Source organism: Bos grunniens, chromosome 15 (genome assembly GCF_055505025.1).
Source record: "Bos grunniens cultivar Pamir isolate PY7600 chromosome 15, Bosgru_T2T1.0, whole genome shotgun sequence".
Taxonomy (NCBI): domain Eukaryota; kingdom Metazoa; phylum Chordata; class Mammalia; order Artiodactyla; family Bovidae; genus Bos; species Bos grunniens.
The window spans coordinates 46,168,891-46,422,559 of record NC_141179.1 but is presented as its reverse complement, the minus strand read 5'-3'; the positions used below and the strand labels follow the sequence as shown (position 1 = coordinate 46,422,559).

Below are 253,669 nucleotides of genomic sequence, written 5' to 3'. Positions count from 1 at the left end.
CCTTTGCTATCTCCCTACATGTCTAAGTGGAGATTCTTTGTGCTATTTACCAAGTTCATTTAAACTGTACTTGTCCTGGGAGTTCAGTAGTTGGTCCTCTTCTATTTTTCTTGTGTACTATCTCTTAGAGATTCCACCATTGTCAAGGTTTCAACAAATCACTCCTGTGGCAATGAAACCTGAGTGTTGGCTTATATCTCCCATGAGAATTATTACTAGTAATAATTGGCCTCCTAACTGGCTTCCCAGCCTTTGGTCATACTAAGTGTGTGTGTTAAGTTGCTTCAGTCATGTCTGACTCTGTGCGACCCTATAGACTGTATCCCACCAGGCTCCTCTGTCCACGGGATTTTTCAGGCAAGAATATTGGAATGGGTTGCCATTTTCTCCTCCAGGGAATCTTTCTAACCCAGGATCAAACCTACGTCTCTTGCGTCTCCTGCACTGGGAGGTGGGTTCTTTACCACTAGTGCCACCTGGGAAGCCAGTCATAATATAAAGACTTCTATATAGGCTCCACCCTCGTTCATCCTTCTCACCATCTCCAGAGTTCTTTCTAAATATGCATGTAATGATCCATCAAAATGATGTCCTAAATCCTTACAATTCACCCTCATCTACAGAATGAAAGTATGTTCTTAGCATGTCATGCAAGCCTATGTGTAATCCAGCTCAAGCTTATCTTTCCAGGCTCCATCTTTCCATACTCCAACAGTTGAATGCATATCCAACAGTTGTCACACTGGTCTATTTTCTTTCTCCTTATATCATGCATTTCTAGTTTTTCTAAGCATAGTCTTTTTTCATTCTCTTCAACAATTTCGAATCTGAAAAACATGTATTCAAATCCTGTGCCTGCTACTGAACAGCTTTAAATATCTATCCTTATATTTAATAATCTGTAAATGGGATATAATATAATAATATAACATATGCATAACCATTTAATGTATTTTGATATACAATAGAATTAAAATTACATGAGCCAGTTATTCCCATTCCTGGAACTGTTTGATCTTTCTATAGTATCTTTTTCAATTCAAAGTGGAGGATGGGTTGTATAGACTTCTCAAGGATGTTTGCTATAATTGTAACATGAGAAATCTAATGAATGCTATCTCCTCCCAAGAAGCAGGGTGAATTAAGTAACTAACATTTATTGATAGGCAAATATGAGTTACACATTTTAAAATACAGTATCAGTTATTCCTCTCTGGTTTCATCACAATTTTTAAAATAGGATACTTGTTTCAAAAAAAAGCAAGTAACTTGTTCCATTGTCACAACAATTAAGTATCAGACTAAAAGTTTTAATCTCGATATGAATCCAAAATATCAAGAAGTTTAAAAATATTGCATATGACTTCTCTAAAATATAAAGGTAGAATTTGAAAAGAGTTATATAAAATAAGTAAGTTTAAAAAAATAATGTTTAACACAGAGATTAAAATAGTTCTTAGGAGAGGGATAATGAGCAAAGAAAATAAAACACAACAAAAAACAATGTTGACATCAACTTAAATGGAAATTATCTGATTTATTTGGTGATGAACGACTTCTCTGGGAGAATTAAAAGCACTTATAAAATTACTTTCACTTTCTGAGTGAAAAAGATAACTGGCACAGAATAAATGTTCAATAAATGGCAGAATTTATGATTAAGCCTTGTGCCTTTATGCAATTTTTCTGCCTAAAATTCCTCCATCTCATAGCTTCCTCCCTATACTAAGTTAATTTCAACTTATCTTTCAAGATTCAGCTCTAGTTTTATTCTCTAGAATACAATGCCAATGTTTTCCTTCTAGAAACCCTCTCTGATTCCCATAGACAAAGAGCTTAGTTCACTAGCCTTTGTCACGCATATCTTGGGCGTATATTGCTGCTAAAGCATTTAAGAAAACATAGTTAATTGTATTTTACATGCACATCTAATAGATGAGTATAAGGACAATCTCTCACTTTTATATTCCTTTGCCTGACACTCAGTAATACTCATAAATGTTGAGTGATTAAGTTCCAAATCATTACCTCTAGCAGTGACCTCTCAGCCAAATGTTTTTCATGTTTTCCAGGTGTCTCCAAGACATTTCTGCTTATATAGCAAAGTATATATCTAGCACAATGCTCTCAAACTATAATCTGTGAAATAAATTTTATGAAGATGCTTCCTTCTCCCTGATAATAGTACCAATAAACACAGCAGAGAAGTTTCCACTAATTTCCTCCCCAAAATGTTCTTTAAATATGCTTTCCTCAAAAGGTGCCCTCCAGTTTTAACCACCTGAACCCACCGGAATTGTTATCCAAAATGCCCAGTAAAGAATGTGAACATGGAAATGCCTTTACTGGTAAGCAGTTTTAATAGCTTGTGAGGATTTGTTTGCATACACTGATAAAAACAACTCACCCAAAAGTAATAACCGTCTGCTGTACTCCAATGTACAGCAAGGTTGTTTAAAACAATTTACATTACCCATAATGAAACCCATAACAAAACATATGAATACCAACAATCAAACATGAATGATGCAACTATGATCCATATAAAGAGGTGCATTTGAGCACCCAACCACCCTGCTCAACATAAATGTCCAAACCATACAGAACATGGAGCAAAGATCAGAGCTTGTTAAAGGCGTGCTGAACTGGTTAGCTAAGGGTTATGCACAGCTCATAAGACAACTCCAACCCCTGTGTGATATGCCTTCATGATGAAATTCTGAATTCATGGTTACTTAGAATAAACACAATCTCATTTCCAGTCATTATATCTAGACAATTCTTTCTTATTATTTACCCTTCTTTTTGATTTAAATTTTCATTGATTTACGTTTACATTCCATCAGGAAACACGTGTACCAAATTCTCAGAGTACAATGGTGAACAAATGCACTGCTGTTCAGTTGGTGCTTATCCAGTAAATGGATCAGAGAAGTAAAATTAAACATCATTCAATGTACTTTACTCTACCATTAATGTAATGCCACAACTTGATAATTGCTATTCTAGGAGTATACAACAAGTCTTCAACTCCTGAAAATTCTTCCTTGGAGACACTTTTTATTCATTTCTGTTAGTTCACATTCCCATTGCCAAAGCTGGTTATTTATTCCTCTTTTTGATTCCCCTTTTTGTTGCCATATCCTTTCACTTAATCAGTGAATATTTACAGACTGAGTCCTGAAGGTACAACAAAAAAATGAACAAGATACTGCCCTCTAAGAGCTCCTATGCATAGTGCCTTACTGTGCAATAATTCTACACATTGGTAAGTGCGACAATGGGACTATTCAACCAGTCTCTAAATCCTGCTAATTCTTTCTTGGCAAAACTCTGCCACATCTTTTGTTTGAATTCTCATTGACATTGCCTCTGTCAATGGCCTCAGTTCAGTTCAGTCCCTCAGTCATGTCCGACTCTTTGCAACTCCATGAATCGCAGCACGCCAGACCACCCTGTCCATCACCAACTCCTGGAGTTCACTCAAACTCACGTTCATCGAGTCGGTGATGCCATCCAGCCATCTCATCCTCTGTCATCCCCTTCTCCTCCTGCCCCCAATCCCTCCCAGCATCAGAGTCTTTTTCAGTGAGTCAACTCTTCGCATGAGGTGGCCAAAGTACTGGAGTTTCAGCTTCAGCATCAGTCCTTCCAATGAACACCCAAGACTGATCTCCTTTAAGATGGACTGGTTGCATCTCCTTGCAGTCCAAGGGACTCTCAAGAGTCTTCTCCAACACCACTGTTCAAAAGCATCAATTCTTCGGCGCTCAGCTTTCTTCACAGTCCAGCTCTCACATCCATACATGACCACAGGAAAAACCATGGCCTTGACTAGACGGAACTTTGTTGGCAAAGTAATGTCTCTGCTTTTGAATATGCTATCTAGGTTGGTCATAACTTTCCTTCCAAGAAGTAAGTGTCTTCTAATTTCATGGCTGCAATCACCATCTGCAGTGATTTTGGAGCCCAAAAAAATAAAGTCTGACACTGTTTCCACTGTTTCCCCATCTATTTCCTATGAAGTGATGAGACCAGATGCCATGATCTTCGTTTTCTGAATGTTGAGCTTTATGCCAACTTTTTCACTCTCCTCCTTCACTTTCATCAAGAGGCTTTTTAGTTCCTCTTCACTTTCTGCCATAAGGGTGGTGTCATCTGTATATCTGAGGTTATTGATATTTTTCCTAGCAATCTTGATTCCAGCTTGTGCTTCTTCCAGCCCAGCGTTTCTCATGATGTATTCTGCATATAAGTTAAATAAGCAGGGTGACAATATTCAGCCTTGACATACTCCTTTTCCTATTTGGAACCAGTCTGTTGTTCCATGTCCAGTTCTAACTGTTGCTTCCTGACCTGTCTAGCCAGGCCTTTGTTGCTGAAATATTACTGTACAGGCCTCCTCACTGTGCTCATGGCTTCATTCTTTCTTTCCAATCATCCTTTACACTCATGACTAAGAACTGATTTACAGAATTTATAAATAAATATATAATTATACAATGCTACCATAGGTATTAAGTAAAATCATAAAGTTCTCTGAAGAAGGTTAAGTGAGACTTTTAACATAAGGGAGGCAGGAAACTCTTTTCTTAGAAAGTAACAACCAAAAATCAGAAAGTCATTTCAGAAAATCAAGTGGGAGTTAACCAGGCAACAATTAGTAGGAAAAACATTAGAAACAAATGAATTAACCTATGCAAAGATCCTAAGGAAGGAAAGTTTAATGAATTAGTTGAAAATAAAGAAGTCAATCTGACAAATACTAAGTGTAGTTGCAGAAACAGCGACGGTAGAAGTAATCAAAGTGATGCTGTCATCATACATTCAACTGGAAAGCCCCTTCCTCTCCCTTATGGAAAACTCCAAGTCTCCACTCAAATAGTGTCTTGATAAAACCAGCTTTATATGACTCGGCGTATTTTCTGTACTTAATCCCTTTTCCTTTACACAACAGGTATTGGGACATGGAGTAATTTTAAGATCTTTCTCTAGGTTATAAGGTTAGAAATTAATAGGGGAGGAACTAGAATGAAAGTATTATTTTGTTTCAAGTATCTTATTTTATTAAAAAATTAATAAATTTGCATGATAAAATTAATTAAGAACAAAAGAATATACTATCAAAATATCTCCCTCTCAGGGTTGACCCCTGTTCTTCCCCACTTTCCTTGTGCAAAGACAATGACTATTATCAGTTCTTCATGTATCTTTCAAAAAATTTACTGTTTACACATTTTATATGTCTGCGTATAATATGTAGCTCTATAAAATATATTTAATTTGTATACTGTGTATACAGTTTCTTTCATCTTGCTTTTTTTCAAATAAAATTTTATCTTGAAGTTTATTCCACATTAATATATTCACAGTTACATAGTATTGTAAGGGACACAGGACCCCATTGGGCTTTCCCAGGGACAGGCCTTCCCCCATATCTCCTGCTTTAGCTCCTCCCTGAAGTACCTAGATAATAGTATTTGATCAACATTTCCTGAGTTGTTTTGCAGATGTGAAAAAACTTCCCTCTCTTCAACAGATGGAAGATGTTACTATTTGACTCCTCCTGGAGCCTAAGGACCAATTATGCTAACCCCTGTGACACTACTCTGTTGCCTTACCATCAGCCATTCAGAGAATTGTGCACAAGTTGATCACAGACACTGCAACACCCCTCCCTTACCTGGCTTTTAAAAGTACTTTGCCACAACCTTTCGGGGAATTCAGGGCTTTTTAGGGTATAAACCTCCCACCTCCTCGCATGGCCTTGCAATAAACCATTCTCTGCCCCGAACTCCAAAGTTTCAGTTTGTTTGGCCTCATTGTGCATCAGGCACATGAACTGGCATTAACAGTATTCAATGGAGATCTACAATTTTTAATCAATTGTCTATTGATAGAATTAAGATAATTTTTATATTCAGTTCAGTTCAATCACTCAGTCGTGTCCGACTCTCTGCGACCCCATGAATCACAGCACGCCAGGCCTCCCTGTCCATCACCAGCTTCCGGAGTTCACCCAGACTCACGTCCATCGAGTCAGTGATGCCATCCAGCCATCTCATCCTCTGTCATCCCCTTTTCCTCTTGCCCCGAATCCCTCCCAGCATCAGAGTCTTTTCCAATGAGTCAACTCTTCGCATAAGCTGACCAAAGTACCGGAGTTTCAGCTTTAGCATCATTCCTTCAAAGAAATCCCAGGGCTGATCTCCTTCAGAATGGACTGGTAGGATCTCCTTGCAGTCCAAGGGAGTCTCAAGAGTCTTCTCCAACACCACAGTTCAAAAGCATCAATTCTTCAGCGCTCAGCTTTCTTGACAGTCCAACTCTCACATCCATACATGACCACTGGAAAAACAATAGCCTTGACTAGACGGACCTTTTTTGGCAAAGTAATGTCTCTGCTTTTCAATATGCTGTCTAGTTTGGTCATAACTTGCCTTCCAAGGAGTAAGTGTCTTTTAATTTCATGGCTGCAGTCAACATCTGTAGTGATTTTGGAGCCCCCAAAAATAAAGTCTGACACTGTTTCCCCATCTATTTCCCATTATTTTACTATTAAAAAAGATGCTATAATAAGAAAGAGTTTAACTTTTCCTGTGTTTAAGATTCTGTGACTCTTAAAGCCTGAATCCTAGCTCTATCTTGTACTGCTCTCTGCTGCTGCTGCTGCTCAGTCGCTTCAGTCGTGTCCAACTCTGTGCAATGCTATGGATAGCAGCCCACCAGGCTCCTCTGTCCACAGGATTCTCTAGGCAAGAATACTGGAATGGGCTGCCATTTCCTTCTCCAGTACTTCTCTCTAGGCTTTTCAAAAGCCAGTAGCCTCAATTCACTTGATCAGCCTCTGGGTTGGTCATTATAACAATGACCAGCCTACTATTAGCAAAAAAATAAAAAGATCCTATAAGAGAGGAAGCCTGTTTGAGTCTTTTCAGCAGTTTTCTTTTTCTTCCATCCTGGATTTTGTGTATGTTGTTTGGTCACTAAGTGGTGTCTAATTCTTTGCCACCCCATGGACTGTAGCCCTCCAGGCTCCTCTGTTCGTGGAATTTCCCAGGGAAGAATACTGAAGTGGATTTCCTTTTCCATGGGACATTCCTGGATCAGAGGTCAAACCTTTGTCTCCTGTTTGACAGGTGGATTCTTTACCACTGAGCCTCCTTGGAAGCCACAATAATTATATAAATGCAGTTTAAAAAGAATACAGAGCAATATGAATTTCATTATACAGGTAATCTTCTCTATGATTGTAGAAAAAGTGTGACAATAGTTGAAAGAAATCACTGCAGTCTACCTTCTTCCTGCAGTAAGACTAGTTGAGGTCCCATGACACATAGCTTAGCCTCAAAGATAATTTAGCTTTCCTCTGCCCCCTTTTTCTCTTTCCAGATTTGCTTCTAAAGGCTCCATCTGGCCTCCATTTCCTTTCTTCTTCAATTTTTTTTTTTTTTGGTCCTAGGCTATTGTTCAATCCCTTTGCTAGGAGTTCAGAGTCATTCTTTCCAAGCATTCTTAAGCTCTTTTTACAAGCCCCAGTGTTCAACACAAACATGGACAGGATGGATGAATATTATAGGTTACAGATCTCTGTGGCCAAATTTTAAAAGTCACATAGGACCCACTATCTTTTCCAGTGAGGTTTTATTGCCTGATTAATCTACAAAAAATAGATATTAAGAGGCTTCTGAGCCAAAGCCAGGAACCAGTGAAGTTTGTCCATAGCAACTACTTAGTCTTAAATGCTTAATTGTTTATTTGTTCAGTGCCTAGCTTCCCTCAATCAAATGTAAGCTTTAAGAGCACAGGGACTTTGTTTTGCTTATTTCTCTCTTTGAGCGTCTATAACAATGCCTGGTATATAGTAATTACTCAGTATTTGTTAATGAAAAATTACTGATTATTGGGAAGGTTATTATGATATTCATGATACAGTAATATATATGCTGTGTGTGTATGTTAATCTCTCAGTTGTGTCTGACTCCTTGTGAACCCATGGAATGTAACTCGCCAGGCTCCTCTGTCTTTGGAAATCTCCAAGCAAGGATACTGGAGTGGGTAGCCATTCCCTTCTCTGCGGGATCTTCCCAAGCTAGGGGTCGAACCCAGGTCCCCTGCATTGCAGGCAGATTCTTTACCATCTGAGCCACCAGGGAAGCCCCATATATGCTATAATAGAATATATTAACATCCTTGTTAATATATCCCATCCTGTTCATACCAATCCTGTAAAATAAGCGTATTTGTCTAAGCAATATGGAAATGGAAACTCAAAGAATTTAATAAAATTGCAAGGCATCAGCAACCAGAGAGTTCCAGTGCTGGGATTAAACTTAGGTCACTCAGAATCCAAAACACTTGTGCTTTTCTCTACACAATATCACACTCCTCGAGTATGGTTTTCCTTTCTTGAACTTCATCCTATTGGCATCTGACATTCCTTAGGGACTCAAAGAGTAGTGGAATCAAGAAAGGTCAGGTACCCTTGAGGAAGGGCAGGAAGGGGAGCAAAGTTGAGCCCAGAACCCTAGGGGAAAATACAGGTGCCAGCCCTTTATGTGGCCCTGAGGACCAGAGAGGCACAGCTGGGAACAGATCTCCTGTCACGACTGAGCGCAGGGCCAACCCATCTGGTCTGCTCACTCACACCAGACACAGGCTGCAGTGACCTGGTTTCAGGGACAATCATTAATGACTCATCCAGAAAAGGGAGTAAGACTCCCTGGTACTTTTTCTGGTTCTTCTGACAGCAGAGCCAGAGTTTGTCAAACACTCAGGGGCCTGCATGAAGCATAGGTATCAGGTAGAGCTGAACAAGGCAGATCTCCCTACTGGGCACAGGTAAGGATCTCATCAAGGGCCAAATCAACCCAGGCCTCTCTCAAGGTTCAGGTGCTCGGCTAGGCAAGTTTTGGTGGAACACCTAATTCCATTCCTCTGTCCACACTGGGACAATCTTATCAGTTTTCCCCCTTCCTGAGCCACAGTTTCCCCTTTCTTTGTCATAAGTTACATCTAAGACAACAAGCAGATTGAGATTACCCAGGGTTTTGTTTTTCTTTTCTCCAATTCTGTCCTGTAAATCTTTCTGGGTCAGAAAACTTCCAGTCACTGTAGCTTTGACAGAACATATGTCTCCTGAAGTCTTGACTGTCCTCTAATTAACTCAGGGAAGACTTGCTTCAGTGGAACAAGACAGTTCACATCAAGTACACTTTTTGCTTAGGTCGATTCTGTGGGTGCAGAAAGGCTAGAAGAGTGGGTTCCTCTTCCTAGGACAAGTCAGTTAATGATTAGAAGAATGTTTTTCTGGAAGTTCTGAAGGGACCGCAGGAGCCTGAAAGGTCTTTTGAGTGTGATATGTGGTCTTGCCTTTTTGTTTTTATTTATTACCTGTCTGACTGCTTAAAAGATAATTTCCCTATTCTAAGATTTTTCTTAAAAATAAATGACAAAGATCAAGGCATATTGGTATATTTCCATTTGTGTGTCTTAATACACACCTGTGAATCTGTGTATTAAGGAATGCTTTCAGTTAAAAAAGTTCGCTCCGTGATTTTTACTTTTTCCTAATTCTTTATTTTTATAATATTGTCACAATAAAGTGCACCCTAGGTGTTCTGCACACCTTCAGCCAACTTCATTTTCATCCTCATTTCTTAGAAAGCCATCAAAGGCTTTACTAGGTATCCCTTCTCCTTATACATTACCCCTACCAAGATGCTGTATATTTACTGTGTCAAGACCTTCTCTGTGATTTTAATATAAGTGATTATTTAAATATATCCTCCATTAGATTCTAAACTTCATGGAGGAAGAAAGCTTCACATCACCAGTACCTCAATAGAAGTGGAATAAATATTGAATTTTTTCATATGATTTAAGAGTCTCTTATTTAATATAGTCCAGGTTAATTTTTTATGAATATTATCTTTTGAACATTCCCTCTAATCTTCCTCATATTTTTCACAGAATTTTTCTGAGGATCTGCTCCTTTTTTCCAATTTGTCCATGCTTGAAAGAGACGTAGTTGGACTTTCCTGGGACACAGTGTTTATCTACTTAGGTGTACTACAATTCTCCTCTCATATCTTAATGTTGAAAGCCAGTGCATATTCTGAATTCTGACAATCAATTATAGCTTTGTTGGAATGAGGAGAAAGATCCTAAGGTCATTACCTCATAATCTGGTTAGGCAAGAAGGAATAAGCATTACATGACTAGAAGTATTCTACAGTTCTTATACTGAAAGGGGAGAGAAAGTGCATTAAAACTACTACAGTCTGTAGATATCCTTCCTTTGCATCTCACTGCCACATTTTCTACTACTTTGAGTCACGTCAAAACAAAACATGATAAAACAGTTGACTTTTTCTACTCTATATCCTCTCAAATACCCTTAATGTTTGCAGTCCTTAAATGCGTGCTGCTGCTGCTGCTAAGCCGCTTCAGTCGTGTCTGACTCTGAGCGACCCCATAGACAGCAGCCACCCGGCTCCCCGTCCCTGGGATTCTCCAGGCAAGAACACTGGAGAGGGTTGCCATTTCCTTCTCCAATGCAGGAAAGTGAAAAGTGAAAGTGAAGTCATTCAGTCATGTCCGACTCAGCGACCCCATGGACTGCAGCCTACCAGGCTCCTCCATTCATGGTATTTTCTAGGCAAGAGTACTAGAGTGGGGTGCCATTGTCTTCTCCACCTTAAATGCGTACATAAAGGTAAATCCTACTTTGGCAGTAGATGGAGAATATAAACACCATGAATCTTTACAGAAGGGGGGATATATAATAGGTACAAATGGAAAATTTCTACTGTTTTTCGATCTGACTCCACTCCATTGCTTCAGGACCCATCTCACTTAACCCCACTACAAAGGGATTAAATGTGCAGCAGAAAATGAATGTGTATAGATTTGATCCAAGTTGTTTTAGTAAATATGGTAACAAAGTAGAAAATGGATCATAAAGAATAAGAGTGGGGAAGGATGAGACATTGCCCATTTCAGAACTCAGACTCCATTCTTTCTTCCTTGTGTTGATTCTTAGATAGCACAAGGCACTTGCTGTTACAACTGAGATCCTGATTGTGCTTCTTTCCTGACACTAAGAAAGAGTCTGAAAACAAATCCAGAATCTGACTCTTCCAATCAAGAGTCTCTCTCCATGACCACACCTCCATTCATTTATCAATGGCTGAAGGAAACTGGACAAGAGTAAGTGAGTTTATCCTCATCAGTTTCTCTTCCTTACCTACTGAAATACAATCACTGCTCTTCCTGACATTTCTATTCATCTACCTGGTCACTCTGCTGGGAAACAGCCTCATCATTCTGGTTACCTTGGCTGACCCCATGCTGCACAGCCCCATGTACTTCTTCCTCAGGAACTTGTCCTTCTTAGAGATTGGCTTCAACCTAGTCATTGTGCCCAAGATGCTGGGGACCCTGATTGCCCAGGACACAACCATCTCCTTTCTTGGCTGTGCCACTCAGATGTATTTCTTCTTCTTCTTTGGGGTTTCTGAATGCTTCCTCCTGGCCACCATGGCCTATGACCGCTATGTAGCCATCTGCAGTCCCTTGCACTACCCAGTCATCATGAACCCAAGGACATGTGCCAAACTGGCAGCTGTCTCCTGGTTTCCAGGCATTCCCATGGCTACTGTGCAGACCACGTGGCTCTTCAGCTTTCCATTCTGTGGCATCAACAAGGTGAACCACTTCTTCTGTGACAGCCCACCTGTGCTGAGTCTGGTCTGTGCAGACACAGCACTGTTTGAGATCTATGCCATCATTGGAACCATTCTGGTTGTCATGATACCCTGCTTGCTGATCCTGTGTTCCTACACTCGCATCACTGCTGCCATCCTGAAGATTCCATCGGCTAAGGGGAAGCATAAAGCCTTCTCTACCTGCTCATCCCACCTACTTGTTGTCTCCCTCTTCTATGTATCTTCAAGCCTCACCTACTTCCGACCAAAGTCCAATAATTCTCCTGAGAGCAAGAAAGTGCTATCACTGTCCTACACTGTTATAACTCCCATGTTGAACCCCATCATCTACAGCTTAAGGAATAATGAGGTGAAGAATGCCCTTGGTCGGACCTTCCACAAGGCTATGGGTGTCAGAAACTGCTTTCTGTAGACATTTTGAGGTGGAACTATAGTTGTTGTTTTTTTTTTAATTTTATTTTATTTAACTTTACAATATTGCATTGGTTTTGCCATATATCAAAATGAATCTGCCACAGGTATACATGTGTTCCCCATCCTAATCCCTCCTCTCTCCTCCCTCACCATTAGAAAGATGGAACTAAAGTTTATTAAGTGAGGAACAATCAATTCCATGTTTGGGATTCCTCTCTACCTCTGTTTTCATCTTTTTGGAGACAAAAGCCAGCTGGTGAAATGGTTGCTGAAAAGACCAGTGTGGGGAAGGAGCACAGAGGTATATTCCACCTATCAGTATTATGTGCCATTTTCCTCTGTTTGCCCAATATGGACTTAACCTTCCTTATCTTACTGGTACAAATGCTATTTTGAAACTTCTACAACCAATGTATTCTAAGTATTTGCTTTGCTAATGTGCACCAATGTGGCATACACTGGGGACAGTGTGAAATTTCTTCTGATGCGAACTTGGGGACCAAGAGTCTTCTTGATACTTTACTTTGTGTTCTGCAAGACTGACTCCATCAGGAGAAATAAAGGCATAAATCCCCCATGCATTATTTGTCCCGTTTATTCATTTCATTTCACATACGTGAGGCAGTTTTGGCTTTAAATTTGTTTGTATTTAGCATGGTAGAGAAAAGTGGATCACTAATCCCCACAACTATCCTTTCATAACTCCAATATCCTTAATCACCTCCTTTCAAAATATTTTTCTGAGATAGAATTGTCAGAGCTTCGAATTTTCACTCTTGTTCTATATTGAGGTTTTTAAGCTTTGTCGAAGTAATTCCAAATTTTCACAAACTTAATTTCAGGCATGGTGCTACTTTCAAGCTTGCAATGGATCCTAGCTGTTCCTCTATGTCTTGTTAACAACTCTGTTATGCTTTGCTTCCTTTAGTGCCTTTCGGTTTTCAACCTTTGTGTATGTTGCTGTGAAAGTACAAAAGACCATAAAACACAATTACTGCGTTCAGAAGTTTATCATTTCATCAACATTGGAAATTATGAAAGAAAAACTATGAACTCCTGAAATAATGAAATATTATACAATATAAAGGAGCCTTGCCTGTGTTCATACTCCACTCTGCCATTTATTTTTTGGGTGAATAGGGGAAAGTCAATAACTCTTCACACCTTTTTCATCTGTAAAATTATGCAAATAATAATCATATCTATCCTATAGGTTTCTTAAGACTTGCTATTAATAATGTATTTATGACAGCCCAAGCATATTGCAGATTCATATATGGGTTTTGATTCTTGGCAATTACTTCATCTGAATACCTTTATGAACTTCTAATAATCTCTGACAATTATAGACATACTGAATGCACATTTTTATAATTATTTTTATCACTTAATGTCATAACCAAGGTTAACAGATTAGGCACCCAACAAGTTATTAGGGTAGATAAAGCAGTTTTCTTATCTAAAAACAGGTAATCGTGGTTAATTTCCACATAGAGTTGGTATAAGGATTAAACTGGGTAAGGAATATAAAGCTCCTGATACCAATCATAAACATTTATTTTCATGCTGTGACAATTATTTGTAAGAATAATACTTGAAGGCTATAAAACATGTCACCATGTATAAGTTCCATTACTTTATATGATTTATATTCTCCATAATTCATTGTTTCTTGTATTCCAGTATAAGCAGTCATGTAGTGAGCATTTTAAAGTTTTAAGGTTTTTTTTTAAAGTCTTCTTCAGCTACCATATTGAGATAAAATTCCAACAGTATAATAGTGGGTCAAAGTCCCTGAAATTTTGTTTGTTTATTTTTCCTGTAATTATTGATCTATTCCTGTGATTCAAGCATTATGTTCATTAGTATTTCCAGTGATAAATAGGCATAAGTTTTAATGGCAAAGAGGACAATTCATCAAGTAACCATAATCAGCCTAAATGTGTAATCACCTGATAAGTGCTTCAAAATATGGAGGAAAAAATGGTAAAGGTGAAATGAAAAATAGATAAATCCATATACAGTGGGAGATTTCTATATTCATTTCTCATTAATGAGTAGGACAAGTAGAAAGAAAATCAGTAAGAACATAAAACAATTGAGCAACACTAAAATAAACTAGTCTAAAATGATATTAAAAGACACCATACTATACATCTCATACCAAATTAGTGTCTGCTGCTGCTGCTGCTGCTGCTGCTGCGTCGCTTCAGTCGTGTCCGACTCTGTGCGACCCCATAGACAGCAGCCCACCAGGCTCCCCCGTCCCTGGGGTTCTCCAGGCAAGAACACTGGAGTGGGTTGCCATTTCCTTCTCCAATGCATGAAAGTGAAAAGTGAAAGTGGAGTCACTCAGTCGTGACTGACTCTTCACGACCACATGGACTGCAGCCTACCAGGCTCCTCTGTCCATGGGATTTTCCAGGCAAGAGTACTGGAGTGGGTTGCCATTACCTTCTCCAAGTTAGTGTCTACGTATCATTTAAGAGTAAACTCCAGTGTTTTCTATCAATCTCTCTTAGATTCCTTCAAACAAATCCAAATTCACTCTCCTTTGAACACATGTGGCATCTAGCATGTGTTAAGCTCGGTTAGCACTAAGTTAATAAGTTAGTACTGTTAAGCATTAAAGATATCACAATTGTATTTTTCATATGCATAGAGGACACAGTAAGGACAGTTCATCATTCATGCTTGTATTACTGAGGCCTAGTCCAATGCCTGGAATACAATAGGTACTTGGTTAATAAATCAATGATTAAATGTATAAATCCTAAATTGATTCCCTAGCTCTGATCTCTCACTGAAATGTGAATTCCAGGTTTCCAGCTAAATCCAAGACATTTCTGCTTGGGTGTTAAAGCATATATCTAGCACCATCCTCCCAGAGAATTTCCAAATCTTAAAAAATGTTTTCTTTTTAATTATCCCTCTTTTTGACCTCATCATTTGCTGACATTTTCTTTCATTTAATCAGTGGATATTCACAGACTGAATCTTGGTGTAACAGTAAACCAGGTGCTGCCCTCTCAGAGCTCCTGGTTGTGAGACAGACAAACTCACAAACAGCTACAGAAATAAAAAGTGCCATGCAGAGTGCAGTACCATGTTGTAATTCTGCACTTCAATAAAGGCTATCACAGAAGCATTCAACCAGTCTCCTAATCCTGCTCATTCTTCCTTAGCAAAAGTCTTCTTGCTCTAACATTGACTCGATTCACATTTTCATTGCCAATGCCATTGTACACTATTATATGACATTAGCCGGGCCCTCGTTTCTAAATTATTATCATGAGTCTCCTCAGTGTTCTCATTGCTTCTGAGCACTTCCCATTCCTGCTTTACGCTCACTAATAAGTACTGAATTTACAAGGATGAGCAAAACAGAGTCCTTGCCTCAGGGACATTACAGTCCAGTGGAGAGGAAAGACTGCACAAATAATTATAATTACAAATTGATATCATTGTTATCAAGGAAAAGGTATATTACTCTGGAGAAAGAATAAAAGCAGAAAGTCATAATTTATAAGCATGATTCAGAGAAGACTTCACTGAGGAAGTAATATTTAGAGTGATATAAGAAAATCATGCAGGAGTTAACCAAGTAAAAATAAAAAGGAAAAATACTCAAAGCAAAAGAATTAGTATAAAGATTCTAAATCAATGATTGCAGAAATAGTATTGTGGAATCATAACGATGTTGGCTCATCATATAGTCCAGAGAAGACAATGGCAACCCACTCCAGTACTCTTGCCTGGCAAATCCCATGGACGGAGGAGCCTGGTAGGCTGCAGTCCATGGGGTCGCTAGGAGTCGGACACGACTGAGCAACTTCACTTTCACTTTTCACTTTCATGCATGCATTGGAGAAGGAAATGGCAACCCACTCCAGTGTTCTTGCCTAGAGAATCCCAGGGACCTCGGAGCCTGGTGGGCTGCCGTCTTTGGGGTCGCACACAGTCGGTCATGACTGAAGCGACTTAGCGGCAGCAGCAGCAGCATATAGTCAACTGAAATGCTTCTTCCTCACCCTAATGGAAACTTTCAAGTCTCAGATCAGGTAGTATCTTGATGAAACTTGCCTAACATGACATTCACCTAGGTTTATCAAGTTTTCTGTACTTAGACTTATTTACTCTTCACAACAGGTATTGGAACATTGAGTGATTTTAATATCTTTCTCTAGATCATCAGACTAGCAATTAATAGTGGAAGGATGAGATAAAACTAGAGTATTATTTCAAGTATTTTTATTAAAATTTTAATAAATGTACATGATAAAATTAAGTACAAAATAATATATAATCAAAAGATTTCCTTCTCAGGGTTCACCTCTGTGCTTTCCCACTTTTCTGCACCAAGGAAACAATTATAATTAATTCCTTGTGTATCTTTCTAGCAATTTACTATTTACATATTTTATATGTATATATGTGTAATGTTAGTTCTATGAAATATATGTAATTATATTTTATAATTTTTGTAATGTTTATATCATGTCCTTTATTTGAAATGGCTTTATTTCAAATAAAATTTTATCTTGGAGTTTATTCCACATTAACATAATATATTCACAGAAAAATAGTATTACAATGGGAAAACTATAACTTTTAATCCATCACCTATTGATGGAGTTAAAAGTATGTACATTATTTAATTGTTAATAATTATACTATAATAAGAAATAATTTAATCTTTCCTGTGACCTAAAACTATGATTCTTAAAGCCTGAATCACCAGCTCTATCCTGTACTGCTCTCTAGACTTTTCAAAACCAGTAGCCTCAATTAACTTGATCAACCTTTGGACAAGGGCTTATATAGTCTGCTTATATGACTTCCTTAACAATGACTAGCCTACTATTAGCAAAACGACAAGAAGATTCTATGATAGAGAAGTCCTTTCTTTCAGCAGTTTTCTATTTCTTCCATCCTGAATTTGTGTATAGCAACTACTTAATCTTCAGTGCTTAATTGTTTATTTGTTCAATGCCTGAATTTCTTGTTCATTTCTCTTTCTAAGGGTCTAGAACAATGCCTGGCATGTAGTAATTAGTCAATATTTGTTGATGAACAAGTACTGGCTATTGGGAAGGTTGGAAGGTTATTATAACATGATATTCATGATATAGTAATACATATGTTATAATAAGACTTCCCAGGTGGCTCAGTAGTAAAGAATCCACCTAGAATGCAGGAGACCCAGGTTTGATCCCTGGGTTGGGCAGATTTATGGAGGAGCAAATGTAAACCCACTCCAGTATTCTTGCCTGGAAAATCCCATGGACAGAGGAACCTGGTAGACTACAGTCCATGGAGTGCAGAGTCAGATATGACTTAGTGATTACCACACACACACACACACGCAATGCTGTAATAGAAAACATTAAAATCCTTTTTAATATATCCCATCCTGTCATATCAACCCTGTAAAATAAGCATGTTATCTTTGTCTCAGCAATATGGAAATGAAAACTCAGAGAGTTTAATAACATTGCTAGGCATCACAAACCAGAGATTTCTAGTGCTGGGATTACATTTAGGTCACTTAGAATCCAAAAAGTTTATGCTTTTCTCTATACAATATCACACTCCTGGAGAATGGTTTTCCTTTCTTGAACTTCATCCTATTGGCCTCTGACATTCCTTAGGGTCCCAAAGGACAGTGAAATCAAGAAAGGTCAGGTACTCTTGAGGAAGGGCAGGAAGAGGAGCTAAGCTGATACCAGAAACACCTGGGGGGAAATGCAGGTGCCAGCCCTTCATCTGGCTCTGAGGACAAAAGAGGCACATCTGGGAACAGATCTCCTAAGTCAGGACTGGGAACAGGGCCAACCCATCTAGTCTGCTCACTCACATCTGACACAGAGAAGGCTGCAGTGATCTGGCTTCAGGTCTAGTCGCTAATGGCTCATCCAGGAAAGGGAGTAGGACCTCCCTGGTACTTTTTCTGGTTCTTCTGACAGCAGAGCCAGAGTTCATCAAACTCTCAGGAGCCTGCACGAAGCATAGGTATCAGGTGGAGCTGAACAAGGCAGATCTCCCTACTGGGCACAGGTAAGGATCTCATCAAGGGCCAAATCAACCCAGGCCCATCTCAAGGTTCAGCTGCTCAACTAGACAAGGTTTGGTGGAATGCCAGGATTCTATTCCTGTGTCCACAGCGGAAAAATCATATCTGTGTTTTGCCTCCCTGAGCCTTGATTTCCCATTTTTGGTCAGAAAGTAAGATCTGAGACCACAAGAAGATTCAGATTACCCAAGTTTTTGTCCAACTGTGACTTCAAATCTTTCTGGTTCAGAAAAATTTCAGTCTCTGAAGCTTTGACAGGACATACACTTCCTCCAACTCTGGACTTTCCTGTAATTAACTCAAGGAAGACTTGCCTCAGTGGAACATTCATGAGGCAGAGCGCACTATTCTTTAGCACAATTCTGTGACTGCAGAAAGTCCAGAAAAGTGAGTTCCTCCTCCCGGGACAGTCAGTCAGTGATTAACAGAAGGCCTAGAGACTGTCATACAGAGTGAAGTAAGCAAGAAAGAGAAAAGCAAATATTGTATATTAACGCATATATGTGGAATCTAGAATATGGTATAGATGAACTTATCTGCAAAGCAAAAATAGAGACACAGATGTAAAGAATAAACATATGGATACCAAGGGGGAAGGAGTGGGATGGATTGGGAGATTGGGATTAGCATGTATACACTACTATTTATAAAACACATAGCTAATAAGAACTAACTGTATAGCACAGGGAACTCAATGCTCTGAGGTGACCTAAATGGGAAGGAAATGCAAGGAAGAGGGGATGTATGTGACTGATTCACTTTGTTAGTTAGTTTCACAGAAACTAACACAACATTGTAAAGCAACTATACGCCAATAAAAAATAAAATAAGGAAAAAAAGAATGTTCCTATGGAAATTGTGGACGGTCTGGCAAGGAGTCTGTGCATTGACCATGGACCAGAAGGTTCTGCAATGTCTTCCATCAAGACAGTCTGCCATCTCTCCTGCCCAGCAGTTTCCAGAAATTCTTTGGAAAGCCAATAGCCCATTTCATCTCTACTCCCTCCTCCTTCCCGGTCCTTCTCCACCAGAACCACTCACCATGTTTTGTCATGAAATGAAACTTTTAGTGAAAGTTGCTTTCAGTAGAAGAATGTGAGTGGACATGAAATCTAATGAAAACTCAAGGAATGATGAACTTTCTGAAATTCTTGTAGTTATTTATCATAAATAGCTCAATCTGGATTTGCATGTGTCTTGTTCCAAATAGTAAACAGTTCCTTGTCTGAAAGAGTTTGCAAATTAAAGTAGGAAATTCCGATTCAATAGATAATTAACATAGAAAATTAAAGATAATTATTTTTAAAGCCAGGAATAACCCCATCTGGAAGCAGCACAGGGAAAACATACCTGAGTTTTAAAAAAGAGAAGGAAGAGGTCAGCAGGATAAAGGCGGCAGGTGCACCAACAAGTGAAGTTGTGTGAAAAGATACAGAGCAGGACTGGCAAACTTCCAGCTAGCCTCCTGTTCCATATGGCCCATGGGCTAAAAATGGCTTTTAAATTTTTTAAATGATTAAAAAAATCAAAAGAAGAATAATAGTTCATGGCATCTGAAAATTATATGAAATTCAAATTTTGATAAATAAAATCAGTATTCGGACATGCTCATTTGTTTAGGTTTTGTGTATATTTGTGTACCTGCCGTTTGTATGGGCTTCCCAGGTGGGGCTAGTGGTAGAGACCTGGATTTGATCCCTGGGTGGGGAAGGTCCTCTGGAGAAGGGCGTGGCAACCCACTCCAGTATTCTTGCCTGGTGAATCCCATGGACAGAGGAGCCTAGCAGGCTACAGGCCCTAGGGTCGCAAAGAGTCAGACACAGCTGAGTGACTAAGCACAGCACATTATAATATAGATTCAGTATTTTGTATGTGTGCATTAGTTTAGATGTTGTATAGTTGCAACAGAGATCGTATGGTCCATATAGCCTAAAATATTTTATGTCTGTCCTTTTATGGAAAAAAAAACATCACCAACCTCTGTACAGAATCATGAAGGGAAGTAATTCATCCAATAAGTGCAGAAAAGCTGATAATGAAAGACAAAAGGTGAGACCTAAAATGTATTCTGTGTTCAAAACGTAGGCCTTGTTCAAAACTTGTGTTGCTTTTACTATTTTTTTTCATTATGATTCTAATTGCAGGACCTGAGTTTTCCTGCTGTGCAAACAATTTACCAAACTCCTTAACTAGGAAAGTACTTAACCTCTCCAAACTTCAGTTCATCCATTAGCAACATAGGGAGGATAATAATAGCATCAAAATCAGACAGTTGTTGTGGAGCAGACTATTAAAAAAGTAAAAATACTAGCATAATTCTATTATATATTCAGCAAATAGTAACAACATACAGTCATCATTTTTACCATTATTGCTTTGTTGCTGTTATATAACAAAACGTAGCTCATTGTTGAGTGCTTGAATAATCAGAAAATAAAATTAGGAAGTAACTCATTCCTTTCCCCACCACTTAAAGGTGATTTTTGCTAAAACTGGCATATTCTTTCAGTTGTTTTCCTATTTTTTCTTATTTACAAAGTTGGAATTTACATGTACACATTTATTCTTGTTTTTTAATTTTAATATTATGTCATGGATGTTATTCAATAGCATTTCTTCAAAAAAGGCTTAGATGATCACATGATATTTTCTGAAGTCTTAGGTCATAATTGACCTAGGAAGTTATTCATTAGTGATTGTTTCCAGTTCTGACACTAGAGAGATACAACACTGAATATGTTTATACGTGAAGTCGTTGTATGAGGCTCTGATTATTGGTTTAAGTTAGAAACACTGAGTTCTTGAGACAAAGTGTATGACCACTTTAAGAGATTTCATTTAAATTATCTAAATTACTCTTCAGAAAAATTATACTATTTTTTTACACCAAAATCAAAGATTTTTTCTACTATACCACCTCCCTTATTAGCACTGAGCATTATGATTATTTTCACTTTTCCAAGTTTGATGAGCAAAATTGAATTCTAGTGGTATTTATTGATTTATCTAATTTGTATTTATTTTTAGTACTGGGAAAACAGAGTAATTTTACATGTTCATTTCTTATTGATATTTTTGGTGAATTGAATCTTCATTCCCTGTGTTGTTTTTTTTTTTTTTTTTTTTTAACGGCCCCTGCAGCTCGCGGCCCGCGCCGCCCGCCTGCCGCGCCTGCCGACCGAGCGCCGACGGCCCGGCCCGCGCAGCGCGGCCCAGCCCACCCCGCACCACCCGCCCGTCCGCCAGCCCCATTCCCTGTGTTTTTGAGGGAGAGAGATCATTTTCAATTGAAGTATAGTTGATTTAAAAGGTTTTATTAGTTTCAGATGTAGAGCATAGTGATTTATTTAGTACTTTTATAGATTATATTCCATTCAAAGTCATTACAAGCTAATGGCTATAACTCTCAGTACTATATATCTTTGCTTCTTATCTATTTTATACATAGTAACTTTTTTATTTTAAAAAAAAGTTTATCATTTATTTTAATTGGAGGCGAATTACTTTACAATATCATGGTGGTTTTTGCCACACATCGACATGAATCAGCCATGGGTGTACATTGGTCCCACCATCCTGACCCTCCCCCCACCACCTCCCTCCCTAACCATCTCTTCGAGTTGTCCCAGAGCACCAGCTTTGAGTGCCCTGCTTCATGCATGGAAACTGCACTGGTCATTCTGTTTTATATATGGTAATATACATGTTTCAATGCCATTCTCCCACATCATCCCACCCTTGCCTTCTCCCACATAGTCCAGAAGTCTGTTCTTTACATCTGTGTCTCTTTTCCTGTCTTCCATATAGGGTCATCCTTAAAGTCTTTCTAAATTCCGTATATATAATCTATATTTTTATAGATTATATTCCATTCAAAATCATTACAAGCTAATGACTGTAATTCTTAGACTATGTAATACATCCTTGTTTCTTACCCATTTTATACATAGTAATTTTGTGTCTCTTAGTCTCATACACTTAGTTTGCCTCTCCCTATTCCCCCTCTCCTTTAGTAACCACTAGTTTGTTTTCTATTTCTGTGAGGTTGTTTCTTTTTTGTTATATTCATTAGTTTGTTTTATTTTTTTAGATTCCTTATATAGTGATATCATACAATATTTGTCCTTGTCTGACGTATCACTAATCATTATGTTTTCTAGGTCCATGCACATGGTTTCAAATAGCTGAATTTCATTCTTCTTATGGCTGAGCAATATAGTCTATTACATATATGTGTGTGTGTGTGTGTGTATGTGCACAAATACTTTTGAATCAATGTTTTTATATTCTTAGGATATATACTCAGCAGTGGGATTGCTGGGTCATACGGTAGTTCTCTTTTTAGTTTTTGAGTAACCTCATCCTCTTTTCCATGGTGGCTGCACGAATTTACATTCCCACCAACAGGGTACAAGAGTTCCCTTTTCTCCACATTCTTGCCAGCAAATTATTGTTATTTGTAGACTCTTTGATGATAGCTATTCTGACAGGAGTGAGGTGATATCACACTATGGTTTTGATTTGCATTTATCTGATTATTAGCCCTAGAATACTGGAGTGAGTAGCCTATCCCTTCTCCAGCAGATCTGCCCAACCCAGGAATTGAACCAGGGTCTCCTGCATTGCAGGCAGATTCTTTACCAACTGAACTATCAGGGAATCCCCCCAATTATTAGCCATATTGAACATCTTTTCATATGCTCATTAGCCATCTGTACATTTTTGGGAAAAAGTATCTATTCAGGCCTTCTGCTCAGTTTTTGATTGGGTTGTTTGGTTTTTTGATATTGAGTTGTACAAGCTGTTTATGTATTTTGGATGTTAACCCCTTGTTGGTCCTAATAACATTTGCAGGTATTTTCTTCCATTCTATGTGTTGTCTTTTTTGTTTTGTTGGTGGTTTTTTTTTGTTTTACAAGGGATTTAATGTTTATTAGGTCCCATTTATTTTTGCTTTTATTGATAACAGTTTTCATTAATGCTCTTGTGACCCCTCCACAGACCAATAGACAGTTTTTATTATTTGTTAAATAACAATAATTTGTTGAATAATAATAATTTGTTTAATCTGTTACTACAGATAAAATTTCAAATTTATCATTGTATTTTAAAATGTTAAGTGTTGTTTTGGGTAGCATGAATATTTCATTATAATATTTGTGTTTATTCAAATACAAAGATTACAACATCAAGATAAATAATATAGATACATGAAACAAAAAGAAAAAAGTTAACAGTTATAACCACTGCATTAATATTTTAACATTTAAATGAGTGCAATTGAGTTTTTCTATTTATGGATATCGACTTCCCTGATGGCGCTAAAGAACCTGCCTGCAATCCAGGAGACACAGATGTGGGTTCAATTCCTGGTTGGAAAGATCCCCTGGAGAAGGAATTGATAATCCACTCCAGTATTCTTGCCTTGAAAAACACATGGACAGAGGAGCCTAGCAGGTTATAGTCCAAAGGGTTGCAAAGAGTCAGACACAACTGAGCACATATACACAGAGCACACTTTTATAGATGTAATTTATATTTTAAAATAAGTATCTTCACACTAAACATATTATTTTGTAACTACTCCATTCACTTATATGCTTTCATGTTATTAAATATTATTTTATAACATAATTCTAAATTTCAGCTTAGAAATTCATATCAGGGATATAACAATTTATTTAACCAACTTGCTGTTTTTGTTCTTTTGGTTCATTTGTTTGCAACTACACTATCATAAATAAGGTTGAGTAAAACATTCAGGTAAACACAATTTTCACCCAAACTTAGTCTAAAATTGCAGATAAGATATTGTTAGTTCAAAGTTTCTTTAATTTATATTGAGAGATTTATTTGTCATTTCTTACCTATCATTTCCCTTAACTTTTAACATAACTGAGTACTGCAATTGTTTAGTCTTATTTTTAATTTGTACTTAGTTTTTAGTAACTTTGAACATCTTCCCATGTTTTATAGCCATTTTGATTTCAAATGTATGATTATATTCTTTGCATGATTTTTTTCTTTTCCCAATGTCTTTGTTTTTAAGAAATTTTTTTGTTGTGGCAAGAACACTTAACATGAGAACTTTTTAAAACATTTTAGTTATACAATACAATTTGTTAATTATAGGCACATTAGATTTCTAAAAGTAATTCATCTGACAAAACTGAAACTTTATACCCTTTAAATAGAAACTCCCCTTCTTTTCTTCCTTCAGTTCCCTGGATGTCAATATTTTACTCTTACAGTTTCAGGCCTTACATTTAAATTTTAATCCATTTAGATTTAGCTTTTTGATTTGTGTAAGATAGTTTTGTGTTTTTGTGTGTAGCGGAAAAGGTCTTTTTGTTGTGGCTTTTGTGATTTTACTTTTTCATTTTTATTTGTTTTCTATCTGAATGGTTAAAGAAAAATTTCCCTATCCTCAAATTTAACAGAAAAATAGCACAAAGATAAGGACATACTGGTATGAATATATTTCCGTTTATTTTGTTGTATACTGAGAATACTTTCAGTTCAAGTGTTAGCTTAGCTATTTTGATATTTTCCCTAGTCATTTACTCTTGATTAAACTTCATAATTTCCTACAGCACCCTAGATGTTTTGCCTGTCTTTTAGCAAACTTCATATTCACCCCTGTTGCCTGTTGCCTAGAAAACCCTTCATAGACTGCAGTAGGTACTCCTATTTCTCATACATCCCACCCAAGGTACCATGTATTTCCTGTATCATGCCCTTCATTGTGATTTAATAATTGATTATTTGAATATCTCCTTCATTAGATTCTAAAGTTAAAAGAGGCAATCAATCATCATATCACCAGTGCCTCAAAAGAAGTAGAATATACATTGAATTTTTTCATATCATTTAAGGCTCTATCTCTTATTCATATAAACCAGGTTGTTTACTTAAAACAGTTTTTCTTTGCACATTGACTCTAATGTTCCTCATAATTTTTGCAGAATTTTTGTGAGAATCTTTCTTTTTCTTTTTTTGATTTGTCCAGTCTAGAAAGAGAAGTAGTTGGAACTCTTGGACACACTCACTATCTGCTTAGGTATACTAAAATACTCCTCTCAGATTTTAATTTTGAAAGCCAGTGGATATTCTGGGTCCTGACAATCAATTGTCAATTATGACTTTTCTAGACTGAGGAGAAATATCCTAAAGGGGTCACTCATAATCTGATTAGACAAGAAAGAATAAGCATTATATGACATCAGGTACTCTACTGTTTGTACATTGAAAAGGGGGAAAACTTGCATTAAAACTGCTACATCCTTTCTTTACATCTCCTTGCCACTTTTTCTACTACTTTGGGTCACCTCAAAACAAAACATGATAAAACAGTTGAGTTTTTCTATTTATATACCCTCTCAAGTTGTTTTAGGATTACAGTCCTTAAATATGTACAAAAAAGTAATTACTGTATTGGTGTTTTTCCTTCTGGTTTACTTCACTCTGTATAATAGGCTCCAGAGTGAAGTAAACCAGAAGGAAAAACACCAATACAGTATACTAACGCATATATATGGAATTTAGAAAGATGGTAACAATAACCCAGTGCACGAGACAGCAAAAGAGACACTGATGTATAGAACAGTCTTATGGACTCTGTGGGAGAGGGAGAGGGTGGGAAGATTTGGGAGAATGGCATTGAAACATGTAAAATATCATGTATGAAACGAGATGTCGGTCCAGGTTCGATGCACGATACTGGATACTTGGGACTAGTGCACTGGGACGACCCAGAGGGATGGTATGGGGAGGGAGGAGGGAGGAGGGTTCAGGATGGGGAACACATGTATACCTGTGGTGCATTCATTTTGATATTTGGCAAAACTAATACAATTATGTAAAGTTTAAAAATAAAATAAAATTAAGTATACAAAAAAAAAAAAAGTAATTACTGGGACTTCCCTGGTGGTCCAGTGGCTAAGAATCTGCCCTCCCAATGCAGGCAGCCAAGTTAGATCCCTGATCAGGGAACTACATCCCTCATGCTGAAAACAAGACCCAGCACAACCAAATAAATGAAGAAACAAATAAATAAATGTTTTTTTAAAGTTAGCATTATTTCTAGTAATAGGTGGAGAAGTCAAACACCATGAATCTTTAAAGAAGGGGGAGACATAATAGGTATAAATAGAAATTTTCTACTGTTTCTCCATCTGACTCCACCTAATTGCCTCAGGACCCCTCTCACTTAACCACACTGTGAGGGTATTAAGTGTGCATCAGAAAATGAGTGTGTGTGGATATGATCCAAATTGTTTTAGCAAACACAGTAACAAAGTGGGAAATGAATCATAAAGAGTAAGACGGGAAAGATGAGACATCACCCATTTCAGAACCCAGGCTCTGGTCTTTCTTCCTTGTGTCTTTATTCTCAGATAACACAAGACCTTTTCTCTTACAACTGAGATCCTGATTGTGCTTCTTTCCCTGACACTAAAAGGAATCCCAACAACAAATCTAGAATCTGACTCTTCCAATCAAGAGTCTCTCTCCGTGACCACAGCTGGGGGTTCATTCCTGTATCAATGGTTGAAGGAAACTGGACAAAAGTTAATGAGTTTAGCCTCATGAGTTTCTCTTCCTTACCTACTGAAATACAGTCATTACTTTTCCTGACATTTCTATTCATCTACCTGGTCACTCTGCTGGGAAACAGCCTCATCATTCTGGTTACCTTGGCTGACCCCATGCTGCACAGCCCCATGTACTTCTTCCTCAGGAACTTGTCCTTCTTAGAGATTGGCTTCAACCTAGTCATTGTGCCCAAGATGCTGGGGACCCTGATTGCCCAGGACACAACCATCTCCTTTCTTGGCTGTGCCACTCAGATGTATTTCTTCTTCTTCTTTGGGGTTTCTGAATGCTTCCTCCTGGCCACCATGGCCTATGACCGCTATGTAGCCATCTGCAGTCCCTTGCACTACCCAGTCATCATGAACCCAAGGACACGTGCCAAACTGGCAGCTGTCTCCTGGTTTCCAGGCATTCCCATGGCTACTGTGCAGACCACGTGGCTCTTCAGCTTTCCATTCTGTGGCATCAACAAGGTGAACCACTTCTTCTGTGACAGCCCTCCTGTGCTGAGGCTGATCTGTGCAGACACAGCGCTGTTTGAGATCTATGCCATCATTGGAACCATTCTGGTTGTCATGATTCCCTGCTTGCTGATCCTATGTTCCTACACTCGCATTGCTGCTGCCATCCTGAAGATTCTATCGGCTAAGGGGAAGCATAAAGCCTTCTCTACCTGCTCATCCCACCTACTTGTTGTCTCCCTCTTCTATGTATCTTTAAGCCTCACCTACTTTCGGCCTAAGTCCAATAATTCTCCTGAGAGCAAAAAAGTGCTATCACTGTGCTACACGGTTGTAACTCCCATGTTGAACCCCATCATCTACAGCTTGAGAAATAGTGAGGTGAAGAATGCCCTTGGTCGGACCTTCCACAAGGCTATGGGTGTCAGAACTGCATTCTGTAGGCATTTTGAGGTATAACTAAATTTATTAAGCGAGGAACAATCAGTTCCATGTTTGGATTCCTCTCTGCATCTATTCACATCTCCTCTAGGCCAAAAACTAGCTATTGAAAGGGCTGTTGAAAAGCACAGTGAAGACAAAGCAATATAGAAATAGATTAGTCCTATCTCACACCTGCCTCTTGAGAAACCTATATGCAGGTCAGGAAGCAACAGTTAGAACTGGACATGGAACAACAGACTGGATCCAAATAGGAAAAGGAGTACGTCAAGGCTGTATATTGTCACCCTGCTTATTTAACTTATATGCAGAGTACATCATGGGAAACGCTGGGCTGGAAGAAACAAAAGCCGGAATCAAGACTGCTGGGAGAAATATCAATAACCTCAGATATGCAGATGATACCACCCTTATGGCAGAAAGTGAAGAGGAACTAAAAAGCTTCTTGATGAAAGTGAAAGAGGAGAGTGAAAAAGTTGGCTTAAAACTCAACATTCAGAAAACTAAGATCATGGGATCTGGTCCCATCACTTCATGGGAAATATTTGGGGAAACAGTGGAAACAGTGCCAGAGTTTATTTTGGGGGGGTCCAAAATCACTGCAGGTGGTGATTGCAGCCATGAAATTAAAAGACGCTCACTCCTTGGATGGAAAGTTATGACCAACCTAGATAGCATATTCAAAAGCAGAGACATTACTTTGCCAACAAAGGTCCATCTAGTCAAGGCTAAACCATAGCCTGTGGTCATGTATGGATGTGAGAGTTGGACTGTGAAGAAACCTGAGCACTGAAGAATTGATGCTTTTGAACTGTGGTGTTAGAGAAGACTCTTGAGAGTCCCTTGGACTGCAAGGAGATCTAACCAGTCCATTCTGAAGGAGATCAACCCTGGGATTTCTTTGGAAGGAATGATGCTAAAACTGAAATTCCAGTACTTTGGCCACCTCATGTGAAGAGTTGACTCATTGGAAAAGACTGATGCTGGGAGGGATTTGGGGCAGGAGGAGAAGGGGACGCCAGAGGATGAGATGGCTGGATGGCATCACTGATTCGATGGACGTGAGTTTGGGTCAACTCTGGGAGTTGGTGATGGACAGGGAGGCCTGGCGTGCTGCGTTCATGGGGTTGCAAAGAATCGGACATGACTGAGCAACTGAACTGAACTGATCATCACACCTATCAAATTCCTCTGCTTACTTGTTATGCACTTATTTTTTTTCTCATTTGACATCTCTGTGGCGAATACATTCCAGAGCAAAACACATGGCATATTTACTCTGTAAATTTGCACCAAAGTGACTTACTTTGGGAGCAGTACAAAACTCTTTGAAATGTTAACTTGCAGACAGGAAGTTCTCTTGGCATTTATTATGTTTAAGACAAATCAAACTCCATTTAATAGGAAAAAAAAGTCTATAATCCCTTTAGGTCAAAATACTTCTCATTCATTCACTTCATTTTGCATGGCCCAAAGGCAGTATTGGCTCCTAAATTTGTTGGTATTTAGCATGGACAGAGAAAAGTGTATCACTAATCCCTGCAACTATGCCTTTCAGTTCAGTTCAGTCACTCAGTTGTGTCCAACTCTTTGCGACCCCATGGACTGCAGCACACCAGGCTTCCCTGTCCATCACCAACTCCTGGACCTCACTCAAACTCATGTCCACCAAATCAGTGATGCCATCCAACCATCTTAGCCTCTGTTGGCCCCTTCTCCTCCAGCCTTCAATCTTTCCTAGCATCAGGGTCTTTTCCTGAGTCAGTTCTTTGCATCAGGTGGCTAAAGTATTGGAGTTTCAGCTTCAGTATCAGTCCTTCCAATGACTATTCCTTTATAACCCAATATCCTCAGCCAACTCTTCTCAGGTTATTTTTCCCAGGTAGAATGATTGGAATTTCCAATTTTCTCTCTGAGTTTTTTTCCAAGTCTGTAAGCATTGTTGAAGTAATTTCAAATTTTCACAAACATAATTTCAGTCATGAGGCTTTTTTCTTCAAGGCTTATAATGGATCCTATCTACTCCAGTATAGGCCTTATTGACAACTGTTATGTTTTGCCTGAAAAGTAAAAGTGTTATTTGTTCAGTCTTGTCCAACTCTTTGCAACCCAATGGACTGTAGCTTGGCAGGCTCCTCTGCCCATGGGATTCTCCACGCAAGAATACTGGAGTGGATAGCCATTTCCTTGTCCATGGGACCTTCACAACCCAGGGATCAAACCCAGGTCTCCTGAATTGCAGGCAGATACTTTACTGTCTGAATCCCCAGGGAATCAATCCCCTATGTTTTGGCTAGTGCTTTTCAATTTTAAAAATTTGTGTTTGTTGATGTGAAAATACAAAAGACCATAAAACACAATTACTGCCTTCAGAACTTTATAATTTACTCAACAATAAAAATTATAAAAGAAAAGCCACAAATTGCTAAAATAAGGGAATATTACTTTACATAAAGGGGCTTTTATCATATTCTGTCATTTACTAGGAGGGTGACCATGGGAAAGTAAATCAAATTCTCTATGCCTCTTTCCTCATCTGTAAAATGATGCATGTAAGAATAGTGTCTATATTGTAGGTGTGTTTTTAAGAGTAAATATTACATATAAACCATTTATGATAGCACTAAGCATATTGTAGATCCAAATATAGGTATTTACTCTTCAGATCAGATCAGATCAGATCAGTCGCTCAGTCGTGTCTGACTCTTTGCCACCCCATGAACTGCAGCACGCCAGGCCTCCCTGTCCATCGCCAACTCCCGGAGTTCACCCAGACTCACATCCATTGAGTCAGTGATGCCATCCAGCCATCTCATCCTCTGTCGTCCCCTACTCCTCCTGCCCCCAATGCCTCCCAGCATCAGAGTCTTTTCCAATGAGTCAACTCTTCACATGAGGTGGCCAAAGTACTGGAATTTCAGCTTTAGCATCATTCCTTCCAAAGAAATCCCAGGGCTGATCTCCTTTAGAATGGCCTGGTTGGATCTCCTTGCAGTCCAAGGGACTCTCAAGAGTCTTCTCCAACACCACTGTTCAAAAGCATCAATTCTTCAGTGCTGAGTCTTCTTCACAGTCCAACGCTCACATCCATACATGACCACGGGAAAAACCATAGCCTTGACTAGACGAACCTTTGTTGGCAAAGTAATGTCTCTGCTTTTGAATATGCTATCTAGGTTGGTCATAACTTTCCTTCCAAGGAGGAAGCGTCTTTTAATTTCAATGCTGCAGTCACCATCTGCAGTGATTTTGGAGCCCAGAAAAATAAAGTCTGACACTGTTTCCACTGTTTCCCCATCTATTTCCCATGAAGTGGTGGCACCGGATGCCATGATCTTTGTTTTCTGAATGTTGAGCTTTAAACCAACTTTTTCACTCTCCTCTCTCACTTTCATCAAGAGGCTTTTGAGTTCCTCTTCACTTTCTGCCATAAGGGTGGTGTCATCTGCATATCTGAGGTTATTGAGATTTCTCCCAGCAATCTTGATTCCAGCTTATGTTTCTTCCAGTCCAGCGTTTCTCATGATGTACTCTGCATATAAGTTAAATAAGCAGGGTGACAATATACAGCCTTGACGAACTCCTTTTCCTATTTGGAACCAGTCTGTTGTTCCATGTCCAGTTCTAACTGTTGCTTCCTGACCTGCATACAAATTTCTCAAGAGGCAGATCAGGTGGTCTGGTATTCCGATCTCTTTCAGAATTTTCCACAGTTTATTGTGATCCACACAGTCAAAGGCTTTGGCATAGTCAATAAACAGAAATAGATGTTTTTCTGGAACTCTCTTGCTTTTTCCATGATCCAGCGGATGTTGGCAATTTGATCTCTGGTTCCTCTGTCTTTTCTAAAGCTTGAACATCAGAAAGTTCACAGTTCACATATTGCTGAAGCTTGGCTTGGACAGTTTTGAGCATTACTTACTAGCGTGTGAGATGAGTGCAATTGTGCGGTAGTTTGAGCATTCTTTGGCATTGCCTTTCTTTGAGATGGGAATGAAAACTGACCTTTCCCAGTCCTGTGGCCACTGCTGAGTTTTCCAAATTTGCTGGCATATTGAGTGCAGCACTTTCACAGCATCATCTTTCAGGATTTGAAAGAGCTCAACTGGAATTCCATCACCTCCACTAGCTTTGTTTGTAGTGATGCTTTCTAAGGCCCACTTGACTTCACATTCCAGGATGTCTGGCTCTAGGTCATGATCACACCATCATGATTATCTGGGTCATGAAGATCTTTTTTGTACAGTTCTTTTGTGTATTCTTGCCATCTCTTCTTAATATCTTCTGCTTCTGTTAGGTCCATACCATTTCTGTACTTTATCGAGCTCATCTTTGCATGAAATGTTCCTTTGGTATCTCTGATTTTCTTGAAGAGATCCCTAGTCTTTCCCATTCTGTTGTTTTCCTCTATTTCTTTGCATTGATTGCTGAAGAAGGCTTTCTTATCTCTTCTGGCTATTCTTTGGAACTCTGCATTCAGATGTTTATATCTTTCCTTTTCTCCTTTGCTTTTCGCTTCTCTTCTTTCCATAGCTATTTGTAAGGCCTCCCCAGACAGCCATTTTGCTTTTTTGCATTTCTTTTCTATGGGAATGGTCTTGATCCCTGTCTCCTGTACAATGTCACGAACCTCATTTACTCTTAGCAAGTACCTTATCTGACTGAGTCCCTCATTTTATAGCTAAGGAAAGCAAGGTTCAAAGATATTTTATTACATATGTTTAAACAAAATTCAGATGCCTTGAATCTCAATTCTCTATTTTTTTTTAGTATCATGCCCTGTGGGCTACAGTCCATGGGGTCACAAGAGTCAGACATGACTAAGAGACTAAACCACTGCCACCACTGAATAGCTAATTAAGCAAGTAATTAACTCAAATTCAAAGTAAAAGAAAACTTTAAAAAATAAGAATGGGTGCTCACTTCGGCAGCGCATATAATAATATTGGAATGATACAGAGATTAGCATGGCCACTGCACAAGGATGACATGAAAATTCATGAAGCATTCCATATTTTTAAAACCAGACAAAGACAATACAAAAAAAGAAAACTACAGACCAATATCACTGATGAACATAGATGCAAAAATCCTCAACAAAATTTTAGCAAACAGAATTCAGCAGCACATCAAAAAGCTCATACACCATGATCAAGTTGGGTTTATTCCAAGAATGCAAAGATTCTTATTGAAGAATGCAAATCAATCAATGTGATATACCATATTAACAAACTGAAAAATAAAAACCATATGATTATCTCAATAGAAGCAGAAAAAGTCTTTAACAAAATTTAGCACCCATTTATGATTAAAACTCTTCAGAAAATCAGCATAGAAAGAACCTACCTCAATATAGTAAAGGCCATATATGATAAGCCTACAGCAAACATTATTCTCAATGGTGAAAAACTGAAAGCATTCCCCCTACGATCAGGAAGAAGACAAGGGGTCCAGTTTCACCACTATTATTCAACATAGTTCTGGAAGTTCTAGCTACAGCAATCAAAGAAAAAGAAGTAAAAGGAATCCAGATCAGGAAAGAAGAAGTAAAGCTCTCACTGTTTGCAGATGACATGATACTGTACATAGAAAACCCTAAAGACAGTATCAGAAAATTACTAAAGCTAATCAGTGAATTTAGCAAAGTTGCAGGATACAAAATCAATACACAGAAATCACTTGCATTTCTATATAGTAATGATGAAAACTCAGAAAGAGAAATTATGGCATCAATCCCATGCACCAGTGCAACAAAAAGAATTAAATATCTAGGAATAAACTTACCTAAGGAGACAAAAGAACTGTACACAGAAAATTTTAAGACACTAATGAAAGAAATCAAAGATGACATAAACACGTGGAGAGATATTCCATGTTCCTGAGTAGGAAGAATCAATATTGTGAAAAAGACTATACTCCCAAATGCAATCTACAGATTCAGTGTGATCTCTATCAAATTACCAATGGCATTTTCCACAGAACTAGAACAAAAAATTTCACTATTAATATGGAAACACAAAAGACCCTGAATAGCCAAAGCAGTCTTGAGAAAAAAGAATGGAGCTGGAGGAATCACCCTTCCTGACTTCAGATTATACTACAAAGCTACAGTCATCAAGAGAGTATGGTACTGGCACAAAAACAGAAATATAGACCAATGGAACAACATATAAAGCCCAAAAATAAACCCATGTGCCTATGGGTACCTTATTTTTGACAAAGGAGGCAAGAATATACAATGGGGCAAAGAAAGCCTCTTTAATAAATGGTGCTGGGAAAACTGGACAGCTACATGTAAAAGAATGAAATTAGAACACTTCCTAGCACAATACACAAAGATAAACTCAAAATGGATTAAAGACCTAAATGTAAGACCAGAAACTATAAAACTCTTAGAGGAAAGCATAGGCAGAACACTCGATAACATAAATCAAAGCAAGATCCTCTAGGACCCACCTCCTAGAGTAATGGAAATAAAAACAAAAGTATACAAGTGGGATCTGATTAAACTTAAAAGCTTTTGCACAGCAAAGGAAACGATAAGCAAGGTGAAAAGACAATCCTCAGAATGGCATAAAATAATAGCAAATGAAACAAGTGACAAATTATTGATTTCCAAAATATACAAGCACCTCATACAATTCAATACCAGAAAAACAAACAATCCAATCAAAAAGTGGGAAAAAGACCTAAACAGACATTTCTCCAAAGAAGACATACAGATGGCTAAGAAACACATGAAAAGATGCTCAACATTGCTCATTATTAGAGAAATGCAAATCAAAACTACAATGAGATATGACCTCACACCAGTCAGAATGGCCATCATCAAAAAGTCTACAAACAATAAATGCTGGAGAGGATGTGGAGAAAAGGGAATGCTCTTGCACTGTTGGTAGAAATGTAAGCTGACACAGCCACTTTGGAAGGCAGTATGGAGATTCCTTAAAAAAACTAGGAATAAAACCACCATATGACCCAGCACTCCCACTCCTAGGCATATACCCTGAAGAAACCAAAATTCAAAAAGACACATGTATCCCATTGTTCATTGCAGCACTATTTACAATAGCTATAACATGGAAGCAACCTAGATGTCCATCGACAGATGAATGGATAAAAAAGTTGTGGTACATATACACAATGGAATAGTATTTAGCCATAAAAAGGAATGCCTTTGAGTCAGTTCTAATGAAGTGGATGAATCTAGAGCCTATTATACAGAGTGAAGTAAGTCAGAAAGAGAAGGATAAATTTCATATTCTAATATATATATACGGAATCTAGAAAAATGGTACTGAAGAATTTATTTACAGGGCAGCAATGGAGAAACAGACATAGAGAATAGACATGGACATGGGGAGAGGGGAAGAGAGGGTGAGATGTATGGAAAGAGTAACATGTAAACTTACATTACCATATGTAAAATAGATAGCCAATGGGAATTTGCTGTATGGCTCAGGAAACTCAAAGAGGGGCTCTATATCAACCTAGAGGGGTGGGATGGGGAGGGAGATGGGGGGAGGTTCAAAAGGGATGGGATATATATATACCTATGGCTGATTCATATTGAGGTTTGGAAGAAAACAACAAAATTCTGTAAAGCAATTATCCTTCAATTAAAAAACAAATAATTTTTAAAAATAAAATAAAAGAAGAAGAATGGGGGAGAATGTTAATTCTTCAATCAGTTTAAATTCATTATTAACTCTGAATAAATAACAACAAATGAGCAGTCCCAGTAACATCAGTAAATTCATCAAAAGCCACAGAAAACCACTCATAATCACTCGCTTTACTTTTTTTTTTTTATTTTAACTTCTTTATTAAGGTGGATACACATTCTCATATTAACAATTCTTGTGAACAAAAGCAACCAAAATAAGGCAATAGTAAGATGTGCTTCACATAAAAACAATCAAGTGGCTAAGAGGAGATCTGGCCCTGTACAACAGAAAGATTAAGAAGCAAAACGTGAATAAGTCCTATATTCCAGAAGCTACCCAAATGTGTGAGCAAAGACAGCACACCCATAATATAGCTCACTTAGGTTCCTTCTTTATGACGCATAATTCCTTAATTATCCATTTGTGAAATAAGAACAAACATTAAGAAATGTGAAATCCAAATTGCATTCATTTTCACAATATCAATACTAAACTCAAGACAGCAACTTCGTTGAATATAAATGTTTCAAAAGTAAAAGGCAATCTTAATTTTTTTTATCCTATGAATAGGGTCTGTAAAAATAGGTAAATTATTTTACTGTACTTGCAGGAGATTAGGTCTCAGCCTGCACGGAAGGAGCATAAGCAACAAAAGACAACAAACAAATATTACTAGGAGTAATGCCCATACATATCAAACTATCTAGGTGAACCATGTTTTACTTATGTAGCAAATCTATTAAATAACTAGCATATGGAAGCTTACACCTCATGCGAGAGAATTACCAAATTAACTATACATCTATTAGAAGTCTCTAAACCCCACTCCCCAATCAATTTTAGTACACCTACCAAGTACTGTAGGTCATTTAGAAAAACAGAAATAAAACATACATCAGCATTTGTAATTAAGCATTTTTCATAACATATAAACAGTGTTCAGATATGAACTGTTAACTAAATGTTTTTTCTAAATATGATTTATGTAATCAAGACTTTCTTAAACAAAAACACATCTTAGGAATATGATCTGTACAAACTTACAGTAGTGTAATATTCCAAAAGAGATTTTCTTCCTATTATGATATGACAATAAAACTCTTTTCTGAGTGAAGATATACGTTAAGGCTTAAGGTGTAAACACTTTGGAAGGAAAACAACTTAGTGAAGAAATTACCGTTCATTTAAAAATGTGTATCATCTCATAATAGGCCCCTGAATTTTCAAATTCACATGTGAGAATACATTTACATCTTAAATTCCTAGAAAAGGCACAAGCTTTATGTAAAAAAGCAGCAAAATTTTAAACCCACCAATTTACTGAAAAAGCCATTACTTTTATTAGAAACAAAAAATGCTTCTCAAGGTGTTGGCAACAGGTCATAGTACAGACATTTATTTCATACAGTGTACTTCTCCCTTCAATTATATTCCAGTTGGAGGAGGAATACCTCCTTGAGAAGTAGAAGTGTTTGATGGACTGTGAAAGCTGGTTTCCTTATACACAAACCATGCATTTCCTCCCCAAAGTATCATATTCAGAAAGCCAAAGATCACAGACACGTTTAGGGATCCCATACTAGTCACAGAGACAAACTGGCACATCACTCCTTGAACATTACAAGTCTTAAGTTCCTGGACAATACTGGAACCAGTAGCTGCTTTAATGTCTGTAAGAGCTTTAGCCCAGGCTGAAGTGCTCACCAACCACAAAAAAAGTCACAACAATAGTAATTACAAAGTCAGTCGTGGTAAGCTTTCGACTATCACGATACAGGTTCGTGTAACCAACATACAGCAGAAGAGCAGCAATGCAGTACAGGAAGACAAAGACTGCAAAAGTGACATAGAACTGCGCAGAAGAGGAGTAATCTCCAATAAGGACACAATTTTTCCAATCTACACCACAGACATTTCCACCTTGAGGTGCCTGAAATGATGCTTCATTCAACCTGAATGGATAACCAAAAGCAGCTGTAATCGTTTTATTCTCAGGACCTGTAGTACAAGACACTTGAATTTCTGTTTTGCCCTTAAAACCTCCACAGGTAGCAAAAGCAAAGATAGAAGCAATCCACTCGAGGACTTTGATGAAGCCAAGAGGCTCCTTGAGCGGGTTGAGGTTGAGCTGGAAGGAGGACATCCTCTGAGGGAAGGAGGGAAAGAGTGTTAGGCGGAGGAGGAGGGGGACCGACCAGACAGAGCTACATGGCCACGAGGAAGGGGTCGCTTTACTTTTTAATTGACTGGTACTGATACTGCTCCCGAGGTCTTCAATTCCTCAAGGACCAGTTCTCACCAAAATGATAATTGTTTTAAGCAAGTTTATTTTCTCTAGACACATTTGTTTTGGTTGTTCCAGTCAAACATAATTTTATCAACTCATCATTGGTAAAAGGCTTTCCTTGTTTGGCTAACAAATGAGCCACTTGGAAGCTTTGCTTGCAGCCCCACTTTAATTTTTTCTTTTTTGTAAAGACTTTCTGCCATAATAAGATATTCCATTGAGTTTTCAAATTTCTCTGGCTGTTGCTTTCTGTAAGTTGGAAATATTCCAGTGAGTACTTGGTGTAGTAATGTCTACATGTATTGTCTATGCTTGGCAAAGCCTGAATATCATTACATTATAAATACAATGATTTACCATCTAATTTGATGTCAGAATATTCTACACTCCTCTGCTCTTTAAAATGTGACATTTGATATAACTTTTTTCTTTTTTTTTTTTCAAAAGTTTTAAATTTTATTTTATTTTTAAACTTTACAATATTGTATTAGTTTTGCCAAATATCGAAATGAATCTGCCACAAGTATACCTGTGTTCCCCATCCTGAACCCTCCTCCATCCTCCCTCCCCATACCCTCCCTCTGGGTCGTCCCAGTGCACCAGCCCCAAGCATCCAGTATCGTGCATCGAACCTGGACTGGCGACTCCTTTCATACATGATATTATATATGTTTCAATGCCATTCTCCCAAATCTCCCCACCCTCCCCCTCTCCCACAGAGTCCATAAGACTGTTCTATACAACAGTGTCTCTTTTGCTGTCTCGTACACAGGGTTATTGTTACCATCTTTCTAAATTCCATGTATATGCGTTAGTATACTGTATTGGTGTTTTTCTTTCTGGCTTACTTCACTCTGTATAATAGGTTCCAGTTTCATCCATCTCATTAGAACTGATTCAAATGTATTCTTTTTAATGGCTGAGTAATACTCCATTGTGTATATGTACCACAGCTTTCTTATCCATTCATCTGCTGATGGGCATCTAGGTTGCTTCCATGTCCTGGCTATTATAAACAGTGCTGCGATGAACACTGGGGTACACATGTCTCTTTCCCTTCTGGTTTCCTCAGTGTGTATGCCCAGCAGTGGGATTGCTGGATCATAAGGCAGTTCTATTTCCAGTTTTTTAAGGAATCTCCACACTGTTCTCCATAGTGGCTGTACTAGTTTGCATTCCCACCAACAGTGTAAGAGAGTTCCCTTTTCTCCACACCCTCTCCAGCATTTATTGCTTGTAGACTTTTGGATCGCAGCCATTCTGACTGGCCTGAAATGGTACCTCATAGTGGTTTTGATTTGCATTTCTCTGATAATGAGTGATGTTGAGCATCTTTTCATGTGTTTGTTAGCCATCTGTATGTCTTCTTTGGAGAAATGTCTATTTAGTTCTTTGGCCCATTTTTTGATTGGGTCATTTATTTTTCTGGAGTTGAGCTGTAGGAGTTGCTTGTATATTTTTGAGATGTCTGCACTGGTAACAAAATAAATGTTACAGTACAGAAGTACACATGGCACTCAAAATGTCAAGCAGTAACCTCATCACTGTGCTTTTCTCTTAAACTTGTAATGTTTATTTTTTGCAAGAGTAATTCACTCTTAGCAGCAAACAGGGCTGTGAACATACTCTTATAACTTGAAAACAGCTACAAAAAGAACTGACCAATTAAGCTGTGACCATTTCCCTCCTATGTTTACCTCCCAGCTCCTGGAAATTTTTTTCCAGTTTTATTTAGATATAATTGACATATAACATTTTATAAGTTTAAGGTACAGCATAATAATTTAATACATGTACACATTTCAAAATGATCACCGCAATACGTTTAGTTAATATGTCGCTTCATATACTTACAACTTTGTTCTTGTGCATCCCCATGATTATTAATGCCCAAGCAGAAGATGAAAGTACCACTAATGTATGAACTTCAAACAACCATTCAGTTTTGATGTTATAGCATGAAGTAACTATGATATGTAAATGAATGAGCATGGCTGAATTTCAATAAAACTTTACTTCTAGGTACTAGAATTTGGATTTTATATACCTTTTTTTTTTGCAGGATACATGATGAATACACATAATTGTATTTTTATACACTTGCAGTGAACAAGCTGAAAAATAAAATTTAGAATTTCTGTTTGCAATTACATAAAAAAGAATAAAACATATAGGAATAAATGTAACAGAAGTACAAACCTTATACTCTGAAAGTTGTAAAACGTTGAAGGAAATTAAAGAAGATCTAAATGAATGTAAAAGTATCCAAGGTTCATGAATCAAAAAAACTTAATATCATTGAGATAGCAATGTGCTTCAGATTCATCTACAGAGTCAACACAATCCCTATCAGAATCTCAGGTGACAGAGATTCTTACTTCACATCATAAACAAAAATTAACTCAAAATGGATCAATGACTTAACTGTAAGAATTCAAACTACAGAGTTCTTAAAATACAGCACAAGCGTACATCTTCATGATCTTAGATTTGGAAATGGATTCTTAGATATGACACCAAAAGCCCAAGCAAACAAAGAAAAAACAGTAAATACATTCAGTTCAGTCGCTCAGTCGTGTCTGACCCTTTGCGACCCCGTGGACTTCAGCACACCCAGCTTCCCTGTTCTTCACCAACTCGCAGAGCTTGCTCAGACTCATGTCCGTCGAGTCAGTGATGCCGTCCAACCATCTCATCCTCTGTTGTCCCCTTTTCCTCCCGTCTTCAATCTTTCCCAGCATCAGTGTCTTTTCAATTGAGTCAGTTCTTCGCATCAGATGGCCTGGATTTTATATACTTTTTATGTGTCAAGGAATATTATTTTTTTAATTTATTAACCATTTAAAAGCCAAGTAAAAACCATTCTTAACTCATGAATTATATAACACCCATGGAAGGTTGAATTTGGCCTGTATAGTTTTCCAATACCTGGGAAAGAGCATGAACCAGAAGCTAAAATGCTTGGGTTTTATCCTGCTTCTGTAACTTGACAACTCTGTGATATTGGGCAAGTTATTTAGCACCTCTGCAACTGTATTTCGTCTTCTGTAAAGTGAAGATAATCATAAAACCTATTCCACATTTTTGTTGAGAGAATTAAATGAGTGAGTATATGTAAATCACTAAAAACCAAGGCTGAGCACATAGTAATTTCTATATAGAAAAGTTAAGCATTATGAAGATGCTGATGACAGTGGTGGTGATGTCGATGATGATGATGAGAATAACAAAAGCCAGGGTGTTTGAACACTGTTTCGTGAACTGGATGGATTAATTAAGAGGGTTTTTAGTATGAAGAAACTGTCAAGTGTGTATTTTGGAAAAATTACTTTGGTAGTTGTATGGAGAATGGGTGGCAAAGGGACACAGTCTATAACATAGACATCAGTCAAAAGCCCTTTGTAACTGGTCAGAGGAGAGATCATGAAACCAAAATTCAGTGCAAAGGAAAACCACCTCTTAATCTCAGAATTTTTTTTTTTTTTTTTTAAATCTCAGAATTTGAAGTCCTCCATCATAGTGGGTGAGCGGAGCAGGCAGCAAGCAGAGCTGAGAGCTCAGAGAAAATCACTGCTGCTCTGGATCCCACCCACTCTGCAGGTCAGCAGGGACTTGAGCTTTAAAATTGGCCTGCTTTCTAGCAGGATTTCATTAGGTGTGACTCTTCAGCCTGAGTTCATTAGGTGTGACTAATGCAGCCTGAGTTCATTACCCTCTCCCCAGATCTGATCCTGTCTGTTCACCTAAACTCTCGCTCCAGGCCCCAGGAGAAGCCACTGGGAGCCTCCCTCAGCTGTGCTCCCTGAACAGCAGCATGTCTTATTAACAACTTTTTAATGAGGTCACAGCCTGTGACTGCTCATTAATAGGCTGGTTAGTCTGCAGCCCCAGGGGTGGAAGAGACTGAAGATAGAAGCCAGTGAGAACAAAGCTCAGCCTAAGTAGAGCTGAGGATAGGAAGAGAGAACTAACTCCCTTTAGCAGAGATTCCATGCCTTTACTCTTGGGTCTCCAGGATTCATCCCTTCCAGCTCTCAGTGACTGTGATTCTGCAGATTGAAGTCTGGAGGGACCAGGGACAGATGTGGGAGGAATTATAACAGAGCCCAGGGGTCCCAGGCTCAGACCAGCTCTCAGTCTGGAGAGACTGTTGAGGAAATCAAATCCTCTTCAGGTTTTCTTCAATGTTTGTGTAAAAGGAATTTTGCTTTTGAAGTTTTATCATCTTCCCTTCCATAATCATGGACTCCTTTGCTATTCCTCCGTCATGTCCAACTTACTATGAAAGCATTAAAGCTGGGTATCCTGTGGCAACAACTGAGGCCCCATATAGGCAAACATTTCCACTTGTAGAACTTTGCAGTTCATTATACTCTATACTATTCTTGCAATTTAAAGTAGGATATGAGTTTTCAATTAGTTTCCTTTTAATTATCACTTAGGTAAATTATTAGGTTCCCTCCTTTTGCCAGAGAGCAGAGTAAAGAAAGGAATTAACATGTGGTTACTGTTACCTATTTGTGTACAAAGCATCATTTACACCTCAGAGATAGCATCAGGATGTATAGAATAGGACAAAGGAATAACCAATAAGTGTCAGAGCTTAGGTATGAATCCAGGTCCCTATGATCTAAAATACCATGTTCTTTTCAATATAGTATAAATTCTCTAAAATATAAAGGTATAAATTATAAATAAGTTAGAAGGAAAAGGAAAGAATGATCTGTAACATAGAAGGCCAAGAGGCTTCAAAAGGATCATAGGAGGAAAATATTTTAAGATATATATAATCTATGCTGAGCTATTAATATTTCTTTGGGATCATTGAAAGGACTAATAAAGTTTTTTTCTCTAAAAAAAGCTACATGTGATACATTGTCTTCAACAAGAGGTAGACATCATTATTATTACTAAATTTTTACATCTTTACTCATCTCTCTATAATCCTACCTCTCATTCCATGGTCTGCATACCAAGTTAATATCTCCATATCACTTAAGAATAAACTATAGTGTTTCTTCTCTCTCTAAGCAAATCTAAGTTCACTTTCCTTTGAACACATGTGGCACCTTGCGTACATCACTATTAAGCATTAAAGACATTGCAACTGTATTTTCCACATGCATGGAGGGCACAGTAAGAACAGTTAATAGTTTATGTTTGTATTTCTGAGGCCTAGTTCAGTGTCTGGACTATAATAGGTAGGGACCGACTGAATAAATGAATGTATAATTCCAAAATTGTTTCCCTAGCCCTGATCTCTCACTGAAATTTGACTTCTGTATTTACAGCTGCCTCCAGGACACGTCTGCATAGTTATCAAAGCATATGTCTAGCACCACGCTCCCACACAATCTCCAAATTTTGAGACGAATTTTCTTGTTACTTATCCATTTTTTGTGACCTCATCATTTGTTGACACTTTTTTTCATTTAGTCAGTAAATATTCACAGACTGGATCTTGGTGTACCAGTGAACTAGGTGCTGCCCTCTCGGAGCTGTGAGACAGACATATACACAAATCGCTGCAGACTAAAAAGACTGTGCCGTGTAGAGTGCTATGTGCATGTGTACACGTGCATGCTCAGTTGTGTCCGACTCTGCGACACTATGGACTATAGCCCACCAGACTCCTCTGTGCATAGGATTTCCCAGGCAAGAATACCTGAGTGGGTTGCCATTTCCTCCTCCAGGGGATCTTCCTGACTCAGAGATCAAACCCGAGTCTCCTGTGTCTTCTACATTAATAGGCAGATTCTTTACCACTGAGCCACCTGGGAAGCCCAGAGTTCTGTACCGTGTTTTAATTCTCCATTTTAATAAAGGCTAACATAGAAGTGTTCAACCAGTCTCCTAATATTGCTCATTCTCCCTTGGCAAAATTCTCCTTGTTCAAACCATGGCTTAATTCTCATTTTCATTGCCATTGTCTTTCAGTTCAGTTGAGTTCAGTTCAGTCGCTCATTCGTGTCCGACTCTTTGTGACCCCGTGAATCGCAGCACACCAGGCCTCCCTGTCCATCACCAACTCCCGGAGTTCACCCAGACTCAAGTCCATGGAGTCAGTGATGCCATCCAGCCATCTCATCCTCTGTCGTCCCCTTCTCCTCCTGCCCCCAATCCCTCCCAACATCAGAGTCTTTTCCAATGAATCAACTTTTCGCATGAGGTGGCCAAAGTATTGGGGTTTCAGATTTAGCATCATTCCATCCAAAGAAATCCCAGGGCTGATTCCTTCAGAATGGACTGGTTGGAACTCCTTGCAGTCCAAGGGACTCTCAAGAGTCTTCTCCAACACCACAGTTCAAAAGCATCAATTCTTCAGTGCTCAGCCTTCTTCACAGTCCAACTCTCACATCCATACATGACCACGGGAAAAACCATAGCCTTGACTAGAAGAACCTTTGTTGGCAAAGTAATGTCTCTGCTTTTGAAAATGCTATCTAGGTTGGTCTTAATTTTCCTTCCAAGGAGTAAGCGTCTTTTAATTTCATGGCTGCAGTCACCATCTGCAGTGACTTTGGAGCCCAGAAAAATAAAGTCTGACACTGTTTCCACTGTTTCCCCATCTATTTCCCATGAAGTGATGGGACCAGATGCCATGATCTTCGTTTTCTGAATGTTGAGCTTTAAGCCAATTTTTTCACTCTCCACTTTCACTTTTATCAAGAGATTTTTTAGCTCCTCTTCACTTTCTGCCACAAGGGTGGTGTCATCTGCATATCTGAGGTTATTGATATTTCTCCCGGCAATCTTGATTCCAGCTTATGTTTCTTCCAGTCCAGCGTTTCTCATGATGTACTCTGCATATAAGTTAAATAAGCAGGGTGACAACATACAGCCTTGATGTACTCCTTTTTTTATTTGGAACCAGTCTGTTGTTCCATGTCCAGTTCTAACTGTTGCTTCTTGACCTGCATACAGACTTCTCAAGAGGCAGATCAGGTGGTCTGGTATTCCGATCTCTTTCAGAATTTTCCACAGTTTATTGTGGCCCACACAGTCAAAGGCTTTGGCATAGTCAATAAACAGAAATAGATGTTTTTCTGGAACTCTCTTGCTTTTTCCATGATCCAGTGGATGTTGGCTATTTGATCTCTGGTTCCTCTGCCTTTTCTAAAACCAGCTTGAACATCAGGAAGTTCACGGTTCACATATTGCTGAAGCCTGGCTTGGAGAATTTTGAGCATTACTTTACTAGCATGTGAGATGAGTGCAATTGTGCAGTAGTTTGAGCATTCTTTGGCATAGTCTTTCTTTGGGATTGGAATGAAAACTGACCTTTTCCAGTCCTGTGGCCACTGCTGAGTTTTCCAAATTTGCTGGCATATTGAGTGCAGCACTTTCACAGCATCATCTTTCAGGATTTGAAAGAGCTCAACTGGAATTCCATCACCTCCACTAGCTTTGTTCGTAGTGATGCTTTCTAAGGCCCACTTGACTTCACATCCCAGGATGTCTGGCTCTATGTCAGTGACCACACTATTGTGATTATCTGGGCCATTGTCTTTACACACCATTATATAACACTTGGCGGGACTTCATTTCTAAAGTAATATCATGAGAATCTCCTCAGTGTTCTCATTGCTTCCAGTTCTGCAATCTTTATACTCATTGGTAAGTACTCAATTTACAGGGATGTGCAAAACAGAGCCCCTGCCTCAGGGACATTACAGTCTGAAGGAAAGGAGAGATAATAAGGAAAGAACTACACTAATAAATATATAATTACAGTTTGGTATCATTACTATGAAGGAAAAGAACATACTAATCTGGAGAAAGAATACAAGGAGGGAGTCCTAATTTGCTTTTGGGATCAGAGAAGACGTCACTCAGGAAGTGATAAAGTGCTATCAAAAGATTGTGTAGCAATTAACCAGCTAAAAACAAAAAGGAAAAATATACAAAGCAAAAGAATTAGTATATACAAAGATTCTAAGTCAGTAATTACAGAAATAGTGTTGGTAGAAATAGTAGTAGTTGAAGTTGGTCATCATATAGTCAACTGAACTGTCCCTTCCTCTCCTTAATGACAACCTTCAAGACCCAGGGCAAACAGTATATTAATGGAGCCTTATCATTTATGCCTATTGCCAGCACATAGCGTATTTCCTGTACTTTGCTTCATTTCCTTCTCATAACAGGTACTGGGCATTTTATAGAAGAGAAACTAAGACATGGAATAATTTCCCGGGTCTTGATATTAGGAATCAATGGAATAAACTAAAATGGTAGTTTCCTTTTTTTAAATTGAAGTAATTGATTTACAATGTTGTGTTAATTTCAGATGTACTGCAAAGTGAATTAGATATTGATAGATAAATAATGTGTGTATATGTATACATATATGTGTATATATTTATGGGCTTTCCTGGTGACTCAGTGGTAAAGAATCTGCCTGCCAATGCACAAGATGCACGTTTGATCCCTGGGTCGGGAAGATCCCCTGGAGGAGGAAATGGCAACCCACTCCAGTATTCTTGCCTGGGAAATCCCATGGACAGGGGAGCCTGGCAAGCTGCAGTCCATGGGGTCACAAAGGTGTTGGACATGACTTAGTGACTAAACAACAACATACCTATATCTATTCTTTTTCATTACATAGGTTATTACAAGGTATTGAATATAGCTCCCTGTGCTATACAGTAAGTCCTTGTTTATTTTATATAATGCTGCTGCTAAGTCGCTTCAGTCATGTCCGACCCTGTGCAACCCCATAGACGGCAGCCCATCAGGCTCCCCCATCCCTGGGATTCTCCAGGCAAGAACACTAGAGTGGGTTGCCATTTCCTTCTCCAATACATGAAAGTGAAAAGTGAAAGTGAAGTTGCTCAGTCATGTCCGACTCTTAGCAATGCCACGGACTGCAGCCTACCAGGCTCCTCTGTCCATGGGATTTTCCAGGCAAGAGTATTGGAGTGGGGTGCCATTGCCATCTCCGTATTTTATATACAGTAGCATGTATTTGTTAATCTCATACTCCTAATTTATCCCTTCCCCCATATTACTTTTGGTAACTATGAATTGATTTTCTAGATCAGTGAGTCTGTTCCTGTTTTGTAAATGAGTTCATTTGTATCACTTTTTTAGATTCCACATATAGGTGATATCATATGATAACTGTCTTTCTCTGTCTGACTTAACTTCACTTAGTGTGATCATCTCTAGACACATTCATGTTGCTGCAAGTGGCAGTATTTCATTCTTTTATGGCTGAGTAATATTCCATTTTGTATATATACCACATCTTCTTTACCCATTCATCTATCAGTGAACACTTAGATTACTTCTATTTCTTGGCTATTATAATTAGTGCTGCTACAAATATTTGGATGTACGTATTTTTTTTAAATAGTTCTTGTGTTTTTCAGATATATGCCCAAGAGTGAGACTGCTGGACCATATGGTATCTCTATCTTTAGTTCTTTAAGGAACCTCAGTACAGTTCTCCCTAGTGACGGCACTAGCTTACATTCCCAACAGTGTAGGAGGGTTCCCTTCAGAACGGTAGCTTTCTTTTGTTTTAGGTATCTTTCCATTTCACTAAAACCACAAAATTTGCTATGACAAAAATTCACCAGACTTCTTCCTCCTAGAGGTGGAAATTAATTCCCCTTCCTTGCATGTGGGTTAGACTTAGTGACTTACTTCTGTGCAACAGACCATGAAAAGGAAATTGTAATAAGTCATGTTCATATATCATACACACCCTGGTGTGATGTTATGAGAAGAATGCTTTACTCCTGTGATATGGTCCCCACCTCTTTCCCCCAAAAAGCCTAATCATGAAAAAAACAGCATATAAACCATAATTGAGGGTGACTCTGCAAAATACCTTACCAGTTGCTATTCAAAAATGAAGAATAAGGGAATACTGAGAAAAAACATCACAGATTGGAAAAAATGAGAATATATGATGACTAAATACAACATAGGATTTTAGAATGAATCTTGGTACAGAAGCCAGACATTTGTGAGTAGAGTGAATTCAGCTAAGGCCTGCAGTTTAGTTAATAGTATTGTACCAATGTTAATTTTTTAGTTCTGACAAATGAACCATGTTCATGTAAGGTGTTTTACAATTGGATGGGAGAAAATGGATGGGGTATAGAAATAATTATTATTTCTGACTCTAAGTCTAAAATTATTTTAAAACTTAAAGTGGTTTACATAAAAATTCAATCAACATAAAATTATATACAACCAAAACTAGAATTCCTTCTATTACCCAAATTCATTGCCTAGTGGCAACTATTATCAATTTTTTATATCCTTACAGTAAATTTTCTAATAAATAACTTCATTTATGTATTTTATATATTTCATTATATATAATTTCATTTTATATATTGAAATTTTCTTTATATAAAATAAATGCAGTTTACATGGTATAATGTATCATGTTCTCTACCTTGGTTTTTTAAATTCAAAAGCATAGCTTCTACTTTGTCCATTGGTCTTACACATATGAAGAAGTTAGGATATTAGAACCAACTCCAAACACTGTCCACAAAAGAGAATCTGTTATTTTAAGTGGTCATTTCAAGAAGTTGACAAGCAAAGTCCTGAAGATTCTGTAATGGATATTATTGATCTTGTTCACCTTGATTTTTTAAGTAAACTTTTTAAATTGCTAAGCATCACAAAACAGCAAGGTCTAGTGCTGGGATTAAATTTAGGTCTCTCAGAATCCAAAACATTTGTGCTTTTCTCTACACAATTCCACAGTCCTAGAGAATGGTTTTCCTTTCTTGAACTTCATCCTATTGGCATCTGACATTCCTTAGGGTCCCAAAGGACAGTGGAATCAAAAAGGTCAGGTACCCTTGAGGAAGGGCAGGAAGAGAAGCTAAGTTGAGCCCAGAAACACCTGGGGGAAAATACATGTGCCAGCCCTTCATGTGGCCCTGAGGACCAGAGAGGCACAGCTGGGAACAGATCGCCTAAATCAGGGCTGGGAGCAGGGCCAACCCATCTAGACTGCTCACTCACACCTGACGCAGAAGGCTGCAGTGGCCTGGCTTCAGGTCCAGTCAGTAATGGGGGAGTAGGACCTCCCTAATTCTTTTTCTGGTTCTTCTGACAGCAGAGCCAGAGTTTGTCAAACTCTCAGGAGCCTGCACAAAGCATAGGTATCAGGTAGAGCTGAACAAGGCAGACCTTCCTATTGGGCACAGGTAAGGTTCCTATCAAGTGTCGAGTCAACCCAGGCCCTTCTCGAGGTTCAGGTGCTCAACTAGACAAGGTTTGGCAGGGTTTGGTGTGGCATCTAATTCTATTCCTATTCCACACTGAGAAGACATCATCAATCTTCTCTCTGGGCCTTAGTTTCTCCTTTGTATGGCATGAGTGAGATCTGAAACTGCAAGAAGATTGTGATTACCCAGAGATGTGTGTGTGTGTAACTTCCAATTCTGTCCTCTAAAGCTTTCTGGGTCAGAAAAATCTCACTCTCTGCGGATTTTGACAAAACATATACCTCCTCCAAGTCTTAAGTGTCCTCTCTTGCTGTGGAAGTTCTGGAGGGACTGACAAGGAAACTGTGGTCCGGCCATGGGCCGAGTTCTGCTGTGTGCCCCACCTCAAGTCAGGCTGTGTCTCTTCTTCCCAGTAGTTTACACAAGTTCTGGTGTCAAAGGTTGACACTGAAATGTTTAGGATGGGTTTATTTTATACACTTTGTCAAAAACCCAAGTGTTGTTTTTATTACAAAGTTTTCTGATTATGGTTTTAAGTGCAGGTTCAGTCATTTCCATGTAATTTCCATGTAATTACAAAGTTTCTCAACCTCAAAATTATGTATCTGCATTAAAATTCTGCATTCATCTCCAGTATGGGGAGGATAATGATGGCATTTAAATAACAGTTGTGAGAAGAAAATGAGAGAATGAATGTAAAGCATAAAGCATAAATCTATTACATTTTTAGTAAATATTGCAGTTTCATCATCATTATGATCATCATTTTCATTTTTAATGTTATTACTATCATATAATAAATGTAGCTCATTGTAGAAAATTTAGTAATCCATAAAAATAGAAATAAGAAAGCACCTTTTTACAAAACTTGGAAATAGATCACTTTAAAATTTTGATTATAACCTTTCAGCCTTTTTATACAAAAAATGTATTTACAAAATTAGAAATTTAGCATATATGTGCAATTTTGGCATCTTATTTTTTCATTAATATTATACTGTGATTAGGAGAAGGCAATGGCACCCCACTCCAGTACTCTTGCCTGGAAAATCCCATGGATGGAAGAGCCTGGAAGGCTGCAGTCCATGGGGTCGCTGAGGGTCGGACACGACTGAGCGACTTCACTTTCACTTTTCACTTTTCATGCATTGGAGAAGGAAATGGCAACCCACTCCAGTGTTCTTGCCTGGAGAATCCCAGGGACGGGGAAGCCTGGTGGGCTGCCGTCTATGGGGTCACACAGAGTCGGACACGACTTAAGTGACTTAGCAATAGCAATACTGTGATTATTGCATTACACTATTAAGTGAAGTTGTGAAGTTGCTCAGTCGTGTCTGACGCTTTGTGAGCCCACGGACTGTAGCCTACCAGGCTCCTCCATCCATGGAATTTTCCAGGCAAGAGTACTGGAGTAGGTTGCCATTTCCTTCTCCAGGGGATCTTCCCGACCCAGGGATCAAACTCAGGTCTCCCGCATTGCAGGCAGACGCTTTACCGTCTGAGCAATTATTTAAATGATTGCCTGATTTTCCTTAAATTCATGCTGTATAAGTGAACCTTTCATTCACCTATCTATTAATGATCATTTTCAAAGTATCACTATAATGATCAGCATTGAACATACATGTAAGATCATTGCCTCCAATTCTTCTACCAGAGGAGTTCTTGAACCAAAATGTATGAACATTATAGGATACTCACACAATTTGTGACAAACTGAGGCTAATTTGCATAGCCTCAAACAGAATAAGATATTGCTTACTAACCAACCCTTACTAGCACTATTGTATTTTTCAATATTTCAAATTGAAAAGAAATTTAATTTCTATCTTAATTTTTAACTTTATTATTAGCAAAATAGAGTAATTTTCATATGCTTACTGGCCATTGGAACTTTTTGGTGAAATAAATCTTTGTGTCTTGTAATCTTCTTTTAAGGAGATTGTGTCATTTTAAAAGGGATTTCTATAGCTTATTATATATTAGGTAGCCAAACACTTTTTATTATTTGTTGCCATTATTACAAATATTTTCCCAGCTTGTCATTAAGTTTTCCCTTTTGTGTATGGGTTGTTTTGTGTTATAAGTATCTTGTTCTTAATAATATTCAAGTATTCGTTCTTCAAATTTAAAAAAATACATTTTCACTGTGGATAATGTAAAAAATATAAAATGTGAAGAAGAAATTTAAAACTCTTGGAATTATACCACTAAGATGTTAATGAAGAAACAGAACTGAAGGCATTCTATATGTATTATGGAATATATATATATAAATTTTCTATTTAAAATAAATATTTTATATTAAATATACTATCTTGCAGCACACTTTATCAACTTAGCAAAAACTTATTGAATATTTTCTCATGTCATTTGTTATTCTTATAGCATACATTTTAATTACTTCATAGTATTCATAATATAGATGTGTAGATGTAACAGTTTATTTCACAATCTATTTTTATATAGTTAGATTGTTCTTTATCATTTATTTGTTTTAATTACACTGTTATAAACAAAGCTGAGAGGAGCATCCTGGTATATAAAATTTGCAGATAGTCTAAAATTGTAGATATGAAATTGCTAGTTCAAAGAATCTCTCATACATAGTGTAAAATTCACTTATTGTTTGGACCTATAGTGTTTGAATATTTATATTTCACATTTATCCAAAATAAATACCATGTTTAAAATTTTTTAAGAAAAAATGATCTCCTTTAAAAAATTGTACTTAATTTTTTTTAACTTTGAACTGTTTTTCTCTTCTGGCATTTGATTTCTGATGATGTGAACTGAATGATTATAGATTTACCTAGTTTTCCCTTGGGTTATTTGTAACAATGTGTTGACATTTATCTTGTACACATTGTCTCCATTAAAATGTATCTTTTAATTTCTATGTTAAACTATTAGTGTTTAAAATTATTTGATTTTTATATGTTAAAATCAATGAATATTTTCTTTTCTGGATTCTGCTTTAGCATACATGCTGAGAAAGAACTTCAGAAAGCTAAAGTAAATAGTTACCTATATCTTCTTCAATTCAGTTAAAGCTTCATATTTACATTTAAGTCATTTTTCATGTTGGGTATATTTTATTGTGTTATTTAATGTAAGAATATAACATTTATTTTCCCCTCGAGTTGCCCCAGAGCTGTTTATATATGCATTGGTCCAGGGATTCATTCTGTTTCAGTTATGTGCCTAGAGTGATAGTCTTCAAAGCATGCACAAATAAACATAATAAAATATTGTAATACTATGAGGAAATATCATATCATATGGTAACATTATAACATGTTTAAACACCTGCCGATGTATATGATCCCCACCTTTCAGAATTTTATGTTTCTTTGATGAGTACTATCTAGGGTTTTTAGTTATTTAGTTAATTAGTGGGAAGAAAAGGAAAAGCCTGCCTACTCCATCTTATAGACACAGAACTTCCCGATTTATTTTTTTCCTTTGCAGTTGGGCCAGAGTTTTTGTTTGGTTGCAGTTTACAGAATTTGTTTTAATTTGTTGTTTTGTTTTAACCTTTTTCTAGGTTGGTTAGTGAATAGAATTATTCCCCATCCTCAAAATTTTTTAAAAATTCATATAAAGACATATATCTGTGTGAATCTTTTATTTTTTTTAATTTTTATTATTATTATTATTATTTTTTAACTTTACAATACTGTATTGGTTTTGCCATACATCAACATGCATCTGCCACGGGTGTACACATGTTCCCCCTCCTGAATCCCCCTCCCACCTCCCTCCCCATACCATCCCTCTGGGTCATCCCAGTGCACAAGTCCCAAGCTTCCTGTATCCTGCATCAAACCTGGACTGGCGATTCATTTCTTATATGATATTATACATGTTTCAATGCCATTCTCCCAAATCACCTCCCCGCCCCCATCCCAGAGTCCAAAAGACTGTTCTATACACCTGTGTCTCTTCTGCTGTCTCACATACAGGGTTGTCGTTACCATCTTTCTAAATTCCATATATATGCGTTAATATACTGTATTGGTGTTTTTCTTTCTGGCTTACTTCACTCTGTATAATAAGCTCCAGTTTTATCCACCTCACTAGAACTGATTCAAATGTATTCTTTTTAATGGCTGAGTAATACTCCATTGTGTATATGTACCACTGCTTTCTTATCCATTTGTCTGCTGATGGGCATCTAGGTTGCTTCCATGTCCTGGCTATTATAAAAAGTGCTGCGATGAACATTGGGGTACATGTATCTCTTTCACTTCTGGTTTCCTCAGTGTGTATGCCCAGCAGTGGGATTGCTGGATCATAAGGTAGTTCTATTACCAGTTTTTTAAGGAATCTCCACAGTGTTCTCCATAGTGGCTGTACTAGTTTGCATTCTCACCAACAGTGTAAGAGGGTTCCTTTTTCTCCACATCCTCTCCAGCATTTATTGCTTGTAGACTTTTGGGTCACAGCCATTCTGACTGGCGTGAAATGATACCTCATTGTGGTTTTGATTTGCATTTCTCTGATAATGAGTGATGTTGAGCATCTTTTCATGTGTTTGTTAGCCATCTGTATGTCTTCTTTGGAGAAATGTCTATTTAGTTCTTTGGCCTATTTTTTGATTGGGTCGTTTATTTTTCTGGAGTTGAGCTGCAGGAGTTGCTTGTATATTCTTGAGATTAGTTGTTTGTCAGTTGCTTCATTTGCTATTATTTTCTCCCATTCTGAAGGCTGTCTTTTCACCTTGCTTATAGTTTCTTTTGTTGTGTAGAAGCTTTTAATTTTAATTAGATCCCATTTGTTTATTTTTGCTTTTATTTCCAATATTCTGGGAGGTGGGTCATAGAGGATCGTGCTGTGATGTATGTTGGAGAGTATTTTGCCTATGTTCTCCTCTAAGAGTTTTATAGTTTCTGGTCTTATGTTTAGATCTTTAATCCATTTTGAGTTTACTTTTGTGTATGGTGTTAGAAAGTGTTCTAGTTTCATTCTTTTACAAGTGTTTGACCAGTTTTCCCAGCACCACTTGTTAAAGAGATTGTCTTTTCTCCATTGTATATTCTTGCCTCCTTTGTCAAAGATAAGGTGTCCATAGGTGCGTGGGTTTATCTCTGGGCTTTCTATTTTGTTCCATTGGTCTATATTTCTGTCTTTGTGCCAGTACCATACTGTCTTGATGACTGTGGCTTTGTAGTAGAGCCTGAAGTCAGGCAGGTTGATTCCTCCAGTTCCATTCTTCTTTCTCAAGATTGCTTTGGCTATTCAAGGTTTTTTTGTATTTCCATACAAATTGTGAAATTATTTGTTCTAGCTCTATGAAAAATACCGTTGGTAGCTTGATAGGGATTGCACTGAATCTATAGATTGCTTTGGGTAGTATACTCATTTTCACTATATTGATTCTTCCAATCCATGAACATGGTATATTTCTCCTTCTATTAGTGTCTTCTTTGATTTCTTTCATTGGTGTTTTATAGTTTTCTATATATAGGTCTTTAGTTTCTTTAGGTAGAATTTGTTTGCCTTTAGGGATTCTTTCAGTTCAAAAAGTCATGTCTTCTCTTAGCTCAGAGATGTTTATTTTTCCTCTGATACTTCTTTGAATATTCTTTGTCTTTTCTTCTTTGTTACATATTCTCGAATGCCTATTAAATTGATTTTATTTACCATATTTTACTTCATTATTCTTAATATTATTTTTGTCTCTTTATTATTCCTTCTCAATAATTTAGATATAAATTCTCTTGTGTTCTAACTTATTAATTCAGTTTTCTTAAGTTTCTAACACGGACTCTATAATCTTTCAATTTTATTATCATGATTTCCCCCCAGGTAGTCTTTTCTAACTATATCCTTGTTTCTGTTTTACTTTGTGTCAACTTTGGTTTTTACTGCTCCTGGTAATATTTTATTTCTGTTAGTAAGTGTGTTTTTCTTACTGTAGTTCTCCATCTCCATCTACTTCCCTTTCATTTATCCCAGTCTCTTGGCCCACATCATTCTCCAACTTTATCTCATAATGTCTTCATTAAAATTTAGTACTTTAGATTACCAAGATGACAAGAGAAGAAGAACCTCTTGATAACCAGTTGCAAATTAGAAACAAATAATGTAAAATAAGGATCCAATTGAGTTTGGACACCTTGATGTTAGTGGTGTTGATTCTGCTCTATCTTGGCAAAAATTCCAATTGTAATTCTTGTAACCATTAATGACATAATCCCCAGATCAAGTCAAAACTGTTCAATGAAGCATAGTTTAATAGAAATCAGAGTACTTCAGAATCCAACAAATGTAGTTTAGACTCCAGATTTGCCACTTTAATTGTTATTTATTAACTTCTCTGGGGTCAGTTTCCTCACCTGTAAAATGCACATGTACAAGGATAAAGCAGATGCATGTGTTAATACATACTAGCTCCTCGTTCACCTCCCAAATTCTAACCAGGCAAAAAAAGATTTATGAAGAGGAGAAAATTAATTAGATGCATTGATCTGCATCATAATCATAAAGATACTTCTAAAATTATGATAAATTCACGTGTATGTGTTCTTTAATGAAATCATGAACATTGTGCTTGTTTCTCAAAAGTCTATGTGTTTTTAGGAATATCACTGCCTCCCAAAATAGACACTTTGGTGGCTCCTTCAGGAACGCATGGTTCTGATTAGGTATAAACTTTCCCTATATGTCAACGTACAAATAGAAATGTATCAACTCTTCTGAAACCTGACCTAGAGCCATTTCAGAGCTCATGCTGTGGCCATTCTTCCTTGTGCATTTATTCTCAGCGAACACAAGATAATTTCCCTTGCAACTGAGATCCTGATCTTGCCTCTTTCCCTGACACTAAGAAGAATTCTGAAAAACAAATCCAGAATCTGACTCTTCCAATTGAGAATCTCTATGACCACAGCTGGGGGTTCATTCCTATATTTATGGCTGAAGGAAACTGGACAAGAGTTAATGAGTTTATCCTCATGAGTTTCTCTTCCTTACCTACTGAAATACAGTCATTACTCTTCCTGACATTTCTGTTCATCTACCTGGTCACTCTGCTGGGAAACAGCCTCATCATTCTGGTTACCTTGGCTGACCCCACGCTGCACAGCCCCATGTACTTCTTCCTCAGGAACTTGTCCTTCTTAGAGATTGGCTTCAATTTAGCTATTGTGCCCAAGATGCTGGGGACCCTGATTGCCCAGGACACAACCATCTCCTTTCTTGGCTGTGCCACTCAGATGTATTTCTTCTTCTTCTTTGGGGTTTCTGAATGCTCCCTCCTGGCCACCATGGCCTATGACCGCTATGTAGCCATCTGCAGTCCCTTGCACTACCCAGTCATCATGAGCCCAAGGGCACGTGCCAAACTGGCAGTTATCTCTTGGTTTCCAGGCATTCCTGTAGCTACTGTGCAGACCACATGGCTCTTCAGCTTTCCATTCTGTGGTAGCAACAAGGTGAACCACTTCTTCTGTGACAGCCCACCTGTGCTGAGGCTGGTCTGTGCAGACACAGCACTGTTTGAGATCTATGCCATTATTGGAACCATTCTATTTGTCATGATTCCCTGCTTGCTGATCCTATGTTCCTACACTTGCATTGCTGCTGCCATCCTGAAGATTCCATCGGCAAAGGGGAAGCATAAAGCCTTCTCTACCTGCTCCTCTCACCTGCTCGTCGTCTCCCTTTTCTATGTATCTTTAAGCCTCGTCTACTTCCGTCCAAAGTCCAATAATTCTCCTGAAAGCAAGAAAGTGCTATCACTGTCCTACACTGTTGTGACTCCCATGTTGAATCCCATCATCTACAGCCTGAGAAATAATGAGGTGAAGAATGCCCTTAGCCGGACCTTCCACAAGGCCCTAGGCCTTAGAAACTGCATCCCATAAACATTAACAAATAATACTGCTGCTGCTAAGTCACTTCAGTAGTGTCCAACTCTGTGCAACCCCATAGATGGCAGCCCACCAGGCTCCCCCATCCCTGGGATTCTCCAGGCAAGAACACTGGAGTGGGTTGCCATTTCCTTCTCCAATGCATGAAAGTGAAAAGTAAAAGTGAAGTCGTTCAGTCTGTCCGACTCTTCGCGACCCCATGGACTGCAGCCCACCAGGCTCCTCCATCCATGGGATTTTCCAGGCAAGAGTACTAGAGTAGGGTGCCATCGCCTTCTCCAAACAAATAATACTAAAGTTTATCAAATAAGGAACAATCAGTTTGATATTTAGAATCCCTCTGCCTATTTCCATTGTGATGAAATCCACTGCTGAAATGAATATTGGAAAGCTCAGTGAAGAGAAAACATCACAGAGGTGGTTTAGATCTATCACTACCACCTGGAAAATTCCTCTGCTTGTCAAGTGTAGACTACATTCTTTTCTTATTGTCAATTTAACACTTCTGTGGCCAAATAATTCAAGATATTCATATTCCTCTTTCCATACTGTTAACAGTATGAAACTGCTTATAATCCTAGCATAGGAACACACATAATAAAAAAAGGGCAAAACCCATAGAAAATCACCATGTCAGTTTGTCTTCCTTTGGGCAAATCTGACTCCGCTCATCAGATAGGAAACTCTACTAGTCCTCGTCCCTCCCTCTCTCTGTGCTGAGAGAGACCAGAATAACTCTCCTTTCTTTAGTTTTCATGTACCTGAGGGAGTGTTAGTTCTTTTAGGCTCACTGGTTGTAGTATGGATATTGGAAAGTGGATCAATTATTTCCATACCTACACCTTTATAATGCTAGCAACCTCTTTATTCCTCATTCTATTTATCCTAGGAAGAATGACCTGAGCTTCCATTGGCTCTCTAGATTTGGGGTGTCAGTGATTATTTGTTTAAAAGTCACTTTTAATCATTAATTTTGTTTAGGTTCTTAACCTTGTTGAAGTAATATCATAAATTTCAATCATGATGCTGGTTTCATCAAAGGTTAAAATAGATCCAGCTAACTCCACCATAGCTCTTCTGTGACAAAAAAGATTCCCCACTCTTTTAATAACTTCATAGTATTCTACTTTGTAGATATGCCATAGTTTATTTGATGAGTCTTCTACAATTACAAAGAATAGTTTTATGCGTAAACCTTTTTATATTTTTGCCAGTGTACCTGACATGTGGAAATCTGGAAGTTGGATTTATTGGCCAAAGTGTAAGTATATAGTGTTTCTATCTTGGCAAATTTCTCTCCAAACTTATTGTACTATTTTACACTCCCAACAGAAATTTATGATGGTTCTTTTCTCCCCAGAGCCACAACAATAATACTTGTCACCAATCATTTAGAATTTAGCTTATGTAATAGGTGAAAAAAATCATAATTTAATCTTAATTTGAGTGAATAAATTTTGAAGAATACAGAGGGAATAGGTGAGTAAGTCAGAGGAAAGATGCACTTCATTTAGACTTCTGAATTCATGGTTTAGATGATTTGCAGTTGGTGATGTATTGGTACTCTATTTTCTCCACTTGAAAGCTTCTTTTGACCTTCATTTTAACCAAATCCATTTTATATTTCAAGGTCTACTACAACTCCCCAAGCAGCCAAACTATTCCTTGCTCAGTCAGTTCAGTTGCTCAGTCGTGTCCAACTCCTTGCGACCCCATGGACAGCAGCACATCAGTCCTCCCTATCCATCACTAACTCCTGGAGTTGCTCAAACTCATGCCCATCGAGTTGGTGATGCCATCCAACCATCTCATCCTCTGTCATCCCCTTCCCCTCCTGCCTTCAATCTTTCCCATCATCAGGGTCTTTTCCAATGAGTCAGTTCTTTGCATTAGGTGAGCCAAGTATTGGGGCTTCGGCTTCAGCATCAGTCCTTCCAATGAACATTCAGGACTGATTTCCTTTACAATTGACTGGCTTGATCTCCTTGCAGTCCAAAGGACTCTCAAGAGTCTTCTCCAACACCACAGTTCAAAAGCATCAATTCTTCAATGCTCAGCTTTCTTTATGGTCCAACTCTCACAGCCATACATGACTACTGGAAAAACCATAGCTTTGACTATGTTTGACCTTTGTTTACAAAGTATTGTGTTTGCTTTTTAATATGCTGTCTAGGTTGGTCATAACTTTTCTTCCAAGGAGCATCTTATAATTTCATGGCTGCAGTCACCATCTGCAATGATTTTGGAGCCCGAGAAAATAAAGTCTGTCACTGTTTCCATTGTTTTCCCACATATTTGCCATGAAGGGATGGGACCAGATGACATGATCTTCATTTTTTGAATGTTGAGTGTTAAGCCAGCTTTTTCACTCTCCTCTTTCACTTTCATCAAGAGGCTTTTTAGTTTCTCTTCACTTTCTGCCATAAGGGTGGTGTCATCTGCATATCTGAGGTTATTGATATTTCTCCCAGCAATCTCGATTCCAGCTTGTGCTTGCATCTACTTTAAGTTTGTCAATGGACAAATTAAATTCTGTGTATACTATCCTATACTTATTTTTATATGTTTGCCTTCCCTCAATGTACCTGTAACTCTTTGAAAATGAATTCTGCACAAGTGTTTCTGTTTTAGTATAACATAGGCATTCCTGAAAACGTTTTGTTCTGCAAAACTCACGTGGAGAAATAGGGTTAAGGCAGGCTCCTCAACTCAATGGACATGAGTTTGAGTAAGCTCCAGGAGCTGGTGACATACAGGAAAGCCTGGCATACTGCAGTCCATTGTGTCACAAAGAGTCAGACATGACTGAGCAACTGAACTGAACTGAACTGAGGCTCCTCAAAACATATGCAACTTTGAAGCTAGAGGTGGAAAATGAGGGAGAAGGTTGGTATTTTAAATATGCCTTGTGGAAAAAAACTAGCATGTATGTGCAGGCATTGTGCCAGATGCTAAGCAAACAATAATAAACAAGTCAGATGTGGCTACCTCTTTCGGTAAGAAACATGAAGTCAAAAGTCTATTCCAGAAGCACTGTAAGGAATGTCTAGATATGCATTAGGCTGTTTGGGTTAAGCCATAATCAGTTGGAGGAACCTTTATCTCAAACACGGACATCATCTTACTCCTTCAATTTCAATTCCTATTCCAGAAGGGTTAAAGATTTTGAGATGTTAGCCTTTTCATCTTAACCAGTAGTTAATAGCCTCCCCTACTGCTGCTAAGTCACTTCAGTCGTGTCGGACTCTGTGCGACCCCATAGACAGCAGCCCACCAGGCTCCACTGTCCCTGGGATTCTCCAGGCAAGAACACTGGAGTGGGTTGCCATTTCCTTCTCCAGTGCATGAAAGTGAAAGTGAAAGGGAAGTCGCTCAGTCGTGTTCGACTCTTCGTGACCCCATGGTCTGCAGCCTACCAGGCTCCTCCATCCATGGGATTTTCCAGGCAAGAGTGCTGGAGTGGGGTGCCATTGCCTTCTCCAGCCTCCCCTACTGAGAGCATCCTAAACAAACTGCTTATGGTTTTCATTAATATTCTCCAGTTTGCTTAGACAATGATTATTGAATTACCCTCTTCATGCCTCTTCTGACCTCTCCTGAGTCCAGGTCAGAAACAGTCCTAAGAACCAAGCCCAATAAGAATCAAAGTGAAGGGAAATGTAAAAGAATACTAGTATGGAAGAAATTAAATCACTACCTTGAAGATACCTGCACTCCCATATTCACTGCAACAATTTTCACAATAGCCAATTCATGGAAACCATCTAAGTGTCCATCAACACATGAATGGATAAAAAAAAAATTGGCATATGTATACATATATGCAATGCAATATTAATCAGCTGTGAAGAAAAAAAAGGAAATCTTGCTACTTGCAACATCATGAATGGAACTTGACAGCATTATGCTAAGTGAGATAATTCAGACTGAGAAAGACAAATATTGTGTGATTGCATTTATATGTGGAATCTGAAAATACCGAACTCAAAGAAACAGAGATTAGAATGATGGTTGCCAGGACCTGGGTATGTTGAGTTTGGTCAAACGGTACAAACTCAGTTATAAATAGTTAAGTTCTGGGGATCAAATGTACTGCATAGTTACTCTAGTTAACAATACTGTGTTATATACTTGAAAGTTGCTAAGAGACTATATCTTAAATGTTTCACCATACACACATAAACATACAGCTACTTATGTGAAGTAATGGGCCTGTTAACTAACTCTATTGTACTCATTTCACAATATACACATGTATCAAATCATCACATTATACACCTTAAACTTACACAATGTTCTATGTTAATTATATCTCAATGAATCTGGAAAAAAAAAAAAATACTGGTGTGCTCCTCTAGTCTCTCTCTGGTGGAAACCTTGGAGAAGAGACAGACCACTGAGTTTTGTTCCTTTTCTCTAGTAGCCTCACAAGTGCAGGAGAAGTTGAAGCTGCAATAAAAATCTTCCTCCAAGATTCTGTCATGCAGAATCTTCATGAGATTTTGTACTCTTGGGAACCTCTCAAAACTCATACCTGTCAGAAAGTGAACCTATGACTTCTCCTGAAGAAGAGGAAGTATTGGAGGAAGTCACTTCCTTAGAGTAAACAGCAGGGACCAGGGAGTCCTGAGACCCAGCCTGGAATCCTCTAGAGGGAATGGCACAGGCCCAGCCCAGAGCTTCTCTGGAGTGACTAACGCTGCACAGCTCAGACTGCTTTACAGCTGCTGGCCCCTCGTAGCTACCCGCAGTGTCTGAGACACTGGGACAAAGCTTCTTTGAGAATGTGACGAGGCAAACCGAGTTCACCAGCAACGTGGACCAGGACAAGCACAAGCCAGAGTGTCTTTGGAATGATGGGTACAGATGCAGTATAGGACTTTTCTGGGGTGGCTTGAACAGACATCACCACAATTTAAAACTCCCCTGGAGTTACCCATTCAAGACATAATCCAAAGCTGTTCTAGAGTGACTGACACAAACCAGGGCTTCTCTTCAATGTGAAACAGATAAACCTCACTCACAGGAGGTAAGTGAAGGATGAGAAGGCAGGGCTCAAACTTGAAATCTCCTGTGTAGAGGATGATGTCTCACCACCAACAAAGGTGTCCTCTTTGACACATTTCTGAGAGATAAGAAAGGTGATCAGAAGTCTCAAGTAAAACACATGGGGTTTTATAGAATTTGACAAAAGAAATAGGACAAAGGGAATCTGCTAAAGAACAGAAAACAGTGATAAAACGTGTATTGTGCTTTAGACTTTTCAAAGTGTTTGCACATGAATTCTCTCATTTCATACCCACAACCACCTGTCAGTTGGGTAGGGCATTTATAGTAACTGCCATTTTATAGTTGGAAAGAAACATAACTCAAAAAATGTCATGTCAGCAGCTCTGTGTCTCACATCTAAAACACACAATAACCAGAACTTGAGCTCCCTCCAGATCCTTGTCATGATAACTATGTGGTCTCAAAGTATCACTTATGTGGTAGTTTCATAAAGTTCTCTTAGGTGCATTAACTAGTTCTTCCTTGTTGAAACAAAACACAGAATCTCCAAGATGTCATCCTTGAAAGGAGACAATCTGGATAGAGACATAGCTAGTCACACAACCTCAACTGAGAGGAACAGGCTTTCAAGTTTCCCCATGATGTCCCCTTCCCCTAGGAAAGGGACTCTCTTCCCCACTATTACCCTTTCCTTATTTACCAGGAGAAAACAATTACAAACAGAAGAAAAAGGTGAAAGGCATGGAAGAGAAAGAGAAGGAAGTCTAGGTCAAAAGAAAGGAATATAGAGGAAGATGAAGGCAAATGAAGGATAACATGACACGAAAACTGTGGGAAGAAGGCAGACACAGAGCCAAGGGTCCTGCTCTCATACTGCGCTTCGTGCAGCCCCAGGGTCCTAAGGAGAGGCATGAGGGGGACTTTTCAGGGGCCAGGAGAAAAGTGAAAGCCAAGCAAATCGGTCTCTTAGCCTGGTCCCTGCCCTAGTTCATCCTCATTCGACTTCGAGTCTTGAGAGTTCCCCAAAGACTTGGTTTGAAAGAAAAGGGAAGGAGATCCTCTGCTTTAAAAGTCAGAAAAACTACTGTTACGCATATGCAAGTTCCCTCAGCTTCATTAAGTAAGTGTTCAGAAAGTCTTTCTGATAACTTCTGAATTTGGAGCCCGAGAACCTTTTCTTTTCTGGACTCTTGCCACATACTATCTAGTGTCTAAGTAGTATCACCAGGAAATTCTCAAACTCTGCTGCAGTATTCCTCTGGTTTCAACTGCCACATGACTCGACCACACCTCATTGGATTGCTTTCTATCTGCCTAACACTGCTTTACCGAAAGGTTGGATTTAGAGGCTTCTTGTAACTATAGAAACTGTAGTATATATTTTTATATATATAAATTATATATATTTTTGTATATGTGTATATAAATTATATATATTTTATACATGTATATATAAATTATATAATGGGCTTCTCTGGTAGCTCAGCTGGTAAAGAATCTGCCTGCAATGTGGGAGACAAGGGTTCCATCCCTGGGTTGAGAAGATCCCTGGAGAAAGAAATGGTTACCCACTCCAGAATTCTTGCCTGGAGAATTCCATGGAGAGAGGAGGCTGGAAGACTACAGTCCATGGGGTCACAAAGAGTCAGACACAACTGACTAACACTCATGTTATTCATAATAGCAATAATAATAATGACCAATAATTCAAATGTTTTATAATTTTACATTTATTTCCATACCTCTTCAGTTCAGTTCAGTTCAGTTCAGTTGCTCAATTGTGTCAGACTCTTTGCGACCCCATGGACTACAGCATGCCAAGTTTCCTTGTCCATCACCAACTCCTGGAGCTTGCTCAAACTCATGTCCATTGAGTTGGTAATGCCATCCAACCATCTCATCCACTGTCATCCCTTTTCCTTCCTGCCTTCAATCCTTCCCAGCATTAGAGTCTTTTCCAATGAGTCAGTTCTTCTCATCAGGTGACTGAGTATGGAGCTTCAGCTTCAGCATCAGTCCTTCCAATGAACACCCAGGACTGATTTCCTTTACAATTGACTGGCTTGATCTCCTTGCAGTCCAAGGGACTCTCAAGAGTCTTCTCCAACTCCACAGTTTAAAAGCATCAATTCTTCGTCACTCAGCTTTCTTTATGGTCCAACTCTCACATCCTTACATTACTACTGGAAAAACCATAGCTTTGACTAGATAGACCTTTCTTGGCAAAGTAATGTCTCTGCTTTTTAATATGCTGACTAGGTTAGTCATAGCTTTTCTTCCAAGGAGAAAGCATATTATAATTTCATGGCTGCAGTCACCATCTGCAGTGATTTTGGAGTCCAAGAAAATAAAGTCTGTCATTGTTTCCCCATCTACTTGCCAGGAAGTGATGGGGCTGGATGCCATGATCTTCATTGTTTGAATGTTAAGTTTTAAGCCAGTTTTTTCACTCTCTTCTTTCATTTTCATCAAGAGGCTCTTTAGTTTCTCTTTGCTTTCTGTTATAAGGGTGGTTTCATCCGTATATCTGAGGTTATTGATATTTCTCCTGGCAGTGTTGATTCCAGCTTATGCTTCATCCAGCCTGGCATTTCGCATGATGTACTCTGCATGTAAGTTAAATAAGCAGGGTGACAATATACAGCCTTGACATACTCCTTTCCCAATTTGGAACCAATCCATTATTCCATGTCTGGTTCTAACTGTAGCTTCTTGATCTGTATATAGATTTCTCAGGAGGCAGGTAAGGTGGCCTGGTATTCCCATCTCTTTAAGAATTTCCCACCATTTGCTGTGATCCACACAGTCAAACACTTTGGCTTAGTCAATATGTAGATGTTTCTCTGGAGCTCTCTTGCTTTTTCTCTCCAATGGATGTTGGAAATTTGATCTCTGGTTCCTCTGACTTTTCTAAACCCAGCTTGAACACTTGGAAGTTCTTGGTTCACGTACTGTTGAAGCCTGACTTAGAGAATTTTTAGCATTACTTTACTAGTGTGTGAGATGAGTGCAATTGTTCAGTGGTTTGAACATTCTTTGGCATTGCCTTTCTTTGGGATTGGAATGATAAGTGACCATTTCCAGTCCGATGGCCACTGCTGAGATTTCCAAATTTGCTGGCATATTGAGTGCAGCACTTTAATAGTATCATCTTTTAAGATTTGAAACAGCTCAACTCGGATTCCATCACCTCCACTAGCTTTGTTTGTAGTGATGCTTCCTAAGGTCCATTTGACTTTGCATTCCAGAATGTCTGGCTCTAGGTGAGTGATCACACCACCACACCATATCTCTTACCAGCTAATAATTTAAAACACTGTTAAAAGGATTTTTACAAATACCAAAAAAGATAGTGATGAGTTTAATCCATGATGGAATCTCTAAGAATTTCATGACAAAAAACTCCATTAACTTTTTAAGATATTAGTGCACATGGACATGTTCAGTTGCTCAGTCTTCAGACTCTTTGCAAACTTATGGACTATAGCTTGCCAGGCTCCTCTGTCCATGGGATTCTCCAGGCAAGAACACTGGGAAGGGAAGAAGGGAAGGGAAGGGAAGATTCCCTTCTCCAGGGGATCTTGCCAACCCAGGAATTAAACTTGGGTCTCCCCATTGCAGGCAGATTCTTTACCATCTATTTACTGTTATTTTGTGGGTACTAGATAATGTAATGTGAATATAGCAATGAATACCTTTTGGTTTGTGGCTTAAAGAAGTGTACAGTTTGCAGGCAAGGGCACATATAAAGATAACTGTGACACAAAACCATTATTATAATAAGAGTATTTTAAAATCCTGGTGAAATACAGGGAAAGAGTAATTAGTTATATCCAGTTAGGGGTTGGGAATGATCAGAAAAAGTTTTATTAGGAACTTGACATTAGACTTTGGGTTAAAAAGTAAGTATTTATATGGTTTACATGTGTTTCACCTAAGGCATTTGATGAACTTTTTATGAGACCTTTGTTACTATTTTAAAGAGATGTATTCCAGATGAGAGTACATATAACTCTGTTTATTTATACCCAATAATGTCCAAAATGATTTAAGTTCGCTGATAAAAATATAAGGTAGCTTTGCTATTTGTCTAAAGAGTAAAGAACAAAAATTAGTTTCAAACCATTTGGGAATAAGCCTTAAGTTACATGCCTTAGAGTCTTGGCTCTGTCCTAAGAAATATTTTGATTAAATATGTGAGGGAACCAGACTTTAATGGCACACTGAGTAATGCAATGCTGTTAAAATGGAGTAAAGCCTTAAAAATGTCTTCTCAGTACACAGCAAAAATAAAAATAAACAAAACAAATATAACTTGGAAGATAAAATCTAATGTATCAGTTAGGATACACACACACACACACACACACACACAGGCCTTATATGACTATTGGTTCAACTAGAGATCCAATAGTATCATCAAACTGCTTTGAAAATAGTTAAACCTTAGGCTACATTAATTGTTAAGCACTTAGAGTTAAGCAATGGCAAACCACTCCAGTACTCTTGCCTGGAAAATCCCATGGACAGAGGAGCCTGGTAGGCTGCAGTCCATGGGTTGCTAAGAGTCGGATATGACTGAGCGACTTCACTTTCACTTTTCACTTTCATGCATTGGAGAAGGAAATGGCAACCCACTCTAGTGTTCTTGCCTGGAGAATCCCAGGGACACAGGAGCCTGGTGGGCTTCCGTCTATGGGGTCGCACAGAGTCAGACACGACTGCAGTAACTTAGCATAGGTTAAGCATTCTGCTAGTTGCAAAAGATACAGTGATGAATGAATACATTTGTCCTCATGATGTTAATAATTATATAACAAAACAGATGCACACATACACAATTATAAAGATGCTCTAATAGCAGTTTACATCAAGTGTTGAAAGAATAAAAGAATAATCCCTTGATCTGGCCAAGGGAGGACAGGGAAACTTCACAAAGAAAATTATGTGTCCACTGAGACTTGCAAAATTAGCAGAAAGTTATACATGGTTGTGAGAAGAGGTTCCCAGAGTAGAGAGCCACAGGCACAAAGGCAAGGAGGGGTGAGAGAGCACCATGTGTGCACAGAACAGAAAGTATTTTGGTGTGATTAGAGCATCAGCTCTGTAGGGGATTTCAAACTGGAAAAATAAGCAGAAATCAAAGAAAAAGACCTTTTAAGAATTTTACTTATTCCAAGAACAGTATGGAGTGACTGAAAGACAGTTAGCAAGTAAAGAACCTTGTTTGAGCCACTGTCAGATCACATCCAAGTCAAGAATGGATCGAAGAGAATGAGATAGAGTCGGATTCCTAGAAGATTCTAGGCCAAAGGAAATAAGAGCCAAAACCTAAAGCCATGGTGATAGAGATGGAGAAGGTGATGTTGAATCAGTGTTTAAGAAGAAAAATAATCAAGTTTGGGGGATGAATTAAGAATTTTTAAGCCAGTTCCTGGGGACACAGCCAGGTGGCATCATTTCCTGAAATGAGGTAGATGAAAGTGGGGAGGAGAGGATGACGGAGGTTGGGCAGGAGGGAGATATGACTCATCAATGATGTATGCAGTCTTTTGTGTCTAAATTCCTTATAAATGTGGCTCACTGTGCCTACACACTGCCTGTATAGGTATTTCCCTAATTATTTTCATATCTTCTTCATTCTTCAATTAATAATAAATTACTGCGTATCTGCCTTGCAAAGTGTTGGGATAAAAAGTTAAATAACACAATTTCTGCTCTCAAGGAATATACCCCCTAGAATATGAGATGGAGACATATATTCATGATTATTCTAAGAAAAGGATTGTGAAAGTGGTATTTCAGGTCTCCAGAGGTGCTAACACCTTGAAATATTCTGCCCTTCTAGAAGTAATCTTGCTTCTTTTCTCCTTTGCTACCATCCTATGCTGAGCACTCGAGCTTAGTCTCACCTGTGAGTTCAGATTCATTTCCGTTCTCAGAGAGGGGCTGAAAGTTCCACCTAACAGGCAAACCCATGGTTTGCAGTCAGATGCCAAAGCTTGCTGGCTGCCTAACTTTAGGAAAATGACGCCCTTCTCTGGGCCTCAGATTCCTTGGATGTAAAGTGAAGCTAGTAATAGTCCCTACATCTTCTGGTAGTTTTGAAACAACCACAACACTTGCAAACACTCGGAGTGCTGTCTAGTACTGACTTGGTGCTTGATAAATGTTCATTTTTACTATGAAAATAAATAAGATTCAAAAAGTTTCTACAAAGTAAGTAAGTGATGCCCAGCTTGAGATTTTTAAAATGAATAGGAATCAGGAAAAAAAAAAAAAAACTTTAAAAGACTCTTTCTCACTATTTTTGCTCTTTACCTCCCTCTTTCTTTCACCACCTTGACTTCATGCCTTGCACCTGCTCAGGACTTTACTCAAAAATCATCTTCTCAGTGAGACCTTCTGTGACACACCCCACACCCTAAATCCTGTCTTCTCCACTGCTTTATTCTTCTCATCATCTAACATAATAGACATTCTGTTCATATAACTTAATATAACTCACATTTCCTGTTAAAAAGTGAGTTATATGAGGGTGGAGATTTTGTTTGCTTTATTTACTAGTATATTATCTTCAATATCTAGAGCAGTGTCTGGCACACTAAAGATAATATTTATTGAATAAATTATTTTTTTCTCTTAGGGATTGAAAATAAAAGGCTACAGTGATTTGGGGCAATAGATTATATAAGAAGTAGGTTTTAGAAGGTAGATCTAGCTTTAAATCATCATAATTGTAATGATTAGCATTCACTGAGTGTGTATTGTAGGCCAGTCACCATGCTACATGCTTTAGATTTATTCCTTCATTTAAGTTTATAGTCATTGAAAAAACTTTCAGGGTTCCAATTTTGAAGCTTAGTTATTGATACAATGGTGAAACCTTCTGATTCTTTTTCACAGGATTTAACATTATTAGTCACACTTGCATATTTGATTTGGTCTTTATTAATGTGTAAAATTTGTTTCATATTTCCTGAGAGTCAAGACCCAAGATAACCAGTAGAAGCTGATGAAAGGGTTCATTCATAACATACCTGGCTGCTCTCTATGGTCTGACAGTATTTTGAGTCTATCTTCTCTTTGTCTGATCACATATAGCCACATGCAGGGTATTTAGTCCTGTGATCAAGAGAAGCCACAGTTCCTATATTATTCATCTTCTTGTTTAAACTACAATTGTCCAAGTTTAGAAATGTCTGAGTTTAGAATTGATTGAGTTTAGAAATGATTCTTCCAGTATACTGAACTCTTCCCATGTATGAGCTGCTCCAAACTGGGACACATTCAGGTTTCCTCCTCAGGGATCATTGGTAATGGCTGACTCACTTTCCTTGACTTTCTCCTTCCCTCTTTCATTTTGCAGAAAACACACCCTCGCCATCTTTCTGTGCATTAAGACCCTTCTCTTCAGAAATGGTTGGCCTGGCTTCTTTTTCAGCACTACTGACTGTTGAAGACAGATAGGATAGAAGCACAAAAATGAAGCTGTGTCTTTGACCATCCTCTATTGAGCAAAGAAAAATTAGGACATCTATAGATATATATGGTATGCCTCAGTTCAGTCTGAAAAAAAAGTTGGCATTCTTCAAAAAAACAAGTGACTCCCATAATCAGACTTGTTTTTACCATTGGAAAGTATAGCTGTTTGAGCTTCAACAATAATAACAAGAGGATGAAGAATGAGGCCATGGGAATTTCCCTTTCTAAGGGTGTAATAAAGTCTAAATAACATATGGAGACTGCCACCTTCCTGGGGTGTGAATCTCCAGTGAAATCCTGAGCAGAGGAATGATGCAGGGAAACTGGACAGTTGTCAATGAGTTTGTTCTTGTGAGCTTCTCATCCCTGTCCTCTCAGCTACAAGCTCTGTTGTTTCTCCTTTTTTTGACCATTTACCTTGTTACCCTGATGGGAAATGTCCTCATAATCCTGGTTACTACAGCTGACTCTGCCCTCCAAAGTCCTATGTACTTCTTCCTCAGGAACTTGTCTTTCCTGGAGATAGGTTTCAACTTGGTTATTGTGCCCAAGATGCTGGGGACCCTGATCATCCAGGACACAACCATCTCCTTCCTTGGCTGTGCTACCCAGATGTACTTCTTCTTCTTCTTCGGAGCTGCTGAGTGCTGCCTTCTGGCCACCATGGCGTATGACCGCTATGTGGCCATCTGTGACCCTTTGCGCTACCCAATCATCATGGGTCGCAGGGCCTGTGGCCAGCTGGCAGCTGCCTCCTGGTTCTCAGGATTCCCAGTGGCTACTGTGCAAACCACATGGATTTTCAGCTTCCCTTTTTGTGGCCCCAACAGGGTGAACCACTTCTTCTGTGACAGCCCCCCTGTCATCGCACTGGTCTGTGCTGATACCTCTCTGTTTGAACTGGAAGCTCTAACAGCTACTGTCCTATTCATCCTCTTCCCTTTCTTGTTGATCCTGGGATCCTATGTCCGCATCCTCTCCACTATCTTCGGGATGCCCTCAGCCGAGGGGAAGCGCAAGGCCTTCTCCACCTGCTCCTCCCACCTTCTGGTTGTCTCCCTCTTCTACAGCACTGCCATCCTCACATACTTCCGACCCCGGTCCAGCAACTCTCCTGAGAGCAAGAAGCTGTTGTCGCTCTCCTACACGGTGGTGACTCCCATGTTGAACCCCATCATCTACAGCTTGAGGAATAGTGAAGTAAAGGCTGCACTAAGGCGGGCCATCCGCAGGACCTTGGGCTTTCGGAAACTATGACTTAGATGGAAACTGAGGGGTTAGAACACATAGACAAAGGAAAGAAAAGCAAGGTCCCCAAATATGCCTTTGGTCTCTATTCTTTCCAAGAGCCACGGTATACACACTGGGACTTTGGACTTTTCCATTGGGATCCATTAATGAATGAAAGAACATGCGTGATGCAATAAAGAACTTCCGTAGGTCCAGTATTCTCTGGGACTAGGGTACCGATGTCTCTGAGGATGCTATATTGGTTTACACAGATTAGCAGTCTGGTGGTTGACAACTTCATTACTTTTTGTCATTTCTTATTTGCTTTAACTTTTCTTGAACTTCTTCATGTCATTTTATAATTTTCTGCTATATTTTCTTTTGTACATCCAAGAATTCCACCAGTAACTTTCAAAGATCTTTCTGTTTAGGGGATAAATTAATGATAATTGTGATAATAAACAGTAGAGTTTGCTTCATTCTTTCACTTTTTTTTTCAAAATCTTTGGGTTTAAAATCAAACTTTCAAAAATTTAAGAACTCAAAATGTCAACAGATTTTTATTCAGCATATGTCAGACCTTATTTAGACCCTGAAGACACATGGGTGAATAAAACAAATTTCTTCCCTCATGGAATTTATATTCTAGTGAGAACGAGAGAAAATAAAATGATACTTTAAATCCTCCATTTGCTTGTAAAGTACCCATGTTTAGAAGGGTATGATTTCAGGACTTCCTCTGCTACCATAATTGGTCTGTGCCTCATATGGGGAAAACTAATTCACTACATGGAAAACTGCCTTAATCTCAAACTATCCACCTTGGATATGGGAGTTGCTTGACAGAAAGGGTGTAAAAGAATCCCAAGTTAAGTAGATGTGGACAGATTATGGGAAACTACTGTGGATAACCCAAAGATTTTTTGTTTCTAGATTTTTGGGGGGTAATGTCATTATGATTGGATGGAATCAACTGTCCTTCTTAAGCTTGCATATCCCTCAGCAAATTTTGCTGCCCCTTTATGACTTTGTCAGTGAACATAGTTCACTTCTAGACTCTTGGCAAAGAGCAGACTTGGGACATGGGCATGGTAGCTTTGTGTAAAGTATTCATAAGAATTTATTGATAATTCATTGATATATTTATTGATATAAAATGGGAATGTTTCTCAGGTGATTTTTTTAAAAGACTGACCAGAAGGAAGCAGAGCATCCTTCCTGATACTCCATGAATTATTGTCTTTCTTCCTCTACAAAGGGAGTGCTGGATAAAGGATGGAGCGCGGGTCCACAGACAAGTACCAAGGATGAAAGTTACCATATTCCAGTCTTGCAGAGGCACCTACTCAGCCAGTCTTAGAAGTAAACAACCAGGAGGTTCTCGGTGTCAGTGGAAAACTCCAAACCTGCATGGGAAATTCCTTATGACTACTTTCCTCAGAGCTCCCTTCACATCCTTGTTCCTCAGGCTGTAGATGAGGGGATTAAGCATGGGGGTCACCATTGCATAGAACACAGATACCAGCTTTTTCTGTTCTTTGTAAGACTTTGGTGTCATGTAGGTGATAATTCCTGACCCATAAAAAAGGATGACCACCATGAGATGGGAGCCACAGGTTGAGAATGCCTTGAGCTTGCCCTCAGCTGACCTCATCCTGACCACAGTCACTATGATATGGCCATAAGACACCAGGATTAGAGAAACCGGTATGAGGAGAATCACAACCCCCATGAGGAAAATGGCCATCTCTGAAGTGTGGGTGTCTGTGGATGCCAGGATCAATATTGAAGGGGCCTCACAAAAGAAATGAGCAACATTATTGCTGCCTTGGTAGGGCAGCCTTAGTGTGAAGGTGGTGTCCACCGCAGACACCAGAATGCCACTGGTCCATGATCCTACAGCCAGCTGGATGCACACCCTCCAAGTCATGGTGCTAGGGTAATGCAGAGGGTTGCAGATAGCCACATATCGATCACAGGACATCACCGCCAAAAGGGCACACTGGGTACACCCAAAAATGAGGAAGAGTAGAAGCTGAGCTGCACAACGTGTGAATGAAATCACTTTCTTTCTGGATAGCAGGTGGACTAGGGCTTGAGGAACAATGTTGGTAGAGAAACAGAGGTCAGCCAGAGATAAATTGCAGAGAAAAAAATACATGGGTGTGTGAAGCTGAGAGTCAACCTGAATAAGGAACATGAGAAGCAGATTTCCAAGCACAGTGACCAGGTAGACACCTAGGAATAAGGTGAAAAGCAGTTTCTGGGTGTGTTGGTCATCAGAGAGTCCCAGAAGGAGGAATTCTGTCACCTGCGTTTGATTGGTCTGTCTCATGGTTTTATCAGTGTGAAGTCACTATACAGTATATATAGGTGGGTATAGCCTATACGATTATACAATTCAGAACTGGAAGGCTTAGAAATTGCCCCAAGTCATACCAACTATTTTAAGAATTCCCTTTATTAGGCTGTTAGAAGATGACTATACTGCTTTTTTGGAATGTTTTCAATGTTGCAAAATTTAATACTTCATAAGAAGGTACATTCATTTCTAGTGTCATCTGACAAGCATATGATAGATCAAAAGAATCATCTTCATCATCTTCTCTATCTGAACATCATACTTGTAATGATAAAAACAATAGGTTGAATTCACCTGTAAAGTCGTGAAATTTAATTTCTCTTTATTATCAGCAAAAATATGTGAGTCTTATTTTGCTCTTGTGACACCTCCCCCATCTCATGATGGTGTAGATATTTTTTTTAGTTTTTCAAACACTCAAATCTTCCTATTGTTTCTTCCCTGAAAAACAAAACAAAACAGTCACCCACCAAGGTATAAGTAAAAGAACCAAAGTACCTTGTAGAATTGATTTTTTTTTCTTGGACAAAATAGCCTATTTTGAAAGAGCTAGGAAACCAAGGGATAACTCTGCACGGTGTGCTATAATCTTTCTGACAGTCCTGTCCCCCACTTCAACTGGAGCTCCTGAATATAAATCTTAGCCATCAATGAACTTTCAAAACACCATTATAACATAATTTCCATTTTAAGCCAGCACCCTGTCTGGTTTTGTTCAGACTAAACAGCACTAATCTACCACTTCCAGCCCATCATCTCTTGCTTATTATTGCATTATCGTCTGTCTTGCATTATCTGTCTACTCTTCTCAGAGACTAAAAACTCCTTTGATAACTGTGTCTATGTTTTTTCATTTTTGTGTTCTTTAAAAGACATAGCATAGGACTGTATTCAATAAATTATGTTTCATGAAGTAAATAAAAATAATTTGACCGCATAGTTTTTAGTCGAGTTGTTTAGAAAGCCTAGAGAGACTTACAATAATGTGGGAACAATAATAAAATTTTTTGTGGAGCTGTTGCAAAAAAGAAAGGAAAGAAATTTACTGAAGACTAAACTTTAGAAGCCTATGCAAGTTTCGGTCTACAAGTCCTTTATGTGTTTGGTAAAGGTGATTCAAAGTATTTTTAAAAATATATCACATTAAAAATAAATTTAAAAATACATGCATCAAATAGAATGCATAAGATTACCAAGGAAACAGTTACCAAAATAGTTTTGGGGGAAAAAAACTATGTGATATAATAATACTTGTGGCTCTTTAACACATTAAAACTTAGGCAGATCTAATAATCACCTTAGTTTCAAAATGATGAGCTTAAATAAGATTTTGAGGTAACTTCAACAACTGCAATATTATTTTAAAATAGTTCCAATTTCTGTTGGTGATAAAGTCATGGATACTGCTACATCCAAACAAGAAAGAAATTTCAGTTAAAGTAAAACAAAGAAGTAGCATTTATATCTAAATTGAAGAACCCTCATGGAATTGAATTTCAAGTTAGGAAGTTATGGGCTAAAGGAATTCCCAGGAGTTTTCTCAAAAAGTCATAATTACATTCTATGTTATCAGATAATGTCTTAGGTTTCTGGATGGTTCTAGATGGGTCAATATGATGAAAGATTTCAATTCAACATTGAAATAATAAGTGAACAAATAAACATTAATAAGAACAATCTCATCTCTGCTTGATTTATGGCTTCCTTATCCGACCCCAAGTCACTTTTCTAGCTATTTTTCCTGCCACATACCCAGGACACACTGCATTTTTAAACCTCGTTGGTTTTTGCTCAGCGTAGTCTATTAACAGGTAAGCCTGCTACACAGAGATAGCATTGTTTTCCTTGAGCATTCAACACTCTTGCAATATTCAATTACCTGATTTCTGAGCATTGTTGGCCAAGCACATGCTTAGTAAAGGGGATACAGATAGAAGACCCAAAGCAGAGGCCCTCAGATAGGAGGGACCAAACTATAGCCGTGTTTCATCTCTAGTGCCATAGTCATCCCTAGAACATAGATTCACAGCATATCGTGGTTTAATGAATGAATGCACTGGGCCAAGTGAGTCTGTATCACCTAACAATTCCTTACATCAAACTGATATATATAATTGCTTCTAAAGGGAAATATAGTCTGTTGTCAAAACAGCTGATATAAAAATAAATTTTGAGAACACAAGCTATGTTAAGATAGATACTTTTAGAATTATCACCCATTTAGTGGAAGTTACTACTTCATAGGTTCTTAGTCTCCAGGATATAGTTCAGTTTGGGTCCTTTCAGTTCAGTTCAGTTCAGTCGCTCAGTCGTGTCCGACTCTTTGCGACCCCATGAATCACAGCACGCCAGGCCTCCCTGTCCATCACCTACTCCCAAAGTTCACTCAGACTCACGTCCATCGAGTCAGTGAAGCCATCCAGCCATCTCATCCTCTGGCGTCCCCTTCTCCTCCTGCCCCCAATCCCTCCCAGCATCAGAGTCTTTTCCAATGAGTCAACTCTTCACATTGTTGGCCAAAGTAATGAGTTTCAGCTTTAGCATCATTCCTTCCAAAGAAATCCCAGGGCTGATCTCCTTCAGAATGGACTGGTTGGGTGTCCTTGCAGTCCAAGGGAGTCTCAAGAGTCTTCTCCAACACCACAGTTCAAAAGCATCAATTCTTCAGCACTCAGCCTTCCTCACAGTCCAACTCTCACATCCATACATGACCACAAGAAAAACCATAGCCTTGACTAGAAGAACCTTTGTTGGCAAAGTAATGTCTCTGCTTTTGAATATGCTATCTAGGTTGGTCATAACTTTCCTTCCAAGGAGTAAGCGTCTTTTAATTTCATGGCTGCAGTCACCATCTGTAGTGATTTTGGAGCCCAGAAAAATAAAGTCTGACACTGTTTCCACTGTTTCCCCATCTATTTCCCATGAAGTGGTGGGACCGGATGCCATGATCTTCGTTTTCTGAATGTTGAGCTTTAAGCCAACTTTTTCACTCTCCACTTTCACTTTCATCAAGAGGCTTTTTAGTTCCTCTTAGACTTAACTTATTTCTCTGCCACACATCCTTCCCAGAATAGAAATTAGTGCAACTGTATCAATCATGTGACTAGATCTCAGGGAAAATTAAATGGTAAGCAAATATCTTTGTGTTTTGATGCAAAGAAGTAGAGAGCATAGAACTAAACACTTGTTGCAAAGTTCAAAGTGATGCCTACAATCAGTGGTTAACTTATTGAATGGGCAGTTACAGGATATTGGTAATTTCTATGCCTTCTTCATCTGCTACAGATTTTTCAAGATCCCGTTTGGGAAAAAATATTATTTTGGAACATTTTCTTTTCTGACCCACACATTTTCCCCACTCCTCATTCCCAGCCACTCCCAACAAAACAGATATAGACACACACACAAATACACACATTCTCAAACATCTAGTCTATCCTAGATACATAAGTGTACCTATAGCATCATAACTCTTAATGAATTATATTGAAATTATTTTCTTTCTCTGAGACTGTAAAATGTTTGGGGGCAGGGAGCTCAACTAAGTCATCCTTATTTAGAGTAAATAAGATAAATCCTGGTACAGTAATAATTAACTCAGCTTTTTCAAATTGATATGACCTGAGCCAGAGTAGCAGGAGACAGAGAGGGCAATGTGAGTCAGAGCTGAGTGTGAACTGTCAGTGGGCAGCAGCTCCCATGGACCCAGGGAGGCAGCATTAGAGGGCTACACTCTGACCTTGCTTGATTTATTTTTAAAAGCGTGTTATTCTCCCATGCAAGCATGGAGAAGAAAATGTTCCCCCAGGTGACTGCAAATGCGCCCCTAGGGTCAGGAAGCCTTTGTAAGAAAATGATGTTTATTGTCAATCTTTCTCTTGTGTTATTGTGCCTTTTCCTCAGATTCAACATAAGATTGTAAGTTCATTTCTCTAAAAATGACATGTGTTACTGGATATGGAACAGGACAATAGGGTCACAGAGCCAGCCATTGTCTAATCTGACATTTCTTTTAGGAAGAGGATACTGAGGAAATCCATAGGAACCAACAAAAGAATATACTAAATTTATTTTCTGAGGCCAAGATCTTTTGGGCTCAAAATCACCTAGTCCCTGTTTCCCATAGCTATTTACCGTCTTCCATGCCCAGCTCAACAGAAGCATGAGAAGTGTAACAATCCCCATGGAAGTCCTGCTTATGTTTCCGTCAGGTAAGAACCACAATTCCTCGTCACAAAGAATTTGACATTGTAATTGTGGTTTGATAAGGTAAATTCACTGAGGAAAAAACCTTGCCTAGATCTATGCCAGAAGATTTAGCAGTAAGAATCAGACTGTTGGGACAAAATTATTAATAGTTGAATTTTAAAAATCGAATCTATGAAGAGATTTAAACCAGTACACTCCCAATATATGGCAAGTTATCCCCTTTGTTCAACTCATACCTTCTCTTTTCCTTCCTCTAACAATCATATCAGCATTTTCTCATCCAGTGGAGAAAAAAAAAAAAATCACGTTAGCATGTTAAAGCCAGTAAAAACATCTCACTGTTGAGGGGGAAATTGCTGCAGGTGTATCGGTTGCAGAATTAGAAGAGTGGAGACTGGGGTATTGTGTTATCAAGTTAAATTGCTCAGTAAAATCTCTGAAGTCAAGATCAAGGACAAAGCAGGAAAGGGAATCCCCACATCTCCTGTGTCCTCCTGCTCTATCCAAAGCTCTTATTGATCTGGGGGCATATTGGCAACAATAGTTCCTTTTAAATGAGCTAAACACCAGGATACCAGGAGCAGCCTCTGGAGCAGCTGAAGTGCTCAGGAGAATTTGAACCATTAGGGTGGATCCTGAGCTGCATTCCTCTCAGAAGGTTCCCAAATGGTTATAAGGAGAACAGAAAATAACATTTAGTAGTAAGTACCCACATCTCCATTTACAAGCCACATTACCAGTTCTTCTAACATGTCTTTTCTTTGGAGAAGTGTTGTATTTTGTAATTAAGTATTTTCTGGGGATTCCCTGGTGGCTCAGATGGTAAAGCATCTGCCTGCAATTCGGGAGACCGGGGTTCAATCCCTGAGTCAGGAAGATCCCCTGGAGAAGGAAATGGCAACCCACTCCAGTACTCTTGCCTAGAAAATTCCATGGATGGAGGAGCCTGGTGGGCTACAGTCCATGGGGTCGCAACGAGTTGGACATGACTGAGCAACTTCACTCACTCACTCACTCATTGTTTTCTGGAGGAAAAATTATCAGGTTGCAACCCCAGGTCTATCACATAGTCTGTGTATGATTTTGAGGAATTTTATAATTTACTCCTTGGAAGGAAAGTTATGACCAACCTAGATAGCATATTCAAAAGCAGAGACATTACTTTGCCAACAAAGGTTCATCTAGTCAAGGCTATGGTTTTTCCTGTGGTCATGTATGGATGTGAGAGTTGGACTGTGAAGAAGGCTGAGTGCCGAAGAATTGATTCTTTTGAACTGTGATGTTGGAGAAGACTCTTGAGACTCCCTTGGACTGCAAGGACACCCAACCAGTCCATTCTGAAGGAGATCAGCCCTGGGATTTCTTTGGAAGGAATGATGCTAAAGCTGAAACTCCAGTACTTTGGCCACCTCATGCGAAGAGTTGACTCATTGGAAAAGACTCTGATGCTGGGAGGGATTGGGGGCAAGAGGAGAAGGGGCCGACAGAGGATGAGATGGCTGGATGGCATCACTGACTCGATGGACGTGAGTCTGAGTGAACTCCGGGAGTTGGTGATGGACAGGGAGGCCTGGCGTGCTGCGATTCATGGGGTCGCAAAGAGTCGGACACGACTGAGCGACTGATCTGATCTGATCTGATAATTTACAGAATGCAAATGTAGTATGTCTCAGAAAATAACTAGATCCTAATTAATAACATTTAATAACACTTTATTTTCACATACAGTATTTTAATAATTTAATAGTAAGCTATAGACATGATGCCCAGAATATATAAAGAACGTCTACAAATTGATTAGAAAAGTCAGACAATTCCAGTTTTTAAAATGGGTAAAAGACCTGAATATGTGCTTGCAATATAGAAAATTGTTCATAAGCACATGAACAGCATAATTAGACACCAGAGTGTATAAATTTAAACCATAGTGAAATCCCACTAACCCCTAATAAAAGTCCATAAAATGACTGAGGATGTGGAAAAATTTTTATTGCTGACTGGAGCATAAATTGGTACAATGAATTTTAAAAGTCCATTTGGAAGTATCTTTGAAAACTAACCTAAGCATATGTCTTCGCTCCAACAACCTAGTAAATTTTTTCCTGGATATATACCATATAGAGATGCATGTTTATATTTATTGCAAGATATGTACAAGGATGTCATAACTCTATTCATAATAGCTACAGGTGGAAACAATATAAATTTCCATAGACAACAGAAAAGATACACTATGGTACAATCAAGCACTGCAATACTATTAAATAATTTTAAAAGGAAGAACTACTGCTATATACAACCACACAGATGAAACTCACAGCATGATGTTCTGTAAAAGAAACCAGACATTCAAAGAAGTATGCACTGCATGGTTCCATTTATTTGAAGCACAAGAACAGAAAAACCTAATCTTTGCTTTTATTTTTTTATTTTTTTTAACTTTACAATATTGTATTGGTTTTGCCATATATCAACATGAATCTGCCACAGGTATACACATGTTCCCCATCCTGAACCCTCCTCCCTCCTCCCTCCCCGTACCATCCCTCTGGGTCATCCCAGTGCACCAGCCCCAAGCATCCAGTATCATGCATCGAACCTGGACTGGTGACTCGTTTCATACATGATATTATACATGTTTCAATGCCATTCTCCCAAATCATCCCACCCTCTCCCTCTCCCACAGAGTCCAAAAGACTGTTCTATACATCAGTGTCTCTTTTGCTGTCTCGTACACAGGGTTATTGTTACCATCTTTCTAAATTCCATATATATATGTTAGTATACTGTATTGGTGTTTTTCTTTCTGGCTTACTTCACTCTGTATAATAGGCTCCAGTTTCATCCACCTCATTAGAACTGATTCAAATGTATTCTTTTTAATGGCTGAGTAATACTCCATTGTGTATATGTACCACTGCTTTCTTATCCATTTGTCTGTTGATGGACATCTAGGTTGCTTCCATGTCCTGGCTATTATAAACAGTGCTGCGATGAACATTGGGGTACATGTGTCTCTTTCCCTTCTGGTTTCCTCGGTGTGTATGCCCAGCAGTGGGACTGCTGGGTCATAAGGCAGTTCTATTTCCAGTTTTTTTAAGGAATCTCCACACTGTTCTGCATAGTGGCTGTACTAGTTTGCATTCCCACCAACAGTGTAAGAGGATTCCCTTTTCTCCACACCCTCTCCAGCATTTATTGCTTGTAGACTTTTGGATCGCAGCCATTCTGACTGGCGTGAAATGGTACCTCATAGTGGTTTTGATTTGCATTTCTCTGATAATGAGTGATGTTGATCATCTTTTCATGTGTTTGTTAGCCATCTGTATGTCTTCTTTGGAGAAATGTCTATTTAGTTCCTTGGCCCATTTTTTGATTGGGTCATTTATTTTTCTGGAATTGACCTGTAGGAGTTGCTTGTATATTTTTGAGATTAGTTGTTTGTCCATTGCTTCATTTGCTATTATTTTCTCCCATTCTGAAGGCTGTCTTTTCACCTTGTTTATAAAGTTTACTTTGTTGTGCAGAAGCTTTTAAGGTTAATTAGGTCCCATTTGTTTATTTTTGCTTTTATTTCCAATATTCTGGGAGGTGGGTCATAGAGGATCCTGCTGTGATGTATGTCAGAGAGTGTTTTGCCTATGTTCTCCTCTAGGAGTTTTATAGTTTCTGGTCTTACGTTTAGATCTTTAATCCATTTTGAGTTTATTTTTGTGTATGGTGTTAGAAAGTGTTCTAGTTTCATTCTTAGAATTCCAAATAATGGTTACTGTTGAAGGAGTGTTGACTAGGTGCATTTTGATATGCTGTGAATCTTCTACGTTCCGACCTACACAATGGTTATGTAGGTATACATATATGTAAAAACTTCTTGAGCTATACTTAAGATTGGTTCACATTACTGTGTGTAAGTAACACCTCATTAAAAGAAAGAGAGATGAGAGAGAGAGAGGAGACAGAGAGGAGAGAAATAATAAAATGATGCATTTAATTAAAGCTGCTGGGGGCAGAAGTGTGAAGTGGCAGAGCAAATTCAAATTCAAAAGAGGAGATCAATTAAATAGACAACAAAATATAAACATGATAAGATTATCAAAATACCAAACTGGTTCTCTGTAAAGATTACTAAGATAGTCAAAGTTCTGTCCAAAATTATTTTTAAGAGTGAAACAGTAAATAGAGGATCCCAAAGGGCCATCCCGCCAAAGAAATATAAAAGAAAAAATGACAAATACTGTCAGAAAAAAAAATCTTTATCTGGACTCTAGAAAACACCAGAAGCTTACAATAAACAGTTGCACGTTTAATCAAGAAAAAGACAACTGGAATCCAATTAGGAGAGCTTTGTGCTGTTTTAACCAAGAAACTGAAAAGGACAACCTATAGAATAGGAGAAAATATTTGCAAACCATATAGCTGATGACGGTTTAGTATCCAGAATGTATAAAGAACCCAGTCAACTTAAGACAAAAACAACCAACCTAATTTTAAAGTGGACTAAATCAATAAAGTAAAAATGCACAAAGCACTTAAAAGGCATGTCTCCAAAGAAAATGGCTAAGCAGAATATGAAAAATGCTCAACACCATTAGGCATTTGGGAAATGGAATTTAAAACCACAATGAGATATCACTTGACACCCACTAAGATAACTATAATAATAATAAAGACACGAAGGAAGGAAGACAAGAACCAGGATTGGTGAAGATGTGGAAAAATTGGAACCCTCATGCATTGCTGTTGGGAATGTAAATTTGTGCAGCTGTTGTGAAAAGTTTGGCAGGTCTTCAATAAGTTAAGTATAGAACTACCACACATCTCGGCAATTCCACTCCTTGGTAAACACCGAAGAGAACTGAAAACAAGAACTCAAACAAATACTTGTGCATAAATATTCATAGCAGCACTGGTCAAAATACCCTGAAGTTAGAGACAACCCAAATGTCCACCAACTGAAGACTGAAGAAGCAAAATATGTTATACTCATAGAAGGGAATTAAGTACTGATATTTGCGACAATATGGAAGGACTCTGAAAACATGTACAAGGCTCTCAATACCTTTATCAGCCTATGGTTTGCAAATATTCTTTCCCATTCTGTGACAAATTCATTTGAGGGAAAGAACTAAGAAGCCCCTATCCCACTCCTTACATCCAAATACATTCTGGATGGAGCAAGATATAAATGCAAGCAAAAATATGAAAATCTTAGAAGAAAGAAATTAATATTTTTAAAAAGCATAATGATTTTAAATATCAATAGAGACCTTTTAAATATTAAAAACTGATTTGGTTAAATTATAAAAACACGTGTGATATAAAAATCCATAAAGTAGGTCAACCAACAAAATGGAAAAATACTTATTTCTGAGGGAAAATCAAAGAGTCAATTTTTCAAAATATTCAAGGGTCTTACAAAGCAGTTAAAGAAAGTTGGGGTTTCCCTGGTGGCTTAGCAGTAAAGAATCCTGCCTATGCAGGAGATGCAGTTTTGATCCCTGCGTCAGGAAGATCCCCTGGAGAAGAAAATGGCAATCCTCTCCAGTATTCTTGCCTGAGAAACCCCATGGACAGAGGAGCCTGGCAGGCTACAGTCCCTGGGGTTGCAAAAGAGTCAGACAGTACTTACTGACTTGACAACAGAAAGAAAATTGAACAACCTAATAAGAGAAAATGAGTAAATAGTCCCTTTACAGAAAAGGAAATGAAAAGGATGAATAAACATATAAAATTATGCTCATCCTCATATATAATTGAAGATTATATAATAAAATAACAGTGAGGGTTTTTTCCCTAATGGATTAGCAAAATTGAAGAGCATGACATACCAACTGTAAGGAAAGATGTAATTAAATAGGAACTTGAATGCAATTAGGATGGAAGTATAAATTAATGAAACTGACAATATTTGTTAATATTTTAAAGAAATATACTTTTAGACCCTCAGGAAACTTACTCATCAAATATATTTGAAAAGGACACAAAGATGTGTATTCAAAAGTATTCATCATAGCACTGTGTTGATATCTAAAGATTGGAAATAACCCAAAAGTCCATTAACGTGAATATAGTTAAATAGATCACAGCATATTTATTCCACAAAACAAAATCCATTTATTTTTAATGAGTTACATTTATATGTTCTGTGAAACCTCAACTAAACTACCAATAATGCCTAAGCCACACCACAAAGCCAATAAAACTATAGAATTCAAATTAATAGCATTTCCTTAATGTGACAGATGATGTCTTGCTGAAACTAAATTGCCACTTGAACTATGATTGGAGAACTAACAGCTTCAGGACATTTTCTAGAATCTTATATGCCTACACTATCCTTTGATAACTCGATTCTTACATCATTTTTATCTTGCATTGCTTGGCCTTTAGATAATATGTATGCTTCATTTAGATACATTTACTTTTTTTTTTCTTTAGCTTGAGAGAACTGTAGCAGTAGTTCCATTTTCACATAGTCAAAACAGTCTTAATAGTTTAAGAAACAAAGCTAAAGTTTCATTCTACAAAACTGTCTTTTGATTGTAAATTTTCTTCACAAAAGAAAAGCTTTGACTTTGTGTTCAGTAAAAGTATACAATTTTAATACAACAGCATACCCTGTTCTCATGTGATATCAGACAGCTCTAACCAAATTAAACTCTACCACTTAAGGTGATCACACAGCACCTAAACCACCATAAATTGAAATGAAAATACAAGCCCTTCACCCAAGTTGCATAACTCAATTAGAAAGCTAGCATCTGCATAGTCCAGTATCTGCTCATTTTCATTTCTATTTAATTATCATATGAACGAAGACATAATTTTTGATGACTTATGAACCTCTAAGACTATATGTGCTGACATTATTTGAATAATATTATAAGGTTTAAAAGAGAGATGATTATGATTTGAAGGCTTTAGTCTGTGATTTCAAATATAACATGAAATGCACTAGGGTGCCTCAAAGGATGGAAAGTATTAAGATAATAAGGTAAAAAGGCTGAGGGTTCTTGGACTCCAGGGATTGCCCTGTTTACATCACTTTCAGGACCTCACCTTTAAATATTCCCTGGAAGGAAAATCATCTGTTCGGAACTGGGACATAGAGAATGGGAATTCGTACCTTGAATTAAGTGAGGCAGAGAAGCTTGGGTTGGAGTGACACTCACAGGATGACTCCAGTACGGACCTCGAGAGGCACTGCGTAAAAGCCTACCTACAGTTCTTCAAGAAGGGCTTTGCAGGCTACAGGAATCGCTCCTTCTGGCTCTTGATCCTCATTTCCTTTACCAATGACTCCTCAGCCTTTTTCTATTTTCTCTCTGCTCTCAGGTAAGAGTAGGAAAGTCTCTGATGGACCTCAGTCTACAGTTCTGCGATACAGGTTGGGGACTGGGTTGTGGGCATGGTGTTGGCAAAGATGAGCTTTGTCACTTCTCTTACCCATTAATTTTTTCCTTGCTAGGCTCCCAGAGACAATTCTATCTCCAGTCTTCTCCTCCAGAATCCCAGTCCCAAATCCTCTTCCAGAATTTCTCCTTCTGGGATGAGGTTGTTTCCAAAGATGTCACATGACTTCCCTTTTGCTGTTGACAAACAACTCTGTTTGATTCTCCCCTGCCCTCTGCTGTCAGCCCTTTGGTCTTCACTTTTCCCCCACCGTCTCCTCTTGAATAGGCAGGGAGCTGGAAGGATACTGGGAATCTTGCTTTGAGGAATTCCTTCAAGAGTTTCTTGTCTGTGAACATGCTCTGGGTGTAGGAGACGTGAAGGAACCTGGACTAGGAATACACTGTTCTAGGAATGCTAGCACTGCCGCCTCCAATCCCCTTGATGAGTCGGAGCAGATGGAGGAAAGCTACAGTCAGCACTGTCCTTCCAGGCTGGAGGAGGACACTAGCCCCCACTGCTGGGCCATCACACGTATACCACATATTCCAATACTCTTCTCATACGGTCAGGCACAGTGACTTCCCATATGACCCAGCCTTGGTCAGGATCCAGTTGGCCCAATACTTACTCTGCAACTCCTTTTGTTATGGTAAAGACTTGGGGGCTATGAGAGTAAGTATATAAGGATACAAAATACTCATGTGAGTCTATCTGTGATGTGGAGCTGTCTGTGTGTTTGTGTGAAGTTGACTGAGTAGGTATGCATAGCATCACTATCTGTGTATGACAAGGAGTCATTCCCAAGTTTGCAGTTGTGTGTACATAAGATTAAATCACTAAGAGAAGATATCTGGAAAGACCATACTGGTTATGATGTTATTAGGGCCTCAGAGATATAAAAGATTCACTGCCTGTCTTTTTTGTTTGGGAAAACAGCCAGACTTACAGATGTCCTCCCTTTGCTTTTCTCCACATCTCTGGCTTCCTGTCCTCTATGTTCAGCCTCCCCTCCCTACTTTCTTCTGACTTAAATTCCCATTAATATTTTTCCCATCCATTTTTGCTTCCTCATTTTCTATCTGTATTTAAGAGAATTATTTAGTCAAGTTGACAAAGTTATATGAAAATTTAGAGAGTAAAGGAATAATTTTCCCTGACCTTCCTTGGGATATAAAGGTACTACATTTCATCTTATTTGGCTCTTTTCTTCACTCATTTATTACTCTCTCTTTCTGCTTGGAGATTAAACCAAATTCTTCCCCAACCCACATATATACACGTATGTTAAATGTACAAATCCTAGCTTAGATAGAGAGATAACCATTCTTCATATATACAGTACAGTTTCTACCTGAATTCCTAGTTTTGTTGTGTGTTAAGTTTATCAATGTGATAAGGATGTTATTTAAAGGATTCATAGAGATACACACACACACACACATGTTATTTTGCAACCTACTTTTTGATGCAACAGTGTCACACATCTTCCTATGGAAAATATAAATCTACTTACCTTTTAATGGTTTATCGCATCATCATCACCCTAACGGTAGGCAGGTATTTCTTTAATGTAGTTGCCAGACATGAGCAAACCATTTTCCATTAAGTTCTTAATTTAATCTTGATAATCATACAGTGAATTTGTGTTATGTCCATTCTATGTTAGGAAACTGTCACATGCAAGCAAGAGATAAATTGTCCAGGGATACAGAGTTAAGAAATAAGGGGGAAAGGACCCATTACATCTGCGAGACTCAGACATCTTTACTCTTACCTGTTTCTCTTGCTATATTGATTACATTAAATAGTAAATCTAGAATTTACTTAACATATCACCTATTGTTAGACTTTAAGTGGTTTTTTTCTGGAAATAATTATATATGTGAATATCATTTGAGACAAAGATGTTGAATATCTATAATGATTTCCAAAATATAAAGATCTAAAATTAGCATTGTTCAGAAAAAAAGATAAGCTTATTTTAGAATTTTGTGATATTTTGAGATTACTTACCAGGGATATTTTGGTAAATGTACATGCTACATACTTCAAATCTGTTTGCCCCACTCTCCAATACACAGTGGGTGGCTTCAATCTATTTTCACTTTTGCTAATCTTCTTATACGGGATTATATTCTGAGTTGGCTATTGTCCAATGTCTGAAAAATGATTGTTCTATATTTTGTTTTATATTTGCTTCCAGCAAGATGACCAGTTCTATACCACTTATTTTATCAAGACTAAAAGTAGAAGCAATAAAATGACCTTAGTTTAAACATCCTCAGTTAAATACTGAGATTTTCCTATTTTCATATTTTTTCCTATACTGTAACTATGTGGCCTTTAAAGAACAACTTTAAAGCATCACAGTATTAGAAAAGAAGAAAAATAAGCCACCTACAATTCCAGTACCTGGAGTAAACTGCTCTCAACATTTTGGAAAATTTTGTTCAATATTTTCTATACATTTTGAATGTGCGTGTGTGTGTGTGTGTGTGTGCTCAGTTGCTCAGTTGTGTCTGACTCTTTGGCAACCCCATGTTCTGTAACACACCAGGCTCCTCTGCCCATGGAATTTTCCAGCCAAGAATACTGGAGTGGGTTGCATTTCCTACTCCAGGGGATCTTCCCCACCCAGGGATCGAACTTGCATCTCCTTCACTGACAGGCAGATTCTTTCCCATTAGCACCACCTGGGAGACATTATTTTTCTCTCTCACACCAACGGAAGATTATTGTCCTCATTACCATTATTGACACTCACTGTTTGTAGGGTGTAGAAGAAATGGTGCTCAGATAACACCTAGACGAGAGAACGGAGAAAAGAAAATGACAGGCTTGACTTTGAAGCTGAGCTGCTGAGAACAGGTGAGTTATTCCCTGTGGAATTTCAAAAATAACTGGAAAAGGAAATATTTCTTTGAATAACTACAAGAACTATGCTATACAGTACATCTCTAGGACTTATCTTGTCTAACTGAAACTTCGTATCATTTGACTAATACTTCCCCATTTCCTCCTCCCCACAGCCCCTGGCAACTCTCTGCTTCTATGAATTTGACTACTTTATATCCCTCATATAAGTGATATTACCTATTTGTACTCCTGTGTCTGGCTTATTTCACTTAGCATAATGTCTTCTCAGCTTATCCATGTCATCACAAATAGCAGGATTTCCTTCTTTTTAAGGGTGAATAATGTTCCACTGTGTGTATATCCAACACTTTCTTTATCCATTTTTTATTGAGGTATACTTGCTTTATGATATTATATTAGCTTCAGGTGTACAACACAGTGATTCAGTGTTTTTATATACAGATTATACTCTAAATTTACTATAAAATGTTGACTATATTCTCTGTGCTGTAAAATATACGCATGTAGCTTATTTACTTTATACACAGTATTTGGTTCCTTTTAATCTCCTACTTCTGTCCTGCCCCTCCCTCTGTCTTTATCCCCTTCAGCGACCACGAGTTTGTTCTCTGGATCCGTGAGTCTATTTCCGTTTTGTTATATTCCTTCATTTGTTTTATTTCTTGGATTCCACATGTAAGTGAAGTCATACAGTATTTGTCTTTCTCTGATATATTTCACATGATACCTTCTAGGTCCATCCATCTTGCTGCAAATGGCAGAATTTCATTATTTTTCTGGCTGAGTAATATTCCTTTGTGTGTATATACTACATCTTCTTTATCCATTCATTTGATGGATATTAAGATTGCTTCTCTATACTGATAAGTAATGCTGCTATGAACATCAGGGTGCACTTATCTTTTCAAATTAGTGTTTTTATTTTCCTTGGATATATACCCAGGAGTAAAATTGCTGGATTATAGGATAGTTCTATTTTCAGTTTTTTGAGAAACTTCCATGATGTTTCCTATAATGCCTACACCAATTTACATTCTCACAGTGTTGAAGTGTTCCCTTTTCTCTACATTTTTAAAAACAGTTACCATATCTGTTTTGTTTTTTTTAATAATAGCCATCCTAACAAGGATGAGGTAATCATTGTGGTTTTGATTTACATTTCGATGTTGATTAGTGATGTTGAGCACTTTTTCATATACCTGTTGGCCATTTGTATGTTTCTCGGAAAAACATCCATTCGGTTCCTTAGTCCATATTTTAATTGTGTTATTTGCTCTTTTGACATTGTGTGTATGATTTCCTTATATACTTTAAACATTAACCTTTTTTCTAATAGATGGTTTGCAAATATTTTCTCCCATTCCATAGGTTACCTTCTCATTTTGTTAACTGTTTCTTTTGGATGTAGAGGCTTCTTAAATGTAGTTTCACCTGTCTACTTTTGCTTTTGTTGCTTGCGCTTTTACTGTCATATTCAAGGAATCATTCAGTTCAGTCCAGTCGCTCAGTCGTATCCGAATCTTTGCAACCCCATGGACCACAGCACGTCAGGCCTCCCTGTCCATCACCAACTCCCAGAGTTTACCCAAACTCATGTCCAATGAGTCGGTGATGCCATCCAACCATCTCATCCTCTGTCATTCCCTTCTCCTCCTGCCTTAAATCTTTCCTAGCATCAGGGTCTTTTCAAATGAGTCAGCTCTTCACATCAGGTGGCCAAAGTACTGGAGTTTCAGCTTCAACCTCAGTCCTTCCAATAAACACTCAGGACTGATCTCCTTTAGGATGGACTGGTTGTATCTCCTTGCAGTCCAAGGGACACTCAAGAGTCTTCTCCAACACCACAGTTCAAAAGCATCAATTCTTCGGTGCTCAGCTTTCTTTATAGTCCAACTCTCACATTCATACATGACTACTGGAAAAACCATAGCCTTGACTAGATGGATCTTTGTTGGCAAAGTAATGTCTCTGCTTTTGAATATGCTATCTAAGTTGGTCATAACTTTCCTTCCAAGGAGTAAGCAACTTTTAATTACATGGCTGCAGTCACCACCTGCAGTGATTTTGGAGCCCAGAAAAATAAAGTCTGTCATTGTTTCCATTGCTTCCCCATCTATTTGCCATAAAGTGATGGGACCAGATGCCATGATCTTAGTTTTCTGAATGTTGAGTTTTAAGGCAACTTTTTCACTCTCCTCTTTCACTTTCATCAAGAGGTTCTTTAGTTCTTCTTCACTTTCTGCCATAAGGGTGGTGTCATCTGCATATCTGAGGTTATTGATATTTCTCCTGGCAATCTTGATTCTAGCTTGTGCTTCTTCCAGCCCAGTGTTTCTCATGATGTACTCTCCATATAAGTTAAATAAGCAGGGTGACAATATACAATCTTGATGTACTGCTTTTCCTATTTGGAACCAGTCTGTTGTTCCATGTCCAGTTCTAACTGTTGCTTCCTGACCTGCATACAGATTTCTCAAGAGGCAGGTCAGGTGGCCTGGTATTCCCATCTCTTTCAGAATTTTCCACAGTTTGTTGTGATCCCCACAGTCAAAGGCTTTGGCATAGTCAATAAGGCCGAAATAGATGTTTTTCTGGAACTCTCTTGTTTTTTCGATGATCCAGCGGATGTTGGCAGAGGTTTTCCCCCATATTTTCTTCTAGGAGTTAAGTCTTTATTTTGAGTTAATTTTTATATGATGTGATATAAAGGTCCAATTTCATTCCTTGGTGTGTAAGTATCCAGTTTTCCCAACAACATTTATTGAAGAGACTATCCTTTCCCCATTATATATTCTTGACACCTTATTAACCATATATGTGGGGGTTTATTTGGGGCTCTCATTATTACATTGCATTGGTCTGAATGTCTGTTTCTAACCATTATTTCACTATATGATATGAGAATGTACTTTCTTGTGAATATTTTCTGAAATTTAGAGTATTTATTTAGAATGGACTCTTAGAGTCGGATTTAGAAATTGGGATAATGTTTGGGGGAGTTAGAAGATATTAGGCTTAGGAGGCCTTAATACTACTCTATTCCTAATAAATCCTCCCCTTGCTGCTGCTGCTCAGTCACTTCAGTCATGTCCGACTCTGTGCGACCCCATAGACGGCAGCCCACCAGGCTCCCCCGTCCCTGGGATTCTCCAGGCAAGAACACTGGAGTGGGTTGCCATTTCCTTCTCCAATGCATGAAAGTGAAAAGGGAAAGTGAAGTAGCTCAGTCATGTCTGACTCTTAGCGACCCCATGGACTGCAGCCTTCCAGGCTCCTCCATCCATGGGATTTTCCAGGCAAGAGTACTGGAGTGGGGTGCCATTGCCTTCTCCGAATCCTCCCCTTAGAATTCTATAAAAGAAATACGAATTAATGAAAACTAAGATGCCACTTTTTATTAATCAGGCTAGTCCCTAATGCCACTGAAGTTCAGAGCTCTGAAGAGCATGGATTGGGCTACATGGTCTAGTCTAAAGTTCTTTAAAGTTCCCTTATGGCTTAAATCCATATTGTATCATAGTTTTGCTTTCTGGCTGGCAAAGTGATGATGAGTACACCAAGGAACTAGTCAAAAACGAGCAAATAGAGCAAGTAAACTTCTAAAGCACAACCTTGTTCAAGGTCCATTAAGGGACCTTAACAGTCCTCTCTTTGGAAGAAGAGAAAAAATAGAAATGAGCATGGCGTTTTAAAGCACAATAACTCTACTTAGTAGTAAACATGAACCAATCAACATCCTCAAGTTACAAATCAGATTTTACTCCTCCTGGGGAGAAAGGACTAGTAAAAAACTGTTTCTTCCTTACCCATACTACTGAAAACTGGGTCAAAGCATATGAGTATTTGAGTCATTTAATGTACTTAACAAAATTGCTTCTCAGAAATACAATATTAACTTTACTACTTACATTGTACAAAAATGCCTTTTTCTCTGCATTTTTGTTACACAGCTAATTAAATCTGACATTTATTAATTGGGTGATTTAACCTCTTTGTGCCTCAGTTTTCTCATTTGCAAAATAAGACAGTGTCTACTTCAAGATGCTATCAGGACAATTTTATCAAATAAAACACTTAAAGGAATGCCTGATATGTGTTAAATGCTCAATAAAATACTAGTTATTATTTTTTGTTGTGACTTTTTCTGTTAAAACCTTAGCTAATTTCCCAGGTAAAAGCTGTATCTCTCATTGTTGTAATTGTACTTAGTCATAATAATATTGAATTTTTTTCTTGTAGTTAGTATTCGCATTTTTTTCTTTGTAAAGAGTCTGTTCATGTCCTTGGCCCATTGTTTCCTAGACTCAACAATTTTCATAGTGTTTTATATAGAATCATAATGTAATAAAGTATTTTAAGTTTTTTTCTGATATCTCCCTCAAATATTTTTCTCAGTTTGTAGTTTAATTTTATTCATGATTTTATTCACTGAAGTCTTTCAATTTATGTTGTAAATTCTACACTTTTCCTTCAAGGTTTCTTAGAAGGCTTTTGTGATTTTCAAGTCTAATCCTAATCATATTTCACAGCTTTAGCCTATTTTTCCTTTTTTGTGTTGTTTACTTTTACTATTTTGTTCTTTAATCCAAACAGAACTGTCCTTAGTGCTGACATTCTAAGGCTTTATTTTTAAACCCAAGAAAGGTTTGCTGTTTTTTAAGAGGTCAAATTAAATTTGGTGCCTGAAACTGTTTCATGCTTTTCAAGCATATGTTATAATTTAACACATAGTGTTTTGAACAGTTAGGGTACAGTTGTTACACACAGTGATAATCCTAAGAGTACACACAGTCATTTCCTAATAATCTGTGTATAGCCATTTAGTAAAGTTCATATGAACTTTAATATCCTCATATCAGAACATACAAAACCCAAGAAGGTTTTAACAACATCATATTTTATCTGTAAATAAGTGGTACTGGGAAGGGAGATTTGGGGGAAAATAAAGTGAATTTAAATCATAGCCAACTAATAAGAATAAAATATTCTACTTAGTATCAATTAGAACAAGTTGGATAGCAGAAAGCTAGAAATATCCAATTAGGTCTTTAAACTGAGCTTTAAATGAGCCTTTTCTACAGGTTGTTGTTTTAAGTGAGTCCACCTCTTTGCAACCTCATGGATAATAGCCTGGCAGGCTCTTTCTGTCCATGGGATTTCCCAGGCAAGGATACTGGCGTGGGTTACCATTTCCTTCTCCAGGGCATCTTCCCCACTCAGGGATTGAAACTGTGTCTCCTGCATGGCAGGCAGATTCTTTACCACTGAGCTACCCAGGAAGCCTAATATCATAAAGCCAAAGTTTATTATTTCTGTTTGTGCCAAACAGGGAAACAAACATAAACTTCAATGGGAGAAGAAAACCACACTTCTGTGGCAGAATTTATCTTCCTTGGCCTTTCACAGGACTCACAGATCCAGATCCTGCTGTTTGTTCTTTTTCTCATCATTTATCTGTTAACTGTGCTTGGAAACCTGCTTATCATCATTCTCATCTTCATGGATTCTCGACTTCACACCCCCATGTACTTTTTTCTTAGAAACCTCTCTTTTGCAGATCTTTGTTTCTCTACTAGCATTGTCCCTCAAGTGTTGGTACACCTCCTGGTGAAGAATAAAACTATTTCTTTCATGGGGTGTATGACACAGGTCATTGTCTTCCTCCTGGTTGGGTGCACAGAATGTGCACTTCTGGCAGTGATGTCCTATGACCGGTATGTGGCGGTCTGCAAACCCCTGCACTACTCCACCATCATGACCCAACAAGTGTGTCTCCAGTTGGCCACAGGGTCCTGGGCCAGTGGTGCAGTAGTGTCTCTGGTAGATACCACCTTTACTTTTCAACTTCCTTATCAAGGACAAAACATTATCAATCACTACTTTTGTGAACCCCCTGCCCTCCTGAAGCTGGCTTCAGCAGATACTTACAGGACAGAAATGGCCATCTTTGCAATGGGTGTGGTCATCCTCCTAGCTCCTGTCTCCCTGATCCTGGCCTCCTACTGGAATATCATCTCCACTGTGATCCAGATGCAGGCTGGGGAGGGGCGGCTCAAGGCTTTTTCTACCTGTGGCTCCCACCTCATTGTTGTTGTCCTCTTCTATGGATCAGGAATATTCACCTACATGCGGCCAAATTCCAAGACCGTAAAAGAGCGGGATAAAATGATATCTGTGTTCTATACAGTGGTGACTCCAATGTTGAATCCCATAATTTATAGCCTGAGAAACAAGGATGTCAAAGGAGCTCTCAGGAAACTGGCTGGAAGAAAGTCCTTTTCTCAGAGACGGTGACCTTTAGGTTTGACTTTTGGAGGCATAGTAACATCCTTAAAAGAACAGTCAATAGTTATGAATTAGGTAATTTCAGGAAGAAGGATAAAATTAAGGGACACATTTCAGAAACTGTGACTATCAACAAAGGGAAGAAATAGAAGGATGAAAAGTTAGGTTACTTCTTGATTATGAAAAGGATTAAGTGCTATTTTGAAGGTGCTTTTGGTTAATTCAGTTAACATGGATGTGTTCGAAGCATAGTCACTGTTGAATCTACAAGGTTTAAACTGGATTATCCTGAGATAATATCTAATATGAGTTGAATACATTATTTTAACATCAAAGACATTTCAAATTTGGATGTCCCTGTCATACAAACCTACGAATAGTCTGATCAAAACAATCAACGTGTTTGGAAGAGTCTTTAATACTGGGATCATTCACGGCCCAGAGCATTCCAGTTGCAAAAACATTCCAGAGGCAACACTACTTCCTAGCTCATGATGTTCTTTTCTGAAAGCTCTAGAAAATTTACTTCATTACCCCAAAGTGCATCTAGCACAGATTATCAGAGTAAAAAGGGAATTCAGTCATCTAATCCAAACATATGTCTGAGGCTTAAACTACTCTATAATATTTCTATTAATTGTCCATCATCTGTCTAAACAAGAATGATACAGCTAGCTCCCTATGCTCTAGGATCATTCCCTTTCATATATAGACAGTTTTTTCCTATTAGAAAGATCTTCCTTCAGTTTTCCTATGTTTTCAACCAACTCTCACTAGTTTTACTCCTAGAATAATTTTTCATTATCCTTCTATACTAAAACTCACTGAAGTCAATTTCTATATCTACCCAAATTCATTTCTCACAGCCGATCACCCACTTGTTCTTTTAAAATTCCTTTATCTAACATTCTTTGGTACCTTATATTCATTCGGATCATCTTCCTTTGAATGATCCCAATTTACCCAATGAATATCTCTTCTGAAAGTAAAATAGAATTAGAATTTTAGAAATTGGAGTTTACCAACTCTAGGTTGGTACCTCCATAAGCTTAGCTGTCTCTAACTACATCTCACCGTGGCTCATCTTCTCTAGAATGGTCAATTCTGGAGTTCACTTCAGGTTCTCGTGAAATCTTAACCCAAATAAACTGGCTGACAACTGCTTGGCTCTCTTACCCAAACTTTAATCAGTTACACATTTAGAGGAGATTCCATGGTAACCATTCCACAGTTACCATAAACATGGGTCAGGAACAATATGCCTCAGATTGATTTTGCAGAAGAATATCTCCCCAGTGAAGAGATATCTAGCAGCTAAAGTTCTTATTTCTTTCATTCATGTATCCATGCAATCATTTTAAAACCATTTATTGAGCTCTTAGTTCATTTTATCTTATCCAACTCTGAGTGTATGCAATACACCCAAAGAAATGACTGACATGTAATATGTTTTCATACACATTTTTTGCATTTGTCACTATCCTTTTAAAATTACTAGAACTGCACTACAATAGACAAACTCTAACTGGAGAATAAGGATCAGAGAAAACCCCTATTCAAGCTTGTGATAATTGAGGTGATACAGAAAAGGACAAAAAATTAATAGTTGAAGTTTGTGACTTGGCTTTGTGATGATCCAGATGAAATCTAATTCAGTAACTGGAGAAAAAAGAAAAAAACAGAAAGTGTACGCAGAAAATGCAGACACTAATTTGGACAAGTTTCGCCATGAAGGCGAAGGAAGAAATAAGATATGACTGAGAAAGTGGGATTGTAGACTTTTAATTTTCCTTTTTTTTCTTTTATTTATTTTTTTAAATAATAAATAAATAAATAAATAAAGACTTTAACCCCTTACTCACTGCCACTTTCCCTAACACACTGCTCTTTTATTTTTTTTTTTATTTTTTTAATTTTATTTTATTTTTAAACTTTACATAATTGTATTAGTTTTGCCAAATATCAAAATGAATCCATCACAGGTATACATGTGCTCCCCATCCTGAACCCTCCTCCTTCCTCCCTCCCCATACCATCCCTCTGGGTCGTCCCAGTGCACCAGCCCCAAGCATCCAGTATCGTGCATCGAACCTGGACTGGCATCTCGTTTCATACATGATATTTTACATGTTTCAATGCCATTCTCCCAAATCTTCCCACCCTCTCCCTCTCCCACAGAGTCCATAAGACTGTTCCATACATCAGTGTCTCTTTTGCTGTCTCGTACACAGGGTTATTGTTATCATCTTTCTAAATTCCATATATATGCGTTAGTATACTGTATTGGTGTTTTTCCTTCTGGCTTACTTCACTCTGTATAATAGGCTCCAGTTTCATCCACCTCATTAGAACTGATTCAAATGAATTCTTTTTAATGGCTGAGTAATTCTCCATTGTGTATATGTACCATAGCTTTTAAAAGCTCTTGGTTACTTTAATTTTCACAGAGAATTAAATATTCAGATACTTTGCATTCTCATAATTCTTTGATCTTCATTCCTTCAATGATTTCAACTGTGGTCATATCTTAAATATTGTCGTTGCCAACAGTTGTCATCTCCACTTTCCAAATTGTGAAGCCGCAGAATCCTGAGCAAATAAAATGCTGCTTTAAGGCACAAAGTTTTGAGATGGCTTGTTATGCAGCAATGGATAACTAAAGCTCGAGAGAATCATGCTCCATCCCATTCAAATAGATGTCTGCGGGGCTTTTTCACATTACCAATGAAAACTACTACCTCTCCTGCTATGGAGGGAGATGGGGATAAAGGACCAAGAAGCTTCCAAAGAATTATAACAAAGATGATGTATCAGTCAGGGTTTTTAGTTGCAAGTAACAGAAACTGACTATGTATGAGTTAAGCTAAAATGAAAAATTACTGAATAATATTAATTCCTATCTTCAGCCAGAACCACAGGTCTAATTCATTTATCACAGAATGGGTCAGAATCCCATGCACAGAGGAGCCTGGTGGGCTACAGTCCACAGGGTCACAGAAAGTCAGACACGACTGATAACTGCACGCACGCATGCACACACTGGTCAGCTGAGGACATTACTGCCATTCAGCACTAGGTGGCGCAGTTTACACAGTTCAGGCTGGCGCAGCAATTCGCTGAACCTGGAAATCGGAATATTGCAGCTTCCTCTACCGCTGATAGAAAAAAAGAAATTGCTGACGACACAACCTCAACCAAGTGATCAAGGTTAACATCAGATCAGGTTAACATAAATAGTGTTAAATCCTGTTAACAGTATGTTCCCTTGAGATGATGTGATGGAAAAAGCACTTTATGATCGGAAGCTCTTCAAATCCATAACCTCAGTCTCATCAGGAGAAAATTATCAAATTCTCATACATGGGCTTCCTGTAAAATGTATAACCTTTACTCTTCAAAACTTTAAAGGCCCTCAAAAACAAATCCAAGAAACTGTAACACCCAGGAGGAGCCCAAGGAGACATGACAACTTAATGTAATATGGTATCCTGAGTAGAATCCTGGATCAGAAAATAAGGATAAAAAACAAAACTTAAGGAAATCCAAGCAAAGTGTAAAGTTTAGTTAATAATAAGGTATCATTCTTATATTCTTAATTGTAGTAGATGTGCCATAATAATGTAAATAATAACAATGGACTGTGGATTGTGACTGAAGCCATGAAATTAAAAGACTCTTGATCCTTGGAAGAAAAGCTATGGCAAACCTAGACAGCATATAAAAAAAGCAGAGACATCACTTTGCCGACAAAGATCCATATAGTTAAAGCTATATTTTTTCCAGTAGTCATGTACGAATGTGAGAGTTGGACCATAAAGAAGGCTGAGCACCAAAGAATTGATGCTTCCATACTGTGGTGCTGGAGAAGACTCTTGAGAGTCCCTTGGACAGCAAGGAGATCCAACCAGTCAATCTGCAAGGAAATCTGTCCTGAATATTCATTAGAAGGACTAATGCTGAGGTTGAAGCTCCAACACCACAGTTCAAAAGCATCAATTCTTCAGCACTCAGCTTTCTTTATACTCCAACTCTCATATCCATACATGACTACTGGAAAAACTATAGCCTTGACTAGACGGATCTTTGTTGGCAAAGTAATGTCTCTGCTTTTTAATATGCTGTCTAGGCTGGTCATAACTTTCTTTCCAAGGAGTAAGCGTCTTTTAATTTCATGGCTGCAGTCATTGCTGCTGCTGCTAAGTCACTTCAGTTGTGTCCGACTCTGTGCGACCCCATAGACGGCAGCCAACCAGGTTCCCCATCCCTGGGGTTCTCCAGGCAAGAGTACGAGAGTGGGGTGCCATTGCATTCTCTGGCTGCAATCACTATCTGCAGTGATTCTGGAGCCCAAAAATATAAAGTCTGACACTGTTTCCATTGTTTCCCCATCTATTTGCCATGAAATGATGGAATGATCTTAGTTTTCTTACTGTTGAGCTTTAAACCAGCTTTTTCACTCTCCTCTTTCACTTTCTTCAAGAGGCTTTTTAGTTCCTCTTCACTTTCTGCCATAAGGGTGGTGTCATCTGCATATCTGAGGTTATTGATATTTCACCCAGAAATCTGGATTCCAGCTTCCTCCAGCCCAGCGTTTCTCATGATGTACTCTGCATATAAGTTAAATAAGCAGGGTGACAATATACAGCCTTGACGTACTCCTTTTCCTATTTGGAACCAAATATAAATTAAATAAGCAGGGTGACAACATACAGCCTTGACGTATTACTTTCCTGATTTGGAACCAGTCTGTTGTTCCATGTCTAGTTCTAAGTGTTGCTTCTTGACCTGCATACAGATTTCTCAGGAGGCAGGTCAGATGGTCTGGTATTCCCATCTCTTTCAGAATTTTCCACAGTTTATTGTGATCTCCACAGTCAAAGGCTTTGGCATAGTCAATAAAACAGAAGTAGATATTTTCTGGAACTCTCTTGCTTTTTTGGTGATCCAGCGGATGTTGGCAATTTGATCTCTGGTTCCTCTGCCTTTCTAAATCCAGCTTGAACATCTGGAAGTTCACGGTTCATGTACGCTGTACTATAGCTTCTCATTTTTTCATTAACTCTAAATCTGACCTAAAAAATAAAGTCTGTTTTTTAAAAAGCAAAGGAACTGATGCTCTTCCTTTTTAATGTCACTAGCTCTTAATTTACAGTCTAGAATGGGTATATCTAATTGATTAAGTCCTAACTCCAATGCAGACCAAGGCATTTAATATCAGATGTATTCAATTTCTATGGACAGAGACAGACTCTAACTTTCCACAACACTCAACAGAAGACTATAATTATAGAAAGGTTATTCAAATGATCAGACGCCTAAAACTAACAAATATCCATGACACATACATAGCCCATGAAACTACCCCTTCTCGTATCTTGACAATCTACAAATTCCTGACTGCTTTTTGATTCCAGAAGAAAGGGGAGATGAGTAGGTGGGGCAGTGAAAACGTGTAAGAAAGATATCCGCCAGTTTTAGATGTAGATGGAGGAAGCCACATAAGTTTGATAAGCCGTTTTCCCACCTACCCTAAGGGCGGCCCTCGGTTCTAGGCCCTAGAGTTGGACTCAAGTCTACAAAGTGGGAGGGGCCTGGGAAAGGGGCGGGTCTGGGAGAGGCCCCACCCCCTGATCAACGTTACAAATAGGTCGCGGGTGCTGCGGGGGGCTTCAGCTAAGCCCGGTGAGCATGTGCAGGTGTGCCGGCCTGCTCCTGGAATTTAAGAGGTACGGAACCGGCGCCGGCGAGTAACGGTCAAGTGTGACCCACGGTACTTCAGTTCTGGAGTGTTTACCAACGCAAGCTCCCTTCCCCGACCGGGCGGGCGACTTGTGCGGCTCCTCTGAAGTGGCTCCTGGGTGTGACTGAACCCAGCCCTGGCTGGGAGCGGTACTTGGAGGTATCACGCGGCTCAGCGGGCAGTGAGGAGGCGGGTGAGTGGAATTGGGAATCTCGCTAGAGGGCATCCAGGAGGAACGCACGGGCCTCCGGTTTGTTTGCAGTTGCTCGGATTCCAGCTCTGCAGTTTCTGCTAGAGACGCTGGAGGAGGGCGCGACCAGACAGGGGTGGAGGCCTGGGCTGTGGAAGGAAGTCAGCGCGTGGGAGAGAAGTAAGCAAGGTATGGGTGGGCAAGGCTAGGTTCCACGTCCAGATCCCCTGTCTCCCCTTCAGTTCTGCGATGCGGGCGGTCTCCAGGCGCTTACCCTGGTAAATATATCTTGCGCACGCGCACCTTGATTTTGGAGTGAGTCTTGGATTCCAGATCAATGGAGGAAAATTCATTCCAACTTGCCTTGCTTTCTCAGTCATTCCTGGCCACGCGCTGAAAGTAACTTAGTAATTTTATATTTAGTAGTAAATATAATGAGTAATTTATTAAATTTTAATCTATAAATCCCTATTTTTTGTTTTTTTTCTCACTTTAGAGTTGAATGTGTAATTCATCTCATTCTTGTTTGTTTATATACGTAAGGCTTCGCCATTGCCTAACAGTAGAACTGGAGCTGTGCTATATAGATTTTGAAGTGCAATGTTTGAAGTGTTTTTAATTTGAGTTGTGTTTTAGAAGCAAAAGTTAAATTTCAAAGTAGTTGAGATTGTTTTTTCTATTTCTACTTGGTGTTAAGATCTAGTCTTCATTCTGGTAATAAACGTGGTTTGTACAACTTTTATTTACTTTTTGTTTATTGAAGAATTTTTTTGTACCTTAATAAAATAGCGGCTTTTGTAAGCATTCTCTTTATTCAAATGCTTATTGACACACTGCTTTATGCTCCTTTTTACAAGCTAATCTCGGAAGATAAGATTCTCCTTACCTCGGGGTATTGCTCTGCCTATGACGTATTGGATTAAAAACAACCCTTCTTACAGATACTACCTATTCCTCATAATTAGCGTCTGTTCCAGTTCCTTGACGCTGTAAAATCATTTGAACTTGTGTCAGCTGGCTATTTAATCTAACTCCCAGATTCCTGTCACCTGCGCCTTACTGCGCCCTTCCTTTAGAGTTACTGGCTTAGCGCCTTAACTCTTCATCCTGAGTTAACCATCGTCCCTAAAGGTGTCTGTTTAGTACTTTAGAGTTTAAACTTAAACAGTTCATGACTATTCCATTGCTCGTCCCTTAAACAGACCACTTAAGCTATTTGCAGTCATGGCGGTACCTTGGTCCGTTTATCATCCAGACTGTTCCCTCCTTTGAAATCTTTAAGAGCCAGCATGTCATCCTGAGCATCTCTAACCTGCCCTCTTAGCTCTATAATTATTTATACTGAGTAATTTATTAATTTTTAATCTATAAATCCCTAGCGTATTTTGATGCTTTTTCTTTGAGTTGAATGTGTAGTTCATCTCATTCTTGTTTAATTATATATGTAAAGCTTCACTATTTCCTAACAGTAGAACTTGACCTGTGCTATATAGATTTTGAAGTGCGGTGTTTGAAGTGTTTTTTAATTAATTTGAGTTGTGTTTTAGAAGCAAACGTTAAATTTCAAAGTAGTTGAAATTGTTTTTTCTATTTCTACATGGTGTTAAGAGCTAGTTTTCATTCTGATAATAAATTTGGTTTGTACAACTTTTGTTTACCTTTTGTTTATTGAAGAGTTTTGGTACCTTAATAAGTAGCGGCTTTTTTAAGCATTCTCATAAGAGCTTGAATAGAAATTACATTCTATCTGGTTTTATATATCAAAGTAAGCGTATTCATGTCCACTGTGCTGTTAATTTTAGTTTATTTGCTAAGGACTGAAAAAGTTGTCTTAGTCTCCTATTTATATTGTGCTATTATTGATCGCCTCTCTTATCTGAAAGTTTTGCTATAAATATATTTCAGTTATGTGATTTGATACAGATAGTAGTAGTCATAATGTCATGAGTTGTGCCTTCAATCATTTAAAAGTTTCCTCCTTGTCTAATTTCATTCATTTGAGCTTTCAGTTCAATATATATCTTAATTCAGTTTATCCCTGCATATTTTATTGTTTACATTTGCTTGTTATTTTTGTAATCATCCCTTTAAGCTTTGGAGTTCTATTGGATGTCTCTTGAGTTTTTATGTAATTGAGTTAAATTTTTACTCAGTGCATTTATCATTACAATGGATATTTTTGTTTGTTAAATTTACTTTTTTTTTTTTAATGCTCCCTTGGTTTTTGTTTTTAACATGTGATCTGTGAACTGTTTCTTCTTTTTTCTCCTTGTATATTATTAATTCTTAAAGTGTCTGGGCCCATAGTTCATTCTTCTGCTGAAACTCAGTGAGTGGTACCTCTTCAGCACTTGGAACTTTTTTTTTTTAATAAACCCGTACATTCCTAAAGTTTTGGAGAAGGTTTGTGTTGGATCAAAGAATCTTTCCTTAGTTGATCCACTTTGCCCTGTGTCCCCATTTAATGGGGATCTTAATGAGTATATAAATGGTTTCAAATATTTCTACAAGACAGTGAAAATATGGTTTAAAGAAACAGTTTAGCAAAGGCTACCACCACAGTGAAGGTGGAAACTCATCTGCCTGTGTGAATCCTAAACTTTCAACAGAGCAGGCAGGCCGAGTCAAAAAGAAGATAGGGATTGAGTGAAGGGTTACATGTGAAACATCTATTCCAGTTATCTCCCCAACTCCCAGCCCTCTTTTCACATGCATAGAGAAGCAGTTTAGCTCCAGCACCTTCTTCCCACAAAAGGTTCTTTGCTAAATAAATTGAATAAACCATCTGAGGATAACAAAAACTTTTAGCTTTGGTGTTGACATTTTTTATAGTAAAATCTTTTCACTCTGTTGTGTAGGGAGCCCATAGCTTGACAGCCAGCTCCTCCTCTCACCCTAAATCAAAGCCTGCCAATGTGTATGTCTCACTGATATTCATATCAGTTCAGTTCAGTCGCGTCCAACTCTTTGCAACCCCATGGACTGCAGCACACCAGGCCTCCCTCAAACTCATGTCCATTGAGTCAGTGATGCCATACAACCATCTCATCCTCTGTCGTCCCATTCTCCTCCTGCCTTCAGTCTTTCCCAGCATCAGGGTCTTTTCAAAGGAGTTAGTTCTTTGCATCAGGTGGCCAAAGTATTGGAGTGTCAGCTTCAGCATCAGTCCAATTCAGCAACCAGTCTAATTCAGGACTGGTTTCCTTGCAGATTGACTGGTTGGATCTCCTTGCTGTCCAAGGGACTCTCAAGAGTCTTCTCCAGCACCACAGTACGGAAGCATCAATTCTTTGGTGCTCAGCCTTCTTTATGGTCCAACTCACATCCGTACATGACTACTGGAAAAAACATAGCTTTGTCTATATGGATCTTTGTTGGCAAAGTGATGTCTCTGCTTTTTTATATGCCGCCTGGATTGGTCATAGATTTTTTTCCAAAGACCAAGCGTCTTTTAATTTCAAGGCTGCAGTCACCATCTGCAGTGATTTTGGAGCCCCCCAAAAATAAAGTCTGTCATTGTTTCCATTGCTTCCCCATCTATTTGCCATGAAGTGATGGGAACAGATGTCATGATCTTCGTTTTCTGAATGTTGAGTTTTAAGCCAGCTTTTTCAGTCTCCTCTTTCACTTTCATCAAGAGGCTCTTTAGTTCTTCTTCACTTTCTGTCGTAAGGGCGATGTCATCTGCATATCTGAGGTTATTGATATTTCTGCTGTCAATCTTGATTCCAGCTTGTACTTCATCCAGCCCAGCATTTCTCATGATATACTCTGCATTTAGGTTAAATAAGCAGGGTGACAAGATATTCACATAGCTCTTGGTAAGTCTCCCATTCAGGGCAAATACCCATTAGGAAACCAGTCTATTGATACAGAAGAAGTAGAAATTCATATGACAATCTAGAATAATCAACCTAAAGCTTTATTCTTAAATATGAGCAGAAAACTGGGGAACACTAGATGTCTAAAAACCATGATGATTAAAAACCTTGATCACAGAATCAAAGGGAATTTAGGAAACAGGAAAATCTTCAGAGAAATTTGAAATGATATTGTAACTGTACAAGCACAATGCTATGGGAAGAGAACCATCAGTAAGGAATAATTTATAAATTTAAAGTGACTAGCAGAAACATTTTTTGTTTCTTCATAAAAATAAATTCTTCAAAGTGAAAGAAATCCCCCGTAACTCAAAGAAAAAAACATAAAAGCTTTCATCAGTTAAAAAAAAAAAAAAAACAAAAACCACTTCTGTGGAGTAAATCTGGACATAGAAATTAAGGTAAGATGGAAATGGTTGATTTTTATCATAAAAGTTCTCATGCGCCATTTGATTGTTTTCCTTTTGCCATGTGCATGGATCACTTTGATTTGAAATTTTTTTCTCCTGTTTTACTTTTTACCGTAAATTTTTTTTCTCCCTTTTCCTCCATATTTTGGGAGACATTTTTAGGCTTTTCTGTCGTATCATTGGTTCGATGAAGTGTCACTTCTGCTTTCTACTGCTTCCAGTCAAGATTTTGAGTCTGCTAAGCTACTTTGATACTTACTTTCATCTCATTCCTGTTTTACCAACAGGATTTTTAATTCTCTTTTGTTACAATACATCCTTTTGAATCTGTAGACATCAGGCAAGTGTCTTCTTATTTTTTTAAGTAAAGATTGTGTTTTAGAACAATTTTACATTTACAGGAAAGTACAGTTTCATATACCCAAACCATTTCCTCTATTAGTGACAAATTAGTATGGTACACCTGTTTCAATTAATGAGATAATGAAATACTATTTATTATATTTCAATTAATGAAATAATATTGATACATTAACTGAAGCCCATACTCTATTCATATTTCTTTAGTTTTTACCTAATATCTTTTTTCTCATCCGTGGTCCCAGCCAGGATGCCATATTTTGTTTATTTGTTTTATATCGTTAAGCTCCTTGGCTATAACAGTTTCTCAAACTTGCCTTTAATGACCTTTACAATTTTGAGGAGTATAAGTCAGGTATTTTAAAGGAAGCCCATCTATTAGAATTTGTCTGATTATTTTTCTCATGATTAGATTGGAGTTATTGGTTTAGAGAAGGGAGATCACAGAGAGAAAAGTGCTATTTCCACCACATTGTCTCAAGGAAACATACTGTTAATGTGACTTACCACTATTGATGTTACCCTTCGTCACCTGGTTGAAATAGCGTTTGTGAGGTTTCTCCTGTGTGTGTGTGTTAGTTGCTCGGTCATGTCTGATTGTTTGCAACCCCAGAGACTATAGCCCACCAGGCTCCTCTGTCCATGGAATTCTCCAGGCAAGAATGGAGTGGGTAGCTATTCCCTTCTCCAGGGGATTTTTCTAACCTAGGGATTGAACACAGGTTGCCTGCATTGCAGGCAGATTCTTTGCTGTCTGAGCCACCAGGGAAGCCCTTTCTCCACTATAAATGCACTTTTCTCCCTCTCCATAGTGTACTCTTTTGGAAGGAAATCACTACAAAGAGCCCACACTCAATGGAGAGTTATGCGCTACCTCCTGGAGGGCTGAGTACGTAAATATTTGGAATTCTTCTCGTGGGAGATTTGTGTATTCTTCCACACTTATTGGTTGATTCAGTCATGTATATTAGTGTGGCTTAAGGGTATTTATTTTATAGTTTGCGTTATAATCCAGTATTACTTCATTCACTTGTTCATGCTGCTCCAGCTTTGGCCATTGGGAGCTCTTTCACTTAGCTTCTGTGTGCCTTTGACATGCCCCAGTAAATGTGTTTTGTTTTGTTTCTGAGCATTTCTTTTCTTTCTGGCACTTTAAGATGTGCCAGACTCATCTTATATATTTCCTACTGAGAGGGTAACAGGCAGGAAGGCCAGGGGTCTCCAAATGGAGGAAATAGGCTGCAAGTGTAAGACGTTTTTATCTCTCTTAAGCGGCAGGAGGAAACAAACTAGTGTATTTTTTCCTTCTCTATACAAATTTAAAAGGAGGTTTCTCTTAAAATAATGTGTTGCCATAATGACATCTGGTTTCACCTGAAGTTAACTATTCTCACACCGTGAGTTAACCAATGCGTTTTTCTTATGGAAATGTTTCTCTTAAGCTATGCTAATATACTATGCATTTACCCCAGACGCTGTCCTCAAGTCCTTTCCGCCTAAAGGCTCAGAACCTACTTGACAAACCAGTATGTTATACTCAGATATTGTTCCCCTAATCTATGTAAACGAAACTATTTGTATGGTAATCTGCCCATCCACAAGGTTCAAGTCAATCGTTTTATGGCCTGGGATGAATCATCTGGTGCCAAGATTATCCCAAAATGCATTTTATGGATGAGGGGCCTGGTGCCATTCTGAGTTTTAAGACATTCCTTTCTTTCGTTAACAGACTGCTAGTGACTATATAACATCCAGCTGAAGACTAGCAGGGGGGGTACTCTTTCTACCCCCTTCTGATGTCTGTGTCAGAAGCTTTCTCTATCTCCTTTAGACTTTAGTAAAACTTACACAAAAGCTCTGAGAGATCAAGCCTTGTCTCTGGCCCTGGATTGAATTCTCCTCCAGAGGCCAAGAACCCCCAGGTCTTTCAGCAACAACCTTTCACTACCCCAGTCCTCAAAGCATCCATTTGTCCATGGAACTCTGGTTCCTCTTATTGAAGAATGGTTTTAGAAACCAAGATCTGGGAGTTAAGGGTTCTTCTATGCCTACTCTGCTGACAGAGCAAGGAAATATATGTGTGTATACTAACCCCTATATAGTCATATATCTGTAAATATTTCTATATGTAACCTTCTTTAACTGTATTAAGCTAAACATAAGTTCATACTGATATCTCCAGCTCTAATTCATTACCACATGGATCATTTGGCCTCCTTCCCTTGGTTGTCTGAAAACTCCCACTCAAACATTGAGAAACCTGGCTCTCAGAAACTGCACTCCATTTACTTATTATTCAGTTCCAGCACAGTGTATATCAGTATCAGAATTGTTCATTTCTGCCTTTGTGGAAAATAACTATCAACTGGAGCATGTTTTCTTATGCCTTAAGTCTTATGGATTCTGCTTATTTCCAAACTCCTTTTCTTTTCCCCCCTGGAATGTCGTATTCTAAAATGTTTTCTTGTCCTCTTTCGCATTGTGTATTTTTCCTTCTATTGCACCATCATTTCAAAGGCCTTCATATATCCTTCTCCTACTTTGTTTATTAATCCTTACTTGAATGTTGATTGATCTATTCAGGTGGACATTGCCAGTAGATGAGGTCAGGAAATACTTTTATACATAAACTTTTGGCCAGATTGTAAGGTATACTTATAGGCAGACATATCTGTGTTGTATATGATAGTATATGATAATCTATTGAATGCTTACTATCTGCTGAGAAGTGAGGTGAGTGTTCTTTTAATCCCTATAATTCAATCAGACAGATTTTGTTACATTCATTTACAGTTGAGAAAACTCAGACTTTGGCGAAACAATTTGCTCAGGTTCATACATGTAGTAACTAGTACAGTCTGGATTTAACCTCATGTCTACGACTCCAAAGTGTGTACTCTTAACTACTATATATTGACTATATCAGGGTTTCTTAACTTCAGAAGTATTGACATTGGGGGCTGGATAATTATTTTTTATAAGGGGATGTATGTGCACTGCAGGGTGTTTAGCAGCTTCCCTGCTATACCCACTAGATGCCAGTAACAGCCCCCACTTGTGACAATCAGAACTGTCTCCAGGCATTGCCAGATTTTCTGTGTTGGCAGAATTGCACCTGAGAACCACTAGCCTAGTGGCTTACAATAAACATGACTCCTGAATGGTAAATTGCATCTGGACTGGGAGAACTGTAAACCAGATGGAAAGTTGGATCTGAACTTCTCTGACTGTAGTGACTCTTATAATCAGGCATGCTCTTTTGGGGAGCTCTGAGAGCTTCACTTGTAGAGTTGTTAGATATTGGTCCTGTGGAAGGAACCTTTCAGTCAAGGTGCTTTCTGCCCAACCTGCATGGGCCACATTGCCTTGCACTTGAGCTATACTCTGTGAGAACTCCCACTGAAGAAAAATTCTAGTTCCTCAGTCCTCTGCTAGCAAGCTTTGTTTTCTGTCTAGTAGCCTTCTTAGTAGCTGGCGCCAAATATGATGTGTGGTAGACTTATAAGTCTTGAATGCTGGGTTGAGCCTAAGATCTCCCTGTTGCACATTGCAGACTGGTTCATAGCAAATCCTAACAAATGAAAACTTTTAATTATTATAGTCTGGGAATATACTTTTTGGCCTAGATCTCATTTATGTCTTTTTTTTTTTTCCCCCCAGTTTCTCAGTTACCTGAATATTGGCTGTGTGTCTGAAGCTCCTGGAACTTTTCTCACTGCATATATACATTGTACACAAGTGCTTAGCCCCAGCCTGAGAATTATTAGAATCTTCTGGTAAGACAAATTTGAACTGCAGTGGGAGTTCTGTGGAGGAGGATGCAGCCTTTGAGCAAGCTGATGACTATCTCAAAGCCTCATAACCTGACTCCTCATGAACAAAGTGAGGTCCTGAGAGCAGATACGTCTTGGCAGCAGGAAACCATCGCAGTCATGGAGACAGATGACTGTGAGGCCTCTCGTCAGAAATTCAGGCATTTCCAGTATTTGGAAGTGTCTGGGCCACGTGAAGCCCTGAGCCAACTTTGGGAGCTCAGTCTTCAGTGGCTGAGACCAGAAATTCATACAAAGAAGCAGATTCTAGAGCTATTGGTGCTGGAGCAGTTCCTGACAATTCTCCCTGAAGAAGTCAGGACTTGGGTGAATTTACAACATCCGAAGAATAGCAAAGAAGTGGTGAGCCTCATACAGGATGTGATTGATATGCTTGAAGATGAAGGTGAGAATATAGAAAATTGGAGGTAGAATAGTTGACCCTCTCCCATATGAGGAAAAATTATCTTAAAAATTTTTTTATTTGTATATAGTTGATGTACAATATTATATAAGTGGGAGATTTATGATATGTTATTGTTTAGTCCCTAAGTTGTGTCTGACTCTTTGCAACCCTGTGGACTGCAGCATGCCAGGCTCCCCTGACCTTTAACAGTCTCCCAGAGTTTGCTATACTATCCAGCCATCTCATTCTCTCTCACTCCCTTCTCTTCCTGCCCTCAATCTTTGCCAGCATCAGGGTCTTTTCCAGTGAATTCACTTTTTGCATCAGGTGGCCAGAGTACTGGATCTTCAACTTCAGTATCAGTCCTTCCAATATAGTGATTCACAATTTTATAAGATTATACTCCATTTATAGTCATTATAAAATATTGGCTATATTCCTTCTGTTGTATAATATATCATTGTAGCTTATTTTATACATAATAATTTTTACCTATTAATTCTCTACCCCTTTACTCCCCTATTCCCTCTTCCCACTGGTAACCACTAGTTTGTGAGTCTGTTTCTCTTTTGTTATATTCAGTAGTTTGTTGTATTTTTTAGATTCCACATGTAAGTGATATCATAGAGTATTTGTGTTCCTCAGTCTGACTTATTTCACTTAGCATAGTAACTTTTTCTGAAGCTGAATGGTGTCAAGGGCCAGATCATAAAGAACTTTACTATACTAGGAAGGCTGAACTGAGAACTCAGAGATTGAGTAGGGGAGTAAAACAATTTGATTTGCCTTTCAAAAACACTCTGTTGGTTTCATTGTAGAGCAGGGGTCAGCAGACCATGACCACAGGCCAGCTGTTTTTGGAAATAAATTTTTATTGGAACACGGGTACATCCCATTTGTTTACATTTTGTCTATAGCTGCTTTCCTGCTATGACTAGAGTTGATTGTTATAGCAGAGACTGTATGGCCTGCAAAGCCAAAATAAAATATTTATAATCTGGATCTTTATAGGAATAGTTTATTAACATCTGCAATAAAGGACAGCACTGAGAGCTCTGAAAATAGGAAAACCAGTTAGGAGCTATTGTAGTAGATCAAGTGTTAGAGAATAAGGAAGCATTGGGAAAACAGGAGACTGAACCTGAAGGATTTACATATTATCTGTGAATGGGATAAATGTTCTGGCTTGCATGAATGGGGTGTTAAATAACAGATTTTGTTGGAAGAGAGATTGATATATTAATTATGTGACACATTGAATTTGAGGTCTTTGTGCGACAGCCACAATGAACCATCTAATATGTAATTAACAATTTGGCTTTAATGTTGAAGCCATTTTAGTAGAAGTTTAGTAGTTTTTGTTGCTGCTATAACATGTTACCATTAATTTTATTACTTAAAACAATATGAATTATAGTCCTAAATGTCTGTAAATTAGTGGGTCTTTTTGCACTAAAATCAAGAAGGAAAAATATGTAAACTTATAGGTATGAACAGGAGTAGAAGAAATACAGATTCTTAGGAAGACCCAGTATTTAAGAGTTGGTATAGATATAACTCCCTGGAGGAAGAAATGGCAACCCACTCCAGTATTCTTGCCTGTAAAATCTCCTGGACAGAGGAGCCTGGTGGGCTACATCCCATGGGATTACAGAGTCAGACATGACTGAGCGACTGAGCACACACATAGCTTCAACTACCATTAGAGAAAACATAGATCGAGGATAGAGGAACGTGTTAAACTATACCATGGGAGTGCCATTAGTAAAATCTAATTTGTCACAAACTGCAAGACAATCCAGTTTCTAGAACAAAATTCTAAGGAAGTAGGGAGGGGCCTGGAAGAGGGATTTAGAGATTAAAAGAAACATGAAAGATATGTAACTGATCATGTGAATGTGTGGACCTTATAACAAACATGTGAGGCAATTGACTGGATATTTGACTAAGAATTATTAATTAGAAACAGTGATGATATAGGTGTTGGAGTTATATTTAGTCTTTATCTAAAAAGTAAATAAAATGAAGGACTGAGAAAAATAAGAAAACTCAAAATAAGGTAAGCAGGCTAGAAAGGTAATCCAGAAAGTCAAAGAACCAGGCAAGATTGGTGTCTTGAGCTAAGAAAGAAGAAATCTGAAAGAAGGGATTGTTGAACACTGTTGCAACCAAAAAAAGTCTTATAAAAATGAGTACTGAAAATAATTGACTGAAATTGTTGGTTAGATCAGTGGTCCAGCGTGGGTCTGTCTGGGCTAAAATCAAGGCTTCAGCAGTTCTTAGTTTCTTTTTGGGTCTCCTGCTCCCTTTCCCCCATCTTCAAACTGGCCATGGTGAACTGGGTTCTTTACACACTGCCATCTCTCTGACACTCCATTCTGTTGTCACGGTGTGTGCTGGCACACATGCAGTTGCTCACACTCATTCTTTCACTTTCTCTGTTTCACTGACCACAGCTGGGAAAGGTTCTCTGCTTTTCAAGAACTATGTGATTTGATTGAGACCACCCAGATAATCCAGAATCATTTCTTCATCTCAAAGATCTTTAATGTTACAGAATCCCTTTTCCCATACTATCCAAGGGTTTGGGCATGAATATTTCAAGGGGCCTATTATTCTGCCTATCACATGGGTAAAAAAAAAATGAAATATGAGGTGAGAGTGTGATAATGATTATAGACTATTCCTGAGAAGTTTAGTTGGGAAGGAAATAAGAGGTTGCAGGGTAATACAGGACTGGGAAAGGCTTTTGGTTTCTTATAACGTGCTGTGGATCCCTGAAGAATCCACTTAAAGGGTTTGCCTTTATTTTTACTTAACTTAGATCTCTCAGGAGGGCTTCCATAGTGGTTCAGACAGTAAAGAATCTGTCTGCAATGCAGGAGACCTGGGTTCAATCCCTGTGTTGGGAAGATCCTCTGGAGGAGGAAATGGCAACCCACTCCAGGATTCTTGCCTGGAGAATCCCATGGACTGAGCCTGGCAGCTACAGTCCATGGGGTTGCAAAGAGTTGGACAGGACTGAGTGACTAAGCATACACAGACCTCTCAGGGCTGAGAGGCTACTGGCTAGCATTTGTTGAAAACATTTAATGAAAACTGTATTAACTACTGCCACCTAGAACAGCAAATAAACAGTTGGGACAAACAAAAAGATTGGGAGGAAAGGTGCTTTAGGGAGTAAAGGATTTGAAAGCTCCTACAAATTCTTAGAGATCTAGGAGGCTGGGTATGTGTTCTAAAAGACCTGAGGATTCCCTGATTCTCACCTCTGTCCAGTCTTCAGGCTCCGCTCAAGCAGAGGTGATAACTATCTGGCTAAATGTTGAAGGCGTTCCCTGTGCAGACAGCCCATCTACAAAGGCTAGGGAATGGTTTTGAGGTTTTCCCCCCTCCACAGTTCAGTTCAGTCGCTCAGTCATGTCTAATTCTTTGCAACCTCATGGACTGCAGCACGCCAGGCTTCCTCTCCCTGTTTCAAGCATTTAAGGGAATCTCTGTGGAATCGCTAGCTAACCACTAAGCTGATGAAAGACACTTAAGTGGACACAGAAAACAAAGAATATAGGCTTTATAAAATTTTTTAAAAGTTGAAGATTAGCAATATTGATAAAAGTTTAGCTACAATGATCAAGAAAAAAAAAAGACTAAAATCACTGAGATCAGGAATAAAGGTAGGGGGATTATTATTAAACTTGCATAAATCAAAGAGGACACTGTGAAAACTTAGATGAAATAGAAAATTTTCCAAAACGACCCAAACTGATTCTGAACCCATAGCTGAAGAGATTGAATCAGTAATTTTAAAAATGTCAAGCAAGTAAAAAATCTTTTTGAGGAAGTGGGGATGGAGAAAGTATGACTATATCTAAGCAACTACCAAGACCATAGTAGTGGAGAATGAGAAGAGGTGTGTTTGGTGGGCAAGATCCATTTTAAATTAAAAGGGAGAAAGAATATAAAAAGAGCTTGGGAATGTATTCATTTGTGAATTTTTCTTTGAATGGCATAAGAGTTTCAGAGAACACAGTTGTAAAGGTTTAGAAAGGCGGTCAGGAGGGAAAAGAGTTATGGAAAGGAAACAGTACTCAGTGAGAGTGATAAAATGGAGGATGGTTGATTTAAGGCTTTTGCATCTTTTCAAGATATATCTTGCATATTTCTAAGAATGACAAGACTAAAAAATGCAGTAGTCACTGTCTGAAGAATTATGGGACCGGGGTTTCACAAAGTGTTATAGGCCTGAATAAAGTTAACAGAGTATAATCTCACTGGCAACATTCAAATGGCATGTTGCTGAAATTTTGGGGTTTTTTCCCCTCAATTTTGCCTTTATTTACAAAACGGTCTCATAAATATTTCTTGCATTGTTTTTGTTTTTTCTTATTTCACCCTGAATCAATAAGGGTGAAATAGTTACAGACCAGTATTGGTCCATAGACTGACATTTGAGGATTAGTGGTGTAAGTAATGAATCTTGGAGTAACATTAGAAACTAGCCCTTGGGTGTATGTATGTATATGTATGTATGTATATATATATGTATATATGTCTCACCAAAGGGCTGGAGAACAGAATTGGTTGCCGCAAAGATTTTTATGTCTTTAAGAGTCATTAAGTCTGTGTGTAGTATACACAAAGCAACTTAGAGGAAAAGAATCCTTGCGCAAAGTAATCCCCAATGTCTTTGAGGAAGTGATTGGTTAGGTAAAATATCATTAGCTCCCAGTAGAATTACAGCCTGTGGTGGCTCAGCCTTAATTAGGATTTAGTTTTGACAAGATTATAGTTATTATTTTTTTGATCTGCTATAACCACAGATGAGGCATTAAAGTACTATTTTCCCTCTTCTCTCTGATCTAGTAGTTCTCCACCCCTAATAGAATATCAGAATCACTTTTAGACCTTTTTAAAACTATAAGATCAGGGACTTCCCTAGTGGTCCAGTGGTTTAGACTCCTCGCTTCTACTGCAGGGGTTGTGGTTTCCATCCCTGGTTCAGTGAACTAAGATCCTGCATGCTGCATGGTGCAGTCAAAAAGTAAATCATAATAAAGAATTAAATAAAAATCTGGGCCCCACCCCTGGAGATTCTGGTTGCTGGTAGAACTTGACATTTTTTTCAAGCTTCTGAAGTAGCATGGTGAAACTGCTGTAATTATTAGAAGTTTCTCTGGGGAAAAATATTTCTCCCTAATGTTTTCTTCATCTTCAGGTATAACCTGCAAGGATTCTGTCCTACATCAGAAAGGGAGCTTCAAGAAAGAGAAAATGGAAGCTGACTTAATAACAGGCAAATCCCAGGTAAATTAGGATTCCAGTCTTTATTGAAACATCCTGCCTTTTCTCTCTTGGTCTTTGAACTTTTGCCAAACATAAGGGCATGACTGTTACTCTGCCACAGGACACTGGACCCATTTTAGTTGATGATACACTTTTTGGAAAATATTTAATTTTGTATATTCTCTGTGCATCTATGCCCTCAAGATTGTAGATGATAACTGAAACTGTAGGCATAGGGCCTCCCCAGGGAATGCTTAGAATTCAAAGTGAAGAAAGCCAAGGGCAGAATCCTGAGCAATGTCAGTTAATAGGCAAGAGCAGAAGAAACCTCAAAGGATACTGAAATGAAGGGACCAAAGTTGTAGAGGAAAACCAGGTCAATATGATGTCACCTTGAAAGCAAAGGATGAGCATTTTCAAGTACATTTCATATTTCAGTTCTTCAAAAGTTCAGGAAAGTACAGCTGAGTAGTGTCTGTTCTCTTAGCGTCAAGGAGATATACGCATGCATGGGAACAGAGGCCAGATTGTTGAGGGTTGAGGAGAGGAAAAGTGAGGAAGTAGGCAGAACACATGTAGACAGCTTATTCACAAAGACTGGCTCTGAGGTAGAGGACGGTTTGTGTGATTTGTATTTCAGTGTGATTGGTGGTGCCTAGAAGGACAAGGTTAAGAGTGCTGAACAGAGAAGTGCAACAACTAATGGGATGAGGACCTTTATAATAAGTATTTTTGCAGTACCTAACATTTCTAAGGGCTGGGAATATGACAGAAAACAAAACACCTGCCTTCATGGAGATTATATTCTAGTAGAAGTAGACAGACAAATACAAGCAAATAAGATAATTGCAGATAGTAATAATTATTACAGAGAAAAATAAACATAACCCAGTAGACTGATTAGGAAGAAGGCCACTTTGTTGGGTAATCAGAGGAAAAAAAAAAACGTATTTAACAGAGTGACACTGGGCTCTGAGACCTGAAGGATGAGGCATCAAAAGGTTGCATTTCCTAATTAGAGATGCTCCCTCTTCTAGCAGAGCCTACATCTTCATTACAAATTTCCTACAATTCTACCTTAAACTCTTCCTGTTCTGAACTCTTTGTGTAAGTTATTTGTACTCTATAGTAATTTTTTGTTCCACAGTTATTCCAACTGTTTTTTCTCTTCAATTAAAATATAAGCTCATCTAGAGTTAGGACGGCCCTTCATTTTCCTTTTGCAGCCCTCACAGAGTACCAAGTTGATAGGCCCTCATGTAACTTGATTTTTACCACTTAGAACTCCCAACACTGTCCTATCAATTATTTTTGTATATTTGTATATATTGTGACCACCTACCCTATTCTTTCCAAATTCATTTCTTCTCTAGTAATACTGATATTTTGGAGACCTTTATTTAAATAGGAACTTAATGTTTTAGGAACCAGTGAAATTAGAAGATGTGGTTGTGGAATTCAGCAAAGAAGAGTGGGGGCAACTGGACCCTGCTGTAAAGAACCTGTACAGGCATGTGATGCTGGAGAACTATAGGAACCTGAATTCACTGCATAAAGGTAGTATCTGTGTATTTACCTAATCTGCCCTTTAGTAGTCTCTTCATGCATGCGTGCTCAGTTGCTTCAGTCGTGTCCAACTCTTTGCAACCCTACGGACTGTATGTAGCCTGCCAGGCTCTTCTGTTTATGGGGATTCTCCAGGCAAGAATATTGGAGTGAGTTGCCATGCCTTCCTCCAGGGGATCTTCCTGACCCAGGGATCCAAGCCTCATCTCTTATGTCTCCTGCATTTTTGGGTGGGTTCTTTACCACTAGCGCCACCTGGGAAGCCCAGTAGTCTCTTCAACTTCTGTTAAAAACTAGGACTGCTGAAGTGGTTGAGGATATTTGAGTTTGGGTTTAGATTTTCTAATAACTTTTGGGAACAAGAGCAGATGCTCTTGCTGAATGTGATTCAGAGTCCTTTCTGACGCAGAGCTAGAAATGCACAGGTTCACTGGCCTTACCTTTTAGCAGCTCAGAGACTACTACTTTGGGATTGAATTCTCTTCCCTGTAAAAATGTCTGAAATGTCTTTGTTTCCTTTTCCCCATGAAAAGAGCATCTACTTTCCAAACCAGTTGAGACCTCCAAGTTGGAGAGTAAGAAAGAAAGTTGGATAATGGAGCAAGAAATCCCAAGAACAGCTGTTTTTGGTAAGAATCAGGCAGATCTGAGGCATTTGTAAGAAGCTTCTGTTCATTAAATACACAGATAATGTATGACCCAGTTTGAGTTGGGTTTGAGTTGATAGTTAGGAGGTGACAACAAACCAGCTAAACTTTGAAGAAAAAAAGTCATTGCTTTTCATTCACAGACTTTTTTTTTTCTTATGTGAACAGGCAAAACAGTGGTGTGGGTTAGAAACACAGACTCCTTATTTTTTTTTTAATTGGTGTGTAGTTGATTTACAATGTTGTGTTAGTTTCTGGTGTACTGAAAAGTAATGCAGCTAGGCATCACTTATATTTATCAAAATATATCCTCAGTATCAAAATTATTATATCTGTTAAGGATTTTGTACGATGGCCAGATATAAAAATATATTAGTAGGTTTTCTACATCTTAGAACTAAGTGCACTGAAAATAACAAAATACATTAAAGTGATTTTTTAAATAGGAGTAAAAAATGTGAGAAATTTATGTGAAAAATGAGTTGTACAAATGTAAGGAGAACATATTTATTAGGGAAATACAACCAGGAAATTTGCTGTTCAGTAAATACTGCTAGAACAATTATGGTTTTGATCATCTATTACTTCTTACAGATCATCCTAAAACTTAGTGACTTAAAACAGTTATCTTAGTAATTCTCACAATTTTGTGAGTTGACTTAGGAATTCTTACATTCCATATGATGTTGGCTGAGGATGCGGTGTTCTGGCCACTTGACTGGGATGGAATGGCCAAGATGACTCATCACGTAGCCGGAGGTTGATGCAGGCTGTCATGGGAATTTTGCTGGTCCTGTGGACCAGAATACCTGTACCTGGCCTCCTGAGGCAAGGGCTCCTCACAGCACAGCAGCCATGCTCTGAGAGGAAACTTCCTGAGAGGAGTTGGAAGCTGTCAGTCTTCTGAAGGCCAGGCCTAGAAGTAGCCTAGTATCACTTCTGCTACATTCTGTCGGCTAAGCAGGGACAGGACCAGCCCAAATTCCCCGGGAAGGAAAAAAAAACACTAAAAAACCCTGCACTTCTCTCTGAAGAGCATATCAGAGAACGTGCCATAATTTTGATCTGCTGTAGTTTGTCCTCTGACCACAAATTGACTTCATTTTCCTCGTTAATTACATTTACTCTCTCCCCAGATGTCATCTCATTATGGCATCAAGTTTGAAGTCCAGAAACTCATTCTGTGAATTAAGTCCAGGTTTGGAAGAGATTCCTCTTGCTCTGAAAACCTGTGACTTCAAGGAACAGGTTATCTGCTCCCACAGATCCAACATACACTGGTGAGGTGGAGACAGGAAGACTGCAGTCAGGATTCCCAGTATATGCCTGGGCTCCACCCTGGGACACTCTGATTTAATAGTCTATGTTCTAGCATGGGCATTGTATAGACAAATGATGATTGCGCCTAGAAATTAGACTAAAGGAGGCTGAATTGATATATACTTGACAAAGTTGGATGTATCAGTGGGAGCTGCTTTGAGGTAAAAGTCATTTCATCAAGTAAAACAGTATTACCTAAGGACAGATTAGATGTGAGAGATGAAGAGCCGTGGTTATTCAAGTTTTCTTTATAAACTCCAGTGTAAATGTTAAAAGACCAGTGACTCATTGAACAAAAATGAGGATGTCAAGGGAAGCTGTTTCCACATGGAGGGAGATAGTCTCTCATTTGTTGAGTTTTGGAAGAGAGTAGGAATGGTCAAGCGGAGATGTCCTAGAAACTGTGTGAAACTGCAAAGCTGAAGATCTTACTTAGCTACTGATAAATCATGGAAGACAGCAGTGTTAGACATATCTGAAATTATGTGGAAAAAGAGAAAGAAAGTTCATTTAAATTTAAAGAAATGCTAGAATGCACAGTTTACTGGGTGTGTGTATGTGTGTGTGTGTATATATACACACACAGAAACTAAGTGAAAGGGAATTTGGAGAAGGGAAGTGAAACTTTATCAAAAGAAATACAGAAACTTAAAGAGAGGTGAAAAGAGAAAAACCCAACCTGAATCAGGTAAAGTTTTGAGTCCTAAGAAACACATAGAAAAATGTTTGAGCACTTTTAGAATCAGGAGTGATTTTTGCACCCAGAATAAGAATAGTTTCCTGCTATCATATATTTCAGTTCTTTCTGCCTCTGTTAAATACAGGGAATAACTGCTGCCATAAAGATAATAGGGGCACTATGATTGCAGGTTTGCTTTCAGATGGTTAAGGTACAGGGCCTATAAATTTAGACATGTTCCTAAAGAAATGATTAAATTGGTATTTTAGAAGGGCTTATTTTTTCAAACAGCTTGGGTTAAAAGAGACAAGTTATTGGAGAAAGCAAGATTAGGTATAACTCTTACAGACTAGTTATGAACCAGTGATGGCTTGAAATGTGATATGCCATGCCATCTCTGTATATACTGATATTCTGCCAAGTTCTGTGTATTCTCCTTAGTATTCCTAAATAGCTCTCCTCATATTTTATGATCTCATCCTCTTTTTAATATTTTTATCTCATTTATTTCTTCTATAGTCCTTGTTTTCTAACCCCACCTCACATTTCAATTCTGTATTTAAAGATCCATAAGATATGTGTATACCATTATGTGGCTTAGCATTCCTTTCCTAATTAAGCAATTTTCCTTCCAGTTCATGGCATTTTTTTTATTTATTTCTAGACAGAGAGAGAATTTCAGAAAATCAGGAATTAGTCCCAAAACAGAGAATTTCTGGAGAAGAATCATCCCATGCAGTGATTAGGACAAGATTGACCGAAGGTGAACATTTTCCTGTAGATGCCTGGAACAGTGATGACTGGTTATATAGGAATCAGGAACCCTGGGACACAAATTTGCCACAAGAAGTTTTCATTCCTAATATAATGTACACTGAGGAGGGAGACTTTGAATATAGTGAAAATAAGGTAAGCGCTGATGTTAAGTCAGTTAAGTCAATTTTTGATACACAACAGGAAATTCCTATGAGAAAGGATTCCCCAAAGTGTGATCAGCTTAAAACTAACTTTGAATTTAATTTAGACTCAATAGGTAAGCAGCATTCAGAATATAAGTGTGGGAGTGCCTTGAGCCTGAGTACAGATATTCAGCACCCCAAAAGTCATACCACCGTGAATTTCTATAAATGTTATCAGTGTGGAAAGGCCTTCAGCCGCAGTTCATCACTCATTCGACATCAGATCATTCACACAGGAGAGAGACCCTATCAATGCAGTGAATGTGGAAGATGCTTCAACCGACGTTCAAACCTTACAAAGCATCAAAAAATTCACGCTGCAACAAAAGCCTGGGAAGGCAATCAATGTGGAAAAGCCCTCAGTGAGCATGAAGACAGTAATAAAAATCCAGGACTCCATTCTGCAAATAATCTCTATGAATGTGTTAAGTGTGGAAAATCCTTCACCCGTGGCTCCTCACTTACTCGACATCAAACAATTCATACAGGAGAGAAACCATTCAAATGTAAGCAATGTAAGAAAACCTTTAACAGAAGTTCAAACCTGCTTAAACACCAAAAAATTCATACTTGAGAGAAGTCCTGTGATAGCAACAATGTGGGATTCCTTCAGTCAGAGTGCAAAACTCATTCAAAGTCTGTGAATTTCTTCTGGAAGGAATCCTGTGCATATAGTAAATGGAAGAAAATATTTGTCAGAGAGTATTCTTTAATTGATATGAATGAATTAATACTGGAGATAAATTGGATAGAAATCTGAGGGAGCTTTTCCAGGTTTCATATGAAGCCATAAGGGTTCGGAATTAAACACAGCAACGTGGTAGTGTTTGTCGTCATTCTGATGTCCATTTACCAATGAGAGAGTCATTTCCTAGGCAGGTTGATAAGGAGTCTAGGAGTCCCCAAGGAGAGAGGGGTCTGGAATTCTCAAGGAGGAAGGAAGGACAAACTTTTTTTCTTTCTCCACATTCCTTAGGATTATATAACAATAATGTATCCTGCCTAAGGACAGTCTCTGGATTAAACCTTCTGGCTAATTCTGTTATCTTAAAATGTAAATTATGGGAGTAGGTCAGGTGAGGTCTTTACAAGCTCCAGACATTCTTTGGATTCATTGGAGAGTATATAACTTCATTGCTAACACTAGCAAGCGGGTACTCTTTCTGCCCCCTTCTGATGCCTATGTCAGAAGCTTTCTCTATCTCCTTTATACTTTAAAAAAACTTTATTACACAAAAGCTCTGAGCGATAAAGCCTCGTCTCTGGCCCCAGATTGAATTCTTCTCCTCCGGGGGCCAAGAATCCCAGTGTATTCCCGTGATTCAACAACAACCTTTCATCTTGGGGGCTCGTCCGGGATCCTTCAGGACAGGGTAAGGATGCTTGGAGCTTTAGTTCTTTGTTCTCTTAGTGAACACGTTTTCTGCCATGCTTTACTAACTCTACCGTGTGCTTGTGTGAATGAATGGCATGCCCTGCATGAAGCAAGTAAGGAGCCATGCTCTGCGGTTCCACGGTGATCTCATACAGCTTATGGCAGAAACCTGTCGGGGTGTTATACCGACCTGCCAATGCCAAGAGGCGCCCAATGTCTCCTTCAGGAACCGACCAGAAATGGGCAAAGCGTGTGGACCGAACTCTCCTTTCTCGGTCAAACTTTTCGGTCTCTGACCATTTCATAACTCTTTGGGAATTAGAAGTATGAACCTAATCTATTGGATCATAGACTTTCAAGGGACTTGTGATCTATACTGTTATTGTGTACGGTGGCTTAGGTCCCAAACTTGGATTGGTGGCCAATAACGCGCCTAGCCTCGCTAGGAATTGAAAGTTCGGAAGCTAGATGGAGCTCTAGCTCCCAGAACATCTCTGAGGTTAAAGGTTACTCAGATTGGGACTGCACTGGGTTTTTTTTCTTTGGTAATGCCGGCTCTTAGTGGATCAGAGGAGGCTGTTATAATGGTGTGGTGATGCTAGAAAAGAACATCTCAGTTTTATGTTCGTGTCAGTCTTATTGTGGTCAGGAAATACTCAGGGTCGTGCACAGGCACTCAGGTGACGAATGTTTCCCACAGCGGTCTTAGCTTGGGAGGCATTCCGGAAGGTTACTCTGATTCACCCCGGGTGACATCAGAGGCAAACAAGGTTAAAGGGGAAGAGCTGGACGTCAAGTAGGGATGCTATCAAGTCTACCCCTGGTACATCCCCACCCCATCTCGGTGGTAGAACCGGGAGGGACGAGTACAGCGCCTGCATTGGTAAGGGACAGACTAAGTCCGACCAGGAAGGAAAAGCTTTTGGTGTAACGTCTGTCTACACCCCCCATCTACAGCAGGGAGGGACGCCTCCGGTAGAAAAAATGGCGCTGGTCGCTTTTTTTTCTCTCTTACAGATGGGAGCTAACAATACCAGCCTCACTCCTTTGAACTGTATCCTGAAAAACTGGGATAGATTTGATCCCCAAGCTCCCTCCTGTCCTCTTACTTTGCCCCCGTACCGGGGACTCCAAACTGGGATTCAAACTGCCCACATGGAGGTCCAAACAACTCCTGTCTCAGTACGACCTCAGACTACTCTGGTTTCAGTAGAAACTTAGACCATCGAAGTAAGAGATGAGATGGAGGACAGGAGGCAGAGAGAAAAAGAAAAACAGGTTTCTCCAATCTATCCCTGGGATCATATGCGCAGAGCAGCCAGAGAGACTGAGGAATAGCCACACAAGCTGTTGCCTCTTTATGAAACACCCACTGGGAAGAATAATCAGTCTGTGAGAGTTAATAAGCCTTTCTCTTATCAAAAAATACAAAGAATCAAGGAGGATCTGAGAGACTATTTAGATGACCCAGAAAAATATATTAGAGCTTTTAAAGGTGTTACTCTGCTTTATGACCTCACTTGGAAGGATGTGATGTATATCTTGGGACAAACGCTGACTCCCAAGTCAAAGATTCGAGTTTTGGGAAAAGCGGTTGCTTATGGAGATGAATGGCTTGGTAATAAATCAGTAGGGAAGAGGGAGAACGAGATAGTGGCCCTCCTCACTGGGAGTCAGGCGGTCCCAACTATAGAACCAGACTGGGACTACAACACAGCTAAAGAAAGATGGGATCAGAGTCATTTTGTTAGATGTATTCTTGAAGGACTTAGGCAGGCGCGTTCTAAGCCTTTAAACTATGGCAAATTGGCAGACATAGAATAGGAGGAGAAGGAAGCTCCTGGTAAATTCCTAGATAGACTGAGAGAAGCCTTTCGCAGATTCACTGAGATTGATCCCGAAAGTGAAGAGGAAAAAGTGATCTTAAAGAATAGATTTCTCACTCAGTCGGCTCCAGATATCCGCAGTAAGCTATTAAAACAGGCCTATGGACCAAATCAGTCTTTAGATTCTCTGTTACAACTGGCTCAGACAGTCTTATTATGGTAGGGAATATGAGGAAAAGAAAAAAAGGCAAAAAAAAAAGACAAAGGAAAAGGCGGAAGCCTTCGCCATGGCTATGAAAAACGTTCTTAAACAGCCTGAGAAAAATGCCCAGAGGGGCCCAGGTGAAAAGGGATGGGCTTACTATTACTGTGCAAAGGAGGGGCACCAGAAGTGGGATTGTTCTGTGCTGTTTTCACACGAGTTTCTGATCCTGCCAAAATCTCCCTCACCCCTTTTGGGAAGGGATATACTGAGCAAGGTCCATGCCTCTGTTTTCATGAATATGGAGCCCTTCCTTTCTCTCCCTTTAGTTGAACAAAATGTAAATCCTAGAGTATGGGCTGATGGAAAATCTGTGGGTCAAGCACAAAATGCTATTCCTGTAGTTGTTAAGCTCAAAGACCCACACGTATTTCCGCATAACAAGCAGTATCCACTGAAACCTGAAGTTAAGAAAGGGTTAAAACCCATCATCAAAAATTTAAAGGAGCAGGGACTATTAATTCCCTGTAACAGTCCTTGCAACACTCCTATTTTGGGTATAAAAAAATCAAATGGTCAATGGAGACTAGTTCAAGATTTACAAATAATAAATGAGGCTGTAGTTCCTTTACACCCCGTGGTGGCTAATCCTTATACTCTATTGTCTGAAATTGCTGAACGGGCCAAATATATCTCAGTAAGTCTTTGAAGACCCTACGCAGCCAGCTTCTCAGTTAACCTGGACAGTTTTGCCCCCAGAGATTTCGTGACAGTCCTCACTTATTCGGACAAAGTTTGTCACGGGATCTACAAAACTTTAATAGCTCTGAAGCGGTGGTGTTACAATATGTAGATGATATTTTGCTCTGTGCTGAGACAGAGGAAGCTTGTTCGCAAGCCTCAGAAGATTTCTTAAACTTTCTGGCAGGCTGTGGTTACAAGACATCAATAAAAAAGGCTCAGTTTTGTCAACAATCTGTTAGATATCTGGACCTAATCATATCAGAAGGGACTAGGGCCATAGGCCCTGAGAGAATTAAACCTATACTGAATCACCTCCTACCTATGACTTTAAGACAGTTGAGAAGATTTTTGGGAATCACAGGTTACTGTCACATTTGGATCCCGGGTTATGGGGAACTTGCCCGGCCTTTATATAAACTTATAGCTGAAACTCAGCAGGCCCAAACCAACAAACTGGTTTGGTCTCCAGAAACTCAAAAGACTTTTAAGGTTCTTCAGACTGCTGTCCTGCAAGCTCCAGCTCTGAGCTTGCCCACAGGGTCAAAATTTAATTTGTTTGTCACTGAAAGAAAAGGTGTGGCATTGGGAGTTTTGACACAACCCCGAGGGCCTCACCAGCAACCTATTGCTTATCTAAACAGAGAATTAGATGTAGTTTCACATGGGTGGCCCCACTGCCTAAGAGTAATTGGGGCAGCGGCTTTATTAGCACCTGAAGCTTTAAAAACAGTTAATGGACAAAACCTTACTGTACTGACTTCTCATGATGTGAGTGGAATCTTAAATTCTAAGGTTAATATTTGGATGACAGACAGTAGGCTTCTTAAATATCAGTTATTGTTGTTAGAAGGACCAGTAACTAAGCTTAAAGTTTGTGGAAATCTAAATCCTGCCACTTTCCTTCCTGAAAAGGAAAATGAAACACCTGATCACGATTGTTCTCAATTCCTAACTTTATGCAGCTCGGGAAGATCTAAAGGATACCCCATTAGACAATCCTGACATGGAAATATTTACAGATGGCAGTTCTTTTGTTCAGGATGAAAAGCGTAAAGCAGGTTACGCCGTGGTGACTGCTGAACAGGTTTTGGAAGCAAAATCTCTCCCCTAGGAAACCAGTGCTCAGTTAGTGGAGCTTGTGGCCCTGACCTGAGCCCTAGAGTTAAGCAAAGGGCAGCGGGTAAATATCTACACAGATTCTAAGTATACTTATTTGACTTTACATGCTCATGCTGCAATATGGGAAGAGAGACACTTTAAAACAGCAACAGGAGAACCTATTAAGCATTTCAGAGAGATTGAGAGACTTTTAACTGCTATATATTGTCCTAAAGAAGTAGCTGTTATGCACTGCAAAGGGCACAGCAGGGATGGGAGTAAAATAGCCGAAGGTAATCATCTGGCTGACTGTCAAGCCAGAAAAGTGGCCTTTGATCTGGACAGGTCCTGTGGAACAGGAAAAACCCCAATATACTGAGAAAAAATTAAAAGGATATGAGAAACGAGGAACAAAGATTACTGATAAAGGATGGTTACAGTCCGAGGATGGACGATTAATAATTCCTAAAAATGCTCAGTGGAAAATTCTTAAGGGTTTACATCAGAGTTTTCATTTGGGTGCCGAGAGTACTTACCAGATGGTTTCTCGTTTGTTTAAAGATAAAAATGTAAATGAAAACTTTAAAGAATATTATCAAAAGGTGTGAGATTTGTCAAAAAAATAACCTAAAGACTGAAAAGCTAACAAAATCTGGATTACAACGAAGTGAGAAGTATCCTAGAGAGGATTGGGAAATCGATTTTACTCATGTGCCAAAAGCTAATGGATATTCTTGCTTACAAGTTTGGGTAAATACCTTTACTGGATGGATTGAGGCTTTTCCCTGTCGTAGGCTAAAGAAGTTATAAAGATTTTAATCCATAAAATTATCCCCAGGTTTGGGCTGCCACGGAGCCTTTAGAGTGACAATGGCTCCGCCTTTAAAGCTGCTGTAACTCAGGGGGTATCTAAAGCTCTAGAAATAAAATATCACTTACACTGTTCCTGGAGACCCCAATCCTCCGAAAAAGTTGAAAAAGCTAATGACATTATCAAAAGACATCTGCGCAAATTAACTCAAGAGACGCAGGACAAATGGATTAAAGTCCTACCATAGCTTTAATGAGGGCTCGAACTACCCCCAAAAAGGAGGGACTGTCCCCCTTTGAATGTATTTATGGAAGGCCTTACTCACAGACATTGTTATAGACCCTGAAGCCTTGGAATTAACTAATTATGTAGCTCAGCTCTCAGCTCTTCAACAGGCGTTAACAGAACTCTGGGAGACGACTCCTGCCTGACCCAGCCTCCGAGACAAGCAAGCCTCTATTTGAGCCAAGAACCGAGGTCCTTATAAGAACATTGGGATCTGGGGGCCCATCCCTCGAGCCTCTCTGGGAAGGTCCTTACCAGGTTATTCTTTCTTCTCTCACAGCTGTCAAAGTGCCAGAAATTGATTCATGGGTACATCATCCTCGAGTTAAGAGGTGGCACCCTGACCAAAATTAAGTGACTTCATTTTATGTCTTTACTTTCTGTGCTCTGACTTTGTACCTCTTAGATGGACCTGATATGATAACCTATGTGAGCTTACTTCTGCTGACTCCAAATATCCTGAGTCTGCCGTTGGCTCCTCAAGACAATGTCTTCCTGTCCTGGGCTCACTCCTATGCTGCATTCCACAGTCGGTCTAACTGCTGGGTCTGCAGAGCGCTCCCCTCTTCGTCAGTAGAAGGCGTCCCGTGGTAGACATCCCCACTTCAAGGAAAAGACTTTCTCCAAGTCTGTGAATACCTTCAACAACAATCACATGCGATGCCTCTTCTTCATCTGATGACATCTACCAACCCTAAAATGGACTGGTGCAACACTTTACACTTTAACTATGGACATAATGTGACTTTTAATTTCTATTTTAACTTGTTTTAATGACTATGTTGCTTGCATCTATAATTGTATAACTGGATTTGTTTCTAGCCACATGAAAGCTTTTAAGTTACAAATGGTTGCTCAAACTCCTGCCACTGCTGTAGCTTCCTCCAACTACTATTTGGGGCCCCTGGATAAGATATCCTCAATATGAGGATTAGGAGAATATGTTGCCTCACCAATTTAGGGACAACACCCCTTGTCAGCTCAAAAGTAGTTATGGAACGAGAACGACGCCCCTTTTCCCTAGACAACATAATTCTCCTAAAAGAAAAGGGGGGAATGAGAGAGTCATTTCCTAGGCAGGTTGATAAGGAGTCTAGGGGTCCCCAAGGAGAGAGGGGTCTGGAATTCTCAAAGAGAAAAAAAGGACAAACTTTTTCTTTCTCCACATTCCTTAGGATTATATAACAATAATGTATCCTGCTTAAAGACAATCTCTAGATTAAACCTTCTGGCTAATTCTGTTATCTTAAAATGTAAATTATGGGAATAGGTCTGGTGAGGTCTTTACAACCTCCAGACATTCTTTAGATTGATTAGAGAGTATATAATTTCATTGCTAACACTAGCAAGTGGGTACTCTTTCTGCCCCCTTCTAATGCCTATGTCAGAAGCTTTCTCTATCTCCTTTATACTTTAATAAAACTTTATTACACAAAAGCTCTGAGTAATCAAGCCTCGTCTCTGGCCCCAGATTGAATTCTTCTCCTCCGGGGGCCAAGAATCCCAGTGTATTCGCGTGATTCAACAACCTTTCACCATCATTTCTCCCTAGTTCATAAATGAAACCTATGGAATACTTACATTCACCTGATCTATTGATGAAGTAGATATTAGGGCGGAGCCAAGCAATACCCTTGGAGTTGACATCTAATAAAACTCAAACTTTCAGTCCTTATAAGAAGATCACAAGCAACCAGGAGCTCATGAGAATATAGAAGGACACTTCTAAGGACTGACTCTGAATTAATGCAAAGACCACAGAGACCGCCAGTTACCCCACCCGTGGTGATGTCTTTGGGTGTCCTGGTGCTGAGTGGGGCCTGGAACTGAAAGAGTATTATCAGCTGCAATGGTGGGTAGATATGTTATTAATCTACATGTATTCTCAATATCTGCATTTGTTTAAGTACTCTGGGATCTAGGCTTGAGAGACATCCATAACCCTAAGGCTGTCATTTATCCCAAACATTAAAAGGTCAACAGAGTCCTAATCCTCTGTGTACCAGAACTGCCTTTCTTCTGTAAGCTGCCTCGGGATCCCAGAGGATTCTTGAACCAATATGCTTATGTTAGTTTGCCCCCAAAGAAACACACTGGAGACATGCCCAATGAATGTTGATGGTGGCTTTTGTCAGGGTTCATACCTTATCCAAAGGTGGAAAATGTATTCTGAAGGGAACCACTCCCTGCTGCTGCTGCTGCTACTAAGTCGCTTCAGTCATGTCCAACTCTGCGACCCCATAGATGGCAGCCTAGCAGGCTCCTGCATCCCTGGGATTCTCCAGGCAAGAATACTGGAGTGGGTTGCCATTTCCTTTTCCAATGCATGAAAGCAAAAAGTGAAAATGAAGTCACTCAGTCATGTCTGACTCTTCGTGACCCCATGGACTGCAGCCCACCAGGTTCCTCCATCCCTGGGATTTTCCAGGCAAGAGTACTGGAGTGGGGTGCCATCGCCTTCTCCGGAACCCCTCCCTACAATGAGTTAATAAATGTGAAAAATTATTGTGTGCTCATTTGTTCATCCTTTATACCACAAAACTTAAGACAAATCCCTACAGAAGTAATTGATAGGATTCTCCACAAGTTGTCCTTTATTTATATGAATTTCCCGAACAAAAGCAAAACACTCCAAATATAAATTCTTGAGGTACATAGTTCAGTCATTCATCAAAGCAATGATATGTTTAATATAATGGATTACAACATTCTCATTTTAGGCATTCTGAGTCTAATAGTTTACCTTTTTTATAAGCTATTTTATTTTGGGTAATTGAAAGATAAAAGTACTATTTTCATTTTTTATCTTTTTTTCTCAGGAAAATGCTTATTTTACCTCCTAGATCTCTAAGCTTTCCAAAAAATAAAAGATATGTATACTAAGTTAAACATACTTAGCTTCAAAGAAAACCATAGATTTAATAAGTGAATTTAGATACACTATATACATCCCACTTCCCTCAAAAAAATACCTTGAACAAGTGGGAATATGTTTCTAGATGAGAAGATTATTGTAGAGATGTTGAATCTCCCCACATTAAACTATTAAATTTTAACTAAACATTTCATTGGGAAGATTTCTTTCACAAAGTGATGTAAGGTTCATTTTGTAGAAGTAACACGTTAAAATAACTATGAACTTTTTATTAAAGAGAAGTGATAATAGGAACCTTAGTATATCATAAATTATCACTTCACATTGGTGTGGGGAAAAAAAACTAGTTAATATTACATAGTATGGTACTAACCTAGGAATTGAAATCTCTGGAACAGAACTGTAACTAGACCTAGATGTTTGTAAGAATTTAGTATATCATAAATTATCACTTCACATTGGTGTGGGGAAAAAAACTAATATTACATTTATATCATGCAGGTACATTCATTAGATGAATTTATAATGTAGGTTGATATTTATTAAAAGCAAAAATTAAAAGTTGAACATCAGTGAAAGCTGGTCTAAAAAGTGAACTGTCAATTCATGAAAAAAGGATAACCAGTAAACAGGGGATATACTGTTTTTACTAATAATAAAAACAGCATTTGGTGCTCATAACATATGAAAGGAATAGTAAAGCTTAATTTTAACAGAATTGTCAAGAAATGGCAACTATAACCATTGGCATAATGGTTAACCAAATGGCAACTAATAACCACTGACTTACTAGCTTTTCTGGATAGCCAATTTGACAACATGTATGAAGAACCTTTACAAAGAATACATTGAAGGGAACAGGTCAGGAGTTAAGGATTCAGGAACCTCAAGAATTCATGACTTTCCCTAGAGGGCAGGCAGCACAGGATCACAATCTACAACAGGAAAGCACAGAAGAGTTGCAGAAAGGACCAGGCATCCATCCTATAAAGTAAGGGAGTAAGCAGAGCTCAACCTGAAATAGCAAAAAAACAAGCATGATTCAAGAACCACCTGACTCAGCAACAATCAGTGAGGGACTAGGTCAGAGATGAGCTGGGGGTGAGCACATCACACGGGTTCTCTGGTATCTAATTAAATGTAACAGTAATCACTTAAATATTTGTCCATCTGCTTCATATTTAGGGAGCTGTGGTCAAGTTTTCATTGGCACAGATTCCTCTGGATCAGAACACTGATAACTCCTACCTTCCCATAACTTATTTCAGTAATTATGATCTTTTGTCTCTAACACATGCCCACTATCTGTCATCTGCCTCTCTTGAATTATATGATTACCATTAAGATCAAGAAACCCATTTCCTTTGCAGCAGTTTTCACCATGATCTCTAGCTTAGACTGCAAAACTCTTCAAGAATGTCTTTACACCTTTTTCAAAACATCTCTTATCTTTGGAGAAGAGAGTAATAATCCATTACAACATTCCATCACCCTGTACCTCTGAACACTGTTCCCTATGGTGTTTGAGAAGTTATTAGAAGTAGGCCCAGTTTGATTCCAGGTTTTAATTAACCAGTTTAACAGAATAGGTTGTTTTCTTGTGTTTAAAGTAACACATTAAACTCCAGGCCCCAGATGTTTGCACCCATGACAGTGAATTCATTCCAAATGTAATTTACATTTGGTCCATCTTAGAATCTATTCCCACCATTTCTCTCATGGCTTTTGCTAAAACAGAGATCTTGCAGTTTTTACAGTGCTAACAACAGGTATCTCTAGGATCTGGGAATGCTCGCATTTTTTTCTATCAGGGCTAAGTTGAGATCTAAGTCTCATTATGGGCCTGGAGCCTGTGACAGTGGTGGGGGTGAGTAGTGGAGAGGTGTGGTATCAGCTTGTGAGGCAAATGCTCCAGGTGTAGTCAGGAGTAAGCTTGAATCGTCTGGAGGTGTGACATGCTCAAATAAGTAGATAAAGGATACTGTTTCATCCGAAGAGAGGTTCTGAGGAATGGGGTGGCCGTGTTAGCCTCATTGGTGTCTACCCAAGTGCTTTCCATTGTTCTTCACCAGTTTTCTTAACCGTATCTCATACCAAGTTCTGAATTTAATTGGTACTGCAATTCTGCAACCATTTCAATCAGAGTGGGGTTCAATCCTTAGTCATATTTGCCTTGCAATTGTTGAAAATCAGAACTACTTCAAAATTTCCATAGGGTCCTTCTGGTGATCCTCTTCTGGGTCTGAATTGTATGCTCACAGCTCTTGGTTGTTCCTGTTCTCTGTGTTTATTCTCTAAGGTGACTGAAAATCCAGACGGCTCCACATCTTTAAAATCATTATTTTCACCATAGCAACTAAATGCTATGGCCACTTGATCTCTTAACATCTTGCCCTCACCTGCACTTTTATTCACTTCTACCACTAGTATAATTGGAGAAATCTCTATGCCCTAAAATTATTTTCCTCCCAGCAAGGAGGTTATCTCTGTGCTGCTCCTAGCAGCCCAATGAACCCCATTTAAAGGATCTGTTTTGTATGTCCACATTGGTCCCAGTAAATATTTCAGTCTGGGTCCTAGCCAGAAACAGATTCTAATTTTAGAATAATTTGATGACAGTTTGACAATATAGGACTATTTAGGAGGTATGGACAGAGTTTAGGGAAACCCCAAGAAATAGGGGAATATTCCAGGGGTAGTAACAAGGGGATATCTTATCGCTAGGCCTGCCTGAAGAGGCAATAGCAAGGAGAAGCTAGAAGGAGGTCATGTAAAGAAGGCACTTTGGTAAGAAATGTGACTTCAGATCTAGAAAAGTAGCCTGTCAAAATCAACCCTCCAGTCTGTCAGGGCTCCCCACTGGCCAAGCCTAGTCAAAGCTGGAGTCCTAGGGGAACCATTTAGGTCAGTCTTCTCATGTTAGAGAAGGATAAAGAGTGGATTTAGAAAGATTAAGCTAGAGATGATGGTGAAAAGTGCTGCAAAGGAAATGGGTTTCTTGATCTTAATGGTAATCATATAATTCAAGAGAGGCAGATGACAGATAGTGGGCGTGTGTTAGAGACAAATGAAGACATCCTGGCAATGGACAGGATCCAAAATGACCTGATGAGAGACTTTTAGTGGACCTCAGTCTTTTCTTGATATATCTGTGATATCCATAGGGTGACCAGATCTCCTTGGAGTGGCTTCTGTACCCAATTAGATTATCTGTAGCATAAATAGAAGTGTTTTTGTTTTTGAGATACAGTTGACGTATAACAGCTTCAGGTGTACAACATGATGGTTCATTATTTGTATATATTGTGATGACCACAAGCAGACTAGTTAACGTTTGTCACTGCACGTAACACATTTTTTTTTTCTTATAATAAGGATTTTTAAAATTTACTCCTAGAAACCTTGAAATACACAATACAGTATTATTAACTATAGTCTGTTCATACTGTACATTATATCCCCAAGACTTATTTATAACTGGAAGTTTGTGCCTTTTAACCACATTCATTCATTGCATCCGTTCCCTGCTCCCTGACTCCTAATAACCACCAATCTGTTCTCTGTATCTGTGAGTTTGTGGAGTTTTGTTGTTGTTTAGGGGTGGTTAAATTTTTTTTTTTTTTTTTAGGATTCCATATATATGAGTGACATCATACAGTATTTGTCTTTCTGTGTCTAACTTACTTTACTTACCTTATCATAATGCCATCAAGACTTCCCAGGTGGTGCTGGTGGTAAAGAACCCCTCTGCCAGTGCAGATGATATAAGAGACATGGGTTCAGTCTCTGGGTTGGGAAGATCCCCTGGAGAAGGAAATGGCAACCTGCTCCAATATTCTTGCCTGGAAAATTCCACGGCTAGGGAAGCCTGGTGGGCTATAGTCAGTGGGGTTGCAAAGAGTTGGACACGACTGAGCGCTCACACACAATGCCATCAAGATCCATCTGTGTGGTTGCAAATGGGAAGATTTTCTTCTTTATGGCCGAATAATATTCCATTATGTATAAATATACATACCACATTGGACACTTAGGTTGCTTCCATGTCTTGAGTATTGTAAGTAAAGCTGCTGTGAATATGGGAGTGCAGGTATCTTTCTGATTTAGTGTTTTGTTTTTTGGCTAAATACCCAGAAGTGGAATTGCTGAATCATACAGTAGTTCTATTTGTAATTTTTTGAGGAACCTCCATATTGTTGTCCAACAGTAATGGCTGTACCTATTTACATTCCCACCAGCAGTGCACAAGGGCTCCCTTTTGTCCACATCCTTGCTAATTCTTGTTATTTCTTGTCTTTTAGATAGCCATTCTAATAGATGTGAGGTGGTATCTCATTGTGGTTTTGAGGACATTTCCTTGATGATTAGTGATGTTAAGCACCTTTTCATGTACCTTTTAGCCATCCATTTGTCATCTTTGGAAAAACATCTGTTCCAATCCTGTTTTTTCATTAGATTGTTTTTTGCTACTGAGTTGTGTTTATGTATTTTTGATATTAACCCCTTATCAGATATACATTTTTGTTTTTTTTTTTTTTACAATTATTGTCTCCCATTTGGTAGGTTGCCTTTTCATTTTGTTGATGGTTTCCTTGGCTGGGCAGAAGCTTTTTTAGTTTGATGTAGTCTCACTTGTTTATTTCTGCTTTTGCTGCCTCTGTTTCTAGTGTCAAATCCAAAAAATCATCTTTCAATAAGTCAGATAAAACTGTGAGATGCTTAAAGTATACATCCTGGTGATTTGCTACCTGTACATTGTGAAAGGATTCCTCCCATCTAGTTAGTTAACACATCATCTTCAGGCCAGCCAAACTGCTTGAAGGTGTTGTCCATACTGGCTCTGGACTGATGATTCCACTAACATACACCAGTATTTTTTTCAAGTTTATATGTTTCTTTGAATTTAAAAAAAAGTATTTCTATTGTTCACACTAAATTATGACTGGATTATGAACAGTGGTCCTGGTATCTTCATGAGTGAGTGTGAAAGTTGCTCAGTTGTGTCTGACTCTTTGCGACCCCATGGACTATACAGTTGATGGAATTCTCCAGGCCAGAATACTGGAGTGGGTAGCCTTCCCCTTCTCCAGGGGATCTTCCCAACCCAGGGATTGAACCCAGGTCTCCCACATTGCAGGCAGATTCTTTACCAGCTGAGCCACAAGGGAAGCCCAATTATCTTCATAGATGTGATCTTTAAAGTTAGTGATTTACCAATACCAGTTGTGCTCTGTCAATTTTCTCTTAGAACTCTTTGATATCCAAGTTGATTTCTCTTGCTCTTATTACTTCATTTTGATGCAGTAATGGCTGAAATTGGTTATTTCTTACAAGAAAGATTTACTTTTGTTTGTCAGAGATAACTAGGTTACCGTTCTAGCAAGTGAAGAAAATCATAAGCGATACCACTTAGTAAATATATCTGACAATGAGTTTAGTGACTAAAAAAAAGTTTCTGAGGAAAATATGTAGGATTTGTATTTTGATACTCACTTTTCAATGAAAATTTTTATAAAACACCTACATCTCCTAATATAGTCTTAAGAGATGGAAAGTCAAACTTCTAGGTTTTAACTCTCAATTTGCCACTTCGTTGTTGACTGAGCCACTTCAGTTGCTCAGTCATGTCTGACTCTCCGTGACCTCATGGACTGCAGCACACCAGGCATCCCTGTCCTTCACCATATCCCGGAGTTTGCGCAAACTGACGTCCTTTGAGTCGGTGATGCCGTCCAACCATCTTGTCCTCTGTTGTCTTCCTTTCCTTCTGCCTTCAGTCTTTGCCAGCATCAAAGTCTTTTCCAATGAGTTGGCTCTTCACATCAAGTGGCCAAAGTATTAGAACTTTTTGTCCCATAACCAGTTATTTAACTTGGGATTCTAATTTTTATTTGAAAAGGGATAGTGGGCCCACATTTTGATTGTTAAATAGCTCAAATGGAATAATATTATTATGTATTATGTAAGTACAGGAATTACAAATAAAATGCAGATATATGATTTTTAGCAGTGTTTGACTCATTGTAAATGCTAAAAAGTCACAGCCATTATAGATGTTAATCATTGACCAAAGAAGCAACAGCCTGGCTCAGAAATTGTTTAACAGTCAACCCTCTAAAATATCAAATGCAATAAACAATAAATTCTAGCTCCAGGGATGAAGGATTCCTCAACTTATGTGTTCAGATTTTCTAAGAGTGAAATTTATTCTTCTCTGGGAGAACCTTTAGCCCTAGAATTCATCACTGATACAGCAATTCACTTTTGACAGGGATAGATCCCACTCTGCCCCCACTATTTACTTTAGTATATTTTCAGCTGTGAAATGGTTTTTTTTTTTTTTTTTTCAGAAGGACAGAGGCTTACCTTTACTTTTCCTATCTATCACTGAACTAGAAAAGGAAGGTAACAACTCTTGGAGACCTATTCAGAGATGAATATCAACTATGGAAAAATCCATTCAAAAATCCTATGCCTGTGGCAGTACTCTCAATAAAGTGTGTCTGTGTTTACACATTCAGACTTTATTTTTGGGGCTCCAAAATCACTGCATATGGTGACTACAGCCATGAAATTAAAAGATGCTTACTCCTTGGAAGGAAAGTTATGACCAACCTAAATAGCATATTAAAAAGCAGAGATACTACTTTGCCAACAAAGGTCCGTCTAGTCAAGGCTATGGTTTTTCCAGTGGTCATATATGGATGTGAGAGAAAGCTGAGTGCCGAAGAATTGATGCTTTTGAACTGTGGTGTTGGAGAAGACTCTTGAGAGTCCCTTGGACTGCAAGGAGATCCAACCAATCCATTCTAAAGGAGACCAGTCCTGGGTGTTCATTGGAAGGACTGATGCTGAGGCTGAAACTCCAATACTTTGGCCACCTCATGCGAAGAGTTGACTCATTGGAAAAGACTCTGATGCTGAGAGGGATTGGGGGCAGGAGGAGAAGGGGATGACAGAGGATGAGATGACTGGATGGCATCACCGACTAGATGCACATGAGTTTGGGTGGACTCCGGGAGTTGGTGATGGACAGGGAGGCCTGGCGTGCTGCGATTCATGGGGTCGCAGAGTCGGATACGACTGAGCAACTAAACTGAACTGAATGTTTACACATGTGAATCCAGGCTTACCAAGGATAGCAGATACTGACTAGATCAAAGAAATTGTTTTAAAAATAAGAAAAACCAGCAGAAACTAACACATGGGAGCATACTCATCTGTTGTCTGACAATCGGAAAGTTGGCGTTGATAAGGATCTGCCCAGGTGGAAGACAACAGGAAAGCAAAGAGGCCTTTTGCCCACTGGAAGATAAAACCAGCTATCTGGTCTAATACTAAAATACAGGCATACCTTGGAGATACTGTGGGTTCGGTTTCAGATCACCTCAATAAAGCAAAAACTGTGGTAAAGCAAGTCATTTTTTATTTTTTGGTTTCTCAGTTCATACAGAAGTCATGTTTACACTGTACTATAGTCTATTAAGCGTACAACAGCATTATTTCTTAAAAAAATGTATATAACCTTAATTTAAAAATAGTTTATTGCTGAAAAATGCTAACCATCATCTTACAATGCAGGGTTGCCACAAACCTTCAATTTGTAAACAATTAAAAAAAACCCAAACCTCAACGTATGTGAAGAACAGTTAAGGGAGGTATGCCTGTATGCACGTCATAGAGGAAATCGTAACTAAAAAGCACAAGAGATAAAAGGGTTGAGGGAAGAAAAGGAAGAGGCTATTAGATTAAACTTCCCAGAATAACAGGATTTTCCTTTGTGTTTTCATGGATACAAAATGGTAATATCTCAGTGGTTTTGATTTCTGAATGAAAATGTGTAATCCCTTGGAATTAAAAAAATCTAAATCAATATTCTGCATCAGCTACTATGTGATTCTTTGATCCTAAAATAATTCCTTCATGTTCACTATTTAGTGGATAATACAAAAGTGGAGAGAGAAAGCGGACATGAGGACAACCTGCACAGTGATTTGCTTGATGCTGTTTTAAAGTTTTATTTCTTCTCAATTGCATTATGAATATAAAAAATGCTGTAATTTAAAGAAGAGGGGAGTTTTTAAGTCAGGTTTTTCTTCCTATGACTCAGTTTTCATACAAAAGGAACTGGAAATACAGGCTTCCTTGGTGGTTTAGACAATAAAGAATCTACCTGCAATGCAGGAAACCTGGGTTTGATCTCTGGGTGGGAAAGATCCCCTGGAGAAAGGAATGGCTATCCACTCCAGTATTCTTGCCTGGAGAATTCCACGGACAGAGCAGCCTGGTGGCCTGTGGGGTCACAAAGAGTCAGATGTGACTGTGCAACCAACATTTTAACTTTTTGTGGGGCACCTGTAAAGACTTTAATGGATTCTTGGCTCCTAAACCCCCAAAATTCTTTTCCTCTCAATAGACTTGAAATCATTCAAAGATGTGAAGTTAATTAAGATAATGTCTCTTTAACAGTATCCACCCCTAAAACATTTATAGTATGTCAACACTGTGCTAGAAGTTGGAGACCCTCCAGGAACTCATGATACCTATATAGAAGGTACTGTACAAATGATGTGACAGCACAGGATTCCAGAGACCAGATTTGGCTAAGTTTAAGCCTCCACCTTGGGGACAAGATCTTTGAGATGACTCTGAAACTGCATTTCAGCATGAAGAAAAGCTAAACTCATTTTTTAGTGACTGTGTTTTCCAGTTTTACTCTGGTAGGCATACTAATGAAGTGAAAAATAAATTCAACTTTTATAAAAGGAAACTGCTTCCTATTATAAAAACTCATTGACACCTCCTGGTTGTCATGTCTACTATATGGCCTCATGACCTCCATGCTTGCTCCTTCTTTGATAGCAGCTGGCTGTATACATCATGTAATTTCATTATTCCATTTCTTTACCAAATTATATTTCTGCTTCCTATCTTTTAACCCAATAACTGAATATATAAAATCATTATAGAAATTACCTAAATAGAAAACTTGATACATGAGCACATTTATGGTAGTTCAATTCATGATATAAAAATTAAAAATGTAAATCCCTGATAATATAATTACGTATTATGACACAGTCACACAATGGGATATGTAGCCATTATTTACATTTTAAATTTTATGTAAAAAAGTTTATATGAATCTAAGACACCAATAAAAATATAAAAGATACAGAAAAACATGAAGAACATTAAGAACCACAATTCAGCCTATCAAACTAATAACATTTTTATATATTTCCAATATTCTCTCCATGAAAATATAAATATATATTTATATATAAATAGAATCTTATCCTATATAGAGTTCTATATGTATCTTGTACTTTTTCTCTTAATACCATAAGTATATCCTTATCCTTACAACATTCTTGGAAAATATAAGTTTTAATGACTGCATAATATTACATCATGTAGATGCATCATAATTTGACCTTTCATCTATTTTGGGGGGGGAGGACAGCATAAAAATATTTTTGTGAATATCTTGAACACTTATCTGTGTGTGTGTTCTAATGTAGTTCAGAATGCTTGGCCCAGACTCACCACTTTCTGGAGAAACCTAATTGAACATCAGTGCTAATCACAATTATATACCTTATCAGTTCTTCCCTGGGCATGTTTGAAAACACCAGAGTTAACATCTGAACAAAGCTAGCCAAACCAAAGGCTTACCTACTAGCCTATGGTTTGGCCCAGACTAAAAGACTTGCAGAAGGTAGTAATTATAAGTTGAGCCAATCATCTCCCTGCCACTCAGAAATCTGGAGACCAGAAAGAAGTTATAAGTTAGTGGTGGGCAAAAAAATTGAAAAAATATATGTATATTCAAGGGTGTGGTGCGATTATAAGCATGCACAGGGTGAGTAAACAGGAAGTCAGTCTGTAGAGGAGTGGATAACCAAAGAGAAACAAAAAGAAGTTCTTGAAAGAGTAGCCTCATTGTCTAATGGCTTTCTAGAGCAAGTTCTCACATTTAAGCTTCTGTCCCTGTGGGTTTTGTTGTTTTGGTGAGATTCAGAAACATAATGTTATATAACACTTTTTGTATGAAATAAGTAGAGCTTTGCTCTTTGCAAATAGGATTTCCCTAATAGTAGGTAACTATTTCCATAGAATATATGCCTAGATATGAAATCACTGTAGGAGAATGAGTAATAATGATTTTAAGGCTTATGATTCACCAAATAGCTTTTCCAAAGTCTATCAATTTACTCTCAACATAAGCAGTATATAAGTATCAATCATTCTGTACTCACTGAAAATAGCTTTTATAATTTTTTTTAATTTAAAAAATGGTATTTCATTGCTTTAAGGGGCTTCCCAGATGGCGCTAATGGTAAAGAATCCACCTGCCAATGCAGGAGACAAAAAGAGACATGGGTTTGATCTCTGGGTTGGGAAGATCTCCTGGAAAAGGAAATGGCAACCTGCTCCAGTAATCTTGCCTGGAAAATTCCATGGACAGAAGAGCCTGGTGGGCTACAGTCCATGGGGTTGCAAAACGCTGGAGATGACTGACTGCACATATACACATTGCTTTAATCTGTTAATGTCCTGTGCCATTTTTTAAGCTAGCTGTCCATCTCTTATATTAATTTTATAAATTAAGCTTATAACTACCATAATCATAGCAAATATTTTCCCTGTTGTTTTAACTCCTGTATGTTCTTAACCTACAGTTTAAAATTTGTTAATGTGGTCAGATTTCTGAGTTCCATTTCATCAAAGTTTAAAAAAGTGTGTGTTTTCAACTATATAAAACACACTTCAGTGAATTATAAATAGTTTATGTTTAAAGTGATAGGAAAGTGAAAGTGAAGTCACTCAGTCGTGTCCGACTCTTTGCAGCCCCATGAACTGTAGGCTTCTCCGTCCATGGGATTTTCCAGGCAAGAAGACTGGAGTGGGTTGCCATTTCCTTCTCCAGGGGATCTTCCCAACCCAGGGATCAAACCCGGGTCTCCTGCATTGTAGACAGACGCTTTACCGTCTGAGCCACCAGGGAAGTCTCAAAAGTGGTAGAACCTCCTCTAAAAAAAAGAGAAAGTGAAATCTTGGTCTAATATTGAATACAAATCAGAAGAAACGGATGGGGTTAACTTGTGATTCGTTTTTGATGAAGCAGACTTCATGAAACCATATACAGTTTCATGGAACACAGTTTGAAAACTTGTGCTTTAATCAATACATATTAGATCAACATCTATATGATGTTGGCCATGAGACGAAAGCCTAATTTTATTCTTCTCCAAAGAGTTAAATAATTTTCTCAGCACCACTTACCAAATAATCCTATTCATAAATCTTTTATCATATGTAAAGCATCTAAGCATTGTTATATACACATATGTAATCCACACAGATTTGTTTTTTAGTTAATAATAACTGAGCATTCTAAACATTTTTTTCAAATGTATCATCAAGTTCTCAATATTTTAACTTCAATATATCATTTATTATGCATTTTCGTCTCTAGTGGCTCAGATGGTAAAGAATCTGCCTGCAATGTGGGAGACCCAGGTTCGATCTCTGGGTTGGGAAGATCCCCTGGAGAAGGAAATGGCAATCCACTCCAGTATTCTTGCCTGGAGAATCCCATGGACAGAGGAGCCTGGCGGGCTACAGTCCATGGGGTTGCAGAGAGTCAGACATGACTGAGCGACCAACACACACACATATCATTTACTATATGTTAGGGCAATCTCATTAATCTTTCTTATAATTGTCTTTGCTCTTCTCAATACCTATTTTTCTTAAACTTTTTTTCAGGAAAAAGAATACCTTTTTCAATTTCAAATCTCATTAGGATTTTGATAAGATCTGAAATAAATCTGTACATTAACATTCCAAGAAAATTATGACTTCTCTATTCAAGTCCCCTTTTATTTTCAATTAAATGTTTTTTCATTATTTTCATTCTACATTTTTGCTATTTGTTCCTTTTAAAGAAAACTTAGTATTACAAGGGCTTTCCTTGTGGCTCAGCTGGTAAAGAATCTGCCTTCAATGTAGAAAAAGAAAGGGAGAAGGAAATGGCAACCCACTCCAGTATTCTTGCCTAGAGAATCCCGTGGACAGAGGAGCCTGGTGGGCTGCTGTCCATGGGGTCACACACAGTCGGACAAGACTGAAGCGACTTAGCATGCATGCATGCACTGGAGAAGGAAATGGCAACCCACTCCAGTGTTCTTGCCTGGGGAATCCCAGGGACAGGGGAGCCTGATGGGCTGCCATCTATGGGGTCACACAGAGTCGGACACGACTGAAGTGACTTAGCAGCAGCAGCTTAGCAGCAGCAGCAAAAAAAGAAAATACTTTAAAATACTGTCCTAAGCATCTCTTCTTAAAGCAAATGATTCTTAGTAGGAATTAGAGGAAATTTTAAATGATGCTTGGGATTATTTGGGTTATTTATAGCACTTTTTTCCAGCAGCATTTACTAGGCTTAAAGAGAAGCTTTGATTAAAGCTGTTACAACAAAATGAACAGAATTACAAGGTTTCTCTTCTGCAGTTATTGTAAAGATGTGAATTCTGATTGAACCCCTTGTAATACTCACGGCATTTATAAGTTTTCTCTCCTGTGTGGACTCTCTGATGAATTCGAAGAGCTGAGCTGTGGCTGAAACCCTTACCACACTTAGCACATTGATAAGGCTTCTCTCCTGTGTGGATCCTCTGGTGAATATGAAGATTTGAGCTGTGACTAAAGCCCTTTCCACAGTCATCACATCTATAGGGTTTTTCTCCAGTATGGACTCTCTGATGAATGAGAAGATGTGAACGCTGACTGAACCCTTTACCACACTGTTCACATTTATAGGGTTTCTCTCCAGTATGCACTCTTTGATGAGTGTGAAGTTTTGAACTCTTGCTGAAGCCCTTCCCACATTCATGACAAATATAGGGTTTCTCCCCCGTATGGACCCTCTGATGAATGCGAAGATCTGAGCTGTGACTAAAGTCCTTCCCGCAGTTGTCACATTTGTAAGGCTTCTCTCCTGTATGCACTCTCTGATGGATTTGAAGATTTGACCGCTGGGTAAAGCCCTTACCACAGTCACCACATTTATAGGACTTTTCTCCTGTGTGGACTAACTGATGAATTCGAAGATTTGAGCTCTGACTGAAGCCTTTACCACACTCATCACACTTATATGGTTTCTCTCCGGTGTGGACTCTCTGATGAACATGAAGTACTGAACTCCGACTAAAACTCTTACCACACTGATCACACTTAAAAGGCTTCTCTCCTATGTGAAGTCTCTGGTGAATGTGAAGCAATGAATTTCTACCAAGGTCCTTATCACACTGCAACTTATAGAGTTTCTCTTCCAGGTGGATTCTTTGATCATGGTGAAGCCTGGGGATCTGACTGAAGCTATTACTACACAGGTTACATATATAAGGTGCCTCCCCTGGGTGGGCTCTCTGATGAAAGTGAACACCAAAGCTCTGACTAAGGTTACTGGCAACTTCGTCACATCTGTACAGCTGCTTACCTGTGTGGATTCTTGGATGTCTGTATAGGTCTGATCTCTGAGGGAACCATGTGGGGCTGATGGAGCATGGATAGAACTTTTCTCCAAGTTGATTTCTCTTGTGGAGAACACACTGTGAGTTCCAGTAATAAATTTCTTTACATTTTTTACATCCACAGTATTTCTCTTCCATAGAGCCTTTCAGTAGGTCATTTTGGCATATCTCCCCAATGTACTCTGGAAAGGCTTCCTGTCCTGGGATAGAATGCTGACGTATGAGCTTCTGTTCTTTTTCCAGAGAGAGATTTTTCCTGGATATGCCAACAGGGTATCTGAGTCCTTGAAAACCACATGAATCACTCACATAGGTTTTTCTACCATCATCTTCAGAGTGTTTCCTTTCTAAGGACTGACAAGGTATACACTTGGTATATTTTAAGTTCCTGGGACTTTTGCTTTCAAAAGTCAGTTCATAGTTCCCATACCCTGCTACTTGTGTGGGGAGTGTCGACCATTCTTGGTAGTGAGAAAGGTGTTGCTGCTTTAGGGCTTTGGAATCTATACCTTGAACCATTTCCACATAGTTTTTATTTTCATATATCGGAGTGCGGGCAGTCGTCCAGCCTTGCCAGCAGGAAAGATTTTCATGGTCTAAATATCTGAATCTTTCTTCCTGGAGTTTGCAGCTCTCTTTCCAATTTCCTAAAATATAAGCAGATAATCCAGTGGTAAGATGAGAGCTATGTTTAAAAATTTCCAAGTATCTCAGTCAACAAGCCCCAGAATTATAGGAATATATAATTTCTCACAAGTGAGAAAGAAGGGTTATGACTTAGACTGCTCCATATTTGGATGTGAAATTCATTTGTTTATTCATTCATAGATGTATTAATTTCACTCATTCATTCAATAAACGTATCTTGAGCATCTACTACTTACCAAGTACTGTTAGAAATAAAAAAGAAAGTGATTGGCTGCATGGAAATCATCTTAAAGACTGAGATTCAATTCGATTACTCTATTTGGGAAATTATTATAAGAAATAAAATACCTGTTTCTCTTTTTTGCTCTAAAATAGTGTAGTAGATTGTGTTTAAAAAAAAAACTCTCTGCTCATTTACATTTTTGGGTGTTCCTCTTACACACTGACTCTATAATTTGCTTTGGCCACTGGGACAAAAGTGAGACAAACAGAAATCTGTAAAGTACTTGTACGTTGGGGTTGGTCTCTTTTGCTGGTTTTAATAGTCCTGTGATCACAAAATGAGCCTGGGCTGACCTCCTTGAAGAGAGACATATGGTCAACACATGGCCATTATAACACTGATACTGACCAACTGCCAGACATGTGAGTCAGGCTATTCAGCTTTATTTTAGACCATTTAGCCCCAATGAAGTCACTCCTGATAGAAGATCCATGTAACCAATTGGAATCATGAAACATAACAAAGTTTTAAGTTACTAAATTTAGGGTAGTTTGTTATATAGCAAAAGCTAACTCCTACAAATAGAACATGAAGCGAGAACAAATTTAGGATTGCACAAAATTATAGGTGGAAATCTGTGCTTTATGTGTAATCCAGAAAATATTCACAAATAATCATAGACACCTATTAATTACATAGCTAAAATGTTTTGGAAGATACCTTGTTTTCTTTATCTGTTATTTTTCATGTGATTTAAGACTCATTTTTGAGAATCTCTTTTACCTCAATACAGCAATCAGAAAGAACCAAAATACTCAACAAAACAGGTCCCAGAAAAAAACTAACCTTATTCCCTAAGAGTTGGGAAAACTTTACCTACTAACATGACATTTGTGTAATTCTCCCACATGACCTCTCTGTAGAGCTTTTTCTGAGAAGAATCCAAGAATTTCCACTCCTCCCAAGTAAAAATAACAGTCACATCTTCAAATGTTACTGCCATCTGGTTGAAGATTAGCTTTCCAGGAAGAAGCAATCTAAATAAGAAGATGGACAAGGAAAAAACATTCAGCATGTAACATAGTGGTAAACCAAAAAGAAGTAACTCTAATAATGAAGAAAAGCAAGAAGAGACATAGGTCAAGTGGTTAAATAATGTATACAATCACTGAATACCATCACCATCATAAGAAACATTTATATATATATACCATTCGTCTGCTAACCACTGGGCCAGGTAAGTGCTTCACATATATCTCAAGTAATCCTCACAGTGATCCTTTCTTGCAGATACTATTATTACCCCCATTTACACATTAGTAAATAATGGTTGAAAAAGATTAATTCCCAAGATCATGAACCTGGAGGTATTGCAGCTAGGATCCAGGTCTACACACTTTGAAAAAGAACTGTGTGCCAACTGTAACAATATCGCTTCATGATTGGTCATTTTAGACATTATCTATTTACTTCCTACCTCTACTTTTCATCCTCCTATAGCATTATTGCTAATTTTCTGGTTAAATCAGTAAGCAGCACTTGTATAATTTTGAATATGATTATACACTTTTGGGGGGATTACCTGTTTAATTTTCACTTGATAAGTTTACTGTCCTCAGATTCTTGATTTATTTAAAAGGCTTTATATACTCTGTTTTTTCAGGTGTCTCATTCCCTTACCCACCCCTTTTATTTTGGAAAGTCTATCTTCCTGCCCCAGTCAGGGCCTGCTACTCTTTAGTGCTCCATTATCAAAATCACACGACTCTTCCTCTTTTGTGACTTACTCCATTAATTGGGAGGCACATAACAACGTGAGTTCAATCAAGCCTGTGAACATTACACTTTTTAGCCACAGAAAAAAGCAAAGGTGAGAAACAGGTGAGGTTTTCTTTAAAGGAGAATCTCCAAACATAGTTACTAGGAAAGATACTCAAGAATCATTTGAATCACTGTATACCTGAAGTCTTTCTGTCCCTCACAAGTGGCTGAGTATAGAATTCTAGAGTGAAAATATTTTTCCTTAAAACTGTTTCACTGTTTTATAAGCTTTTACTGTTGCCAAGACTGATTTAAAAAAAAATAATAATAAACTGTAATTCCTTTGTAGGCAACTTTTTCTTTCCTCTCTGGAAATATTTTAGGGTGGTCTTTAATGGCTGGCCTTCTGCCCCAAATGATGTATGGATTTGAGCTTCTCCAAAGTTCACAGGGCTCATCAGTTCCTTTCTTGTCTGTATTACTCTGCTGTACTCTGGGATGTAACATCTTTAGCCCTAAATGGCTCTTATCACTATTCCTGTTGCCATCCAGGTTTTTGTTGAAATTTCTCATTTGCTGATGGCTCTTCAGTTTCATCATTGTAAGTTCATAAATTTTTTGGTTTATTATTATTATACAGTTTTAGAAAGTTGAAGGATAAATGCATGTTTTCTGTCTAAAAATAATTACTTTAGTAGAACAGATCATAAGTTGGTTATGTAACAAATTCATTTTATTTCTTTGATGACATATTCTTAATTGTAAAGTTAAATTTAAAATGTTCAATAAATATTAAGAATAAAAGAAATAGATACTTTTAAGGAGATTACAATAAAATGAAGAAAATTAAACTGTCATCATCATAAAATTATAATCATAGCAGCAGCTAAATATTATCTAGCAGTTAGAGGCAGTTATGTGAAATAGGCTACGTTATCTCATTTATCATCACAACAATCCGGTAAGGTATTATTATCAACACTAAAGGAAAGAGGAATCTAAAATTCAGCAAGATTAAGTAACTATTACAAGGTCCTGTAGTTACAAAGTAGTGGTTTTTTAACACAGGCCTACTGCTGCTTTACCTCCTAAGCAAAAGTGAGAGAAGTTAAAAACAACTTGTGAAGGGTGGTAAATCAAGATTTCCACAAATAACCATATGATGTTAATATAGAAGGACAAAAGGAAGATATACTGAAATATTGAAGGATTCAAAATATACCACCCAGATACCATTTTCCAAATAAACTAAATAAAAACCCATGCCTCAAAAGTGAAACATTAATCACAAATATGAATTCAAGAATGAAAAAATACAGTGCTTTTTATTTTTTAAATGTTTATAAATGCTAAAAATTTTAAAGACAGCAAGTCTACTTAACACATACAAATTGGGATTCTCAGAAACTGACAAACTGGTGTCAGTATGAAAAATAAATGAACTCATTGGTCCTTCACTTCTTAAAAAGTACAGCATATAAAAACCAGTCTGCTGTTACTGGTTTTGATTGTCATTTTAAGAAAGATTTAAGAATTTATTTTTAACATAAAGTAATGTAAGTAAAAATTAAGTCTACCCTCCATAAATAACTTATGAAATAACCAGTATTATTTTCATTGTGTCCCTTCTGACCTTATTTTCATACATACCCCACTAATGTTTTTTTCATAACAAAGAAATCATAATTCTGCAGTTGGCTTTTTCAGGTAATGTGTAGTGTACAACTTCCCATTTCAGAACATATAGGCCTGTGTTATTTGTGGTGATTTTTAAGTATGTCCAAAATTATTTGATTTTGTCCAAAAATTATTTGCTATGCTTCCCTTGAAAAGGTGGAGCCTAAATCCCCACCTCCTTGAATGTGTCCTGGTCTTAGGGACTTAGTTCTGATGAATAGAAAAAAACGCAGAAGGGGAAGCCATGGTGTACAACTTTTAAGACTAGCCCATAAAAGGCACTACATCTTCCTCCTTGTGCATCCCTGATAGCTCAGGTGGTAAAGAATCCGCCTGCAGTGCAGGAGACCCCGGCTCAGTTCCTGGATTGGGAAGATTCCCTGGAGAAGAGAAAGGCTATCCACTCCAGGATTCTGGCCTAGAGAATTCCATGGACTGTATAGTCCATGGGGTCGCAGAGTTGGACATGACTGAGTGACTTTCACTTTTCTTCCTCCTTGTTTTTTTCTTGGATCAATTACTCCGGGAGAAGCTACCTAAAATACCGTGAGAATACTTAGGCAGTCCTGTGGAGAGGCCCATGTGGTGAGGAATTGAGGCCTTCTGTCCTCAGTGAGAAATGAGGTATCTGCCAATAGCTATGTGAGAACCATCTTAGAATTGGATCCTCCAGCCCCAGTGAAGGCTTCCAATGAACTGTAGTCCTGCTGCCGGCTTGACTGCAAGCTCATGAGAAACCCTGAGCCAGAACCACATTGCTATGCTCCCAGATTCCTGACTCAGAAACTGAGTAAGATAATAAATGTTTGTCATTTTAAAAAGCTTCTACATATAATTTGTTATGCACAAATACATGGTTAATGCATTGTTGTAAAAGTTGCATAGCATTTCATGTTATAATGTTCTTTTTTTTAAAATATAAGTTTATTTATTTTAATTGGAGGTTAATTACTTTACAATATTGTATTGGTTTTGCCATACATCAACATGAATCCACCACGGGTATACACGTGTTCCCCATCCTGAACCTAAAATTTAACTGTTCCCATACTAATGGACATTGAGATAATTTCCACTTTTCTGGCTATCATAATATGGTAGTAAACAACTCTCTTAAATACATCATGGAACACTCACTTGAACCACAAGGCATGTGTATTTCAGTTTACCAAAAACAGTATAAGACTCCTCTTGAAAATACTTTAAAAAATATGTTGAAACACTTTCCTCCACTAGAAAAGTTAAAAGCTGAATACCTACATTCAAAATTAGTAGGTAGAAGTCTATAGAGGAAAAAAATGAATTATATAAAGGATAAATTAAGATGGCAAGTAAAATTCTTAATAGACAAAAGGATACTAAAATAGTTTTAAAATATAGAGGCATACGGCGTAGAAGAGACACACTCCAAATTACTGAATCCTAAAAGATTAAACATGAAAAGACAGGATAATCTAACAGAAAATTGTAGACCAAAATAAAGTAGGCTTTGCAATATTAATATTACATGAAGTAAAATCAAAGGGAAAAGATTACATTAAAGTCATTTAATGAGAAATGAAATGACTGCCCTTCGAGTACCATCAACCAGAATTAAAATTTTGTCAGAATTTCTCCAACTTTATATTGGTAACAACTGAGTATAGAAAATTTCAAACAGTCATGAGTAATAAAGAGGACAATAAAATGACGTCCCATATAACCACTCAATAATTACCAACATTTTATGAATCTTGTTTTAATCCTCTGCTTCCCCTATTACTATTATTGTTGTTATTATTATTGGCTGGAGTATTTTAAAGAAAATCCCAAATATAAGGTCATTTCACATGTAATTATTTCAGGAATAGTCCAATATGTATCTTTCATTAACTGATAGGGACTTTAAAAAATGTAATTGCCTAACAAGATTACTATTCTATTACATAATATCATCTAACACTCACTTCATATTTAATTTTTCTAATGTAAAAGTATTTGTTAGTTGAATTGTCTAAGTCAGGATCCAAAAATGGTCAATCTGTATTTGGTTACTGTGTTTCTTAAATCTTTCTTGTTCTGTAAGTCACCTCCTACCTTTTAAAAAAAATTTATCACACCATTGATTTGTTAAAGAAACCCAGACATTTATCCTGTAAAACAATGGTTTTCAAACTTTATTAAGCATCGGAATCACCTGGAGAACTTGCTAAAACACAGTTTCCTGGGTATCATCCTCAGAGATTCTGATTTATTAGGTCCTAGATAGGAGTCAAGATTCATTTGTAATAAATTCCCATGTGATGACAATGCTGCTGTTCCAGGGACCACAGTTTATAAATAGCACTTCTACAGAACATCCACATGTTTGGCTAATTTGGCTAATTGTTTCCTTGTGGTGTTTGAACTTGTTCTTTATTCCATTCCTGGTACTTGGTCCTTTTCTTCCAGAAGCCTGTGAAGACTAAAGTTCTTTTTTTTTTCTTTCTAGAAAGAATACACTTTCCAGAAGTATATTCTGGAAAGTGTATTCTGTAGTGTATTTCTGTTATACACTTCCTGTTACAATACTTGAGGGCTGCTAAATTTACTAAGCAGTGGGTTCAGGTGCTTTCAAGTTCCGACCTTCATTCTAATGTTTCCCATCAATCTTTCACTTAAAGTTTTGCAAGTAAATGATGATCATTTCTTAGATATGTCATTAAACATTGTAAATTGATTTCCTAATTCTATCACTTGTACACATATAAGCTATAATTCTTCTAAAGAAGTCCCCATCACAAATTTTCTGGTTACCCTGAAATGTAGTCCAATCAAAAAAGTCAGGATAAATATTTATTTCCCAAACTATCCCCTTAAGAAAATTAATTTGCAGAGTAGTTAGATGGTAGATTGGGGCAAAGTAACCACCAAACATGACTAGTATGATTTGAATTGTTTTGCTTTTAAGCATTTTTATGAATTCATTAATTTTTACATATTTGATGTGTTTCGGTCAAATTGCAGTCATTTTACTTTTAGATATTCAAACCTCTCTTATCTTAGGCTAGTGGGAATTCTTTCAGGTTGGCCTCAAGTTCTTGTGACAGGACCATTTCTAGTGTTTGAAAACATCCTTACTTTCTTGCACAAGTGTCCTAGATTGAGTTTTGTTGCTTTTCCGGTACCAACCAAGATTCACCATTTCTCCAAAGTGTTTGAAAATTTCAGTTTTTTCTTTTCTATATAAATGAACCTCCCCAACAATATGTAAACTTGACAGCCCTCTTGTCTTCCCATCCATAATCATAGTTATCTCTCCAATAATTAAATTTTTCTTTAAAGGTCCTTTTCAAGATGTTAAAATTATTCTCTAAGTATTTGAAATTTTGATTCCTTATAATTTTGTCAGGTTTTGCTATATATAATTTGAAACACATTCTTAGCTACATGTTTTGTTCATGATTAATACATCTAACCTTTTTCATGGCATTACTTTAGCTAGGTCTCCAGTAAATAGCACAGAGCAAGATCATGTTTTTCATCAACTCTCTATGACTCAGTTTTTTTATAGGTAAGTTTTATCCATGTTCATTTATTGTGATTACTAATATATTTGGACTTATTTCTAAAATCTTATTATTTAAAAAAATTCTTCCATCCATTCCTGTCTTTAGTTTTTATTTTTTCATTTCCTCCCATTTTGTCCTCTATGATTTTGATTCCATACATATATTAGTAATTTATATTCTTTAAGAGTCAACCTAAATATGCTTTAAACATATACACTTACCTATTTTTCTAGTAAGTCATTTAAGAAAAGAAACAAATCCAGGAAAGGCTGCATGAGATATAATAAGGAAAGATGATCAAATGCCTTGGTAAAGTTTATTGTTATCATAAAACAAGTAAAAACCATAAAACAAAATCTAAGAACAAAAAAGGAAAAAGAGAGGACATCTACACCTACCCTACAGTTCTTGACAATACGAGCACTGATGAGTGGGAGATAAGAGAAAAGGGACGTGGTGGTGGGGGTTTAATCACTCAGTTGTGTCCAACTCTTTGCGACCCATGGACTGCAGCCCGCCAGGCTCCTCTGTCCATGGGATTCTCCAGGCAAAAACACTGGAGTGGGCTGCCGTTTCCTTCTCCAAAAGGGACATGAGAGTGTGCCAAAGTACTTGTCTGTTTAGAAAAATGACTTAGATATAAGTTTAAGAAGTCAATAGGAGTAAATAAAAGTCAACATGGGTTTTAAGAGCAATTACCAGAAGAACCATAGTAGAATCTATAAAAAATAAAGCAAGAACAGAAGACAACCTGTTTCAAAGGAAAACAGAAAAGAGGAAAGGCATACGATAGTAAAAATAATAGTATAGCTCAATCTCACAGATTAAAAGACACAGATTTGTAGGTTAAAAAAAATAAAATTCAATATGTGGTTTAGAAGAGATACACTAAAAAGAAAAACATGGGAATAAAAGGATGGAAAAACATATTCCACACAAATATGAACCAAAAGAAAGTTGTAATAACTAATTTCAGCTGAGATAAAATTTATAGCAAAAAATTTGTAACTGTGTATGGCAATAGATGTTAACTAGACATTGTGATCATTTTACAACATATACAAATGTAGAATCATTATGTTGTATACCTGAAACTAATATAAAGTTATATGTAAACTATATCACAATAAAAAAATGTATGGCAAAAATACCATAAGGAACAGAAATATAGGTTTTTATATATTAGTAACCCTGGAGAAGGGAACAGCTACCCACTCCAGTATTCTGGCCTTGAGAATTCCAGGGACTGTATAGTTCATGGGGTCACAAAGAGTCAGACACGACTGAGCGATTTTCACTTTCACTTTCACTTTCAAATAAATAGTAAGAAAATATCCAAAATAGTTAAATTGCATCCACAAATAAAATTTCAAAATGTATGAAGTAACAATTATCGTAAGTTCAAGGAGATATATACATCATTGATGGTAATTATGGATATTAATACACTCCTCAGAAAATGATAGATCAAGCAAAACCAAAGAACTCAATATAAAGACTAGACAGTACACTACGCTAGTTATTTTATCTGTGTTGAACTCTACTTCTGAAACACTAAAAACACATTTTCATGCACCTACAATACTGTTACAAGATTGGCCATGTAGTGGTCCATTAAAGAAATCTAAATAAACTCCAAAGGATTAATATAATGCAAAATACATTCTTTACATAGAATGTAATAAAATTAGGAACTATTAACAATAAAAAACCAAGTAACATATTAAATAGCCCTTAAAAGGAAAACATAATGATAAGAAAAATTTGAATTGAATAATAATAATTACATATCAACTTTTCAAGATTCAAATAAAAAAGTACTTAAAGGAAATAAGAATGGCTACATATAATCAACCTAAGCATTCAACTCAAAAACTTAGAAAACAGAAACCCTCCCACTTTAAAAAAATAAGCAAACTTTAGAAATGGAGAATAAAGCTGAGAGTCAAAGGTGCAATAAACAGATGATGAGAAAATGCATAAAGTCAAAAGATACTCTTAAAAATTTAAGCAGTCAATTCTTTATGTCTGTTTCTCCACTGCTGCTTTGCTTTGTTATGGACATGGGGAGAGGGCAGCAGAGGGTGAGATGTATGGAGACAGTAACACTGAAACTTACATTACCATATGTAAAATAGATAACCAAAGGGAATTTGCTGTGTGGCTTAGGAAACTCAAACAGGGGCTCTGTGTCAACCTAGAGGGGTGGGATGGGGAGGGAGATGGGGGGAGGCTCGAAAGGGAGCCTGTGGCTCCCTTGTGGCTGTGGCTGATTCATGCTGAGGTTTGACAGAAAACAACAAAATTCTGTAAAGCAATTATCCTTCAATTAAAAAAATAAATTTTTAAAAATTTAAGAAGTCAGATCTCTGCAAGTTTGATTTTCTTAAAAAGATGATTACAAACAAAATAAAAGACAAAATGAGGAAATAACCACAGGTATAAGCTTTTAAATAAGACAAGGGCATTATGAACTGTCTGCAAATACACTTGAACATCTATATAAAAGGACAAATTCCTAGTAAAGTACACAATGCCAATATAAAATGCCAAAATAGATTTTAAGAGTAATATATAATTATAGACCAGTAAGTATTAAGGAAACTGAAATGGCAGCCAGGGTTCTTTCTCTCTTCCCAAAAATCACAGGCCCAAAGAGTTTTATAGTTGAGTTCTAGCAAATGTTTAAATAAACATTTGATTAAATGTTTAATTACTATTACAATCAAATTATTTTAGAAAATAGAAAGTGAAAATTATTGACTCATTATATGGTCAGTGTAATCTTGATTACAAGACCTGATAAGAACAATACAAAAGAATAAAACTATAGGCCCATTTTTAAGTTTGATAAATATGTAGAAAGTCCTAAATAGATATTAGCTAACTTAATTCAGAAATATATGAAAACTGTGCATCATGATAAAGCATAATTTATAACAGGAATGGAGAACAGTTCAACATGAAAAATTAATCAACATAATTCACTCTAGTAATAGACTACATAAGAAAACCATGATTATCTCAACTGATGCAGAAAAATTGTGTACTAAAGATAATAATTTTTACCACCTATATGTCCTAAAAAAACTTTTAGCTAACTAGAAATAAAAAGAAACTACCTAAATCCGTAAAGATTATATACTAAGAATCCACATCAAACAATAAGCTTAATGGAGAAATTGTATATGTATTCCTTTTATGATGGTACAAGATAAGGATATACACCATCACCACTGCTTTCAAAATAGTAAGGGTTCTGACAAATACTAGAAGAAAAGGAAAAGAGATAAGCATAAGGATTAGAAGAAAAAACATAAAATGTCATTATCTGCATATATTATGGTCATTTACCTAGGAAAACAAAAGTATATGGATAAACCATAAATTAATGAGCAAGCTCAGCAAAATTACCAGACAAGATAAAGCAAAAGCATCATGATAGCAGCAATCAATTACCAGGAAATAAGATATCATTCACAACAGCCAAAAAAAAAGCTATCTTATAAAAGTTTTATCTTTGACGACAACTTTCAGATTCCAATGAAGTAGTAAAAAGATTATCTGAATAAAAGAAGAAGCATGCCTGCATATTCTTGGATGTGATGACTCAAATTCATATACCTCCAGTCAAATTTCTAGCTGGATTTTTTGAGGAATATACTTTTCCCCCTAAAATTTATAGGGAGGGAAAATAAGTCTATAAAGACTTAAGTAAACCAAGGAACACTTGTCCTCCTTGATATGATATCCACATATCAACAAACAGCAGCAGTAAAATCAGAATAGGCCAGTAGAATGGAATTGAGGATTCAGAGAGTAAGGAATGTACTTGTTTATATATGAAAACTTATTAACAATAAAGATGGTATTAAAAAGCAAATAAGGAAGAATAGATTACTTATATTAGATAGTGGTAAAACTGATTATATGAGAATAAAGTTGGATTCCAACTTGATAGCATATACAATGAGAACACTAGATGGGTTAAACATTTAAATTTTAACGTTACAAAGTCAGTAAAATAAAGTGTTGGAATTGAGAAACATTTACCACTGTTAAATGAATCCAAGGGCCAGTTCTTTGTGAGAAAAATATTAACAAGAAAATATATCAATCTCTGACTAGCAACAAAAAAAAAAGCAAAAGGGGTGGGCATAAACAAAAAAGTTAGAAATGAGATTAGTGAAAAAACAATAGATAAAAGTTTAACTGAATATTAGGTGGGCACTTTCCATAATTCTATAGAAAATAAATCTGAAAATCTGGATGGGAATTTATCTTCTCCTGGAAACCTTTTGATATGGCCCCAAGAAAAGGGAAAAGCCATGAACAGATCAGATATTTTGAAATAAATTGGTTAAGTTATTGAAGACATGTGACTTTCACAATAACAACCCAAAAGTTTCCTTAAATAAATTCTTTCAAATTTTCAAAGAGCAGATTATATGATTCTATTAAATTATTCCAAGGCATACAAAAAATTAGCAAAATTTTAATAAACTCAAGAAAAGAGATGGCAAAAGTCACAAGACTATAGATTTATATTACTAATGAATACGGACAAGCTTCAGAAGTAAATAAAGTAAAATATAAGGTCAATAAAATTCAGCAACACCTGTATTTATAATCTACTGCCACATAACTAGTTACTTCAAAATTGAGTGGCTTAAAACAGTGATTATTATCTTTCATGGTTTCTCTAGGTCAGACATTCAAGGGAGGCTTGGCTGGGTAGTTCTGATTTGGACCTCTCAGGAGATTCTGTGGAGTTGTCAGCTAGCTCTGCAGTCATCTATAGGCTTGAAGGATTCATTCTCAGAGTGGCTGTCTCAGTTTCTTTCTACTTGGTCCTTTCTTGTGGCCTGAGCTACCTCTCAACATGGTGGCAAGTTTCTTGAGTGAGACGGGCAAGCAAAAGTTGCATCCTTTTAATGACTTAGCATGGGAAGTCACATAGCATCACTTCTGCTGTTGTGGTTTTCTCCATTGTTCTGCAGTGTTCTCCAATTGTTCTCCAATGTTGTTCTCCATTGGCTGAGGCACACACTCACCCCAGCCAGATTTGAGAGGAGGGGTCATAGATCCCATCTTTTGGTCAGAAGCGTGAAAGTCATATTGTAGAAAGAGCATGAAGGATAGGATAAATTATAGGTATGGCCATCTTTGGAAAATGTAATCTGGTACAGTACCAAAGTATATTATAGCATGATGAAATGGTGGCTCATTCAAAAAAAGCAAAGGAAGGTTCGTAAGAGAAAATCTATTAGTTATAAGCCATAATCATAATGTCAAATAAGAAAAGCCATATAATTATTTTAATCAATGCCCAAAGGGTATCTCTTAAAGTTCAACATTGGTCCTTCATTTAAAGCTACAAACAAAGCAAGTTACCAAAACAAAGACGTGCAAAAACAGTTCAAATCCAAAGGTAAAACAATAAAGGCATTCCCATTAAAATTGGAAACAAGGATACTACAAATTCACTATTTTACAGCCATTAATATGAAAGCATTTGCTAGTGCAAGCAGACAAAATTATCTGTAGAGGGTGTGATTGTTTTTTTCTGGGAAGTCCAAGAAAATCAACTGAAAATTATGAGCAATTGTAAGCGAGTTCAACATCCCAGGAATTCCACTACAAGGTTTGTATCCTAAAGAAACTTACATATGAATACCAGAGGATATGTGTAAGAGCATTTAGAGTATGACTGCTGTAGTAGCAAAAACACTGGAAATAATCCAGAAGGCACAATTTATGTTGGATAAATAAGCTGTTTTTTATACTGTGAAATAGTACACAGCAGTGAAAATAAACTACAGTTACATGAATCAACATGGTTGCACTGTAAAAATCTAACGTTATGCTAAAGTAGCCATTCACAAAATATATACAGTGATTCCATTTATCTAATGTTAAAAATAGGCAAAACTAAACAGTTTTGTTTAGCGATACAGACATAGGTAGTTAAAACTACACACACACACACAAAAGCTGGGGAATGCCAAACACAACATTTAAGATATCAGTTGCCTCTAGGAGAAGGAAGAGTGAAGTTGCGGGCTTATCAGGGGGCTTTTAAAAGTATTTGCTGATCTATATGGTGGGTACCCATGCTATCATTGTATTTTAAATTGCACATATATGTTTCCATATATTCTTTGTATTTTTTTCTCACACCAAAATAAATACCTGATAGGTTTAAGAGTTAAACTGTAAAAATACTTGAAACCATAAGAAATAATTGAGGAAAAGTAATTATGTACTATTAGACTTGGAATGAAGAACTTTCAAAGTATAAAACTATATATATAAATAAAAAGAAATAAGATTCACTTTATGCAAATTTAAGTTATATAAACAAAGTCCTTAAAAGTAAAAGACAGATAACTTAGAGTAATGCTTATAGCATACAACAAATGGTTGCTGCATTTTACATACAAAGTACACCTTTTATTATATGGAAAAAAAAATCAGTAGGAAAAAAGGTAATGTATGTCCAGTCGTTTTATCAAAGAAGGAATCCAAATGATCAAGAAGTATATGTTTAAAATGATCAATCTTAATAAAGACTGAAAAGATGCAATTCAAGGCTAAATTTTAAAAATAATATTCAATGCTGGTAAAGGTTCAACAACACAAGATCTTTCATTATATGGTTGTACCAGTTAGTTTATGCAATATTTCTAAAAAAGAACTTAGGTTTTTTAAAAGCCTAAAACATGTTTGTATTCTTTGACTCTATTATCTTATTTCCTAGAACATATCCTGAAGAAATAGAAATACACTTGATAAATTATAAGAATATTTATTGGAAGTTGCTTATAATAGCAAAATATTGGGAAATACTTAAGTTTTTCCCAATAAAAGAAAATTTAAATAAAGCATGGTATACACTTGGAATGAAAGATTATATAGCCATTAAAACTCATGCTACCAAAACATACTTGGAAAAATGTCCACTTCATATGTTAAATGAAAAAATGAAACATATAACAGCCATTCACATATTCAACAGCTATTCATTGAGTGCTTACTATATGCCAGGCATTGTTCTAGATACTGGGAACATTCTCTGCCCTCATGGAGCCTATCTATCATGATTCGAACTTTTTTATATATACTTATCTTTCCATGTGCATGTGTGCTAAGTCACTTCAGTCGTGTCTATTCGTGACGCTATGGACTGATCCTGCCAAACTCCTCTGTCCATGGGATTCTCCTGGCAAGAATACTGGAATAGTTTGCCATTTACCCCTCCAGGGGATCATCCTGACGCAGGGATCAAAACTGCAGTTCCTGCAGCTCCTGTATTTCAGGTGAATTCTTTACCGCTGAGCCACCAGGGAAGCCCCTCATATTCTGCCAGAGACTAAATGATGGTCTTCCTGCTGGAATGATATCTTCCAATTCATAATAATAATTCAAATTTGAGTACCTGCTCCTGTCTTTTACTTAAAATTGCCACTCATTCCAGCACGGTTTAACATATGGTAACTTTAGAAATTCTTGTTAACCTCATGTGGTTTATTTGCCCAAAGTTAAGGAAATACCCGAGAAGGCGATGGCACCCCACTCCAGTACTTTTGCCTGGAAAATCCCATGGACGAGGAGCCTGGTGGGCTGCAGTCCATGGGGTCGCTAAGAGTTGGACACACTGAGCGACTTCACTTTCACTTTTCACTTTCATGCATTGGAGAAGGAAATGGCAACCCACTCCAGTGTTCTTGCCTGGAGAATCCCAGGGACGGGGGAGCCTGGTGGGCTGCCGTCTATGGGGTCGCACAGAGTCGGACAGGACTGAAGCGACTTAGCAGTAGCAAGGAAATACATTCTGACATTTATTTATCTCAGAGTATCAAAGGCAGTATGAATTATATAGTAGACCTGAATGGTTGGCTGGCTCAATGAGTAAATGTTAAGAAAAGACCCTGGGCGGGAGGCAGGGGCTTGCCGTGTAGGAGGCTTGAAAGCTTCCCAGGCGAACGAGGAACATGTTCTACTCAGTCTGCTCCGTCCGTCCCTGCTGCCACTTCTACTCCTGCTATCCACGGAAAAGTCAGGGGCATTTTATAAATAAGAGAAGACAGTCCTACTCACCCAGGATCAGACTGTGAGGGAAAGAGTGACCATTCTTTCCTCCTTTGTGCTCCTTTTCTAGGGAAGGGTGGAGTGTTGAGAAGGCTGAGCTGAGAGAGGAGAGAGGAGGAATGAAAGACTGGCATGACTTGAAATTCCCAAACTCACTACAATCCCCACGCACTAAGATTTGAGTGTGACCCCCAAAACTCCCAGAAAGATGTCAGAAAGAGCCCAAGAACAGAAAGGAGACTTATATTAACTTACACTCAGGACCTCATTTATGAATATCTAGAAGAGTACAGTTCTAGCCTGGGCATGAAAACATAGAATTTGATCTCAAAGTTTAGTCTCTCCAGGAATACAGATGCTTTCCATGTAATTTAACCTGAGCATCAAAATTTGCCGAGTTTATGATTAACAAGAAAAATAAAAACAATTGGAATAACAGCACACTTAAAAAGCTTCTTTCTAAAAGTATTTTTAAAATTTTGTTCAGTCAGTTAAGTAGAAAGGTTAATTCCATCACCCTCTCCCGCCCCACTTCTTACACCATAAATATTGGATTTACTATTAGATCAGAGTAGAGAGTCTCAGCAGAAGATCCCAGATCTAGGGCTTCCACGATGTGATGATAATCCCACCAACCACTTGTAGAACTCTGAAAAAGACCAAACTTCTAAACCTTCTAGGACCTCACTTTCCTCACCTGTAAAATGGGGGCATTAGTCTTTGACACTCTGGTCCTCCCTTGCTGATCACAGGTCCCTGGAGAAAATGATAAACAGTTAAGAGCCCTCCTTCTCTAGAGAGAAAACTGATTCATGGTGTTCCAGGAGCAGGACAGGTTTGCACTCCCCTCTAGGCACCAAAGGCCGCCAGAGTTTGTAAATCTGAAGCTCCGGGTTCAGACATACAAACTGTTCTTGCAGAGCAGGATCCACAGGGCCTCTGCTCCTGCCGCGGAGACACGGGCGGCCTCCGTTCCGCATCCAGACCTCCGTCTCAGCACTCGCAGCCCCGAACACCCCGGCCCGAGGATCCAAGTTGCCTCTGCCTCCTCTCTCCTTCCCCTTCAGTTTTAACGTGGGGAGGGCGGTTGTGAAGGACCCACCTTCACTGGAGTCCGAGATTTCTAAGCCTGAACGACTTCTCGACACCTGGCCCTCTCTCTTCCGCCACAGCTCTTCTCGTCCTTGTCTGCTTCTGGTTCGGTGCTCCTGAGAGTCCGCGTCACCTACGGAGCCTCTGGAGAGGAACAGGAACCAACTCAAATACTCCGTCCAAACAACGTCTGCCACCCTGTTCGATCAAAACCGAAGCCTCAGGCCTGGGACTGGACACTCAGAACGTTCCCATGGAGACGGGAGGGGGCGGGGCAGGAAAGGAGCGCGCCGGAGGACGTGTCTCCTGATTGGCCAGAAAGATCGGAGCGGCGGCATAGTCTTAAACCACCAGTGTTCTAGGGCGGGAGGACAGTGCACTACTGAATGCACTTTGAACCGAGGATGGGCTTGAGCCATCTAAGATATTACTAACGTTAATGGACAATTCTAGGTTTTTTTTTTTAGGACCCCTGGGAAGCGGGGCAGGGCTGAGGATTCTGGGAAATAGTCACCCTGGGGGGCGAGGGGTGGTAGCGCCTGCTGTCCGCGCATTCAGCGAAATGGGCACCCCACTAGCCTTGGTTGTAGCATCCTCCCCAAATTCTAGTTACAGAGCCGCGAAGAGGGCTTTTCAATTTTCTGTTTATGGTTGCCGGAACCCGCTTCTCTCCTGCTAACTCGTTGGTCGGGTTGGGCTTTTCTCCCTCTTCTCTTCCTGCTAAGTCTTAGGCTTCTCTGGTATCATCGTGTTCTCTCACCTGGATTCAGTCATTTTACTGCCTCAGTCGTGTCCGATTCTTTGCGACCCCGTGGACTGCAGCACGCCAGGCTCCCCTGTCCATCACCAACCCCTGGAACCTGCTTAAACACATGTCTATCGAGTCTGTGATGCCATCCATCCAACCATCTCATCCCCTGTCCTCCCTTTTCCCTCCTGCCTTCAATCTTTCTCAGCATCAGGGTCTTTTCCAGTCAGTCAGATTTTTTGCATCAGGTGGCCAAAGTACTGGAATTCCAGCTTCAGCATCAGTCCTTCGAATGAATATTCAGGACTAATTTCCTTTAGGATTGACTGGTTTGATCTCCTTGCATCCAAGGGACTCTCAAGAGTCTTCTCCATCAGTGTGGAGATTCCTTAAAAAACTGAACATAGAACTGCCATACGACCCAGCAATCCCACAGCTGGGCATACACACCGAGGAAACCAGAATTGAAAGAGACATGTGTACCCCAAAGTTCATTGCAGCACTGTTTACAATAGCTAGGACGTGGAAGCAACCTAGATGTCCATCGGCAGACAAATGGATAAGAAAGCTGTGGTACATATACACGATGGAATATTACTCAGCTATTAAAAAGAATGCATTTGAATCAGTTCTAATGAGGTGGATGAAACTGGAGCCTATTATACAGAGTGAAGTAAGCCAAAAAGAAAAACACCAATACAGTATATTAACGCATATATATGGAATTTAGAAAGATGGTAATGATGACCCTATATGCAAGATAGCAAAAGAGACACAGATATAAAGAACAGACTGTTGCACTCTGGAAGAAGGCGAGGATGGGATGATTTGAGAGAATAGCATTGAAACATGTTTATTACCATATGTGAAATAAATTGCCAATCCAGTGTTGATGCATGAGTCAGGGCACTTAGGGCCACTGTACTGAGATGACCCTGAGGGATGGGATAGGGAGGAAGGTGGGAGGGGGTTTCAGGATGGGGAACACATATACACCTGTGGCTGATTCGTGTAAATGTATGGCTAAAGCCACTACAATATTGTAAAGTAATTGGCCTCCAACTAAAATAAATAAATTAATTAATTTTTAAAAAAGAGCCTTTTCCAATACCACAGGTCAAAAGCATCAATTCCTTGGTGCTAAGCTTTCGTTTAGTCCAACTCTCACATCCATACATGACTACTGGAAAAACCATAGCTTTGACTAGATGGACTTTTGTTGGCAAAGTAATGTCTCTGCTTTTTAGTATGCTGTCTAGGTTGACCATAGCTTTTCTTCCAAGGAGCAAGTGTCTTTTAATTTCATGGCTGCAGTCACCATCTGCAGTGATTTTGGAGCCCCCCAAAATAAAGTCTGTCATTGTTTCCATTGTTTCCCCATCTATTTGCCATGAAGTGATGGGACCGGAAGCCATGATCTTAGTTTTCTGAATGTTGAGTTTTAAGGCAACTTTTTCACTCTTCTCTTTCACTTTCATCAAGAGGCTCTTTAGTTCCTCTTTGCTTTCTGCCATAAGGGTGGTGTCATCTGCATATCTGAGGTTACTGATATTTTTCCCGGCAATCTTGATTCCAGCTTGTGCTTCTTCCAGCCCAGCATTTCTCATGATGTACTCTGCATATAAGTTAAATAAGCAGAGTGACAATAAACAGCCTTGACATACTCCTTTCCCGATTTGGAACCAGTCTGTTATTCCATGTCCAGTTCGAACTGTTGCTACTTGACCTGCATACAGATTTCTCAGGAGGCCCGTCAGGCAGTCTGGTATTCCCGTCTCTTGACAAATTTTCCGCAGTTTGTTGTGATCCACACAGTCAATGGCTTTGGCATAGTCAATAAAGCAGAAGTAGATGTTTTTCTGGAACTCTCTTGCTTTTTTGAGGATCCAACGGATATTGGCAATTTGATCTCTGGTTCCTCTGCCTTTTCTAAATCCAGCTTGAACATCTGGAAGTTCACAGTTCACATACTGTTGAAGCCTGGCTTGGAGAATTTTGAGCATTACTTTGCTAGTGTGTGAGATGAGTTCAATTGTGCATTCTTTGGTATTGCCTTTCTTTGGGATTGGAATGAAAAGTGACCTTTTCCAGTCCTGTGGCCACTGCTGAGTTTTCCAAATTACTGTGGGCAAGAATACCTTAGAAGAAATGGACTAGCCATCATAGTCAAAAAAAAGAGTCTGAAATGCAGTACTTGGATGCAATCTCAAAAATGGCAGAACGATCTCTGTTCATTTCCAAGGCAAACCATTCAATATCACAGTAATCTAAGTCTATGCCCTGGCCAGTAATGCTGAAGAAGCTGAAGTTGAACAGTTCTATGAAGACCTACAAGGCCTTCTAGAACTAACACCCCAAAAAGATGTCCTTTTCATTATAGGGGACTGGAATGCAAAAGTAGGAAGTCAAGAAATACCTGGAATAACAGGCAAATTTGGCTTTGGAGTACAGAATGAAGCAGGGCAAAGGCTAACAGAGTTTTGCCAAGAGAATGCACTGGTCATAGCAAACACCCTCTTCCAACAACGCAAGAAAAGGCTTTACACATGGACATCACCAGATGGTCAATACCGAAATCCGATTGATTGTACTCTTTGCAGTCAAAGATGGAGAAGCTCTATACAGTCAGCAAAAACAAAACTGGGAGCTGACTATGGCTCAGATCATGAACTCCTTATTGCCAGATTCAGACTTAAATTGAAACAAGTAGGGAAAACCAGTAGACCATTCAGGTATGACCTAAATCAAATCCCTTACAATTATACAGTGGAAGTGAGAAATTGATTCAAGGGATTAGATCTGATAGAGTGCCCGAAGAACTATGGATGGAGGTTCGTGACATTATACAGGAGGCTGTGATCAAAACCACGCCCAAGAAAAAGAAATGGAAAAAGGCAAAATGTTTGTCTGAGAAGGTCTTACAAATAGCTGAGGAAAGGAGAGAAGCGAAAGGTAAAGGATAAAATGAAAGATATACCTGTTTGAATGCAGAGTTCCAAAGAATAGCAAGGAAAAATAAGAAAGCCTTCCTCAGTGATCAATGCAAAGGAATAGAGGAAAACAATAGAATAGGAAAGACTAGAGATCTCTTCAAGAAAATTAGAGATACCAAGGGAACATTTCATGCAATGATGGGCACAATAAAGGACAGAAATGGTATGGACCTAACAGAAGCAAAAGATATTAAGAAGAGGTGGCAAGAATACACAGAAGAACTGTACACATAAGATCTTTACAACCCAGATAATCACAATGATGTGATCACTCACCCGGAGCCAGACATAAAGGTTGTGCATTTATGTAAACTCAAATATGGCCAGATATTTGTAAATTAAATAAAAATGCAGATGTCTAATTCATTTTTACTAATGTACAGTTCTGGGATCCTCAGTTTCTAAAACTTTGTTTCTTTAACAGTTTCCTTTTTAAATTTTTCATGAAATAAATGTTCTATTTCATGATTTTATGAGCATGTTAGAAATGGTTTCAGAACCAAAACTTCTAACATACATAGCTTCTCTTAAGATGTATGGACTTGTGAATATAATATTTAGCACATTACTTGGATAGCTGTTATATAGCCAATACATATAGTAAGCTGGAGTCAAACCAAGAGAAGGTACTTTGTTTTCTCTCACCCTCACACTATTGGTTATCCTTTTGAATTAATTTTTATATGAATCTTTACAATCTAGGACTCTCGTCTCTCAGTGCGATTGAGGTTGTTGGATCCATCTTGCTAACCAGCATGGCTGAACCCTTAGTATCAGTTGTCTAGAGTTGTATATTTACTTAATGACAATGAATGCTGGCTCCTACTTTGCCAATAAGGTTTAAAACTCTCCATGAAGATTCCAGCTGGAGAAATACTACCTTAAATGAGATTATGGACAATTCTAGAATCTCCCAAATCTTTCTGCTGTGTCAACCAGAAAAGGTCTTTAGAATGGTTAATCCTGAGAAAAAGGAAGCCATCCTAAAGGGACACATGTTTGCCTTTTTGATTTAAGGTCTCCCATCCAAGAATTTGATGATTCTAATTCCATTTATTAGGGTGGAAGTCAACTTTGAAGGACCAAGGCCATATTCATACAAGAGCAGTTCTAGTCATGTGGGATTTGGATGAAATTGCACTATCTATATATCAACATGGAGTCATGGCGACCATGATGTTTGATTTAACTCAAATGTTCCTCATATCTATCAGTCAGGCTCTTGCTGGAGGGGTTCCCTGGCTGCTCCATCATCAGGATATCTTATCTGCATGGCCCATGCCCTTTCTGCAAATGTTACCTTAGCAGAGTGTCTTCCCTTTACACCATAAGAGAATAGGACCCTCACTATCCCCCACCTACCAGGACTAGGTCCCTTACTCCACTGTTTTTCTCCTTAGCAAAGATAACATATGATATACTACAGTTCTGATAGATCTCTGCTGCTGCTAAGTCACCTCAGTCGTGTCGGACTCTGTGTGACCCCATAGACGGCAGCCCACCAGGCTCGCCTGTCCCTGGGATTCTCCAGGCAAGAACACTGGAGTGGGTTGCCATTTCCTTCTCCAATGCATGAAAGTGAAAAGTGAAAGGGAAGTCGCTCAGTCGTGTCCTACTCTTAGCTACCCCATGGACTGCAGCCTACCAGGCTCCTCTGTCCATGGGATTTTACAGGCAAGAGTACTGGAGTGGGGTGCCATTGCCTTCTCCGATAGATCTCTACTTCTTCAATAGACTGTAAACTCCATGGGAGGGGTGGGAGTAAGGGGGATGGGAGAAAAATTTGGATATTTTATTCCCTTCAAGAGAAGACCAAGAAAACGGTCAGACAGGAAACAGATGCTCAAAAATTACAGGAATTATTGGATGGATGAATAAAGGTACGCGGTTTATTAGGAATCCGCCAGTCTAGGAAAGGTCAGATGAGCTAGGGCCCAACTCCCAGACTCTCTCTTCCCCACGTTATTTATAATCTGGAAAGAAAGGAGGCCGTGTGCCTCCAAGGTGTGCTGCACACAGAGGATCCTATAATGAACAATGTATCTTTTCCTAGCAGCAATGTGTCATAAAGCTGTTCGGAGACTCAGGCAGGGAGCGGAAGGGTGAGAGCAGCCCCTTGTCCCGCTAACTAATGGGAAGACTCTCTGGGCCCGGCCTTGCGTGTCCAACCGCCCCAGGCGGTCCACGCTGCCCTCGGCGCGCTTTTGCAGCACTAGCAGCTCCGGAGGGAGTTTTAGTGTAACGATCTAAGAATGAGTTTCCCCTTCGCATTAGAGGGTACCCCTTCTCTTTTTCCTTTCTCTCTTTGGTTCGGGTTTTCAGAGCTGGAATTGAATCTTCGCCACCAATGTCCACCGTGTGACACAAGGTATGGAATTCTCGGCGTGTGTTTTGCCCGCTCTAAAATACAAAGTTAACATCCCGTGAGAGTCTTGCCAGAACCCGCATTCTGTGTGGAAGACAAGGAAGGGCAGGCCGACCCCAGCCCGAGGCCCAGGAGGGGAGCTGCTAGGACCCCCAGAGTGGAGAACGCAGCCGGCTGGAGGGCGCGGGAGACGACCCGGCGGGAGAGGCCACTTCCCAGGTTCCAGTCCGCCAGACCTGGGGAGGCGGGGAGCCCAGGACGAGGTGCGCACGTGGGTAAGGAGTCCAGATTGGTCGAAGACCTAGTGGCCTTTAACTCGAGTGCAGCGCCCGCTTCGTAACGGTCAGGTGGTATGATTTTTCCCCCTTGCGTGAATCCTAATAGATTCAGGCACTCCTCGGGCTCTCTGCCCCCGCAGGTGTTTGCCCTTCAATCCCAGAGTCTTCCCTCCACCTGTGCTTCGCCTTTATTCCTCCACCCCGTGCAGCCTCCGCCCCGTTCTCGCCGCACTGAAAACAAAACTGTCAGCTCTGCAGTCTCTGGGCTCCTCGCTGAAGTTCTGTTTCCCCCAGTAAGTAGCAAAGTTCTGAAAAGAATAGCGCGTATTTGCTCACTGCATCAGTCAACCTCTACCCCCATAGTATTGAGAGTTTATCACTCACACTCCTTCTCCCCCAGCAGAGACCTAAAGTTGCTCTCTTCACAGAAGTTTCCCTTGAACTCCCACTGGCCAAATTCAAGTACAGGTATTCATTTCTGTCTTTTTTAACATTTGACAAATATATTGCCTTTCACCTTTTTATTTTTTTCACTTAAGTAATGTAATCTGATTAAAGAAAGTTGTCACAAATTGTCCGAAGCCCAAAACACAACTGTGGTTGACACTTTGCTGTATTTGGTTTTTTTTGTTTAATGCAGGGGTTTCAGTTCTTTGGCTGTAATCTTTACACTCTTGCCATTTGCTTTTAACCATGCATGTGTTGCATATTGCTGAATGAAGAGATCATTTTAATAGCTGAAAAAGTGTTTCATTTTTTATGCATTCATTAATCATCTTTAAATTTTAATCAGTTGACAATTATTTATGTTATGCACAAAAAATTATTCTGTTTTGCCCAATACTTTCTTTTCTGTATTTGTAATTCTTCCCATTGGTTAATTTCCCAGAGAGAGGTTACTGATTGAAAAGTCATGCATGTTTTTGAAGTGCTGCATAGTTGTGTTAAACATGCAGCTTTCCAAGAGTGTAGCAAATAACATTTACACTAACAATGTTCCATCCCATTCTCATTGTCAATGTGGTGTTGTTTTTAAAGTTTATTTTTGCAATTTTAATAAGTGTGGAGTGGTATCACCTGGTTTGTGTTAGTTTGGTATCTGCTTAAGTTTGACCATTTTCTGAAATATTTATTATCCATTTTCCCCTCTATCTGGAGCGGTTATTTGCAATAATTTTATTTCAGTGCTTTTCTAATATATTTGTCTTATTTCTTTCTGGTCATATGAACTAAAATCGTTGTTTTAGAGGACACTATAACTCATATAGAAGACAGTATTCAAAATAAATGTGCATTTAGTGAGTGAAAACTGAATGATTACCCATGTAAACCATCACCAGATCAAGGAATAGAACATTACTGTTACTATACTACACTATATTAACTTATTACCATTACTATAGAGTGCCCAAGAGCCCAGGGGATCTTTCCTGATTACAAATTCCTCCCTCCCTGCAGAGGTAACAATAAACCAGTTTTTATGGTAGCTACTTCCTTACCACTAGCCCATTTTTTAAATATGGCTTTAACACTTATACATATATCTGTAAACAGTATACCAGTTTCATTTTTTTTTACTTTTTTAGTTTTGATATTTTTTATAAATTGAATTATATGGTATATAATCTTTGGGGGGTTGACTTCTTTCATGGGTTATGTTTGTGTGGTTCATCCTAATGGCATGTAGCTACAGGTCATATATTTTCTTTGCTGTCTAGGATTTTGATGTATGAATTTATTGCAGTTTGTTTATTGGTTCTACTTATAGGTTTACTCTGGATCTTTTCCAGTGCTTACGAATTGGCAAACAATGCTGATGTGGCTATTTTTGTATGTCTCTTGGCATATACTTGCACACACACATTTCTGCGAGGTATATTCTGAGGACTGTAATTGCTAAGCCATAGGGTATACATAAATTCAACTAAAAATAACCATTTTGTTTTAGAATAGTTTTAGATTTACGGAAAGAGTTCTCATGCACCCATCACCCTATTTTCCTTATTTTTAACATCTTGTATTACTGTAGTATGTTTGTAACAGCAAAGATATGAACTAAAACAATTAATTCCCACTTAGTTCAGCTTTCACAATATTTTTCCTGGTATTCTTTCTGCTCTTGAATCCTTTCCAAGACACCATATTGCCTTTAGGCATCTTGTCTCCTTAGTCTTCTCTGGTCTGTAACAGTTTCTCAGTCTTTCCTTGTTTTTTTTTCAGTTTTGTGGTTTTTATGGGGAGGGGCAGGGTGGGGGCTCCAGGATGTACAAGTTACTTAATTAGGTTCTTTGTAAGAAGTTCAGAACACTACTTAGCAAGGATAAATTCCATTTGTGAAAGCAAAGACAGAGTGGGGGTAGCCCTGGAGCTGAGGAACAGCTTTGATTTCTTTGCAGAATTTGTGAGTCCACACCCTTTCTGATGAGCCTTGTGCTGCTCTGTAGTCTTCTATTTCTCCCTCTGTGGGTCAGAGATCTCACCTTCCTGTTGCCTGGACTTACACAGCTGCTTCTTGAAGTAAGTATCAGTGAGATGTTCTGGGATTTTCACTCCACTGATATCAATTTTAGAGGAGGTGGTAATGACAGATTTCTGGTGTGTTCTGTGCAGAGAAACTTGATTGAGGGACAGAGGCCCAGTCACAAGTAGCAAGCTGCTACTCGGCTTGCTTCAGGAAACTGCCCCTCTTGCCTCTGTGGCGCCCAGTGAGGGTGATCTGTATGGCCCCTGGAGTGATGCTGGTGCCCTGCTTTCTCACAGGCTTACTGAAGGGTTTTCTGCCATGACTCAGCAGCTTTCCAGGCACATCTTCAGTACAATAATACCTAAGCATTTTGCGCAGTTTGACCACTCAGGTACCACCATTCTTGTCACCACCAACTGGTTTTGTGACAGTAGCAAGAACCTGCATCTTCTTTTTCTTTTCAACCTTGGATTTTGCCACTGAGTACTTCCTCTTGTACAAGGCCTTTCTGCAACACATAGCCGATTGGGAATATCTACCAATTCCTCTGATCTGGACAGGGTTTCAGCTGCAGTGGGGTTTCCCCTTCTTAACCTTCTTCACTTTTCAAATTTTCTCACCAGCATCAGCCTTCTTGGCTTTAGATTTTCTTACCCTTAGTATCTGGCTTCTCAGCCTTTTCACCCGCCATCTTGCAAGATAGAAAAGAGCTCAGTCTTTCCTTATTTCCTTATTTTTGATCTTGATAGTTTTGAGAAGTACTGGCCAGGTATTTTGTAGCATTTTATTTAAGTCTGTCTAATATTTTCCTCATGGTTAGACTGGATTACAGATTTAGGAGAAGAATATCACAGTGGTTATAAGCCTTTCTCATCAGTCACATCAGTGGTATATACTGTCAGTGGTGACTTATGGTTGATGATATTAACCTTCATCACCAGTGTTTGCCAGGTTTCTTCACGGTTCACACTCCTAGGTGGTAGTGGGTTGGGGTTAGATCTACCTCCTGGAGGAGGAAACTGCTACGTAAAGTATTTGAAATTCTTTTGTAAGATTTGTCTCTCCCCACCCCACCCTCATTAATTTATTTTTTCAGTCCTTTATCTATCAGTTTGGACTTATAGACACTTAGCCTTTAGGTTATAATCCAATACAATGTTATTTACTTTTGCCACTGGGAGCTCTTTTGGGTTTGTTCTTGTGTATTTCTGATGTTCCTAATCCTTTTCCTTTCCTTACTTTCTGTCATAACAAGAAGCTCTAGACTCAGCTCATATACTCCCAGCCTCAGCTCTAGAATCAACAGTTTCTCCAAGGAGCCCTCATTAATAGTTAATGCCAACAGCTCTAAAGTGGTTTTACTAATTTAAACTTCAGCCCTTTACTTGTCAAATTTCCTATAAATATTAGCTGTTTTCAGTTTACTTTTTGCATTTGAATTCCTATGGACAAGAAGTTTTATTTTCAACATATTTAACAATGTATCTCCTGATAGTTATCCTGATTCTTGATCATTTCCCTTAATTTTCCCAAGCTGCCAAGTTCCTGATCTCCTAAGGTGTAATGAATATGCTCTGCTTTATCCCAGTCTGCTTTGAAGTATTAACAATGTACTGATTTATGTATCTGAGATTTATTATGTGAGGATAAGAATTTTTGTCTGAATGGTTTACAAGTTGTCCTAATAATCTTCACTGAATGTTTCCCTTCACAGTTATATTTCTTGTCTTACATGCTGCCTTTTCCTGAGCTGTCTACTCTGTTTCTTTGATTTGTTACAGTAATGACATAGAGAAGGGCTGATGAGTTGTATATACAGCAGTGGAGGTTAAAGCTTTGAAATTGGTTTCAACTGGGGCAATATGCTCCCCTGGGGACATAGGGCAATGTCCAAAGACATATCGTCACAGCTGTGGGAGATTGAGGTTCTAATGGCATGTGGTGGGCAGAGTCCAGGAAGGCCACTGAACATCATACAGTGCACTTACAGTGTCCCCCAAATAAAGAATCATCTGGCAAAAGATGTTAATGGTGGTGAGGTTGAGAAACTGTTACAGGAGATTCAAGTGGCCCTATAAAGGAAGTCAGGCAGAAACACATGAAAAGGGTAGGAATATCCTGTTTCTTACATAGAATGCAACTTTTCCAAGACCTTGTCATCTCTACCCTCTTTGGAAAAGAATCCCTCCTTCCTTTATGTTCTGCCATTATATATTTAGAAGTCTTCCCTTTCCCCTAGCCCAGTGTTGAGCAAAAGTCAGGTATCAGAGCATAGTCATGCAGATTTCATTAAATCAGAATTTCCAGTCCCTGAAAAATAAAGTAAAATTAAAAGGCAAGTGGTTGATAGTAGAAAGAAAATGAGCTTTGTAGCCTGATAAGTTCCTTGTCAACTCTGTAACCTGGGCAAACTTATTAAGTTCTAAGTCCATGTATCTGTAAAATGTAGATAAAACCAAGCTTTGGGGACTAGAGAACATTTTCATAAACTATCTCAGTAGGTTCTCAAGAAATATGATAATTATTAATACATGCTGAGAGAATAACTTATTTTGAGCAAATATTCTTTAATTATCATAGGTGGTAAAAATTTCCATCAATAAATTTGCAAATTGAAATAGATCCTCTTAGGCCATGGGTTTCTATTCTAGTTCAGAACATTTTGGAATTTATGAATGCCTTTCCAGAAACAAGAGTCACACCAGATAACATCTGCTTTCTTCTTCCCAAAAATACAAGCAAAGGATGATCACAAAACAGGAAAAAAAGAAAAATCCTTAAAGAACAACATAAAATCTTTGGAAAAGAGGCCAAGGCATATTGTACTCTATCAGAGTTGTAGATATCATTCTGTAGAAACCCAAAGGATTCAGAAGTTACAAATCTTGGCTCAAAGGAACACCTAGAAAGACAGGAGGAAGATGAAGTATGAGGTATTATAAGAGCCAAAGAGGACATCAAGAATTAAGACACTGTTAAAATTGTAATATTATATATATGGGACCCTATAAATTAGGGGCATGTATTATCTTCTAATCCTTGCAGAGGTAGGTACTGTTATTTTTATTACTTAAAAATATAAAAATTGAATCCCCCAAATGCCTACCTATTGGGTTTTATAACAGTGATCATTGGTATGAGTTTTCCAGGTGAAAATGGGGTAGCAAAAGTTAGATTGCAAGGGACTGAGGAGGTATAGTAGGTAAAGTATAGAAGACGGAGGATGTTTGAAGATGAAGGAGATGTGGAGTAAAGGAAATATTTGTAAAATACTAAGGTGGACTTGGGCATGTTTAAATGCTGGTGAGAAGGACCTAGAGGACAGGGAGAAATTGAGGCTCGAGAAGGGAAGAGAATTTTTGATGGACTAAGTCCCTTAATTCCTGATGCTGATAAGATTCAGATCACAGGTGAAGGAATGAGCTGTAGAAAAGGAGCTAGCGCTCACATCTTTTGTTACAGGAAAAGAAGGAACAGATAAGCCCCCCTGCAGTGATAACTGTACATTTCTGGGCAGGAAGTTGAGGGTGTGGTATTCTATATCGCATTTTCCCTCACCTACCATATTTTGTATGTTCTGGAGAAATTGTAGTGTTCCTTTGAAATTTCCTCAAATTGCCTCCTTTTTGCTTCTTTTAAAAAATTATTGTAGAACCTGTTTTGGTTGGATTCTATCGATAATGTAGAGTATTTCTACAGTGCCATTAAAACAAACAAAAATAATCCTGAAACAGCTGATAACTCACCAATTACTATATGAGAAAGTCCTAATTTACCTTGTAATTTTGAGATAATTCACCTTCTGTTTAAGAAGTAAAATTTCCCTCTGTACATTTTTTTCTTCCCCTATTCATCTTTTCCAGTTCCACTGGCAAGAGTAGCAGGTGGCCTATGAAAGGCTGGAAAGGAGAGGAGGGCTTGAAGAAAGATCTAGGATGAGTTCCAGGTGTATCACTTACTAGCTCTGTCTCTTTAGGCAAATCACTGAAGAGGTAATGGGGAACTTGAACTTAAGATTTAAATGATTAACTGGAGTTCCTGTGCTAAATGAGAAATTGAATAAGGCTCTTAAGATGGCTGATAAATAAGGAAAACACAGGGCTCAGAAGACTAAGATTTAATAGCATCTGAAGAACTGTCATGGGAGTGAGGGGATGAAACCGTTCAGTTAACTAGAAAGTATTAGTTTAAGAGTTTAAAAGATTCTACAGAGTTTGAGTAGTTGTTGATGATAAAGTCTGAGTGAGAACATTGGAGTGAAGTGCTGGAGTGGAATGAGGTCATGAGAGTCGAGGTCAGGGATGGGTGAGAATGCTCTTTTGGAAGGGCTTTACATTTGAATTCACCTATAATAATTTTGGTATTGAATAGATGTGAAAGGAGCTTGTGAGCTCGGGAACACAGATTATCAGGAGCTGGTATGGATTTATGACTAGAGTTGACATGACCAGACTAGGAAAAAGATGACATATGCCAATTGCATGTCATGCTTTAAGAGTAATGGTGGAGGTACAATAATAACATTTTATAGTTTGAGATGTATGCTGGGTGTTGGTAGGGGAAAGAGTGAATGAAGAAATTTGCCAGTACTTAGTAGGAGCCTATTCTGAGCCAGGTGATACATGAACTCTACCTCATTTAATCCAGACCATAGTCCTCTGAAATTGGTTCTGATGTCCTTGCTTTGCAGAAGAGTAATGAGAGATGGATTGCCTTCCTTGATTTCTTACAGCTCATAAGCATGGGGCTGGGAGAAACTCTGGGGAAGGTGAAAGAAACATAATTAGAGAAATGCTTTTATGATAGAAAATATATTACAGTAGACAGGAGGTTAGTACTGAGCCTGAAACAGTGGGCTTCAATAAGTTTGTTGAATTAGTCTGTGTTTTTAGAGGTATTTCATTCTCTAATCTTACTTTTCCACAGGTCCCAGTTATCCCATGTTCTTTGGATTATCTTCCCCACTGAAGCTTGAATATTAATCCATAGACAAGATGACGCATTTGTCGTCTTCCTCCTTCTTTTCTGATTTTGGGCTGCTATTGTATTTGGAGGAGCTAAACAAAGAGGAATTAATTAGATTCAAGTCATTTCTAAAGAATGAGACCCTGGAACCCAGGTCCTGCAGGATACCCTGGTCTGAAGTGAAGAAAGCCAAGCGGAAGGATTTGGCTGACTTGATGAGCAAGTATTATCCAGGAGAGCAAGCCTGGGAGGTGGCTCTCAGTATCTTTGGCAAGATGAACCTGAAGGATCTGTGTCAGAGAGCAAAAGCAGAGATCAACTGTGAGTGATGTTGGAGACATACCTAGGGGTGGGGAGAAGGGGGTGCTTCCTGGAGCCCATTGATTCTGTGAAAGGGATTTGGGAATGAAGTCCAGGCCATTCTCTGGTACACAAGTTCCATGGTGGTCAGGTATATAATGGGAGTTTGTTAGATCATTTGAGGAGCACTAAAAGGCTGAAGAGTTTTGAGTACTGTTGTTCAGTATGGCTCCTTAGGATATGCTATGCTAAGTCGCTTCAGTCGTGTCCGACTCTGTGCAACCCCATGGACTGTAGCCTGCCAGGCTCCTCTGTCCATGGGGTTCTCCAGGCAAGAATTCTGGAGTGGGTTGCCATGCCCTTCTCCAGAGTATGGCTCCTTAATTGGCAGTAATTCATCCATCTGGTACCGATTAAAATGATTAAAAGAATAGAATGATTAGAAAGAATTACCCCACCTAGTGTTCTTTTGCCTAAACTACAGATAAAGTAATTGCTGCTGCTGCGAAGTCGCTTCAGTCGTGTCCGACTCTGTGCGACCCCATAGATGGCAGCCCACCAGGATCCCCTGTCCCTGGGATTCTCCAGGCAAGAACACTGGAGTGGGTTGCCATTTCCTTCTCCAGTGTATGAAAATGAGAAGTCAAAGTGAAGTCGCTCAGTCGTGGCTGACTCTTAGCGACCCCATGGACTGCAGCCTACCAGGCTCCTCCATCCATGGGATTTTCCAGGCAACAGTACTGGAGTGGGTTGCCATTACCTTCTCCAAATAAAGTAATTAGGCTGGCCTAAATTTTAAGAATACTCAAATATGACCTTAAATTTTTGCTGAAATATGAGGAATGGGCAAAAAAAAATATTAAGGGACATAAAAACTATTTTTTGTCATTCCTAGGTGTGAAATACTGTAGACATCTAAAATTCCTTACTCACATTTAAGGCTTTACAGCTCCAAAATGTATATCCATTGTTTCTTTTGAGCCTCACCACATCCCTATGAGGTCAGTACAGACCCTTACTTAGGCTTAGACTAGACCACTTGCCTTAGAGTTACAGGGTGGGAGGCATGGCGAGAAGTGTCCTGCTTCAGTGTTCTCACCATATCACTTTTCCGTCAGCTAAGCTGGTGGAGTCTGGGGCTCTGTTGGCTGTAGTTTCTTAAATCCAGGTGATCATAGAATTGGACCACTGAGGAAAATTCTGGCCCCTGTGTGGCTGTCAGCAAATTCTTGTGTTTGGTAAATCTCATGTTCCTTTTGGAATCTGTTGCAGGGACTGCCCAGACCATGAGAACAGAGGACACCGAGGCCAGAGAGGTACAGGGTGATCAGGAAGCAGTGCTGGGTAAGTAGGTGGGCTTTTTGTCAGATTTGGGAGGTTTGAGCTTTTGAAGCATAATGGGGGAAGATTATCTCTCAGGAGACTTTTGTTCAACTCCTGCTAATTTCTTACGATATACAACCTGCTCAGTGATTATCATGGAGAAGGCAATGGCACCCCAATTCAGTACTCTTGCCTGGAAAATCCCATGGTCGGAGGAGCCTGGAAGGCTGCAGTCCATGGGGTCGATGAGGGTCGGACACGACTGAGTGACTTCCCTTTCACTTTTCACTTTCATGCATTGGAGAAGGAAATGGCAACCTACTCCAGTGTTCTTGCCTGGAGAATCCCAGGGATGGGGGAGCCTGGTGGGCTGCCGTCTATGGGGTTGCACAGAGTCGGACACGACTGATGCGACTTAGCAGCAGCAGCAGTGATTATCATTCAGAAAGAATTGACAAAACCAGCTCTCTGGACAAAATCAGACACAGGACCGTGTTAATTCAGAGTCTTTAGAAATGACCCTGTCACTTGATAGTCTGATGAACAAAGGTATCTTAATATCTTGTTTTATGGACTGAAGAGTTCATAAGAGTTCGTAAGAGTTGGCAGGGAAAATCTGGCTTGTTGCATCTCTTCTGTTCAAAATGATACTGTAATTGAGTTCCAGGATGGTGACCAACTAATCTACATAAAATGTAATTTCTAGGACCAGGTTTTCTTAGTCCTAATTCAATACCATTTCCAGTCGCCCTGCTTTGTTTTGAATTCTATATTAGCTGAATCCCAGTTTCTATAAATTGAAATATAATACACAGAAAATGGGACCATATGAGAAGCCTTTGTTCTTAACTCAGCTATGCTGCTTTTTAATGGGCTACATTATTTCATTCAAGAAATAATTGAGAGTCTACTTTGTTCCAAGAACTAATAAATAAAAATTTCCTATTGTATCAAATGATTCTGAAGATAAGTTCCTGCTTGGGCCGTGATTTCTGATACAATATAAGGAGCTGTAAATTTAGGAAACCAAGATTCTACCTCCATAGAAATTTACTTTGTAAAATTTGGAAGATAGATAAAGTATTACAAAGAAAGTAGATTATCCTTATAACCCTGATTTTTATAAAGTGCAGCAACGTGTGAGATGTTATACCATAAAAAGGAGTATCTGACTTCTAATACCATACCTTCTCCTGAGGGAGAAATAAGGATAATTTAGTGGGATCTGAACTTTGTTAGATGTTTGTACTGAAGGCCTTAGTAGAACAAAGAAAAGAATGATATACTTTAAAAAAATTAAAGTAATTCCAGCTTGAGATGTGTGCTGTGAATGAAAAATATACTATGTTCTGAGAGAATGTATGGAGGAAGGAATCCCATTAGTATTCAGATGGGGATTGCATTGAATCTGTAGGTTGCCTTGGGTGATATGGTCATCTTCACTTTCTGGAGAGTTTTTATCCTAAATGGATATGAATTTTGTCAGAAGCTTTTTTGGCATCTATTTAAATAATTGTATGATTTTTGTTATTTGTTAATGCAGTCTCACACTTATTGATTTGCAGATACTGAACTCTCCTTGGGGATAAATCCCACTTGATCATGGTGTATGATCCTTTTAATGTGTTGTTGAATTTGGATTGCTGTGTTTTGTTGTGGGTTTTTACGTCTACGTTCAATGGTGATATTGGCCTGTAATTTTCTCTGGGATCTTTGTCTGATTTTGGTATCAAGGTTATGGTGGCCTCATAGAATGGATTTGGAAGTATTACTTCCCCTGAAATTTTTTGGAATTGTTTCAGAAGGTTAGATTTTAAGTCTTCTCTAAATGTTTGATGGAAGTCACCTGTGAAGCCATGGTCCTAGACCTTTGTTATGGTCCACAGTTTCAACTTCAGTACTTGCGATTCATCTGTTCATGTATTTTATTTATTCATGGTTCAATCTTGGGAGATTGTATCTTTCTAAGAATTTGTCCATTTCTTCCAAGTTGTCCATTTTATTGGTATATAGTTTCTTGTGGTAGTCTCTGCTTATCCTTTCTATTTCCGTGGTGTCCCATGTAATTTCTTCTTTTTCATTTCTAATTTTATTGATTTGAGCCTGCTCCCTTTTTTTCTTGGTGAGTCTGTCTAAATGTTTATCAATTTTGTGTATCTTTTCAAAGAACCAGCTTTTAGTTTCATTGATCTTTGCTATAGTTTTCTTTATCTCTGTTTCATTTATTTCTGCTCTAATCTTTGTAATTTATTTCCTTCTCCTATTTTTAGGTTTGTTTGTTCTTCTTTCTCTAGTTTTAGATGTTAGGTTGTTTGTTTGTGATTTTTCTTGTTTCCTGAGGTAAGATTTTATTGCTATCAACTTCCCTCTTAGAACTGCTTTTGCTGGATCCTGTAGGATTTGGATCATTGTGGTTTCATTTTCATTTATCTCTGGGTATTTTTTGATTTCCTCTTTGATTTCTTCAGTGATCCATTGGCTGTTTAGTAGCATATTGTCTAGCCTCCTCGTGTTTGTGTCTGTGTCTATGTATTAGGTAGGTCTGTCCTACGAGGCCCAGCAGCACACTTCCCCCTGATCAGCAGAGCCCTATGGTCTGGGGGTGGCCCGTGTGCAGGCCCCATGGGCCCTTCTGTTGTGGCAGGGCTGGCTACTGTGGACGCACTGGTAGGCATGGCTGGCCCCTGGTCCAGTTGGTTGTTAGGCCCTGCCTCATGCAGAGGCTACTGGCTGCTGGTGGAACTGATCTCAGAGGAGCTGGCGGCATGGCCTGGGGGGTCCTTGTCCTGGTGCTGTCCCACTGGTGAGGGGGGCTGGGTTGTGGCTGGCTTGAAGCCCAGGTTTGCTAGAGCTGATGTTGACCTGCCACTGGGTGGGGTTGGGGCATGTTGTGACTGGTTAGAGTCTGGGATGACCTGGTAGTGGGTAGGGCCAGATCACAAGTGCCTGGCTTTGGGAGTACAGGGGTGCCAGGACTAGCTGGTCTGTTGTTGGGTGGAGCCAGATCCCGATGTGACCAGCTGTGGAGCTCTGCGGGGTTCCAGGGCTGGTGCTGACCCACTGATGGGCGGATCTAGGTTTGGCTATGGCCTGGGGGTCCTACAGGTGGTAGATGAGACCAGATTCCAGGGCCGTTGCTGGCCCACTGGTGGTTGGGGCTGGATTCCGGGGAAGCTGACTGAGGAGCCTAAGATATCTTAGAGCTGGTGTTTCCCTGCTGGTAGGTAGGGCCCCAGGGACTAGTGCTGACTAGCTGGTGGACATGGCTGGGTCCTGGTGCTAGTGAACTAGGGGAAGGATTCCAAAATGACTCTTGCCAGCACCCGTGTTTTCCTGGTAAAATCAACTCCCAAAGTGGCTGCTGTCAGTGTTGTGAGGGTAAGTCTCCGGTGTCTTCTGCCTCCCTGGGAGGCTCTCCAAGATCAGCTACTTACTCAAGTTCCTTTCATATCACTGCTTCTACTCTGGGTCTCAACATGTGAGATTTTGTGTGTGCCCTTTAAGAGCAGAGTCTGTGTTTCTCACAGCCTTCCAGGCTCTCCTGAAAGTAAGCCCTGCTGTCTTCAAAGCTAAATGTTCCATGGGCTCATCTTCCTAGGGCAGGACCCCAGGGCTGAGAAGCTCAGTGTGGGGCTCAACTCTTGCTCCTTGAGAAACATGTTTGCAACTGTTCATGCCCATTAATGTTTTATCTGTATAAAGCAGATTACTTTGATCTATAGTTCAGATCTGTCTTCAGATCCTGTCTGGCTGTTAGTGTTAATTGTTGCCTTTGTTCTCTTTTTATCTGGAGAATGGCTCTGTTCTCCATACATACCATTTTTTTTTTTTTTCTCTATAGAAGTACAAAGAAGAAACAATACTTCTGGAATGAATCTAATTTTTATTTTCCATCATAAATTTCTGCATTGTCAATTATTTTTTCCACAATTTATAATGTGAGTTTTAAACCCACAGGAATATTTTTGTTTTATTTACATTCTTTTCTCATCTAAACCAGCTGTGCTTTGATTTCAGCCTGTATCACTCCTACTCTATGTCCAATATTCTTAACATTGCAAATCATAGAATTAATTTTGATCATGTGTATCTTTTTTTTTTTTCAATCTCCCTTCTAACTGACTTAGGTGATGGAGCAGAATACAGAATTCAAATAAGGGAAAAATTTCGCATCATGTTAGATAAGAACCATTTGCTTGGGAAATCTGGAGATTTCTGTCATGAAATTGCTCAGGAAGGCCGAGAACTGTTGGAACGTTTGTTTGGTGAAGAAGTTGGAACCGAAGAGCAGCCACAGACGGTGGTCCTTCAAGGGGCTGCTGGAATAGGCAAAACAACGTTGGTGAGAATGATGATGTTAGATTGGGCACAGGGCAACCTCTACCAGCAGAAATTTACCTATGTTTTTTATCTCAATGCAAGAGAAATCAACCAGTTGAGAGAGAGAAGCTTTGTTCAGTTGCTGTCAAAGGACTGGCCCAGCACAGAAGGTCCCATTGAAAGGATTATGTCCCAGCCAAGTCGTCTCCTTTTTATTATTGATAGTTTTGATGAACTGAACTTTGCCTTTGAGGAGCCTGAGTTTGTGCTGTGTGCAGACTGGACCCAAGTACATCCTGTGTCCTTCCTCATGAGTAGTTTGCTGAGAAAAGTGATGCTCCCTGAGTCATCCTTGTTGGTGACGACAAAACTCACAGCTTGGAGGAAACTAAAGCCTTTGTTGAAGAATCGGCATTCTATACAGTTACTAGGTATGTCTGAGGATGCAAGACAGGAATATATTTACCAGTTTTTTGAAGACCAGAGTTGGGCCCTGCAAGTATTCAGTTGCCTAAGAAACAGTGTGATGCTTTTTAACATGTGCAAAGTCCCCGCAGTGTGCTGGGTCGTTTGTAATTGTCTGGAGCAGCAAATGGAAAAGGGTGCTGATATCACGCTGACTTGCAAGACAACCACTTCTCTGTTTGCCTGCTGTATCTCTAGCTTGTTGACACAAGTAGATAGAAGCTTTCCTGGTCTACCCAGCCAAACCCAACTGAGGAGCCTGTGCCACTTGGCTGCCAAAGGAGTATGGACTATGACATACGTATTTTACAAGGAAAATCTCAGAAGACATGGGTTAGTGAAATCTGATGTTTCAATTTTCCTAGACACAAATATTCTTCAAAAGGACACAGAATATGAAAACTGCTACGTGTTCACCCACCTACACATTCAGGAGTTTTTTGCAGCAATGTTCTATGTGTTGGAAGGCAATTGGGACGCCAGGGACGATTCCCTTCAGTCTTTTGAAAATTTGGAGCTGGTGCTTGAAAGCAGCAGTTATAAAGACCCCCATTTGTCACAGATGAAATGCTTTTTGTTTGGCCTTTTGAATGAAGATCGAATGAAACAACTGGAGGAAACTTTTAACTGTACAATGTCACTGGAGGTGAAATGGACAATACTTCAGTGGATGGAAACACTGGGTAGCAGTGAACAGCTTCCATCACACCTGGTTTTTCTGGAGTTGTTTTTCCACTTGTATGAGACTCAAGATGAAGTATTTGTAAGCCAGGCAATGAGATATTTCCAAAAGGTTGTCATTAATATTTGTGAGGAAATCCATTTGCTTTTGTCTTCATTCTGCCTGAAGCACTGCCAGTGTTTACGGACCATGAAGCTGATGGTAACTGGGGTATTTGAGAAGAAGATGTTAAACTCAAGCTTCCCACCTGAAACTTGGTAAGTGGGTTAGGTCAGTTCCCTGGAAGTGCCCTGAAAGGGAATGAAGGACGTAGATGTTGTCAGAGGGAGGGGAGGAGTTGTTTAACTGAGGTCCCAGAGCCAGGATAACCTTTCAGAATTGTCCCACCTTGAGACAAGGAGGCCAGGCACTGAAACCCCCTATTGACCAGTCACAGCTACTGGTGAGGAATGGGCAAAATGTGCCTGCAGTTGCTGTCTTGGCCTGAGGGCAATCCCCAGAGAAGCACTTGGCTGAGAGCTTCCAGCAACTAGGGAATGAGTGTTTCAGTTCTCAAGGAGGGAGGCAGCACAGTGCTAACTTCCGTCCACTATAATATATTCTTTTTAAAAAAATAGAGACCAGGAATTTCTTGCTGAACCCAGAGTACATAGCTCATTTGTCTGGGCTGTTTCACTTTACTGACCTCACTCACCTTCCCTATTACCTTGATATAGTTTGGCCTTTGCATGAAAGATTTAGCCCTTTAACACCATAAATAGTGAGATAAGAAATAGTAGGTGCTGAAGGAGTGTTTTGAAAGACTAAATGCACCTTCAGCATTTTATGCATATTATTTTACCCTCTCTCCTTTCTCAAGTTACTTTTTCTAACTCTCTTGAACTATGGTATCAGTTCCAGATTTAATTGATTAAGGGCTTGGGGCTTCCCTGGTGGCTCAGAGGGTAAAGCGTCTGCTTGCATTGCAGGAGACCTGGGTTTGATCCCTGGGTCGGGAAGATCCCCTGGAGAAGGGAATGGCAACCCATTCCAGTATTCTTGCCTGGGAAATCCCATGGACGGAGAATCCTGGTAGGCTACAGTCCATGGGGTCACAAAGAGTCGGACACGACTGAGCAACTTCACTTCACTTCATGTGGCACACAGCTATATAATCACAGAATATTTAACATGTTATCCAAGCTAATGCTGGTCAAAACCATATCTCAATTTATTTTTAAGATTATAAAACTGAAACTCAGAGAAGTTCACCCAGAAAGTTACAGTTATCAGTTATTGATTCAAGCACAGATCAAATAATAGCTAACATTTGCTTAACACATACCCAGTATCCCTCTAAGTACCAGCTCGTTTAGTCTCCAATAATCCTACGTAGGTGCTGTTATTTCCATTTTACTTATAAAAAACTGAGGTACCAAGAAAGAACATAACTTGATTGAGGTTACACATCTGATTATAGGTATTTGGTTTTCCAACTTTACCCAAGTTTTCTCATTGCCATTACATACAAATGTATTCCTCTTATAAGAACATACATTTCATTTCTCTTGGAACTGTGGAAGTAGGAATTGTAGGCTGGGATGCTATGACCTTTCCTGTCCTTAGGGAGTTGTGAGTAATCACCTGCAGTCAATTTTCTTAATTCTGACTTCATAGTTCTACTTATAGAAGACATGATTGAACCCAGAACATTAGAATGTATTTTATGCCTAATAATAAGTATTAGGAAGGAATTCTAGCAACTGTATTGCTAGTCTTTGTGCTACTTTTCCCTCATCTATGTTATAGTGTTATCTGATACTAGAGTTGCCATTGTTGTGAAAATAAGAGACCGAGAATCCTGTGTTTTTTTAAGAGACATTATAGGTGACCTTAGCCTATTTTATGACATAACTACATTGTAAACCTCACAAGAGCGGGATCTCTTGTTCACCATTTTATACATCGTATGCAGTAAGTACTTGAATGTCTGAATGAATGACTTACCACCTCAATCTCAAATTTAAGACCCTGAGTGATGTAGAGACCACCCCTCTGCAATGTCATTCATCCCAATTTAAGCAAGGCATGGGGGAACCAATATTTATTGAGTAGTGAAGTGGATCACTATATTGCCATTTCAAACTATGCAGTTTTTACATACGAATTATTTTGAATTAAAGGCATCTGAGTTCTCAAAATTCCTTATTTGCCTAAAAGCAGAGCCTTCCAAAAGATCTCAGCTTTTTAAATTAGCTGTCATAAATCCCCTCCCCAGAGTAACTCTAATCTTGTCTTTGTGAAGGCAGCAGTTGGCACCACACTCAGACATTATTATCACCATGATATCTTCAGGCTCTCCTCTAAGGGGCCCATTTACCTTACCAAAAAGCCATTTGTTTTCCTGTAAGTGCCCTTTCTCCCTCTGCCTTTCCTCTAGTAATTGAGGTATGTAGACTCCAAATTCCAACCACTCCTTTGAGTTACTCCTAACTGAGTAGCAAAGGACACTTGTTTTCACTCAGCACCATCTTCTGAGAGTTGCCTGAGCGGAAACAGATTTGTTGGTCTTTTCTTTTTCTAATCATTTAGGCAAAGGGCTGGCAGTCACATTTTTCATTGGTGGCAAGACCTCTGTTCTGTGCTTCATACAAACAAACACTTGAGAGAAGTGATCTTGTGTCACAGCAACCTTGATGAATTAGCAATGAAGATTTTTAATCTAGAGCTAAGGCACCCAAACTGTAAACTACAAAAACTACGGTAAGTCTGGCATGAGAACATGGAGTTCTTCTTCTTTCTTTCTTTATCCCACCTCCCACTCCTACTCATTAGGGGGAACTAGTAGTAAACAGAAATTAAAATCTACTGCATAAAATACTCTTAAGAACACCACCTATGGAAACGTCTGGAGTTGTGGGAACATAAGTAACTTTTTCTGGGGAAAACTGCACAGAGCATAGAAGTGGTTGACCTGGTTTTTGAGGCTTGATTAGGAATTTTCTAGATAAAAAGGAACATAGAACTAAGGCATTCTACTCAGGTCAACAAAGCATTTTCAAAGATAAGTTCTGTTTTTTCCCCATTCAATACAATGCACAGATGTTAAGTGTTTAGTTCATTAGGTTTTGACAGTTGTATACACCTTTGTAACAAATACCCAAAACAAGATAGAGAGTAATTCCCTCCCCTCGTAAAGTTTCCATGTAATCTTTTCTCTATTTACTTCTCTCACTCTGTCCTGTCGTAAAGGCAACCACTTTCTGACCTCTATGACTGTACATTAGCTTTGTCTATTCTTGGAACTCATTTAGATTGATTCATGTGTTCATCTTATTTTGCTCAACAAAAGGTTTTTTGAAATTCATGTTATTGCATGTTTCAGTCATTCGTTTAATTACTGATTAGCATTCCCTTGTAATGATATACTACAACTTGCTTACTTATTTTCTTATTAATGGATCTTTGGGTTATTTCCAGTTTATGGCTGTTATGAATAAGGCTTCTATGAATATTTTGTACCAACCTTTTTTTATGACATGTTCTTATCTCTTGGGCTAATACCTAAGGATGGAATTATTAGCTCATAGATATATATTTAACTTTTTAAAAAATTCCCAACCAGTTCTTCAAAGTGGTTTTACCATTTTATAATCTTGCCTGCATCGTGTATACGTTCCAGCTGCTCCTCATCCTTGCCAACATTTGCTATTTCCTTTTCAAAATTTTTATATCTTCATTTTATTTTAGATACCCTACCACTTTTTTACATTTGCTTGTTCACATCTCTCTCTCTTGTCTGTTGGCTCCACCAGGAGCTGGAACCTATCCTATTTGTCTCTGTATTCGATGCCCATCAGTGTGCCCAATGCCTGATTGGTGCTCAGTAATATGTAGTGAATGCTGAACAAATAATTGAGACTTGTTGTTTCCATTAGCACTGGAGATGAATGTTCTTTTTTCAGGAAACAGGCTTCTCTTTAAATATTTCCCTTAGAATCTCAAGTAAGTAGATGAAGTCTGGTCTTGCATATATTTATAAATGTTGTTGACATATGCCCATATGTGATGATGACGTAGTCAAGTCCTTTTCACTTACCCGCCTTCATCTCCCCCACAGTGACCCTTCACTGGATGCCACCAACTCAAATTTCAACAACAGCTGATACTGGGGCTTCCCAGGTGGCGCCAGTGGTAAAGAACCTGCCTACCAATGCAGGAGATATAAGAGACGTGGGTTTGATTCCTGGGTCGGGAAGATCCCCTGGAGGAGGGCATGGCAACCCATTCCAGTATTCTTGCCTGGAGAATCCCATGGACAGAGGAGCCTGCTGGGCTACAGTCCAAGGGGTAGCAAAGAGTTAGACACAACTGAGGCAACGCAGCATGCAGTGTCTTCTCTGGGCTTAAATGGCTCCCTCTTTTAGAATGCGAGAGTCTCTTATGGGGGATAACACCATGAAGACGGCTCTCAGTCTTTCTCACCTTAGTATCACCTTACTCAAATCCCTTTTCCCTGACAAGGGATTTCAACTTACGTTTAGTGAGTGCATTAGGCACCTTTACTATATGATGATACCTAGCACTCTAAATGGATATAAAGCTTTATTCTTTTGGTGTGCTTGGCTGGATGAGGGGTGAGGGTGAAAGGTGCTGCTGAGTCACTTCGGTCGTGTCCGACTCTGTGCGACCCCATAGACGGCAGCCCACCAGGCTCCCCCGTCCCTGGGATTCTCCAGGCAAGAACACTGGAGTGGGTTGCCATTTCCTTCTCCAATGCATGAAAGTGAAAAGGGAAAGTGAAGTCGCTCAGTCGTGGCTGACTCTTGGCGACCCCATGGACTGCAGCCTACCAGGCTCCTCTGTCCATGGGATTTTCCAGGCAAGAGTACTGGAGTGGGGTGCCATTGCCTTCTGCTAAAGTGAAGGGAGATGATATCACAGGTTTCTGAACGGTTAGAAATATGACTATACTGGGCATTTGGGGCCAGCAGTGGCACTGGAGGACCCAGGCTTAAGTCTCTGACAAAGTTAGATGGAAACTTAAAAATTGGCCGATTTAACTTACTTCATATTTTGCTTTCCGTTGTCTCTCTCTCTACACCTAACAAAGCCCATGAGGTGACAGGAAATATTTTGAAAAAATGTGTTTTGCTAATTATGCATATCAAATAGTTGATATTAACTGTGAACTCACGTTGGCTTATTTAAAGGATTAATGTTGTGAATTAATGTTGTCATGCAGTATTTGGAATAGCCCCAATAATATTTGGTCATTGTTCCTAAAACTAAAGAGTTTAAAAAAAAACAAACAAAAAAGAACCCTCTTCTGCTTTCCTTATGTTACACCTTCTTTTCCTTCAAGGTTGAAAAACAAATTGAGAGTATTGGTTGTCAGGATATAATGGACATCTAAGTCATAACTCAGTCTTTTTCCTAGGCAGCATGCTGAATCCTGAGTATATGATCTTGACCTGGAATATGAGAAACCTAGTGTCAAATAAGAGATGGCAGAAATAGTTAGACAGTGTCTAAGAGCTGGGCTTGAAAAGAAAAGGATGTTGTAATCAGGGACAGAGATGATGATGTAATCTCTCCTGTGTATTTTTCTTCTGAAGGTTGAGATTTACTTCTTTCCCTGACCTTTGTCAGGGTATCTCTGGTTCTTTGACTCACAATCAGAATCTGATACATCTTGACCTGAAAGGGAGTGATATAGGGGATGATGGAGTGAAGTCATTATGTGAAGCCTTGAAACACCCAGACTGTAAACTACAGAGTCTAAGGTAAGTCATGAGTTTTGTGCGTGTGTGTGTGTGTGTGTTTATAATTGAGACTTTTGTCTGTCCAAATAGACTCTTACAGCCTGGACTTGCTATTCTTTGGGCTAACTTAAATTTACTTTCCTGATACAAAATAGCAGGGATTAATAGATTCAGGCTTCTTTCCTCCCAATAGGACCTACAACTCCTCCCACCTCCCCCACTGAAGAACTCCATTGTATAGTTCTCTGTGTCTCTATCTTCTAAGTCTGGGGGAAAAAATGGGAGCAGACCCAGAATTTGTAAGTTTTTCATATTTAAATGCAGGCATACTCACTGTATCTTTGAACTCTCACAGAAAAGAATGCACCACAGGTGGGTGGGGTGTGCAATGCTGTGGTGGACTAAACTTTTTTAACTTAATTTTGGATAATGAATCCCCCTTACCTTGTAATTGCAACACAGTGACCAGGTCAGAAAGTTGAGGAATATCAGTGCAGCAGCTGTCAAGACACTTGCTAGCTCTCACACACTACTGACAGGCCTGACCTTCTTTACAAAAGTGAGAAGGTTAGCAATCATACTTGCTCTCCACATTGTGTAACAGGTTTCAAGAAAGATCTTATTTTCCAAGGAAAGGCACTTAAATCAACTTCTCACAAAATAAAAACAAGCAAAAAAGAAAAACAAAAAATCATTACAGTAAGTTTTACCTTAGAAGTTTTTGAAATCCTTAGGTTCAGTTCAGGGGAGCAAGACTGAACCTTGATACATGAAGGGCCAAGGTAAGGCTGTATTTGTGGGGAGCAAATTATAATCTCTATGTGGACAAAAACCAGTGAAATCTGAAACAAGACCTTCTTTTTAACAATAGGCAAAAGTATCATTGGGATTTTTTAAAGTCTCACCAGTTTTTACGGGATGAAATTCACAGGATATCTGCAAAAGTTTTTGGTTAATTCTTAATCATGTGTAGAGTTCAATTGTCAGCAGGCCAGCCTAGGGTATTGGTTTTACCAACTACAAGGACATTTTAGGTCACTTTGAGGAAATTTCTCCTCTGTCCAAGCATAAAACATATTAGCAGCAAAGGGTTGTTAAATGGAGGGAAAGATGTTTTCTTGTAGTAGGAGCCATGGAGCCAAGAAAAATGCCTTGGCACTTGACAGATCAGCAGGCTGTGATAAGATTGCTTTCATCAGTTGAGATTTGAATAAGGCATTCCACTGATGAACCTTGATGTAGGCCCAAGTATTAGACTTTCAAATAGGAAACCATTTCTCCAAGTCAACTATTACAGGGCTGTTGCACCAGTGCGTAGAATGTTTGGAGGCAGAAGTCATCAGAGTTTTGTATATTGTCTAACACTCTATTCTGTAGGACTGGATGTTTTCTCAGTGTGGGTGGCCACTGGGGAGTAATCAGTCTCATAAACATTTCATATCATGAAATATTCCTAGGAAAAACTCCAGTTCTGTGTTTGCTTTAGGCCTCCTGTTATGAGAGTTAGAAACAGCCTGAGTGGCCACGATTGCCTTGTTCAGGCATAGATCATGCTGAGCTTAACATTTTAGAATTGCATTTTGATATTTCACTCCCCCTGCTGAATGTAGATGATGCGGGCAGCGAAAGTGTTGATAAATTAGTGGGTCTTTGCCAGTTTGTTTCACCAAATATGATCCCCAATTGCTACAGGGACTTAGCAAATTTAGAAATAGTGTTTTAAAACGATTTAAATTGTAAAGAGACTCATATCAGCCCTTGCAAATGAACATATTGGAAAGGTACACACAATCACTAATTTTCGTGTGAATATTTCACGATGATATTTACCAAAGGTTTTCCCCCACAAGAGGAGAAAGATCTTGTCTCCCTGTCTTAATAACTTCTTCCACATTGTGATAACAGGGTAGCTCTTAAAATATGTTGAACACATGGGAGGGGGGATGTTGGACATGCATTTACTGCCTAATTGTGCCCGGAATCCTGTCTTAGTTTGCCTGTACTCTGCTGTTGTGGTTACAAGCAAGGTGAGGGAGCAATCATTGGTTCCACCAAACAGCCACCTGAAGAATGCCAAAATGGTATAAATGCAAAACACCCCTTAGATCCTCAAAGGTTTTGAGTTAGGACTAACATTCTAGAAAGAGAGCATCTAAAATGGTTGCTAGAAGAAACTGACTAGTTGCCAAATATAAACAGAAGGTACTTGAGAATGTCAGATATCCACTCTAATATCACATAGAGTCACAATCTTGGCTCTATTATTAAGTAGAATAGAATACTTTATAATATTAATAGGTAGAGTGCATATGGTCCAGTAGAAATGTTTGCTTTTCCAGGCTTGAAGAACTTGCAGTTTATTACACTTGTTTACAGTCCTTAAGAGCCCGAAGCATAATGAGCCATGATAAACATGCACAGACTTTGGCAAAGTGAGAGTATACACTTTGAAACTGAAAGTTCTGCCATCTGCATAGGTGATACAGCAGGCAGAGACTTGAAAACTGAACTGCCAATCCTCTCTTCTCTCTCACAGAAATCTTTCATTCATCAGATTTAATAAACCTTCATATGTATATTTATACAGCTTCATAATCACCCCAAATAAGGTTTAAATGAAGTATCATTTAAACATTTAAGCCCTAACTTTTAAAATGCATATAATATGGGACATAAGACAATTCATTGATTTGGGGGAATTATTTGATCTATAAGGGAACTGTAAGATTTTGCTACTATAATTTGAGTAATATGAACAAGAAATGGTAACAGAGTATTGTTAAGAAAGTAATTTATTTTCTGTCTTTGAAGTTTAATTTCTGTATATGCATTTAGATAAGCACACATAACTAATTCTTAAAATGTTACATTACTCTGAGCCTCCAAAATCAATGAGTAGGTTTAGCAAATATATTTGACATTCAGTTCAGTTCAGTCGCTCAGTCGTGTCCGACTCTTTGCGACCCCATGAATCGCAGCACGCCAGGCCTCCCTGTCCATCACCAACTCCCGGAGTTCACTCAAAATCACGTCCATCGAGTCAGTGATGCCATCCAGCCATCTCATCCTCTGTCGTCCCCTTCTCCTCCTGCCCCCAGTCCCTCCCAGCATCAGAGTCTTTTCCAATGAGTCAACTCTTCGCATGAGGTGGCCAAAGTACTGGAGTTTCAGCTTTAGCATCATTCCTTCCAAAGAAATCCCAGGGCTGATCTCTTTCAGAATGGACTGGTTGGATCTTCTTGCAGTCCAAGGGACTCTCAAAAGTCTTCTCCAGCACCACAGTTCAAAAGCATCAATTCTTCGGTGCTCAGCCTTCTTCACAGTCCAACTCTCACATCCATACATGACCACAGGAAAAACCATAGCCTTGACTAGACGAACCTTTGTTGGCAAAGTAATATCTCTGCTTTTGAATATGCTATCTAGGTTGGTCATAACTTTCCTTCCAAGGAGTAAGCATCTTTTAATTTCATGGCTGCAGTCACCATCTGTAGTGATTTTGGAGCACAAAAAAATAAAGTCTGACACTGTTTCCATTGTTTCCCCATCTATTTCCCATGAAGTGATGGGACCAGATGCCATGATCTTCGTTTTCTGAATGTTGAGCTTTAAGGCAACTTTTTCACTCTCCACTTTGAATTTCATCAAGAGGCTTTTTAGTTCCTCTTCACTTTCTGCCATAAGGGTGGTGTCATCTGCATATCTGAGGTGATTGATATTTCTCCTGACAATCTTGATTCCAGCTTGTGCTTCTTCCAGCCCAGAGTTTCTCATGATGTATTCTGCATATAAGTTAAATAAGCAGGGTGACAATATACAGCCTTGATGTACTCCTTTTCCTATTCGGAACCAGTCTGTTGTTCCATGTCCAGTTCTAACTGTTGCTTCCTGACCTGCATACAGATTTCTCAAGAGGCAGGTCAGATGGTCTGGTATTCCCATCTCTTTCAGAATTTTCCACAGTTTATTGTGATTAACACAGTCAAAGGCTTTGGCATAGTCAATAAAGCAGAAATAGATGTTTTTCTGGAACTCTTGCTTTTTTGATGATCCAGCGGATGTTGGCAATTTGGTCTCTGGTTCCTCTGCCTTTTCTAAAACCAGCTTGAACATCTGGAAGTTCACGGTTCGTGTATTGCTGAAGCCTGGCTTGGAGAATTTTGAGCATTACTTTACTAGCATGTGAGATGAGTGCAATTGTGCGGTAGTTTGAGCATTCTTTGACATTGTCTTTCTTTGGGATTGGAATGAAAACTGACCTTTTCCAGTCCTGTGGCCACTGCTGAGTTTTCCAAATTTGCTGGCATATTGAGTGCAGCACTTTCACAGCATCATCTTTCAGGATTTGAAAGAGCTCAACTGGAATTCCATCACCTCCACTAGCTTTGTTTGTAGTGATGCTTTCTAAGGCCCACTTGACTTCACATTCCAGGATGTCTGGCTCTAGGTGAGTGATCACACCATCGTGATTATCTGGGTCATGAAGATCTTTTTTGTACAGTTCTTCTGTGTATTCTTGCCACCTCTTCTTAGTATCTTCTGCTTCTGTTAGGTCCATACCATGTCTGTCCTTTATTGAGTGCATGAAATATTCTGTGCATGAAATCTGTGCATGAAATATTCCTTTGGTATGTCTAATTTTCTTGAAGAGATCTCTAGTCTTTCCCATTCTGTTGTTTTCCTCTATTTTTTGCATTGATTGCTGAGGAAGGCTTTCTTATCTCTCCTTGCTATTCTTTGGAACTCTGCATTCAGATGTTTATATCTTTCCTTTTCTCCTTTGCTTTTCGCTTCTCTTCTTTTCACAGCTATTTGTAAGGCCTCCCCAGACAGCCATTTTGCTTTTTTGCATTTCTTTTCCATGGGGATGGTCTTGCTCCCTGTCTCCTGTACAATGTCACGAACCTCCGTCCATAGTTCATCAGGTACTCTATCAAATCTAGTCCCTTAAATCTATTTCTTACTTCCACTGTATAATCATAAGGGATTTGATTTAGGTCATACCTGATGATAGTATAATCACTGTTGGTAACTACGAATTTAGCAAAACAGTTTTATATCTCAAAGCTTGACCCAGATATCATGATGTTTATAATATTATCTGATTCCAAGATTTATAAAATTATAATTTATAAAGATGTCATTTATTTAACTCATTTAAATTATACACACAGATTTACATTTATATTCTTTTAAATATTAGCATAATAATTTGATCTATAAGAGAACTGTAAGAGATTTAAGTTCTTTAATTTAGATTTATTGTTAAAGAGATGGAAAACCTTGTGTGATCTAAAAAACCATGTGTGCATTTTTATTTCTCACTTTCATAAAATCAGGGAGAAGTCCCATAGACATTTTAAGTCTCAAATTTTGGACCAAATTAACTTATCCCATGATTTATCTTGTTTGTGGTGCAGACGGTAAAGCGTCTGTCTACAATGTGGGAGACCTGGGTTCAATCCCTGGGTCGGGAAGATTCCCTGGAGAAGGAAATGGCAACCCAGTCCAGTATTCTTGCTAGAAAATCCCATGCTCGGAGGAGCCTGGTGCAGGCTACTGTCCACGGGGTCGCAAAGAGTCGGACATGACTGAGCGACTTCACTTTCTTTCACTTTAGAACAGGCCCATGAAGCCTATCCCACTAATGGAAAGGCCCTTTCTCTCGTGAGCATCATTTCCCTGGCACCTGTGGTGCATTCAGCCCCTACGTGGATAACAGACAACTTCTGCAACCATTCTGCTTTGGCAACAACTCCATTCTGCTGTATCTCAATTTCTAGTTCATATCAGAAAACTCATCTCGTACTCAGCAACAAAAAGAAATAACCTGCAAATAAAACACGCATTTTTAGAAAAGATAAATACACTCATACAGCTGTTCTGAGCTCCCCAAGAGTTCATGCTCTAGGACAGCAGGTCCTCCTCACCGAGGAATGGTGGCTTTCTTGGGTGATGCCTTTTGAGTGGCAGTTTTCTTACTGTAATCCTGTAGCACAGGAGAGCTTAACTCCACTGGGTCTCAACTCATGAATGAAGCTGTAGCAGCTTCCATCAGATAAAATTCGACCCTGACCACCTCTTGAACTGAGATAACTTATTCTAGGAGTGTAGATTCCTTCCTGTCAGTCCCATTGCCTAAGGACCATTTTATGGACCAGTGTCCCATGACAACTCATAAGAGCCACAGACAGCAATCAATAAGAACAACAAAAAAATAAAAATTCTAATGTGTCTACTTTAAAGAGGCTTTGGAAGTTTTCAGCCAAGGGCCTCATTTTAGTGGCAGCATTAAGAGACTGGTTCTCCAGCAAGACCTAAAAGTAAGTTAGTGCATCTTCTCTGTTTTGCTAGTTCATTATTTAGGGGTTAAGTATGGAGTCAGAAACCTCAGCTCTCACCTTCCCTTTGAGTCACTGGTGATTGAGTCACTGGTGATTGATATTACATATTAATAATAAGACAGGGCCTTCAAACTCTAGAAAAAGATTATACATTTTTATTATCGTAATGTGAGATGAGAATACTGATAAATCTTTTTTCTGATTTAACAAAATTCTTTCAATATTTGTAACATTTAGGAATTCCAAAATATCAATTTGAGTATTGAAAGAAAGACGTTATTATACAGGGCAATCAAAATTACAGACTTAAAAGCACTTAAAGGTTGATCTCACAAGACATAGCAACAATTGGTAAGGTTCAGGTACCCTATAAGATTCCCTTGTTATGATAAAACAATAAAACACAGCAAAAATGTTCTTACAAAATATTTTCTGATTTATGATACCATCTACTTTTCTTTGCAGATGCAAGGGAATGAGGGATCATTTTCTTTTTATGAGGCTGATATTTCATTCATCAAGCATTAGGAGGTCCATAGCTTAAATTCTATTAATTGGCACAAAGAAAAGAGATTGAGAAACTCAAACTTATAATATGGAAAAGATAAGAGCGAAATAGATTATGAACAAAGGGACTCTGGGTCATGTACTGTTTATATCTCCAGTCAGAAGCATTTTTTAACGTTTCAGTGCCGCTTCTATTTCTTGATTCATAAATGAGCTGCATTTTGTCTCATGTCCAGCAAGTTATAGTGCCTGCTTTTAATTGGTAATTATTAGTTATTACTCTTCAGGGTTCCCGCTCATATGTATGCTTGATCAAATTCAACAGGATTACAGCATTTAAAATACCCTATGTAAAGCAATACATTTAGTATACCTCTGTCATATAATTTCCAGTATGTTCATTTAATCTAGGATTACAAGGGCTAGATATTCTACCTTTTGAACTCTTCTAAAACTTTCTATCATGGCAACACACATGATTCCAGAAATTATTTATACTTAATTCTTTAAATTTAATTTTTAATCAGTGTGTACTGCTAGTTTTTTGGTTTTGTTTTCTTAAACTCACCTTTCTCACTGTATAAGATCTTAATTTTGATTCATTGCACCATTGGCTAGTACAATTTTAAACTAATGTTTTCATGCAGTGTGTGTGAATGATACATTTGCCAACTTCCTTTATATACTTGGATTGCCTTCATAGATGAATTACAGCATATCTGGGTCTCAGGCCTCCACTCTCTTCTGCACACTTTGACTTAGCTATATTACTTTCTAACATCTAGGTTTCTAAAGAGAAGTCTGAGAATAATCTGCCACTTCAGCTGTACCTTCCCAGACTTTCTCACTCGTGTTCTCAGAATTTTTTAAAATTAGCTTTACATTTTGTTACTTTTGACCCTGATGCTAGGAAAGATTGAAGGCAGGAGGCGAAGGGGATCACAGAGGACCAGATGGTTGGATGGCATCACTGACTCAATGGACATGAGTTTGAGCAAGCTCCAGGAGTTGGTGATGGACAGGCAAGGCTGGCATGCTTTAGTCCATGGGGTTTGCAAAGAGTTGGTCACAACAGAGCAACTGAGCAACTGAACTGAACTTTTGAACTGCTGGAAACCTTTGTTTTTTCCCTGTCAGAAATGATTTCTTTAAATTTTTTAAAATGACTTCAGGGCTCACTCTCTTGCACGTGCTGTCTCTGTGTCTCTTTTTTAAGAGCATCTGATAGTCTTGAGAGTCCCTTGGACTGCAAGGAGATCCAACCATTCTAAAGGAGATCAGTCCTGGGTGTTCATTGGAAGGACTGATGCTAAAGCTGAAACTCCAGTACTTTGGCCACCTCATGTGAAGAGCTGACTCATTGGAAAAGACCCTGATGCTGGGAGGGATTGAGGGCAGGAGGAGGAGGGGACGACAGAGGATGAGATGGCTGGATGGCATCACCAACTCGATGGACATGAGTCTGAGTGAACTCCGGGAGTTGGTGATGGACAGGGAGGCCTGGCGTGCTGTGATTCATAGGGTCGCAAAGAGTCAGACATGACTGAGCAACTGAACTGAACTGATAGTCAATGGCTGTAGCTTTCTTCCTATATAATTCTTACTTTTGTCCTCTTAATCTTTTATCCTCTCCTACTAGGGGAGTTTCTTAGATTTATTTATGTTGATTTTTCTCTATTGTGTCAAATACAGATTTCAGTTCTCTGTTTTTGTTTTTCCTTCATTTTTGTTTTTTTGGTTGATTGAACCCATGTGAAGCATTCTCACTTCTGATGTGCTATTCTTGTTTCACAGAGTCTGCATTGTCCTATACATTTAAAATGTAAAAGAAGCCTTTCTAAACATTTTCTTCTGTTTACTAGTTTTGTTTTTTATATGTGTCCTTATTTTCTGTCCCTTGGTATAATGTATCTTTTTCTGTTAAGCTTTAATATTTTATCCACAGATCCCATAATATTGGAATATCTTTTCTGTCTGGAACAGCTCTATCTATACCTAGTTTATAAGATTTCCCTTGTTTCCCTAACTGCCTGGTTGGCTGCTGATATAATATCTTTTTGCATTAATCTACTCAGGATCCCATAATAAAATACCCAAAATAGCACAGACTGGCAAGCTTAGAAAACACAAATTTATTTATTACAGTTCTGGAAGCTGGAAGGTCGAGATCAAATGCTGGCAGTGTTGGTTTCTGGTGAGGCCTCTCTCCCTTGCTTATAGGTGGCTGCCTTCTTGTTTTGTCTTCACATGGCCTTTTTGGGCATGTACTCACTCCTGGTGTCTCTTCCTCCTCTTATGAGGACACCAGTTCTATTGAATTAGGGAGTCTACTCCTATGACCTCATTAACCTTAATTACCTCCTTAGAGGTCCCATCTCCAAATACTGTCATCCTGGATAGGGAACATACAAATTTGGGGAGTGCAATTCAGTCCATAACAACTTTTCAGAACAAACTAAGGTTTTTCAGCTTTAGGTCATGTTCTAGGTCATCCACTAAGGACTAATTCTGGACTGAGGAGGGAGCTGCTCCTGTTCCTACCGCTCTGTACCCTGATTTTGATGTAGAGATCCAATTCTCAAGGGACTCAAGTTGATAAGTCCTTGATTAAAGGGAATAAGTAGAACAAGTACAAGTTCCAGGAATGTTACTGCCTGACTCTGCTTACAAATAGCTGATATTACTCTCAGCCATGTTTAAAGCCCAAGTTGTATGTAAATACGAGTCTCTAAAAATAAGTGCTCTACATGCACTTCTTACTTTCTTGTTGTTTCCCTTCCTCTTTTAAGAAATACTTAATTTTATTTCTAATTTACTTCTTATTTTCACTGTTAAGGACAGGGTTACTCAGAAAACACAGGTTGGCTGCCATGAATAAATGAAATCTTGACAGTAGTTTATGGTTGCTTCAGCTTTCGCCCCTGGTTTCCTGCCCATCTCAGTTCTGTTTCAGAAGTCAAAGTGTGCAAGGAGGATAAGGAGGATACAGCCATCCTTCCGTCTACCTTCTTCATGTTGTTGTTAAAAGAAATTCCTCCCAGATAAAAAAACAGATTATTATTTAAAAATACTCTTTTGAATGCTTTCATACATATTTTGTAAGGAATTGGGGAGGTAGGGATGGGAGAGACAAGCTTCCTCCCCTCCCCTTCCTAACTGTCTGTCAGAGCCCTGTGCTTCAGATGAATCACTCTCATTCTGTGTAGGGAAGCTGGGTTTTCAGAACAGGTCCCAAAGACTGGGAAACCACACCCTGTGGCTGAGTGAGTTGGGGTTATAATTCTTCTCTGAGGAATGGTCATTTCTATTTTTCTGTATCGTTTTCCAGCTTGGAATCCTGCGACCTAACTACGGTTTGTTGTCTGAATATCTCTAAGGCTCTCGTGAGAAGCCAGAGCCTGTTATCTCTGAATCTGTCAACTAATAATCTATTGGATGATGGAGTGAAGCTGTTGTGCGAGGGCTTAATGCATCCAAAGTGTAACCTGGAGAAACTGTCGTGAGTCTTTCTGTACTGTTTTCTACAGAGACATTTTGTTCAGTTTTTTTTGTAACTTATAATTATGAACTGAGTGGGGAAACTGGGTCTTGACATTAATCGGCTCATTTGTCAATCCTGGATGACTTCCTCCTTCTACCTCCTTCCCCCTTTCACTTGACTTTTAGACGTTTCTTTTGTTTATGATAGAGGTCTTATTTTCATTCTTTTCCAGGCTCTTCTCTGTCCTCTTATATTTTGTTTCACCATACCTTGTCCATGGCTGCAATGAAATTCATGATTTAAGTAGGTTTGATGAGGTTGCTTCTATAGTAGAGATTTAGGGGTTGTTGGTACCAGCTAACTTCCCTCTAAAAGGGGAGAGAAGCATGCACTTTGGGACTTGACTGACCCCTCTTCATCTGTGTTTCTGCTTCAGCTTAGAAAGCTGTGGCCTCACAGTAGCTTGTTGTGAGGATCTGTCTTTGGTTCTCATCAGCAACAAAAGGCTGACACATTTATGCTTGGCGGACAACATGTTGGGAGATGGTGGAGTAAAGTTTATGAGCGAGGCCTTGAAACATCCACAGTGCATTCTACAGAGCCTAGTGTAAGTGTCTACTAGTTTTTAAAATATATATATATTTATTGTTATTTACTTGGCCATGCTGGGTCTTAGTTGTGGCATTCGGGATCTTCGATCCTCATTGCAGTGTGTGAACTCTCAGTTGCAGCTTGTGGGATCTAGTTCCCTGACCAGGGATCAAACCCAGGCTCCCTGCGTTGGCAGTGCAGAGTCGTAGCCCGTGGACCACTAGGGAAGTCCTAGTGTCTACTAGTTTTCATCATTCCCATGTAATAACATTTTGAAATATATTTAAACTAGGAAAATATTATGGACATGTTATGTCCCTTGCTTTTTCCCTGTTGTCTACAATGATGAGGATGATGAAGATGATGATATTAATAATTGCCATTTATGGTGACCCTACTCTGTGCTGGGCCCTGTGCAAAATTTGTTTAACCTGCACAGAAGTACCCGTTGGTGTCAAATTGGTCACCTGAGTTCTAAGTGCCTCACTGAATAGGTGAGGATTGTGAGGCTTAGAAAGGTTATGCAACTTGCATAATGCTTACAAGAAAATGATGTATTTAATTAAAGTCCACCCATCCAACTCCATATTCTGGATTCCAAACAGTTAAATATGTATCACTACCATTAAACAAAGACAGTATTCCATGGTGTGGCTGGGTTATGATGTGACTATACTGTTCATTGCTGTTAGGTAATGTGAGAAGTATGTGAGTTCTTGTTGCTGCATAGGATGAGAGAAGACAACACCAAAACAATGATTTTATTTGGTTTTTGGTCAGCTCACAAGGCACCCACTTATTGAGCTTTTTCACCTTTCCAATTTGCTTCAAATGCTGAATGACCATAGAATGGTCGACATTGAGTTCTTGGGCAAATTCTCACATAGTTGTAAGAGGATCAGCTTCGATGATTGCCAGCCACTGTGTTCCTCATCTTCAAGGCTCTTGTCGCCTTTGCACAAACTTCTTGAACCACCACTGCACTGTACATTCATTAGCAATTCCTGGGCCAAACATGTTGTTGATGTTGTGAGTTGTCTCTACTGCTTTATGATCCATTTTGAACTTAAATAAGAAAATTGCTTGAATTTGCTTTTTGTCTAACATCAATTCCATAGTCTAAAATAAGTATAAAATAACCAGCAATTAATAAGTCATTAGCAAAAAAACATAAAGTGAGAAATGTGCATTAAAATGATGTATAACATAATCACATTTATTTAAGAATCTATTCTGATATCAAATGGCAAATTTCAACACTGCAAAACCCACAATTACTTTTGCATCAACCTATACAAGATTCTTTATCAATATTAATTAGTTGAAAATAACTTTAAAAATGATTTGTGTTGAACATCTTTTCAAATTTTTTGGTTTCTACTATTCTGGAAATTTCCTCTTCCTAGGCTTAGCTTTCCCCTGATTTTTTTTTGTTATATCTATTATGGTTATTAATGTCACATATACATTATCACTATTATTTTTATATATTATAAATAACTTACCTGTTGTATTTCTTTCTTTATGGTTATTTTTAGAATATAGAAGTTTAAAGCTTTCGTGATGTTGAATTATCTTCCCCTTCATGACTTAAGAATTGTTTAATACATTAAAAAAAACCCCACTTCTGTCATCTTTCTCATACTCATTATGTCTTGTGAAAGTCAGCCTGCCAGGCTCCTCTGTCCATGGAATTCTCCAGGCCAGAATGCTGGAGTGGGTAGCCATTCTCTTCTCCGGGGGATCTTCCCAACCCAAGGATCGAACATAGGTCTCCCACATTGCAGGCGGATTCTTTACCATTTGAGCCACCATGGCTTAATTTTTAACATTTATTCCAAATTAATTTTGTCATAAGATTTAAATTTACTTTGCCTTACATATTAGGGGACATTAAATGTCCCCTACATAAAGTAAAGGACATTAAATGTCCCTAAATCATTTATGGCATAATGTATCTTTTCCCTTCTGATTGAAAATGCCACATTTAATATGTACAGAAAGTCCTCATTTAATTATGATTCCTCCCTTTCTACTCCATTTGCCTGCTCCTCTGCTCCACAGAGCTACTTCTGTAATAGGATACTATATTTATGTACAAGATAGGGAAGTTAGCATGGTCTTTTTAGTAAGAAAAATTCTGAAGAACAAGAATCCAGTTTGAAGCCAAATTTGGCACAAACTTCAGGATCCCAAGTGAGACAGCCAAAGAGGCAATGAGGAAGGGGAGGGTATTTGATCTGAGATAGATGGAGGGTTGGCGAGAAAGATAGGGGATTAGAAACCTCTTCAAAGATGTATAAATCTAAGTAGTAGAGCGGTGATTCCATCTTTCCTCACATTGTCCTTCCCGCAGGCTGAGGCGCTGCCATTTCACTTCACTCAGCAGTGAATCTCTCTCTGCCTCTCTCCTGCACAACAAGAGCCTGATGCACCTGGATCTGGGGTCAAACTGCCTGCAAGATGATGGAGTAAAGCTTCTGTGTGATGCCTTTCGGCATCCAAGTTGCAGTCTTCAAGACCTGGAGTAGGTGTTCTGTGACCTTATTTTTGTGTAGCTTTAAGTACAGTGAGGGCAGGGAAGATGGAAAAAGAAAGTCTGAGAGCAGAGTACCTGTCAGACAAGAATACACAGCCAATTCTCTCTCATTCTGCATGAGAAAAGCTGGAGGAGTCTATTCATCAGATTTTTGTTAAACAATTATTACAGTAGTTACAGTCAGCTTCTCTCATTCCCTCGGTTAAGGAAGGTCAGAGACATCAGGTTGATCTGCGTGTAGCCATTTCATTTTTGCCTTGGTTGTGCTTCAGGGAGTCTGTTGTGTGTCTTCTACCCAAATCCAGGAAGCTGAATTGTGCTTTACTAGTTTTTCTTTCTTAAACTCGGGTTTATACTTAGGTCAACTTTGAAAGAAACTGGGAATGAAGTTTTCAAGAATATCCAAGAATCCAATCATTCTTGAGCAGCAACCATTTTTAATTCCATTATAGCCTGTCTTACTCTGGGAGTGGGTACACAAACATTTGCGTTATATGTGTATGTATAATTGGGATTACATGACTTTGAGGTTTCCTTTTTACATGATCGTATTTCAGATAAATGTATTTCATTTAAATACTTACATATAATTATTTATTTTAATGGCTACATAATACTTAGTATTTCATTAGGTAAATATTGTGGCTCAAGTGAAGCAAGATAAGAGATGTCACTTAGAAATCTCACTTTCCTACTAGGGCCTCCCATGGGACTAGTAGCCTGGGTGAGTCATTAAGGGTCTAAGCCCAACACTGTTTTCCTAGAACTATAAACTGAAGATCAATGGTATACCTAGAAGTGTTTGGCCAGATTGGATTGACTTACGATAACCAAATTTTCAAATGAGTTTAATAGTTGATTGTCATTTCTATAAACCCTGAGGTGACTGAACTCTTGGATTCAATAAGTACCTGTACTTCCTGTGAGAAAATGTATATGATATGGGTTACGATGTGATTTTCTGGTTTCTTTGATTATTATTCACCTGGAAGGCAGAAATTTACTTCATGGAGTTTATCATTAAATCCAGTGCCTTCATTTCAGCTACAGAGATATAATTTCTATGTGGCCTATGCACACAAGATGTTTGCTTAGCCTGCTTTTTTCTCCTAAGCATTGCTGTAAACACATAGACAAATTTGTGCTTCCTTAGCCACTTTCAAAGCCTCTGCAGGCATGCCTATTCTCTCAACCAATCTTAACAACAGATATGAGCTAGATGCTCAGGGGACTAAAGGCTTTCTCTAAGGTTATGCTCTTGTCCTAAGGAATTTACAAAGTGCTGACAGCAGGGAAATAAATATAAAGCCAATTATAATAGATTCCATATGTTGTTATAAGGATGTGGCCAAAGTCCCAAGGAGCAAGGAATGGGACAAAGGAAATTTATTTAATTTAGGCTTGAAAGATAAAGAGGATTTTGTTATGTGCAGATATTCTAGGCAGAGAGAAAAGATGGAGAATGCAGATAGATGTGATATATTTAGGGTAGGTTAAATGGATGTGTATGGTTGGAAAATAGGGTGGGGACAAAATATGGAAAGAGAAAGAAAGGCCAGATTGTGAATGCTCTTGAATGTCCAAAGGACTTGAAGGAAGTACCTTTTTGTATGTAGCTTGCTTCTTTCTTCTTTGGAAACAGTACTTTTAGATTCCTTAACCACATTTTAATTTGAAAAATATATTGGAAACCGAAGACATAGAGATCTGTGGATTCCTCAGGGAAGTTATATCCGATCCTTTTTTTTTTTTTTTGGCAGAGGTAGAAATAAGTGTTTATACCCTTGACTTGGGAAGCTTACTAGAAAACAGCCTATTTGTGGGAGAAAGCAGTTTTACCTTTTGGTTTTTTCTTGCTTACTAAGCAATCCCATCTGTTTTTAGTGGTTTAACATTAGACCTTCCCGTGTGCATCCTAGGTTATAGATAGAAAAGGCTTAGGGAAAAAAAGGCTCCCCTGGGCGTGCCTTCCAGGAATAAACTAATAAAGCCTCACAACTGAAAATCTCACTTCTCTTTTTTATTTCTCACAGATTGATGGGCTGTGTTCTCACTAGTGCATGCTGCCTGGATCTGGCTTCTGCTATTTTGAACAACCCAAACTTGCAGAGCCTGGACCTCGGGAACAATGACTTGCAGGATGATGGAGTGAAATTTCTGTTTGAGGCTTTGAGACATCCAAACTGCAATATTCAGAGGCTTGGGTGAGTTTGGTTTTCCTTAGGAAAATGATACGTATTTGGTGGCTTGTATACCTAGAAGAAATTTAGATATGCAGAGAGGATGAAAAATTAATGGGGCTAGAAGGTAAATTATTCTCAAAAATGAAAATCTGAATTTCATATATATAAATCGGTGTATTACATGTTATTACTATAGAAGCCACACTTCACATTTCTTTGTGTCCCCCTTAGTGCTTTGGACACGGTATGCTGCTAAGTCGCTTCAGTCGTGTGTGACCCCAAAGACAGCAGCCCACAAGGCTCCCCCGTCCCTGGGATTCTCCAGGCATATATTAAGTAAATAGTGCTTAATTTAAGTCTTCTATGTTCTATTATCCTTCAGATATTCCATCTGTCCTTGAATTAATTTTTCTTAGTAACTCAAAGGTTTTACTAATCATTTTCTACCTGGAAAAAGGCTGTCTGTGGTCTCAAGGAGCTTGTAATCTAACAAAATCTCATCCTATGTTCTGAGTACTTTTTATGTTGAATAATGTTTAAATTTTTATTTTCTTTAAATCTTGAACGGATTGCTATTGGCTAGTATATTTTTACTTACACAGCATGAATTATTGACCTCTGGGTCAAGAAATTTGCTCTACGTGTGGAAACTAGACACTATGATATATCTTCCTGGCTCTTCTAAGAAAGTGTTGCTTTTTCTATGTTTCCATTGACAATTTACAAATACACACACACATACAAATACATATAAATTATATATATATATTTCACAATAATTATGATATTACTTCTGGGTCTGACTTTTGATTTTATTCTGCCTGTTTTAGCCAGTCACTGTTTACTGCATCCTGCCGGGAGAGTGGGGTCCTATCAGAGACAGAGGACTTGATTACTCAGAGGATAGCCACATAAGCATCGGGCATGTTTGTTGGCAGTCTCCCTTGCGTCCCAGATCCCACAGGGTCGATGTGGAGGACTCGATGGATGCCTGCGCAGGCAGGTGTTGCATTCCAGGAGAGGAGCGTTGAGTTTGGGGGACCCATCATTTCATAGTAAGCAAGGAGCAAGCCTGCCCTTTGTCCTGGAGGGAGACATTTCTTCATCCCTCCAGGTTGCTCACTGCACACACATCCCAGGAAACGATCAGGTAAAGTGTTGTCAGGACCTTGCATTTTTGTCAGTAAAACATGTAGGAGGGTGACATAGCCATAGAAGAATGTCTCCCAACAATTTCCAACAATTTTTCTACACAACAGAAAAAGTTTTCTACAGAAGTCTTGGCTTCTGGTGAATTTTCGCACAGATATGCCACTCCTGTGGCCACTCTGATTAGTCAGACCAACAAAGGCTGGGCCCAAATTTGTTCAGTTTGCCTCTATGCCATTTAAGGTCACTATCAACTGGACTCCCAAGCACAGGATGAGGCCAATTTGCAGTATTGATTTAAAACATGCCCCAGGGCCCTGGGCTTTGCCAGCTGAGTAACAATAAAAGGAACAATGTGTCCAATTTTTGATTATAATTCAAGAAAGGGAATTTAGAATGACTGCTGCTCCTGGTCTCATTGGCAATAAATAAAGGAGGCAAAAGATGGGCCAGAAGCAATGCTTTCACCATTAAAGAGCCATTCAGTGGTCTGCACTCCCCGCATGCAAACGTGTAGCCTGAAGGTGCACAGGTGGCTCCAGTGTGGGGTCTGTTGTTATATTTGATTTGGGTCACCATTGCCTTGCTTTGGTTGTATCGGGCAGGCACTGCCACTGAGGAGTTACAACTGCTTTGTTTGCCATATGTGGCATAATCCAGGCTGTTCCAGCATTAAGAGAATCTTAGTGAATTTGCATCAGACAGATTGAAACAAGTTTATACCAGTCGCCCTGTGAAAGGGATCTTAAATTTGGGATCTGCCTTTGACGGCCACAGGCATAACAGAATAGTTGAGGATCTGCCGTGTCCATATGAGATTTTCTGTTTTCATAGCACGTAGACAGGCATGACAACTGGGCAGTGGGTCCAGGTGCCAGCTGCTGCTTGACTCAAGCAAACCACGTAATTATTTGTCAGGTGGCGGTGTTGCATCCAGGGTGACAGAGAACCGTGGTGGTTCTTCCCACTTCCTGAACCTCTCAGGTTCTAAGGTGTTCCTTCCCCAGGTATTAGTGTTAGTCTTCCTCCCAGTCATGAACTCAGTGTGCCCCATCCCAGTGTCTATAACTTCACTTTTTCTCTAATCATCCCCCACCAGCACCAGGCCTTCAGTCCAGAGGGATCAGGCAGGAGAGGAACAAAAGAAATCTTACAGTATTTATAGAAACCCGTATATCTCACATCTTGGCTTGTTGGGGAGTTGTCCAGCATTGTACTCAACCAAACGACTGTTATTTTCACGAGCTATGGCCTTGTCAGTCCAAAAGAGAATCCAGGTATCTGATCTAAATTAAGTTTGAATCCCAAAGTCCTTTTTTGACTGACCTGCCACCTGGAGGGTGTACCAGTCAGGGTCGCCTGGAGTTGCTTTAAGGGCGAGAAAAGCATCATGACCAAGAATGACCAGAATACAATCCTGAAACTTCAAAATAGTTTTTTATAGAAGCTGCCATCCCTTTCATCTAATCATTACCCAAGAGGTAGCCCAAGAGAGATGAGCATTTCAGGGGATTGTCACATTTAGTGACTAAACTGCCCCTCTAAGGAATGTAGACTAGGAGTTAGTGAGGGATGTTGAGTCAGTAATCTTTCTTATTTAATTTTGAGGGGAAGTCCAGAGATATTTTTTTTTTTTTGCATATCTGAAAATATCTTAGTTTTCTGTGAACTTGAATGAACACATTTGGTTTTCTTCATAATATTTTGGTTATCCTCTTAGAGTTCTGAAGAGTCCACTGCCTGCTAGCATTGAATCTGGTTGTAGAAAAGTCTGAAATCAGTTGGTTCTTCCCCTTTAATATCCTTACTGTTCTAAAAAAAAAATGGGGGAGGGGGACTATATATCCTTCGAATTTTTCCTTTGGCCTTTGTTGGATTTTCTTTAATAATATTTTTCTGGGGAAACGGTGTGCCATTAAGAATGTAGATTGTGCTTTTTTTTTTTTTGGTAGGCTTTCCTATCTTTATCTATTTGACTTAATTTTTTTTCAGGATTACTAATTATGCTTATGTTGGATCTGTTTTGTTTTTCTGTAATTATGGATAATTCTTTATCTATATTCTTTAATCTTTTAAAACTCACTCTTCTTTTGCTGGATCTTTCTAACTCATGCTACATATTCCTAAGTGTATTTTTAGCAGTTGTGACTTATTTTAATGTGGGCTTCATTCTATAATTTTTTTCTTCTGTTACTTTTAAGCTCTGTATATTTTAAAATATACAGAAAAGTAAATAAAACTAATGTTTTTTAAAAAGGATATATGTAACAATCATGGTCAGGTTCACATATTGAATTTTCCCAGTAAACTAAACTCCTCTCAGTTACCCCTCCCAAATCACAACAACAACTCTCCTGTTCAAGAAGTAAACATTGTCTTGACTTTTATAGCAGTAATTTGTGTTTTCCTTTGTAGATTTATATAATATATATAATCATAAACAATATATTTGAATTTTGCTTGATTTTGAACTTCTATACAGGGAATTATACTTTATTCTTTTGTGTAATGATTTTTTTTTTTTTTTTTTGCTTAATGTTATGATTGTAAGAGTCATCTAGTTGTTTCATGCAGCTGTTTTTACTCATTTTTATTGCTATGAAAGATTCCAATGAATGACCGTACTACCAACTATTGCTAACCTGAAACAAACAGACTGCCAGATATTTCTCTGGCAAAAATGGATTTGTTCAGGATCCGCAGAGAATTGTAATTTGGGCTGTGCAACCAGGATGAGCCATGTGCAAGTCTCCACATGGCAGGGAAAGGAGACCGTGTTTACGGAGAGGAAAAGGAAGCTGGAGGGCTACAGCGAACTAGGAGTCTGGCTTTTCACTGGCTGAGTCCTTACCAGGAAAGAAGTTCTTGTTGGGCTGCGCTGTCTTTGCAGGGTGTGAGAGCTCCCCCTTCTGGTCTCCCAACTCTATTTAATTGAGGTTTGTGTTTATCATAGGTTTCTTCTGTACTGTGCTGGGCTTAATTGCTCAGTCTATTTTGTTGGTGGACTTTTGGATTGTTTTCTTTAATGATTAGCGCTGCTATGAGTATTTTAAAACATGAATTGTAAGATATGTGTTTACACATTTATCTCCACTAAATAATGTCCGACTCTTTGCGACCCCATGGACTGTAGCCCGCCAGGGTCCTCTGTCCATGGGATTCTCCAGGCAAGAATACTGGAATGGGTTGCCATTTCCTTCTCCACAGGATCTTCCTGACCTAGGGATCTAACTCGGGTCTCCTGCATTGCCAGAGGAGTTCAAAGGCTACCCACTCCAGTATTCTGGCCTGGAGAATTCCATGGACTGTATAGTCCATGGGGTCTTAGCGTCAGACATGACTAAGCAACTTTCAATTTCACTTTCTTTACCACTAGCACCATCTGGGAAGCCCATTTAAATACACGGATTGTAAGACAGGTGTGTACACATTTATCTACAGTAAATAATTAGGAGTGGAATTATTATATTATTGGGAATATCTCCAAGGATTACACCCATTATGCTACCACGGGCAGCGTGTAAGAGTTCTTGTTACTCTATTCTTGTCAATTTTGTCAGACTTAATTTTTAAAATTTTAGCCAATCAAGTATGGTTTTAGCATAAGACTGTGTAGAACTAGAATTATTTCTTCCTTGAACTTGGCAGAAATTTCTGGTGAACTTCTGGCAAGTGATGTTAGCCATTTCATCTGAAATTTAAAACTTACTGGCAAGGGTCTGTTATTATCTGCTTAATTTCTAAGTCATATTTAGTGTTTAGATAGCCATGTTTCATTAATTACTATATTTTTCTATTTTTGTTGAGTTAATTTTGCCATTATTTTTTATTTGGATGTTTATCTCATAAATATTTCCTTCTTTTCCAATAGACTTCATTAAGTCATTAAGTTCAAAATTTGATATTATATGTGATATTTTTACTTTTGAGTTTAAAATATTTATGATTTTTTTCCTCAACATATGGATTATTCTAAAGTGTACTACTTTATCTTCAAACATAAGAAGGGTTTCTTATTATCTTCTTATATTTAACCTCTGGCACTGTAGTCTGAGAATATACTGTACATGATTTCAGTGTTTAAAAAGTTGTTGACACTTGTTTCATGGCCCTTATATAGTCAGCTTTTAATGTGTGTTCCATAGTGCACTTGGAAAGATTAAGAAGAGTTGTGGGTTGCAGTATTTTGTATCGGTTAAGATTGTGAGTTCTGTTGTTTAAATCATTTGGTATTTTTAATGATTTTTTCCAGATAATTCTATTATTGTGAAAAATGTTAAAATCTCTGCTATAGTTACAGATCTGTGTATTTAACTTTGTAGTTCTGTTTTTATTTTCTATATTTGAGACTTTTATTAGTGACCACACATTTAGAATGATTATTTCCTAATGAATTCTTGATAGTGTTTTGTATCTCATAATGCTTTTATTCTTATAATGCTTTTATGTCTTATGTCTTATATGCTTTTACTATAAGGTTTGTTTTGTGTGATATTTAGGTACCTTGTGTCATAATTATTGGGACTGTTGCCCCACCACACTTAATGTGTGTTTCATGTAGACAGTAACTGAAAAACATTATATACCCAGCACCTATATAGGCATTCAAATGTTGAATAGCTAGATGAACAGAAGGTGAAAATTAAAATTAGTTGGTAGAGGGTGATCATCAGTTCCAGAAGGTTGAGTTTAACATACTTCATCAGTTCATGGTATTATATATATTTTTTCTTTTTCTTTTACAAATTTTGTATTGAAGTATAGTTGATTTACAGTGTTAATTTCTGCAGTATAGCAAAATGACTCAGTTATACACATTTATGTATTTCTTTTTATATTCTTTTCCATTATAGTTTATCCCAGAATATTGAATATAGTTCCCTGTGCTATAGAGTGGGACCTTGTTTATCCATTCTGTATGTAGTAATTTGTATCTACCAACCCCAAACTCCCAGTGCATCCCCTCTGCACAGCCTCCCCTGTGGTAACCACAAGTCTGTTCTCTGTCTGTGAGTCTGTTTCATAGATAGGTTCATTTGTGCCATATTTTAGATTCTGCATATAAGTGATACCAGAAAGTGTCCTCTTTGACTTACTTCACTTAGTATGATAATCTCTGGGTCCATCTGTGTTGCTGCAAATGGCATTATTTCATTCTCTCTTATGACTGAGTAGTGTTCCATTGTGTATATATACCACCTCTTCTTTATCCATTCATCTGTTGGTGGACATCTGGGTTACTTCCATGTCTTGACTATTGTAAAAAGCGCTATTATGAATAAAGGGGTACATGTATCTTTTCAAATTATAATTTTGTCTGTATATATGGCTGGGAGCAGGATTGCTAGATCATATGGTAATTCTATTTTTAGTTTTCTGAGGAACCTCTCTACTCTTTTCCATAGTGGCTGTACCAATTTACATTCCCACCAACAAGGCAGGAGGGTTCTCTTTTCTTCACACTCTCTCCAGCATCTATTATTTGTAGAGTTTTAAATGATGGCCATTCTTCTGTTGTCAGGTGGTACCTCCTTGTAGTTTTGATTTGCATTTCTCTAACAATTAGCCATGTTGAGTATCTTTTCAGGTGCCTGTTGGCCATCTGTATGTCTTTGGAGAAACGTCCATTTAGGTCTCCTGCCATTTTTTGATTGGGTTGTCTTGTTGTTGAGTTGTATGAGCTATCCGTATATTTTGGAAATTAAGTCCTTGTTGGTCACATCATGTGCAAATATTTTCTCCCATTCTGTAGCTTGTCTTTATATATATACATACATATATATATATACACACATATACATACATACACACACACACACACACACACACACACATATATATATATAGTTTCCTTTGCTGTGTAAGAGCTTGTAAGTTTAAGTCCCATTTATTTTTATTTCTATTGACTGAAGAGGTTGACCAAAAAAACATTGGTACAATTTATGTCAAAGAACATTTTGTTTATGATCTCTTCTAGGAATTTTATGGTGTCTTGTCTTATATTCAAGTTTTTAAGCCATTTGATGTTTATCTTTGAGTATAGTGTGAGGGTGTGTTCTAATCTCATTGATTTACATGCAGCTGTCCAACTATCCCAGCATCACTTGCTGAAGAGACCATTTTTTTTTCTTATTTTGTATTTTTGCCTCCTTTGTTGAAGATTAATTGACTCTAGGCGTGTGGATTTATTTCTGGGTTCTCTATTCTGTTCAATTGATCCAGTTCGTGGTATTTTATTATCCTTGTTTTATGCAAGGGCCCTGGTTGGTTGATTAGTTGGTTAATTTATCTCCATTAACTATCTCTTTTCCATTTATAGGCAGTTTACCTAGTGTTTTTGAAATATGCCATAGAATTGTATTACCTTATAGAAGATGTAATGTTTTGGGGCTTCCCTGGTGTTTTTAGGTGTATACATTTTTTTGCATAACTGGCATGGTGCCATTTATTTACCTTACCCATTTTCCATAATTTCTTTAACATACACATGACATTTTTAAAAATATTAAAAAATTCTTTTTCATTATGGTTTATCACAGGATATTGAATATAGTTTTCTGTGCTATACAGTAGGTCCTTGTTGTTTATCCATTCAATATAGAATAGTTTGCATCTGCTAGTCCCAAATTCCAAATCCAACCCTTCCCCACCTCCACTCCTCCTTGGCAACCGCAAGATTGTTCTCTATGTCTGGAGTCTGTTTTATAGATAAGTTCATTTGTATCATATTTTAGATTCCACTTGTAAGTGATATCATATGGTGTTTGTCTGACTTCACAGTATGATAATCTCTAGGTCCATCTGTATTGTTGCAAATGGCATTATTTCATTCCTTTTATGGCCGAATAATATTCCATTGTATATATGTACCACATCTTGTTTATCCATTCCTCTGTCCATGGACATTTAGTTTGTTTCCCTGTGTTGTATACTTGGACTTTAACACTCAATATCATGTTTCTAAAATCTACTTACGTTGCTGTGTTTTTAATTCTAAGCATTCAGTTGCTTCAGTTTTCCTTGGTGTGCTTCCACATTTTATTTATTCCTGGACCATAATTATGAACCTGTAATTCATGATTAAGGAAGGGATATATTCAACCCCAAAATATCTGGAAATAATGAATATTATATACCTTGATTTTACCCTATTTGTGCTCATTTTTTGAACTTCTGGAGTTACCCTACACTCCCAGATCACAGATCGCTTGTGTGCATGCTCTCTATCATGAGATAAAGTTCATTTATCTTTAGTCTCTCTTCCCTGCAGGTTGGAACACTGTGGTTTGACTTCTCTCTGTTGTCAGGATCTCTCTTCTACTCTTAGCAGCAACCAAGGCCTGATAAAAATAAGCCTGACACTGAATACCTTAGAGCGTGAAGAAATTATGAAGTTAAGTGAAGTCTTGAGGTCTACTGAATGTAAACTACAGGTTCTAGGGTAAGTCTTCATTGGCTTCTCAGGGGAGAAGTTTCCTGGAATGAGGCATTTGGGGAGCCATTCATTAATGGCAAGCCTCAGCATCAACCTGATTGTGAATCCTTGGGTATTTTGCAGGCCCTTATTTGTTTTTCTCACATAGAAGAGTGAATTTCAAGAGGTGCAATGTAGCATAGTAATTAAGAGCCGAGTTTGAACTTTGGGCCTGCCACTTACTAGATATTTGAACTTGTACTAGTCCCCAGATTCTCTGTGTTTTGGTTTCCTTTGTCTGTAAAATTGATGAAATGACAATATTTACTCATAGGGTTACTGTGAGCATGGATCACCTGAGTCCATACAGGCGGTGTTTAGAACAGTGACTAGCGCATAATAAACAGTGTATGTGTTGGCTGTTTTCATAATCATGAATAGAGCTATTTTGCTTGAATAGGAAAAGTCTCTTGACGGATCCTTTAAAAATCTTAATGTATCTTCCCTCTACCTTTTGTACTCTATTTTCCTTCAACTGCTATGTCTCTCTCTTTTTCCTTACCTGCTGCCCGGCCATGTTAATATTCTCTAACAGGTTTTTTCTTTCCCTGAAATAAATTCTCCAGAGAAAGTAAAGGGCTATGGGAAAATTGAGAGGTGTTTTTGTGGCAAGAAGAGGTGTTCCCTTGTCTTCTCAGGTTGTGCAAAGAGGCACTTGATGAGGAAGCACAGAAGCTGCTGGAAGCTGTGGCGAGTAGCAATCTACGCCTAGCTGTTAAGCAGGACTGTAATGATCATGAGGAAGAAGATGGTTCCTGGTGGCGGTGTTTCTGATTTGAAGAACCTGATGTCCTTCAACGAAGTAAAATGAAGGCCTCAGAGTGACAAGGTGGGGTGGGAGGCTCTTAGCTTTAGGTACTCCATGCCCAGACATATAGCATGTGATGTCTGTCAGATATGGGTTAGTCACTGCTCTGTAAAATGTCTGTTCTACTTCACATGGGAGTTAAGAGGCTATAATAAAATGGAAAACATAAAGCTCTGTGGAACATACAACATGGTTTGAGTTGAATACAAAGTTTAAGGATTCAGATGTGAGAAGCCTGGAAATGAGACTGGAGAATGGGCCAGGGAAGATTATGTTAAAACCCCTTATTTTCCTTTCTCTCCATTCCTGCTGCTGTGGCTCTCTTCACAGCCTCACCATCTGTGGCACATTTTATTGAATGCTCCGCTGTGTGTTCTTGGGACCATTCGGGGCAAAATCACTTGGTGTTTTCTTAAAATGCAGATTTCTGAGCTCCATACCAGATTTATTGAATTAAATTACTGGGTGAGGTTCCCAAACACTGGCATGTTTAATAACTTCCCAGACAATTCTTTGGTACATTACTCTTTAAGAATCACAAGTCTCAATAGAAATGGGAGTTGCCTTTTCATTGTGAAGATAAATGAAGATATAAAGATTATTGGATTTTCTAGAGCTAAAAACAGATTCCTTCCTTTGGCAGAAACATGGTATACTAAAGTTTTCAGTGAGAGAATGTCTTGTCATGCAATTTATTGCCAAGTAACAAACCATCCAAAAACACAGTGGGTTAAAACAATAACCACTTTGTTATATCTCATGACTGGATGAATTAGAATCCAGAAAGGGCTCAGTTAAACACTTCTTATGCTCCACATGACATCACCTGGAGTCTTGTGATATTTAGTTGACAGTCATATTGCTCTGCTCTATAAGACTGAAGAGGACTTCTGTCACATGCCTGGTGCCTTGCAGAGGATGGCTGGCTGGCAGGCTGTGTTAGGCTGGGCCCCTCTTCCCTCCAGTCTTAGGGCCTCTTTAGCAGGGATGGAGTAATGAATGGAGGTTTGGGCTTTGACGAAGTCAAGGGGAAGTTGCCAGTTCTCTTAAAAGGTAGACCCAGAACTGGCATAAAGCCAGTTCTCTCTTACTCCATTGATCTAAACAGTCCAAGCCAGTCTAGATTCAAGGGCAGTCACTGGTTGATGGGAATGGTGTTAGAGAATTTGTGGCCTTCTATAGTCTACCACAAACCCTTATCCTTTTTCTCCCTGTCTGTCTCTTTGCTGGTATAATAGCTCCCAAGTCAGCATAGCAGGGCTGGAGACAAGAGTGAACCATGGTAGGTAGAAGGGGCAGATGGCAATCGGGTAAGAATTTACAAGTAATGTTCCTGGAGCTGATACATGCACACAGAACAGTGATAACAGGTGACATTTGGCAGAGATGATACCTAGAGAAGGGTCAGTATGAGGTTAACTCCCAGTGATAGAGTTGTCCTGGCTAGATAAGCATAGAAAATAAAGCATACATCAAAGAAATGGCATTCCTTTCATAGGGCAGCCCTGAGCTGCAGTGAGCAGCATCTTATCCTTCATAAACAACAGGATTTGTTGTTTATGAAGGATATAAATGTGCCATTTTATTCCATTCAATAAAATGTGCCACAGATGGTAAGGCTATGAAGAGAGCCATGGTAGCAGGAATGGAGAGAAAGGAAAATAAGGGGCTTTAACATAATCTTCCCTGGCTCATTCTCCAGGGCCAAATAAAGCTCCAACCAAGGACTAATAAATGCTGCTGCTTTTTTAAATTTTTTTGGTTGCACTGTGCAACCTGTGAGATCTTAGTTCCCTGACTAGGGATTGAACCATGGCCCATGGCAGTGAAAGTGCCCAGTTCTAACCACTGGACCACCAGGGAATTCCCGAAAACTGCTTATAATCAAGGTGATGTCTACCAAACTTTAAGATAAAGGAAACTTCTTTTGTCTTTTAACTAAATTTCAGAGCATTACAGAGGAAGAAAACTTTCCCATTTCATTTTATAAAGTTAGAAAAACTTTGATAATAGAACTTACAAAGATAACACTAAAGAGAAATTTATAATTATTTGTCACTTATGAATATATACTCAAAAACAAAATATATTTGAAAATTATTTCTAACAGTTAAAATATACCATGGCTATTGTGATTTGTAACAGAAGTACGAGAGGACAAGTACTAGAAGTAATTTTATAATTTATGACATTAGTTGACTAATGGAGAAAGACCAAATAATCATCTTAATATATATTGAAAGGAATTTAATAAAATTTAGTCTTTTTGGTTGGAGAAGGCAATGGCACCCCACTGGTACTCTTGCCTGGAAAATCCATGAACAGAGGAGCCTGGTAGGCTGCAGTCCATGGGGTCGCTAAGAGTCAGCCATGACTGAATGACTTCACTTTCCTTTTTTACTCTCATGCATTGGAGAAGGAAATGGCAACCCACTCCAGTGTTCTTGCCTGGAGAATCCCAGGGACGGGGGAGCCTGGTGGGCTGCCATCTATGGGGTCGCACAGAGTCGGACACGACTGAAGAGACTTAGCGGCAGCAGCAGCAGTCTATTTGATCAGGTACTTCCGTAACATAAAGACTGTTTACACTGCAGATGGTGATTGCAGCCATGAAATTAAAAGACGCTTACTCCTTGGAAGGAAAGTTATGACCAACCTAGATAGCATATTCAAAAGCAGAGACATTACTTTGCCAACAAAGGTCCGTCTAGTCAAGGCTATGGTTTTTCCAGTAGTCATGTATGGATGTGATTGGACTGTGAAGAAAGCTGAGTGCGGAAGAATTGATGCTTTTGAACTGTGGTGTTGGAGAAGACTCTTGAGAGTCCCTTGGACTGCAAGGAGATCCAACCAGTCCATTCTAAAGGAGATCAGTCCTGGGTGTTCTTTGGAAGGACTGATGCTAAAGCTGAAACTCCAGTACTTTGGCCACCTCATGCGAAGAGTTGACTCATTGGAAAAGACTCTGATGCTGGGAGGGTTTGGGGGCAGGAGAAGGGAACGACAGAGGATGAGATGGCTTGGTGGCATCACTGACTCAATGGATGTGAGTTTGAGTGAATTCCGGGAGTTGGTGATGGACAGGGAGGCCTGGCGTGCTGCGATTCATGGGGTCGCAAAGAGTCAGACACGACTGAGTGACTGAACTGAACTGAACAGTATATAGAAGCAATGCCATTTATATTTTGCACATGTGCCTGGTATCACTGCTATCAGGTAACCCATGAGCCAGGATAAGGATGAGACAAGTAAAGCACTTATTCTTCTGACTGTGCAAGTTCCAGGTCAAACACCATCTTTATTTAAATTTTAAATATTGGTTATCATGGATTTTTTGCACTAATTTTTATTTTTAAAAACATTTCACTAAAATATTATTTATCTTCATTCCCGAGGGGCTTTTTGGCATCTTCTTAAATTTTGTGCATCAGGAAAACCACTTCCCTCATTCTAAATAGAGCTCTATGTTAGGATAGGTTTGCAGTTTTGAATAGTATAGTTAAGGAGTCAAATACGATAGCGAAAGGATCAAATAGGGTGGTCAAAACAAATGTTATATTGATTCTTTACATTTTGTCTGTTTTCTTTTTATAGATTTGTATTGTAAATTCTTATTTTATTTCTATTATCTTTGAATTTGCTTTGTTAGTATGCTAACTTAAGTTAGATTCTTACTGATTTCCAACCTTCTCTTTTATTATAAGCATTAACAATATACATTTCCTTCTATTTGTATTTTAATTGAATTCCCATCATTGACCATGGAATCTTTACTGAAGTAGAGTTGATTTATAACATTATATAAGTTTCAAGTGTACAACATAGTAATTGACCATTTTTAAAGTTTATATATTCATAGCTATTATAAAGTATTGTCTATATTCCCTGTGTTGTACAGTATATCCTTGTAGCTTATTTTATACATAGTAGTTTTTATCTCTTAATCCCCTGCCCCTATATTGTCCCTCCCTCTTTTCTCTCCCTACTGGTAACCACTAGTTTGTTCTCTGTGTCTGTGAGTCTTTCTTTTTTGTTATATTCACTAGTTTTATTTTCTAGATTTCATATATAAGTGATATCATATAATATTTATCTTTCTCTGTCTGACTTCTTTCACTAAGCATAATACCCTTCAAGTCCATCCAGAGTATGAACTATTTTCATTAGCATTCATATCCAAATATTTTTATTTACATGAATTTATTTTTCTGTAACCCACATGTCACTTATAAATTTTCAAACTTAGGCATTTTTAAAGCTACCGTTTTGTTATTGCATTTAACCTAATAGAGTTCAGATAATGTGTTCTATGTGAAAACATTTTTTGAAATTAGTTGAGATATAATTCAAGGCCTAGTATATAATCAGTTTTCTACATGAGCTTGAAAAGAATGTGTTTTCCCATGACTGTGTATGTATGTATATATACCCCTTAAATCAAGGTTTTTAATTATTCAGTTCAAATCATCTTGTACTAATTTTTGCTGCTCAAACTATAAATTATTGAGAACATTTTAACTCTTTTAATGGAAAATTTTTCTTTTTTTCTTAGAATTCTTTAAAAATTTCCTTTAGATATTTTGAGGCTATGGCAATGGGTAAATGTAGTAGAGATATGTCACAGGCAGCTTTGAGCTCACATGCTTTCAGCTTAGCAACCAAGGAGAAAAGATTTCTTTTATTTCCCTGCTTTAGTTTTAAATGTCTTCCAAAGACTCTGATTGGTTCATTGAGAATCCAGTGATGTAGTAAAATAATTTTCAAGGATTTTAAATCATGGCTCTTATACAAATGCAAAATGAACCCTTATCAAAGAATATTATCAATTCATTAGTAAGAGAACCAGTGAGATACTGGTTAACAAAGCATTTGAAGAAGAAGGATTTATATATCCATCATGAAAAACATTAAAAAGATTTTTAATGTTTATTTTGGATTATAGTTGATTTATAATGTGTTAGTTTCAGATGAACAGTAACGTGATTCAGTTATACATATCTCTATTCTTTTCAGATTCTTTTCTCATATAGGTTATTACAGAGTATTGAATAAAGTTTCCTTCAGTAGGTTCTTGTTGATTACCTATTTTATATATAGTAGTGTGTATATGTTAATCCCAACCTCTCACTAAACAACTGTAATTTCTTCTCAATACCTTGAATGCTCCCAGTTTTTCACCACTGGTCCTTTGCGTACTTCATCCTCTCTGCCTACTCTGGTCTTCACTCTTCACTGTAGTTTAAATATCACTTCTTCCTGCAGGTTGAACCCTATCTTAACTATCACCATCCTCTTTCCTTTTCCTAACACTGCATCATGTTTCTTTCCTACCACTAAGACAAAGATTTCCTTATTATTATTATTTTTTCCCTCTATCTCACCCCAGTGTAAGTTCATTAAGGGTGGGGACAATGATTCTTTGGTTCATTATTAATATTGCTAGCCTACAGCACTGTGTCTTTAATATGGTCGGTTCTCAATAAATGAATGTAAGCAAAAATACCCTATTCCTTCCCAACTTCCCAGCAACTCAGTGAAGTAGGTGATCTTGTTGGCAGGGGAATATCTGCTAACACCCATTGGGAGCGCACTACCCGGGGGCTTCTGGAATCGTGGCATTCACATCCGGGCGGGAGTGCCTAGATTCTATTCCTGAGGACAGCGCCCTGCGTTTCCACATGGCTTTTGAGAATGGTTACTCTAAGTGAGGCGAATCTGCCGGCGAGTCCTCTGAGAAAACCAGGAAGGAAGGCAGGGTCAGGACAGTGGTTCCGGGGCACTTACGGATCCTGCGCAGTGGGAGGGTAAGAAACAGCTCAGAGGAAAGCGTTGTGCTGAGCTGCTTGCGGACCTAGCTTTCACAGGGTCCTGGCCAGGCTTCCAGGGAGCGCAGGGTTTGTCAGGTCCAGGAACTCAGCGGCTGCCAGCCTTCGTCCCTAACTCTGGTGCTGTCAGAACTATGCACGGGGCGGGGCGTCTGGTAGGGGCAAGCCTGGAAGCGACCCCAACTCTGGTCTTCATACCAGAGAAAGCAGAACCCTGGACAGCGCTTTGAGGCAGAGACCTCTTGCCTTACCCCTTTTAGTTCCCAGATCTTTTGTCTGCTTGGTCAGTTTCACCACTCATAATAAATCCTGAGGTCCCTGTCTGTGAAGCCATTTTCCTAAAGAAATGAAATCCTCCAAAGTGGACACGTTATCATTCATTGAAATAATATAAATGTAGACTAAAGGGAACATTAAAAGACAACCCCCTTCCAAATATTCACAATCCCCCTGGTTCTATAATTCATTAGTATGACTGACAGAACTAAGGAAAGTGCTATACTTAGGATTCCAGTGTATTATAAATGATACAAGTGAACAGCCAGATGAAGAAGTATAAAGAGCAAGTTTGAGGGAGGGGGGTGGTAGTGAATGCACAGAAATTCCATGCCCCGTCCAAGTACATGATCCCAGCACATCCATGTGTTCACCAACCCAGAAGTTCCCTGAACCCTTTTTAGGGTGTCTAGATGGGGTTTCACTACATAGGCAGGACTGACTAAGCCATATAGTCATACTAGCATTCTCCTCCACCCCAGATACACCAGGCAGGTGGGGAAGGGGAGACTCTAGTCAGGATACTCCCTTAGTCCTGCTCATGTTAAGTGTGAGCACACACTCATGAAGGTGTATAAACCAGCTCTTCATGCCTGTATCTACCCCTCAGACAATGATGCTTTAATTCCCCATTGCAATTCTCTATCAAACTTACTCTGAGCAGGATATCTCTGTCCATCTCTTTTCATTATGGGTTGTAAAGTATGTACCTTGGTCTGAAGCAATGTCATTCTGTGATCCAAAGTGGTGTAATATTTGCTGTTGCTGTTCTTTTATAGTACTCTGAGCATTTGCATCTACCACTGAGTAAACAAAGTCTGTGTCAGAATCGGGATCTATTCTCATCAAGACCCATTAGATACCAGCATCTGACTCACTTGCCACTATGTTCATGGTCTTTTCCCCTTTGAGGTATCTGCAACATATCCATCTGCAGGCTCTATTTTGTTGGCAAACAAAGCAGTTCTTGGTGGCATTTTGTGCTACAGAGGTGCAAGAGGAGTATGTCTAGACTGGGTCCATCTCCGTATTGCTGTAGTCCCTCAATGTCCATTCATTTCATGCACAGGTGTTGTCCTCAAGCAAGCACACCAGGGTATCCACTGGTCAGTTCCAACCACCTTGTGAACCTGCAAGTTGGTTCTTCCTATAAGCATCACCATATCTACTATAACGCATCCCTTGAAGTCTCAGTAATTTCAATACAGCCATGCCTCATACAGGCATCTCTTTAATAGGCCAACTTTCCATTCACTTAAGACCAGGCCATTACCTAGGAGTCAGTTCAAACATAGGGACTTTCTATCACTGTTCATTTCTTCAGTCATTGCTAGGAAAATAGCATATAATTGAGCTCACCAAACTGTGGGTTTTTTTTTTTTTTTTTCATTATTACATTGGACTCCTACTCAAAAGGAGGAGCAAGAAGTCCTGTTGAACTGATTGGTTTTTACCTTCTATAAACACAGTGATAACCTTCCAAATAGGATGCTATCCATTCACCTTGGAACTGCCATCCATAAACCAAGCAACTCTTTGTTGATCAGCTGAAAAACCTTACAGGGCACTGTTCATAGAATAGATTCTGACAGCTCCTCATGCATTTCCAAAGTCAGTCCTGGGACAAAGAGTCCACCTGCTTGTGAATCCACTGAGTAGCTCTCTGCATTTCCCCAACAGTATATACCTATACAAACATTTCCATTATGGAACTCTTCTAGGCACTATCTTCCCCCTCGCATGCTTCTCTGACCTTACCCAAGACATCACTGATACTTCAGGCTTTGGAGATCAGCCCTGGGATTTCTTTGGAAGGAATGCTGCTAAAGCTGAACTCCAGTACTTTGGCCACCTCATGCGAAGAGTTGACTCATTGGAAAAGACTGATGCTGGGAGGGATTGGGGGCAGGAGGAAAAGGGGACGACAGAGGATGAGATGGCTGGATGGCATCACTGACTCGATGGACGTGAGTCTCAGTGAACTCCGGGAGTTGGTGATGGACAGGGAGGCGTGCTGTGATTCATGGGGTTGCAAAGAGTCGGACACGACTGAGTGACTGATCTGATCCGATAGTTTTTATTTACAGATTTTTTAGTTGTAGTTAAATACATGTTACATGACGCTTACCATCTTAATCATTTTTAAATGTACAGTCGTGTTAAGTATATTCATACTGTTCTGCAACAAACCCCTAGATATGTTTCTCAGGCAGAACTGAAATTCTATACCAATTAAACAATAGCTCCTTATTTCTCATTCCCTCCAGCCTCTGGCAACCACTTCTCCACTTTGTTTCTATGAACTTGACCATGCTAGGATACCTTTATAAGTGGAATCATCATACAGTATTTTTCTTTTTTGTGACTGGCTTATTTTTCTTAGCATAATGTCCTCCAGGTTCATGCATATTGTAGCAGGTGTCTTCATTTTCTTCTTAGTTTGAATAATATTACACTGCACATATATACTACATTTTGTTTACCCATCTATCAATGGACACTTGAGTTGTTTCCACCATTTGGCACTGTGAATAATGTTGCTATGAACATGGGTATAAAATATCTGAGATTCTGCTTTCATTCTTTTTTATGCATACCTCAAATTAGATTGCTAGATCATATGTTAACTTTATTTTTAATTTTTTGAAAAGCCACCACACTGTTTCCCATAGTGGGATGCACCATTTTACATTCCCACCACTAGTGCACAAGTGTTCTAATTTTTCCACATCCTCCCCACTATTTGTTTTTTTGTTTTGATAGTAACCATATTAATGCATGCAAGGTGGTAAGATTATTTTATGTCCTTCAGTCATAAGGACAATTTCAATTAATGTCCAAGAGCAAGCTAGTAACTGCCCCTCAAATGGAAATTTTCTAGTCCAAAGTCCCAGGAGGCATTACTGTGGGGTGTTCACAGGCTTTTGCTATAAGCCACAGTTTACCCTCCACATCAGTCTATGGTACAGAGAACTCACTTATACCAGCACACAAGGTTTTATTCTATACTGTGTGGGCAATCTTAAAACTTCTTAAGGAAGAGAAAAAATATGAAATGAAAAAATGGTGCAAATATTTTAAAATCTGATGAAAACCACAGATTCAAGAAATTTACTGAAACCTAGAAACAAGAAAACTACACCAAGGTTCACAGTAATCAAGTGTCTCAAACAAGTGAGAAAGAAATATTTTAAAGCAGCTAAAGAAATAAGATATATAGAGAGGAAGAAATATAAAGATGATAGAATATTTCTTGTTGAAAAAAAAATGCATGAGATACAATTGAGCAACATATTTAAAGTACTCAAAGAAAAAAACCTGTTGCTTAGAAGTTTATACCTAATAAAAACATCTTTCAAAAACAGAAGTGGGTGGGGGAAAGAGCTTTTCAGACATTGTTGTTCAGTTGCTCATCTGTGTCCAACTCTTTTTGACCCTATAGACGGCAGCACGCCAAGCTTCCTTGTCCTTCCCTGTCTCCTGGAGTTTGCTCAAACTCATGTCCATTGAGTCAATGATGAGATTCAACTGTTTCATCCTCTGTCGCCCCCATATATAAAGCTAAAATAATTCATCAACAGTAGATTCACACTACAAGAAATGTTTCAGAAAAAAAAAAAGCATTTTTTAACTGAAGTATAGTTAATTTACAGTGCTGTGTTAGTGTCAGGTGTACAGCAAGGTGATAAACACATATTCTTTTTCAGATTCTTTCCCATTATAAGTTAGTAGCAGATACTGAATATGGTTCCCTGACTGTACAGTAGGTCCTTGTTATCTATCTAAAGTATTTTATATATAGTAGTATGTATATATTAATCCCAAATTCCAAATGTATCCCTACTCTACTCCTTCCCCTTTGATAACCATATATTTTCTATGTAAATAAGTTCACCTGTATAATTTTTTAGATTTCACATAGATAACATGATATTTGTATTCCTCTGATTGACTTCACTTAGTATTATAATCCCTAGGTTCATTCGTGTTGTTGCAAATGGCATTTCATTCTTTTTATGACGGAGTAGTATTCCATTATATATATATATATTCATCTGTTGATGGACATTTAGACTGCCTCCATGTCTTGGCTATTGTAAATAGTGCTGCTGTGAATATCGGGGTCCATGTATCTTTTTGAATTAGAGTTTTCTCTGGATATATGCCCAGGAATGGGATGGCTGGATCATACGGTAACTCTGTTTTTTGTTTAGTAAGGAACCTCTATACTGTTCTCTGTAGTGGCTGCACCAACTTACATTCCCACCAACAGGGTAGGAGGGTTCCCTTTTCTTCACACCCTCTCCAGCATTTATTATTCGTAGAATTTTTGAAGATGGCTATTTATCTGAGGTGAGGTGGGACCTCATGATAGTTTTTATTTGCATTTCTCTAATAATTAGTGATGCTGAACATCTTTTCATGTGCCTGTTTGGACATCTGTATTTCTTCTTTGGACAAATGTCTTTTTAGGTCTTCTGTGTGTGTGTGTGTGTGTGTGTGTGTGTGTGTGTGTGTGTGCTGTATGAATTATTTGTATATTTTGGAAAGTATTCTCTTATTGTCACATCACTTGGGCTCAGGCAATCTTGTTTACTCCCATTTAGCATATCTGACTGATACTTCTTGAAGGGCAATTTATAGTACTAGGTAGGGGAAACATTCCTCAGTCAGATATAATTTCCACCCACATAATCCATTCAGATAAAAGAGACAGAGACCCAATCACTTGATGTAAAGCCTGTTTAAAAATTCCATTTCTCATCCAAACCTCCTCTTAAATTCTATCAACCCTGAATTTCTATATTCTCTCAATCCAATTGCAGCTCCAGTTATGGATCACCAGTGGGTTTTGATACTTGACAAGGAGCTTGAGGTTCTCTAGTGAAGGAGTCCCAGATAGACCCTTGGGACCACTGACGTTTTAAAATGTCCAAAGGACCTAGGTAGTTTGTATGAAGGTGAGAGCAGTGCATAAATAGTTAAGTGAATGGTTCTGGATGTATTGTGGGATCAGGGACTGATTATATGCGGAAAGGGCATTGTTGGGAGAAAAACAGGAATCACTCCCCAGCAAGCCCCTATGTCAGTCAACAGAAAAATGGAAAAAATCAAATCAGTATAGTCATACAGTGACTAAAAAAATCTAACGGAAGTACAGACAACTACTGGTGTGTGCAATACATGGATGAATCTCAAAAATATACTGAGTGCCATAAGCCAGACACAGATGAGTTCATTGTTTTTATTCCCTTTATGTAAAGTCTAAAAATAATCAAAACTAAATTATCATTGATATATCAGGAAACTGGTTATCTCTGAGAGGAACATATTGTTTTGAAAGGCAGGAGGGAACCATTAGGGGTGAACAACCATTATGGAGACCAATATATTATAAATCTTGATATACATCATCCATGTTTACATGGATGTACACATGTATAAAATTAATCAAGCATTAAATTTAATATTTTATAAGTAAACTTGTAAATTTTGTGTTTATAAGTTAGAACTCAATAAAAACATTAAATGTAATCATTCTTAGAATAGAAATAGAAGACATAACTTCTTTCATATTATTAGAGAAAAAAGAAAGGAATGAAATGAAATCATGATAACAAGAGAGGGCAAGAAGGATGGAACAAAGAGGCAAGAAAGAAGTGGTTAAGAGACAACACACAATAAGCTGGCAGAAAAAAAAATTTGAAAAATATTGAGCTACATTAAGTATCAGACAAAACAAATTAAGATAAAAGATATGAATAATGAGGATCATTACATAATGAAGTCATTCACCAGAAACATAGCAATTCTCAATCTTTATTCAAGAATATAACTTTAAATTACATGAGGCAAAGTAGACACAAACATAAAGAAAAATTAACAAATCCACAATTATGGGATTTTAAAACAATTCTCAGTGATTGACAACACTATCAAATAAAAAGTAAATTAGAATAGGAAAGACTTGAACATCACTATACAAGGAAAGAACTGGATCTTAATATTTAGAGAATATACTTTCCTCTCAAGAATATTAGACACATACAGGCACTCATGCAAGTTTCAGCCAACACCAATGTATGAATATCATATAGAACATGTTAAAAATAACACCAAAAATATCCATATGTTTGTAAATTTTAAAAACATATTCTTTGTAATTCATGAGTCAAGAAATAGAATGAGAAAATGCTTTAGGAACTGAACAACAATGAAAATACCATGTATCACAGCTCAGGGAATGCTGCTAACTAACTAGTAGTAGAGAATAAAATTTAAACTTAGATACAACAGTTACAAGAAACTTTTTTTTTTAATTCTTAATGTACTAAGTACCTTATCTAAAAATCCAGAATGAAAATAATACAGATCGCAAATCCAAAGAATATGGAAAGAAGGTGAAAAAGACAATAGCAGCAAATAAAATCAAAAGAGAGGATGAGTAAAGAAAAAGGCTAGTTCTTTCAAAAGATAAATTTCTGGCAACAGTGATCACATAAAAGAGAGAAAGCAAAACAGGACATGGCTATTGAAAAAATAAATTTTCAAGATGAACAAAAATGGTAACTTTAGAAAAAAGTATATCTTACAAAAACTAAGTCAAGAAAATTTAAAAAATCTAACTAGACTGAAAATCTAAGAGAAATTTGGGCAAAAATCTCCTCAGCTAGGTATGGGAGAGAAAATTATTGGCTAAGACACTTTATGCTTAGAAATGTAAAATTTCTAAGTACGAACAAACAAAATTCATTAATATATTTAAAAATGAATACCTCCCAAACAGGTAAGTTTACTTCAGAAATATATTAATAGTGAATATACTAAAATTATATATTAATATTAAATAAAAAATTGTTACTGTAAACTGATGTGATGCATTTAAACTTTCACTTCCATTCATGCATGCTAAAAAAAATCACAAAACCTTAGAAGAGCCCGTATTAAAATCAGAAACATCATAAAAATGCCTTTTACTACCCTTTTCAAGATTAAATGCTATTGCAGTAAACAAATGTAGCATTATTCCCACACACAGTCAATATAGTTAAAAAAAAAAAAGTGGTTTTAGACCATTTACTCTCAGGTAAAGAGAGTTCACTAATTTACTCTTCACACTTCTTCCATTCAGAGGATATCATAAGGAACAAATTTGAATTGTGTAATTCGTTTGAATGAACCCAGAATGTTTTATTTTCCTGACGTGTGCCTCTTCTCTCAAGGTTAAGAGGTGAAGCCTTTAGTGTTCTATGCTTGCTTAGGTACTACTTTGATAGGTGTCTACGTGCTTTCACATTTGTCTTCACTTTGTCCCGGAGGTGACTTTCTGGTCAATACTTATCTGAAAGGACAGTTTCAATACTACGCAACTACGAGTCCTTTGAAGGCTGAAAAACGGAAGAAAATGGAGAAGGGAAAGATGGTGCATCCAAAGAATGACTCCCTCTCTTTCCTATTCTACCAGGGAACCTTCCACTTACCAAGTTCTCTCTTCCCCCTTGGCAATGCAAAACATCTTATTCTTAATACATTTTATGTACAAAATTCAAGGATAGATTAATCAGCCGAAGTTTAACGACTGGAATAAAAGTTACAAAACCGTCAATCTTCCTCGACGGGGAACTACGGCCCTGGCACTACCAACCAATCACAACCAGCTAGAGCCGAGAAGGCTGAGGGAACCAGATCAGAGAGGCACAAACCGGAGCGTTCCGCCTGCGCAGCGAGGGGCGAGACTGCAGTTCCGGGGTTTCGCGACGACGCGGCGCCCGACCAGTAGGAGCCGCCCTCGACCAGCGGGCTCAGAAGGCACGACGACTGCTCGCCTTCGCCACACCGCCACTGACCGACCACCCGACCGGCAGACATGGTGGAAGCGGATCGCCCGGGGAAGCTCTTCATTGGAGGACTCAACCTCGAAACTGACGAGAAATCCCTCGAGGCTACGTTTGGCAAGTATGGCCGCATTTCCGAGGTGCTGTTGATGAAAGATCGAGAAACCAACAAGTCCAGGGGCTTCGCGTTCATCACCTTCGAAAGTCCGGCAGACGCGAAGGCCGCCGTGAGAGACATGAACGGCAAGTCCCTGGATGGTAAGGCCATCAAGGTGGCCCAGGCCACCAAACCGGCTTTCGAGAGCGGCCGGCGGGGCCCACCCCTGTCCCGCAGCCGGGGCCGCTCGAGGGGCCTGCGCGGGGCCCGCGGCGGCGGTCCGCGGCGCCCCCCGTCCCGCGGAGGGCCTGCGGATGATGGCGGCTACGCGGGCGACTTCGACCTGCGGCCCTCCCGGGCCCCGCTACCCATGAAGCGCGGGCCGCCACCACCGCGGAGGGCCGGCCCGCCCCCCAAGAGGGCCGCGCCGTCGGGCCCTGCGCGCAGCGGCGGCGGTGGTGGAATGCGCGGGCGGGCTCCGGCCGCGCGAGGTCGAGACGGCTATGAGGGCCCGCCGCGCCGAGATCCGCCGCCCCCGCGCCGGGATCCCTACCTGGGTTCCCGGGAGGGGGGCTACTCTCCCCGAGACGGCTACTCCAGCCGCGACTACTCGAGCGCCCGCGACGCCCGGGATTTTGCCCCCTCGCCCAGAGAGTATACCTACCGCGACTACGGCCACTCCAGCGCCCGGGATGAGTGTCCATCGAGAGGCTACGGCGACCGAGACGGCTACGGGGGGCGCGACCGCGACTACGCGGATCACCCTAGCGGAGGCTCCTACCGAGATCCCTTCGAGAGCTACGGGGACCCGCGCAGCGCCGCCCCCGCGCGTGGGCCCCCTCCATCTTACGGTGGCGGCGGCGGCCGCTATGAGGAGTACCGCGGCTGCTCGCCCGACGCCTATGGCGGCGGCCGCGACGGTTATGCTGGGGCCCGGAGCGAGCGCTACTCGGGGGGCCGCGACCGGGTAGGCAGAGCGGATCGCGGGCTGCCGCAGTCCGTGGAGAGGGGGTGTCCGCCCCCGCGCGAGTCTTACAGCCGGTCGGGCCGCAAGGTCCCCCGAGGCGGAGGCCGCCTGGGGAGCCGCTCGGAGAGAGGAGGAGGAGGAGGCCGGAGCAGATACTAAGACCAGCAGACCTTGGGACCAAAACCTTGTTTCAAAGAAGTTCCAGAGAAGAAGAGCCTGTTCTGTGGTAACTACCCAAGGACTAGTGCAAGGAAGAATTGTTTTTCACTTTTTAAAAGTTTCCTGTTAACTTCTCCATGATTATTTTTGTGTGTGTGCATTTGAGAGGAAAAGTTTAAACTCGTTTTGATTTCGTTCTGGAATTGTTAACGTTTCTTTCAACAAGCTCATTTAAAAGCATACGATTTGAACCTGCTTACTAGTCGTCTTATGTTTCCAAGTAGAAATTCTCCTAAAGGCTTTCTTCCTTCTAAATTTTCCTGATAAATGAGGCCGAAAGTTCTAAGATCTTTTACAAAGAAAATTTTACAAATTTTCCTAAGATGGAAAATTGGACCATTCTTTACATTCAACCCAACTAGATTGGAGCGTGGGGGTGGGGGTGGGGTTGAGTGGGAGCGACTGGTGTGTGCTGCTCCTGAGATTTCAAGGTGTCTTTCAAACTAAATCTCAGTGTTAACCTGTATTAAAAAGCAAACAACTGACAGCAACAACAGAAACCGCTTAGATCAGTGTATATAAAGAAAGAAAGTTCTGTTCACAAGTAAGTCTTAAAAAAAAAAAAAAAGAAATTGCTGGGCATATTTTGCCTTTTTTCATACTTTGAAATCTGCAGAATTTCCTATTCTCTTGCTCCCCAAAATACCATTCTTGTGTTGAAATAGGATGGAATACTATATTAAAGATTTGGCCAGCCAACCACAAAGCTGCAAACCATCCCTCTTAAAATCAATACCATTCATTTTCACCACCAAATTATTAAGAAACAAATAGAAAATATACCGTTGGTGGATTTGGAAATCCAAATGGCTTCTATTCCTAACTGCGAGCTACTTGCCCTTTGGCTCTAGGAAGTTGGAGAATTGGGCTTCTCCCCACTAGGGGTGGAAGAATCAAAAGTAAGCATCATTAGAGCTCAGAAACTGAGAGAGCCCCTGAGAGCTTGGCATTTCAACATCTGAGGAACTCAGTCTAGTATGAGACACTTGGGTCTTCCTGTCCACAAAAGGCAAGGATATGAGTTGAGTGGTCCATACATTTTTGGTGGGGAGAAGGGCTTGAACACAGATTTTAGAGGCTTTCTCCAAAGTGGCTCACGAATGATATGAGAGTCTCCTTTGTTTTGCCTCAAGTGCAGGGTAAGAAACATTTGTTCCATTCAGCTCCTGTGGAATTTCTCTGTGTTTATCTGAAAGAAAGGTAATTGTACAGTCAAATGTCTGTAATGACCAAATGAAGAATCAGGTCAAAACATTAGGAGCCATGTTCAGTGTAATAATTGCTGGAGAAACAGATGAACACATGAACAACAACAAAAGTACTTACAGAGATCTGAATATAACATACATGATTCTAAAAGCATGATTTTTTGATTAAATAATAAAGTGAGTGAGTTAAAGGAAAGGCTGTGGTAGTGGCCCAGAAGATCAAAGGCAACTAATAGCTCAATAAAAAAAAGATCCAGGAATTAATCTGGCAAAAATGTGTAAGACCTTTATGGAAAAAATGTTAATCTTTATTTAAGGACATAAAAGAAGTCTAAATAAATGGAGATTTATGCTATATCATGGTTGGGAAGACTTTATCATAACTGTTCTCAACCTTGCCGAATTAATTTGGAAAATCAATACAACTTCAAGTGAAATTACAACATGATTTTTTTCCCCACACAGCCCCTCCCCTCCTTCCCAGTACTTGTGTTGATCAGCGATGGAATACTAAATAAAAGGTTTGGCCAATCATCCACAAAACTGAAAAAAAAATGTAGCTCCCATTTACTACCAACAAATTATTAAGAAACAGATTTTTTAAAAAAACACTAATGGGAGACTAAACTAATCCTGAAACTTACATGGTTGAATAAAGAGAAAAGCAAAACAAGCAAAACAATTCTGAAAAAAAAATTAGAACTTACTCTATCAGATACCAAGACTTAATGGAAAGTTCTAGTAATTTAAGCTGTGTGACATCTTTGGACAAATATAAGACAGATCAGTAGACCAAAATAGCCTAGAACAGGCCAAGCTGTATGTGAAAATATATGATAGCTCTAAAAGTTGGTGAAAGGATGGACTTTTTAAAAATGGCTCTCTTTGCAAAAAGATAAAGTAAGATTCTCTTAACAGCATACACAAAAATATACTGTAGATGGTTTGAAGATATAAATGTGATATGAAGAGGAAAAAACACTTGAAGAAATATATCACACTGAGGTAGAGAGTTTCTTTAAGATAAAAAGCACAAACCTAGAAGGAAAATGTTGATACAGTTTTCCACATTAATATTTTTTGTAATAGTCACTGATAAAGTGAAATATTAAACCATAGATTGGAAGAATTGATTTGTGTTGAAATAATTTGGAAAAGAGTACTTAGAAAATGAAAAAAAAAAGTGGGCAAAAGAACTTAACCTTTCTGATAGATGTGTAAATTGACACAATCACTTTGGAAATGATTTTGGCAATGCCTAGTACAGTTGGAGAATACATATCTACGACCCAGAAAATCTGCTTCAAGGAGAGGACCTAGAGAAATTTGCACATGTACACAAGGAGATATGTACAGGATTGGTTTTTACAACCCTTGAATGTTAAAAAGGTAGAAAGCCTACTGGAGAGGATCAACTGAGAGTTATTCTTACACTGAAGTTCAATGTAGAAGCTAATGTGAATCAACCAGATCCACAAGAATCAACAGGTAAATATCAAAATATTTGTTGGGTGAAAAAGGCAAATTGCATAAATACAGGTACAGTAAAAAGAACAAGAGATTGGAGTGATGACATAAAAAATGATACTTAGTGTGAGGAGGAAAGGATGGGATGAGGACTGAGCTTTAGGTGAATTGTAGTGTTTTATCTCTAAAAAGAGATGGATTTTAAGCAAAAATGGCAATGTTATCTTAATTTCTATAGTCTATGCATTGGCATCTCATTGTATAATTTCAAAATGCTTTATAATACAAATATTAGTATGAAAAGGAGAGCTTAGTAAGCACCAGAATATAATGACTACTTAAAAAAAAGTTAGCTAATGAATATTATTCTGAAACTGTCTTACTTGACAGTGGTCCTCTCTCCCAGCTTTGTTCTTTCTGTGTGGGTGATACCTTACTCTTTTTGATTCAATTTGTAGAACCTTCCTATACTAGACTGAGTTTATGGCCAGCTCATGGTAAATACAGGGTGGAACTTTTATAGCTAACCAAAACTTAGATGAAAATGCAGTTTTCCCTTTGATACTCTTTAAAGTATAATAGCAGTGAAAACCTTTTTTCTAGTTAACAGAATAGTTACTTCTAAAGAGCAATGTTACGTCTATTGAAACTGCTAATAAATAGCTTTTTAAAAAGTGAGATGCAAACATTAGGAAATAAAGACTTAGCCAGAATTTAAATGAGCTCAAGAGATCATAGATTACAAAGGCTATGGGTTTCTCATGTATGTATATAATGTAACAGACACAATATTTCCTCAGTGGAAATTAACGTATTAAGACTATCTTTGTAGGAAAGTAAGCAAGAGAGCTAGTCAATTAAGATCTTGTTCATATCTCTTTCATGAGAGAGGGAGAGATGGGGGGAGCACGTGAGTGCAGATCAGCTGTTTGGCAAGACTGATTCACTGGGTATAATTTAAGGAATGTGCATCTCATAACCAAAACTTTTATGTTCTCTGTCTTGAACTTGTCTCAGCCTGTTTCTGAGACCACCTTCTTCATATTCCTTCTGTCCAAAATGGTTCCAGAGGCATCCAAACTGTCCATGTGACAGCCGACAGTATTGCTGAATATTTCCCTATCAGGTGAGGCCCGAACTCTTCCATCTCTAATTGCAACCTGAATCCTGGGATTTTAAAGCTCTGGAGGGATACTTGTTTCCTGTAGATAAATAGCTCCCCTTTACCACTTGCCTCAGGACAGGTAAGATGGAGACTTTTCTGGCTGTAGTTTTGCAACCTGGGACCTCTCTAACATTCTCAACCTTAAGTTTATGTGAGGTCCATGCTGCCTCCCTTTTTAGCCTTTACCTTAAATATGTGATTATCCTCTTTGTACAGAGAAGTTTCCTCTTGGGGGATGGTTAAACTCTGTTTTCCTCTTTGGATCATTTCTCAAACTCAGCAAGTAGACTGTTGCTTTTGCTGTGTACACATGAAATCCAGTGGTGGTGGAAATCCTTTCAGAACCTCTGTGTTCTGTTTGCATTGATGTTATTTATGAAGTAATTTATCTCATAATGTAGCACATCTGAGAACTCTTTAAAGATGATTATGAGTCCAGATATTTTGTGGGTGACATTGAACATGAGTATCAAGTACAAAAGTAAATTAACTCTAAAGGAGGTACAGAGCAATGATGACCATGTGGAATGTATTCCACCATCATATTTACAAACTCAAGAAGAATGAAGAAACTGAGGATGTGTTACAAGTTTTGGGGGAAGAAATTAGGAAAAAATAGTATAGCTTCCCCATAATGTTTGGAGGCTCCTTATTACAGTAGAAGCGTACATTCTGGTCACAGTATGAGTCCTCATTCTGTTATTTGACTTGGGCAATTACCTTCTATAAATTTGACCTTTGGTCGTCTTCATATGCCAGTGCCGATAATCCTAGAGTTTAAAATAAGGCATGTGAGCACACAGCATGGCGCCTGAAATGATTGGGGTTCATTAAGTGGTAGTGCCACAGCATGCTACACACAGCAATAGCAGTTTATCCTTGCCATTGACTAATGAAGCTGCTTATGTATTACAAGTCTTCAGGAAAGTTCAACTGGAGAGTTTTACTGTATTCACTCAACTTGAAATCTTAAAGATGTACTTGAGTCTTTATGCCCCAGTTTATATCCTGCTGCCTCTGCCTTCTTAACTTCTTGACAGCTAAGGTGACCAAGAACCTGCATCACCAGGCACAGTGTCCCATTCCTAACCAGTTTGGAGTGAGGCAGATACATGTTATTGTCAAGATGATTCCTTCAGGGAAGGGAGTCAGGAAGGGGAGGAAGATGAAATAGGTGAACAGAATTAAGAGGAACAAGCCTCCAGTTCTAAAATATTCTAAAATAATGTAACATGCATCATGAGGTATACAGTCAAGAATATCATACTAATGTTATATTGGGACACTGATCTTGCTAAGTTGCTTCAGCGTGTCCGACTCTGACCCTATGGACTGTAACCTGCCAGGCTCCTCTGTCCATGGGATTCTCCAGGCAAGAATACTGGAGTGGGTAGCCATTTCCTTTTCCAGGGGATCTTTGTGACCCAGGGATCGAACTTGTGTCTCCTGCATGGCAGGCACATTTTTTGTCTGAGCCACCAGGGCAGCCCAAATCACTATGTAGTACCCCTGAAACTAGTGGCTCAGACGGAAAAGAATATCCCTGCTGTGTGGGAGACCCAGGTTGAATCCCTGGGTCAAGAAGATTCCCTGGAGAAGGAAATGGCAACCCACTCCAGAATTCCTGCCTGGAGAATTCCATGGACAGAGGAGCCTGGTAGCCTACAGCCCATGGGGTCGCAAAGAGACAAACATGACTGAGTGATTGAAACTAACATTGTACATCAAAATATTTCAGTTTTTAAAAAGAGAGGTTAAAGACCTTGAATTCCTTCAAATCCAGTAGGGTTTAGAATTATTACTTTCTGGCATAATTGACTTGGATTTTACCTCATAAATGAAGTAGCTAGTACTGTGCTAGCTCTTGTCGCTCATTGCTCATGGTTGGGATTTGAAGCAGTTGGGGTCTTGATAATAAAATGTTATCAGCCTTGACCCCTGCTGGAGATTTTTGGCCCACCCAACTGCAAACGACTAGAGAAAGCAGAGACAGTAGAATATAAATAAAGACTGCAGAGGTGTTACTGTGACTAACACCAGGTCTTAAGATATTACAGGGCTGGGGTGAAAGTCTTGGAACTGAAGCTGTATGACAGCAAACTGATGGCAGGATGTGCTACGTCAGTGTTTATGATTGGGGACTGTTAGCTCTTTTCTAACATTGTAACTGTAGAGGCAACTGTTGTCCAAGCTGTGTAGCTGATCAGGACTAAGTGCCTTAACCAGTTTTCATTGAACTTTTCATAAGGCTAGTTTTTTGTGGGAGGCCACTCTGCTAGGGATTTTGGACAAGATCATTCTTATGGTTTAGCTAAGAAATGAAAACACTGTGGTGAACAAAAGTAGATTATTATTAACCCTCAAAGAGATTTAATGTTCAAATGGGAAGATACACCTTGGTTAAAAAATGTAAAATTTTCCCAGCACCACTTATTAAAGAGACTATCTTTGCCCTATTGTATATTCTTGCCTCCTTTGTCAAAGATAAGGTGCCCATAGGTGTGTGAGTTTATCTCTGCGGTTTCTGTTTTGTTTCATTGGTCTATATTTCCATCTTTGTGCCTGTACCATACTGTCTTGATGACTGCAGCTTTGTAGTACAGTCTGAAGTAGGAAGATTGATTCCTCCAGCTCCATTCTTCTTTCTCAAGATTACTTTGGCTGTTTGGGGTCTTTTGTGTTTGCATACAAATTAAGAAATTTTGTTCTGGGTCTGTGAAAAATGCTATTTGTAATTTGATAGGTATTACATTGAATATGTAGATTGCATTTGGCAGTATAGTTGTTTTCATAATGATTCTTCCAACCCAGGAATATGGAATATCTCTCTATCTGTTTATGTTGTCTTTGACTTCTTTCATCAGTGTCTTATACTTTACTGTATACAGCTCTTTTTTCTCCTTAGGTAGGTTTATTCCTAGGTATTGTCACAATAGTAAATGGTGTTGATTTCTTCATTTCTGTTTCTGATTTTTCATTGTTAGTGCATAGGAATTCAAGTGATTTCTGTATATTTACATTGTATCCTGTGACCTTATTAAATTCACTGATTAGCTCTAGTAATTTTCTGATAGTATCTTTAGGGTTTTCTATGTATAGTAGTATGTTATCTGCAAATAGTGAGAATTTTATTTCTTCTTTTCCAATCTGGATCAGTTTAATTTCTTTTTCTTCTCTGACTGTCTTAACTAGGACTTCCAAAACTATGCTGAATAATGGTGAGATTGGGTACCCTTGTTTTGTTCCTTATCTTTGAGGGAATGCTTTCAGTTTTTCACCATTGAGATTAGTGTTTGCTGTGGATTTGTTGTATATGACCTTTATTATGTTGAGGTAGGTTCCTTTTCTGCCCATTTTTGAAGAGTTTTTACTGGACAGGTGGTGTGTAAAAGAATGAAATTAGAATGCTTCCTGACACTGTACACAAAGATAAACTGAATATGGATTAGGGACCTAAATGAAAGACCAGAAACAATAAAACTCTTAGAGAAAAACATAGAACACTGTATGACATAAATCACAGCAAGACCTTCTATGACCCACCTTGTAGAGTAATGGAAATAAAAAGTAAGCAAGTGGGACCTAATTAAATTTAAAAGCTTTTGGATAGCAAAGGAAGCTATAAACAAGGTGAAAAGACAGCCCTCAAAATGGGAGAAAATAATAGCAAATGAAACAACTGACAAAGGATTAATTTCCAAAATATACAAGGAGCTCATAAAACTCAATATGGGAAAAAGAAAACAGCCCAATCAAAAGTAGGCAAAAGACCTAAACAGACATTTCTCCAAAGAAGATATATGAATGTCTAATAAGCACAGGAAAAATATTCAGCATTGCTCATTATTAGAGAAATGCAGATCAAAACTATAATGAGATATCACCTCACATCAATTAGAATGGCCATCATCAAAAATCCATAAGCAGTAAATGCTGGAGAGAGTGTGGAGAAAAGGGAATTCTTTTACACTGTTGGTGGGAATGTAAACTGATGCAGCAGCTATGGAAGGCAGTATGGAGATTCCTCAAAAAACTGGAAGTAGAACTAACATATGACCCAGCAGTCCCACTACCTGCCATATATCCTGAGGAAACCAAAATTGAAAAAGGTACATGTACCCAAATGTTCGTTGCAGCACTGTTTACAATAGCTAGGACATGGAAGCAACCTAGATGTCCACCATCAGATGAATGGCTAAAGTAACTGTGGTACATATATAGAATGGAGTATTACTCAGCTATAAAAAGGAACTTGTTTGAGTCAGTTCTAATGAGGTGGATGAACCTGGAGCCTATTATACAGAGGGAAGTAAGTCAGAAAGAGAAAAATACTGTATATTAACACACATATGTGGAATCTAGAAAGATGATACTGATGAACCTATTTACAGGGCAGCAATGGAGACAGACAGAACAGACTTAGGGACAAGGGCTGGGTGGAAGAAGAGGGTGGGATGGATAGGGTAACATGAAAGCATATACACTACCATGTATAAAATAGATAACCAATGGAAATGTGCTGTATTATTCAGGGAACTCAAACGGGGGCTCTGTAACAACCTAGAGGGGGTAGGAAGGGGAGGGAGGTTGAAAAGGAAGGGGACACATGTATACCTACAGCTGACTCGTTGATTATGGCAGAAGCTGTGAAGTAATTTTCCTTCAACTAAGTTTGGAAAAAAATGTAAAATTTTAACTGCAATAAGTATTATGAAAGAACTGTATAATGCTACTAGATGCAGTATTTAATAAAGTTCAGTGTAGTATGGGACATCAGAGAATACACCCTTAAAGAAGTGATGATTGAGTTAAGATGTGACAGATGAGTAAGAACTAAATTGCTTTGAAAATTAAGCGAGACAATATATTAAAGCATGTAGCAGGTAGTAAGCTCTTAGTAAATAGAGGCTGTGGTTTTCTTATTGCTATTCTTTTTTAAATTGAAGTACAGTTGATTTGCAATGTTGTGTTCATTTCTGCTATACAGCAAAGTGATTCAATTACATATGTACCCATTCTTTTTTCTTTTCTTTTCTTTTTTTTTTTAATTTTATTTTTAAACTTTACAAATTGTATTAGTTTTGCCAAATATCAAAATGAATCCGCCACAGGTATACATGTGTTCCCCATCCTGAACCCTCCTCCCTCCTCCCTCCCCATACCATCCCTCTGGGTCATCCCGGTGCACTAGCCCCAAGCATCCAGTATCGTGCATCAAACCTGGACTGGCAACTCGTTTCATACATGATATTATACATGTTTCAATGCCATTCTCCCAAATCTTCCCACCCTCTCCCTCTGCAACAGAGTCCATAAGACTGTTCTATACATCAGTGTCTCTTTTGCTGTCTCGTACACAGGGTTATTGTTAGCATCTTTCTAAATTCCACCATTCTTTTTCATACTCTTTTCCATTGTGCTTTAATCACAGGACATTGAATATAGTTCCCTGTCCTTTACAGTTTGACCTTGTTTATCCATTCAGTTTGCATCTGCTAATTTGTTTTCATCTGCTAATTCCAAACTCCCCCTCCACCTCTTCACCACCTACCCTCACCCTTGGCAACCACTAGTCTGTTCCCTATGTCTGTGAATCTTTTTCTCTTTGGTAGACAAGTTCATTTGTGAGATAGCTTAGATTCCACATGTAAATGATATCATATGATATTTGTCTTTTTCTTTCTGACTTACTTCACTTAGTATGATAATCTCTAGGTTCATCCATGTTGCTGCAGAAGGCATTATTTTATTCTTTTTTATGGCTGAGTAATATTCCATTGTATGTATGTAGCACATCTTTATCCATTCATCTCTTAGTGGACACTTAGGTTTTTCTGTACCTTGGCTATTGTGAATAGTACCGCTTTGAACATAGGTGTGCATGTATTTATTTTTTGAATTATAGTTCTGTCCAGAAATATGCTCAGGAATAGGATCATAAGGTACCTCTAGTTTTTTGAGGAACCTCCATACCATTTCCCATAGTGGCTATACCAATTTACTTTCCCACCTGCAGTGTAGCAGGGTTCTCTTTTCTTCAGATTCTTCCCAGCATTTTCTATTTGTAGACTTTTTAATGATGGCTATTCTGACTGGTGTGAGGTGGTACTCATTCTAATTTTGATTTGTATTTTGCTAATAATTATATTGCTATTTTTTGACATCAGGGTAGTTTTGCTGAAGTTTAAGCTGTACAGATGAGTGAAGGTACACAGATGAATCACTGATACACTAACTTAAGAAGGCATGCATATCTTAAGGTTGATTAATAGCGGAGCAGAAATGAGGAATACCAAGATGTGAATCACAAATAAGAAAGATAGGAAATTATGAGATAAGTTTGAACTCAAACACATAAGAAAAAAAAAATTAACAAGTAAAATGTAGAAACTGGGAGATGGACATAGATTGTCTGGATTAATACCCTGAAATGAACTGCATATGCCCTGATTGTTGTTTAGTTGCTCACTGGTGTCCAACTCTTTGCACTCTCATGGACTATAGCCCGCTAGAGTCCATGTGTGCATGGAATTGTCCAGTCAAGAATACTGGAGTGGGTTGCCATTTCCTTCTCCATGGGGATCTTCTCTACACAGGATCAAATCCACGTCTGCTGCACTGGCAGGCAGATTCTTTTCCTTTGAGCCACCAGGGAAGCCCCCTTTAAAATCCCAGAATCACCTTCAACAAAGAAAGTCACTCTTATTAAAAGTATCAAGACTAGTTAAATATGAGATGAACCAGATGCTATCTTTATCCCTAAGGCATTCACAGTCTAATATGGTTAACAGGATGTCCTGAATCAAACTACCTAGACTGCAAAAGAGAGAAGTGCTATGAGATGGACATAGGCAATGTGCTAAGAGAACAAATAAATTCTGATTCAGTTCAGTTCACTTCAGTTGCTCAGTCGTGTCTGACTCTTTGTGACCCCATGGACTGCAGCATGCCAGGCCACCCTGTCCATCACCAACTCCCAGAGTTTACTCAAACTCATGTCCGTTGAGTTGGTGATGCCATCCAACCATCTTGTCCTCTGTCGTCTCCTCCTCCTCCTGCCCCCAATCTCTCCCAGCATCATGGTCTTTTCAAATGAGTCAGTTCTTTGCATCAGATGGCCAAAGTATTGGAGTTTCAGCTTCCGCATCAGTCTTCCAATGAATATTCAGGACTGATTTCCTTTAGGATGGACTGGTTGGATCTCCTTGCAGTCCAAGGGACTCTCAAGAATCTTCTCCAACGCTACAGTTCAAAAGCATCAATTCTTTAGCACTCAGCTTTCTTTATAGTCCAACTCTCATGTCCATACATGACTACTGGAAAAATCATAGCTTTGACTAGATGGACCTTTGTTGGTAATGTCTCTGCTTTTCAATATGCTGTCTAGGTTGGTCATAACTTTTCTTCCAGGGAGCAAGCATCTTTTAATTTCATGGCTGCAGTCAGCATCTGCAGTGTTTTTGGAGCCCAAAAAAGTAGTCTGTCACTGTTTACACTGTTTCCTTTTCTATTTGCATGAAGTGATGGGACCAGATGCCATGATCTTAGTTTTCTGAATGTTGAGCTTTAAGCCAACTTTTTCACTCTCCTCTTTCACTTTCATCAAGAGGCTCTTTAGTTGTTCTTGGCTTTCTGCCATAAGATGATGTCGTCTGCATACCTGAGGTTATTGGTACATCTCCCAGCAATCTAGATTCCAGCCTGTGCTTCATCCAGCTCAGTGCTTCTCACGATGTACTCTGTATAGAAGTTAAATAAGCAGGGTGACAATATACAGCCTTGACGTACTCCTTTCCTGATTTGGAACCAGTCTGTTGTTCCAAGTCCAGTTCTAACTATTGCTTCCTGTCATGCATACAGATTTCTGAAGAGGCAGGTCAGGCGGTCTGGTATTCCCGTCTCTTGAAGAATTTTCCAGTTTGTTACGGTCCATATAGTCAAAGGCTTTGGCATAGTCAATAAAGCAGAAATAGATGTTTTTCTGAAACTCTCTGGCTTTTTTGAGGATACAGTGGATTTGGCAATTTGAGCTCTGGTTCCTCTGCCTTTTTAAAACCAGCTTGAACATCTGGAAGTTCATGGTTCATGTACTGTTGGAGTGTGGCTTGGAGAATTTTGAGCATTTACTAGCATGTGAGATGAGTGCAATTGTACGGTAGTTTGAGCATTCTTTGGCATTGCCTTTCTTTGGGATTGGAATGAAAACTGACCTTTTCCAGTCCTGTGGCCACTGCTGAGTTTTCCAAATTTCCCTGGTTTATTGAGTGCAGCACTTTGACAGCATCATCTTTTAGACTGGAAATAGCTCAACTAGAATTCAGTCATCTCCACTAGCTTTGTTCGTAGTGATGCTTCCTAAGGCCCACTTGACTTCACATTCCAGGATGTCTGGCTCTAGGTGAGTGATCACACCATTGTGGTTATCTGGGTCATGAAGATCTTGTTTGTATAATTCTTCTGTGTATTCTTGCCACCTCTTCTTAATATCTTCTGCTTCTGTTAGGTCCATACCATTTCTGTCCTTTATTGTGCCCATCTTTACATAAAATGTTCCCTTGGTATCTCTGTTGTTCTTGAAGAGGTCTCTAGTCTTTCCCATTCTACTGTTTATTTCTTTGCATTGATCACTGAGGACAGCTTTCTTATCTCTCCTTGTTATTTTTTGGAACTCTGCATTCAAATGAGAATATCTTTCCTTTTCTCCTTTGCCTTTAGCTTCCCTTCTTTCTTCATCTATTTGTAAGGCCTCCTCAGACAACCGTTTTGCGTTTTTTCATTTCTTTTCCTCGAGTATGGTCTTGACCCCTGCCTCCTGTACAATGTCATGAACCTCCGTCCATAGTTTTTCAGTCACTCTATCAGATGTAATCCCTTGAATCTATTTGTCACTTCCACTGTATAATCGTAAGGGATTTGATTTACAACATACCTGAATGGTGTAATGGTTTTCCCTACTTTCTTCAATTTAAGTCTGAATTTGGCAATAAGGAGTTTATGGTCTGTGCCAGAATCAGCTCCAGGTCGTCTTTTTGCTGACTGTATAGAAGTTCTCCATCTTTGGCTGCATAGAATATAATCAATCTAATTTAGGTATTGACCATCTGGTGATGTCCATGTGTAGAGTCTTCTCTTGTGTTGTTGGAAGAGGGTGTTTGCTATGACCAGTGTGTTCTCTTGGCAAAACTCTGTTAGCCTTTGCTCTGCTTCATTCTGTACTCCAAGGCTAAATTTGCCTGTTACTCCAGGTATTTCTTGACTTCCTGCTTTTGCATTCCAGTCCCCTGTAATGAAAAGGACATCTTTTTTGGGTGTTAATTCTAGAAGGTCTTGTAGGTCTTCATAGAACTGTTCTGCTTCTAAAGCATTACTGGTCAGTGCATAGACTTGGATTATTGTGATACTGAATGGTTTGCCTTGGAAACGAACAGAGATCATTCTGTCATTTTTGAGATTGCATCCAAGTACTGAATTTCGGACTCTTTTGTTGACTGTGATGGCTACTTCATTTCTTGTAAGGGATTCTTGCCCGCAGTAGTAGATATAATGGTCATCTGAGTTAAATTCACTGTTTCCAGTCCATTTTAGTTCGCTAATTCCTAAAATGTCGACATTCACTCTTGCCATCTCCTGTTTGACCACCTTCAATTTGCCTTGATTCATGGACCTAAGATTCCAGGTTCCTATGCAGTATTGCTATTCACATCATTGGACTTTACTTCCATCACTGTCACATCCACGGGATGTTGTTTTTGCTTTGGCTCTGTCTCTTCACTCTTTCTGTAGTTATTTCTCCAATCATCTCCAGTAGCATACTGGGCACCTACTGACCTGGGGAATTCATCTTTCAGTGTCCTATCTTTTTGCCTTTTCATACTGTTCATGGGGTTCTCAAGGCAAGAATACTGAAGAATTCTGATTAGAGGAAGTCTTTCCAGAGGAGATGAATTTCAGAGTTTTCCTTGAAACAAAAAAGGTCGTCTTTAGCATATATATGTTACCCACTTTAAACAGGGCTAGGTCCATTTGTTTTCTATTAGTGAATTTTAGAATTTTCCTCCTCTTTGATTTTCTCCATCTCTGCTAATTTACATGAGGCTTACTCTATTGCCAGTTGGCAGCCACTGAAACTTCTAAAGACAGGAGTAGTGATCTGAGCCGCTCTTACTATTATATCCATGGCATCTGAAAGATGGATTATAGATAAAGGTCAGAAGCAGGATGCTATCCTGTACATGATTTTATATACTTAGAATTGCCCTAGTGGGCAATTAAGAAGGAGAAAAGGATTTTCCTAGGGCAAAGTGTTTTCTGACTCTGAACACAGGTTAACCCATAAAGACAGTCCTCTAGGTGGCACCAGAAGCTTAAGGATTGTGGCCTCATGTTTCCTTCCTTGTAGCTGCCTGAAGCTCCAGGGCCAATGACTTTAGGGCTAGGTGATGTCTTTTCTTCTGGATAAGATGAAAGTAAAATAGAGGCAATTGAAAATCTTTATCTAATCAGATTATGAGGATTATATATAGTTGGAAAGACCAGAAGTATATACAAGTATACAGATTTGTAGGAACAAATGAATAATTCAGTAAGTGATACTGATTCAGTTGGCTAAGGACTTTTGGGAAAAAAATTTATGTATACTGTTATTATACTCCAGTAATTCCCTGGTGGCTTAGACAGTAAAGTGTCTGCCTACAATGCGGGAGACCTGGGTTCAATCCCTGGGTTGGGAAGATCTCCTGGAGAAGGAAATGGCAACCTACTCCAGTATTCCTGCCTGGAAGATCCCGTGGATGGAGAAGCCTGGTAGGCTACAGTCCATGGGGTCACAAAGAGTCAGACATGACTGAGCGACTTGACTTTACTATTATACTCCAAAATAAGTTCCAGGTGAATTAACTCCTTTTTTTCTTTAGGTAAATTTTTTCTTAAAATTTTTAAAATTGTGATAAAATACACATAAAGTTTACCATCTTGACCATTTTCAAGTGTACAGTTAAGTGGTATTAAGTGCATTCACACAGATGTGTTGCCATCATTATCATCCACAGACCTTTCTTCATCTTGTTAAATGGTGGATTAACTTTTTCAGTATAAAAAATAGAAACTTCAAAAAGCTTAGGAAAAATATGTGTGTTTTTATAGCATCTTGGGGAGAATTTTTTTTTCGGCCCCAAAGCAGAGGTATCAAAAGTTAATATATTTATTCATTTGATTGCATAAAGATGAACACTTTCCATTTAAATAAATAACTTTATTGGTTTATCATATATATTCATACATACGTATATTCCTTCTGTTGGCAGAGTTCAGTAAGTAAGACTGTTTCCTTGCTGGTTGTCAGCCAGAGGCTGCTCTCAGTTCCGTGAGGCCACCTGCGGTTCCTTTCCACATGACCTTCTCACCCTCTTAAACATGGCAGCTTCTTTCTTCAAAACTTGAAAAAGAGTCCCTAGGTCTGCTAATGCAGACTATTACATAACAACAAAACATTAGTCTTATATAACATCTATGTAGAATCTCTGTACATCGATATAGGTCCATGTATATAGGTATATATATATACACACCTCCATGTAATCATGGAGACCCCGTATTCCAATCCATAATCATGGACTTCCATCTCATCACCTTTGCCTTATCAGTTCAGTTCAGTCACTCATAGTGTCTAACTCTTTGTGGCCCCACATGCCAGGTCTCCCTGTCCATCACCAACTTCCGGAGTTCACTCAGACTCACGTCCATTGAGTCAGTGATGCCATCCAACCATCTCATCCTCTGTTGTCCCCTTCTCCTCCTGCCCTCAATCTTTCCCAGCATCAGGGTCTTTTCAAATGAGTCAGCTCTCCGCATCAGGTAGCCACAGTATTGGAGTTTCAGCTTCAACATCAGTCCCTCCAGTGAACACCCGGGACTGATTTCCTTTAGGATGGATCGGTTGGATCTCCTTGCAGTCCAAGGGACTCTCAAGAGTCTTCTCCAATACCACAGTTCAAAAGCATCAATTCTTTGGTGCTCAGTCTTTATAGTCGAACTCTCACATCCATACATGACCACTGAAAAAACCATAGCCTTGACTAGATGGACCCTTGTTGGCAAAGTAATGTCTCTGCTTTTGAATATGCTGTCTTGGTTTGTCATAACTTTGCTTCCCAGGAGCAAGTGTCTTTTAATTTCATGGCTGCAATCACCATCTGCAGCGATTTTGGAGCCCAGAAAAACCTTGCCTTATAATGTAACATAATACAGGGAGTACCCCTACCATGTATGTTTATCAGATGGAGAAAACATGCAATATGAGTTTTAAGAAGATACAAAAAAAATTGGATGAGAATAGGAATTTTGTGGGGCTTTGTTAAATAATATATTGACTACAATTGTATTTTATTCTTAAATTTAAAGTCTAAATTCTTCTTGGAAATTATTGCTGAATAGAAAGTATACAGACTTTTAAGAGGTTTTATGTACTTAGGATAATATCAGAATATTGGTAGAGATTATTAGTCATTTAGTTTGTTTAGCTTAATATTGTTCAAAAATAAAGGATTGACTGAGGTTAAGATAATTTTGATCTATATAATCTCTAAATTTCCTTTCTGACTCTAATGATAGTAACAGAAATAACTCATATTTTTGAATGATTCCTCTGAGTAAGCATTGAGATAGATAATTCACCTCATTTAGTCTTCACAGTGGGGCTTCCCTGGTATCTTAGCTGATACAGAATTCACCCGCAATGCAGCAGACCCCGGTTTGATTCCTGGGTCGGGAAGATCTCCTGGAGAAGGGACAGGCTACCCACTGCAGTACTCTTGGGCTTCCCTGATGGCTTAGATGGTAAAGAATCTGCCTGCAATGTGGGAGACCTGAGTTCCATCCCTGGGTTGGGAAGATTACCCTGGAGAAGGGAAAAGCTACCCACTCCACTACTCTTGCCTGGAGAATCCCTATGGACAGAGGAGCTTAGTGTGTTGCAGTCCATCGGGTCACAACGAGTTGGACAGAGCGAGTAAGCAGAGCACAACAGCACAGTCTTTACAGTGACCCTATGAATTAGATGCCTTTTTGATACCCATATTGCAGATGAGAAAACTGAGGCCTAGAGAAGGTAAGTAATTTGTCTAAGGTTACAGAGATAGAAATTTAGTATCGTAGTAATTTTATCCAATTAAGTGGCCTCTAGAAGCCCAAAGTTATACTGCCTAAAAAAAATCACCTGTGCCAGTCTGGCAATGCATAAGAGCCAGATCTCCATGATGTCAATCCAAGTGACTCAATTTAAAAAAAAAATGCTAAATGAGGACTGTTCTTCCCCTATTTAATAACCATGTTTCAGAACTACAGGAAATGCTTATTGAGAAATAATATTAAAAATTATGTAGATTACTTAACAAAGATGAAGCTCTACACAATCCCTAGTATCTTTTCATAACTCACACTTCATCTTTGGAAAAGATAGAAGGATAACAGAGAGAGACATATTGGGGGCTCTTGTGGTGTTCTGGCTTCTGCCTGTTTTTGATTACTTTTATCATTAACTTCTTTACAATTAGCATTTTACCCCTCAATCACGTTCAGTCTTGGTTCTGAATTAAGAAATCTCACAATAAATCTTGAATTGTAATTGGTTATGTATGTTTTTAAAAAATCCTATAGTGACTTGGTATCAAATGCAGAGTTAAGCTCAACTTGGTCAGACTCTTGGGGGACATACTACTTTCATATTGACCAATTTCTGGTGGCAGTTGTCTGGATGTAATTTGAGATAAATCCTTGGTATGATTCCTTAATCATTCCCTCACTTGAATTCTCCAACTGCCTCAGAGGCAGCAACTCATTGACTCTTATCTGTCTTGAGATTATAAACTCATAAATGTCCTAATTTTTCCATTACATTATAGTACCATCTGTTTTTCCAATAGCAACGTCAAGACCCATAATGGGATTCTGTTGCCAATCTCAAATTTGTGCTAGACAGCTCAATCACTGTAACATTCTTGTTTCATTTGTGTTTTATTTTGTTATTGAGGCTACATGTTTGGTTTTAGCCTTCTTTTTAGTCTGGAAATTGGTTTTTTGTTTTTAATTTAAATTTTATTTTATATTGGGATATGGTTGATTTACAATGTTTTGTTAGTTTCAGATTTAAAGCAGTGATTCTGTTGCACATATATCCATTCTTTTTCAGTCTGGAAATTTGTTACAAGCTTTTTTCCCAGACCTTATGTGAAGTTATATCATGTTGTGTGTTTTCACTAAAATTAGAGACCTGGGAAAATAAATCATTTGTATAATATTTAGTTGGGGGAAATATTCTTGGGATAATAATCAGTCTGGGCATTTAGACAGACTGGAAATGCAGTTCCACTTTTCAGATGCTCAGTGTTTTTCAAGAGAACATCCAGCCCACTGGAGAGGAATGAAGGGGCATGGGGCTTGTGAAAGGGGACTACTTCGTGTTTGCAGTTGTCCTCAAACTTCCATTCACTCATTTTTTGTAAATGAATTCAACACTTCTGGCTGAGCATGATACTGAAAGGTGGAAATGCACACAGATGACACCTATTATAGCCTCTAACTTCGAATATTTATCTCTCAGTTCAGTGGGAAAGAAAAATTAAAAAACTAAAAGTTGTAACCCAGTTCACATGTAAAAGTACAGGTGAAAACACTTTACACTAGCAGTGGAAACTTTAGCTTTGGAGTAGAAGGGAAATTGCAGACTAAAGATGAACCTAAATAAAATTCTGAAGTGAAGCAGGGATTGGATAAAGCTGTTGTGTATTTTCTCTTTTATGTCCAGAGAAATATTTTTAACAGCAGAACTCCAAAAGCACAACAGTGAATTGAAAAATCGGTTTCTAGAAGCTTTGAAGAAACCGTATCACTGATGTAAGAAAGTCATAAATATTATGAGTGTTTTAATACGCTAAAATAACAAACTAAGAAGATTAGGTTTTACCAAATGGATTTTATGGCCTCAATAGTAACACTGCTTTATTTATTTTCATTATTTCCAGTGGAATAAACACTCCACATGTAACTAATATATTTGGATTAACTCCTCTGTGCTTTATTTGTTCTGGGAAGGATTAGCAACAAAGCTAGATTTATGAACCTTGGGGGAGGGATGTGCTTTGTTGAAATAGTCATCTGATTTTAGATGTTCTAAACAACTGTTTTTAGAGGCTCAGAAAGATACCTAATACCCAGGAAAGTTGAAATTAACCAGGCCTCAGCTCCTTAAGAGTATAACTACTGGCTAAGCAGCACAAGGGTGCTTCCTTGGTGACTCATTGGTAAAGAACCCACCCACCACTGCAGGGGACATGGGTTCGATTTCTGGGTTGGGAAGATCCCCTGGAGAAGGAAATGGCAACCCACTCCAGTTTGCTTGCCTGGGAAATCCCATGGACAGAGGAGCTGGTGGGCTACATACAATCCATATGTGACCATGGGGTCACAAAAGAGTCAGTCACAATTTAGTGACTGAACAACAGTGACAATAAAGCAGCATAGCGTAATAACTGCAAAATTTAGAAAAGCAGTGGAATAGTTTTCATTCTAGGACTAATCTACTGTTGTGGCAACCAGCACTTCCTTTGGTTCCAGGATGAGGACCTGGGACTGTTCTCTCCTGAGTCTTTTGGATGGTGCTTTCCCCAGCCTCAGATAGTTTCCTTATATATCTGCACTGATCAGTGTGTGGATACCCTAGGTGGACCTTCTGCAGATGTTCAGGGTTCATTCTTTGTGCTACTTTCTTCTCTCTGGTCTACTTTATTGTCTCTGGACTCTTGTCTCTATCTACTAAGGGTTTCTTAGTTAAGGCCAGGCTTGGCCTCAGTTCCCCTCCCTGCTCTCAGTAAAACAGACCTTTTAGTAGAAAAATAGAAATTAATAGATTGAAGAACACTTAGAATATATAAATAAGATGATAACTATGGATGCAGTTTAAAATATGTGAAAGAAAGAATTCTAAAAGCACACTTTTTTTTCCAGATTTTAAAGAAATGGTTCCCATGCTGTGTAAATCATTGAAGAATATTTTAAAAGATAGACAGTGTCTAAGTTCATTTTGCAAACCAATATAAACTTCTTACCAAAACATGACGAAGATACAAAATTAAAAAAATTATAGGTACTTTTCATTCATAAATAGAGATAAAGTATATTCAGAATAATTTGAGAGTAAGCTGAACCACTCAATGTTTAGAGAATAATACACCATGAACAAATAGGAATGTAGTTTGATAAATCTTATCAATTTCTTTTATATCAGTAGGCCAATAGTTGTGATTATAGATTCTAATGAAGCATTAATAAAAATTCAATAGCAATCTTTGATACAAACTCTTAGCAAACCAAAAATATAACATGATAAAAGGTATTGTGTCTTAAGGTATCAACTGATAATATTTTAACAGTGAAATGAAATCTAAAGTAAGAAGTAAGACAGGGATGTTGTTTCATAGTTATTCAATATTGGCATATGGAAAAAGGCAAATCAAAAGGAATTGAAGATAAAGTGTAATTATGTTCTGATAGCATAATTGTTTACATTTAACTGTTTATAAAAAGGAGCTGCACTTTCAGTGTTGAGAATGAAACAGTATTTTTCACCCTCCCTCATTTTTCAAAAAGAGAAAATTAGAATGTTTCTACTCCCTAGTTTGCTGCTGTTTTTGCAGTTTTGAATAAAATCATAGGAATTTTAATTTTTAATTAATGTAGCTGCTCTATCAAAAACAGTGACTGCTGCTGCTGCTGTTTAGTTGCTAAGCTTATCTGACTCTTTATGACCCCATAAACTGTAGCCTGCCAGGCTTCTCTGTCCATGGGATTTCCCAGCAAGAATACTGGAGCAGGTTGCCATTTCCTTCTCCAAAAATAGTGACAATTGCATTCAGTTCCATTAGAATATTTTAAAGCTATGTAGTCTAAGTTTTCTTTGTTTTTAGTACTTACTGACAGTTTTTATACTTCTTTCCTTTTATTAAATTAAAAAAAACTTCAAATTCATTTTGTGGCCAGCTAAAGTAGAACCTGGAATAGCTTTTAAGGATGGAAATGTGGTTGGTAGAATTTCTAAGTTCTTATATGGTGGGGAGTATCTTTCAGTGGATTCTCAAATGAATGCTTGTACAACCACATAGAAAATGTTGGTACGTCTGTTGTTTTCAAGATTCTATAGACAAAGCTAAGTTGTTTTCAGACTGTTATTTTATGGAGCAGAAATCTGACGTCATCAGAGCTTTATTTTTCCTTTGTGGTTCATCTTTTCGTTTTACTTGAAGCTGGTTTGAATTTATTTAACCCATAAAATTCACAGGTTTTATGAGGATATATCTTTTATTTTCATTACATTTGCTTATGAGTAACATACAACATATTTAAAGTATAGTATTACCATGAATAAACAAGAATGTGGCTTTATAAAATCTGTAAGTATAATCTTTTATATCAGTGGTTCAAAAGAAAAAAGTCACACAGTCATATCCAGAAATTCCAGTGAGACATGAAGGAATATTCAATATCCATTTTTTTTAAATTTTATTTTATTTTTAAACTTTACAATATTGTATTAGTTTTGCCAAATATCGAAATGAATCCGCCACAGGTATACCCGCGTTCCCCATCCTGAACCCTCCTCCCTCCTCCCTCCCCTACCCTCCCTCTGGGTCATCCCAGTGCACCAGCCCCAAGCATCCAGTACCGTGCATCGAACCTGGACTGGCGACTTGTTTCATACATGATATTATACATGTTTCAATGCTATTCTCCCAAATCTCCCTTTTGATACAAGCTGTTAGTAAACTGAAACCAGAACATGGTTCTGTTTCTCTTTTGAGAATACTTTTTATATGTGTATTTCATGTGCTTGATTTGTTCTCCACATCTTTTATTTTCTCTCATCAATTCTGTCTATATTGGGCCGTTTTTTTTTTTTTAGTTTTTCTTGAGCATGTATTTACTTTGTCATCTCAGTTTGTCACTCGTAGCAAATCTCTTGTTTGCTGATTCTTTTAAAAAAATTGAGCAGTCAAGCTTTTCAGACCTCAAAAAATATCTCTTAATATTGTTCTTAATTTTCTGTTTTCATAAAACAAACTGTACGCCCAAGATCTTGTTAACTATAGATTTTTTAATGACTTTTTTAGGCAAGAAGTCAGTTTTCTTGAGGTGCTGGGGGCATGACGTTGCTTGGATTTGTCAGTTTGGTCCCTCTTTTCAGTGCTGAGTATTTTCACAGTCAAATTATTATTGTTCTTTTCAATATATTTGCTGAGAGATAGCTCTGTTTTATCAGTGGGAAACACTGATGGTGGCTTTTGTTGAGATCATGTTAGTTCCTTTCAAATACATGAAACACCAACAAACAGGAGTTATTTTAGATTCTCTCAAGTTTTACTTTGCCATTTTAGAGGTCCAGAAACCTAGAAGGAAGATGGAAACTGCAGAACTAGGAGCAGGCAGAGCAGGGAGCATGGTCTTGATGCTCAAAAACTAGGTTTCCGTGTTTATTGTGATAAGAGAACTGTGCACCTTGTCTCTAAGACAAATTAGAGAGCTGTGCACTTTCATCTTTCCTCCTTTTCTTCCTCTTCCTCTGCTGTCATCCTCATTCTCTTTTAAGTTTTATTTATTTTTGTCTTGGTTTCCTTTTTAATGTTTATTGCTAAATACATGCAAAAAAGAGTATATAGTTATTTGTGCAGTTTAGAGAGAAATTGCAATGTTAACATGCATAGATAATTACTAACTAAATCAAGCCAGCACACAAGAGGTCCCCATTGCCCCTCCTCACATGTAACTCCTCTCTCTCTCCTGGAGGTAACCACTTTCCTGACTTTTGTATAATCATGCTCTTGCTTTTCTTGTATATGTACATGTACATATACATTGGAGAAGGAAATGGAAACCCACTCCAGTATTGTCTGGAAAATCCCATAGGCAGGAGCCTGGTGGGCTACAGTTCATAGGGTCGCAAAGAGTCAGACACAGCTGAGCGACTGAGCACAACCTAAGTATATTCTTATACAATATGAGATAGTTTTGCTAGATTTTATAATTTTACATGAAATTATACTATATATTTTCTTTTGCGACTTTCTGTTTTTCACTCATTATTGGATTTGTGAGATCTGTTTCTTGAATGAGGTAGTAGTTTCCTAATTTTCACTGCTTTTCAAATGTGATGTCCTTAAGATAGAGTTCACCTAGTGAATACCTATTGTTTTACCTCCTTGCAGCTCTTGTATCATCACACATTTATTTACCAATCTGTTTGATGGATGCGCAGCTTAGTGTGAAAGGTTCTGTGAGATGGGGGAGTCATCTTTGTGTCACCCTTACACTGAGGATGGAGCTCTTTGGAGGGAGGCTCTCCTCTTAGAGTCCTCACCTAGATGTACCCTTGCTTTGATCTTTTGACTCCCTAGAGAAAGCAAGCCGTGGAAACTAAGTTAAAGTTCAGAGATTTGGCAAAAGTTTTCTTCACTTATATTTTGACCTGGTTGTTGTTCAGTTGCTCATGGAACAACAGACTAGTTCCAAATAGGAAAAGGAGTACGTCAAGGCTGTTTATTGTCACCCTGCTTATTTAACGTATATGCAGAGTACATCATGAGAAACGCTGGACTGGAAGAAGCATAAGCTGGAATCAAGATTGCTGGGAGAAATATCAATAACCTCAGATATGCAGATGACACCACCCTTATGGCAGAAAGTGAAGAGGAACTCAAAAGCCTCTTGATGAAAGTGAAAGTGGACAGTGAAAAAGTTGGCTTAAAGCTCAACATTCAGAAAACGAAGATCATGGCATCCGGTCCCATCACTTCATGGGAAATAGATGGGGAAACAGTGGAAACAGCGTCAGACTTTATTTTTCTGGGCTCCAAAATCACTGCAGATGGTGACTGCAGCCATGAAATTAAAAGACGCTTACTCCTTGGAAGGAAAGTTATGACCGACCTAGATAGCATATTCAAAAGCAGAGACATTACTTTGCCAACAAGGGTTCGTCTAGTCAAGGCTGTGGTTTTTCCTGTGGTCATGTATGGATGTGAGAGTTGGACTGTGAAGAAAGCTGAGCGCCAGAGAATTGATGCTTTTGAACTGTGGTGTTGGAGAAGACTCTTGAGAGTCCCTTGGACTGCAAGGAGATCCAACCAGTCCATGCTGAAGGAGATCAGCCCTGGGATTTCTTTAGAAGGAATGATGCTAAAGCTGAAACTCCAGTACTTTGGCCATCTCATGTGAAGAGTTGATTCATTGGAAAAGACTCTGATGCTGGGAGGGATTGGGGGCAGGAGGAGAAGGGGAGGACAGAGGGTGAGATGGCTGGATGGCATCACCGACTCGATGGACGTGAGTCTGAGTGAACTCTGGGAGTTGGTGATGGACAGGGAGGCCTGGCGTGCTGCGATTCATGGGGTTGCAAAGAGTCGGACACGACTGAGCGACTGAACTGAACTGAACTGAACTGAACTTGATGCATTTGTTGTTGTTCAGTCGCAAAGTCACGTCGGACTCTTTGCAACCCCATGGACTGTAGCATGCCAGGCTTCCCTGTCCTTCACTATCTCCTGGAATTTAGATTTAAGGTTTATTATTTATTATTGTTACTTTTATTTTGTCCAAACTTTCAGTGTCTGTTTTAGTCTCTCCAGAGCAGATCGATTAGTTCAAATAGCCTTAAGCCTACACTTTTTTCCTTTTGTAATTGGTGTGATTGCCTTTTTTTTTTGATGACATTTTTCTATTTTGTATTATGGCAGCACTCACATGACTGTATACAGTGACTAAAATTCATCATGCCTTTTTAAGATATCACCACACCAGGATCCTCATCTTAATTAGGTGGTAATCTGTGCTGTGGGGTTAAAATATTTCTTTGGACAATGTCATTTCCTCTAGGTTCAAATAGGATTTAAATAGGCCTCTTTTCCTGCAAACACTCCAGTCTGTCCTTTAAGCATCAAATAAAGGCACAGTAAAGGTGACTAGGGAACTAGTTTTAATTAATTAGGAATTACCTTGGCATTACTTTCTTTGTATTCCCAGAAAGGCCTTTCTGTTCCTTGAAGGAAGTTACAGTTTAGTGTTCCTTTTTCCTGTCTTTCATCCATTATATCTTTAAACATATTCTCAGTGTAACTACAGGTAAAACCTTCTGTAGTCCCCTCCCTGGCTGATTTTTCCCTTTCATTATATCCTTTGGGTCCATTCAGTGAGAACTTGGAAGGAACTGAAGCTAGGAGTTAACTAATGTATTCATTATGCCACCCTAAGCAAGAGTTCTGTTTTGTATATTCTGAAATATTGTTATTCAAATTGTAAGTGTTCTTTTTGTTGTAACTTTATTGTGAATGTACCCTGCCCTTCAGCCATTTAGGAAATTTGTGCTGTTAATTTTTCCAATTTCAGTTTCTCCCCCTCTACTAGCTTTTCCCCATCAGCATTCAAACATGCTAAGTCTCTTAAAAAAAGAAACCTCTTCATCATTAAACCCTCTCTAGCTACTGCCCACTCCAGTGCTCTTGCCTGGGGAATCCCATGGATGGAGGAGCCTGGTAGGCTACAGTCCATGGGGTCTGTAGGAGTCAGGCGCGACTGAGCGATTTCGCTTTTGCTTTTCACTTTCATGCATTGGAGAAGGAAATGGCAACCCACTCTGGTGTTCTTGCCTGGAGAGTCCCAGGGACGGCGGAGCCTGGTGGGCTGCCGTCTATGGGGTCGCAGAGAGTCGGACACGACTGAAGCAACTTAGCAGCAGCAGCAGTAGTAGCTACTACCCTATGACTCTCCTTCACTGTACAATCAAAGTTGTCTGTAATTTCCTTATATCCTAAATCTTCTGGGGTTTTCCCCTGAATGATAAAATTGAAAATCAACTAGTCAAGTTCCTTAAAAAATTATTTTGTATTTTAATTGAGAATACACCAAAATAGTAGATAATTTTGTATGAAGTGATATTTTAATAATACTTCATCTTCTCATCTAATAATACCATTTGCTTTTCTATTTAATAAAGTTTCTTTCATATTTTTAAGTAAAATTGAGTCATTTTCCTCATATAGATTTTGTTACATTTGTTCTAATGTATTTAATAATTTTTCTTCCTGTAGTGAATGTTTTCCTTCTCAGTCTAATTATTATGGCTGGTTGATATTGCAGACTATTGATCTTTGTAGACGTCCCTCATATAGGGCCAGTTTACTCAACACTCAACTTGTTAATTCTAATAGTTTTTCAGTTGATTATCTTGTGTATTCTGAGGAGACAGTCATATAGTTTGCAAAATTGCACTTTTAATCTCGTTTTTTCCTAATATATTTATGTTTTCCTTGTCTTATCGAAATGAGTACTGCTCCCAATAAAATTTTTACTAGTAGCAGTGGTAATGAGAATCCTCATTAATCTTACTGTTGTTGTTTAGTGGGCATGATTCTAATATTTAATTTAAGGTGTGGTACTTGCTGTGGGGTGTTTTTAAGGAGTTTTACTTTATTCCTGGTTTCTAAAAGTACTGGGATTTTTATTTGTTCATTTTAACTAAAACTGGTTGTTGAACATTAACCACCACTTGTGGGATATCTATCAGTCAGGTCATATGTTTTCCTTTACATCATCAGATAAACACTAACATAGTCATGATATATTATTTTTTATTGCATTGCTGGATTTGGTTTTTCAATATTGATGTGTAATGTTTTCATCTATGTTCAGAAGCGAGTCTAGTCTGTAGTTTGTGTTATGTTTGTTTTTCCTTTCTAGTTTAGATTTCAGGGTTAGGTTAGCCAGGTATAATGCCACTGTTCTAAGTCTGTGCATTAGTTGCAGGTAATAAGATAATTTCCATATAATACTCTAAAGAATCAATAGATAAAGTATTATAAATAATAAAGGAATTATGCAAGATTGCTGGATATCAACTTATAAAAATATATACCATCCCTTTTCATGGACAATTACTATTTGTAGAAAACAGAAAATGAGGTAACACTGCAGTGATGACAAAAAATAAAAATTATATGGAAAGTAGCCAAAAAGTCTTCATAAGACCTTTAAATCAAAAAACCATTAAAAGCTATATAAAGACCTAAGAAAATTTCATATGCCGTGTTTAAAGACAGACTGACTTAATATTATGGTAATTCAAATTCTTTATATGATAAGATATAAATAAAACAAGATTTTAACAAATATTTTAACAGAGTTTTTGAGAAACTCAACATATATAGTCTATGTGTATCTATCTATCTGCATATATTGATCTCTTCTCAGTTTTAGATGTTGCAGATATCTTTGTCTAGATGACAGTCATCTGTTAGCCTTGTCTGGGGCAGTCTTCACTAAAAAAAGAATCCTTAATTTTGCTGTAGTCAAAGCATCAGTGCTTTTTTGACTGATTACAGAATGTATTTTCCACCTCAGAGTTATGGAGATATTCTCCTACATCTTAGAAAACACAATATATGTGAGATACTAAATAAGTGTAAAATAATAAAGATCCACAACTAGCTAAGAAACTTTTGAAAAAGAACAAAAGAGGAGACCTATTAGGTCTTCAAGTAAGTTGTGGTGGTTATGGTTTAGTTGCTAAGTCATGTCTGACTTTTGTGACCCTGTGACTGTAGCCTGCCAGGATCCTCTGTCCATAGGATTCTCCAGGCAGGATTACTGGAGTGGGTTGCCATTCCCTTCTCCAGGGGATCTTCCCGACCTAGGAATCGAACCTGGGCCTCCCATTGCGGGCAGATTATTTACCGACTGAGCTACAAGGGAAGCCCTTGTAAGATAGGAATGGCAAAAAGAATAATGTAACAGAGTAGAAAGCCCAGAAATAGGTATGCTGCTTCTGCTGCTAAGTCGCTTCAGTCGTGTCCGACTCTCTGTGACCCCACAGATGGCAGCCCACCAGGCTCCCCTGTCCCAGGGATTCTCCAGGCAAGAACACTGGAGTGGGTTGCCATTTCCTTCTCCAGTGCATGAAAGTGAAAAGGGAAAGTGAAGTCGCTCAGACGTGCCGACTCTTCGCGACTCCATGGACTGCAGCCCACCAGGCTCGTCCGTCCATGGGATTTTCGAGGCAAGAGTACTGGAGTGGAATGCCATTGCTTTCTCATATTGTAAACTAGCACTAATGTTTATATGATACTATATTTTTCATGAATATATACACATCAGGACTTTATGGAATACATTTGACTGAGTGTCCATAAAGCAGAATAGGAATGTGGGTAGGGAATTAAGAGAAA

The 253,669-nt window shown here is 38.6% G+C and overlaps 10 protein-coding genes, 1 non-coding gene and 2 pseudogenes across 50 annotated transcripts; 9 read left to right on the top strand and 4 right to left on the bottom strand.

The window, feature by feature from the left end:
* The first annotated feature begins 10,916 nt into the window (after positions 1-10,916).
* LOC147357845 (olfactory receptor 10A5) lies at positions 10,917-12,724 on the top strand. The gene has a single exon (XM_086340357.1). It carries the CDS (start codon positions 11,188-11,190, stop codon positions 12,139-12,141), a length of 954 nt encoding a protein of 317 aa, XP_086196483.1. The 5' UTR covers positions 10,917-11,187; the 3' UTR covers positions 12,142-12,724.
* A 14,038-nt stretch (positions 12,725-26,762) lies between these two features.
* On the top strand, positions 26,763-27,731 carry LOC147357844 (olfactory receptor 10A5-like). The gene has a single exon (XM_086340356.1). It carries the CDS (start codon positions 26,763-26,765, stop codon positions 27,729-27,731), a length of 969 nt encoding a protein of 322 aa, XP_086196482.1.
* Positions 27,732-32,628: 4,897 nt separating this feature from the next.
* LOC147357843 (U6 spliceosomal RNA) lies at positions 32,629-32,732 on the top strand. Its single transcript, XR_015142537.1, has one exon. It is a non-coding gene; the product is annotated as a U6 spliceosomal RNA (small nuclear RNA).
* Positions 32,733-36,696: 3,964 nt separating this feature from the next.
* LOC147357842 (synaptophysin-like protein 1 pseudogene) lies at positions 36,697-37,587 on the bottom strand (annotated as a pseudogene). The gene has a single exon (XR_015142115.1). The product of XR_015142115.1 is annotated as a synaptophysin-like protein 1 pseudogene (transcript).
* An 18,186-nt stretch (positions 37,588-55,773) lies between these two features.
* LOC147357841 (olfactory receptor 10A2) lies at positions 55,774-56,736 on the top strand. The gene has a single exon (XM_086340354.1). It carries the CDS (start codon positions 55,783-55,785, stop codon positions 56,734-56,736), a length of 954 nt encoding a protein of 317 aa, XP_086196480.1. The 5' UTR covers positions 55,774-55,782.
* Positions 56,737-69,525: 12,789 nt separating this feature from the next.
* Positions 69,526-70,494, top strand: OR10A4 (olfactory receptor family 10 subfamily A member 4). The gene has a single exon (XM_086340353.1). It carries the CDS (start codon positions 69,547-69,549, stop codon positions 70,492-70,494), a length of 948 nt encoding a protein of 315 aa, XP_086196479.1. The 5' UTR covers positions 69,526-69,546.
* Positions 70,495-71,854: 1,360 nt separating this feature from the next.
* On the bottom strand, positions 71,855-72,802 carry OR2D2 (olfactory receptor family 2 subfamily D member 2). The gene has a single exon (XM_086340352.1). The coding sequence runs from the start codon at positions 72,800-72,802 to the stop codon at positions 71,855-71,857; it is 948 nt and encodes a 315-aa protein (XP_086196478.1).
* A 19,210-nt stretch (positions 72,803-92,012) lies between these two features.
* Positions 92,013-95,273, top strand: OR2D3 (olfactory receptor family 2 subfamily D member 3). Its single transcript, XM_086340351.1, has one exon. It carries the CDS (start codon positions 92,660-92,662, stop codon positions 93,602-93,604), a length of 945 nt encoding a protein of 314 aa, XP_086196477.1. The 5' UTR covers positions 92,013-92,659; the 3' UTR covers positions 93,605-95,273.
* A 3,926-nt stretch (positions 95,274-99,199) lies between these two features.
* On the top strand, positions 99,200-126,626 carry ZNF215 (zinc finger protein 215). Of its 14 annotated transcripts, XM_086340342.1 has the most exons (8): positions 99,267-99,494; positions 99,598-99,714; positions 107,837-108,394; positions 113,610-113,698; positions 115,102-115,234; positions 115,777-115,872; positions 118,554-118,798; positions 125,470-126,626. In XM_086340342.1, exons 3-8 carry the CDS (start codon positions 107,995-107,997, stop codon positions 125,545-125,547), a joined length of 1,041 nt encoding a protein of 346 aa, XP_086196468.1. In that variant the 5' UTR covers positions 99,267-99,494; positions 99,598-99,714; positions 107,837-107,994; the 3' UTR covers positions 125,548-126,626. The 14 variants fall into 14 exon arrangements, with proteins under 14 accessions (XP_086196472.1, XP_086196470.1, XP_086196467.1 ...); XM_086340346.1 differs by lacking the exon at positions 99,598-99,714 and having other exon boundaries at positions 99,200-99,321; positions 125,596-126,626; XM_086340344.1 differs by lacking the exon at positions 99,598-99,714 and having other exon boundaries at positions 99,232-99,528; positions 125,596-126,626.
* An 8,847-nt stretch (positions 126,627-135,473) lies between these two features.
* Positions 135,474-158,909, bottom strand: ZNF214 (zinc finger protein 214). 14 transcript variants are annotated; one of them, XM_086340335.1, is made up of 7 exons: positions 158,638-158,851; positions 158,233-158,291; positions 157,545-157,633; positions 149,666-149,713; positions 143,357-143,513; positions 140,630-142,252; positions 135,474-136,356 (listed from the first exon to the last, which is right to left on the bottom strand). In XM_086340335.1, the coding sequence occupies exons 6-7, from the start codon at positions 142,122-142,124 to the stop codon at positions 136,301-136,303; spliced, it is 1,551 nt and encodes a 516-aa protein (XP_086196461.1). In that variant the 5' UTR covers positions 142,125-142,252; positions 143,357-143,513; positions 149,666-149,713; positions 157,545-157,633; positions 158,233-158,291; positions 158,638-158,851; the 3' UTR covers positions 135,474-136,300. The 14 variants fall into 14 exon arrangements, with proteins under 14 accessions (XP_086196461.1, XP_086196452.1, XP_086196460.1 ...); XM_086340326.1 differs by lacking the exon at positions 149,666-149,713 and having other exon boundaries at positions 143,353-143,513; positions 158,638-158,909; XM_086340334.1 differs by lacking the exon at positions 149,666-149,713 and having other exon boundaries at positions 143,361-143,513; positions 158,638-158,888.
* Positions 158,910-165,153: 6,244 nt separating this feature from the next.
* On the top strand, positions 165,154-210,520 carry NLRP14 (NLR family pyrin domain containing 14). 13 transcript variants are annotated; one of them, XM_086340312.1, is made up of 14 exons: positions 165,154-165,304; positions 165,412-165,479; positions 171,339-171,467; positions 172,402-172,761; positions 174,013-174,084; positions 178,191-179,787; positions 182,102-182,272; positions 185,128-185,295; positions 195,454-195,624; positions 196,043-196,213; positions 198,554-198,724; positions 200,770-200,940; positions 209,339-209,509; positions 210,181-210,520. In XM_086340312.1, the coding sequence occupies exons 4-14, from the start codon at positions 172,470-172,472 to the stop codon at positions 210,314-210,316; spliced, it is 3,291 nt and encodes a 1,096-aa protein (XP_086196438.1). In that variant the 5' UTR covers positions 165,154-165,304; positions 165,412-165,479; positions 171,339-171,467; positions 172,402-172,469; the 3' UTR covers positions 210,317-210,520. The 13 variants fall into 13 exon arrangements, with proteins under 13 accessions (XP_086196438.1, XP_086196433.1, XP_086196439.1 ...); XM_086340308.1 differs by lacking the exon at positions 171,339-171,467 and having other exon boundaries at positions 165,202-165,304; XM_086340309.1 differs by lacking the exon at positions 171,339-171,467 and having other exon boundaries at positions 165,209-165,304; positions 165,415-165,479.
* LOC147357835 (large ribosomal subunit protein eL6 pseudogene) lies at positions 167,311-168,272 on the bottom strand (annotated as a pseudogene).
* Positions 210,521-217,827: 7,307 nt separating the features above from the next.
* On the top strand, positions 217,828-225,764 carry RBMXL2 (RBMX like 2). Its single transcript, XM_086340306.1, has one exon. It carries the CDS (start codon positions 224,319-224,321, stop codon positions 225,507-225,509), a length of 1,191 nt encoding a protein of 396 aa, XP_086196432.1. The 5' UTR covers positions 217,828-224,318; the 3' UTR covers positions 225,510-225,764.
* Positions 225,765-253,669: the final 27,905 nt, after the last annotated feature.

What these genes read in the sequence shown, in the direction of transcription:
- LOC147357844 (XM_086340356.1), top strand. Translation starts at nt 26,763, where the DNA reads ATGGTTGAAGGAAACTGGACAAAAGTTAATGAGTTTAGCCTCATGAGT.
- ZNF214 (XM_086340321.1), bottom strand. Translation starts at nt 143,479, where the DNA reads ATGGCAGTAACATTTGAAGATGTGACTGTTATTTTTACTTGGGAGGAG. An exon ending in CACAAATGTCATGTTAGTAG is followed by an intron (nt 142,253 to 143,352) that starts GTAAAGTTTTCC and finishes CTTATATTTTAG; the next exon opens with GAAATTGGAAAGAGAGCTGC.
- NLRP14 (XM_086340312.1), top strand. Translation starts at nt 172,470, where the DNA reads ATGACGCATTTGTCGTCTTCCTCCTTCTTTTCTGATTTTGGGCTGCTA. An exon ending in AGCTTCCCACCTGAAACTTG is followed by an intron (nt 179,788 to 182,101) that starts GTAAGTGGGTTA and finishes CTAATCATTTAG; the next exon opens with GCAAAGGGCTGGCAGTCACA. An exon ending in TGCAATATTCAGAGGCTTGG is followed by an intron (nt 200,941 to 209,338) that starts GTGAGTTTGGTT and finishes TCTTCCCTGCAG; the next exon opens with GTTGGAACACTGTGGTTTGA.
- OR10A4 (XM_086340353.1), top strand. Translation starts at nt 69,547, where the DNA reads ATGATGCAGGGAAACTGGACAGTTGTCAATGAGTTTGTTCTTGTGAGC.
- LOC147357845 (XM_086340357.1), top strand. Translation starts at nt 11,188, where the DNA reads ATGGCTGAAGGAAACTGGACAAGAGTAAGTGAGTTTATCCTCATCAGT.
- ZNF215 (XM_086340337.1), top strand. Translation starts at nt 107,995, where the DNA reads ATGCAGCCTTTGAGCAAGCTGATGACTATCTCAAAGCCTCATAACCTG. An exon ending in TAATAACAGGCAAATCCCAG is followed by an intron (nt 113,699 to 115,101) that starts GTAAATTAGGAT and finishes TTAATGTTTTAG; the next exon opens with GAACCAGTGAAATTAGAAGA. An exon ending in CCCAAGAACAGCTGTTTTTG is followed by an intron (nt 115,873 to 118,553) that starts GTAAGAATCAGG and finishes ATTTATTTCTAG; the next exon opens with ACAGAGAGAGAATTTCAGAA.
- RBMXL2 (XM_086340306.1), top strand. Translation starts at nt 224,319, where the DNA reads ATGGTGGAAGCGGATCGCCCGGGGAAGCTCTTCATTGGAGGACTCAAC.
- OR2D2 (XM_086340352.1), bottom strand. Translation starts at nt 72,802, where the DNA reads ATGAGACAGACCAATCAAACGCAGGTGACAGAATTCCTCCTTCTGGGA.
- LOC147357841 (XM_086340354.1), top strand. Translation starts at nt 55,783, where the DNA reads ATGGCTGAAGGAAACTGGACAAGAGTTAATGAGTTTATCCTCATGAGT.
- OR2D3 (XM_086340351.1), top strand. Translation starts at nt 92,660, where the DNA reads ATGGGAGAAGAAAACCACACTTCTGTGGCAGAATTTATCTTCCTTGGC.